At 42.6% G+C, this 243,793-nt stretch overlaps 3 protein-coding genes and 2 pseudogenes across 5 annotated transcripts; 3 read left to right on the top strand and 2 right to left on the bottom strand.

The window, feature by feature from the left end:
* Nucleotides 1–2,293: 2,293 nt before the first annotated feature.
* Nucleotides 2,294–114,110, top strand: LOC311129158 (uncharacterized protein). The gene is made up of 29 exons (XM_084161465.1): nucleotides 2,294–2,484; nucleotides 11,869–11,999; nucleotides 12,216–12,776; nucleotides 39,530–39,695; nucleotides 39,813–40,041; nucleotides 54,928–55,101; nucleotides 55,694–55,771; nucleotides 59,755–59,844; nucleotides 60,887–60,949; nucleotides 76,770–76,823; nucleotides 76,918–76,971; nucleotides 77,161–77,214; nucleotides 84,026–84,079; nucleotides 84,276–84,329; nucleotides 84,415–84,468; nucleotides 91,355–91,408; nucleotides 96,497–96,541; nucleotides 97,159–97,212; nucleotides 97,410–97,463; nucleotides 98,726–98,779; nucleotides 100,361–100,432; nucleotides 106,048–106,083; nucleotides 106,830–106,874; nucleotides 108,788–108,820; nucleotides 109,297–109,443; nucleotides 109,613–109,667; nucleotides 109,754–109,948; nucleotides 110,050–110,127; nucleotides 112,095–114,110. The coding sequence occupies exons 2-29, from the start codon at nucleotides 11,900–11,902 to the stop codon at nucleotides 112,283–112,285; spliced, it is 2,898 nt and encodes a 965-aa protein (XP_084017591.1). The 5' UTR covers nucleotides 2,294–2,484; nucleotides 11,869–11,899; the 3' UTR covers nucleotides 112,286–114,110.
* A 3,024-nt stretch (nucleotides 114,111–117,134) lies between these two features.
* Nucleotides 117,135–135,046, top strand: LOC311131176 (bone morphogenetic protein 5-like). The gene is made up of 7 exons (XM_084164023.1): nucleotides 117,135–118,100; nucleotides 121,095–121,287; nucleotides 127,265–127,413; nucleotides 130,317–130,514; nucleotides 132,474–132,550; nucleotides 132,807–132,917; nucleotides 133,582–135,046. Exons 1-7 carry the CDS (start codon nucleotides 117,605–117,607, stop codon nucleotides 133,729–133,731), a joined length of 1,374 nt encoding a protein of 457 aa, XP_084020149.1. The 5' UTR covers nucleotides 117,135–117,604; the 3' UTR covers nucleotides 133,732–135,046.
* Nucleotides 135,047–159,661: 24,615 nt separating this feature from the next.
* Nucleotides 159,662–182,899, top strand: LOC311127062 (3-hydroxy-3-methylglutaryl-CoA lyase, cytoplasmic-like; the record flags this gene model as incomplete). The annotated part of the gene is made up of 9 exons (XM_084158809.1): nucleotides 159,662–159,757; nucleotides 160,813–160,890; nucleotides 169,858–169,965; nucleotides 170,332–170,427; nucleotides 171,750–171,898; nucleotides 172,964–173,027; nucleotides 173,230–173,418; nucleotides 182,395–182,520; nucleotides 182,765–182,899. 9 exons carry the CDS (start codon nucleotides 159,662–159,664, stop codon nucleotides 182,897–182,899), a joined length of 1,041 nt encoding a protein of 346 aa, XP_084014935.1.
* A 9,734-nt stretch (nucleotides 182,900–192,633) lies between these two features.
* On the bottom strand, nucleotides 192,634–220,292 carry LOC311132911 (orexin receptor type 2-like; annotated as a pseudogene). Its single transcript has 8 exons — nucleotides 220,151–220,292; nucleotides 218,061–218,239; nucleotides 212,528–212,771; nucleotides 202,514–202,530; nucleotides 202,357–202,464; nucleotides 201,859–202,071; nucleotides 196,361–196,482; nucleotides 192,634–192,653 (listed from the first exon to the last, which is right to left on the bottom strand). The product of its transcript is annotated as an orexin receptor type 2-like (transcript).
* Nucleotides 220,293–222,141: 1,849 nt separating this feature from the next.
* Nucleotides 222,142–241,474, bottom strand: LOC311132903 (orexin receptor type 2-like; annotated as a pseudogene). The gene is made up of 6 exons: nucleotides 241,333–241,474; nucleotides 238,348–238,526; nucleotides 232,815–233,058; nucleotides 222,801–222,817; nucleotides 222,644–222,751; nucleotides 222,142–222,358 (listed from the first exon to the last, which is right to left on the bottom strand). The product of its transcript is annotated as an orexin receptor type 2-like (transcript).
* Nucleotides 241,475–243,793: the final 2,319 nt, after the last annotated feature.

Genomic DNA, 243,793 nt, shown 5'->3' with positions numbered 1-243,793 from the left:
TTAAGATGCTTTTGGGAAATCGGGCCCAGAACACTCCCGTTGAGGAGCCTTCATTTCACATTTCGATAGCTAGAGCGACAGGACTCCCAGGGATTTTCTAGTTTTCCAGGTGTTACTGTTTAAAAGTCATCCATCATGGCAGTGTAAACCACAGATTAACCATTTGTCCAGCGTGGAACTCAGTTGCCAGAAGATTGTCAACAGGTGGGCCCTGTACCACAAGGGTGCGCCGAGACACATGGTATCACAGGTCTGATTCAGGAAGTATCTGCTGCTTAACTTCAGAACAGGAACATGTCTAATGGATTTTGCAAAGAAACTCTCTGTGCTGCATTGGAGTGCTCTGAGCAGCTGGAAGATGGTTGTATGTTGTTTCAAGCAATTTAATGATGGGTTTATGTTTGATGAGTATAACATCAAAACTTGCTACACTTGCTTATGGTGCTTGTGAGTTTCCAGTGTTTTCCTTTAGGATGAGGGTGATGATGCCTTCGTTATGGAGGTGATGGAGGTATCTCATGTGGAGAAACAGAATCCTGTTCTACACGTCTCTCATCCACATGTCTATTCGATCAGAGCATATCCAAGAGGGATATACAGCTGCAAATCTGAGGTGCACCATTCCAGCCTGACATTTACTGTCAGGAGAATTTCAATTGACATGTCATCATCTGCCAGTACATGTAAGCTAATATTGACGCTCCAAAGTGTTGGGAGGAAATGATCGACTGTCTCAATGGTTTCCTGTTCATTAGACAAAGCAATTAAACAGTTTCATTGGGGCCCTTGAAGTTGTGAAGTCTTAAAAATGTAGCATTTCTGGTCAAGTTTGGGAAGGCACCTTCGATCTTCACGTTGTCATTTCAGTCACTTATAGTATACAGCCCAGACTACGTTGTTATGTTGAGAACATACTAGAAATTCACTAGTACACTACAATGGCGTCATCATTTGTGATTTATTTTCTGACCCATCAGCTGGTGACCTTTCCATGTGAAACACCAATAAATATTCTGTTGGATTATATATTTAGGGCTATGTGCTTTTCATAGACCACTCTCATGAGTTAACTGAATGTTCCAGGGCACCACTCAATTTCCTGTCGACTTGACAACTAAATAAAGGTATGCTAGATACTTTCTGTAAAATTCCGTCATCAACATTTCAACAAAACAGTCATGTTTCTGATATTATTTATCTCTCTATGAGCAAGCTGTCTTCATGGGGTTATGTTAGACATTTATCTTTCATAGATACCCCCCTATCACGGCACAATCATGTCAAAACAGTAAGCAGTATTTTATTACATCAGCTTTTTAACTATTTAGCTAATAGGTAACAGTGTGTATCAATAGCGTAAACACCTTTTTTCCTCGAAGAGATGCTGATCATGCTTGATTCCATATGTTCTCCTACAGCATCTGGACAGCATTTCATGTGCAGTTTATCTTAGTTATTACACCGAGTCTTTGGTTCCCTTAGTAGGTCAGGTTGGGAAGTGATCTTGATGTGTACAATATGTGTGTTTTTAGTCTCATTAGAGTTACATTCTGCAGGCCTAACATTGTGTCTACTGGGCCGCCCTGAGAGTATTACAGCCTGTATGCTGAAACTGCCACTGTTAATCATTGTAATACTTAGGTGCAGAAAGCCAAAATGGAGTCTCATTAGTTGGTGCAGGCCAGGATGCTGCAGAGTTAGGAAACTCAAACAGATATGATAAAACTGACGTCTACAACAACATTCTCAACTGATATAAGATTTGGCTGGACATTTTTGATGAATTTCAGCTGTAAGGGTACTAGGAACGGTACCATTTCACAGTCATTTTTTGCACCTTGTTCATTGCTCACTTGTAGAAGATGATCTCCTGCTGTCCACCTTGGTAAGTCCCTTCCGTTAGCACATAATGGGGAGATGACAATGGAAATATGGAGATATGGAGGCCCATAGGAAATTAGGGTACAAAGCAACGGAAAGGAACGCATGCAGCCTTATGTATAACCCACCCTGGTTCCCGGAACCCTCCAGACTCCATGTTTCTACCCTCACCCATCGTACACAATCCAAACCCTCAGCGGCTTGGAAGCATGCTGTCCTTGTTACTACTATTTTCCCCTGGCACTGACAGAAAGGGGCTGTCTCTCAATATTTCTTATCTGCCTCTCTTTTAGGATAATCGAGAGTGGCTGTTGGCCAGTTAAAAAGTCGGAGAGGACAGAGAGAGAGGGGAGGAACAAAAGAGAGAGACGGAGAGAGAGAGGGGAGAGAGGCAAAGAGAGAGAGAGCTAGAGAGAGAGATGGAAAGTGGATGGAGAGGGCAGGCTTTCACTCATAGGAGGAACATTTGGTGCAGTGCTGAAACTTCTTCCCCAAACCCAGCTTCTTCTTCTGCCTAGAGCTCACCAAGGCTATGGCCACAGGGCACCTATGAGAAGGTGACCGCAGACACTGACAAGAGGACTCTGTCTCCACTAACCTCCGGTAAAATAAAATGTTGGGCGGGGTGGCGGGGGGTTGCTTTTGCCATTTTGTGAAAACTACATTTTGTGTACTTGTTGAATTTGGGTCTGCAAGGGCCTTTGATGACAAAAAGTGTATCTACGGTATGCTAAAGTGGGTTTCACGTTGAAATTATTAAATCAATTGTTTACTGTTTGAAAATTGTTTATTATTAAATTGCTTAATGCATTGTAAGGCAAGTAACACCTGTTGGAGTACCTTTTTGCATCCTATTTGGATATAGGATGAGTATGGACTTTCAGTACAATATCAAACAATTTTCGTTAACATGCAATTTGTTTTGGTGTGTTTTAGTGTGTTGTAGCTTTCGCTGAAGCTTTGTGCTTTATCAATGTCTCAATAGATGTGATAATCTACTAGTGTGTAGATTCCTATGATCTAAGCTGCTGCAGTGGCAGACAGCAGGTAGCAAACTGAAGACATTAAGAGTAGTTATCAGTCCCTTGTTTGTGCTACTGTCAAATGCAAAGAATTAATGGAATTATTTAACTGAACTTTGCTGGGAGCTCGACTGAACTTTGCTGGGCCCTCGACTGAGTCTCCTTGTAAACCGAACAAAAAAGTGTTGGGAAAAAAATCCATAGAGATACCAAGACCTGGGGCTTGCATTAATTATTTTCTGCAGTTGTGACATACGTATATGAAACAAAAGCTAGGCAATCCCAAAAGTAAACCCGTGGCCTGTAGCTCATTCTAAAATAGGAACATGTTGGACGGTGAAATACCCCTCCCAGGCTCCAAGTGGTTCAGTCCACTGTGATGATATGGGTTCATGATTTTCATTACTTTATTTGATTTCAAGGGAGAGCTGATATAATGTTTTGGCTTTTCCCTCGTTCCCTGAGGAACTTGGCAGTAATACATTTCCACCTTATTTTGGAAAAGTTGTAGTACATACGGAACAGCAGTTGTTGATTTTCGGATGGAATAACTTTTTATTGCATTAATTTAAGCAATTAAGTTTAAAATGCAAAGGTTGACATATTAAAGACAGTCATTTAAGACTGCAGGTGTACAGTGTCTTTGGAAAGTATTCAGACCCCTTGACTTTTTCCACATTTTGTTAGGTTACAGCCTTATTCTAAAATTGATTAAATTGTTGTTTTCCCACCTCATCAATCTACACACAATACCCCATAATGACAACGCAAAAACAGGTTTTTAGAAATGTTTGCTAATTTATTAAAAATAAATAACTGAAATATAAAATTTACATAAGTATTCAGACCCTTTACTCAGTACTTTGTTGAAGCACCTTTTAGCAGTGATCACAGCCTCGAGTCTTCTTGGGTATGACACTACAAGCTTGGCACACCTTTATTTGGGGATTTTCTCCCATTCTTATTTTTTTTTCATTAAGCAGACGCTCTTATCCAGAGGGACTTACAGGAGCAATTAGGGTAAAGTGCCTTGCTTAAGGGCACATCGACAGATTTTTCACCTAATCGGCTCAGGGATTAGAACCAGCGACCTTTCGGTTACTGGCACAACGCTCTTACCCACTAAGCTATTCTTCTCTGCAGATCCTCTCAAGCTCTGTCAGGTTGGATGGGGAGCATCGCTGCACAGCTATTTTCAGGTCTCTCCAGAGATGTTAGATCGGGTTTAAGTCCGAGCTCTGGCTGGGCCACTCAAGGACATTCAGAGACTTGTCCCGAAGCCACTCCTGCGTTGTCTTGGCTGTGTGCTTAGGGTTGTTGTCCTGTTAGAAGGTGAACCTTCGCCCAAGTCTGAGGTCATGAGAACTCTGGAGCAGGGTTTCATCAAGGATCTCTCTGTACTTTGATCCGTTCATCTTTGCCTCGATCCTGACTAGTCTCCCAGTCCCTATCGCTGAAAAACATCTCCACAGCATGATACTGCCACCACCATGCTTCACCGTAGAGATGGTGCCAGGTTTCCTCCAGACGTGACGCTTGGCATTCAGGCCAAAGAGTTTAATCTTGTTTCTCATGGTCTGAGAGTCTTTAGGTGCCTTTTGGCAAACTCCAAGCGAGCTGTCATGTGCCTTTTACTGAGAGGTGTCTTCCGTCTGGTCACTCTACCATAAAGGCCTGATTGGTGGAGTGCTGCAGAGATGGTTGTCCTTCTGGAAGGTTCTCTTATCTCCACAGAGGAACTCTAGAGCTCTGTCAGAGTGACCATCGGGTTCTTGGTAACCTCCCTGACCAAGACCCTTCTCCCTCCATTGTTCAGTTTGGCTGGGTGGCCAGCTTTAGGAAGAGTCTTGGTGTTTCCAAACTTCTTCCATTTAAGAATGATGGAGGCCACTGTGTTCTTGGGGACATTCAATTCTGCAGAAATGTTTTGGTACCCTTCCCATGATATCTGCCTCGACACATTTGTGTCTCGGAGCTCTATGGACAATTCATTAAACCTCATGGCTTGGTTTTTGCTCTGACATGCGCTGTCAACTGTGGGACCTTATATAGACAGTTGTGTGCCTTTCGAAATCATGTCCAATCAATTGAATTTACCATAGGTGGACACCAATCAAGTTGTAGAAACATCTCAAGGATGATCAATCAAAACAGGATGCACCTGAGCTCAATTTTGTGTCTAATAGCAAAGGGTCTTTCTGTTTTTTATGTTTAATAAATTAGCAAAACATTTCTAGAAACCTGTTTTCGCTTTGTCATTATGGGGTATTGTGTGTAGATTGCTAAAGATATTTATTTTTTTGTCCATAATCCATTTTAGTATAACGCTGTAACGCAACGAAATGTGGAAAAAGTCAAGGGATCGGAATAATTTCCGAAGGCAATTGTATATATAAAAGTATATACAGTGGGGAGAACAAGTATTTGATACGCTGCCGATTTTGCAGGTTTTCCTACTTACAAAGCATGTAGAGGTCTGGAAAAGTAAAAGAAAATGTAAAAGTTTGGAAACACCTACTCATTCAAGGGTTTTTCTTTATTTTTACTATTTTCTACATTTTAGAGTAATAGTGAAGACATCAAATTCATAAAATAACACATATGGAATCATCTAGTAACCAAAAAAGTGTTAAACAAATCAAAATCTATTTTAAATTTTATATTTTTCAAAGTAGCCACCCTTTGCCTTGATGACTGCTTTGCACACTCTTGGCATTCTCTCAACCAGCTTCATGAGGTAGTCACCTGGAATACACTTAAATTAACAGGTGTGCCTTATTAAAAGTTAATTTGTGGAATTTATTTCCTTCGTAATGCATTTGAGCCAATCAGTTGTGCTTTGACAAGGTAGGGGTAGTATACAGAAGATAGCCCTATTTGGTAAAAGACCATGTCCATATTATGGCAAGAACAGCTCAAATAAGCAAAGAGAAACAACAGTCCATCATTACTTTAAGACATGAAGGTCAGTCAATCCGGAAAATATTAAGAACCTCTGCTGCAGAGGATAAGTTCATTCAAGTTAACTGCACCTCACTTGAACACTTCACAGAGTTCAAGTAACAGACACATCTCAACATCAACTGTCCAGAGGAGACTGCGTGAATCAAGCCTTCATGGTCGAATTGCTGCAAAGAAAGGACACCAATAATAAGAAGAGACCTGCTTGGGCCATGAAACATACGCAATGGACATTAGACGGGTGGAAATCTGTCCTTTGGTCTGATGAGTCCAAATTGGAGATTTTTGATTCCAACCGACGTGTCTTTGTGAGACGCAGAGTAGGTGAATGGATGATCTCTGCATGTGTGGTTCCCACTGTGCATGGAGGAGGAGGTGTGATGGTGTGGGAGTGCTTTGCTGGTGATACTGTCAGTGATTTATTTAGAATTCAAGGCACACTTAACCAGCATGGCTCCCACAGCATTCTGCAGCCATACGCCATCCCATCTGGTTTGCGCTTAGTGGGACTATAATTTGTTTTTCAACAGGACAATGACCCAAAATACACCTCCAGGCTGTGTAAGGGCTATTTGACCAAGGAGAGTGATGGAGTGCTGCATCAGATGACCTGGCCTCCACAATCACCCGACCTCAACCCAATTGAGATGGTTTGGGATGAGTTGGACCACAGAGTGAAGGAAAAGCAGCCAACAAGTGCTCAATATATGTGGGAACTCCTTCAAGACTGTTGGAAAAGCCTTCCTCATGAAGCTGGTTGAGAGAATGCCAAGAGTGCACAAAGATGTCATCAAAGCAAAGGGTGTCTACTTTAAAGAATCTAAAATATAAAATAGATGTTGATTTGTTTAACACTTTTTTGGTTACTACATGATTCCATATGTGTTATTTCATATTTTTGATGTCTTCACTATCATTCTACAATGTAGAAAATAGTAAAAAAAATTAGAAAAACCCTGGAATGAGTAGGTGTGCCCAAACCTTTGACTGGTACTGTATATGCTGTATATTTAAAAAAATATATATATGGGACATTGGAAATGATATTGACAATTACATTGATGGAAGCTACAATCTGTCTGCAATATTAAAGCTGATCTACCCCCCAAGTAATTACAGTGCCTTGCAAAAGTATTCATCCCCCTTGGCATTTTTCTGATTTTGTTGCATTACAACCTGTAATTTAAATGGTTTTTGTTTGGATTTCATATAATGGACAAACACAAAATAGTCCAAATTGGTAAAGTGAAATAAAAAAAATTACTTGTTTAAAAGAATTACAAAATAAATAACGGAAAAGTGATGCGTGCATATGTATTCGTCCCCTTCGCTATGAAGCCCCTAAATAAGATCTGGTGCAACCAATTACCTTCAGAAGTCACATAATCAATCTAAGTGTCACATGATCTTTCACATGATCTCAGTATATATACACCTGTTCTGAAAGGCCCCAGAGTCTGCAACACCACTAAGCAAGGGGCACCACCAAGCAAGCAGTACCATGAAGACCAAGGAGCTCTCCAAACAGGTCAGGGACAATGTTGTGGAGAAGTACAGATCAGGGTTGGGTTATAAAAAAATATCTGAAACTTTGAACATCCCACGGAGCACCATTAAATCCATTATTAAAATTGGAAAGAATATGGCACCACAACAAACCTGCCAAGAGAGGGCCGCCCACCAAACTCACAGACCAGGCAAGGAGGGCATTAATCAGAGAGGCAACAAAGAGACAAAAGATAACCCTGAAGGAGCTGCAAAGCTCCACAGCAGAGATTGGAGTATCTGTCCATAGGACCACTTTAAGCTGTACACTCCACAAAGCTGGGCTTTACAGAAGAGTGGCCAGAAAAAAGCCATTGCTTACAGAAAAAAATAAGCAAACACGTTTGGTGTTCGCCAAAAGGCTTGTGGGAGACTCCCCAAACATATGGAAGAAGGTACTCTGGTCAGATGAGACAAAAATTTAGCTTTTTGGCCATCAAGGAAAACGCTATGTCTGGCGCAAACCCAACACCTCTCATCACCCCGAGAACACCATCCCCACAGTGAAGCATGGTGGTGGCAGCATCATGCTGTGGGGATGTTTTTCATCGGCAGGAACTGGGAAACTGGTCAGAAGGAATGATGGATGGCGCTAAATACAGGGAAATTCTTGAGGGAAACCTGTTTCAGTCTTATTGAGATTTGAGACTGGGACGGAGGTTCACCTTCCAGCAGGACAATGACCTTAAGCATACTGCTAAAGCAACACTTGAGAGGTTTAAGGGGAAACATTTAAATATCTTGGAATGGCCTAGTCAAAGCCCAGACCTCAATCCAATTGAGAATCTGTGGTATGACTTTAAGATTGCAGTACACCAGCGGAACCCATCCAACATGAAGGAGCTGGAGCAGTTTTGCCTTGAAGAATTGACAACAATCCCAGTGGCTAGATGTGCCAAGCTTATAGAGACATACCCCAAGAGACTTGCAGCTGTAAGTGTGAATAGTTATGCACGCTCAAGTTTTCTGTTTTTTTGTATTATTTCTTGTTTGTTTCACAATAAAAAATATTTTGCATCTTCAAAGTGGTAGGCATGTTGTGTAAATCAAATGATACAAACCCCCCAAAAATCAATTTTAATTCCAGGTTGTAAGGCAACAAAATAGGAAATATGCCAAGGGGGGTGAATACTTTCGCAAGCCACTGTATAATAATAAATAAAAATAAAAAGACTGCAGGTGCTAATCTTGAAATAGCCATTTTAGTAGGTGCACTTAAAATGCACCAAGTAGCTTTGCAGTTGTGAAAACGATACATCAACTTTTATCCCTAACAACAACTCTATGAAGTAGAAGAAAATAGCAACCAAAGATGGTAGGGTAAGAACCAGAAAATCTGTAATTTATCATGTATATGGGTTTGTGGTCTGGTTAACTCTGGTGGTAGCAACTTTTCTGGAAAAGTGGGAGGAATCAGCTGTTTAACATGAGCTTCCTGACTCCCATGTCCAGCTGGATACAACCCACTAGGCATGACATAAATATTTTACTCAGTATTGCTGCAAACTAGATGAATAACTACATCCCCCAAGGATTTTTAAGTCATGTTTTGGTTTCAAGTTTTAGGCAATATGTCTGGCAGAAGAATCTGTATGTTGGTAATGTTGTATTTTTCTCAGGGTTATAATATACTGCATACCAGCGTCATTATTCCTGCCATTCCATCATCTTGACCAAGGTGGAGAGCTATAAAGTGTCTGCACTGCCCCAATAAACTCAGAGGTCAATGAGTGGGTCATAGAAGAAGAAAAAAAGCCATATGGTGAACAGCACGGCACTGCACTGACCTGAAAACAAATGCATCAATGGGTAATTTTAGAGAATTTTTATGTACATTCAGGAATGAGCATCGTTAACTTTGTCATCCAATCAGGTCTCTTTATCTCTTGGACAATGGTTGCCATCCATTTGTCATGACTACATGTGTTTGGTCACTGTCCAGAGCTGGAATTTCACTGTCTGACGCCGTAAATTAATTCCATGTGGTTTTGGCAGAAATGTAGAAATATCCAGTTCGGAGGAAAGTCAATAGAGGGAAAAGCCATGCTAACTGCTCATGTCACAGTGTTGCTTTCCAGCGACTTCCCCCGGTGCTCTGGACAGGTTGGGGGGAAAGGCCAGAACAAAATGGCCGGCTCTACCATGGCAGCTTGGCCCCTCACTGAGCTGTGCCTCAAATCCTGTGTCAGGGAGTGGAAAAACCCAGTCATGTTATGGCTGTGACAACAAACCGACTGCACAGTTACATATGGTGGACGAGACTTAGATCTCGGTCATTGCAGAATTGACCTATCCAAGTCTAGTCATTGTCTCAGGAAAACCCACTGCTTTAAGTTGATCGGATGGATTGACTGAGCTGACCAAAGGCCCTTCCTTCCTTCCTTCCTTCCTTCCTTCCTTCCTTCCTTCCTTCCTTCCTTCCTTCCTTCCTTCCTTCCTTCCTTCCTTCCTTCCTTCCTTCCTTCCTTCCTTCCACAAATGCTTTCTATGGAGCATACAGTATCTGTTCCTCAGTGGAGGCTGCTGAGGGGAGGATGGCTCATAATAATGGCTGATACCATTGCACCCATTCCACTCCAGCCTGTCCTCCCCAATTAAGGTGCCACCAACCTCCTGTGCTGTTCCTCATTTATAGCAGCTTCTTCTAATGTCTGCCGTTTCTTACTTTCACTTGCTGGAAACAGCAATGAAATACACAGTTTCCTAAAGCGAGAGAAACAAAGAAGTATGATCAAAAGTATTCCAAAAAAGGTCCAGTTGCCAGGACCACTAATACAAATTTCATCTAGACACCGTTGCCCTAGAGCACACAAAAAACTATACATACCTCGGCCTAAACATCAGCTCCACAGGTAACTTCCACAAAGCTGTGAACGAGCAAGAAGGGCCTTCTATGCCATCAAAAGGAACATAAAATTTGACATACCAATTAGGATCTGGCTAAAAACATTTGAACCCATTGCCCTTTATGGTTGTGAGGTCTGGGGTCCGCTCACCAACCAAAAATTAACAAAATGGAACAAACACCAAATTGAGACTCTGCATGCAGAATTCTGCAAAAATATCCTCTGTGTACAATGAAAAACAACAATTAATGCATGCAGAGCAGAATTAGGCCGATACCCGCTAATGATCAAAATCCAGAAAAGAGCCGTTAAATTCTATAACCACTTAAAAGGAAGTCATTCCCAAACTTTCCATAACAAAGCCATCACCTACAGAGAGATGAACTTGGAGAAGAGTCCCCTAAGTAAGCTGGTCCTGGGGCTCTGTTCACAAACACAAACAGACCCCACAGAGCCCCAGGACAACAACAACAACACAATTAGACCCAACCAAATCATGAGAAAATAAAAAGAGAATTACTTGACACATTGGAAAGAATTAACAAAAAAAACAGAGCAAACTAGAATGCTATTTGGCCCTAAACAGAGAGTACACAGTGGCAGAATACCTGACCACTGTGACTGACCCAAACTTAAGGAAAGCTTTGACTATGTACAGACTCAGTGAGCATAGCCTTGCTATTGAGAAAGGCCGCCGTAGGCAGACCTGGCTCTCAAGAAAAGACAGGCTATGTGCATACTGCCCACAAAATGAGGTGGAAACTGAGCTGCACTTCCTAACTTCCTGCCAAATGTATGACCATATTAGAGACACATATTTCCCTTAGATTACAGAGATCCACAAAGAATTAGAAAACAAACCCAATTTTGATAAACTCCCTTATCTACTGGGTGAAAAACCACAGTGTGCCATCACAGCAGCAAGATTTGTGACCTGTTGCCACAAGAAAAGGGCAACCAGTGAAGAACAAACTCCATTGTAAATACAACCCATATTTATGTTTATTTATTTTCCCATTTGTACTTTAACTATTTGCACATTGTTACATCACTGTATATAGACATAATATGACATTTGAAATGTCTTTATTCTTTTGGAACTTCTGAGTGTAATGTTTACTGTTAATATTTATTGTTTATTTCACTTTTGTTTACTATCTACTTCACTTGCTTTGGCAATGTTACATGCCAATAAAGCCCGTAAATTGAGAGAGCGAGAGAGAGCGAGAGAGAGCGAGAGAGAGCGAGAGAGTGCGCGCGCGAGAGAGAGAGAGAGAGAGAGAGAGCAAGAGAGAGAGAGAGAGAGAATGAGAGAGAGAATGAGAGAGAAAGAGAGAGAGACTTCAGAATGCTCTTCCATGTTTCATTGTCACTAACATACTTATTTTCCATTGTAAGTTGCTTTATCTTGTTTACAACAAATGCAATATACTGACCCTCCATATTTTGTCACAGTTTTCTACTTTCAAAATTTAAGATATGCATTGCATGGAATTCAAGTAAGAACAATGACGAGTAAGCAAAACTGTCTGCAGTTCTTTGATTTGTTAACTGATAAGAATAATTGGAACGGCAATCTCAGCTATGCATGTGTTGTTTCCCTTTCCCTATAGGTGCACAATTGGAGTTTGGTACTTCAGTATCATGGGTTGCAAAACCAGATCCATGCATTGTGTCTTGCGGTGTCTGTGCTTCATGCTCCTTCACTTGTCTTGTACAGCACAAGATGAGGACATGAGATTCAGTAAGCGTGCTTCTGTCTTCGTCGTTATTTGTGACACGTTTCCATTGCATGGTGTCCATTATTGCTCATTTGTAATATAAATACAGAATGGATGTTCAGGAATGCTCTCTATGTACTGTATTGGTAAAGGTCATTCCTTTATAAGAAGTGAATACTCTTCATTCATGTTTTTTCAAGGCAGTGTAAAGCCACTCATCTTTATCATCTCTCTTACAGGTTGTAAAACTGTTGCAAGCGATTTGGTCTTTATCCTAGACGGCTCGTGGAGTGTAGCTGATGTGAACTTTGAAATAGTCAAGCGATGGCTTGTCAACATCACCACAAGCTTTAACATCGGCCAGAAGTTCACCCAGGTCGGAGTGGTCCAATACAGCGATGATCCAATCATAAATATCCCGTTAGGGAAGCACCTTCGTAGCAAGGATCTCATCAGAGCCATGGAATCCATCGATTACATGGGGGGAAACACAAGGACTGGGACGGCCATACAGTTTGCCAGCGACAAACTGTTTAACCTGTCTGAACGAGGCCCAAAGGGCGTTGCTAGAATCGCTGTGGTCCTAACAGACGGAAAGTCACAAGATGAGGTGAAAGCAGCAGCAGAGGAAGCCAGGAGAAGAGGAATAATCATCTTTGCTATTGGTGTGGGATCCGAGACGGAAGAGGAAGAGTTGAACGCTATTGGAAACAAGCCTTCATCCAACTACGTGTTTTATGTCCATGACTATAAAGCTATTTCCAAGATCCGTGAGACCATAAGGCAGAAGTTGTGTGAAGGTAGGCATTTTCTCATGAGGAAATGGGGATTCTCATGAGCCCCATCCCTCAGCTTTATAACAAACCAAGTGGTGGGGCTGCCATTTCTGTTGTTGTTCAAAATTAAGGTGTGGGTCTCTAAAGACCCTTCGGTCGATTTAACATGTTTGCACATTGCTAAACATTCAAGCTCTTAAGAAACAGGAAATATCATGAAATCAAATGTTGTCTCAAGATCTAATGATTGGGAATCTAATGTTTTCTGAAGTTGTTTACTGTGTTGGATGACTAGCCAAACTGTGTCAAGAGAGTCATGTCAACGTGATGTCACTGCTTCAGGGTGAAGTAAAGGTTAGTGAAGTTATTACTAGGGCACCAGGTTAAACTGCTATTGATCTATACCTAATCTTTGTCAAACTGAAAGGGGTAGAGTATGTGCATGGCTTTTGGCACTTGGCAATGAGTCATAGTAGAATACGAACTGGATGTTTACAGCCTTGTTGAAATACTTTTAAAACAAAATGGTTTTTATTTTTATTTTATTTTTTATTTAACCTTTATTTAACCAGGTAGGCCAGTTGAGAACAAGTTTTCATTTACAACTGCGACCTGGCCAAGATAAAGCAAAGCAGTGCGATAAAAACAACAACAACAGAGTTACATATGGAATAAACAAAAACAAAATGTACAGTCAATAACACAATAGAAAATCTATATACAGTGTGTGCAAATGTAGTAAGTTATGGAGGCAATAAATAGGCATTAGTGCAAAATAATTACAATTTAGTATTAACACTGGAGTGATAGATGTGCAGAAGATGATGTGCAAATAGAGATACTGGGGTGCGAATTAGCAAAATAAATAACAATGTAAATAACAATATGGGGATGAGGTAGTTGGGTGGGCTAATTACAGATGGGCTGTGTACAGGTGCAGTGATTGGTAAGCTGCTCTGACAACTGATGCTTAAAGTTAGTGAGGGAGATAAGTGTCTCCAGCTTCAGAGATTTTTGCAGTTCGTTCCAGTCATTGGCAGCAGAGAACTGGAAGGAATGGTGGCCAAAGGAGGTGTTGGCTTTGGGGATGACCAGTGAGGGCCAGCCAACGAGAGAGTACAGGTCACAATGGTGGGTAGTATATGGGGCTTTGGTGACAAAACGGATGGCACTGTGATAGACTACATCCAATTTGCTGAGTAGAGTGTTGGAAGCTATTTTGTAAATGACATCGCCGAAGTCAAGGATCGGTAGGATAGTCAGTTTTACGAGGGCATGTTTAGCAGCATGAGTGAAGGAGGCTTTGTTGCGAAATAGGAAGCGGATTCTAGATTTAACTTTGGATTGGAGATGCTTAATGTGAGTCTGGAAGGAGAGTTTACGGTCTAACCAGACACCTAGGTATTTGTAATTGTCCACATATTCTAAGTCAGACCTGCCGAGAGTAGTGATTCTAGTCGGGTGGGCAGATGCAAGCAGCGTTCGATTGAAGATCATGCATTTAGTTTTAATAGCGTTTAAGAGCAGTTGGAGGCTATGGAAGGAGTGTTGTATGGCATTGAAGCTCGTTTGGAGGTTTGTTAACACAGTGTCCAATGAAGGGCCAGATATATACAAAATGGTGTTGTCTGCGTAGAGGTGGATCTGAGAGTCACCAGCAGCAAGAGCGACATCATTGATATACACAGAGAATAGAGTTGGCCCGAGAATTGAAACCTGTGGCACCCCCATAGAGACTGCCAGAGGTCCAGACAACAGGCCCTCCGATTTGACACATTGAACTCTATCTGAGAAGTAGTTGGTGAACCAGGCGAGGCAGTCATTTGAGAAACCAAGGCTAATTAGTCTGCCAATAAGAATGCGGTGGTTGACAGAGTCAAAATACCTTGGCCAGGTCGATGAAGACGGCTGCACAGTACTGTCTTTTATCGATCGCGGTTATTATATCGTTTAGGACCTTGAGCGTGGCTGAGTTGCACCCATGACCAGCTCGGAAACCAGATTGCATAGCGGAGAAGGTACGGTGGGATTCGAAATGGTCGGTGATCTGTTTGTTAACTAGGCTTTCAAATACTTTCGAAAGGCAGGGCAGGATGGATATAGGTCTGTAACTGTTTGGATCTAGAGTGTCACCCCCTTTGAAGAGGGGGATGACCGCGGCAGCTTTCCAATCTCTGGGGATCTCAGACGATACTAAAGAGAGGTTGAACAGGCTAGTAATAGGGGTTGTGACAATTTCGGCGGCTAATCTTAGAAAGAAAGGGTCAAGATTGTCTAGCCCAGCTGATTTGTAGGGGTCCAGATTTTGCAGCTCTTTCAGGACATCAGCTATCTGAATTTGGGTGAAGGAGAAGCGGGGGAGCATGGGCATGTTTCAGCGGAGGGTGCAGAGCTGGTGGCCGGTGTAGGGGTAGCCAGGTGGAAAGCATGGCCAGCCGTAGCAAAATGCTTATTGAAATTCTCGAATATCATAGATTTATCGGTGGTGACAGTGTTTCCTAGCCTCAGTGCATTGGGACTTTACAGTGTCCCAAAACCTTTTGGAGTTAGTGCTACAGGATGCAAATATCTGTTTGAAAAAGCTAGCAGTTGCTTTCCTAACTGATTGTGTATATTGGTTCCTGACTTCCCTGAAAAGTTGCATATCGCGGGGGCTGTTCAATGCTAATGCAGTACGCCACAGGATGTTTTTGTGCTGGTCAAGGGCAGTCAAGTATGGGGTGAAACAGGGGCTGTATCTATTCTTAGTTCTGAATTTTTTGAATGGGGCATGCTTATTTAAGATGGAGAGGAAAGCACTTTTGAAGAACATCCAGGCATCCTCTTCTGACGGAATGAGGTCAATATCCATCCAGGATACCCGGGCCAGGTCAATTAGAAAGGCCTGCTCGCTGAAGTGTTTTAGGGAGCATTTGACAGTGATGAGGGGTGGTCGTTTGACCACGGACCCATTACGGACGCAGGCAATGAGGCAGTGATCGCTGAGATCCTGGTTGAAGAGAGCGGAGGTGTATTTAGAGGGTAAATTAGTCAGGATGATATCTATGAGGGTGCCCATGTTTACGGATTTAGGGTTGTACCTGGTAGGTTCCTTGATAATTTGTGTGAGATTGAGGGCATCTAGTTTAGATTGTAGGATGGCTGGGGTGTGAAGCATATCCCAGTTTAGGTCACCAAGCAGTACGAACTCTGAGGATAGATGGGGAGCAAGCAATTCACATATGGTGTCCAGGGCACAACTGGGGGCTGAGAGGGGTCTGTAGCAAGTGGCAACAGTGAGAGACTTATTTCTGGAAAGGTGGATTTTTAGAAGTAGAAGCTCAAACTGTTTGGGCACAGACCTGGATAGTATGATAGAGCTCTGCAGGCTATCTCTACAGTAGATTGCAACTCCGCCCCCTTTGGTAGTTCTATCTAGACGGAAAATGTTGTAGTTCGGAATGGACATTTCTGAATTTTTGGTGGCCTTCCTAAGCCAAGATTCAGACACTGCTAGAACATCAGGGTTGGCAGAGTGTGCTAACGCAGTGAATAACTCAAACTTGGGGAGGAGACTTCTGATGTTAACATGCAATAAACCAAGGCTTTTACGGTTACAGAAGTCAACAAATGATAGCGCCTGGGGGGTAGGAGTGATACTGGGGGCTAGAGGGCCTGGGTTAACCTCTACATCACCAGAGGAACAGAGGAGGAGTAGAATAAGGATACGGCTAAAGGCTTTAAGAACTGGTCTTCTAGTGCATTTGGTACAGAGAAAGGGGGCAGATTTCTGGGGCGTTGTAAAATAGATTCAGGGCATTATGTACAGACAAGGATATGGAAGGATATGAGTACAGTGGAGGTACATCTAAGCATTGGGTAACTATGAAAGAGATAGCATCACTGGAGGTACCGATTGAGCCGGTCTCCGCGTGTATGGGACAAAGGAGTTCTCTGAGGCTGGTTGAGCTGAACTTGGAGCTCTACAGTAAAATTGTATAATAAGAACTAACCCAAACAGCAATAGGCTAGGCATATTGACATGGGAGAGAGGCATAACGCAATCACAGGTGTTATTCGAGAGGGCTAAGACAACAACTGGTAATGGCAACAAAACTTTGGGCTGAGGCTAAACAGATAAACAGGTTGGGGTACCGTGTAAAGAAACAGTCCAGCAGGCATTAGCTGTGTAGCTGAGTGATCATAAGGTCCAGTGAACAGCACTAAGTAAGTCCGGGAGCAGATCGTAGGCTGCTAAAGCACAGGCGAGCAGGAAACACTGCTGATGATTGCGCGTGCAAGCAGGCCGGGGCTAGCAGATGGATCTTTGTGGTCGTCGCAACGGGAAGCCTGTTGAAACCACATTGGACGATTACGTCGGCAGACCAGACGTGATGGATCGGCGGGGCTCCGTGTCGACACTAGGAGGTCCCGTCCGGTTGACAGAGAGGTAGATAGCCGGGAGATGGGCCTGGCTCGAGGCTAGCTCAAGGCTAACTGGTACGTCGGTAAGTGGATATTAGCCAACAACAGCCATTCGGTTGCAGCTAGGTAGTTGCGATGGTCCGTGTTAAGGTCCAGTGATTCAGTTATTCCGGCAGAAAATCCAATATGCTCTGGGTCGATAGCACGCTGTGCAGACTGGCCGATAATTGTCCAGGCTAGAACTGGCTGGTAGGTAGTGCAGGCCACGGACAGTGGTGAAGACCGCTAACGGTGGCTAATAGCAAGTAGCTAGTTAGCTGGCTAGCTGGCTAGTTTCAGCCGTAGGAACAAGAACAACAACACCCAGAACAAAACATAGAACAATAGTTAGGAAAATGGAACCTATTTGAGAGGTTGTATCCACTTATATCCAAACAATAAGGAAGTTGGATCCCTTGTAAATGAATAGCCTACTGGAACTAGAAGGCCATTTTCCGTTAAGAACAATTGTGGAACTGTGAGAGTGTGATTTGAAGGAGTCAGGCGCAGGAGAGTAAATCACAGAATACAGAGTTTATTCAGTAGTACACAGTTACTACGGCAATACAAAGTACAGGTAACTCCACTGAGCTACACTCATCTCACATGAAACAATCACCCAAAAGGACAAGGGGGCAGAGGGAACACTTATACATGTACTAATGAGGGGAACATGAACCAGGTGTGTGTAATTGACAAGACAAGACAAATGGAATGATGAGATATGGCGCGGCAGTGGCTAGAAAGCCGGTGACGACGAACGCCGAAGCCTGCCCGAACAAGGAGGGGAGGCAGCTTCGGAGGAAGTCATGACAGTACCCCCCCCCCCCCCTTTGACGCGCAGCTCCAGCAGCGCGCCGACCCCGGCCTCTGGGACGGCCAGGAGGACGCGGAGCAAGGCGAGCCGGATGGCGACGGTGGAAATCCCTCAACAGGGAGGGATCGAGGATATCCGTCTCCTCCGCTCGCCCAAACCAGTCATCCACAGCATGAGCCTCGGTCTGGCTCTGGTGCCACGGTGCCAGAACCGGTTGGTAACCTAAAACACATTGGCATGGCGTTAGGTTAGTGGAGGAGTGACGGAGAGTTCTGGGCATATTCGGCCCATGGCAAGAACACCGACCACTCCCCCTGCCAGTCCTGGCAGTAGGACCGCAGGAACCTACCCACATCCTGATTTACCCGTTTCACCTGCCCATTAGACTCGGGGTGGAAACCAGAGGTCAGGCTGACCGAGCCCCCCAGACGTTCCATGAACGCCTTCCAGACCTTGGATGTGAACTGGGGACCTTGTCAGACACTATATCCTCTGGTACCCCATAGTGCCGAAAGACGTATGTAAACAGGGCCTCCACAGTCTGCAGAGACTGGGCAGAGGAAGGAGGTGGCAGGCCTTGGAAAAGCGGTCCACAATGAACAGGATGGTGGTGTTACCTTGGGAGAGGGGAAGATCAGTCAGGAAATCAACACTCAAGTGAGACCATGGTCGTTGTGGATCTGGTAAAGGTTGTAACTTACCCGCTGGGAGGTGCGTAGGTGCCTTACTCTGGGCGCACACCGAGCAGGAGGAGACATACACCCTCACGTCCTTAGCCAAGGTAGGCCACCAGTACTTTCCGGTGAGGCAGCGCACTGTACGACCGATACCTGGGTGACCAGAGAAGGGTGATGTGTGTGCCCAGTAGATCAGACGATCACGGATAAGAGCAGGCACGTACTGCAGCCCAGCTGGACACTGAGGTGGAGATGGCTCTGTGCGTAACGGCTGCTCTATATCCACGTCCATCGCCCATACTACCGGCGCCACAATGCAGGAGGCCAGGAGTATGGGGGTGTTATCTCTGGGCCTCTCCTCTGTGTCATACAGCCGTGACAATGCGTCTGCCTTCACGTTCTTCGTACCCGGGATGTATGATAGTGTGAAATCAAACTGGGTGAAGAATAGGGCCCAACTGGCCTGGTGAGGATTCAGCCTCCTCGCTGCCCGGATGTACTCCAGGTTACAGAGGGCCGTCCAGACGAGGAAAGGGTGTTTCGCCCCTTCGAGCCAATGCCTCCACACGGTCAGGGCTCGGACAACAGCCAACAGATCCCAATCACCAACATCGTAGTTCTGCTCCGCCGGGCTGAGCTTCTTAGAGAAGAAGGCACAGGGACGGAGATTGGGTGGCGTGCCCAAGTGTTGAGATAGGACAGCGCCTATCCCTACCTAGGACGCATCCACCTCCACTACGAACGGTAGTGATGGATCAGGGTGGGCCAGTACCGGGGCTGAGGTGAACAGACCCCTCAGGTTACTGAAATCCTGTCAGCCTCAGCAGACCAGCGGAGCTGGGACAGCCCACCCTTCAACAGAGATGTAATGGGAGCTGCGACCTTGCCAAAGCCCCGGATAAACCTCCAATAGTAGTTGGCGAAGCCAAGAAAGCGCTGCACCTCCTTAACCGTGGAAGGAGACGGACTGCTGGAAAAACATACACTTCTCTGCCTTGGCATAAAGGTCATTTTCCAACAGTCGGGCCAGCACTTTGCGAACCAGGGACACATGCTCGGCGCGCGAAGCGGAATACACCAGAATGTCATCGATGTAGACCACTACACCGCGACCAAGCATGTCCCGAAACACCTCGTTCACAAAGGACTGGAAGACGGATGGAGCATTCATCAAACCTTAGGGCATCACCAGGTATTCATAATGCCCCGTGGTTGTACTGAATGCTGTCTTCTGCTCATCCTCCTCTCGGATACGCACCAGGTTGTACGCACTCCTGAGATCTAATTTGGTGAAGAAGCGTGCCCCATGCTTTGACTCGATCACTGAAGGAATGAGGGGGAGAGGATAATTGAATCTTATCGTCTCCTTTTTCAGTGGTCGATAATCAAGGCAAGGGCGCATACAGCCGTCTTTCTTCTTCACAAAAAAGAAACTTGAGGAGGCGGGTGAAGAGGAGTGACGTGTATACCCCTGGCGCAGGCACTCGTGATGTATGTTTCCAAAGCCTCCATTTCAGCCTTTGACAGGGGATACACATGACTCCTGGGAGGCACAGCGTCTACCCGGAGGTTTATCGTGCAATCCCCCGCCCTATGAGGTGGTAACTTGGTCGCATGCGTTTTAGAAAACGCGTGCGCCAAATTGAGTTATTCGGGGGGAATATGCACGGTAGAGGTACTGTCTGGACTTTCCACCGTGGTTGCACCAACGGAAACACCTAGACACCTACCCTGACACTCTCGCGACCACCCAGTGAGAACCGTCTGCGGCCATGAGAATGTGGGGTGGTGGAGTGCTAACCAAGGGATACCTAATACCACAGGAAAAGCAGGAGACTCAATAAAAAAAAGTGACCTTCTCGCAATGAGTCTCGTTAGTAATCATGGTGACTGGTGCTGTAACTTCTGTTGTAACTTCCCTAACAAACCCGGACCCTAATGGTCGACTATCAAGTGCTCTGATGGGGAGTGGAATGGATAGGGGAACCAATGAAATGCCTAGACTGTGTGAGAATGCCCTGTCCATAAAGTTCCCAGCTGCGCCTGAATCGACTAGCGCCTTACATTGGGGAACTACCATGTGATCAGGAAAGTAGCTGGGTAGGGTACAGTGCGCAGCAGAGGGCTCTGAACAAGTGTGGGTGTTCGATACCTGGGGTGATGCGAGAGTGCCCTGCCTGCCGCCTCCAGACCCAAAAGAACGCTGACGACATCGTCCAGTGTAATGTCCCTTCGTGCCACCAGAGTGACACTGGCGCTGTCATCCTCTGCTCTCTCGGATAGCGGTTCCACCCAGCTCCATTAGCTCGGGTTCCGAGTTGCCCGAGGTGGGAACTGGCAGACCCTATCCAGGACGTCATCTGGCTGCCAGCAGGTTATCCAAACGGATGGTCATGTCCACCAGTTGCGTGAAGAACAACATGGTTTCCCAGCAGGCTAGCTCCCTTCGGACGTCCTCCCGCAGATGGCACGGAAAGTGGTCGATAAGGGCCCGCTCATTCCACCCGGACCCAGCTGCTAGAGTCCGAAACTCCAAGGCGAAGTCCTGCGCAGTCCTCGTACCCTGCCTCAGGTGGACCAGCTGCTCGCCCACCTCTCGACCTTCGGGCAGGTAATCGAAGACAGCCCGAAAGAGGCGAGCGAACTCCCCGTAATTGTTCAACGCGGCTCCTCCTTCGTTCCAGACCGCGTTGGCCCACTCCAGGGCTTTCCCCGAGAGGCAGGAGATGAGGGCGGACACCTTCTCCCGCTCCGATGGGGCCGGCCTGATGCTGGAGAAGTAGAGCTCCAGTTGGAGGAGGAATCCTTTGCAGAGAGCAACTGTCCCATCGAACTCCCGTGGTCGGGATATATAGATCCCTCTGGGTGCTGGGGTGTGGGTGGCTGGATCCGGTTGCCCAGCTGGTCTTGACAGATCGGGTCCTCTGCTTTCCAGGCGTTGGACGACCTGAAGAACCCGATCCATCGCTTCTCCCAAGCTGGCTAGCATCGTTGAATGCTCCTGGACCCGTGCCACGACTCCAGGCATGTGCTCCTCTCCCGCTGACTCCATAGCGGCTGGGTGATTCTGTGAGAGTGTGATTTGAAGGAGTCAGGCGCAGGAGGGTAAATCACAGAATACAGAGTTTATTCCGTAGTACACAGTTACGCTGGATAGCGTCTACAGTCAAGTGCGCAAAACAGACGCACTGAAACAAATACAGTTACACAGGGAAAATATACCCCGGCAATACAAAGTACAGGTAGCTCCACTGAGCTACACTCATCTCACATGAAACAATCACCCACAAGGACAAGGGGGCAGAGGGAACACTTATACATGTACTAATGAGGGGAATACGAACCAGGTGTGTGTAATTGACAAGACAAGACAAATGGAATGATGAGATATGGAGCGGCAGTGGCTAGAAGGCCGGTGATGACGAATGCCGTAGTCTGCCTGAACAAGGAGGGGAGTCAGCTTCGTAGGAAGTTGTGACAGGGACTTGCTTTAGCTCTTTAAAATTATTTTTGTGGTAGTGGAAGTAGTGTTCTGAGTTTAGATTTAAAAGCAGACAAGTAGACTAAGATTTCATACGCGCTAAGTTTTTGTCTAACTTGTTGGTATAGTAGTCAACATTTCAGTTATCTAGAAAAATATAGAGAAAATGCAGTTGATGCAGTTACTAAAACAGCTGTAACATTAGATTGGTAAAATATATGTCTGTTCTGATTTTAGATTTGAAAAGCGGAGAAGTAGACTAAGATTTCAAGCGCTCTAAGCTTTTGTCTAAGTTGTTGGGAAAGTGGTCAAAGTAGCTGATATGTGTCAAAAGTCACATTGTTACCTAATTGTCTCATGTTTAGAATGTGTTCCACCAGTGTTGAATTGAAATGAATTTATTTGGGTAACAGACATATTCAACAAAATGTACAATGTGGACCCAGCGGATAGCACTTAAAAGTATTAACTAAACTAAAACACCACTTTCCAAAGTGGTCCTTGATGGTAAAAACAATAACAAATATCATTATTAAAAGACAAAATTTGAAACAACCATAATACATTAATTTATATTGACATCCTAGAAAGTGGCACTATTCATTGCGCTTTTCCCTAACGTATAATTTGAAATGTATGTAAGTTCCGTGGCAGTTCATTCAACATTGGGAAGTTAGCTTAATGAAAGTAGTTGATGACCTGTAGGGAAGGCCTGGTCGCTCAAAGACCTCTACATCACGGTTGACAACTCCACGGTGTCCCCCTCCTAGAGTGCAAAGAACCTTGGCGTGACCCTGGACAACACCCTGTCATATTCTGCAAACATCAAAGCAGTGACTCGCTCCTGCATGTTCATGCTCTACAACATCCGTAGAGTATGACCCTAACTCACACAGGAAGCGGTACAGGTCCTAATCCAGGCACTTGTCATCTCCCATCTGGACTACTGCATCTCGCTGTTGGCTGGGCTCCCTGCTTGTGCCATCAAACCCTTGCTTATCCAGAATGCTGCAGCCCACCTGGTGTTCAACCTTCCCAAGTTCTCCCATGTCACCCTGCTCCTCCGCACACTCCACTGTCTTCCAGTCGAAGCTTGCATCCACTACAAGACCATGGTACTTGCCTACGGAGCAGCAAGATTAACTGCCCCTCCCTACCTTCAGGCTATGCTCAAACCCTACACCCCAAACCGAGCACTCCGTTCTGCCACCTCTGGACTCTTCGCCCTACCACCCAGCTCCCCGTCAGCCCAGTTCAAGCTCTTATCTGTTCTGGCATCCAAATGTTGGAACCAGCTACCCCCTGAAGCTAGGATAGCAGAGTCCAAGCCCATCATCCAAAAACATTTGAAACCCTACCTCTTCAAAGAGTATCTTAAATAATCCCACAGCGTTTATAAATAAAATGCCTTTTGTGAACTAACAATCGCACGTTACTTTTCCCCCCCTTACTAGCTCTGACTTTGCTGATAGCTACTTTATTGAGGACAAATTTACTTACTATGACTGTGATATGTGGTTGTCACACCTAGCTATTTTAAGATGAATGTAAATAAGGTATTTCAGTTTTTTATGTTTAATAAATTAGCAAAACATTTATAGAAACCTGTTTTCACTTTGTCATTATGTGGTATTGTGTGTAGATTGCTAAGGATATTTATTTTTTAATCCATTTTAGAATAAGGCTGTAACGTAACAAAATGTGGAAAAAGTCAAGGGGTCTGAATACTTTCCGAAGGCAATACCGTTCAAAAGTTTGGGGTCACTTACAAATGTCCTTCTTTTCGAAAGAAAAGCAATTTTTTTGTCCATTAAAATAACATAAAATTGATCAGAAATACAGTGTAGACATTGTTAATGTTGTAAATGGCTATTGTAGCTGGAAACGGCTGATTTTTAATGGAATATCTACATAGGTGTACAGAGGCCCATTATCAGCAACCATCAGTCCTGTGTTCCAATGGCACGTTGTGTATGCTAATCCAAGTTCATCATTTTAAAAGGCTAATTGATCATTAGAAAACCCTTTTGCAATTATGTTAGCACAGCTGAAAACTGTTGTGCAACAGTGAAGAGGCGACTCAGGGATGCTGACCTTTTGGCAGAGTTGCAAAGAAAAAGCCATATCTCAGACTGCCCTTCTTAATATTTTATTTTTATTGGCAAGTCTGAGATATGGCTTTTTCTTTGAAACTCTGACTAGAAGGTCAGCATCCCTTAGTCGCCTCTTCACTTTTGACGTTGAGACTGGTGTTTTGTGGGTACTATTTAATGAAGGTGCCAGTTGAGGACCTGTGAGGCGTCTGTTTCTCAAACTAGACACTCTAATGTATTTGTCCTCTTGCTCAGTTGTGCACCGGGGTCTCCCACTCCCATTTCTATTCTGGTTAGAGCCAGTTTGCGCTGTTCTGTGAAGGGAGTAGTACACAACGTTGTACGAGATCTTCAGTTTCTTGGTAATTTCTCGCATGGAATAGCCTTAATTTCTCAGAACAAGAATAGACTGACGAATTTCAGAAGAAAGTTATTTATTTCTGGCCATTTTGAGCCTGTAATCGAACCCACAATTGCTGATGCTCCAGATACTCAACTAGTCTCAAGAAGGCCAGTTTTATTGCTTATTTAATCAGCACAACAGTTTTCAGCTGTGCTAACACAATTGAAAAAGGGGTTTCTAATGATCAATTAGCCTTTTAAAATGATAAACTTGGATTAGCAAACACAACGTGCCGTTGGAACACAGGACTGATGGTTGCTGATAATGGGCCTCTGTACACCTATGTAGATATTCCATTAAAAATCAGCCGTTTCCAGCTACAATAGCCATTTACAACATTAACAATGTCTACACTGTATTTCTGATCAATTTTATGTTATTTTAATGGACAAAAAATTGCTTTTCTTTCGAAAAGAAGGACATTTCTAAGTGACCCCAAACTTTTGAACGGTATATATACGTATATATTGACGTCGGAAGTTCACATACACCTTAGCCAAATACATTTAAACTCAGTTTTTCACAATTCCTGACATTTAATCCTAGTAAAAATTCCCTGTTTTAGGTCAGTTATCATCACCACTTTATTTTAAGAATGTGAAATGTCAGAATAATAGTAGAGAGAATGATTTATTTCAGCTTTTATTTCTTTCATCACACTCTGTGGGTCAGAAGTTTACATACACTCAATTAGTATTTGGTAGAATTGCCTTTAAATTGTTTAACTTGGGTCAAATGTTTCGGGTAGCCTTCCACAAGCTTCCCACAATAAGTTGGGTACATTTTGGCCCTTTACTCCTGACAAAGCTGGGGTAACTGAATCAGGTTTGTAGGCCTCCTTGCTCGCACACGCTTTTTCAGTTCTGCCCACAAATTTTCTATAGGATTGAGGTCAGGGCTTTGTAATGGCCACTCCAATACCTTGACTTTGTTATCCTCAAGCCATTTTGCCACAACTTTGGAAGTATTTTGTCCATTTGGAAGACCCATTTGCGACCAAGCTTTAACTTCCTGACTGATGTCTTGAGATGTTGCTTCAGTATATCCACATAATTTTCCTTCCTCATGATGCCATATATTTTGTGAAGTGCACCAGTCCCTCCTGCAGCAAAGCACCCCCACAGCATGATGCTTCCACCCCCGTGCTTCACGGTTGGGATGGTGTTCTTCGGCTTGCAAACACCCCCTTTTCGTCCAAACATATCGATGGTCATTATGGCCAAACAGTTATATTTTTGTTTTATCAGACCAGAGGACATTTCTCCAAAAAGTACGATCTTTGTCCCTGTTATGATGAGTTTCTCAGGTATCAAAGAATCAAGAAACAGTTCATGCAAATGTTTAATGATCGGTACCGGGTTCGTTACAGCAATGACCAGAGCTTTGCCCCTTGGTGTTACGAACTAACTTGAACAAAGAAGACACTACCTTATATGCCCTCTATTACCCTCTTCCTGGCATACATCTGGCAAGTCTCCATGGGCACTCGCTGTCTTTGATGTTCATCACTCTTTACCCCAAGTCCCTATCCTAAACAACACTCATGCTATCCTAAACATCAGAAATCTCCTTTGACATAATGGAATATAGACTTTCTGTCTCCTAACCACTTATCTAGTAACTCTAACCTATTCCCCACGATACTATGACATGACATCATTATACCATAAAAACATCATATCAATCCACTTTTTTTTCTTATCTTGTGGTAAGTAAGATCACTTAACCCCCATAAGTTCATATATAACTTCGTGTAAAATACAATATTCTCGAATCAATAGTACATATATCTCTGACTAGATCCTAAACTATACTAGATAACTGAGAATTGATCCCTTCCACCTTTCATACCTGAATCCAACTCGATTCTCCATTTATTTAATCAACAAAGGTATAAATTCTCAGTCATCTATCTTATGTGATATCAAACCTCTCAAACCTCTATAAACTCAGTCTGAGTAAAAGATAAACACATAATTAACTACTATATATTCATGCTAATAATCTATGTAGTCAAAACCTTATTTTTTATATATATAAGGAAAAATCCCACATAGACATCCCCCCCTTTTAAATTGACCCCTTTTTCTGATACACGCAATTTAAAAAATATCCATATAAATAAATTGTGACCATCATGACATCAACAATACACAATAATTCTACATAACCATTACGAAATTACATGAATATTATAATCTATACACATTAATATAAAAATAACAAAAACATCCGTCTTCATCATCCACGCGCAGTCAGAGGACCCCCAAGCTTATCACTGGTCACCTGGGGGATCTATCTGATCGACTGAGACTGTCCACATCTTCTTCCTGTAACCCTTAATTCCATGGCATACAATTCCAATTTAACATTCCTTGTCCTCAATCAACATTATCAATGGAATCTAAACTGGAACAAGATGACAAAGAAGAAGAATTAGTCCTCTCCCTCCTTGCATTAACATTAACTGACACATCTCTAACTGTAGTAACTGGCATGTTAGTAATCGTTTGTACAGATCTTAAAATCAATCCCCGAAAATTTTTAAAACATCACCCCATAACTATTGCTACAATAATTACTATGGTCACTAGAGGACCTAGACTGCTTGCCATCCATGTTCCTATGGAATTACCACTAAAAAAACATCAACAGCATTCAAATTACCATATCCTCCTAATCTTACTATAATAACATCCAATGCCATGTGATTATCAATTACACATTCTAATGATTAACATCTCAGACCCAATTCTTAAAAACCCATGATTGTTAAAATATACAATGTTCAACTCCGACTTTGTCCTCCTAATATACCTCAAATATAACATACACATTATAACACTCTATTATCACTCCCTGTTAAATCATTACATCCCTAAACTATTCCTGCTTTAATAATTCAACCAAATTCAGATCATATGACAATATCATAACCCCATGATAATAACCAATTAAGTACTTGCCTATCAACATAAATATTTACCACTCTAAACATCCATATCAATATCACCCAATACTTCAAATCTATATCATTACTAATATGTTAATCCTTTAACCAAATTAATCAACATATTCATGATTTCATTCACAATCCTCACCTTAACTTCCATTACAACTTTCAGAATGTATACTTATATTATCATACATTATAAACATCCATAATTCAATTATGACCTTCCTCATCCTGATAATAAATACAGATCATTATCTCAATGCATTCTTAATACTATTAATTTAGCAGTGTATATACCTACTACCCAAATTATCAAATTTTGATAAATCCAATTTTATTATCAACAAGCAACCCCATTATTCCTCCCAGCACTTAAATCTTCTGGCGTCTCTTCATTATGTTCTTCACACAGCTTCATATTTCAAAATGACCTGCCAATTACAATGTCACAACTACAATGTCTCATTCGATTCACCACCAACTCCACAATTTCAATGTCATGTCCATTTGCCAACCATTATACCAACAACATGAGAAATGTTGCATTTGAACAGATCTTTCTCCATTCTCACTCAATGGTGAACTATTTTCCCACTCCTTCGATATAAAAACATGAGAAAATCCTTTGATATCTTCGATTGGTTCATAGTTTGTTACTTTTACTTATTTAGGTCCACACCATGCTAGGCCAAATTATTCCTACTATGCATTAAGATACCATCTGTATTTACCTCACTAGAAGACAAAAACACAACAGTTTAATTGATTTCATTTCTAAACCAATAAATCCATACAAACATTTATCATATGACAAATGATCATGCTTTAACAATTATTCCTAATACCAATTCCTAATATACTTCCCATTTTTTATTAGATAAACCCTTTAAATACATATAACCGAATGGAATGACAGCCAGTTGATTCCTGAAAATCTGGAAAATCTTGAAATTATTGGAGGTCTATAGCTCTGTTCCTCCACTGAGGTAATCAGCCATAACCCACATCTCATCAGTATCATTCCTCAAACATCATCCTCCATCACCTGATAATCGTCATCAACAGTATCCTCATCTCTAGATCGTCAGTTTCCTCGTAGCAATCCGTTGCATTGGTTGACATGATACCTGTTCAATCTCCCCTCTATCCATACCTCCGTTGGTGTAGACTGTGTGATGATGCATGAACCTTCTTCCTTCACTAGTTCTATGATCATGCAGAGTCCTTCTCCATTTATCACCATCTCTCTGTTGTTGTGTCCTTCTATCAGCATACCAATAGTCTCTGCTGCAAAAACACACAGACAAAACAAAACAATGCTCAGCCGAAGCGGTGCCATCTTCCTCCTCTGCGTTAGAAAAATCCTACAATGGTACATACAGATCTAGGAATCTCTCTCTCTTACTTGCCCCTCCATCAAGGTAGCCATCAACACCTATTACTAACCTTCCCACTTGGGTGTTGTCCATCAATTACTTCCTTAATCCTTTACCAACACATAGTCTCCAAGTTGCAAAAAAATTCCAGATTCTCCTGGTAGGTCTGGCAGAGAAGCCTTCACCTTTTCGAAAGAAAGTCTGCATAACATTGTTAGTTGAGACACAGCATGCTACTTCATCCTGTCTTCTTATCAGTCCTGCTAAGCCTTTTAGATTAGGAAGTGCACATTCTTGCAGCTTGTTATAGTCACTAATGTCATAGAAAGGCCTCCTCTAAATTCTGCCTTATACCACAAATACATTTTCCCCTAAAACATTTAATCTAACCCATAACACATTACTTACTACTGCTCATATTCTTAATACAATATGCAAATATACCAATAAATCCTCTTACCATTATTACTACCCCCTCTTTTGAACACATGAGTCACAACGTGATTCATGCTTTCAAAAACAAAACACCAACATTGTTTATTAAACCCTAATAAAAATGAAATTAAAATGACCAAATTTGATAATACCTCAACTTACTTCTATCCCGTAAAGTAATCCAAGATTAGTACACTTAACTAGCAACAGGTATCCCTCATTCAGTATAGCTCCCTCTCTCTTTAGTTATTTTATGGTTCGATTCATATACATTATTACCAAATTATAAACTTCTTCACAATTATCCTTATCATAACTAACCCCCAATTCAGCATGCCTCAAGGATTTACAGTGCGGGTGATCAAGCCACACTATAAAGCCGGACAGATTGCAGAGGTCATTGAAATCATTCAACGAATTGTTCCATCAAGCCTACAGATTAGAGACTACTGAATTTTACTAACTGTTCCACCTAGCCTACAGACTTTTGAAACATCCCAATGAGATATAAAGAAATCCCCATGTTCCTGGAAGAGAAAGTATACATTTCGTTAACATATAATAAACAATCCAAAGATAGTAATTACACACAAAACATGATACATATATCCACAGTCCTATCTCATCAATAATCGTTTATATCAAACTAATTCCTCATAACTACTCCATAAAAATATAATATAAAATCTCTCACAATATTAAAACCACTCAAAATTCCTCTGAGTTTACAATGATTATGTTGAATTGATTACCCTTCAGATCATATCCTTTTAAAATCTCACCATGATTATTGAACCCCTACATCTGCTCCTTTTGATCCCATATCAACTAATCCATTATTGTTTACTTTATTATCAAACTAGGAAATATCAGTTTCCCCTTTTTTTGTTCCTAACTTCCCTCTAAATGTCAAATTTCATACATTATCCAATACAACCACGTACTCCTCCTAAGTAAGACTAGCTATCTTATCCCCGGCATCGATTAAAAAATTGTTTGATACGTTGTCTCCTACTTTACCCCTAACATAATACTATAGGAGACTTCCATCAATCCTGGAGAAAAAAAAACGCCCCCTCACAAAACACTGGATAATACCATGTTTATTAAGTTAACTACACCTTCTACTATAAACCTATAACCCCTTTCTAGTAATTTAATAATCGCAAACTGTTGCATTGATGTTTTAAATATAAACCTATTGTTTCATAATCCAAAACCCACAAAAAGATGTCCACTTAATCCATCAGGCCAACAGCAACAACTATCTCCCATCGTTCAATGTACTATAAACAGATTATCGTTATCAGAAGTAATGAACCGTCGTCATAACTCACCGCTGTTTAAACAAACTATATAATGTCATAATACTAATGATCAATTATCAAATATTGTTCCTTATTCAACTATCTAGACATTTTCTTCATTAGTAAATCGTCTCCACAAAGCAATACTACCTAATAACATATTCTCATTCACCTAAATATAAATAATTACTTCTATTAAACAATCCCATTCAACATCAAGTCAACCTGTCTCATCACCCAATTAACTTACTTACTTTTTAAACCCTCTACAATATCTATCATACTGTACCGCTAATTTTCCTTATAACGGTACCTCAACAGATGACAAATTACTGTGAAGTTATAGTCAAAACAAATAAAACATCCATTCACCGATATGCAATTTAAATTACTATGTTATCCTATCCGACATGGATTGGTAGGACAATATCTTTCCTATAATGTTATCAATGAAACCAGTAATTCACGTCAATAGCATCAATGTAAAAGATTTGCTTTCTCTCCCTTCCTGGGCTCGAACCAGGGACCCTCTACACATATTGACAACATTCACCATCGACACACCATACAAAATCTGCGATCCTTGCAAAGCAACTACTTCCAGTTCATAGAGCAAGTGACGTCACCTAATGAAAACCGCACTAGCTCTCACCGCTAACTAGCTAGCCATTTCATACCAAACATTCAACCCCCAATGACTTCCTACAAAATACGCGATCCTTGTACACCTAACGTAACCCATAATGTCCCTTACAGCACTCTCACGTTTCAGCAAGCCCCAATGGTTAACACCCGCAGACAAAAATGGAAATTCTTCAATTTTTACTAGCAGACCTAATAAAACACACTTTCAAACAGCGTTCTGCATTTACCTCTATCATAGGGTTTAAAAACGAACTTAACAACATTAACCATCCTAAATTGCCGTAGTAACGTCATGTTTGGTTCAGTTTATCTATTACGATATAAGACATTCACTTCTCCATGCGTCGTAAACTATATCCTATTTCTCTTGTAATCAACTAAAATCATAGCCACACAATGAAACCATCACTCCGCCATTATCAGAATGAATGAGATCTAGTCAACTATCCTTTCTAAGTAGGCTACAAGTAACACCAAACACTTGCTCTAGTTTACCATCATATATTGAAATCATCCATTTATCACGATCCAATTTATTTATAGACATATTCCACCATTCTCACTTGTTTAATCTAGCAAAACCTTATTCAATGGGCAAAAAAAATTACTACCACGCACTCTTCTCTCCATACCCGTTAACAGTTTTACATTTTAGTCATTTAGCTGACGCTCCTATCCCGAGCGACCCACAATTAGTGAGCTCATACATTTTTTATACTTATACTAGCCCCCCTTGGGAATCGAACACACAACCCTGGTGTTGCAAGCACCATTCTCCACCAACCGAGCTACAAGAGTCCTGCTATTTAAACCACACACGCTTCAAATCATACATTCAACATCACCAAACCAAATACTCCGTCGTACCCATTCAATCAACACATCAGCAGTGGAATCTACATTCATGAATGCAGATTGTTACTCCATGCCATTGAAATGATAAATAAATTCCACAAATAGCGCCATTACAATGATTTCTCATCTTACCCTCTGATACAAAATGAAGTTCCATCATTTTACTACGTTAGCTCTACCATGATAATTAGTTCACTTGAACCCTATTTTGGCTTTGTACTATATTATACATCACATCTAAAACAACATTACTTATGGTCAGTTTATTCCACTATCACATGATTCAACAACGGTATAAACTTAGAAAACCCATATTAATTACTTTTCCACCACGACGTACGTCTACGTTTGGGTGAGCAAGTTTAATACAAACATGACACTCTAATTATGATTTTGTCATTACTATTTCCACATCGTCACAACTCCATATAGAACGTTAGAAACTTATAGATACTCACATCAAATAATCCTTTAGTTACTTTAACAATCCTCATTCAACCCAAATCAGCCTCTCCTTCATTCTCTCAGCGGAACCAAAAAAAAACAGACTGTAATTTCCAAGGACACTGCCGTTCCTGTCCCAGAAAACACAGACTTTCCACAACTCTCTAAAATAACATCAAGCTCTATTTACCCCTTTTAACTACTCTCCTGAGGATATTCATTATCACCTCTATGCTTACCTATCACTATTATTATTTCATGCAATGTTAGTAACATTCAATGTTAGTAATTACACACTTGCATCAAATATCCACTTCTGATAATGTATTAATTTTTTTCTTCCTATTTGTCATTTTTGGTGCTATGATTCAATATGTTACTTGTCATTGGCTCCCTCTCCTAGCCATTTTGAGTAATTCATTAAAATATTAATTCAAAAGGGCCTTAAACCCACTCATTCATAATATTTCTGCTCTGTTGGGGCCTCGAACCTCACAACTCTGCACTAAGGACTGTAACCTTCAACTATAGGCCTCAAACCTAGACCAAAATACCTGATAGGGCATTTATAACCTAAGGATTTTTTAAACTTCAACTGTAGGCCTCGAACCTATTACCAAGGACTTGAACCTCTGATTCTATTTTATAATGTCGTACACTCCATAATCTCGTCATGTTGAGGACTCGAACCTCGCATCTTTCTACGTTCGTCTACCAAAAACATTTATCGCTGAGGACTCGAACCTCGCATCTTTCTACGTTCGTCTACCAAAGACGTTTATCGCTGAGGACTCGAACCTCGCATCTTTCTACGTTTGTCCACCAAAGACGTTTATCGCTTTTCATAATGATACTACACATCTCTCTATTTCATGAATTATTCCATGATGATACAACACATCAGAATACTTATTTCATGAATTATTCCATGATGATACAACACATCAGAATACTTATTTCATGAATTATTCCATGATGATACAACACATCAGAATACTTATTTCATGAATTATTCCATGATGATACAACACATCAGAGCTTCATCTAATTTACTCCTATGATGATACAACACATCAGAGATTCATCTAATTTACTCCTATGATGATACAACACATCAGAGCTTCATCTAATTTACTTATATGATGATACAACACATTAGAGCTTCATCTAATTTACTCCTATGATGATACAACACATAGTCTCTCTTTACCAATTTATGCAAATTACTATTAACACACCTTGTTTTGAATCATAGCATCATGTAATTGTGCAATTTAATATTCCTCCTTACATCCCTTTACATAATTCAACCCCACTCATCGTCCCCCTTTAAAATATTGAATTTTAAAGTTCGTTACAGTTCAGCTTTACCACAGATAAGCAGATTTTGACATAATTCAAAAAATGAAGGTCTGCTTACCTGTTAGTTGAGCTGTAGAATGCATCCCGTTGATGAGTTTCTCGGGTATCAAAGAATCAAGGATGCAAGGATATACTTAGACACTTTGTAGACAGTTAATGCAAATGTTTAATGATTGGTACCGGGTTCGTTACAGCAATGACCAGAGCTTTGCCCCTTGGTGTTACGAACTAACTTCAACAAAGAAGACACTCTCTATAGGTAGGTTGCAGTTCTTATATACCCTCTATTACCCTCTTCCTGGCATACATCTGGCAAGTCTCCATGGGCACTCCCTGTTTTTGATGTTCATCAATCTTTACCCCAAGTCCCTATCCTAAACATCAGTAATCTCCTTTGACATGATGGAATGTAGACTTTCTGTCTCCTAACCACTTATCTAGTAACTCTAACCTATTCCCCACGATACTATGACATGACATCATTATACCATAAAAACATCATATCAGTCCCCATGTGCAGTTGCGAACTGTATTCTGGCTTTTTTATGGAGGTTTTGGAGCGGTGGCTTTTTCCTTGCTAAGCGGCCTTTCAGGTTGTCGATATAGGACTCGTTTTACTGTGGATATAGATACTTTTGTACCTGTTTCCTCCAGCATCTTCACAAGGTCCTTTGCTGTTGTTCTGGGATTGATTTGCACTTTACACACCAAAGTACGTTAATCTCTAGGAGACAGAACGTGTCGCCTTCCTGAGCGGTATGACGGCTGCATGGTCCCATGGTGTTTATACTTGCGTACTATTGATTGTACAGATGAATGTGGTACCTTCAGGCGTTTGGAAATTGCTCCCAAGGATGAACCAGACTTGTGGAGGTCTGCAAAAAAATTCGGAGGTCTTGGCTGATTTCTTTTGATTTTCCCATGTTGTCAAGCAAGAGGCACAGAGTTTGAAGGTAGGCCTTGAAATACATGCACAGGTACACCTCCAATTGACTCAAATTATGTCAATTAGCCTATCAGAAGCTTCTAAAGCCATGACATCATTTTCTGGAATTTTCCAAGCTGTTTAAAGGCACAGTCAACTTAGTGTATGTAAACTTCTGACCCACTGGAATTGTGATACAGTGAATTATAAGTGAAATAATCTGTCTGTAAACAATTGTTGGATAAATTACTTGTGTCATTGTCACGCCCTGGCTCTGGGGACGCTGGTATATTGAGCCAGGGTGTGAGTGTTCTTTATGTTTTGTGCTCGTTGTGTCCGTTCTAGTTGTTGTATTTCTATGTTGGCCAGAGTGGTTCTCAATCAGAGGCAACGAGTGTCAGCTGTTGCTGGTTGTCTCTGATTGGGAACCATATTTAGACAGGCTGTTTTCCCACAGTGGTTGTGGGATCTTGTTCCTGTGTAGGTTTGTGTTTTGCACCTTTGGACGTCACGATTTGTTGTTTTGTTCGTGTAATCATTATTTAATAAATATGTTCACCTACCACGCTGCGCCTTGGTCCTCTGTATCCGACGATCGTGACAGAAGATCCCACCAAGACTGGACCAAGCAGCGTGTCCAGGAGCCATCGCCAGGGAGATCTCTAGCGGATCTCCTTCGCCTCCTCGACTGGGTCAAGCCGTGTGAGGAAGAGAGGGGCGAAAGGTGGGTGAGAACCATGGAGGCCTGGTCCACGGGGGAGAGACAAGCCCAGAATTTTTTTAGGGGGGGGCTCACGCCGTGGACGACGGGGCAGCAGGAGGCCGCGATAGAGCGGTCCAGCGGGTTGGCAGAGGAGGCCGCCAGGTTACGGGGGCCACTGGTCACAAAGGGGAAGGAAAGTGTAGAGGCACGGCGAGAGGTACTGGGGTGTGTTACCAGTCCGGTCCGGCCCGTTCCTGATCCCCGCGTAGGGCCAGTGGTGTGTGTCCCCAGTACGGTCCGGCCTGTTCCTGTTCCTCGCATCGAGCCTGTGGTGCGCGTCGCCAGCCCGGTCCGGCCTGTTCCTGCTCCCCGCATCGAGCCTGTGGTGCGCGTCGCCAGCCCGGTCCTGCCTGTTCCTGCTCCCCGCACCAAGCCTATGGTGCGCGTCGCCAGCCCGGCCCGGCCTGTTCCTGCTCCCCGCACCAAGTCAGTGGTGCGCTTCGTCAGCCCGGCTCGGCCTGTTCCTGCTCCCCACACCAAGCCAGTGGTGTGCGTCGTCAGTCCGGCACAGCCCGTGCCTGTTCCACCGGTGCCTGGTCCGGTACCGGTCAGCTGCTCCACGTCGGAACTAGAGCAATCCGCTCCACCAGTGTTCAGTCCAGCTCCGGCCAGCAGGGCCAGACCGGACCAGGGGTACTGTGGGGGGTTAGAGAGGGAGTGGGGATCATGCCCAGAGCAGGATCCGCCGCCAAGGCGGAGTGCCCACCCGGTCCCTCCCCTGTGGTGTTCTGTTGGCGCGGTCGGAGTCCGCGCCTTTGGGGGGGGGGGGTACTGTCACGCCCTGGCTCTGGGGACGCTGGTATATTGAGCCAGGGTGTGAGTGTTCTTTATGTTTTGTGCTCGTTGTGTCCGTTCTAGTTGTTGTATTTCTATGTTGGCCAGAGTGGTTCTCAATCAGAGGCAACGAGTGTCAGCTGTTGCTGGTTGTCTCTGATTGGGAACCATATTTAGACAGGCTGTTTTCCCACAGTGGTTGTGGGATCTTGTTCCTGTGTAGGTTTGTGTTTTGCACCTTTGGACGTCACGTATCGATTTGTTGTTTTGTTCGTGTAATCATTATTTAATAAATATGTTCACCTACCACGCTGCGCCTTGGTCCTCTGTATCCGACGATCGTGACAGTCATGCACAAAGTAGATGTCCTAACTGACTTGCCAAAATGATAGTTTGTTAACAAGACATTTGTGGAGTGGTTGAAAGACAAGTTTTAATGACTCCAACCCTAGTGTATGTAAACTTCCGACTTCAACTGTATAAATATGTGGTTGCTGCTGCGCTTTTTGTGCAGCAGCAACCACAGCCTCCCAGACACTGGTCCGAGAGGTGTACTGTTTTCCTTCACCGTAAATCGACCGTTTAAGAAGGGACCACAAGTTCTCAATAGGGTTTAGGTCAGATGAGGAAGGGGACCATGTCATAATTTTTTCATCATTAAGGCCTTTACTGGCTAGCCACGCAGTGGAGTACTTCAATGCATGCGATGGAGAATTGTCCTGCATAAAAATCATGGTCTTCTTGAAAGATGCAGACTTTTTCCTGTACCACTGCTTGAAGAAAGTGTCTTCTAAAAACTGGCAGTAGGTTTGGGAGTTGAGTTTGTGTCCATCTTCAACCCGAAAAGGTCCAACTAGCTCATCTTTAATAATACCAGCCCATACCAGTACCCCACCTCCACCTTGCTGGCGTCTGAGTCGAAGTGGAGCTCGTGCCCGTTAATGATCCAGCCACGGGCCCATCCATCTGTTCTGTCAAGAGTCACTCTCATCTCATCAGTCCATAAAACCTTTGAAAAATCTGTCTTCAGATATTTCTTGGCCCAGTCTTGACGTTTCAACTTATGTGTCTTGTTCAGTGGTGGTCGGGTTTCAGCCTTCCTTACCTTGGCCTTGTCTCTGAGCACTGAACACGTTGTACTTCTGGGTACTCCAGGTAGGTTGCAGTTCTGGAATATGACAGCACTGGAGGATAATGGGTTCCTGGTAGCTTCACGTTTGATTCTTCTCAAACCTTTGGCAGTTAATTTACATATTTTTTTCTCAACACGGTTCTTGCGACCCTGTTGACTATTTGCAACAAAACGTTTGATGGTTCTGTGATCACGCCCCAATATCTTAGCAATTTCAAGAGTGCTGCATCCCTCTGAAATAACTTTTAAAATGTTTGACTTTTCAGAGTCAGTTAAATCTATATTTTGGCCCATTTTGCCTGAGGAAAAGAAGCTGCCTAATAATTATACACACCTTGATATAGGGTGTTGATCTCCTTAGGCCACACCTCCCTCATTACACAAATACACATCACCTGATACGCTTAAATCCAATAAGCATTCCAGCTTATACAGCTTGGAGTTGGGAAATATGCATAATAATGATGATATGGTCAAAATACTGACTTGCCTAATAATTGTGCTGTACCAGCCAAAAGTTTGGACACACCTATTCATTCAAGGGTTTTCTTTATTATTACTATTTTCTACATTGTAGAGTAATAGTGAAGATGTCAAAACTATGAAATAACACATATGGAATCATGTAGTGAGAATAAAAGTGTCAAACATATCAAAATCTATTTTATATTTTATATTCTTCAAAGTAGCCACCCTTTGCCTTGATGACAGCTTTGCACACTCTTGGCATTCTCTCAACCAGCTTCATGAGGTAGTCACCTGGAATGCACTTAAATTAACAGGTGTGCCTTGTTAAAAGTTAATTTGTGGAATTTCTTTCCTTCGTAGTGCATTTGAGCCAATCAGTTGTGCTGTGACAAGGTAGGGTTGGTATACAGAAGATATCCCTATTTGGTAAAAGACCAAGTCCATATTATGGCAAGAACAGCTCAAATAAGCAAAGACAAACGACAGTCCATCATTACTCTAAGACATGAAGGTCAGTCAATACGGAACATTTCAAGAACTTCGAAAGTTTCTTCAAGTGCAGTCGCAAAAACCATCAAGCACTATGATGAAACTGGCTCTCATGAGGACCGCCACAGGAAAGGAAGACCCAGAGTTACCTCTGCTGCAGAGGATAAGTTCATTAGAGTTAACTGCACCTCAGATGAGACTGCATTGAGTAGAATGCTCAGCTTGGCATCAGTCCTAAAACAAACTTTCAAAACAATATTGTGCTGAAACGTGCAACCCATTAATTGTTTACTTTGAATAGAATTTTGGAGGTCAAGGGAGTTTTTAACAATGGAACCTTTAGAATGTTGAAGAAATCCCATTTAAATGGATGAGGTTTTTTAAGAAGGACAAAAACGTTTTATACTTTAAAAAGTATAAATGTTATCCAAAAGTTGTATAATAGCATACTATTCCAGACAGTCTACACATTTGAACGTTTGAATGGCGTTTTTAGCTTGGACGGTGTAAGAGGAGTAGCGTTCTAAATAATAAATATATTTAAAGTGGGCACTTTTGCTTTCGCAAGTTTCATTAATAATTAAGATGAGTGTTTAGGGTATGGGTGTAATGGTCAAATTCTGTCCGTTTTTTCCAATGAGAGGGATGTTCTTTAGCCAGACTGCCTATTTGCAAAATATCCAGTGTTCCATGCCAATGTCTTTTATTACAACACATTTTTACACTTCGGCGTCCAGGCCAAATGAAATAAATTATTGCGTTCCATGGATTTAACTCTAAATGAACATACAGCCCAACCTGAGCAAAGTACAGTATGGTGGTACTTCTATGAAAATGTGTTTGTGGTGTTCAACCAGCCACACAAAAAAACTCACTCTGCCATGTTCTATTTCTTTACAATTCATTCAACACTCTTATTCGCTTCATTACAGAGACTGTTTGTCCAAGCAGAATCCCAGTCGATAACGGTGATGTGAAGGGCTTCGATATTCTACGGTATCTGGATTTGGCCAAAAAAGTAAAAAAAACTCAAGGGTCTTTTTATGGCGCCAAGGCCTTTCAGGTGACATCTCGTGTTGACCTGAGTGAAAGCACAAAGTAAGCTTAAAACATCATGCCATGTCTGTATTGCCAAGCCTACTATAAATCTCTGGTACACATCACTCTGTTTCATAGTGATGTGATTGACTGATTGTTTTATTTTTTGGCCCACAGAAACTTGTTTCCAGATGGCCTGCCTCCCTCCTATGTCTTTGTGTCCACACTAAGGTACAAGGGGTCTCTGCTCAGGGAGGAGTGGGACCTTTGGAGGATACAGACCAATGATGGGAAACCACAAATGGCAGTCACACTAAATGGATTTGAACGCAATATCATTTTCACCACAACCAGTGTAGCACCAAGTGGTACTCAGAAAGTGGTCTTCCAACAAGGACCAGCCAAGGTATGTGAACACCATGAGTGATTGGCTTCCAAATCACCAAAACAGACACATGACATGATAGTACTTTACCAAGGCTCAATGAAAAAGGATAAGAGAAACAAAAATAGTCTGGCTAAGTCATTCATTAATTTCTCATCAGAACTGGCAATCATCATGAAAATCTCTAAGGCAGATGTATAATCTCTATAGTCCATAAAACACAGAGAGGGCTCATAGAAAAGTTATCACTGTGAAAGGGTTTATTATTGCATAGAGTAATTATATTACTATTAGAATACATTATACTAATGAGATGACAGCAAACTACAGTGGGGGAAACAAGTATTTAGTCAGCCACCAATTGTGCAAGTTCTCCCACTTAAAAAGATGAGAGAGGCCTGTAATTTTCATCATAGGTACACGTCAACTATGACAGACAAAATGAGAATTATTTTTCCAGAAAATCACATTGTAGGATTTTTTATGAATTTATTTACAAATTATGGTGGAAAATAAGTATTTGGTCAATAACAAAAGTTTCTCAATACTTTGTTATATACCCTTTGTTGGCAATGACACAGGTCAAACGTTTTCTGTAAGTCTTCACAAGGTTTTCACACACTGTTGCTGGTATTTTGGCCCATTCCTCCATGCAGATCTCCTCTAGAGCAGTGATGTTTTGGGGCTGTCGCTGGGCAACACAGACTTTCAACTCCCTCCAAAGATTTTCTATGGGGTTGAGATCTGGAGACTGGCTAGGCCACTCCAGGACCTTGAAATGCTTCTTACGAAGCCACTCCTTCGTTACCCGGGCGGTGTGTTTGGGATCATTGTCATGCTGAAAGACCCAGCCACGTTTCATCTTCAATGCCCTTGCTGATGGAAGGAGGTTTTCACTCAAAATCTCACGATACATGGCCCCATTCATTCTTTCCTTTACAAGGATCAGTCGTCCTGGTCCCTTTGCAGAAAAACAGCCCCAAAGCATGATGTTTCCACCCCCATGCTTCACAGTAGGTATGGTGTTCTTTGGATGCAACTCAGCATTCTTTGTCCTCCAAACACGACGAGTTGAGTTTTTACCAAAAAGTTCTATTTTGGTTTCATCTGACCATATGACATTCTCCCAATCCTCTTCTGGATCATCCAAATGCACTCTAGCAAACTTCAGACGGGCCTGGACATGTACTGGCTTAAGCAGGGGGACACGTCTGGCACTGCAGGATTTGAGTCCCTGGCGGCGTAGTGTGTTACTGATGGTAGGCTTTGTTACTTTGGTCCCAGCTCTCTGCAGGTCATTCACTAGGTCCCCCCGTGTGGTTCTGGGATTTTTGCTCACCGTTCTTGTGATCATTTTGACCCCACGGGGTGAGATCTTGCGTGGAGCCCCAGATCGAGGGAGATTATCAGTGGTCTTGTATGTCTTCCATTTCCTAATAATTGCTCCCACAGTTGATTTCTTCAAACCAAGCTGCTTACCTATTGCAGATTCAGTCTTCCCAGCCTGGTGCAGGTCTACAGTTTTGTTTCTGGTGTCCTTTGACAGCTCTTTGGTCTTGGCCATAGTGGAGTTTGGAGTGTGACTGTTTGAGGTTGTGGACAGGTGTCTTTTATACTGATAACAAGTTCAAACAGGTGCCATTAATACAGGTAACGAGTGGAGGACAGAGGAGCCTCTTAAAGAAGAAGTTACAGGTCTGTGAGAGCCAGAAATCTTGCTTGTTTGTAGGTGACCAAATACTTATTTTCCACCATAATTTGCAAATAAATTCATTAAAAATCCTACAATGTGATTTTCTGGAGAAAAAAAATCTCAATTTGTCTGTCATAGTTGACGTGTACCTATGATGAAAATTACAGGCCTCTCTCATCTTTTTAAGTGGGAGAACTTGCACAATTGGTGGCTGACTAAATACTTTTTCCCCCCACTGTACATTGGTGTTATATTCCAATGAAGCATTTTCAAGAAAACGACTAACTTGCATGACTATCTGAGGATAGGGAGGTGGGGGGATTGAAGACATGAGGAGAATGGAATGTAGAGAATTTAAATAATAATGTTTGAATATGGTCAGATGATCACACTTCCTAGAGAGCAGTCACCATTTCAGACTATTTGAAATCATCCAAAGTTTTCCTACTGGCCATGTGCTAGCCGAGGCCTACTTTACAATGGCTTCCTGACATGCCTGAGCCAACACAATCTCACACTCAATTCATGCAAATATGTGCAGATTTCGTGTGTTTTTTTGTGGCTTAATTCGTTTGAAAATACACACATTTTTGTGCGACTTCATTCTTAGGAAAATACACACATTTTTGTGCGACTTCATTCATAGGAAGATCCATTTTTGGTGGGCAAACTTCGGAACAATCTTTTGAAAGTTATTGGAGCAATGCATTTTGGGCAATGATGTTCTACATTGCCTTTTTTTGTGTCCCACATTTATTTATATAAAAAGACAAACGTGTTAACAACCCAATATTGTTAATCAACCAGGATGTCACCGAATTTTTTATTTATTTTATTAATGCCAATGCTGTTTTCTATGCTTGTTTTCGCTTAATACTTTGGGATACTGGTGCTATGTCGAATTTTATGAGGGTTTCCAGATTGGAGTGAAAAGCTGTATTTGTCTGGTTTTTTTTTTTTTTTTGGGGGGGGGGGGATTATCGATTAAGGTATTTTATTGGGGAATGGGAATACATTTTCATGATGGGAAATTAATTAATCAATAAATGTGGGGAAAAAGAAGACCTGCAAAGAAAATCTGTTTGGTTTCAATTCCGCTGGTGCAACTGCATGGAATTTGCAACTATAATGAGTCTGGACTATGATCAATTAAGCAATATCAATGCAGTTAAACAGGTTAATGTAATATAATGAATTATGTTGGCTTACACTTATAGCACTTCCAAGGCCATGTTACATACTTAGGTTATTGTAACAAGGCATATGAAAGCATTGTAGGCCTACTGCCTCTGCCCAGAGGCCTACTAGGCTTTAATGGCAACGGCCGTTAGAGCTCACTTTGCCACGTATGAGCCCTGGTTAGAGTCCCTGTTGCAGCTTTCACTTTCTTCCACTACATTGGTGGCAGCGTTGGGATCACGTCCAGCTCACGTCGATTTATGTGATCTAGTGGTGGGAAGCATTCTGTTTTTCAACGTTGTGTTGGGTATAATTACATTGATATAGCTAGTGTTGGGTGTAATTACGTTGATATATCTAGTGAACAATGGATAAGCAACAATGGGCGTGACGGATAGAAGTAGTCACTACAGGTGTGATCAAGCCTTACATCAAAGTTGCCTGAAGCTGAGTGGAAGGTGCTATGCCCTGACCAGTTATTCAGAAAAAAATACTCTGTGACTGTCTAATTTACATAAATTAACATACCAGTGTGGACCCAAAACAAACACATTCTACACATTTACAAACTACCTGTTTAAAGTGTTATTATAACCATGCTGTTCTTTTTTTTACTGAAGCTTATATATCAAATAACCTGACAATGATCCACATGATATGGGTAGACAGATAATGTAAGTGTGTTATGCAGCAAAACACAACTATCCTTTTTTTAGGATGCAACCAGTAATATGAATCACTGTTCATCCATCCTGTTCTGATCTAATGAGATGGATGTAGGATTTTCTACAGCCTAGAAACGAGGCCTTTCCCAGTCATGAAGGACGAAGTTAGGCCCCATAGGTTGTAAATAAACCCTTTTAAATGTGATATAACTTGTATCCTTATTATAGGGCTGTGAAACCCATAGCCGAATGGCTTCAGACTGAGTATTTCTCACTGGAAAATGCTGCTGACATTAAACATACCGTCGGAAAGTATTCAGAACCTTTTACTTTTTCCAAATTTTGTTAGGTTACAGCCTTATTCTAAAATTGATTAAATAGTTTTTCCCCCTCAACAAAGCAAAAACAGGATTTTAGACATTTTTGCTAATTTATTAAAAATAATAAACTGAAAAATTACATTTACATAAGTATTCAGACCCTTTACTCAGTACTTTGTTGAAGCACCTTTGGCAGCGATTACAGCCTTGAGTCTTCTTGGGTATGACGCTACAAGCTTGGCACACCTGTATTTGGGGAGTTCCCCATTCTTCTCTGCAGATCCTCACAAGCTCTGTCTGGTTGGATGGGGAGCGTTGCTGCACAGCTATTTTCAAGACTCTCCAGAGATGTTAGATCGGGTTCAAGTACGGGCTCTGGCTGGGCGCTCAAGGATATTCAGAGACTTGTCCTGAAGCTACTCCTGCGTTGTCTTGGCTGTGTGCTTAGGGTTGTTGTCCTGTTGGAAGGTGAACCTTTGCCCCAGTCTGAGGTCCTGAGCGCTCTGGAGCAGGTTTTCATCAAGGACCTCTCTGTACTTTGCTCCGTTCATCTTTGCCTCGATCCTGACTCCCAGTCCCTGCCGCTGAAAAACATCCCCACAGCATGATACTGCCACCACCATGCTTCACCGTAGGGATGGTGCCAGGTTTCTTCCAGAAGTGACGCTCCGCATTCAGGCCAAAGTGTTCAGTCTTGGTTTCCTCAGACCAGAGAATCTTGTTTCTCATGCTCTGAGAGTCTTTAGGTGCCTTTTAGCAAACTCCAAGCGGGCTGTCAAGTGCCTTTTACTGAGGAGTGGCTTCCGTCTGGCCACTCTACCATAAAGGCCTGTTTGGTGGAGTGCTGCAGAGATGGTTGTCCTTCTGGAAGGTTCTCCCATCTCCACAGAGGAACTCTAGAGCTCTGTCAGAGTGACCATCGGGTTCTTGGTCACCTCCCTGACCAAGGCCCTTCTCCCCCGATTGCTCAGTTTGGCTGGGCGGCCAGCTCTAGGAAGAGTCTTTGTGGTTCCAAACTACTTCTATTTAAGAATGATGGAGGCCACTGTGTTCTTGGGGATCTTCAATGCTGCTGACATTTTTTGGTACCCTTCCCCAAATCTGTGCCTCAACACAATCCTGTTTCAGAGCTTTACGGACCATTCCTTCAACCTCATGGCTTGGTTTTTGCTCTGACATGCACTGTCAAATATGGGACCTTATATAGACAGATGTGTGCCTTTCCAAATAATGTCCAATCAATAGAATTTACCACAGGTGGACTCCAATCAAGTTGTAGAAACATCTCAAGGATGATCAATGGAAACAGGATACACCTGAGCTCAATTTCGAGCCTCATAGCAAAGGTCTGAATACTTATGTAAGTAAGGTATTTGTGTTTTTTATAAATTTGCAAAAATGTATAAAAACCTGTTTTCGCTTTGTCATTATGGGGTATTGTGTGTATATTGCTGAGGATTTATTTAATTTAATTTAATCCATTTTAGAATAAGGCTGTAACAAAATGTGGAAAAAGTCAACGGGTCTGAATACTTTCCGAAGGCACTGTAGCTTAGGGTTAGGATATTTAATTCATTTCAGACTCTCCTACACCACTATTCCCAACATCTTAGGTTGTAAATAAACCCTTTTTAAGGTGATATAACTTGTATCCTTATTATAGGGCTGTGAAATCCATAGCCGAATGGCTTCAGACTGAGCATTTCTCACTGGAAATTGCTGCTGACATTGAACATAGCTTAGAGTTAGTGTATTTAATTCATTTCAGACTCTCCTATGCCGCTATTCCCAAGATCTTATACCCCATAGGTTGTAAATAAACCCTTTTTAAGGTGATATACCTTGTATCATTATTATAGGGCTGTGAAACCCATAGTCGAATAGCTTCAGACTGAGCATTTATCACCATTCATTTATGGAGAGCATTTTCCATTTTATAACAGGTAGCGTCTATTTATTTACAGTAGTGTGTTGATTCATTATTGCTTTCTTCAGTGGAAATACAGAATATGTATAAAAATGGCAAATATACCAAAAGCTAAATCAAGCAGATTTACGACTATTTAACCATGTTAATCATTACTGAAACATGCAAACTACAAACATATAACTAGTTAAAGATCGTTTGTGTGTATTTTAGTGTGTATTATCATTTCCCGTCATAAAAATGTATCCCCATTCCCCAATCAAATACCCCCCCCCCACACACACACAAAACCAAGTACTGTATTTTTTCTCCAATCTGGTAACCCTCATTACATTTACATTTACGTCATTTAGCAGACGCTCTTATCCAGAGCGACTTACAAATAGGTGCATTCACCTTATAGCCAGTGGGATAACCACTTTACAAATGTTTTAATTAAAAAAAAATTTTGGGGGGGGTGGGTTGGGGTAAGGGGGGGTAGAAGGATTACTTTATCCTATCCCAGGTATTCCTTAAAGAGGTGGGGTTTCAAATGTCTCCGGAAGGTGGTGAGTGACTCCGCTGTGCTGGCGTCGTGGGGGAGCTTGTTCCACCATTGGGGTGCCAGAGCAGCGAACAGTTTTGACTGGGCTGAGCGGGAACTATGCTTCCGCAGAGGTAGGGGAGCCAGCAGGCCAGAGGTGGATGAACGCAATGCCCTCGTTTGGGTGTAGGGACTGATCAGAGCCTGAAGGTACGGAGGTGCCGTTCCCCTCACAGCTCCGTAGGCAAGCACCATGGTCTTGTAGCAGATGTGAGCTTCAACTGGAAGCCAGTGGAGTGTGCGGAGGAGCGGGGTGACGTGAGAGAACTTAGGAAGGTTGAACACCAGACGGGCTGCGGCATTCTGGATGAGTTGTAGGGGTTTAATGGCACAGGCAGGGAGCCCAGCCAACAGCGAGTTGCAGTAATCCAGACGGGAGATGACAAGTGCCTGGATTAGGACCTGTGCCGCTTCCTGTGTAAGGCAGGGTCGTACTCTCCGAATGTTGTAGAGCATGAACCTACAGGATCGGGTCACCGCCTTGATGTTAGCGGAGAACGACAGGGTGTTGTCCAGGGTCACGCCAAGGCTCTTCGCACTCTGGGAGGAGGACACAACGGAGTTGTCAACCGTGATGGCGAGATCATGGAACAGGCAGTCCTTCCCCGGGAGGAAGAGCAGCTCCGTCTTGCCAAGGTTCAGCTTGAGGTGGTGATCCATCATCCATACTGATATGTCTGCCAGACATGCAGAGATGCGATTCGCCACCTGGTTATCAGAAGGGGGAAAGGAGAAGATTAGTTGTGTGTCGTCAGCGTAGCAATGATAGGAGAGGCCATGTGAGGATATGACAGAGCCAAGTGACTTGGTGTATAGCGAGAATAGGAGAGGGCCTAGAACTGAGCCCTGGGGGACACCAGTGGTGAGAGCACGTGGTGCGGAGACAGCTTCTCGCCACGCCACTTGGTAGGAGCGACCGGTTAGGTAGGACGCAATCCAAGAGTGAGCCGCGCCGGAGATGCCCAGCTCGGAGAGGGTGGAGAGGAGGATCTGATGGTTCACAGTATCAAAGGCAGCAGACAGGTCTAGAAGGACAAGAGCAGAGGAGAGAGAGTTAGCTTTAGAAGTGCGGAGAGCCTCCGTGACACAGAGAAGAGCAGTCTCAGTTGAATGACCAGTCTTGAAACCTGACTGGTTTGGATCAAGAAGGTCATTCTGAGAGAGATAGCAAGAGAGTTGGCTAAAGACGGCACGCTCAATAGTTTTGGAGAGAAAAGAGAGAAGGGATACTGGTCTGTAGTTGTTGACATCAGAGGGATCGAGTGTTGGTTTTTTGAGAAGCGGTGCAACTCTCGCTCTCTTGAAGACGGAAGGGACATAGCCAGCGGTCAAGGATGAGTTGATCAGCGAGGTGAGGTAAGGGAGAAGGTCACCGGAGATGGTCTGGAGAAGAGAGGAGGGGATAGGGTCAAGCGGGCAGGTTGTTGGGCGGCCTGCCGTCACAAGTCGCAAGATTTTATCTGGAGAGAGAGGGGAGAAAGAAGTCAAAGCATAGGGTAGGGCAGTGTGAGCAGGACCAGCAGTGTCATTTGACTTAACAAACGAGGATCGGATGTCGTCAACCTTCTTTTCAAAATGGTTGACGAAGTCATCCACAGAGAGGGAGGATGGGGGGGGGGGGGAGGATTCAGCAGGGAGGAGAATGTGGCAAAGAGCTTCCTAGGGTTAGAGGCAGATGCTTGGAATTTAGAGTGGTAGAAAGTGGCCTTAGCAGCAGAAACAGATGAAGAAAATGTAGAGAGGAGGGAGTGAAAAGATGCCAGGTCCGCAGTGAGTCTAGTTTTCTTCCATTTCCGCTCGGCTGCCCGGAGCTCTGTTCTGTGAGCTCGCAATGAGTCATCAAGCCACGGAGCTGGAGGGGTGGACCGAGCCGGCCGGGAGGATAGGGGACATAGAGAGTCAAAGGATGCAGAAAGGGAGGAGAGGAGGGTTGAGGAGGCAAAATCGGGAGATTGGAGGGAGAAGGATTGAGCAGAGGGAAGAGATGATAGGATGGAAGAGGAGAGAGTAGCGGGAGAGAGAGAGCGAAGGTTGCGACGGCGCATTACCATCTGTGTAGGGGCAGAGTGAGTAGTGTTGGAGGAGAGGGAGACAGAAAAGGATACAAAGTAGTGGTCGGAGACTTGGAGGGGAGTTGCAGTGAGATTAGTAGAACAACAGCATCTAGTAAAGATGAGGTCAAGCGTATTGCCTGCCTTGTGAGTAGGGGGGGGCGTTGAGAGGGTGAGGTCAAAAGAGGAGAGGAGTGGAAAGAAGGAGGCAGAGAGAAATGAGTCAAATGTAGACGTAGGGAGGTTGAAATCCCCCAGAACTGTGAGGGGTGAGCCATCCTCAGGAAAGGAACTTATCAAGGCATCAAGCTCATTGAGGAACTCTCCAAGGGAACCTGGAGGGCGATAGATGACAAGGATATTAAGCTTAAATGGGCTAGTGACTGTGACAGCATGGAATTCAAATGAGGAGATAGACAGATGGGTCAGGGGAAAAATTGAGAATGTCCACTTGGGAGAGATGAGGATTCCTGTGCCACCACCCCGCTGACCAGATGCTCTCGGGGTATGCGAGAACACATGGTCAGACGAGGAGAGAGCAGCAGGAGTAGCAGTGTTTTCAGTGGTAATCCATGTTTCCGTCAGCGCCAAGAAGTCGAGGGACTGGAGGGTAGCATAGGCTGAGATGAACTCTGCCTTGTTGGCAGCAGAACGGCAGTTCCAGAGGCTGCCTGAGACCTGGAACTCCACGTGGGAGGTGCGTGCAGGGACCACCAGGTTAGAGAGGCAGCAGCCACGCGGTGTGAGGCGTTTGTGTAGCCTGTGCGGAGAGGAGAGAACAGGGATAGGCAGAGGCATAGTTGACAGGCTGCAGCAGATGGCTACAATAATGCAGAGGAGATCGGAATGAAATGAACTAAACATCTGGGAAAGGAGAGAGCGGGGCCTCCCTCACCACAACCCCCAAATATAACTCTCCCAACGTCCACCTCAGAAACTATAATTGTTGTAAACTACAGCGGTTCAATGTTTTCTAGGAATAGACTAACTTAGTTTATTCAGCTAGCTAACTAGGTGCAGTATTATTCCGTGAAAATCGTCCGGGCACCTCGTCATAAGACGCCACAGCCAGCTAGCATGCCGGCCACAACAAACCACCAGTGTATCAACACGCAAGCAGATCGTTCGTGTCCGTGTCTAACGTTGTGGGTTAGTCCCGACAGCTTGAGCGAGTCCGTCGTCAACTTATTCAGCCAGTTAGTTAGCTAGAATAGTTAGCAAACTAGCTAGCCATTGCTTTCAGACAAAGAAGAACCCCTCCTTTCACGGCACGAACACACAGAGAGAGCCAAACTAACGTTAACTAGTCACCCATGTCCCAAATTCCTTGAACGACTCGGGCTATCAATATGTTAAAAAAAAAAACACAAATGTAGTTTATGACTTACCCCTAGCAGCTACTGTTAGCTAGCCAAGTGCAAAGCTAGCCACTGAATTGACTCAGCCAGTTCGCGTCTGTTCGCTCGGTCGTTCCAGCTATTGTTTACTAGTAGCTATCCAGGTAGCAACAAGCTAGCTAAATTTCAAGCACAGTAGCCACTTGCTACCTAACGTTAACGGTTCAGACAATGAGGTTAGAAAACAGCTGAATGGTAGGCAATTATTGTATGTAATTATTGTAGGCAGCCAGCTGGCGTAATTACAGGCACTTTCAGGCGTGAAACAACTATACCGTTGCTAATAGCTACTCGCCAGCTAGTCCAGGTGGTGGGTTAGCTAGCTAGCTTCGTGCTACACCCGGCACAGCCGAATACAATACTAACCTACAATAATTACATACAACAACCCACGATAACTACCTACAATACCTAACTACAATCTAAATACATAGTTTAAGCCTTACTCGACAAAGCCCAAGCTATGTATAAAGCCAAGCTTCCCCGACGCCAAGCTTACCCGACGACCTCCTCCTTCGACGACCTCCTCATATAAAATTCGACATACTCTAGCCTTGTATAAAATGCATTATGAAAGAAATGGTGTAATGTACACGAAAAAGTGGAGCCTTGTACTAAATGCATTATGAAGAAAATTGTACAATGTAGGCTCCACGAAATATGAAATGCGTTATGAAGAAAATCGTACTGTTGCCTATATGAAAAAAGGGCCTTTCTGACTACAAGTGCACCAGTATCCCAAAGTATTAAGTGAAAACAAGCATTGAAAACAGTATTGGCATTGATAAATAAATAAACTACGTAAGGCTATTATTATATTATAATTATTTCGGTGACAACCTGGTTGATTAACAATATTGGGTTGTTAACACGTTTGTTTTTTACATAAATAAATGTGGGCTACAAAAAAAAGGCAGTGTAGAACACCATTGCCCATCATGCATTGCTCTAATAACTTTCAAATGATTATTTTTTTGAAGTTTGCCCCCCAAAATGTATTTTCCTATGAACGAAGTCACACAAAAATGTGTATTTTCCTGTGAATTAAGTCGTACAAAAATGTGTGTCTTTTCCCAAGAATTAAGCCACACAAAAACGCACAAAATCTGCTGAAAGACTTTTTGTACATTTTTGCACGAATTGTGTTGCCTGAGCTGAGAGTCTTGGATTCCTTAAATTCTGACCACCATATGGATTAGTGATTTTAACAAAAAAGAAAACTGATGTACTAAAGCTGAGGCTTTACTGCGCTCTGTGTCTTTGTTCCATGTGAAGTTCTTTATTCTTTGTTTCTTAAATGATTGCACAACAATAATTAAAATAGCCATTGTACTCAATAGTTGCCAAGTTGTTAGATTTTCCTAGTCCTTTGTTGACCTTTGTACAGTGGTGTAGTGGTACCTGGAGAAGTGGGTATACTCTAATTTTCCTATAGTATTTTATGAGTTTCCCTATAGTTTTTTCAGGTTTTCACTCTCAAAATAAAATAAAAACAAGAAAAAATGTGGATGTTCTAAGTCCACAATGATGCTTAAACCACATCAGGAGACAATGTTTGAGTCAAAAGATATACATATATTTTTAGTTGCCCTTTAATTCAACTGCGCACCTAGTAAGAGACCATTTTGGCTAACGGTGTTTCTGTACTGTACAATGTAGGCCTACAGCAGGGTTCTTCAATTCCGGTCCTAGAGGGCCGAAACACTTCTGTTTTTTATTTCTACCTGGTAGTTAATTGCACTCACTTGGTGTCCCAGGTCTGAATTAGCCCCTGATTAGAAGGAGAGGATGAAAAACAGAGGTGTTTCGGCCCTCCAGGACCGGAATTGAAGAACCCTGGCCTACAGTGTAGGCTTCATGTGATTGCAGAGTTTGCAAAACAAATGCCCTCCACATTGATACAAATCATCATGATATCATTCTGCCAGGTAGGCCTACTTTGTAGTCAACATTTAATTGGGAAGGTTTTTTGGGAAAGCCTTTAGAAATGTTCAATCAAACAGTGCATGATGACTGAATTGTGCTTTGCAAAGATTCAACCAAGACTTTCAGACAAAACTTTTTCCATACCTGGTTTTGCCCATTGTTGCCTTAGCATTTACTGATAGATATTATAAATTGAAACGTATTTTCTACATTACCGGCTACCGATGTTGTTAAATTCTGTGAACTGCTCCATGTGTCTTGAGGTATATGAGCTGAGTGGTATTGCTGCCTGATGTTCTGCTGGAACTAGCTATGTGTGCAGGGCGAATGTGAATATATTTCACATGATTTGCGATTGTGTAGGCTACTTTGTGCATTATTTCTCTATTGTACTGAGGTGAATTAGGAATAAGTGGGACATTTTTTGCATTTGGTCTTCTGTAACCTCTTTCGACATCTATCCAACATATTAGCCCAACAAATTTTTTTTAGTGATCCAATTGACATTTTAGTCATTTAGCAGACGCTCTTATCCAGATTGACTTACAATTAGTGAGTGCATACATTTTTCATACATGATACAGTTCCAAAATCCTCAAGATGTTTCCTAATCACACACACACCATTTTTCCCCCCATATCATATTCACAGGCGGCATGACACACCCATTTGTGTGCACTGAGTCAAAACCATATTTTCAGTTCGGATTTGGTAGACTGGGACAGCAGGTTAGATAAACTGGGACAAAATTATAGCCTAATTGTACAATTCAATTTTGTGTGACTAGGAATAATCTGAGGATTTCAGAAATGTATCATGTGTTGGACAGTGGCGGTCGGTGCCGTTTAAGATGAGGGAGGACAAAAACTTTTTTTATGAGCATGGCCTTATTTCTATTACAGCATATTGGATGACTGTCTTTCATATTCCATTCACCCAGCTCAATGTAACATCGACAGGTTTAGGCTACTACCCATCATGAGCTTGCTACAACCAATCCTATAAATGAAAGTTTACAGCGTAGGTGCACAGGTCAAGAGAAAATGTTGAGTAGACAGTGACACATTCAATACCGCCTCGCACACTCTTGCCTGCATCTAGCTGATCTAGGATGTAATCATTAGTCCAACAGTTGCAAACGAGAGTTTCTATTGGACAAATTCAGGTATGTTTATCCCCGTTTAGTTCCGTTTGCTTCCGTTTGCTTCCATTTAAAAAACATTTCTCAACAGAATCGTCGGAATGAATACACCCCTGATCACACACAAACACAGTTCACTTTCATAACAGCCACATACAAACAGCATGGTCACTTTTCTCGTTGTATAATTTCTTCTCGCATCTACGTGCACAACACATCAGCTGTCTGAAAAACCTTTCCAAACCAAACCTTCATATCATAACCGCTAACCACTAGAGCTGTTGCCAGAGAATTGAATGTTCATTTCTCTACCATAAGCCACCTCCAATGTCGTTTTAGAGAATTTGGCAGTACGTCCAACCAGCCTCAGAACCGCAGACTACGTGTATGGCGTCTTGTGGGTGAGCGGTTTGCTGATGTCAACGGTGGGGTTATGGTATGGGCAGGCATAAACTACGGACAACAAACACAATTGCATTTTAACGATGGCAATTTGAATGCACAGAGATACTGTGCCATTCATCCACCACCATCACCTCATATTTCAGCATGACAATGCATGGCCCCATGTTGCAAGGATCTGTATACAATTCCTGGAAGTTGAAAATGTCCCAGTTCTTCCAAGGCCTTCATACTCATCAGACATATCACCCATTGAGCATGTTTGGGATGCTCTGGATCGACGTGTACGACAGCATGTTCCAGTTTCCGGCAGTATCCATAAACTTCGCACAGCCATTGAAGAGGAATGGGACAATATTCCAAAGGCCACAATCAACAGCCTGATCAACTCTATGCGAAGGAGATGTGTCGTGCTCCATGAGGCAAATTATGGTCAATTACTTGTTTTCTGAACCATGTCCCTACCTTTTTTTTAAGGTATCTGTGACTAACAGATGCATATCTGTATTTTCAGTCATGTGAAATCCATAGATTAGCACCTAATTAATCTATTTCAATTGACTGATTTCCTTATATGAAATGTAACTCAGTAAAATCTTTGAAATTGTTGCATGTTGCATTTATATTTTTGTTCAGTATATTTAGTATAGTTTTATCTAAAAAGCAGAACTTTTTAAATGTTTCACTATTTAAAAAAGAAAATCAAACTCACTGAGGAGGATGGTCCTCCCTTTTTCCTCTGAGGGATGGGCTGATATGTTGGATAGATGTCTGAAGAGGTTACAGAAGATGGAAATGCAAACAGTCCCACTTTTTCTGAATTCACTCAAATAACAGTACTAATAACAGTACTACAAGAAAAAAATAACAGGATATAGTACTACAAGAACCAGAGCCCTGCCTAACCTAAGTACAGGGGATCCCTAATGTAAACTGGATCTCTTTCCTCCATTGCAAAAGCCTATAAGACTGTCCCACTTTAGCTACTCCATGCTGTCCTACTTTAGCTAGCTATGGTTGGTAAAGTGGGACAACAACAAAATGTAAACATAATATTGGCAACTTTTCTAAATGTATTTTGATGCACCAGTACATAGTATGCACATTTACATCACAATTTGGCACAGTACATTATTTATGACAGTTTTATAACCTTAACATCAAAACAGAAAAAAAAGCAATGTCACTGATCTTACCGTTTGCTTCGCGGGGTGAGCTTCCTGTTTGAAGCTTGCTCCGCCCCCCTCTATGATGTCACACAAATTAAGTGATGTGATTTTGATCATCTGGTTTCTCTGCAAGGGCTTAGTAACAATAGTTTAGATTTTCTCATGTCAGACCAATAAATAAACGGTTCAGGATTAAGCTGTCCCAGTTTATATAATGTCCCATTCTTTCTGAATTCACCCTACATGATTGTTACATAATTGAAACAGTGTAGGCCTATTATACTATAATATTTTGATACGCATCAGTGGGGATTAAGATGCAAGAAGTGAGTAGGCCTATACGCAAAGCCCACTGAAAAAAAGTGGGTATACAACGTATTCCTGCGTATAGCCCCCACTACACCTCTGCCTTTGTATACATAATAATTCCTTATCCTCTTTTTTGGTCAAATAGAAACTATTTGATGAGAACTGGCACCAGTTTAGGCTACTGGTCACTGAGCAGGATGTTATCCTGTATGTTGATGACCTGGAAATTGAAACCCTGCCGTTGGAACCTCCTGTTGGTATCTTCATTAATGGAAAGACCCAGATCGGAAAGTATGTCAGCAAAGAGACAACTGTACCAGTAAGTTTATCCAGAGACCATTTTCAGAACCAATAACCTGCGTTCGTGCCTCTTTGAGCAAGACGACTGTTTATATTGGATCACATTTGAACAGCTACCGGTTGAACTGTTTAACAGTAGGATGTCAAGAGTCAAGAGTCTGCATTGTCCTCTGAAACATACTGACCTTAAATTAGAAAATCTTGGCATGAAAATCCTCTCTGTCCTCTACGTCTTATTTAGTCTTTGCTTTATTTGGCCATGTTGATAATTGGTGTGCCAAACATGCTCAACCTGCAATCAATCATAATGATGTTGTGTTTTAATTTGTTTGACATGATCTATCTTACAGTATTAAAACCACTTTTGGCTAAGCTAATTTGAGACGTGCAACCAGAATGCTGCTGGATTTGTTTTTAAACCCATAAAACTATCGTAAATATAATGAAGGTGTCGCTTAAGTCTAAAGAAATAACTTCCTTGTACGGTGATGATACAGACTTATGACTTATGACGCATTAATCATTAGAAAACTGTTAGCAAGATAAAGTAGCCTTTGCTAGGGATTAAATGCTTTTCCCCCAAACTCATGGATAATTCCTATCTTTAACAGTTTGAGATCATGAAACTCAGGATCTACTGTGACCCCGAGCAGAACAACCGTGAGACTGCCTGTGAAATACCTGGAGTTGTGAGTACAAACACCTGTTTGGATCTGTGCTTGTAGTACATGTGCCACATTAAAACCAAGCTCTATTTTTTAAGGGATCACATATTTTCTTGATCTGTTCTTGATCACAATGCACCACTATATGCCACCATACCACCAGGACTCAGTATGGGAAAATTGGTGGCCCCCCCAGAAATTATGTTATCTAATAGGTCGTCTCTGAATATATTTGTATATAAATTATTTTTTTACCAAGATGTGCACCGACAGCAAGACTCAATATCACTGGAGAAAGCATCCGAGCGAGCGAAACACCGCCCCTCTGTCTTAGTATGTGTAGCCCATGTATCTGATGATGTCTGGACAAAAATAGTATGACATCACTCTGGATAGATATGAAGGAGAAATCATGTTATACGTACAGTGGGGAAAAAAAGTATTTAGTCAGCCACCAATTGTGCAAGTTCTCCCACTTAAAAAGATGAGAGAGGCCTGTAATTTTCATCATAGGTACACGTCAACTATGACAGACAAATGAGAAAAAAAAATCCAGAAAATCACATTGTAGGATTTTTAATGAATTTATTTGCTAATTATGGTGGAAAATAAGTATTTGGTCAATAACAAAAGTTTCTCAATACTTTGTTATATACCCTTTGTTGGCAATGACACAGGTCAAACGTTTTCTGTAAGTCTTCACAAGGTTTTCACACACTGTTGCTGGTATTTTGGCCCATTCCTCCATGCAGATCTCCTCTAGAGCAGTGATGTTTTGGGGCTGTCGCTGGGCAACACAGACTTTCAACTCCCTCCAAAGATTTTCTATGGGGTTGAGATCTGGAGACTGGCTAGGCCACTCCAGGACCTTGAAATGCTTCTTACGAAGCCACTCCTTCGTTGCCCGGGCGGTGTGTTTGGGATCATTGTCATGCTGAAAGACCCAGCCACGTTTCATCTTCAATGCCCTTGCTGATGGAAGGAGGTTTTCACTCAAAATCTCACGATACATGGCCCCATTCATTCTTTCCTTTACACGGATCAGTCGTCCTGGTCCCTTTGCAGAAAAACAGCCCCAAAGCATGATGTTTCCACCCCCATGCTTCACAGTAGGTATGGTGTTCTTTGGATGCAACTCAGCATTCTTTGTCCTCCAAACACGACGAGTTGAGTTTTTACCAAAAAGTTATATTTTGGTTTCATCTGACCATATGACATTCTCCCAATCCTCTTCTGGATCATCCAAATGCACTCTAGCAAACTTCAGACGGGCCTGGACATGTACTGGCTTAAGCAGGGGGATTTGAGTCCCTGGCGGCGTAGTGTGTTACTGATGGTAGACTTTGTTACTTTGGTCCCAGCTCTCTGCAGGTCATTCACTAGGTTCCCCCGTGTGGTTCTGGGATTTTTGCTCACCGTTCTTGTGATCATTTTGACCCCACGGGGTGAGATCTTGCGTGGAGCCCCAGATCGAGGGAGATTATCAGTGGTCTTGTATGTCTTCCATTTCCTAATAATTGCTCCCACAGTTGATTTCTTCAAAACAAGCTGCTTACCTATTGCAGATTCAGTCTTCCCAGCCTGGTGCAGGTCTACAATTTTGTTTCTGGTGTTCTTTGACAGCTCTTTGGTCTTGGCCATAGTGGAGTTTGGAGTGTGACTGTTTGAGGTTGTGGACAGGTGTCTTTTATACTGATAACAAGTTCAAACAGGTGCCATTAATACAGGTAACGAGTGGAGGACAGAGGAGCCTCTTAAAGAAGAAGTTACAGGTCTGTGAGAGCCAGAAATCTTGCTTGTTTGTAGGTGACCAAATACTTATTTTCCACCATAATTTGCAAATAAATTCATAAAAAATCCTACAATGTGATTTTCTGGATTTTTTTTCCTAATTTTGTCTGTCATAGTTGACGTGTACCTATGATGAAAATTACAGGCCTCTCTCATCTTTTTAAGTGGGAGAACTTGCACAATTGGTGGCTGACTAAATACTTTTTTTCCCCACTGTATGTTTCTTTTTTATTGATATAAAAACAAAGAGAGTCGCACACTCTATGTATAAACTCCCAGTAATTTTTTGGGTAAACCACCAACGTTTCGGCATCACTGTGCCTTCTTCTTTTATTGTTAACATTTTGGGGAAAGCCTGGCACCCATGAATATAGGTACAGTGTTCTGGATCCTGTTATTATTATTATTATTATTAATATACGCCACTTTGTATGCTGAATGTCATAACACTTATGGAGTTTGTGATAGATATCCCTTTCCATTCAAATGGCGGGTACACAGTGCACTGTTCAGATGTTGGACTTATTTTGGAGTAGATGAACATGCTCATGTACCCTACTTAACCTACTTTTTTAATTGATTTGTTTAAAAATCAGATGAAAACATCATGACTGGTTGTGTTCATGACACATTAAAAGGTAATAGATTTTTACAGTTAAATTACGTCTTTACTATAAAGCCCATAACACATTTTTGATTTTAGTAGGTCCTTAAAAAAAATTGAGCCCCCCTTGAAAGTAGCGGTATAATTCGCACTCTGGATGCCAATTACAAGTGAATTTACTGCTGTATGCTAATACCCTTATATAAAATCTTACCTTGAATGCAAACACTGTAACAAAACTTTTGGAATTGATTTATGATTTATTTGAACAGGGAAATGTACCAAACCTAAGCTGAAGCATTTCATGTGTTGAACCATCATAAATATATGGAAAAAAAATCCACCTTGGATCGATTAAGGTTCAAAATGTTATGGCCCCCCTAAACTGGGTCTGTGCCCCACCTTGGCCACCCCATTCAAAATGTTTATTTTTTGAAATCTGATGACATTTGTCAAAAAGTTACTTTCTTATTTTTCCTCTATCAGTTGTGCATTGAAGCATATGGTACCAGGAATATGATTCACCATTATATTACCTTTGTTTTATAGATTGTTACATGTATCACTTGTCTTTTGCTTCATCCTGCTTTCTGTGTGCTGTGGTGGAGCGCCTTTACCTCTGCTTACCTCATGCACATTGCTCTCCCTGTTATTTTACTGTCTGACGGCAATTCTGTTTGTGAAGCAGTGGCCAAATGCTCCACTGGCTTGGCTATTGCTTTCACTACTAACCCACAATGCCAGACCATTGTTTTGCATCTGTGGTTTCTGGATTTCATTTTGGAAGAAACAAAGAGATAGAGCGACGCACTGAAAATACACCTCCGCATGCCAACATATCTCTCTCTTTCTGTCTCTCCCGGCATGACTTCCAACGCTTAATTTACCTTAAATTCAACCAGTGTTATTGTCTTAATGGATTAGCAAATTAGTGTGAGATTACAGGTTGTCAGGCGCTTCCATTACATAATCTTGCTCCTTTTATTTCCAGGACGGAGAGGTATGTATTTTGGCTGATGGCTTTGCTTTATTACAAAGTAACCCCTAGTTTCATTTTCATCGCTAGAGGTAAGACTGTATTTTATTGCATGGTCTTTTGCAGTAACACTTTACTTTAAGTTGCCCTTATACCTATGTAACTACACAGGAATAATTGTAGTTACAAAGTAACTGCTTTGTAATCACATGGTAATAGCGTTTAGGGACACTTTACATTAGGTTTCACATACTTGTAGTTACATGGAATGTTATGGATTTCAGGGTAAGTGAGTCCAAGCTAATATTGTTTGCTTGCGTCAAGCAACAATATTTGAATTAATATGCAGTCAAGGTGTTTTTGTTCTTGCTATAAACATGCAATATAGCCCCTCGTCTCTAGAATTCTGTTTACTAAGACATTTTGCTGGAAGTGTCTGCTGTGTCAATGCTACTGGGCTGCTAAATGCTAAATGATACGGCTGCTAAGAGACATGAACTGAATGCACTCTCTTGGCTTCAGTTGTCTGAGAATGTCTGTTAGCAGGAAATCAGACATAATATTGATTAATAGTATAGCTTAGTGAAAGCTATGTAAAGTGTCATTAGTAAATGGTGTGTTTCTTGTTTATTCCAGTGCTCAAACGGCCCTGGTGATATCGACGTGGACCCCACTCCAGAACCCTGTACCTGTGCTCCCGGACTCCCTGGCCTTCCAGGCATGAAGGTCAGTCAGAAGGTTTACACCCATAGACTTGCCAGTTTCTAAATCCAGTGTCAACTCCTTCCATCCGGAACATGCTGCTGTGCAAATCAAATACACTTCTGAAAGCATTCCACTTTTGAACAGTTTTGTAACAAATTGTTCTGTCTCTCCGCAACTTGCATGAGAAATTCGTCCAAGACCATGTACGTACAGCCAAATAGAAAGATAAGGTTCAAGCGGATGTGGCTTTCTGCCTACAGTACATCACGTGACAGCAATGCATGTGATTGGGTTGTGGTTGGGAGATGTTATCAATAAGACCCGCCCCACTGTCCTACGTCCTTTTTGATGGAAAGAACTAAACATTGAAATAGGGACTAGTTCCAGACTGTTTGTCAAGAGAATGACTAGTTGACTAAAAGTAGAAACAGACTGGCTCCTAGGCAAAATGAAATTGACTGAAATGGGCCACAAAATAAAATGCCCTGTGACCCATTTCATTGTTCACAGAGCATGTGCCAAAGAACTATAAGATGTTAAAACTAACACTAAAACTTTGAAGTAGCCTACCTTTAAGCAATGTTACCATAGCAACAGATCCCTTTATTCTATAAGAGTGTACAAGGTTGCAGGCATGTTTGTGTTTATAAGGGCATAGTCATGCATGGGTACAAATCCTGTTTTTTAACAGGAAAATATTGCTCTTAAAGGTTTTAATGATAGATCCAAAATGCTACAAGCATGGCTTGTTCACATATGGACATTTTGGGCTGATATATTAACAGGAATTGTAATAAAGGGCATCTTGAATAAAGTAAAGCTAAACCTGTCCTGCTGAGACATGCACTTGGAAAGATGTGTTTTACTGAGTAAAGCCTTGACTTAAAGGGTATTTTCCAGGAAAGGTCAAAACCATTACTGTTTGATGCTCCTCACAAAGAACATGTTTTAAAACGACATTGAAAAACGGTTTCTGAGTAGTTCAGCGGTTTCATGAGTGGTGCACTTGCATTGTTTAAAGGTCCAAATGGTCCAGTCAATAACCTGCTGTGTTCTCTTTCAGGGGGAAGCAGGGACAATGGGAAGGCCCGGTCAAGCTGGTACTGCTGGTACTGCTGGTAAGCCTGTGAGTACTCCATCGTTTTATATTCAAACATCCACTCACTCAACAATCATTAGAATCCAACACTTTTGGAGAAAATAAATGAATCAATAATGGATGCATTGCTATATATATATATATATATATATATATATATATATATATTAATATGGAATTGATCCCCCCTTTGCTGCTATAACAGCCTCCACTCTTCTGGGAAGGCTTTCCACTAGATGTTGGAACGTTGCTGTGGGGATTTGCTTCCATTCAGCCACAAGAGCATTAGTGAGGTCGGGCACTGATGTTGGGCGATTAGGCCTGGCTCGCAGTCTGCGTTCAAATTCAATCAATCAATCAATTTTATTTTATATAGCCCTTCTTACATCAGCTAATATCTCGAAGTGCTGTACAGAAACCCAGCCTAAAACCCCAAACAGCTAGTAATGCAGGTGTAGAAGCACGGTGGCTAGGAAAAACTCCCTAGAAAGGCAAAACCTAGGAAGAAACCTAGAGAGGAACCAGGCTATGAGGGGTGGCCAGTCCTCTTCTGGCTGTGCCGGGTGGAGATTATAACAGAACCATGCCAAGATGTTCAAAAATGTTCATAAGTGACAAGCATGGTCAAATAATAATCAGGAATAAATCTCAGTTGGCTTTTCATAGCCGATCATTAAGAGTTGAAAACAGCAGGTCTGGGACAGGTAGGGGTTCCATAACCGCAGGCAGAACAGTTGAAACTGGAATAGCAGCAAGGCCAGGCGGACTGGGGACAGCAAGGAGTCACCACGGCCGGTAGTCCCGACGTATGGTCCTAGGGCTCAGGTCTCTCAGTTGGCTTTTCATAGCCGATCATTAAGAGTTGAAAACAGCAGGTCTGGGACAGGTAGGGGTTTCGTAGCCGCAGGCAGAACAGTTGAAACTGGAATAGCAGCAAGGCCAGGCGGACTGGGGACAGCAAGGTGTCATCATGCCCGGTAGTCCTGACGTATGGTCCTAGGGCTCAGGTTCTCAGAGAGAAAGAGAGAACGAGAGAATTAGAGAGAGCATACTTAAATTCACACAGGACACTGGATAAGACAGGAGAAGTACTCCAGGTATAACCAACTAACCCCAGCCCCCCGACACATAAACTACTGCAGCATAAATACTGGAGGCTGAGACAGGAGCGGTCCGGAGACACTGTGGCCCCATCCGAAGAAACCCCCGGACAGGGCCAAACAGGAAGGATATAACCCCACCCACTCCGCCAAAGCACAGCCCCCGCACCACTAGAGGGATATCCCCAACCACCAACTTACAATCCTGAGACAAGGCCGAGTATAGCCCACAGAGGTCTCCACCACAGCACAAACCAGGGGGGGGGCGCCAACCCAGACAGGAAGATCACGTCAGTAACTCAACCCACTCAAGTGACGCACCCCTCCCAGGGACGGCATGAAAGAGCACCAGCAAGCCAGTGACTCAGCCCCTGCAACAGGGTTAGAGGCAGAGAACCCCAGTGGAGAGGGGAACCGGCCTGGCAGAGACAGCAAGGGCTGTTCGTTGCTCCAGCCTTTCCGTTCACCTTCACACTCCTGGGCCAGACTACACTCAATCATATGACCTACTGAAGAGATAAGTCTTCAGTAAAGACTTAAAGGTTGAGACCGAGTCTGCGTCTCTCACATGGGTAGGCAGACTGTTCCATAAAAATGGAGATCTATAGGAGAAAGCCCTGCCTCCCGCTGTTTGCTTAGAAATTCTAGGGACAATTAGGAGGCCTGCGTCTTGTGACCGTAGCGTACGTATTGGTATGTACGGCAGGACCAACTCGGAAAGATAGGTAGGAGCAAGCCCATGTAACGCTTTATAGGTTAACAGTAAAACCTTGAAATCAGCCCTTGCCTTAACAGGAAGCCAGTGTAGGGAAGCTAGCACTGGAGTAATATGATCAAATTTCTTGGTTCTAGTCAGGATTCTAGCAGCCGTATTTAGCACTAACTGAAGTTTATTTAGTGCTTTATCCGGGTAGCCGGAAAATAGAGCATTGCAGTAGTCTAACCTAGAAGTAACAAATGCATGGATTAATTTTTCTGCATCATTTTTGGACAGAAAATTTCTGATTTTTGCAATGTTACGTAGATGGAAAAAAGCTGTCCTTGAAACAGTCTTGATATGTTCGTCAAAAGAGAGATCAGGGTCAAGAGTAACGCCTAGGTCCTTCACAGTTTTATTTGAGACGACTTTACAACCATCAAGATTAATTGTCAGATTTAACAGAAGATCTCTTTGTTTCTTGGGACCTAGAACAAGCATCTCTGTTTTGTCCGAGTTTAAAAGTAAAAAGTTTTCAGCCATCCACTTCCTTATGTCTGAAACACAGGCTTCTAGCGAGGGCAATTTTGGGGCTTCACCATGCTTCATTGAAATGTACAGCTGTGTGTCATCCGCATAGCAGTGAAAGTTAACATTATGTTTTCGAATAACATCCCCAAGAGGTAAAATATATAGTGAAAACAATAGTGGTCCTAAAACGGAACCTTGAGGAACACCGAAATGTACAGTTGATTTGTCGGAGGACAGACCATTCACAGAGACAAACTGATATCTTTCCGACAGGTAGGATCTAAACCAGGCCAGAACTTGTCCGTGTAGACCAATTTGGGTTTCCAGTCTCTCCAAAAGAATGTGGTGATCGATGGTGTCAAAGGCAGCACTAAGGTCTAGTAGCACGAGGACAGATGCAGAGCCTCGGTCTGACGCCATTAAAAGGTCATTTACCACCTTCACAAGTGCAGTCTCAGTGCTATGATGGGGTCTAAAACCAGACTGAAGCATTTCGTATACATTGTTTGTCTTCAGAAAGGCAGTGAGTTGCTGCGCAACAGCTTTTTCTAAAATTTTTGAGAGGAATGGAAGATTCGATATAGGCCGATAGTTTTTTATATTTTCCGGGTCAAGGTTTGGCTTTTTCAAGAGAGGCTTTATCACTGCCACTTTTAGTGAGTTTGGTACACATCCGGTGGATAGAGAGCTGTTTATTATGTTCAACATAGGAGGGCCAAGCACAGGAAGCAGCTCCTTCAGCAGTTTAGTAGGAATAGGATCCAGTATGCAGCTTGAAGGTTTAGAGGCCATGATTATTTTCATCATTGTGTCAAGAGATATAGTACTAAAACACTTAAGTGTCTCTCCCGATCCCAGGCCCTCGCAGAGCTGTGCAGATCCAGGACAGCTAAGCCCTGGAGGAATACGCAGATTCAAAGAGGAGTCCGTAATTTGCTTTCTAATGGTCATGATCTTTTCCTCAAAGAAGTTCATGAATTTATCACTGCTGAAGTGAAAGCCATCCTCTCTTGGGGAATGCTGCTTTTTAGTTAGCTTTGCAACAGTATCAAAAAGAAATTTTGGATTGTTCTTATTTTCCTCGATTAAGTTGGAAAAGTAGGATGATCGAGCAGCAGTGAGGGCTCTTCGGTACTGCACGGTACTGTCTTTCCAAGCTAGTCGGAAGACTTCCAGTTTGGTGTGGCGCCATTTCCGTTCCAATTTCCTGGAAGCTTGCTTCAAAGCTCGGGTATTTTCTGTATACCAGGGAGCTAGTTTCTTATGACAAATGTTTTTCGTTTTTAGGGGTGCAACTGCATCTAGGGTATTGCGCAAGGTTAAATTGAGTTCCTCAGTTAAGTGGTTAACTGATTTTTGTCCTCTGACGTCCTTGGGTAGGCAGAAGGAGTCTGGAAGGGCATCAATGAATTTTTGTGTTGTCTGAGAATTTATAGCACGACTTTTGATGCTCCTTGGTTGGGGTCTGAGCAGATTATTTGTTGCGATTGCAAACGTAATAAAATGGTGGTCCGATAGTCCAGGATTTTGTGGAAAAACATTAAGATCTACAACATTTATTCCATGGGACAAAACTAGGTCCAGAGTATGACTGTGGCAGTGAGTAGGTCCAGAGACATGTTGGACAAAACCCACTGAGTCGATAATGGCTCCGAAAGACTTTTGGAGTGGGTCTGTGGACTTCTCCATGTGAATATTAAAATCACCAAAAATTAGAATATGATCTGCTATGACTACAAGGTCTGATAGGAATTCAGGAAACTCAGAGAGGAACGCTGTATATGGCCCAGGAGGCCTGTAAACAGTAGCTATAAAAAGTGATTGAGTAGGCTGCATAGATTTCATGACTAGAAGCTCAAAAGATGAAAACGCCATATTTTTTTTTGTAAATTGAAATTTGCTATCGTAAATGTTAGCAACACCTCCGCCTTTGCGGGATGCACGGGGAATATGGTCACTAGTGTAACCAGGAGGTGAGGCCTCATTTAACACAGCAAATTCATCAGGCTTAAGCCATGTTTCAGTCAGGCCAATCACATCAAGATTATGATCAGTGATTAGTTCATTGACTATGACTGCCTTTGAAGTGAGGGATCTAACATTAAGTAACCCTATTTTGAGATGTGAGGTATCACGATCTCTTTCAATAATGGCAGGAATGGAGGAGGTCTTTATCCTAATAAGATTGCTAGGGTGAACACCGCCATGTTTAGTTTTGCCCAACCTAGATCGAGGCACAGACACAGTCTCAATGGGTATGGCTAAGCTGACTACACTGACTGTGCTATTGGCAGACTCCACTAAGCTGGCAGGTTGGCTAACAGCCTGCTGCCTGGCCTGCACCCTATTTCACTGTGGGGCTAGAGGAGTTAGAGCCCTATCTATGTTGGTAGATAAGAGGAGAGCACCCCTCCAGCTAGGATGGAGTCCGTCACTCCTCAGCAGGTCAGGCTTGGTCCTGTTTGTGGGTGAGTCCCAGAAAGAGGGCCAATTATCCACAAATGTTATCTTTTGGGAGGGGCAGAAAACAGTTTTCAACCAGCGATTAAGTGCTGAGACTCTGCTGTAGAGCTCGTCACTTCCCCTAACTGGGAGGGGGCCAGAGACAATTACTCGATGCCGACACATCTTTCTAGCTGATTTACACGCTGAAGCTATGTTGCACTTGGTGACCTCTGACTGTTTCATCCTAACATCGTTGGTGCCGACGTGGATAACAATATCTCTATACTCTCTACACTCGCCAGTTTTAGCTTTAGCCAGCACCATCTTTAGATTAGCCTTAACGTCGGTAGCCCTGCCCCCTGGTAAACAGTGTATGATCGCTGGGTGATTCGTTTTAAGTCTAATACTGCGGGTAATGGAGTCGCCAATGACTAGGGTTTTCAATTTGTCAGAGCTAATGGTGGGAGCCTTCGGAGTCTCAGACCCCGTAACGGGAGGAGTAGAGACTAGAGAAGACTCAGACTCAGACTCCGACTCGCTACATAATGGGGAAAACCGGTTGAAGGTTTCTGTCGGCTGAATGAGCGACACCGGTTGAGCATTCCAACAGTATTTCCCTCCAGAAGCCATGAGAAAGTTGTCCGGCTGCGGGGACTGTGCGGGGGGATTTATACTGACGTTACTGTCTGTACTTACTGGTGGCACAGACGCTGTTTCTTCCTTTCCTACACTGATATTACCCTTGCCTAACGATTGCGTCTGAAGCTGGGCTTGTAGCACAACTTTTTCTCCTGTATATTATGAGTACAGCGACTGCAATTAGAAGACATCATGTTAATGTTACTACTTAGCTTCGGCTGTTGAAGATGTTGATGAACCATGTCCAGATAAAGCGTCCGGAGTGAAAAAGTTGAATAAGGGAAAAAAGTTGCGATGGAAAAAAGGAAAATAACGTAAAGTTGGCAGCTAAAACGCACAGGAAAATGACTCTTCTGTCTCGGGATAAACGTCCGGGGTGAAAAAGTTTAACGAAAAAAGATGAGTGAGGACAAAACTAAAAAGTTGGTAAATTTGTTGAACACAGAGATTGATTAAACGTTTATTAAAAGTAAAACGTGAATAGTTTGGCAGGTAGCCAAGTAGCAACAAACAGCACAGCAGTACGGAGACAATGCGGAAGCGAGACGGAAGTCGGAAGTCACGTGAGCTCTCAGCACATCTCAAAGGTGTTCGATGGGGTTGAGGTCAGGGCTCTGTGCAGGCCAGTCAAGTTCTTCCACACCAATCTCGACAAACCATTTCTGTATGGACCTTGCATTGTGCACAGGGGCATTGTCATGCTGAAACAGGAAAGGGCCTTCCCTAAACTGTTGCTTCAAAGTTGGAAGCACAGAATCGTCTAGAATGTCATTGTGATGCTGTAGCTTTAAGATTTCCCTTCACTGGAACTAAGGGGCCTAGCCTGAACCATAAAAAACAGCCCCAGACCATTATTCCTCCTCAACCAAACCTTACAGTTGGCACTATGCATTGGGGTAGGTAGCGTTCTCCTGGCATCCGCCAAACCCAGATTAGTCCGTCGGACTGCCAGATGGTGAAGTGTGATTCATCACTCCAGAGAACGCGTTTCCACTGCTCCAGAATCCAATGGCGGCAAGCTTTACACCACTCCAGCCGATGCTTGACATTACGCATGGTGAGCTTAGGCTTGTGTGCGGCTGCTCGGCCATGGAAACCCATTCAATGCAGCTCCCGACAAACAGTTATTGTGCTGACGTTGCTTCCAGAGGCAGTTTGGAACTCGGTAGTGAGTGTTGCAACCGAGGACAGATCGGCGGTCCCGTTCTGTGAGCTTGTGTGGCCTACCACTTCGCGGCTGAGCTGTTGTTGCTCCTAGACGTTTTCACTTCACAATAACAGCACTTACAGTTGACCAGTGCAGCTCTAGCAGGGCAGAAATGTTACGAACTGACTTGTTGGAAAGGTGGAATCCTATGACGGTGCCATGCTGAATGTCGCTGAGCTCTTCAGTAAGGCCATTCTACTGCCAATGTTTGGCTATGGAGATTGCATGGCTGTGCTCGATTTTATACACCTGTCAGCAACGGTTGTGGCTGAAATAGCCGAATCCACTAATTTGAAGGGGTGTCCACATACTTTTGCATATATAGGGTATATCTCAGTTTATAAATTGAATGAATGCTGATTGGCTGACATACATGGTATATCAGACCATATACTACAGGTATGACAAAACATGTATTTTTACTGTTCTAAATACGTTGGTAATCAGTTTATAATAGCAATATATATATATATGGCCAATATACCACAGCTAAGGGCTGTATCCAGGCACTCCGTGTTGCGTCGTGCTTAAGAACAGCCCTTAGCCGTGGTATATTGGCTATATACCACACCCCCTCGGGCCTTATTGCTTAAGTAAAGTAAAGTACTTGGCAAGAGCACTTAGCTAACTCTAAAGGCTGTTGCTTCCTACTGGGTGGCAGTAGAAAAACTTTATTACTCCTACCGGTGTGATAACTGGGCACACGAGGAGGGCCAGATGGAGACCATTCATATTTCATTTTTTGCAGGAAAGCTTTGTGTTGAAAATAATAAGTCCAGATCTACAATATCTAGACTAGATTGTAGTCAAACGTAAGTAATCATTGCTGCCACTGTTTTTTTTACATACATCTGCAGAGACTGAGAGTAGACTTTGAAATAGTGATCTGGTTGCCACTGAAGATGTTGAAACATATTGGATCTTCACCTGATTATATGTTAAGTGTTCTATAGTCAGAATATAATGATTATGAAACAGACCATGAACATAGACATTGAAGCAAGTCCTCCCTGAGATGCTCTCTAATATCAAACAGAAAGGAAAAGCGAGGAATGTGTAATTTCATTTGCAAAGGTGAATGTCGCTCTGACATACAGTAGAGTGTGTAGGTTAACGATAAAGTGCCTACATATCTTCGCTCTATGCTGGTGCATGGTTTCTTTGTGTTGGAGCAGAATTGTCTTACCAGAATTGATTGAATCGAGTGTGTTTAGATTGCTAGCTATGATGAAAACATGATGATATTACATTTGTATGAATGAAGCAAATGTTTTAGGGGGATGCATGGTCATTGTTTCCATGAAACAGTACAGTACATCGTACCTCGCAGGGGACCGTCACTGTAACAGGATAAATCTTGTAACTTGATTTAGAAGGCTGTGCGTTAGCAGTAAGATTTCATTGAAATCAGCATGAAAGGTAACAGTCTCTGTATGAATACTCACATAATAACCTTGATATTGCTTGTTTGCTTGTACCAGCTCTATTACTATCACACTGAACTTGTAGGGGCGGTTTCCCAGACACAGATTAAACCTAGTCCCGGACTAAAAAGCAATCTCAATGGAGAATCTCCATTGAAAGTTATTTTTAGGTTAGGACTAGGCTTAATCTGTGTCCGGGAAACCGCCCCGTATGTTTCAGTATTGTTCGTCCAAGTGGCATATGAATTCAATTTTGAATATCATCATTATTCAAGGTCAAGTTGTGTCATTTTCTGCCTAAACTATATCATGGATAAAAGACCCATTGTTTCAGTCATTTTTATGACTTCAATTTGTTCATTGTTTTCTGTCAATGAACTATGTATCAACTCGCTGTTCGGATGACATTTTGAAGTCATATATTTTCATTGCTTTTTCCATTAGAGGCTTTGAAATACCGTAAATTGGTCTGTGTGGGGTGTTCAACTTGCACTCAATACTGATCTCTACTGATGACTGAGGTCATGAGAAGTGTAGACCAGTTTACAATACAATATGTTCTTTGTGAACATACTGTGGCCTTTGAATACTGGCAGTGCATTGTTGAAGCAAATCTTCCTCCAAAAGTGCCATAAATTGATGAGAGAGTGTCTTTCACAAGTGTTTTGTGAAGTCATCCCTTGTAATCAGAGGAAAGATATCAGTTTATTTCAAATTCTACACTATGTAACAATGAAACCTATACATGTCATCCTACCACTGAAGTTAGGGCAGATGTTACATTTGGGGTTATTCCAAAACATGGGGGCTGTTTTATTGCATATGTTAACGTCCTTAGCAACTAAGAATCTTTGAGTTCAATAAACGTCCTCTAGTAGTTTGAGTCATTAAATAGAATTGGGCAATTATGTAGAGAATAATTATCTTATTCGGACAACCCTAACATTTTCCCCAATGAATTTGATGGCACATTTTACAGTGCCCACTTGCAGTGTAATCAAGTATGGGTGTGAAAGTGTAAAAGGCATTACAGAATTGGCACCATACCCTGTACAGTAGCCTAGTTTCCCATGGCACTAAGGGCAAAGATCCATGCAGAATTGTAACTTCACTTAGAAGTTAAGTGAAGCCCAGAAAGTTTTTTGCGTTATTACATACAGCCGGAAATAACTTTGGGATATCAGAGCTGCGGAAACTCACCAGCATTTCGACCAGAAATACAACTTTCCTGAATGGGATCCTTTCTTCGTACCCCCCCAACGCGACTGAATTTATCCCAGAGGCTGCTCCAAGGCACCACCGGCGAAAAATAGGTATTCAGAGTGGACTTTTAGTCTGACTCAGGAGGCGTGCACACCCTCCACCGCTTCCGAGTATATTACTTGCTAATGTTCAGTCCCTGGACAATAAAGTAGAGGAGCTCAGGGCGAGGATCTTCTTCCAGAGAGACATCAGGGACTGTAACATACTCTGTTTCACGGAATGTGAATTGTGGTAACGTACAGGAACTCAAGTCCTTTTGTTCACCCGACCTAGAATACCTCACAATCAAATGCAGACCGCATTACCTCCTGAGAAAATTATCTTCGGTCATCGTCACAGTCGTGTATATTCCCCCTCAAGCCGATACCATGACGGCTCTCAAGGAACTACACTGGACTTTGTGCAAACTGGAAACCGCATATCCTGAGGCCGCATTTATTGTAGCTGGGGACTTTAACAAAGCAAACCTGAGATCACTGACAATCTTAAATGTTCCACCCACACAGACAGTGTGGTGAAGAAGGAGCAACACCGCCTCTTCAACCTCAGGAGGCTGAAGAAATTTGGCTTGGCCCCTAAGACCGTCACAAACTTTTACAGATGTACCATTAAGAGCTTCCTGTCGGGCTGTATCACCACCTGATATGGCAACTGCACCGTCCATAACGGCAGGGCTCTCCAGAGGTTGGTGCGGTCTCCCCAACGCATCACTGGGGGCACACTGACTGCCCTCTAGGACATCTACAGCACCCGGTGTCACAGGAAGGCCAAGAAGATCATGAAGGACCTCAGCCACCTGAGCCACGGCCTGTTCACCCCGCTATCATCCAGAAGTGAGGTCAGTACAGGTGCATGAAAGCTGGGACCAAGATACTGAAAAAAGCTTCTATCTCAAGGCCATCAGACTGTTAAATAGCCATCACTAGCCGGCTACCACCCGGTTACTCAACCCTGCACTTAGAGGCTGCTGCCCTATGTACATAGACATGGAACACTGGTCACTTTAATAATGTTTACATACTGTTTTACCCATTTCATACAGTATGTATAAACTGTATTCTAATCAAGGCCTATCCTATTTAACTATTGCTGTACATACAGTGGGGAAAAAAAGTATTTAGTCAGCCACCAATTGTGCAAGTTCTCCCACTTAAAAAGATGAGAGAGGCCTGTAATTTTCATCATATCATCACGTCAACTATGACAGACAAAATGAGTTTTTTTTCTCCAGAAAATCACATTGTATACCTAATGCTTCACAGTAGGTATGGTGTTCTTTGGATGCAACTCAGCATTCTTTGTCCTCCAAACACGACGAGTTGAGTTTTTACCAAAAAGTTATATTTTGGTTTCATCTGACCATATGACATTCTCCCAATCCTCTTCTGGATCATCCAAATGCACTCTAGCAAACTTCAGACGGGCCTGGACATGTACTGGCTTAAGCAGGGGGACACGTCTGGCACTGCAGGATTTGAGTCCCTGGCGGCGTAGTGTGTTACTGATGGTAGGCTTTGTTACTTTGGTCCCAGCTCTCTGCAGGTCATTCACTAGGTCCCCCCGTGTGGTTCTGGGATTTTTGCTCACCGTTCTTGTGATCATTTTGACCCCACGGGGTGAGATCTTGCGTGGAGCCCCAGATCAAGGGAGATTATCAGTGGTCTTGTATGTCTTCCATTTCCTAATAATTGCTCCCACAGTTGATTTCTTCAAACCAAGCTGCTTACCTATTGCAGATTCAGTCTTCCCAGCCTGGTGCAGGTCTACAATTTTGTTTCTGGTGTCCTTTGACAGCTCTTTGGTCTTGGCCATAGTGGAGTTTGGAGTGTGACTGTTTGAGGTTGTGGACAGGTGTCTTTTATACTGATAACAAGTTCAAACAGGTGCCATTAATACAGGTAACGAGTGGAGGACAGAGGAGCCTCTTAAAGAAGAAGTTACAGGTCTGTGAGAGCCAGAAATCTTGCTTGTTTGTAGGTGACCAAATACTTATTTTCCACCATAATGTGCAAATAAATTCATTAAAAATCCTACAATGTGATTTTCAGGATTTTTTTTTCTCAATTTGTCTGTCATAGTTGACGTGTACCTATGATGAAAATTACAGGCCTCTCTCATCTTTTTAAGTGGGAGAACTTGCACAATTGGTGGCTGACTATATACCTTTTTCCCTCACTGTATACTATTATATCCATGTATTCTTCAGATATACTACATATTCTATCCACATTTAATTTAATTTTTATTTATTTCACCTTTATTTAACCAGGTAAGCCAGTTGTGAACAAGTTCTCATTTACAACTGCGACATACTGTCCATAATGTCTATACATCCTATCATATATATACAGTGAGGGAAAAAAGTATTTGATCCCCTGCTGATTTTGTACGTTTGCCCACTGACAAAGAAATGATCAGTCTATAATTTTAATGGTAGGTTTATTTTAACAGTGAGAGACTGAATAACTACAAAAAAATCAAGAAAAACGCATGTCAAAAATGTTATAAATTGATTTGCATTTTTAATGAGGGAAATAAGTATTTGACCTCCTCTCAATCAGAAAGATTTCTGGCTCCCAGGTGTCTTTTATACAGGTAACGAGCTGAGATTAGGAGCACACTCTTAAGGGGAGTGATCCTAATCTCAGCTTGTTACCTGTATAAAAGACACCTGTCCACAGAAGCAATCAAACAATCAGATACCGAACTCTCCACCATCGCCAAGACCAAAGAGCTCTCCAAGGATGTCAGGGACAAGATTGTAGACCTACACAAGGCTGGAATGGGCTACAAGACCATCGCCAAGCAGCTTGGTGAGAAGGTGACAACAGTTGGTGCGATTATTCGCAAATGGAAGAAACACAAAATAACTGTCAATCTCCCTCGGCCTGGGGCTCCATGCAAGATCTCACCTCGTGGAGTTGCAATGATCATGAGAAGTTGAGGAATCAGCCCAGAACTACACGGGAGGATCTTTTCAATAATCTCAAGGCAGCTGGGACCATAGTCACCAAGAAAACAATTGGCAACACACTACGCCGTGAAGGACTGAAATCCTGCAGGTCCCCCTGCTCAAGAAAGCACATATACATGCCCGTCTGAAGTTTGCCAATGAACATCTGAATGATTCAGAGGAGAACTGGGTGAAAGTGTTGTGGTCAGATGAGACCAAAATGGAGCTCTTTGGCATCAACTCAACTCGCCGTGTTTGGAGGAGGAGGAATGCTGCCTATGACCCCAAGAACACCATCCGCACCATCAAACATGGAGGTGGAAACATTATGCTTTGGGGGTGTTTTTCTGCAAAGGAGACAGGACAACTTCACCGCATCAAAGGGACGATGGATGGGGCCATGTACCGTCAAATCTTGGGTGAGAACCTCCTTCCCTCAGCCAGGGCATTGAAAATGGGTTGCGGATGGTTATTCCAGCATGACAATGACCCCAAACACACGTCCAAGGCAAGAAAGGAGTGGCTCAAGAAGAAGCACATTAAGGTCCTGGAGTGGCCTAGCCAGTCTCCAGACCTTAATCCTATAGAACATCTGTGGAGGGAGCTGAAGGTTTGAGTTGCCAAACGTCAGCCTCGAAACCTTAATGACTTGGAGAAGATCTGCAAAGAGGAGTGGGACAAAATCTCTCACTGTTCAAATAAACCTACCATTACAATTATAGACTGATCATTTCTTTGTCAGTGGGCAAACGTACAACATCAGCAGGGGATCAAATACTTTTTTCCCTCACTGTATATACTACCGGTCAAAAGTCTTAGAACACCTACTCATTCAAGGGTTTTTCTTTATTTTTACTATTTTCTACATTGTAGAATAATAGTGAAAACATCAAAACATGTAGGAACCAAAAAAGTTTTATACAAATCAAAAGATATTTTATATTTGAGAGTCTTCAAATAGCCACCCTTTGCCTTGATGACCGCTTTGCACACATATGTTCCCACATATGCTGAGAACTTGTTGGCTGCTTTTCCATCACTCTGCGGTCTGACTCATCCCAAACCATCTCAATTTGATTGAGGTCGGGGTATTGTGGAGGCCAGGTCATTTGATGCAGCACTCCATCACTCTCCTTCTTGGTAAAATAGCCTTTACACAGCCTGGAGGTGTGTTGAGTCATTGTCCTGTTGAAAAACAAATGATAGTCCCACTAAGCCCAAACCAGATGGGATGGCGCATCGCTGCAGAATGCTGTGGTAGCCAGGCTCGTTAAGTGTGCCTTGAATTCTAAATAAATCACAGACAGTGTCATCAGCAAAGCACCCCCACACCATAACCCCTCCTCCTCCATACTTTACGGTGGGAAATATACATGCGGAAATCATCCATTCACCTACACCGCGTCTCACAAAGACAAACCAAAAATCTCAAATTTGGACTCCACACCAAAGGACACATTTCCACCAGTCTAATGTCCATTGCTTGTGTTTATTGTGCCCAAGCTAGTCTCATTTTATTATTGGTGTCCTTTAGTAGTGGTTTCTTTGCAGCAATTCGACCATGAAGGCCTGATTCACACAGTCTCCTCTGAACAGTTGATGTTGAGATGTGTCTGTTACTTGAACTCTGTGAAGCATTTATTTGGACTGCAATCTGAGGTGCAGTTAACTCTAATGAACTTATCCTCTGCAGCAGAGATAACTGTGGGTCTTCAATTCCTGTGGCGGTCCTCATGAGAGCCAGTTTCATCATAGCGCTAGATGGTTTTTGCGACTGCACTTGAAGAAACTTTCGAAGTTCTTGAAATGTTCCGTATTGACTGACCTTCATGTCTTAGAGTAATGATGGCCTGTCGTTTCTCTTTGCTTATTTGTGCTGTTCTTGCCATAATATGGACTTGGTCTTTTACCAAATAGGGCTATCTTCTGTATAACACCCATACCTTGTCACTACACAACTGATTGGCTCAAACGCATTAAGAAGGAAAGAAATTCCACAAATTAACTTTTAAGAAGGCACACCTGTTAATTGAAATGCATTCCAGGTGACTACCTCATGAAGCTGGTTGAGAGAATGCCAAGAGTGTGCAAAGCTGTCATCAAGGCAAAAGGTGGCTATTTTGATTTGTTTAACACTTTTTTAGTTATTACATGATTCCATATGTGTCATTTCATAGGTTTGATGTCTTCACTATTGTTCTACAATGTAGAAAATAGTTAAAATAAAGAACAACCCTTGAATGAGTAGGTGTTCTAAAACTTTTGACCGGTAGTGTATATATATATATATATATATATATATATATATATATATATATATATATATACTCTGGACTCCGACATTGCTCGTCCTAATATTTGTATATTTCTTAAGTCCATTCTTTTACTTTTAGATTTGTGTGTATTGTTGTGTATTGCTAGATATTACTGCACTGTTGGAGCTAGGAACACATGCTACACCTGCAATAATATCTGCTACATATGTGTATGCGACCAATAACATTTTATTTTATTTTGATTTGAAGGCAGACTTTTCTCCGGACTATTTTTTCTTATGGTGAATATACTGTAGACATGCAGATAAGCCAAAAAGGACCTTGCCTTTCCTTTGTCAGGTTATGATATTTAAATCATGTGAAATGCAGCATGGAACTACAGTATATTGTAGCTATTAGACAGTGAATGGTAGATTGCTATCTATGTAGTACTTCATATCTAGGGCAGAGGCTCAAGTTTTCCATCACAGCTGCAAAGCAGGAGCATGAGCACTAATTCATTAATGCGTTTCATATGCTCTCTTGACGTGAAATTATGAAGTGTATAGTGCTTGGCAACAGCGCTCACCACTCTTCATCTCATGCACATAAAAGTAGACCTCCTAAAAGCAATGGAAAAAGGGGTTCACCCACTGGGCACACACTGGTTGAATCAACGTTGTTTCCATGTCATTTCAATGAAATTACGTTGAACCAACACAGAATAGACGTTGAATTGTCTGTGTCCAGTGGGCATGTAGGAATACGATTTGGAGGAGAAAACATGTTGCCTGATGTTTGATTAAATTGATTAGCATTTTTCAACAGATTACAATTGAAAGCTGGCTGTAGGTCATATCCTCATATACATTTTAGTTGGCCTGCTGTGAGAAGGACAACAGTATATTTTACCCATAACCTTATAACCTTTACTTTTACAGGATACCAACTACCTTGAGTATAGCAGAAACACGTTTCAACTTATAAAGGCTTTATAGAGCACTATAGAAGCCGTACAAATAATTTATAAGACAAGTCATACTATATAAAGAGTGATATAGTAAAAGGTCCTTACATCTGATGCTTTGTCAAATGTATCAAAACCTGTTTGGCACCCTTCATATAGCATTTGCTTATGAATGACTTCTGAAGCATCTGTACAGTATAGGCCTTAAAAAGGGCTTATGAAGGCCTATGAAGGGTGTATGTATGAATGTTTAAAAAAGTTAATAATTTAATTTAACACAGCTGACAGATGTGTTTTATCTATGAGCAACATTAATAAAGGGTGAATATCTCATGACTTCTCATCTCTCCGCTTTTTTAATTAAAGGGCATCCCTGGCAACCGAGGGATTCCTGGGCCACAGGGTCCAACTGGGACAGAGGTATCAGTTGCACTCTAAAACAAATTATGTTTTGATCAGACTAGGGTTTTTGATGGTAAATTTATGGAGCTGCTTTTTCTGTTCTCTATTTCAGGGGCGACGTGGGGTTGATGGTAACAAGGGAGAACAAGGACGGCCTGGTGATTCGGTAGGAAGGTCAAAAAAGGGCATTAGTATTACGTTTTATCGGCATTATCTATTTCATGACACTGAAGACCCGCTTTGAAGCATTATCACCAATGAATGGATTCCAGCCAACTGATCAAAAGCTACTTTAATAATCTATAATCACTTTTATCAAACACACATTTTATGTATAAATCTCTTGAATTTTCAGGGTGAAAGAGGGGTTCCGGGATTACCTGGGCCATCGGGCCAAGCAGGTGAAAAGGTACGCCATAAAAGTGGTTTCACTGAATGAGGTTATCAAATGTATAAATCTCTGTAGAACAGGGTTCCCCAACTGAGCAAAAAAATATAAATATATACAGTACCAGTCAAAAGTATGGACACACCTACTCATCCCAGGGTTTTTACTATTTTCTACATTGTATAATAACATAAAAACTATGAAATAACACATATGGAATCATGTAGTAACCAAAAAAGTGTTAAACAAATCAAAATATATTTTATATTTGAGATTCTTCAAAGTAGCCACCCTGTGCCTTGATGACAGCTTTGCACACTTTTGGCACTTCAGGCGCAGGAGGGTAATCACCGAATACAGAGTTTATTCCTTCGTTGACACATAAAAGCGCTCAAATAGCGATCAACGAAACAGGCACAGGGGAAACTCTCATCCCTGGCAAATACACTGTAACGGTAGAATCCAATAATACATAGGCACAGGGGAAAATCTACCCTGGCAACAAAATGTACGAGTAGCTTCACCGAGCGATTCTACTCTCACAACTAACAATCACCCACAAGGACAAGGGGGCAGTGGGAACACTTATACACTGACTAATGAGGGGATTAGAACCAGGTGTGTGTGATTAACAAGACAAGACAAATGTGATGATGAGTATAGCAGAAACCTGCCCGAACAAGTAGGGGAGGCTGTTTCGAGGAAGTCGTGACAGTACCCCCCCCCCCCTTGACACGCAGCTCCAGCAGCGCGCCGACCCCGGCCTCGGGGACGGCCAGGAGGACGCGGAGCCGGATGGCGACGGTGGAAATCCCGCAACAGTAAGGGATCGAGGGTATCCCTCACCGGGACCCAGCTCCGTTCCTACTGACCGTACCCCTCCCACTCCAGGAGGTACTGAAAGCCCCCCACCCGATGCCTCGAATCCAGGATGGAGCGGACAGAGTACGCCGGGGCCCCCTCGATGTCCAGAGGAGGTGGAGGAACCTCCCGCACCTCAGACTCCTGGAGCGGACCAACCACCACCGGCCTGAGGAGAGACACATGAAACAAGGAGTTAATACGGTAATCAGGGGGAAGTAATAACCTATATACGTGACCTAGTTGATTCTCCTCAGGACTTTGAACGGCTCCACAAACCGCGGCCTCAGCTTCCGGCAGGGCAGGCGGAGGGGCAGATTCCGGGTCGAGAGCCAGACCCGATCCCCCGGTACGAAGACCAGGGCCTCACTGCGGTGATGGTCAGCGTTTGCCTTCTGACGATGCACGGCGAGCTGGAGGAGGAAGTGGGCAGCGTCCCACGTCTCCTCCGCGCGCCAAAACCAGTCATCCACCGCAGGAGCCTCGGTCTGGCTCTCGTGCCACGGTGCCAGAACCGGTTGGTAACCTAAAACACATTGGAATGTGTTAGGTTAGTAGAGGAGTGGCGGAGAGAGTTCTGGGCATATTCTGCCCATGGCAAGAACACCGATCACTCCCCCGGCCGGTCCTGGCAGTAGGACCGCAGGAACCTACCCACATCCTGATTTACCCATTCCACCTGCCCATTTGACTCGGGGTGGAACCCAGAGGTCAGGCTGACTGAGACCCCCAGACGTTCCATGAACACCTTCCAAACCTTGGACGTGAACTGGGGACCTCGGTCGGACACTATATCCTCTGGCACCCCGTAGTGCCGGGTAAAGACGTAAGTAAACAGGGCCTCCGCAGTCTGCAGGGCCGTGGGGAGACCGGGCAGAGGAAGGAGGCGGCAGGACTTGGAGAAGCGGTCCACAACGACCAGGATGGTGGTGTTACCTTGAGAGAGGGGAAGATCCGGTGAGACCATGGTCGTTGTGGAACTGGTAAAGGTTGTAGCTTACCCGCTGGGAGGTGCCTAGGTGCCTTACTCTGGGCACACACCGAGCAGGAGGAGACCCTCACGTCTTTAGCAAAGGTAGGCCACCAGTACTTTCCGATCAAGCAGCGCACAGTACGACCGATACCTGGGTGACCAGAGGAGGGTGACGTGTGTGGCCAGAAGATCAGACGATCACGGATAAGAGCAGGCACGTACCGCAGCCCAGCTGGACACTGCAGTGGAGATGGATCTGTGCGTAATGCCTGCTCTATATTCGCGTCCATCACCCATACTACCGGCGCCACAATGCAGGAGGCCGGGAGTATGGGGATGTTGTCTCTGGGCCTCTCCTCTGTGTCATACAGCTGGGACAGTGCGTCTGCCTTCACGTTCTTCGTACCCGGAATGTATGACAGTGTAAAATCAAACTGGGTGAAAAATAGGGCCCACCTGGCCTGGCGAGGATTCAGCCTCCTCGCTGCCCGGATGTACTCCAGGTTACGGAGGTCCGTCCAGACGAGGTAAGGGGGTTTCGCCCCTTCGAGCCAATGCCTCCACACGGTCAAAGCTCGGACAACAGCCAACAGCTCCCGATCACCAACGTCGTAGTTCTGCTCCGCCGGGCTGAGCTTCTTAGAGAAGAAGGCACAGGGGCGGAGCTTGGGTGGCGTGCCCGAGCGTTGGGACAGGACAGCGCCTATCCCTACCTCGGACGCATCCACCTCCACTAAGAACGGTAGTGATGGATCGGGGTGGGCCAGTACCGGAGCTAAGGTGAACAGACCCTGCATTCTCCTGAAGATCAGGTCAGCCTCAGCAGACCAGCAGAGCCGGGACAGCTCACCCTTCAACAGGGATGTAATGGGAGCTACAACCTTGCCAAAGCCCTGGATAAACCTCCGATAGTAGTTGGCAAAGCCAAGGAAGCGCTGCACCTCCTTAACCGTGGTTAGAGTCGGCCAATTACTCACGGCTGAAATGCGATCTCCCTCCATCTCCACACCTGAGGTGGTAATGCGGTATCAGAGGAAAGAGACAGACTGCTGGAAAAACAGACACTTCTCTGCCTTGGCATGAAGGTCATTTTCCAACAGTCGGGCCAGCACTTTGCGAACCAGGGACACATGCTCGGTGCGAGTACTGGAATACACCAGGATGTCATCGATGTAGACCACCACACCACGACCAAGCATGTCCCGAAACACCTCATTCACAAAGGACTGGAAGACGGATGGAGCATTCATCAAACCGTAGGACATCACCAGGTATTCATAATGCCCCGTGGTTGTGCTGAATGCTGTCTTCCACTCATCCCCCTCCCGAACACGCACCAGGTTGGATGCACTCCTGAGATCTAACTTAGTGAAGAAGCGCGCCCCATGCATTGACTCAATCACTGAAGGAATGAGGGGGAGAGGATAACTAAATCTAATCTTCTCCTTGTTCAGTGAACGATAATCAATGCATGGGCGCAGACCTCCGTCTTTCTTCTTCACAAAGAAGAAACGTAATAATAATAATAATATGCCATTTGCAGACGCTTTTATCCAAAGCGACTTACAGTCGTGCGTGCATAATTTTTTTTGTTGTGTATGGGTGGTCCCGGGGATCGAACCCACTACCTTGGCGTTACAAGCGCCGTGCTCTACCAGCTGAGCTACAGAGGACCACGGGACCAGCTGAGGACCAGAGGACCACCACCTTCAGGAGGCGGGGGACGTGGAGGGATGTATATACCCCTGGCCCAGGGACTCGGAGATGTATGTTTCCATAGCCTCCGTTTCAGCCTGCGACAGGGGGTACACATGACTCCTGGGAGGTACAGCATCTACCTGAAGATTTATCGCACAATCCCCCGCCCGATGAGGTGTTAATTTAGTCGCACGCGTCTTAGAAAATGTGTGCACCAAATCGAGGTATTCGGGGGAAACATCTAGACACCTACCCTGACACTCTCGCGACCACCCCGTGAGAGCCCTCTGCGGCCATGAGAAGGTGGGGTTGTGGAGTGCTAGCCAAGGGATACCTAATACCACAGGGAAAGCAGGAGACTCAATAATCGAAAAAATAACCTGCTCACAAGGTGTCTCCTGGGTGATCATGGTGACTGGTATAGTGACTTCCGTAACAAACCCGGACCCTAATGGTCGACTATCGAGTGCTCTGATGGGGAGTGGAATGGATAGTGGAACCAATGAAATGCCTTGATGGCGTGCAAATGCCCTGTCCATAAAGTTCCCAGCTGCGCCTGAATCGACTAGCGCCTTACACTGGAGAACTATCATGTGATCGGGAAAGTGGATAGGTAGGGTACAGTGCACAGCAGAGGGCTCTGAACAAGTGTGGGTGTTCGATACCTGGGGTGATGCGTGAGTGCCCTGCCTGCCGCCTCCACGCCCAAAACAACGTTGACTACCACGTGTGGTGTACTGTCCCTTCGTGCCACCAGAGTGGCACTGTCGCTGTCCTCCTCCGCTCTCTCGGCCGGCGGTTCCACCCAGCTCCATCGGCTCGGGATCCAAGTCATCCGGGGTGGAAACGGGCAGACCCCTACCAGGACGTCCTCTGGCTGCCAGCAGGTTGTCCAAACGAATGGCCATGTCCACCAGTTTATTGAAGGACAACATGGTGTCCCGGCAGGCTAGCTCCCGTCAGACGTCCTCCCGCAGATGGCACCGGAAGTGGTCGATCAGGGCCCGCTCGTTCCATCCGGACCCTGCTGCCAGCTCCAAATCTCCAACGTGAAGTCCTGCGCGGTCCTCGTCCCCTGCCTCAGGTGGACCAGCCACTCGCCCGTCTCTCGACCCTCGGGCGGGTGATCGAAGACCGCCCGAAAGAGGCGAGCGAACTCCCCGTAGTCCTCCAACGTGGCTCCTCCTTCGTTCCACACCGCGTTGGCCCACTCCAGGGCTTTCCCACAGAGGCAGGAAACGAGGACGGACACCTTCTCCCGCTGCGATGGCGCCGGCCTGATGCTGGTGAAGTACAGCTCCATTTGGTGGAGGAATCCCTGGCACAGCGCCGCCGTCCCATCAAACGCCCGTGGTCGGGATATCTGGATCCCTCCGGGTGCTGGGGTGTAGGGGGCTGGATCCGGTTGACCAGCTGGTCTCGACAGATCAGGTCCTCTCCTCTCCAGGCGTTGGACAACCTGGAAAACCCGATCCATCGCTTCTCCCAAGCTGGCTAGCATTGTTGAATTCTCCTGGACCCGTGCCACGACTCCAGACATGCGCTCCTCTCCCGCTGACTCCATAGCGGGTGGGTGATTCTGTGATGCGTGACTTAAAGGAGTCAGGCACAGGAGGGTAAATCACAGTATACAGAGTTTATTCCTTCGTTGACACATAAATGCACTCAAATAGCGATCAACGAAACAGGCACAGGGGAAACTCTCATCCCTGGCAAATACACTGTAACGGTAGAATCCAATAATACATAGGCACAGGGGAAAATCTACAAATGTAGAAGTAGCTCCACCGAGCTATACTACTCTCACAACTAACAATCACCCACAAGGACAAGGGGGCAGAAGGAACACTTATACACAGACTAATCAGGGGATTAGAACCAGGTGTGTGTGATTAACAAGACAAGACAAATGTGGTGATGATTGGGGCGGCAGTTGTTAGTAAGCCGGTGACGACAAACGCCGAAGCCTGCCCGAACAAGGAGGGGAGGCAGCCTCGGCCGAAGTCGTGACACCAAGGTGCGGTGCAGGATATACAGTAGGCAGTAGGCAGAGATGGTGAAACAAGGATCTTTACTGGTGGTCCCAAAACCAGGATACAAAATAACGGACTTGTCACGATAAAATAAAGGAGAAGCAAATTGGTTTCCAAAAACAGGCTGACAGCAAACATACGAAATACTAACTACGACTGAAAACAACAATGAAACAGGGAGAACACTTCTCAAGTACCTGTACATACGTCTCACGATCAGACACTGATTAGTGCTGTTCGACATCGAGAAACTAGCAGAGAAAACAGAGCAAGGGAACACAGGGAAGTGAGGGCATAAATACACAGGTGAACAGGTAGACACAGTTGACACCAATAGGATAATGATTAGTCCAGACTGTGAGTGAGGAGGTGCCTAAGGCTGTCAGAGGATGACACCTAGTGGGTCGCTCCGGAACTGCGAACCCCTCCTGTAACAGAGTTACCTCTGCTACCAGAGTAACCAGCACATCTCAACATGACAGTTCTATTAGGATACTTCAGAGAGTGCATTTATCACTATGGATTACCAATGGCTTCCTTTTCTGTTCATAATTTGACCAAAATAATGAATCAACACGACATACAGTCAAATTATTACATTTACATTTACATCATTTAGCAGACGCTCTTATCCAGAACAGAAAAGGAAGCCATTGGTAATCCATAGTGATAAATGCACTCTCTGAAGTATCCTAATAGAACTGTCTTCAATGGAAATAAACAGCTGCTGAACTGAATCCCTCATCAAATATGATAATATGCCCTGTATTTTATGAGAGCAGACCAAAGGAAATAAGAGAGAACATCACATGGATGAAACATTGTAGTTTATAAGGAAAACAGCAAGATGGTTTCCCAGGACATTCCTAGGTACACCACAGGATCTTTGAATATGAACCACATACAGTATGTTGTAGGCATACAATAGTATCTATAACTCATCTGATGACTATTACATGTACAGTAAGGGTTTACCTGTGATATTATGAACATATTAATGCACAGTCAATGTATGTGACAGTACAGCCCATTTTTCCATTTGAATTGAAGAGACCAGCTCTTTTTATGAGGCAGTGTCTGTTTTATTATCAGCACATCATCACTTGTAATTTTGCTGATGCAGATGTTACAGGTGAAGTTTCAAATACTTTCACTGCCTCAGTTTCCGGAGGCACTTGATTAAATGTTTTCAGAGAAAGGTAGGCAAGGGGCGTTGCATGGTAATAACTTGTTATCAAACTTTTAGTATATTTCATTTCTTTCCCAGGGCTCTTTAGGTCTTTCAGGGATACCAGGACTTGCCGGCAAAGATGGCCAAGTGGTAAAAATATCACAATACTGTCATTTATCACATGGTTATATACAATAGTGGCTAAGTAAACAGTATAGGTTAGGTAGTAGTTAACTGGCCACTTGCGTAGGCTTTCAAGTTGACAAATATATTGACAAATGTATACAATACATTGGCCTCACTGGTCATTTCAATCTTGGTAATCTTGATGATTTGCTGATTTCAGGGAGAAAAAGGAGGCAGGGGACACGCTGGGCCAGCAGGACATCCAGGAGAACCAGTACGTATAGGTACTCTGGTGTCAAACCAGGAGCTGACGTGCCTTTAAGTTTGAAAACATCTCTTTCTCCCATTCTTCAACTCAGGGTTTACCTGGAAGAGATGGAAAGAATGGACTTCCAGGACGAATCGGTCAAAAGGTTTGTTTTCAGTGTAATTTTAGATTGACATTTTAGTAATTTAGCAGACGCTCTTATCCAGAGCGACTTACAGTTAGTACATTCATCTTATGATAGCTAGGTGAGACAACCAATTATCACAGTCGTAGTAAGTACATTTTTCCTCAATAAAGAATTTATCAGCAGTCAGTGATAGTAGAAAATGTCAAGTGCAAGATTAAAAAAACAAAAAAAACATTGGGGGGTGTGATGCATGATTTGAAGGAGTCAGGCGCAGGAGGGTAATTCACAGTACAGTGGGGAAAAAAAGTATTTAGTCAGCCACCAATTGTGCAAGTTCTCCCACTTAAAAAGATGAGAGAGGCCTGTAATTTTCATCATAGGTACACGTCAACTATGACAGACAAATTGAGGAAAAAAAATCCAGAAAATCACATTGTAGGATTTTTAATGAATTTATTTGCAAATGATGGTGGAAAATAAGTATTTGGTCACCTACAAACAAGCAAGATTTCTGGCTCTCACAGACCTGTAACTTCTTCTTTAAGAGGCTCCTCTGTCCTCCACTCGTTACCTGTATTAATGGCACCTGTTTGAACTTGTTATCAGTATAAAAGACACCTGTCCACAACCTCAAACAGTCACACTCCAAACTCCACTATGGCCAAGACCAAAGAGCTGTCAAAGGACACCAGAAACAGAATTGTAGACCTGCACCAGGCTGGGAAGACTGAATCTGCAATAGGTAAGCAGCTTGGTTTGAAGAAATCAACTGTGGGAGCAATTATTAGGAAATGGAAGACATACAAGACCACTGATAATCTCCCTCGATCTGGGGCTCCACGCAAGATCTCACACCGTGGGGTCAAAATGATCACAAGAACGGTGAGCAAAAATCCCAGAACCACACGGGGGGACCTAGTGAATGACCTGCAGAGAGCTGGGACCAAAGTAACAAAGCCTACCATCAGTAACACACTACGCCGCCAGGGACTCAAATCCTGCAGTGCGAGACGTGTCCCCCTGCTTAAGCCAGTACATGTCGAGGCCCATCTGAAGTTTGCTAGAGTGCATTTGGATGATCCAGAAGAGGATTGGGAGAATGTCATATGGTCAGATGAAACCAAAATATAACTTTTTGGTAAAAACTCAACTTGTCGTGTTTGGAGGACAAAGAATGCTCAGTTGCATCCAAAGAACACCATACCTACTGTGAAGCATGCGGGTGGAAACATCATGCTTTGGGGCTGTTTTTCTGCAAAGGGACCAGGACGACTGATCCGTGTAAAGGAAAGAATGAATGGGGCTATGTATCGTGAGATTTTGAGTGAAAACCTCCTTCCATCAGCAAGGGCATTGAAGATGAAACGTGGCTGGGTCTTTCAGCATGACAATGATCCAAAACACACCGCCCGGGCAACGAAGGAGTGGCTTCGTAAGAAGCATTTCAAGGTCCTGGAGTGGCCTAGCCAGTCTCCAGATCTCAACCCCATAGATAATCTTTGGAAGGAGTTGAAAGTCCGTGTTGCCCAGCGACAGCCCCAAAACATCACTGCTCTAGAGGAGATCTGCATGGAGGAATGGGCCAAAATACCAGCAACAGTGTGTGAAAACCTTGTGAAGACTTACAGAAAACGTTTGACCTGTGTCATTGCCAACAAAGGGTATATAACAAAGTATTGAGAAACTTTTGTTATTGACCAAATACTTATTTTCCACCATAATTTGCAAATAAATTCATTAAAAATCCTACAATGTGATTTTCTGGATTTTTTTTCCTCATTTTGTCTGTCATAGTTGACGTGTACCTATGATGAAAATTACAGGCCTCTCTCATCTTTTTAAGTGGGAGAACTTGCACAATTGGTGGCTGACTAAATACTTTTTTGCCCCACTGTATACAGAGTTTATTGCAGGGAAAATACCCCGTCAATACAAAATACTGAGCTCAACCGAGCTACTAATCCTCAAAACGAACAATCACAAGGGGGGCAGAGGGAACACTTAAACATGTACTAATGAGGAGAACATGAACCAGGTGTGTGTAATTGACAAGACAAGAGAAATGGAATGATGAGATATGGAGCAGCAGTGGCTAGAAGGCCGGTGACGATGAACGCTGAAGCCTGCCCGAACAAGGAGGGGAGGCAGCTTCGGAGGAAGTCGTGACAGTACCCCACCCCCCTTGACACGGAGCTCCAGCAGCGCGCCGACCCCGGCCTCGGGGATGGCCAGGAGGATGTGGAGTAGGGCGAGCCGGATGGCGACGGTGGAAATCCCTCAACAGGGAGGGTTCGTACCCTTCCCACTCCGAAGGCCCCCCATCCGACGCCTCGAATCCAGGATGGAACGGACGGAGTACGCCGGGGCCCCCTCGATGTCCAGAGGAGGCAGAGGGACCTCCCGCACCTCAGACTCCTGGAGCGGACCAGCCACCACCGGCCTGAGGAGAACACATGAAACAAGGGGTTAATACGGTAATCATGGGGGAGTAATAACCTATAGGTAACCTTGTTGATTCTCCTCAGGACTTTGAACGGCCCCACAAACCGTGGGCTCAGCTTCCGGCAGGGCAGGCAGAGGGGCAGATCCCGGGTTGAGATACAGACCCGATCACCCGGTACGAAGACCGGGACCTCACTGCAGTAGCGGTCAGCGTTGGCCTTCTGACGATGCACGGCGCGTTATAGGTGGACGTGGGCAGCGTCCCACGTCTCCTCCGTGCGCCGAAACCAGTCATCAACCGCAGGAGCCTCGGTCTGGCTCTGGTGCCACGGTGCCAGAACCGGTTGGTAGCCTAAAATACATTGGAATGGCAATAGGTTAGTGGAGGAGTGACGGAGAGAGTTCTGGGCATATTCTGCCCATGGCAAGAACACTGACCACTCCCCCGGCCGGTCCTGGCAGTAGGACCGCAGGAACCTACCCACATCCTGATTTACCCGTTCCACCTGCCCATTTGACTTGGGGTGGAAACCAGAGGTCAGGCTGACCGAGACCCCCAGACGTTCCATGAACGCCTTCCAGACCTTGGATGTGAACTGGGGACCACGGTCAGACACTATATCCTCTGGTACCCCGTAGTGCCGGAAGACGTGTGTAAACAGGGCCTCCGCAGTTTGCAGGGCCGTGGGGAGACCGGGAAGAGGAAGGAGGTGGCAGGCCTTGGAAAAGCGGTCCATATCGACTAGGATGGTGGTGTTACCTTGGGAGAGGGGAAGATCGGTAAGGAAATCAACACTCAGGTGAGACCATGGTCGTTGTGGAACTGGTAAAGGTTGTAACTTACCCGCTGGGAGGTGCGTAGGTGCCTTACTCTGGGCGCACACCGAGCAGGAGGAGACATACACCCTCATGTCCTTAGCCAAGGTAGGCCACCAGTACTTTCCGGTCAGGCAGCGCACTGTATGACCAATACCTGGGTGACCAGAGGAGGGTGACGTGTGTGGCCATTAGATCAGACGGTCACGGATAAGAGCAGGCACGTACTGCAGCCCAGCTGGACACTGAGGTGAAGATGGCTCTGTGCTTAACACCTGCTCTATATGAGCGTCCATCGCCCATACTACCGGCTCCACAATGCAGGAGGCCGGGAGTATGGGGGTGTTGTCTCTGGGCCTCTCCTCTGTATCATACAGCCGTGACAATGCGTCTGCCTTCACGTTCTTCGTACTCGGGATGTATGATAGTGTGAAATCAAACCGGGTGAAGAATAGGGCCCACCTGGCCTGGCGAGGATTCAGCCTCCTCGCTGCCTGGATATACTCCAGGTTACGGTGGTCCGTCCAGACGAGGAAAGGGTGTTTCGCCCCTTCGAGCCAATGCCTCCACATGGTCAGGGCTCGGACAACAGCCAACAGCTCCCGATCACCAACGTCGTAGTTCTGCTCCGCCGGGCTGAGCTTCGAAGAGAAGAAGGTACAGGGGCTGAGCTTGGGTGGTGTGCCCGAGCGTTGAGATAGGACAGCGCCTATCCCTACCTCGGACACATCCACCTCCACTATGAACGGTAGTGATGGATCGGGGTGGGCCAGTACCGGGGCTGAGGTGAACAGATCCTTCAGGTTACTGAAGGCCCTGTCCGCCTCAGCAGACCAGCGGAGCCGGGACGGCCCACCCTTCAACAGAGATGTAATGGGAGATTCGACATTGCCAAAGCCCCGGATAAACCTCTGATAGTAGTTGGCGAAGCCAATAAAGCGCTGCACCTCCTTAACCGTGGTTGGAGTCGGCCAATTACGCACGGCTGAAATGCGATCTCCCTCCATCTCCACAACTGAGGTGGTAATGCAGTATCCGAGGAAGGACACGGACTGCTGGAAAAACAGACACTTTTCTGCCTTGGCATGAAGGTCATTTTCCAACAGTCAGGCCAGCACTTTGCGAACCAGGGACACATGCTCGGTGCGCATAGTGGAATACACCAGAATGTAATCGATGTAGACCACGACACCGCGACCAAGCATGTCCCAAAACACCTCGTTCACAAAGGACTGGAAGACGGATGGAGCATTCATCAAACCGTAGGGCATCACCAGGTATTCATAATGCCCCGTGGTTGTGCTGAATGCTGTCTTCCACTCATCCCCCTCTTGGACACGCACCAGGTTGTGTGCAATCCGGAGATCTAATTTGGTGAAGAAGCGCGCCCCATGTGTTGACTCGATCACTGAAGGAATGAGGCGGAGAGGATAACTAAATCTAATCGGCTCCTTGTTCAGTGATCGATAATCAATGCACGAGCGCAGACCGCCGTCTTTCTTCTTCACAAAAATAAACTCGAGGAGGCGGGTGAAGTGGAGGGATGTATAAACCCCTGGCACAGGGACTCAGTGACATTTGTTTCTATAGCCTCCGTTTCAGCCTGTGACAGGGGATACACATGATTCCTGGGTGGCACAGCGTTTACCCGGAGGTTTATCACGCAATCCTCCGCCCGATGAGGTGGTAACTTGGTCGCCTGCGTTTTGGAAAACGCGAGCGCCAAATCGAGGTATTCGGGGGGAATGTCCACAGTGGAGGTACTGTCTGGACTTTCCACCGTGGTTGCACCAACAGAAACACCGAGACACCTACCCTGACACTCTCGCGACCACCCCGTGAGAACCTTCTGTGGCCATGAGAATGTGGGGTTGTGGAGTTTTAACCAAGGGATACCTAGTACCACAGGGAAAGCAGGAGACTCAATGATAAAAAATTTGACTTGCTTGCAATGAGTCTCGTGGGTAACCATGGTGATTGATGCGGTAACTTCCCTAACAAACCCAGACACTAATGGTTGACTGTCAAGTGCTCTGATGGGGAGTGGAATGGATAGGGGAACCAATGAAATGCTTAGACTGTGTGAGAATGCCCTGTCCATAAAGTTCCCAGCTGTTCCTGAATTGACTAGCGCCTTACACTGGGGAACTACAATGTGATCAGGAAAGTGGATGGGTAGGGTACAGTGCGCAGCAGAGGGCTCTGAACAAGTGTGGGTTTTCGATACCTGGGGTGATGAGAGAGTGCCCTGCCTGCCGCCTCCAGACCCAAAAGAACGCTGATGTCTTCGTGCCGTTAATGTCCCTTCGTGCCACCAGAGTGACACTGGCACTGTCGTCCTCCGCTTTCTCGGATCGCGACTCCACCCACCTCCATCAGCTCGTGATTAGAGTCGGCCGGGGTTGGAACGGGCAGACCCCCTCCAGAACGTCCTCTGGCCGCCAGCAGGTTGTCGAAACGGATGGCCATGTCCTCCAGTTGCATGAAGGACAACATGGTGTCCCGGCAGGCTAGCTCCCTTCGGACGTCCTCCCGCAGATGGCACCAGAAGTGGTCAATTCTGTGATGCGTGATTTGAAGGAGTCAGGCGCAGCAGGGTAATTCACAGTATACAGAGTTTATTCCGTAATCCAGCGTAACCAGTCCAGTGCGCAAAACAGGCGCACTGGAACAAACATGCACACGGGGAAAATACCCCGGCAATACAAAATACTGAGCTCAACCGAGCTACTAATCCTCACAACGAATTATCACACACAAGGACAAGGGGGGCAGAGGGAACACTTAAACACGTACTAATGAGGGGTTTATGAACCAGGTGTGTGTAATTGACAAGACCAGACAAATGGAATGATGAGATATGGAGCGGCAGTGGCTAGAAGGCCGGTGACGACGAACGCCGAAGCCTGCCCGAACAAGGATGGGAGGCAGCTTTGGAGGAAGTCGTGACAGGGGGAGGAATAAGACTGAGATGTCTTATTTAATCAAAGGAAAGTTAACTCGCTGAGGGATGTGATTGATGTATGCAAACATGGACCATCATGTTGACTTGGCATAGTCGATCTGAACTGAACTCCCAAAGGATTTGCTGTTATTGTCTGGCAGTTCCCCAACAATGGAAATATATTATTGGTGTTAGCACACATTGTGATCTATAAATGGGTTGGCGCCATTGTTTCCTCTTGTTCCTTCTCAGCTCAGCAGTAATTTATGTTCCCAGGTTTCTCTGACACATGGTTTTCATTATCTTAACAACAGTTCATCACCATTTAGGTGGTTATAAATTCTGGATTTATATTCTTCTTTTTGTTTCACATATAGCATCTTTCTTTATTTTTAAGTAGTGCTTCATTGCATGTTCCTAATGTCTTTAGATTGCCAGTTTGTTGCAAATCTGATTGCCAGTTTATTGCAAATCATGGCTTGACATGCTGGATAAATGGAGAGCTATACAAACACACTGATACCTCATCTAACACCTCTGCTGCTAACTTTATGTATCAAAGATAGTTTCGACAGTATCCAATGAGCAAATACATGGTGGAGTGCTGCTATCTCATTTGAGCTGTACCTGTAATGGGTACACTGAATCATCAGGCATGATGTCTGTGTTTATGATATTTTGATGCATTCTTTTTATCAATAGGGAGAAGTTGGAGCAGCTGGCATACCTGGTCTAGACGGAAGGGAGGGCCATCTTGTAAGTCATGAACACTTATTTCCTTTCTTTAACCATTGCTTATTTATACTTTACATTCCATGCACTCTAAATGGTCTATTTTCTTGTGTGCTTGGGTTTCTATAAAATATGAAAAATGCCAGAATTGCCCCCCACCCCCTCAAAAAGTTCCTTGACTTTAGCAGGGAATATCCAAAACAGTCTTGGTCAAATCGAATCAAATTTTATTTGCCACATGCGCTGAATACAACAGGTGTAGACCTTACAGTAAAATGCTTACTTACAAGCCCTTAACCAACAATGCAGTTTAAAGAAAAATAAGTGTTAAGTAAAAAATAGATAAGTAAAAAAAAATAAAAAAAATTAAAGAGCAGCAGTAAAATAAAATAACAGTAGGGAGGCTATATACAGGGGGTACCGGTACAGAGTCAATGTGCGGGGGCACAGGTTAGTCGAGGTAATTGAGGTAATATGTACATGTGGGTAGAGTTAAAGTGACTATGCACAGATAATAAACAGAGAGTAGCAGCAGCGTAAAATAGGGCGTGGGGTAGGGTGGGGGTACAATGCAAATAGTCCGGGTAGCCATGATTAGCTGTTCAGGAGTCTTATGGCTTGGGGGTAGAAGCTGTTAAGAAGCCTTTTGGATCTAGACTTGGCGCTCCGGTACCGCTTGCCGTGCGGTAGCAGAGAGAACAGTCTATGACAGTCTATGTCATCTGGGCTACTTGAATCAAAGCAGACACCATGGAACATGAAAGTATTTCTGACATCTAGTACATTTGGAGTGGTTCCCCTGTAGTTCATCCCAAGATATTATCCCTATTATGGATATACGTGACTTTATGTGATGCTGGGAGCAAACATTGTATAGTCATTTGGGGACAGAATGTTTTTTTATATGAAAAATAAAGTTTTACACAAGGGAATCTCCATTGATGTGCAATTCTGCCGATTTGGCCACAGAAGCCGAGTGATGGAACTAAAATGTTCTACAATTAGTCAGTTGCTCCACATGGCTGTAAGCCATTTAGTTTGCCAGAACATCCAATGAGCTTTGTCTTTATGGACTAAAGCGCACAATAGTTGTAGCTGCCTGCAACCCCCTCAAAGCTAGTGTCTTTAGAAATTATAGTATTTTTTTATTTTTCTCTATTTATTTTCAATGTATTTATTTAATTATTATTTTACCAGATGTGTTGGTGACAATGGCATTAATGGCATGGGAGGAGGAATGGGTTGAATGAGCCAGTTGGATGCTGTGGAAGATTAGGTGGCTATGGGCATACTGTATTGGGTGACCAAAGGAATTGTAGCCAGGTCACCAGAGTTAACACCCCTACTCTTGAGACAAGTGTCATGGTATTTTTAATAACCAATGAAGATCATGAGTGTTGTATCTGAAAGATGTCACCTTGAGCCATTGGAGGGTTTTTAGATTAGATGGATGACCACCTCCTATTGGCCCTCCAAATCACTTACAGGACTGATCCAAAGCCAACAGATGGATGCCAACAGATAGATGCCAACAGATAGATGCCAACAGATAGATGCCAACAGATAGATGCCAACAGATAGATTCAGTATAGCAAAACCTGCATGTGAGCATTTTGCTGACCAAGCAGGATGTAAGCACTGCATATCACTGTTTGAAGATGACATACTGTAGCTCATGCAGTGTTAAAGGTCCTTCGGGGCGTATTTAGTGTTTGGAATTGAAAGGATGTTGATGTTCTTTGCAGTCAAATTTCAAATGAGTAGAACACAATGTAACGAAGTAAAGAGAAGGAAACAAAGGCTGCTCTTGGACACTTTCATGGATAGGCAACTCTTTAATATGCCAAAAAGAAAGAATTCCATTGGAAGAAATATGTATTTATCACCTCCAATGAGCCATGAGTCATATAAGCCTCACAGACACAACCTGTTCATAGAATAGCTCCACTTATCTCCCCCATACTCCATCAGTGATCCAAGAATACGTGTCACATACCATAGTTGACCATGATGTACTACTCTGCCTATTCCAAGAACGTCTTTGCTGTTTTACACATACATTAGCTTTTGGCTCATCTGATTCCCTGTCTTATATGACACGTCAATGGATTTTCATTGTCTTAACTAATGTGGCTAATTGTCCTGATCTTTATTAAGTGATGTAATTTATCATGCAATAGCATGGTCTAGGTAACAGCTTTTAATATGTTTGCAGCATCTGAGAATTCTTGAGGAGTTCTTTTGCAACATGTTTCCCTGTTCCTTTACAATCCCCTCAAGATATAGTCTCTGTCATTTGCCAAACATCTGCACCCGTTTATCATGATAAACCGACTAAAGAGCCATTTCCAAGTAGTTTTGTTGGATATGCTCAACAATTATAAACTGTTTATTTACTCAACTGTACATTCACAAACTAACAGAGTTACTATTTGGGACCATCTATGTGTCACGACTTCCTCCGAAGCTGCCTCCCCTCCTTGTTCGGGCAGGCTTCGGCGTTCGTCGCCACCGGCCTTCTAGCCACTGCCGCTCCATATCTCATCATTCCATTTGTCTTGTCTTGTCAATTACACACACCTGGTTCATATTCCCCTCATTAGTACGTGTTTAAGTGTTCCCTCTGCCCCCCTTGTCCTTGTGGGTGATTGTTCATTGTGAGGATTAGTAGCTTGGTTGAGCTCAGTAATTTGTATTGCCGGGGTATTTTCCCATTAGACTGTTAACAACAAATATTGTGACTCTCAACTGCCAAACATAGACCTATCCCACTGGGAACAGATGTCAATTCAACGTCTATTCCACGTTGGTTCAACGTCATTTCATTGAAATGATGTGGAAACAACGTTGATTCAACCAGTGTGTGCCCAGTGGGAAGGTTTTTAGAGTGCAAGACCAATGAGGAGATCAGATTATGCTGTGAGGTGTAACGGAATATGCAGAATTTGGCTAACATTATGTTCTGATGGTTGTGTGATTACCTGTGTTCGATAATGAAAATCGTAGGGGGATTACCACTGAGGTAGTCAATGCTAAGAAATGTGCTAGCTATATGAAAAACATCTGAGGTATGAGAAGTTTTGGTACAGTGTTGCATGTAGTGATATGGCCAAGTAACATTGTTTATATAGTTAGTCTACCACTGAACATCAAAGGCAAGAAAGGGAAGCATTTTAGAAAGGACAGAGCAGCATACCTCTGAATAGGAAGTGTTAAAAAAACAGAAAAACTATTTCAAGGCCCTGTCCAGGCACCTTCACACAGCGAAAAATCAAGGAAAGCATGATTTTTAAAGATGGTAGTTCTTTTGTAAAACAAGGAGCCTGCCAGTGTTGAGACTGATGGAGAAATAGATGCTATTGGCAAGGAAGATCAGGAATGAATGACATAATCACTTAAAGGGAAACAGACAGGTATGTAGTCCAGTGTAGCTCAGTTGGTAGAGCATGGCACTTGCAACGCCAGGGTTGTGGGGTTGATTCCCAAGGGGGACCAGTATGAAAATGTATGGACTCAATACTGTAAGTCGCTCTGGATAAGAGCGTCTGCTAAATGACTAAAATGTAAGAGATTTCTGGGAAATTCTGGAGCATCACTCAATGTTTATAAAAAAATCTAAATGCAAAATGCCGCTCAATCCCTGCTTGGGATGTAACATTGTTGGTTATTCTACATTTTCCGCCAAAACACCAACTACGTAAGTACCTGTTACGTCACCCATATCCGTATAGCCTTTGAAGTTATTATTTGTTTGAAGTGTGACAGATGTCTGTTTAAAATCTTTGAAAAGGAGGACATGTTTTCAACAGATAATATGCATGCAGCCATGAACATACGTAGATCATACTTGAAAAAGGATACATAGTCGTCTCTGGGACTACTAAAAGATGACGTATCAACTGACCTTGGCCTGTACACAATAGTCTGCCATTGGCCTCATCTTTCACAGTGAATTATCAGAGATATTTGCTATCACTAAATGTAGTAGTCCTTGTTTAGTATTTCCATAAACATTGCATATTTGTTCACTACACACATGCTTCTGATTATAAACTGTCGATTTTCTACACCGAGTGGTCAGATAAAATGGGTAGCTTGCATGGAACTGGAATGCATCCATTCCATTTCATGGAACGTATCCTCAAGCATTTGAAACACCTATTATTGATTTCAATTAGTAGTAACTTGTCTAAAGTATTTTTGGGACTGTGTCACACTTAATTTAAAACCATCTACTGTATATACAGTGGCTTTAATAGCTTTGAGGTATGAGACTCTGAAAGTGTCCAAGATACATTTTCCATGTTGAAATGACTGATTATATCCAAGTGAAAACTGTTGTGTGCAGACAACACTTATAGGTGCACATAAACATGTGTATTTTCTTCTATTCAAACTTTATGATTTCTCTCAAGGTAGTGTATTTCCTGGACAACAAACCTATTTGTACTATTACATTTATATTTTTTAGGAGTCAACAAGTTAATCAATCAACATTTTATGAAGAGATAAACGAAGGGTTAACGCACACATATTGTATGTTATATAGATTGGTAAAATAATCTCTCTGATGCATTATCAATACAATGAGGTTTTATGGTTTTAAGACGCTATCTTCCTGTCCATTCATTGTGATACCCAATGATACAGTGTATAGTACCACTGTTCTCTGCATTAGGGCTGTATTTGCATTTGTTTTAACAACATCCTGTGGAAGCCATTAAACCCGCTGGCTGATAAAGCAAGCGAAGCTCAGGGGAAATACATTTTATATGTGATTAATCCAGACTCTCAGAAGCAAGAAAACAAAACCATACATCTGTGAACCATGTATGTTAGCTACATTAGAGGGGGAGGAAACTCTGCACTGTCTGTCTTTCATTTATATATTGAATACAAATGCATTGAATACAATTGTAATGCATAGGCTATTACCATGATCATGGTAAATGAAAAGTGACATACGTGTGCTGTCACCTTGCTGTCATATAGAGTAAGGGCAGCAGGTAGCCTAGCGGTTAGAGCCCATAACCGAAAGGTCGCTGGTTCAAATAACCAAGGTGAAAAATCAGCAAGGCACTTAACCCTAATTTGCTCTGTCTTTGTTTCCAGGGTATGCCTGGCGTGCCTGGAAACGTGGGCCAGAGTGGAACTAAGGTGAGCTCCTGTTATTCTCATAAAGGTCTGCTGTTATATCAGGACATGTCCATTAAATTGACATTATGGTGTTTTAAATAAAAACATTGATTCAAAGTCACAATCTCCTTTCCAGCAAGTTTTGCAGACGTTTTGTGCTTGCAAGAAAGGCTATTATGTTATTGTACTCCTTTATTTCACATTCCCTTGTTGTATGTCTAAAACTATGAATGAACATTATGCTGTGTTCAACCACAGTTTACATGCACCGTTATAAAGTATAGACTAAAATAAATAAGAAGATAAGAAAGTGTTTGTGATGGCTTTTGGAAAATGCACAAATTATTTTTGGATTACTGAAATGTTAAAATACTTCAGTCAAGCCCACAACGAAGTACATTTTCAAAAGTATTCTGGGGACTAATTTATTCCCATAACATCAGACTTTTATAAACTATGGTTCGAGTTTTGACATTGAAATACATAAATAATATTTAATGAAACTGTCATGTGACAGAGAGAAAGAAAACACATGTAATCAATTAAGAAAGTTGGTATATCATTGGCAAACTGTTGCACAAAATTACAATAAAAAAAAGTTACTACATATGTTATTAATTATATCATTATAATTACAGGGTGAAGCTGGTTCGTCAGGACTGAAGGGTGCCAAAGGTTCAACTGGAACATCTGTAAGTTGGCTGCAGTCAATAAATCCAGTTTCAATTTATTCAAATGTATTCAGGATAACACTTACAGTAGTATATGTGGCTTAAATATGTATGGAACATAGTCCTAAGTCATTTTCACACTTACTCAATGACAACAGATGTGTAGAGATACGGGGAACATTTATAATTGATGTTGTTTTCTTGTTTTTCTTCTTTAGGGTGATAATGGCTTTCCTGGTGAACCTGGATCATCAGGGCAACCTGGACCTAAGGTAACAGTAATTTCTCTTCTGTTCAAGAAATGTAACATCCTGTCAATGGACCCTTTCAGGAATGATGTCAATTTAGTTTTGCCCAATGTCTATGTGAATACTATTTGCATTAGTCAAATGTACTTTTCATGGGGTGCTGGGCTGAGAAAATCTCAATAGTAAATAGCAATAGTAAAGACCTGCACACTCAATTGCTCCAACACATACCTTTATTACACAATTTTAGCATTGAAACATTGTGAACCAATAAAGGTATGTGTGGAGCAATTTGAGTGTTCTGACCCCTATCTTACTGGTACTGTGTCAGGGAATGTACTCCTCAGACCATGCAGTGCTGCAACACCACCACTAGAGGCAGTGATGACCACACAGAGCAACTATAAAACCCTGAATGACATTGAGCAGTGGTACGAAATCCCAAATACTGCTGAGCAGTGTTATGAAATCCCAAATGCTGCCGGCTGCATTACCTCATCTGTCCTTACAAGGCAAGACTTTATAGTTGCGCTGTGAATATCAGTCCCTTGTCTATTGGTGTGTAAAATCAGTTCCTCTAGTGGTGTTACAGTGCAACAGTATAGGCCTACTGAGAAATGCAACAAAACTCAGCGTTATTGTAGATGCATTAGGGTTAGGGTTGAAAGATTCCAACCAGGATTTCTAGAAAACTAAGGAATTTATTGAACGTTTCTGGAATTTTGCAACCCTAGCTTGGGTCAGCATTTTCTACAGTGATATAACTTCTAGCGAGTATGTTGTTTAGAGCAGTGCCATGGTTATACTAGTGACGCCAAATGAAGTGGTGGTCCAAGCCTACTGTACTACTATTGCCTTCGTCAGTGGAATTTTGGGATGTAAATCAAAAGCGGTCTGGTTCTCTGGTCTCGACTCTCTGACTCCCAGTCACTTTTTATTAGCTGATCTCGCATTAACGAGAGCCAATGTGTATTGGTTAATGGCACAGGAGTGAAATAGTAGTTTATGGACATGAGCAGTGTTTTCATATTCATGGTTTAGTTTCAAACAGCAGTTATTGGAGCACATTCGTTTAGAAAAAGCAAAAAAACACTTTTCTATCATTATGGTCAGTCTATAGTCGCCTAAACCTCTAATGCTGATTATGAGCTTTTATTTTTATTTCACAGCAGTATTTTATGATTTCAAAGCAGAATAGTATTTCCATATCAGTATCTGCTGTGGTTTGTGTGCTATTTCTTACTATAAAATTACTCCTTCAACTAATTAACTTTTCTCAAATGAAGGGCAACAAAGGTGAAAGTGGACTGCCAGGTCAACCAGGGGTTTCAGGACCAGAGGTCAACATTTAACATTTCATATCTGTTGATTATGTATATTGTGAATGTACAGTACCAGTCAAACATTTGGACACACCTACTCATTCAAGGGTTTTTCTTTATTTTGACTATTTTCTACATTGTAGAATAATAGTGAAAACATCAAAACTATGAAATAACACATATGGAATCATGTAGTAACCAAAAAAGTGTTAAACAAATCAAAATATATTTATATTTTACATTCTTCAAAGTAGCCATCCATCCTGACTGCTTTGCACACTCTTGGCATTCTCTCAACCAGCTTCATGAGGAATGCTTTTCCAACAGTCTTGAAGGAGTTCCCACATATTCTGAGCACTTGTTGGCTAATTGCCCTTCACTCTGCGGTCCAACTCATCCCAAACCATCTCAAATGTGTTGAGGTTGGGTGATTGTGGAGGCCAGGTCATCTGATGCAGCACTCTCCTTGGTCAAATAGCCTTTACACAGCCTGGAGGTGTGTTTTGGGTCATTGTCCTGTTGAAAAACAAATGACAGTCCCACTAAGCACAAACCAGATGGGATGGCAGAATGCTGTGGTAGCCATGCTGGTTAAGTGTGCCTTGAATTCAAAAGAAATCACTGACAGTGTCACCAGCAAAGCACCCCCACACCATCACACCTCCTCCTCCATGCTTCACGGTGGGAACCACACATGCAGAGATAATCCGTTCACCTACTCTGCGTCTCACAAAGACACAGCGGTTGTAACCAAAAATCTCAAATTTGGACTCATCAGACCAAAGGACAGATTTCCACTGGTCTAATGTCCATTGCTCGGGTTTCTTGGCCCATGCAAGTCTCTTCTTCTTATTGGTGTCCTTTAGTAGTGGTTTCTTTGTAGTAATTCGACCATGAAGGCCTGATTCATGCAGTCTCCTCTGAACAGTTGCTGTTGAGATGTGTCTGTTACTTGAACTCTGTGAAGCATTTATTTGGGCTGCAATCTGAGGTGCAGTTAACTCTAATGAACTTATCCTCTGCAGCAGAGGTAACTCTAGGTCTTCCTTTCTTGTGGCGGTCCTCATGAGAGCCAGTTTCATCATAGCGCTTGATGTTTTTTTTGACTGCACTTGAAGAAACTTTCAAAGTAATAGAAATCTTCCGTATTGACTGACCTTCATGTCTTAAAGACATGCATTCCAGGTGACTACCTCATGAAGCTGGTTGAGAGAATGCCAAGAGTGTGCAAAGCTGTCATCAAAGCAAAGGGTGGCTACTTTGAAGAATCTCAAATATAACATATATTTTGATTTGTTTAACACTTTTTTGGTTACTACATGATTCCATATGTGTTATTTCATAGTTTTGATGTCTTCACTATTATTCTACAATGTAGAAAATAGTAAATAAAAAAAAACCCTGTAATGATTAGGTGCGTCCAAACTTTTGACTGGTACTGTAAATAGACAGTAAAGGTGATACATGACATAGTTTAGATCTGCTTACAGTACGATGTAAGCTACAGAACGTCTAAAAGACAAAGTGTCCTTACCATGTTCTTACCATATGTTCTTACTATGTACAGAATGATGCTTGATTGAATGAATGTTATTCCAGGGCAAGTCAGGTGACCCTGGAATAGCAGGTCAGCCAGGACACCCAGGAATGCCAGGCTTGACAGGACCTAAGGTATTTACAGGCTCCTACAAAATCACTCTTAACTGCTGGGAAAATACTGTGTCTTAACAGTTTGATAGGGATTTACCTGTGTGTAGGCCTATTTAGCAATTACTGGATTATTGGAAATAGCAATTAAAGTCATTTTCACTAAATGTTCTGTTCAAAGAGGGTCTCACACCCTTTTGAAATTGATATACAGTGCCTTCGGAAACTATTCAGACCCCTTGACTTTTTCCACATTTTGTTAGGTTACAGCCTTATTCTAAAATTAATTAAATTGTTTTTTCCCCTCATCAATCTACACACAATACCCCATAATGACAAAGCAAAACAGGTTTTTATAAATATTTGCCTAATTTATTACAAATAAAAAACAGAAATATCAGATTTAAATAAATATTCAAATCAAATGAAATCAAATTTGATTTGCCAAATGCGCCGAATATAACAGGTGTAGACATTACAGTGAAATGCTTACTTACAAGCCCTTAACCAACAACAAGCAAGTAACTAAAGAGCAGCAGTAAAATAAAATAACAGTAGGGAGGCTATATACAAGGGGGTACCGGTGCAGAGTCAATGTGCGGGGGCACCGGCTAGTCGAGGTAATTGAGGTAATATGTACATGTGGGTAGAGTTAAAGTGACTATGCATTAATAATAAACAGAGTAGCAGCAGCGTAAAAGAGGGGGGGGGGGGCAGTGCAAATAGTCCGGGTAGCCATGATTAGCTGTTCAGGAGTCTTATGGCTTGGGGGTAGAAGCTGTTGAGAAGCCTTTTGGACCTAGACTTGGCGCTCCGGTACCGCTTGCCGTGCTGTAGCAGAGAGAACAGTCTATGACTATGGTGGCTGGAGTTTTTGACAATTTTGAGGTCCTTCCTCTGACACCGCCTGGTATAGAGGTCCTGGATGGCAGGAAGCTTGGCCCCAGTGATGTACTGGAGGCCGAGCAGTTGCCATACCAGGCGGTGATGCAACCAGTCAGGATGCTCTCAATGGTGCAGCTGTAGAACATTTTGAGGATCTGAGGACCCATGCCAAATATTTTCAGTCTCCTGAGGGGGAATAGGCTTTGTTGTGACCTCTTCACGACTGTCTTGGTGTGTTTGGACCATGATAGTTCGTTGGTGAACTTGAAGCTCTCAACCTGTTCCACTACAGCCCCGTCGATGAGAATGGGGGCGTGCTCAGTCTTCTTTTTTTCCTGTAGTCCACAATCATCTCCCAGGTAGCTTAGTGGGTAAGAGCGTTGTGCCAGTAACCGAAAGGTCGCTGGTTCTAATCCCTGAGCCGACTAGGTGAAAAATCTGTCGATGTGCCCTTAAGCAAGGCACTTAACCCTAATTGCTCATGTAAGTCGCTCTGGATAAGAGCGTCTGCTAAATGACTAAAATTTAATTTTTAATTTTAAAAATTTAAATCACGTTGACAGAGAGGTTGTTATCCTGGCACCACACGGCCAGGTCTCTGACCTCCTCCCTATAGGCTGTCTCATCGTTGTCGGTGATCAGGCCTACCACTGTTGTGTCATCAGCAAACTTAATGATGGTGTTGGAGTCGTGCCTGGCCATGCAGTCATGGGTGAACAGGGAGTACAGGAGGGGACTGAGCACGCACCCCTGAGGGGCCCCGTGTTGAGGATCAGCGTGGCAGATGTGTTGTTACCTACCCTGACTACCTGGGGGCGGCCCGTCAGGAAGTCCAGGATCCAGTTGCAGAGGGAGGTGTTTAGTCCCAGGATCCTTAGCTTAGTGATGAGCTTTGAGGGCACTATAGTGTTGAACGCTGAGTTGTAGTCAATGAACAGCATTCTCACGTAGGTGTTCCTCTTGTCCAGGTGGGAAAGGGCAGTGTGGAGTGCAATAGAGATTGCATCATCTGTGGATCTGTTGGGGCGGTATGCAAATTCGAGTGGGTCTAGGGTTTCTGGGATAATGGTGTTAATGTGAGCCATGACCAGCCTTTCAAAGCCCTTCATGGCTACAGACGTGAGTGCTACGGGTCGGTAGTCATTTAGGCAGGTTATCTTAGTGTCCTTGGGCACAGGGACTATGGTGGTCTGCTTGAAACATGTTGGAATTACAGACTCAGTCAGGGACATGTTGAAAATGTCAGTGAAGACACTTGCCAGTTGGTCAGCACATGCTCGGAGTACACGTCTGGTAATCCGTCTGGCCCTGCGGCCTTGTGAATGTTGACGTGCTTAAAAGTCTTACTCACATCGGCTACGGAGAGCGTGATCGCATAGTCAGACCCTTTACTCAGTACTTTGTTGAAGCACATTTGGCAGCGATTACAGAAGTCTTCTTGTGTATGAAGCTACAAGCTTGGCACACTTGTATTTGGGGAGTTTCTCCCATTCTTCTCTGCAGATCCACTCAAGCTCTGTCAGGTTGAATGGGGAGCATTGCTGCACAGCTTTTTTCAGGACTCTCCAAAGATGTTCCATCGGGTTCAATTCCGGGCTCTGGCTGGGCCACTCAAGGACATTTAGAGACTTGTCCCGAAGCCACTCCTGCGTTGTCTTGGCTGTGTGCTTAGGGTCGTTTTCTTGGCGGCCAGCTCTAGGAAGACTCATGGTGGTTCCAAACTTCTTCCATTTAAGAATGATGGAGGCCACTGTGTTCTTGGGCACCTTCAATGCTGCAGAAATTCTGTGGTACCCTTCCCCAGATCTGTGCCTCGACACAATCCTGTCTCTGACCTCTACAGACAATTCCTTCGATCAAGTTGTAGAATTATCTCAAGGATGATCAATGGAAACAGGATGCACCTAAGTCAATTTCTAGTCTCATAGCAAAGGGTGTGTATACTTATGTAAATAAGGTATTTATGTTCTTTATTTTTAATACATTGGCAAACATTTCTAAAAGCCTGTTCACGCTTTGTCATTATGGGGTATTGTGTGCAGATAGCTGAGGATTTTTATTTATTTAATTCATTTTAGAATAAGGCTGTAACGTAAAATAAATGTGGAAAAAGTCAAGGGCACTGTAAATGTTTTCTTCATCTGAGGAGTAGTGTACAATTGAGCTGGGATTGAGCATTAGAATGTTTTCTGCAAATGTTTTCAGTGTTGCCATCCCGATCACATTTTGTTTATTTAATGAGAAAGGAAAAATACTGACGTTGCATTTTGATGAAGAATTTGGAGCCAGAAACCTACTTTATGGTGAGCTGTGTTTCCAGATTTACCTCCGTTAACTTCAATAAAGAATATTAATTTATACTACAGCAAACAAGCAAGTCTTTCATGGGATTAAATTAATTAATTACCCCAAGGACTGCAAATTACAGGTGAGGGTTAATCGAATGCAGTAAAATACATACAGTGGGGGAAAAAAGTATTTAGTCAGCCACCAATTGTGCAAGTTCTCCCACTTAAAAAGATGAGAGAGGCCTGTAATTTTCATCATAGGTACACGTCAACTATGACAGACAAAATGAGGAAAAAAAATCCAGAAAATCACATTGTAGGATTTTTTATGAATTTATTTGCAAATTATGGTGGAAAATAAGTATTTGGTCAATTACAAAAGTTTCTCAATACTTTGTTATATACCCTTTGTTGGCAATGACACAGGTCAAACGTTTTCTGTAAGTCTTCACAAGGTTTTCACACACTGTTGCTGGTATTTTGGCCCATTCCTCCATGCAGATCTCCTCTAGAGCAGTGATGTTTTGGGGCTGTCGCTGGGCAACACGGACTTTCAACTCCCTCCAAAGATTTTCTATGGGGTTGAGATCTGGAGACTGGCTAGGCCACTCCAGGACCTTGAAATGCTTCTTACGAAGCCACTCCTTCGTTGCCCGGGCGGTGTGTTTGGGATCATTGTCATGCTGAAAGACCCAGCCACGTTTCATCTTCAATGCCCTTGCTGATGGAAGGAGGTTTTCACTCAAAATCTCACGATACATGGCCCCATTCATTCTTTCCTTTACACGGATCAGTCGTCCTGGTCCCTTTGCAGAAAAACAGCCCCAAAGCGTGATGTTTCCACCCCCATGCTTCACAGTAGGTATGGTGTTCTTTGGATGCAACTCAGCATTCTTTGTCCTCCAAACACGACAAGTTGAGTTTTTACCAAAAAGTTATATGTTGGTTTCATCTGACCATATGACATTCTCCCAATCCTCTTCTGGATCATCCAAATGCACTCTAGCAAACTTCAGACGGGCCTGGACATGTACTGGCTTAAGCAGGGGGACACGTCTCGCACTGCAGGATTTGAGTCCCTGGCGGCGTAGTGTGTTACTGATGGTAGGCTTTGTTACTTTGGTCCCAGCTCTCTGCAGGTCATTCACTAGGTCCCCCTGTGTGGTTCTGGGATTTTTGCTCACCGTTCTTGTGATCATTTTGACCCCACGGGGTGAGATCTTGCGTGGAGCCCCAGATCGAGGGAGATTATCAGTGGTCTTGTATGTCTTCCATTTCCTAATAATTGCTCCCACAGTTGATTTCTTCAAACCAAGCTGCTTACCTATTGCAGATTCAGTCTTCCCAGCCTGGTGCAGGTCTACAATTTTGTTTCTGGTGTCCTTTGACAGCTCTTTGGTCTTGGCCATAGTGGAGTTTGGAGTGTGACTGTTTGAGGTTGTGGACAGGTGTCTTTTATACTGATAACAAGTTCAAACCTGTGCCATTAATACAGGTAACGAGTGGAGGACAGAGGAGCCTCTTAAAGAAGAAGTTACAGGTCTGTGAGAGCCAGAAATCTTGCTTGTTTGTAGGTGACCAAATACTTATTTTCCACCATAATTTGCAAATAAATTCATTAAAAATTCTACAATGTGATTTTCTGGAAAAAAAATTCTCAATTTGTCTGTCATAGTTGACGTGTACCTATGATGAAAATTACAGGCCTCTCTCATCTTTTTAAGTGGGAGAACTTGCACAATTGGTGGCTGACTAAATACTTTTTTTCCCCACTGTAATTGATCTCTAACAGTATTGTTTACAGGAACTTTTTTGAAATCACTGGCCACTTTAAGAAATGGAACACTAGTCACTTTAATAATTTTACATATCTTGCACTACTCATCTCATATGTATATACTGTATTCTATTCTATAATATTCTACTGTATCTTAGTCCATGCTGCTCTGTCATTGCTTGTCCATATATGTATATATTCTTAAATTCCATTCCTTACTAGATTTGTGTGTATTGGGTATATGTTGTGAAATTGTTAGATATTACTGCACTGTCGGAGCTAGAAGCACAAGCATTTCGCTACACCCGCAATAACATCTGCTAAACACATGTATGTGACAAATAAAATTTTATTTTATTTTATTTGTTTCGCAGACATTCTTTGATGTTCCACCGTAGAGACAATAGTTTACCATTTCATAAATATAATAAACAGTACTTTTCAGTTTGCCTTTCATTTCATTTCTACCACTTCAGGACAAGTTGCAATCTTACTACAAAATATCTGAAAAAACTAGTGAAACACTACAAGAGGCTTGTATAATGTTTAACATACTGTCATCTGTCATATCCATAGCATGTGTCATGGATGTGGTGCAGTATGTGGGTATTGAAGTTGAAACATTTGGAACCGTAACTCTGTATTCTCCTACTACCCATAACAATAACATGTCATTTCTATCTCACCAGGGACAAAGGGGAGATCCAGGTGAACGAGGAGGGGAGGTATTCATAACATTTAATTGGGGTTTTCTTATGTAACTCCTGATGATCATTCAAACCCATTAGCTACACCTGAGGCTTTGGATGGAGCGTCTGTCCTCTCAGGGTATTTCATGTTCCAGACATTTCAAGTATTTAGTTTGATTGTATTTTGCCATGTTGCTCAGTCCAAGAGAACAAATAATGGTAAACAGCAAAGAATGAAATTGAACATACTGTAACTGTAGAACATATTGAAACCTTCATTTTACTTATGGACAAGAGATTGCTTTGGAAAACATAAATAGAGGATGCTATGTTTTCAATTTACAAACGATCGCTTGGGGTGTAATCGGATGCTCGGCTCACTACCTCATTCCAAATGTGGTTGCTTTCATTTAGCCAGAGTGGAATCATGTTGAACAACCTCTTAATTCAATGTCATGGAAAACAGGGACAGCAATGATCTTTGTGGGAAAAACTAGGAAGCATATCGAGTCAAATGACAATGTCACCACAGGACTGTGGTTAAGAAGTCACTTGGACTGTGTCTCTGGATGTAAAATATCCATTAAACTGACTGTCATGGACGTAGCAACAACCTTTATGTAAAATCTCATTCTAAAATCATGACTGGCAAATTTTAACTCTGCTCTGAAGGACGATGATTTGATTACTGAGGACCTTAGGTTTAACCACAAGCACAAATTACAGAAACATTGTACAACTAAAAACAAACACCATAATTGCTAGTTGAATTTTCCCTACAGGGATTGAGAGGTGAAAAGGGAGATATGGGGATTCCAGGGAATCATGTAAGTTGCGCTTCCTATGATTACATGTAATATTATTTACAGTGCATTCGGAAAGTATTCAGACCCCTTGGTTTTTTCCACATTTTGTTACGTTACAGCCTTATACTAAAATGCATTATATACATAATACCCCATAATGATGAAGCAAAAGCTTTTTTATGTTTGCAAATGTATAATAAAAAACAACTGAAATATCACATTTACGTAAGTATTCAGACCCTTTACTCAGTACTTTGTTGAAGCACCTTCGACAGCGATTACAGCCTCGAGTCTTCTTGGGTATGAAGCTACAAGCTTGGCACACCTGTATTTGGGGAGTTTCTCCCATTCTTCTCTGCAGATCCTCTCAAGCTCTGTCAGGTTGGATGAGGAGCGTCGCTGCACAGCTATTTTCAGGTCTCTCCAGAGATTTTAGATCGGGTTCAAGTCTGGGCTCTGGCTGGGCCACTCAAGGACATTCAGAGACTTGTCCCGAAGCCACTCCTGCATTTCCTTGGCTGTGGGGTTAGGGTCGTTGTCCTGTTGGAAGGTGAACTTCCGACCCAGTCTGAGGTCCTGAGCACTCTGGAGCAGGTTTTCATCAAGAATCTCTCTGTACTTTGCTCCGTTCATCTTTCCCTCGATCCTGACTAGTCTCCCAGTCCCTGCCGCTGAAAAACATCCACACAGCATGACGCTGCCATCACCATGCTTCACCGTAGGGATGGTGCCAGGTTTCCTCCAGATGTGACGCTTAGCATTCAGGCCAAAGAGTTCAATGCTGGTTTATCAGACCAGAGAATCTTGTTTCTCATGGTCTGAAAGTCCTTTAGGTGCCTTTTGGCAAACTCCAAGCGAACTGTCATGTGCCTTTTACTGAGGAGTGGCTTCCGTCTGGCCACTCTACCATAAAGGCCTGATTGGTGGAATGCTGCAGACATGGTTGCCCTTCTGCAAGGTTCTCCCATCTCCACAGAGGACCTCTGGAGCTCTGTCAGAGTGACCATCGGGTTCTTGGCCACCTCCCTGAACAAGGCCCTTCTTCCCCGATTGCTCAGTTTGGCCGGGCGGCCAGCTCTAGGAAGAGTCTTGGTGGTTCTAAACTTCTTCCAAGGCCACTGTTTTCTTGGGGACCTTCAATGCTGCAGGAATTTTTTGGTACCCTTCCCCAGATCTGTGCCTCGACACAATCCTGTCTCGGAGCTCTACAGACAGTTTGTTCGACCTCATGGCATGGTTTTTGCTCTGACATACACTGTCAACTGGACCTTATATAGACAGGTGTGTGCCTTTCCAAACCGTGTCCAATCAATTGAATTGACCACAGGTGGACTCCAATCAAGTTGTAGAAACATCTCAAGGATGATCAATGGAAACAGGATGCACCTGAGCTCAATTTCGAGTCTCATAGCAAAGGGTCTGAATTCTTATATAAATACAAAAAACCTGTTTTTGCTTTGTCATTATGGGGTAGTGTGTGTAGATTAATGAGGGGAAAAAATGTAACGTAACAAAATGTGGAAAAAGTCAAGGTGTCTGAATACTTTCCGAATGCACTGTATATCAATGAATGAATTCCGGCTTAAATATTAAAGTATTTTGTCCAATTGGACAGTTGATTGCCCAGTAGCCTCGGAAGCCCAGTTACATAGTACTTAATGCTTGCAAGTGCTATGATTTTTCTATGTGAAACTGTTCTAACCACATTACAGTGATTATTCCATAGCCTATATAATTCATAACTGGGAATATTTTCCTCTTGTCACAATGTATTCATTTCATATTGTAGACTAGCATTGACTATGTTCTAATACACTCATGTACAGGAGTTGGATTGGAAATGTGGAAGTATGGGAACAACTCTCAAATTAAAGTTGTGATTGAATTGTGATTAATCAACATTACTAATCAGCCACCATCACTTTGATTGACAGGGCTCTAATGGCTCATCGGGACAAAAAGGGGGGGTAAGTCTGTCATTGACTACTGTAAGTTGCTGTCACGATCGTCGTAGGAGTGAGTAGACCAAGGCGCAGCGTGTTGAGCGAACATGATTGACTTTATTACCGTCAGTGATAATAAGCACACTACACAAAACAATAAACGACTCGTGAAGTCCACGGTGACACTGACCGATAAGGAACAAAAACCCACAAACACAAAGTGAAACACAGACAGTTAAATATGGCTCCCAATCAGAGACAACCAGCACACAGCTGACACTCGTTGCCTCTGATTGGGAGTCATTCCGTCAAACATAGAAATAACCAACCTAGAACACCCAACAAAGAAACAGAACACATAGAATGAACACACCCTGGCTCAACATATAGAGTCCCAGAGCCAGGGTGTGACAGTTGCTGTAGCCCTGAATAGCCAAGCATACGTCCCCATCTAGAGTATAGCAATGTGTGTACTTATACTATGCTCTTGTGCATGCCAGAAAGGGACAACAGGAGACCCTGGTCAGAGGGGACTGGAAGGTCACCAAGGCCAGCCAGGATTATCAGGGCAGACAGGCCCGTCTGGGCCTCGAGGACAGAGCGGTGAAGTTGGCCCTCCTGGGCCACCTGGACTAGAGGGTAGACCTGTATGTAACCCACGAGTACACTCACCCACCATGCATGGTCTCACATTCAACTGCTCTTACTGTACATTGATCAACAATCATCGTAATTGTTCCATCAATGTCTATGCTGATTGTATGAATTGACTTAGACATTTTGCATGATGCCATCAATTATGTCAAATCTCCACAGGGAAGGGAGATGTCCAAGCAAATCATTCAGCAAATATGCAGAGAGGTACTTAGATGTGAGTATTGATTATGTTTGATAATTGCTGTATTCTTTATACTACACCTATATCTGTGCCCCCCTCCATTGTGTTTTTTATCCCAGTGGAGATGCCTTCGCTACTCCTCAGTAACCAGCAGCAGAGTAACTGTGACCACTGCCAAAGCAGGGATGGGACTCCGGGGGCACCAGGCCCAGTTGGGCCCCAGGGATCGAGGGGCTTTACTGGGAACCCTGGTTCCATTGGACAGCCGGGCCATCCAGGTCGACCTGGGCGTCCTGGGATGTATGGCTTGAAGGGTAGGACTCAATTAGTCTGTGCAGTATGTACGGTAAACAGTAGAGTAGTAGTAAACATTGGATTTGTACTGGAACACATTGCATTCTATTTGTGTTTCCAGGAGATCCAGGAATAAAGGGGGAGAAGGGGAATCAAGGAAGAGCAGAGATCGGAGATCCAGGAACATCAGGGCCTCCAGGTAAAAATATAAATATGAAATATGTTTACTCCATATGGTATGCTACTGCACATCAAATTTGATATACAGTGCATTCGGGAAAGTATTCAGACTCATTTAGTTTTTCCACATTTTGTTACGTTACAGCCTTATTCTACAATGGATTCAATAAATAATACATCTCATCAATTTACACACAATACCCCATAATGACAAAGCGAAAACAGGTTCTTAGAAATGTTTTGCACAAAACAGAAATGCATTCTTTACATAAGTATTCAGACCCTTTGCTATTAAACTCGAAATTGAGCTCAGGTGCATCCTGTTTACATTGATCATCCTTGAGATGTTTCTACAACTTGATTGGAGTCCACCTGTTGTAAATTAAATTGATTGGACATGATTTGGAAAGGCACACACCTGTCTATATAAGGTCCCACAGTTGACAGTGCATGTCAGAGCAAAAATCAAGACATGAGGCCAAAGGAATTGTCCGTAGAGCTCCGAGACAGGATTGCGTCGAGGCACAGATCTGGGTAAGGATACCAAAACATTTCTGCAGCATTGAAGGTCCCCAAGAACACAGTGGCCTCCATCATTTGGTACCACCAAGACTCTTCCTAGAGCTGGCCGCCTGGCCAAACTGAGCAATCGGGGGAGAAGGGCCTTGGTCAGGGAGGTGACCAAGAACCCGATGGTCACTCTGACAGAACTCTAGAGTTCCTCTGTGGAGATGGGAGAACCTTCCAGAAGGACAAACATCTCTGCAGCACTCCACCAATCAGGCCTTTATGGTAGAGTGGCCAGACAGAAGCCACTCCTCAGTAAAAGGCACATGACAGCCCGCTTGGAGTTTGCCAAAAGGCACCTAAAGACTCTCAGACCATGAGAAACAAGATTCTCTGGTCTGATGAAACCAAGATTGAACTCTTTGGCCTGAATGCCAAGCGTCACGTCTGGAGTAAACCTGGCACCATCCCTACGGTGAAACATGGTGGTGGCAGCATCATGCTGTGGGGATGTTTTTCAGCAGCAGGGACTGGGAGACTAGTCAGGATCGAGGGAAAGATGAACAGAGCAAAGTACAGAGAGATTCTTGATGAAAACCTGCTCCAGAGCGCTCAGGACCTCAGACTGGGGCAATGGTTCAGCTTCCAACAGGACAACGACCCTAAGCACACAGCCAAGACAACACAGGAGTGGCTTCGGGACAAGTCTCTGAATGTCCTTGAGTGGCCCAGCCAGAGCCCGGACTTGAACCCCATCTAACATCTCTGGAGAGACCTGAAAAAAGCTGTGCAGCGACGCTCCCCATCCAACCTGACAGAGCTTGAGAGGATCTGCAGAGAAGAATGGAGAAACCCCCCAAATACAGGTGTGCCAAGCTTGTAGCGTCATACCCAAGAAGACTCGAGACTGTAATCGCTGCCAAAGGTGCTTCAACAAAGTAATGAGTAAAGGGTCTGAATATTTATGTAAATGTGATATTTCCGTTTTTTTTTTTTTATAAATTGGCAAACATTTCTAAAAAACCTGTTTTTGCTTTGTCATTATGGGGTATTGTGTGTAGATTTCATCCATTTTAGAACAAGGCTGTAATGTAACAAAATGTGGAAAAGCTCAAGGGGTCTGAATACTTTCCGAATGCAGTGTATGTAGTATAATTATGTCTATTTGGTTATTTAATCAAGATAGGAATTAAATCAGGACAATTCTCTTAATATTGATGCGTCTGGGTCACTGCACAGTGCTCCAATCACGTCCTCAGTCCAAGTTGTTTGAGAGCTCTTTCTGGGAGTCATTTCATGTCTATTGCAACCTGTTTTCCCTCTTCTGCAGATAAATACACTGCTAGTCTTTTGTGACCTTAGTTACCCCTATTCAATAAAAACTGATCAAATAACAGGATTAGGAGTTGTTGGCAACCAGTAGGAATTTTTTTGGAACCACAAGAGAAACACCTAATTTGTAATTGTCTACTTTCCCAGGTCCAATGGGTCCTCAGGGAGATAGTAAACCAGGTCATCCAGGGAAACCAGGACCCCCTGGCCTAAACGGGGAGGAGGGGAAGAGAGGTAACCCTGGGGTCCCGGGCCAGCCAGGGGTGTGCCATCTATCCATGTGTTACGGTGTCATGATGAGGAGCAGGGATCCTTTTAGTAAAGGACCAAACTATTGACCCAACATGGCAGCAGGCAGGCAATCAAACAGTCTGGAGTTGATGCATAGCGCTCAAAGAAAAACAGCAAATCTTTCCAATCTCAGGAAGATCACATTTTTTACAGTGTTTCCCCTCAGTCACGGAAACAGGAAGTACCTCTTAACATGTACGGTATATAGTAAAGATATCCATGTGCGTCCTTTCATGAGCTTTCTCAAGCCCTGTGTATACCTGGTTCTAACATGCGTCCTTTGTCCTGATCTTGTCTAAATTCTGGTTGTGCCCACATTTTTAGACAGGTGTAGACGATTAAAAGATGCATTGTGATATGATTGTGATCAGATCTTCCTGACCCCCTTAGATAGCCAGGAACACATTGTGTCTGGATATCTTACAAGTGTAGATGGATCTGGACAGTGAAACCCTTTAAATCATCATTATCCCGCCCTCTAAAATCATTGACAGATGGCACCATTGACTTCCCACTGGGCACACACTGGTTGAATCAATGTTGTTTCCACATAATTTCAATTAAATTACGTTGAACCAACGTGAACTAGACGCTGAATTGACGTCTGTGCCCAGTGGGTTATGCCATCAATATGTGTCTTAAAATAAATAAATATTATTTTGAAAGAATAGCTGTGAAAACATTTGCATAAAGGGAGGGACCAGGAAATATGGTCGTGATAAGAGATGAATTACATTTCTGAAAATCTGGTCACAATCAGAATGTGGACAAGATCAGGACACAGGAACAATGTTAGCGCCAGGTATAAACAGGACTTCAGAGTAAAAACTTCTTCATTTTGATCTTCTCACATTCTGCTTTGTAATGTCACAGGCTCCATTTTGCTTTAAACGGACATTGTGACATTAAGCACTTTTTTCTACTTACCCAGAGTCAGATTAACCAATGGATGCCATCTCTGATCCAAAGCATCCAATGTAAATAATTCTGCACTGCTCACACAAGTACACAGGAATAAAGGGCTGCAGCTCCACTTGGACAATGCTGATGGTACAATTTCTTGCTATACCAATTTCTTGCTATATACTGCCCCCTGTTGTTACTTTGTTGCACCATACTTTCTGAATGGTCACCCAGAATTGGTCAACCCTAAATGTGTTTACCAAATTTGTTTGTAGTTATATATGCAATGTTTAAAGACCCGTGTAATGTATTATCATTTGTAAATTGATAAATGCAGTTATTGTAAACAACGTCTAAAGAATTATTACAAAGTTTCAGGGCAAATCTGTGAGCTTGCTATCTCTATAATGGAGGCTGCTATGTTCATAAAACAATTTGTTGAATAAACATAAAACAAAAGCCAAATATTTTATCATCTAAAACATAAACTTGTGAGCATTACTGCAATTTCAGTTTATATTCCTTTTATTTTTATTTTTATAATAACTAGTTTGTGTATTGAATGAAAATACAGAAATGAAGGATACCTTACATGAAGGATACCTAGTATAACAAATGTAAACCTGGGAAATCCTAGCTACTTTCTGTCAAAAGAGCGAGGGCAAAAAGAAACATGTTGACATCTCGACTTCATCTGAAGTTTGCTGTGTCTGTTGCAAATTATTTGCTGTTATGTGCCTGAGTTACCTTACCTTTCCATACCGTACCTAATGTTACCTTAGCCAAGCAAGTATTTTTTGTTATTTATAAAACTGAACTAATTTACTGTGTATTAATGGGCTTTACCTGTGAGAGCTTGGTCTGTTTTATTTTTGCTGTCTAATTTTATATTAAAAAATGTATGTGTAATTGTGACTTTTGCGTTGATTTTTGGTATTATTAATTAAAACCTTTTTTATGACTTGTGAAGTTTTTTTTGTTTTATTTCCTTGTGTGTTGTGTCATGCAAATTAAAGGGGAATCCCACCATTTTGTTGTATTACAGCCTGAATTTACAATTGATTAAGTTGAGATTTTGTGTCACTGGCCTACACATAATACCCCATAATGCCAAAGTGGAATTATGTTTTCCCTCCAAAAAAAGCAGACATTGAGTATCCTTTTGAGAATGGTGAAGTTATTAATTACACTTTGGATGGAATATCAATACACCCAGTCACTACAAAGATACAGGCGTCCGTCTTAACTCAGTTGCCGGAGAGGAAGGAAACAGCTCAGGGATTTCACCACGAGGCCAATGGTGACTTTAAAACAGTTACAGAGTTTAATGGCTGTGATAGGAGAAAACTGAGGATGGATCAACAACATTGTAGTTACACCACAATACTAACCTAAATGACAGAGTGGAAGAAGCAAGCCTGTACGGACTAAAATAAGGCACTAAAGTTTAACTGAACATTATGTCCTGAATACAAAGCATTATGTTTGGGGCAAATCCAACACAACACATCACTGAGTAACACTCTTCGTATTTTCAAGCATGGTGGTGGCTGCATCATGTTATGGGTATGCTTTCTATCGACAAGTACTAGGGTGTCTTTTTTAAACAGAATAGCGCTAAGCACAGCCAAATCCTAGAGGAAAACCTGGTTCAGTCTGCTTTGCAACAGACACTGAGAGACAAATTCACCTTTCAGCAGGACAATAACCTAAAACACAAGGCCAAATATACACAGGTGTTGCTTACCAAGATGACATTGAATGTTCCTGAGTGGCCATGTTACAGATTTGACTTAAATCCGCTTGAATATATATGGCAAGACTTGAAAATGGCTGTCTTGCAATGATCAACAACCAACTTGACAGAGCTTGAAGTATTTTTTAAATAATAATGTGCAAATATTGTACAATCCAGGTGTGCAAAGCTCTTAGAGACTTACCCAGAAAGACTGACATCTGTAATCTCTGCCAGAGGTGATGCTAACATGTATTGACTCAGGGGTATTTCTGTATTTCATTTTCCAATTAATCAGTACAAATTTCTAAAAACATGTTTTCACTTTGTCATTATGGGGCATGTGTGTAAAAAAATAATCAATTTAGAATTCGGGCTGTAACACAACAAAATGTGGAATAAGTCAAGGGGTATGAAAACTTTCTGAAGGCACTGTATGTAGACACTGGTATGGTTCTGGAGATAATTCATATCACGTTAAAAAGTGGTGGAATTACAGAATTGTCATTGGGGTATTTAGGGATCATAAATTATGGCCCTGAAACTCTCACCACACATCTTTGTAAGATCTTGATTAACTGTCCCATCAAACCTGCCTGATGACCCAGTCTACCATCAAACACCCTGCAACCCAATTTGTGACAAGTTGATTAATGAAATAAAATGAAAATGTTTGATAGAAAGAAATTAAATCCCTCAAACGAGGTTATGGTGAGTATTTTCGTAATGTCAACATGCCATCATAAAGGACTATTATTTAGGCTAGGCTAGGCTAGGCTATTGAGATCTAAGCCTAATGCTCAAAGTTTTCGCTATCAATTAGCAAGTTCAACTCTCAGTGGGTGCTCTAGTGATGAGGTAAATTATCCGCTTATAAATGCTAGCGTGTGTACGTGTGTACGTGCGAGCTAGCGTGCGTTCGGTGTGTGTATGTGTCTCATTCTCCGTCTGTGTTAACAGGTGATGTACACTAGATGGCGCAATGCGGTTATAATTCTGCAACTGAGCTGTGAAATAATTTAATCAACGGGGATACTTAGTCGATTTAATGAAAAATATATACTTTATACAACATTCCTTATGCTGCAATATGTCTTGAGGATCATATTGACAGCTACTGCACCTGAGCCGAGCAAAAAATGATAACTTGAAGGCAGAGTAGATGCTCTGGACTTACAGTTAAAGTGAGTGCATACATTTTTCATACCGGCCCCCCGTGGGAATCGAACCCACAACCCTGGCGTTGCAAGCGCCATGCTCTACCAACTGAGCTACAGGAGGGCCTAATAAAACAAAATAAAATAAAAATAAAAATAATAATAATAATAATAATAAAGCTGAGGTAGGCCTACAAAGTGGTTACAGGTTGTTTTTGCATGTAACTATTGCAATCAACTCCTTAAAAAGTTAATATTTTATATAAAATAAAAGGGCATAGCACATGAATAGCCCGTTTCTCACAGCATACACAGGCTTACACATGCCTGAAAAAAAATCCTCTTTGAATCCCATTATTTACCATTGTAATTAGGACCATAGCCCCAGGTAGGACAGGTGTTGGTTGAGGCATTAGGATAACATGCACACATGTCACACCTCACCAGCCCATTGTCTTCTCATGAAGAAAACAATTATTCCCAACTTCATGGAGCTAAAACGAGCATCATTGTTATTTTTTCAGGGAATCAGAAAAATGTTACCTTTTGAAAATAGATCGGCCTATCCAAATAACACATCGATCTATGTGCCCCGTGTAGCTCAGTTGGTAGAGCATGGCGCTTGCAACGCCAGGGTTGTGGGTTCTTCCCCCACGGGGGGCCAGTATGAAAAAATTTATACACTCACTAACTGTAAGTCGCTCTGGTTAAGAGCGTCTGCTAAATGACTAAAATGTAAATGTTGTATGTGGTCAAATATGAACGTTGATTGATAGATTTCTAGATTCAATTAATTACACATAATCCAATTACGCATTTGTCCAAATGTCCTCTCCTAAAACGCACGGATTTGGCCAACCCTGTAGAGGTAATTAAATGGCCATGTTGTTATTCTTTGACTCGTTAAGACAGGTTTCCGATTTCAAGTGTCTCACCTTACACATACGAGCTGCCACATTCGTCTTCATGTCGGTTAAGTTTTATTGCGGCCGCTAGAGGTGGATGCAAAAACTTGGTCCTGGCTGGGTGGGATGGACTCATTGGATGGACAACAAGCTTCAACACATTTTCCAGAAACGTTAAGCGCTGTGGTAACGAGTGGCAACGGGTGCTATTATATAGTCTACTGATTTCCTCGACATCACTCAAAGGGGTTGTTATCTTTCTATTCAATGAAGGTGTTGGGCTTTTTCGACTTTTATGGGCGTACCTGCATGCTATTGTGTATAAGTGGAGTTAAGGTGCGAGAGAAGGTCACAATTCCACATTTGATGCGCCTACTTTGAAACATGTGACAGTGAGACATTGGATTTAAGTGGAGGACTGGAGAAAACTGGGACCTCACGCCGAAGAGAAGGGACAGCTCCACAGCATAGATTGATGTGAGACTTCAAAGAACATCATTGCAGGCAGGCGTTCTCCTAAAAAGTGATGTGACATAGTAACCTTTATGTTATACTGCAAGAAAACATTCAGAAATTGTGATATTTGCATTAAAATGGAGATAAACTTTATACACGAGTAACAACTGTATACCTGTGTAACATCCTCATCAAAAACATCCTTGTAAGATGAGAGCCTTCATTCCTTTGAACCGGGCCACATTTGGACTTTTATGGAGCTGCTTGAGTTTTCTACACTGCGTTCATTGTGGTTTAGGCGACAACCATGTGCATTCTAGTTTTATTTACAGGAGATTGCGTAACCATGAACGGAGAGAGATTCAAAGAGAGATTCTCTCTATTTTGGGTTTACCACATCGTCCAAGGCCCTTTTCTCCAGGAAAACAAGCATCCTCAGCACCCCTGTTCATGCTTGACCTGTACAATGCCATGACTACTGAGGAGGAAGAAGGATTGGGAATACAAGAGGTTACAGGGAAAGGTTTCAGCGGGAAGGCTCACGGAAACTCGCGTAAAGGTTACTACGGCTATCCGCAGGGATACACTCGTGTGGCGCAACCTTACCGCGCGGCCCCTCTGACGAGCCAAAGCCCTCCACTCACTACATCTCACGACACCAACTTTCTCAACGATGCTGATATGATTATGAGCTTTGTCAACTTAGGTAAGTAAGTGAATTGACTTGAGAAAAGTTTCAAGCTGCCTGATTTATGCCATGCGCTCCAGCACCAAAAAAATCCAAAATATTGTGGCCACTAATAAACCACAGTATTTTAAGCCTTAGAATTGTCACATGACCTTCTCACTACTAATATATAAAGGTTTAGATTTGTTTATATATTATATTATTTTATGTATATTGTCCATGTACAATTTCCTTCAGTGCTGGAAACATACGCTTAGACCATGTTTTTATATATAAAAAATACCAGATAGATTCGTCAAAATGTAAATTTAACAACCTTGATTATATTAAAATTAATGATTATTTGTTTTTCTTCAATTTGATCTAAATCATTAGACTACAATAAAAACCCTAAACATGTTAAACAAATGTTTCCACAGTAGCCTATGTAAGCCTATTCATTTTGTTGCAGAAAATGATGATATTCAATTACATTTCCAATTAATAAAAGTTATAGGCTATCCCTATAGTAGCAGGCCTTCATTTCCCGTTTGTCACCTATAGCAAGAACAGTGGCACACTGCTCACAAATATGTTTGCAAATTCTCTTCAAAGGTCACAGTGCTGTTTGTCTGAATGCTGCACATTTCATGATACTGTTGTTGATGTTTGAAGTCTTTTTCGTTTTCAATATCAGATTCTATTTCAGACTTTGAGATGCCTGATATTAATACAGGACCATATTTACACCTTAAAACAGCGGTAAAAGCACAAACAATCCACATTTTGAAGACCATATCCATGCTCTTTGAATAAGGTTTGAATAAGCAAAAAAGCTGTTTGTATGGACATTCTTGAAATTCTCAACTCTAAGGAGATCTTAAAATATTAAACTGCAATATTATCATGTCATACTTCCCCTAAAATACATGACTTTTCTCTTAAACCTTCATATTTGATTTACCTAGGAAACAGGCCATGTATTTTGAATAAATAGATGTTTATCAAAATACTTCATATGGAGTATTTATATGTTTTGAAATTGTCAACATTTATTGTAGCGTAAAGAAAGGCTTTCTGATAAGAATGATTTGCACTATGTTTCATCAGTAGCTCTAACCTTTGACCCAGAAGTTCATAATAACTTATCAGATGACTGTCTGACCTTGGTTAAATTGACCTTAATTATTTCCTGTTGTTAAAGAAAGGAAAGCGATTGAGTGAGGCCTGCGCTTTTTCAGCACTTATTCCTCATGGCACTGGGTTTGGGCAGTTATATGTAAAAGCAGTAGCATTGTTCATTCGTCTTTGTGTCATTTTTCATTAAACATTACGTCCCAATGGAGAGTGAAATATATATTTAAGGGCTAGTACACCAGCAGTAAAAAACAATAAAGTCTAAGATCTGTTGTTAGGGAGCTAGTGAAATGTTATACTTGCTGACATGTGCCATTATGATAAACAGAAACGACAGTTACAGAGGACACATCTTACAAAAAATAGGCTTATAAGAGATATAGCATGAGCATGTCAAATATATGGGTGTGAAGGTGCCGTTTGATTTAAAATTCCTCACCTTGGTCAGTCCCATCTGTTTCCAATTAGAGCTGCATGGCATGTACACAGTCAGCCTTGAAAGCTCTGTGCTCTCATTCTGGGGACAGTCAGTGGTAAAGTGTTCAATGAAACTATTTACACAAGTATTACTACTACAGCAATAATTGACTTCACTACACTAATGCTACCACTAACTCCTATAATACTAATAGTGGTAGCATAGAAGAATGTTGTGATTATTATTGATTATTAGATCATTTATGTGAGGTATTCAGAAAAATGCATATTCACTCTTGTCGACATTACGATGAAAAATTATACAAAAGATGTATACTTTCTCTACTTCCTCTTCTTCCAAATTGACATCAAAAATGAATTCCATAAACAAAGTTAATTCACTAAAACTGTGGCAGACACTTTTTAGTGAGTCAAACCACCCTCCCAATTAATCTGCAGCTATCTGACACTTGAAATGCTTGATATACTCAACTTCACTTCTGCTTCACATTACTACCCATAGCTAATCATGGTGCAAGCCCAATCTGTAACTGGCAGACCTGACCCCTGACCTGTGTGTGTTAAGCAACCACAGACTTTCACTGTAGATAAACTATCAGTGAAATGGACTCACTGACTCTATGATTTCACTAGCTGTGCCAGAACACTAACACACCTCAACCCCAATCCTTTTATGCTGCTATTTAGCAACAGTGTTGGATGGTTAGCTGTCACTTTGTGTCTTCTTGACTGCATAATGGCATGCCTTTGATTGCAGACAGGGTTGAAAATGCACTCTGCTTGTCTTTGCTCTTCTTTGTTTGTGTTTGTATTGATAAGTTCTGTATATTTTGTTATGTGCACTTTTTATATTCAGTATAAACTCATTCATCATCAAACAAGTTAAAACAAATTGGTCAGAGAAAGATAAATATAGGTTTCACGGCCAATGTATTGTATAGGAACTACAGGAGGTCAACATTAGGTTGGCAAATGAGGTCAAAGCAGTCACTCAAATCTTGTCAAAAAAGGCTGTCTGGTCTCTTTTTGTCACGTTGAAGGGCAGACGAAAGTGTCTTTAATTGAAATCAGCCTGTTTTTCTTAACTGACAGCCCATTCATCATGGGCAGAGAATGCAGTTCTGCACACAGTGGAGGGCCTGTCTGGAAACTGCTACCTGTACTCACTTGACTGATTAAATGGACTGGAGAGTGCTTTTGTTGGAGTCAAAATGTTTGGATTGGCTTTTGGAATGTGAAAACATTTGATAAATTACCTTTTTTTTCAGTTAGGCAGGTTAATGCTGGCTCACCACATTCTGTCTGTGCAACACATTTTGTATCTATTGTGGCTCAGGGAAGGTATCTGTAATATTAGTCACTGATCTGAATAAGGTTTTTGCATTGCCTCTCTAAATATTATGCAGTTATGCAAATCCTCTATTTAGTCCTCATGGACCAGCCTGTCTTCTTTTTCAGTGGAGAAAGACAAAGATTTCTCCCATCAGCGAAGACACTTCAAGGAGTTCCGTTTCGACCTGACTCAGATCCCGGAGGGAGAGGCGGTGACTGCTGCTGAGTTTCGGATCTATAAAGATGGCAGTCATGCCCGCTTTGAGAACTTTACCCTGAAGGTCACCATCCACCAGGTCATCAAGGAATATCAAAACAAGTAAGCACCAGCTGACCTTCATTTCAACCCGCCAAATCATCCCAATTCAATTTTTTATATATAAAGTACATCATCACCTTGTAAATTCTTGTGAAATTTGATTTGATTTGAAATGGGATAGAAATTCAGCCATGGGCATTTAAAGTCTCTCTGAAGGAACATAATATATTGAAGGTTACCTATAGAATAAGCTGACCTGTATATTCTTTATGTTCCACAAGGTTGTTTTCTCTAAAACAGTACTATATACTGTAGAGTATCCTTGACATCCAGTTTTACACCTCTTTAGAATGTCACTGTAAATGTTGTCTAAATCAAACTATGTTATGAACTTTGTATGTAATTGATCATTCTATGGTTTAGAGTGGTGGATTCCTCAATCAAAAACCTATACGAAGGGAAGGGAAAGCACATCTTATTCTGTTTAACTGAGAGGAACCAGTCATCTCAAATGTCCCCTATTATTGTTTATAGGCATCCTGAATCCCTGTACATAAAAGGTGCAGCCATGTGAGTTTACAAACCAGTTTGCCTTGTTCTACCCTGGCCTTATTGCCAGATAGAGAACCACAATGGTTGCTGATTTGGGTTTTTATGCGGGATATTTTGAGAATGGAAGAACTCTTTATCATATGTGAGATGTAGTCTCTCAGTGATATGGCTGTAAATGTATTTTCAAATTAATGGATGAATAAATCAATTAATGATTTAATTAATTAATTATTTCATCAATACGTAAATTAGCCAATCAATTAACCAATCAATCAACCAACCAATCTACGAATCACCATAGCATGAGAGGGAACCTAACACATTGTGAAATTGAACACAGTTTAAAGGGGCAGTCAGCAGTTGCTACAACCATTTTTGGACTTATAAATTAATTTTGTGTACCTATTGATTCTTGAAGAATATAACTTATAAATGCCTAATGAGCTTAGTTCAAATGTCATACCCTATCAGAACCCATAATATACAGTGAGGGAAAAAAGTATTTGATCCCCTGCTGATTTTGTACGTTTGCCCACTGACAAAGAAATGATCAGTCTATAATTTTAATGGTAGGTTTATTTGAACGGTGCGAGACAGAATAACAACAACAAAAATCCAGAAAAACGCATGTCAAAAATGTTATAAATTGATTTGCATTTTAATGAGGGAAATAAGTATTTGACCCCTCTGCAAAACATTACTTAGTACTTGGTGGCAAAACCCTTGTTGGCAATCACAGAGGTCAGACGTTTCTTGTAGTTGGCCACCAGGTCTGCACACATCTCAGGAGGGATTTTGTCCCACTCCTCTTTGCAGATCTTCTCCAAGTCATTAAGGTTTCAAGGCTGATGTTTGGCAACTTGAACCTTCAGCTCCCTCCACAGATTTTCTATGGGATTAAGGTCTGGAGACTGGCTAGGCCACTCCAGGACCTTAATGTGCTTCTTCTTGAGCCACTCCTTTGTTGCCTTGGCCGTGTGTTTTGGGTCATTGTCATACTGGAATACCCATCCACGACCCATTTTCAATGCCCTGGCTGAGGGAAGGAGGTTCTCACCCAAGATTTGACTGTACATGGCCCCGTCCATCGTCCCTTTGATGCGTTGAAGTTGTCCTGTCCCCTTAGCAGAAACCCCCACCCCCAAAGCATAATGTTTCCACCTCCATGTTTGACGGTGGGGATGGTGTTCTTCGGGTCATAGGCAGCATTCCTCCTCCTCCAAACACGGCGAGTTGAGTTGATGCCAAAGAGCTCCGTTTTGGTCTCATCTGACCACAACACTTTCACCCAGTTCTCCTCTGAATCGTTCAGATGTTCATTGGCAAACTTCAGACGGGCATGTATATGTGCTTTCTTGAGCAGGGGGACCTTGCGGGCACTGCAGGATTTCAGTCCTTCACGGTGTAGTGTGTTACCAATTGTTTTCTTGGTGACTATGGTCCCAGCTGCCTTGAGATCATTCACAAGATCCTCCCGTGTAGTTCTGGGCTGATTCCTCACCATTCTCATGATCATTGCAACTCCACTAGGTGAGATCTTGCATGGAGCCCCAGGCCGAGGGACATTGACAGTCTTTTGTGTTTCTTCCATTTGCGAATAATCGCAACAACTGTTGTCACCTTCTCACCAAGCTGCTTGGCCATGGTCTTGTAGCCCATTCCAGCCTTGTGTAGGTATACAATCTTGTCCCAGACATCCTTGGAGAGCTCTTTGGTCTTGGCCATGGTGGAGAGTTTTGAATCTGATTGATTGATTGCTTCTGTGGATAGGTGTCTTTTATACAGGTAACAAGCTGAGATTAGGAGCACTCCCTTTAAGAGTGTGCTCCTAATCTCAGCTCTTTACCTGTATAAAAGACACCTGGGAGCCAGAAATCTTTCTGATTGAGAGGAGGTCAAATAGGAGGGAGCTGAAGGTTCGAGTTGCCAAACGTCAGCCTGGAAACCTTAATGACTTGGAGAAGATCTGCAAAGAGGAGTGGGACAAAATCCCTCCTGAGATGTGTGTAAACCTGGTGGCCAACTACAAGAAACGTCTGTACTCTGTGATTGCCAAGAAGGGTTTTGCCACCAAGTACTAAGTCATGTTTTGCAGAGGGGTCAAATACTTATTTCACTCATTAAAATGCAAATCAATTGATAACATTTTTGACATGCGTTTTTTCTGGATTTGTTTGTTGTTATTCTGTCTCTCACTGTTCAAATAAACCTACCATTAAAATTATAGACTGATCATTTCTTTGTCAGTGGGCAAATGTACTAAATCAGCAGGGGATCAAATACTTTTTTCCCTCACTGTAAGCTTCTCTTATTCTAATGTCTGTAAACAAAGTAAATGTAAACAAACATATATATATATATATATATATATATATATATATATATATATATATATATATATATATATATATATAGCCTCAAAACATGGTTAGAACTATAATTTTGATATCATGGATGTTCTTGCATCCATAGCTCTGTCTATGAATTTGAGAGTTCTCCAGCCCATCCCTCAGCTTTTTACCGAAACAGAGGCGGAGATACCGCTTTGTTATTGTTTCTCCTTCTGATTGCCACTTTAAAAAAAACAATTATTATTAATATAAAAACATTTTTTTGGGGGGGGTAGATCAGCTTTAATATTGCAGATAGATTGTGGCTTCCATCAATGTAATTGTCTGCATAATTTCCAATCCCCCATATATTTGTTTTGTGTATATATATATTTAAAAAAAAAATATATATATATATATATATATATATATATATATATATTCCTTTATTAGTTTCCCCTAACCCTACCACCCCTCCCCCAATTGGAGTAAACTAATGGACAACAACACTTAGGCTTCTGCTTCCAGCTTATTATTTTACGGACACATTATATTTTACAATAGTAATCTTTTGTTTGTTTTTAGTCCCATCCTTCAGCTCCACTCTGATTGCCACTTTAAATTAGCTTCAAATTTGAAAGTGGCTGTCTTTAGATAACATTGTCTAAAGTTGAGCATCTGCCCTTGGGGACATGCTTGTGTCAGCTTAATCCTAGGGAGGCTTTCAAATGTCCCTTTAAAACCTGCACGGTCTGGGAAACACTTGAGGCAAGCAATTAGGCATAAAATAAAGGACATCCTGTTTACACTAGCACATCATGGAAGTTTGGAAGGACTTTATACTGATTAATGTGCTTATTTCAAGTGTCTTCAAGAAGGCCATTTGTCTCCTTTGAATTATCAAATCATGACCTGATATGCACATTTTGGCGATAGATTGATATTGCAGAGAACGAAGTGGCACAAAGTAAGCAGAAATGCCACAAAATGGAAGCTTGTCACAAATATATTATAATTTAGAAGCTTAACTATACTTTTGTGTTATCTTAACTTTGATTCCAAATGGGGGAGAAAATCTAGAAGTTTCTAGATATTCTGCCCTATTTACATTTACATTTACATTTTAGTCATTTAGCAGACACTTTTTATTAACTAAAAACATCCATTGTGCTGTTTATCTTATATGTCTTCTATGGAAATCAGAGTGGTAGCTGTGGTAAACACAGTCAGTAGCCTACACAGCTTGGTGTATGATGAAACAATCCTTTAAAATGAAACAAACAAGAAAGGAGGCAATAAGGCTGTATACAGGCAGCCCAAATCTGATATTTTGCCCAATTATTGACAAAAGATCAGAATTGGGCTGCCTGTGTAAACAGACTCAGCAACATGGTTAGGCATACATTCTGGTCCAAATATGTTTTTCCTTTGATTAAGACCAAACATACCTTTTTACTTTATTTGCATTTGGGCATGAATAATATGTTTTCAATAAGATATTGAAACTTTGGAACAAACGTTTGCACATGTTAACTAAATAAATCGATTTCAACAATGAATTCTACAGTTTATCTTTGCCTGGTCTACAAGTGTTCTATATTCAGTGCTTGACTTGGGCAGGAGCTCACCGGAGCTGAGTACCGGCACCTAAAATGTTATATTGCTTGGGCTCCTGTTCCTCTTATAGAATATTAGCTCAAAAGTATTGTGGAGCTCCTGCACCAAAATATAAACAGTACCGACACCCAAAATGAGTACCGGAACCTATTTCACTCCAAGTCAAGCACTGTCTATATTGCTCTCCTTTCATCTGACTGACTATTTGTGAACCTCATCCTTGTATCTCCAACCTTGTTCCGCCTCATTCTCACCACACCAGGCCCTTACAAATATAGTCCACGGATAAAGCTTTTCCATTAGCAAGTTCACCACTTGTGAAGCCTCGGAAGTCCATCAGTTATCACTCCTCCTGGTCTATGTGTTGCCTGTCAGGCGGCTTGTTGCATCCCAGTTCAGTAGAAGCCATGTGGGCCCATTAGGGGCTGCCTAGGGGGTTCCCATGGTAACCCTCATGCCCACCTGCTTCTCTTAACAATGTTCCGGAAGTTGGAAGCCGTGACATAGCTGAACACACAGGGGTCTACTTAAAGCAGGGCCCACATTCACTGGCCAAATATGTGTGCGGGTGATTGAAGGGGAGATATGACCCTCTTGGGCTTTTCTGGAGGTCCTAGTCATTGAACTCTCCCATCTGAAGCCCCAGGCCACAGTCATCGCGTTCTCTTTTATGGCTCACCGAGGTCTGGAGCCATCACACATTTAGCTCCTCAGCTCCTAACTGTGACTTTTCGGCTTGATAAACATTATTCAGAGTTTCACAGTTCAGCACCCTTTTCTCTGCTCCTCCCCCAAGGAGCTATCATTAAGCTGGTGTTGAACTGCTCAGCAGCTCAGCCAAATATGATTTAAAATGGGTGGTAGAGTAAAGACAAATGTGTTACTTAAATGTTTTTTTCACTGCTTGGCAATTATGGCCTTGAGTACGTGACTGGTTGATTAATATCCAACTTATCCATATTTTGTGCGGTTGTGAAAACAGATTGTCTCTAATCCGGCTAAAGAGTCACTAGGCACTCCTTTGAGAGAGGAGTATTTTTCAGAGGAATTTACTTCAAAATATGGGGCTCAAAGGATAGAGCACATGGAACAACACATTTAAATAGTAAGATACATTTTTGTCAAAGGATGTTTTTGGCTCAGATCTAAGAGAGAACGCTGGAATAAATTGCATCCTGTAGTGATTATTCAATGATACTTTGTTTATGTAATGATTTCCAATATGGCAGGTCAGGGCCTCATTAATTGTTTGACTGCTTCCAAGTCTAAACGACCCAGAGGAAGCATGTGTTCTCTCTTTGTGTGGCCCATGCAAGTTTTAACAACATTAAAGTGGATAAACAGGAATTTCATGATTAGTTCCAGAGCTGAAAGAGGAGAGTAAGATCCATCAATTATATCACCCCTGTGTTAAATAGTTTTTATCCAGTAAATCAAAGTTTACTCATAGTAATGTATGTGCATTGCCATGTGTCAAGTTATCACATGCATTCACCTGTTATTTTTTATCGATTTTATATACTTTTTTTCCTTAACAGGGATGCAGAGACATTCTTGTTGGATTCCAAAAAGATCAAGGCCTCTGATGGGGGCTGGCTGGTCTTTGACATCACAGCCACCAGTAACCACTGGGTGCTGAACCCACTGCAGAACATGGGTCTGCAGCTCTCTGTGGAGACTTTGGATGGTAAGGGAAGCAGTATTTTTAATCCGCCTTTGTTGTTGCAGGGAATTAAATATAGAAAAGCAATTAACCTCTACGGGATCGGTGTCCCATATATGGGATGGTTGAGCTAACGTGCGCTAATGTGATTAGCATGACTGTTGTAAGAGCAAACTTTCCAGGACATAGACATGTCTTATATGGGCAGAAAGCTTAAATTATTGTTAACCTAACTGCACTGTCCAATTTACAGTAGCTATTACAGTGAGAAAATACCATGCTATTGTTTGAGGAGAGTGCACAACAACAACAAATGTATCACGGCAACTGGTTTGATACATTCACCTCTGAAGGTAAATCATGTACTTATATTCAGTAATCTTGCTCTGATTTGTCATCCTGAGGGTCCCAGAGATAAAATGTAGCATAGTTTTGTTTGATAAAATCCATTTTTATATTAAAATGTAGGAACTGGGTTCTACAGTTTGAACCTCTGCTGTCTCTGGCACCACACCCACCCGGCCCGGCCATCTAGATGTGTGAAAGTTAGTGTATAAGCTAATGATCCATCATGGATGACATTTCCTGGGAGTGTGTAAACTTACATTTTGTATTACCATATCATTTTTGTATGTTCTGTATAGTTATGTACTTGAAAATGTATCAATTGACCAATTTGGCACATTTGGGCAGACTTGACACAAAATAGTCCAGTATTGCAATGCTTCACTGGATCAATCTGAAACTTTGCACACACACTAAACTCTAAATTGCGCCTAAACTGCAATATTATATTGTGGCCTTTCTCTTGCATTTCAAAGATGATGAAAAAAAAAAAAATAGAAACGCATGTTATTTTGTTTGTATTATCTTTTACCAGATCTAATGTGTAATATTCTCCTACATTAATTTCACATTTCCACAAACGTCAAAGTGTTTCCTTTCAAATGGAGTATGAAAAATGTATGCACTCACTAACGATTGTGGAAATTTGGGTATGTCATTTTAGGCGAAAATTGAAAAAAAGAGTCTGATCCTTAAGAGGTTAAACTTTGTAGTTACCTCAGGCTTCAAAAGTAGTTTGCCTTGAAATGATTTTAGTCATTCAGTAGACACTCTTATCCAGATAAGGAACAACCAACCTTGGTCAAGCCAGGAATTGACTTTGCATACAGATTGGAAAGAGCAATTTCCATCAAAACAATGTAGGCCAGGGCTGTTCAATGTCAGTCCTGGAGGGCCGAAAAACATCTGGCCAAATCTGCTGTGAGCTGCCAACTGTAGCCAGTGAAAGTGCTGAGAAATGGGGTGACATTCTGGATAAACTGTCATTATACTAGATGAGCGGCACAGCTCTGATGGCACGAGCGGGGAGCCAGACTAGGAGAGAGTTGCAGTAATCCAAGCAAGATGATGAGTGACTGGTCTAGGAGCTGTATTTAATAGCTTGTGAGGAATGAGTAGATATTCACTGATACCTTAGAGTAGGGTTCCCCAATAGGCGGCCTGTGTGCCAAATTCTGCCCGTGGGTGATTTTAGACTGTAAAATCACCAGGAAATTAGGTCAAAGTGATGTTAATTTAGGAAATCTGTTCCCAAGTATTCCAACGCATAAATAGAGGCATATGTGATCGTATTCCAATGTAATCAAGGTTTGAAATTATTCTGTTTTTGTCAAATACTATATATTTTTGGGATTCTTGCGGTCAATTTACAGTGTACAAATTATTGATATGTTCCGGCCCCTGACCAGCCGCTCAAGGAAAAATCTGCACACGGCTGAATGTAATTGGGGACCCCTGCTTTAGAGGCAGTCTCTACCGGACAGAGTCATTGATGTTCTCTGTGAAAGACAGAGAAAGCTGGTCTTCAAGGTCACACCCAGGTTCTTTGCCGTCTTGGAGGGAGACACAGCTGTCCATAGAGGAGAGGTCAGGTCTGTGTTGTCAAGGTTTGAGGTTGAGATGTTGATGTTTACCAGACATGAAGAGATACATACCATATCATAACCTGTGTGTCAGACGAGAGAAGGACAGACAGCGCTGTGTGCCCTATGCATAGCAAAGGTAGGATAAGCCCTGTGAAAAGAAAACAGAGCCCAGTGACTGACTGGGAGATCAACAGTGGAAGGAGAACTGAGCCCAGGGGAACACCTGTTGCTTGGCTTCATGGTGAGGACAGAACCTTTTCATGTCACGTAGTAGGAGTGATCATCCTGAGATGCCCATCCCTCATAGAGGTGGGGCTTCAGAGCAGGATCTGATATTTCACGTGTCAAAAGCAACTGAGGATAGAGAGCTTATACGATGAAGGCAGTTTTAGTTAATTTGTTCTTTTTTTAAAGAATAATGTTCATGTTACAACGTTTGTTTGGAAAATAATGCATGCTCACTATCATAAATTGAGCCATAATCACTGCATCTAAGATTGGAGAAACATCAAATGTTTTTCATTTTTTTCATTTGGTAGAAGTTTTTTGTGTGTGTGGGGAAATGAGGAAAACAGTTCAAAACCCAAAGGAGTACCTGACTGTTTTAACAATTATGACAAGAATACTATGAAGACGGATATTTGGTATCTTCTTTAAAACCACAAGACATTGATGAAATGTTCTTTGGGATGATCTATGAATTAGAGACATTAGCTTAGGTTAAATTATGAATGGAATAGCGGTCATATAGCAGTTGTACAATATCATACAAATTGGTGACGTATAGTATCATACGTCTTACCCGGTCATAACATATAATACGAATTGGAAAACAGAAATTATCATACGTCTTTGCTCATATCAACAATGCAAGCTTACATTAATATATTATACTGACACCATTTTACCCAATTTTGGCTTGTGCAATTGCTCCCCTATATCGTATCTAATTATGCTTCTGTTTGCTGCTATTCACATTGCTTGTTGTTTTAAAAGGACGGAGTATAAACATGAAGTCTGCTGGCATCGTTGGAAGGAATGGGCCACAATCCAAACAGCCATTCCTAGTGTCATTCTTCAAGGCCAGTGAAGTGTTGCTGCGCTCTGTCAGGGCCGCTGGTGGAAAGAGAAAGAATCACAATCGCAACAAATCAGGTGGTCAACAGGAATCATCACGGGCACCCAAAACTGGAGGTGGGCTTATTAAACTACACTCTCAGAAAAAAAAGTACAGAATTGTACTTAAAGGGGTACAAACGCTTGCCACTGTAGTGGTACCCTGTAAGGTACGTCCATTGTACCATTAGTTATAGGTAAATAATTGTACCCTTGCAGTTTGTACCTTAAAAGAGCCAAAAGGTAGCATTTGCCTTTTTAGGGTACCACCACAGTGACAAAGCCGTTTGTTCCTTTTAAGTGGCAAAAATGTACTTGTTTTCTATAACAAGGCCCTCACGTGTACACGTCTCTCCACCCACCTCTGACACAATTGTAGCTAATTCAGGGGGTAGCCTGACCAGGACTCAAACATGAATCCAGCAACTGTCAAGCCAACACCTTAACCATTACACCACGAGGTCCGTACCACTTGACAAGGTCACTCAGTGTAGGGTTAATATTAATTACAGCTCCTTTAATAATATAATAATAATAATAATAATATGCCATTTAGCAGACGCTTTTATCCAAAGCGACTTACAGTCATGCGTGCATACATTTTTGTGTATGGGTGGTCCCGGGGATCGAACCCACTACCTTGGCGTTACAAGCGCCGTGCTCTACCAGCTGAGCTACAGAGGACCTTTATTGTCACATGCTCATATGTAAGCCTTTATAAAGACTTCAGAACTGGCAGCAGACACACTCAAACTTTAATTAACATAACCATAGACCACTTAAACTGGTACAGCACTTCCACTCACAGGTGGCCCAAAATAACTATCTGAAAGCCACGACCCCAATAAGCCACACCTCCAATGATTGTACTTTTATATTCAAAATATTGGGTACAAAAATGTAGCATTATCTGCACATGTACCCTAAAAAGTGCCGAACAGTACCATGTGAGATCAAATGTGTACCTCTGAAGGTACATTATGTGTATTTTGATATTTTGTACCACAGGAAACAATACTGTACCTTAACTGTATCCTTGTTTTCTGAGAGTGAACCATAATTGACATTGTTTTGGGTTTGGACTGGAGTAAGTTGGCAATTTAACTTCAGATAATGAAACTCCTTACAGTCCCATTTGTTATTCCCTGTTAGTGCATTAAAACAGTATGTTACACACTCCAGGATGTTATGTCTACTCAAGCAGCCTCTTGTTGCCAAGGAGCCTTGTTTTGGCTGCATGCTGTTCCAATTCATGGATCAAACGTCTTAATAATCAACTGCAGTATACATGTAGCTCCGGGATGGGCAACTCCAGTCCTCAGGGGCCCGATTGGTGTCACGCTTTTGCCACAGCCAACACACCTGACTCCAATATTCAACTTATCATGATCTTCAGTTTAGAATGCAATTAGTTTAATCAGCTGTGTTTTCTAGGGATGGGGGAAATGTGTGACACCACTTCAGCCCCGAGGACTGAAGCTGCCCATCCCTGATGTAGATCGATATAAAAGAGATACATTTTCAAAATAGTAAACCTACCTGCCTAATCTATGACCTCTTTCAGCTCCTCGTGAAGATGGCACATGGATATGAATATGTACTAATACAACTACTCTAGCTAAACTACACACAACATCCACAATGACCATCTTAATTAATTATTTTAATTTGGTTGTAATTGCATAGAAGTCTTTGTGCACTTGCTTCAGCTTGGCATCTGTTTTTAACTGATGTGGTTCAGAGCATTAGGGATACCCAGTCAACACCCATTCAGTGGCCACATGAATGTAATAACCATAAATGAGTTGGTGCTGCCATTTGCTGTTAACAGTTTGTTAATATTTCATGAATAATTGATTTGGTGTACATTTCCTATTGTCCAAAAATAATTGTACTGTGGGCAAACAATATACCACAGTGCTCACAGGTGCTCAATGAAAGAAAAACCCCATGTCTTCTGTATACAACTACAGTATATAATAGCCTAATGATAAACTTGCAGACTTGAGAGATTAATTAATTCTTTGTTGTTTTCAGATCATAACACCAGTGAGCAAAAACAAGCCTGCAAGAAGCATGAACTTTACGTCAGCTTCCGAGACTTAGGATGGCAGGTAGGAAAGATGGAACACTATTTGAACCATATTATATCTACTCTACATAAGCATGGTCATAACATGTGTGTTACAAATATGTGTGTGTAAAAAGCACCTCTTTTAGTTTCAACCATGGTATTAAATGCAGTAGACAAGAAACAGACAGACAATATGACAGACTTAAGAAAACACATCAAGTGTCAATGAAGTGTCTTCAATATTTAAAGAGGAGCACTTTGAGGCTTATTTTGTATTTTCTTTATTCTATTTGAAGGACTGGATTATTGCACCGGAAGGCTATGCTGCTTTTTACTGCGATGGGGAATGTTCCTTTCCACTCAATGCACATATGAATGCGACAAATCACGCCATTGTGCAAACCCTGGTATGTGCAAACCCTCACAAGTTGCTTATTTCCCATGAATTCATATTGAATTGCTTTACCAATATGGTAATAATTAATTCCACACCATATGGATTTTCTGAGCTGCTCAAACTGCAGCTTTGATGCTATCTGGGTCATTTCACCAATTCAGTGCCTTTTGAGAAGGGTAACTTGTTAAAAATTTAAAAATAAATTGATTTCACCTAATTTGAATATTCTGTCATAAAGAGTTCAACTTAATAAAAAACAAGTTTAACAAGTTTTACCAGCTCAAGAGGTGAAAAAAGTAAATTACTATAGTAAGTGCCAATTAAGTACCAAATAAAGTAACAGGGTTGACCGTAACAGGGTTGACTTTGTCAAAGCCACATAATAACTAGGGCTTTACAACGATGGTGAAAACCTGGAGACATTTTGGGGTTAAGTGGGTTAAAATCTTCCTAGAAGTCACAGAGGGTGCACGGAGAGACATGTCAAAATGCAGAATGTTGGCACTTAAGCAAGTCTTCATTAAAGGGCACTTCATTTAATATAACAGAATTTTTAAAATCAATATTGGTGCACAATTTCTACTTAAAATATCAAAAGGGATGCAAAAGGCACTATTTCCACGGGAATTACCCATCTCCTTTGTATACTCAGTCCTTTCTATTTGCTTCCACAGGTCCATCTGATGTTCCCTGACAATGTGCCAAAGCCATGTTGTGCACCGACCAAGCTGAACGCTATATCTGTGCTTTACTTTGATGACAGCTCAAATGTCATCCTCAAGAAATACAGAAACATGGTTGTTAGGTCATGTGGTTGCCATTAATGGGCAAGCGGGATTGTATTTCAGATATGTGGTATTGCTGGAAAAGTTCATATCAATATAGATAGATCTGAGGTGTGATGTGCTGTACAGTATTATGTATATATTAGTTTTATTAACTTATTTATTTCCCCCTATTTTTGTGATAACACTCAATATTGTACAATTAATATTAGTCCATGTATATTTGACATCACTTAGCACTCTCTCCTATAGGCCATAGCGAACATATACAATTACATTGCAATAGTTATAGCATTTCATTGTACATCTTAGTAAAAGGAAACCTCTAGGTACAATATCGATCTATTGGATCTTATTGTTATTGGATACGGTTCAACAATGTATACCAATTTTTCCAACATATTGTTTTATTCAAGCACACTGTTTTTCAAACTGTTACATTGGATTTCATTTTCAAACCATTGTTTTAAACCATTCTAACCACTCAAAAAAGGTTTACATAATGCTGCTACAGTTAAATGAGGTCATATTTTAGGACATACCAGTTGAAAATGTTTTGTATAGCTATCTTACTTAGATATAGTGTCAATTATTGCATCAACATTGTATTATTATGGTTTTGTAAGCACATTGTAACCTATACTAGCCTATGCAACTTGCAACACTCTCTTTGATTTCTCCTTCAGATGTGTTAAAAGCAGAATCTGTATTCATGTAATTTGAGTAACAGCCTGGCACAACATTAATCACATTAAAGTTATGACGTAAAATAGTAAATTAAGTATTTCAAATAGGACTCCTTGAAAACACTCTAGGGTTTTTCCTCTGGCCTTGATGTTAATCATGTTTACACTGTACACAGGCTTCAAACAGTCTATCATAAAACCTATCCTTAGACTTCTGGCTATAAAATATATGTATATATCATGCTTTCTATCAAATAAGTTATGCTGAAAGGTACTTCCTCTACGTCAAATATGTCATACATTCTGTTGAATATATCTTTCCAGAGCACTCACTGAAAAAACATGAGGACTGGCCTGCTATATTCTCAGACCCAGGAAATGTCATAGTTCAATAACAGTCTATTGTAGGAATATATGAAAACTAGGCAAAAGTTGTGGAGTAGCTCCCTGAAAACGTACTTTACGGCCAGTATATATTTTCATTTTACATACTCAATACGTAATGAATGAAACCACCCTAAGAAAATACATTGTTTGCCCAATTGTGGTTATATCACTGTTATTTTTGTATTATTAAGGATATTATATTATTATTGTCATGTTGTTATGCTTCATAATAATTTGAGTAATATATGTTTGGGAAAAGTACACGTTACTGTATTATTAGAGTGTGGCTTATATATTATTAAATGATCTTTTTGAAAATATTGCTTCCAAATACTTTCAATGTTTTATAATAAAAGAAACCAAAACACTTTAAAAAGTAAACAGACAACTTACATTCCTTAAAATATTTTCAATTTTAACTTGAAAATAACCATATTTTCCCCACCCTCAAGGACCCTAAAACACCAAGCCCACCTTATAGAAACTCCATTGACAAACATATCTTTATTCTATAGACTTCAATGCCTCTTTTTTCATCCAGCTGCAGGCCTCCAGGTTGTCTTCGTGTACTAGTGTTTGGAATTCTATGGATGTTTTATCCACTGTTGCCGGAATACCGTCTGAGATGTATAAATGTTTGACAAGTATGATCTAAACATAGGGGTCCACCCAGGGAGCCTGTAAATCTCCGGTGTAGTGAGAGAATGATAGTATTTAGTGGTGCTGGGAGCTTCAGCAGAGCTCTGCTCTCTCCTGACAGGGAGGATTACAACATCCCATTTGTTGCTGTGTGTGGTGATCTACTGTCACTAGGCACCAAAGAGGCATTCCTCCTATTTTGGAGAATGTAGTATAAATATATTGCTTAGACCATACAGTGCCCAAATGTTTTACCGCTACATTATTGTTTGATGCATAGTATATATCAGTAACATCAGGGTTTGAGTTACGGTGGTGGGATAGCAATGCTTGTTGTTGTGCTGTGCTCATCTTTGCTAGCACTAAATCATGAAAGGTACTTGAGCCCTGCCAAGCAGCTGTTGGTAAGCACCGTTGTGCATGGGGTTGCCAAAGGGAAGTGACCATTTTAAATCAACTAGCTAGGACATCCAAGCTATTAGAACGATAACTGCCAAGAAGGAGAATATCTAAATGTATTCTGTTTAATCTGTACACACAAACACTTTGGAGACACAATTCAGTTCAAGACAGTTCCTCCAGTCTTTCGAGATAAAAAGAGAAACACCTCTTTTATCAGGGCTATGATATTTGACATAGTTGCCATTCCAGCTCCCACTTAGCTCAAACTGAAAAATGAACACATAGTTAACCATTGAGGAAATAGCCCCTAATAACCACTAACACACCAAGAGTTGGATTCATTGAAACTTAGACAAGTTTATGCAGTATACATAAAGTATATTTATTTGTTTATTATTTATGCAGTAGTTTAGCGGCAGGTAGCCTAGCGGTTAGAGAGGCGAGCCTCTCCAGAGAGTTGTATCAAATCCTAGATGGCATCGCATGCGGTTGTGCCCTTGAGCAAGGCACTTAAAACCCCACAACAACTTCTCCACGGGCACCATAGTAGGCTTTGGCAGCCCGCTGCTCCAACCTCTTCAACATGTACAGTGTGTGTATGCGTGGCTTTCGGAGGGGTCGGGATAAAGCGGAAGTGAAATATCCGTTGGACCTTCTGTACAACTGGACGAATAAAGTCATCTTCATCTACTTCTCACACACAGAAATTGTATTCTGAAAGCTGGAAGCTTGCACCTTTAAAGTGAGCCGACCAGTGTAAAATCAAAGAAGGTTATTTTAACAGGAGCATACATTCCCCTAACTAATGCAAGATCTCACGATAGCAGCTCACTTATGAAATGAGAGCAGAGACCTGGGATGACTAGGTCTTGCATTCACCCCTGGTCTGACAAATCAGTCCAAGTAGGGCTTCCTGAAGAGTGTGAGAGAACGTGCCACTTTCAGAGAAGTCCTTTGGTTGCCCAGGGATGTTCAGTAAACTTGGAAATGTAGGTAACCAAAGGGATTAGGTTAAAGATTAATATGTATTTACACAACTGTGTTGACATTCACCGAACACAGGATATGTACTCAGTTATACTTTTTCTTCCCTCACCCTCCCCTTTTTATAGCATTTTTTCTCACGTGGCGGAACATTGAGTGACTGTGTTTCACTTAATTAAAAGCAGTGACCTGCCTGCCCAGATGTTATGTGCACTCCATCGAAAAAGAGTGTTGACATTCAATGAATATAAGAGGCCACCTGCTAACTTAACTCATGGCGTGGAGGATGATTTGCATTCCTGTGGCCTGTTGCCTGGCATGATTACTTCTAGCACTTTACAATCCCATCTACTGTTTAATATCATGGATTCTTTCCAATCCAGCTACATTTCTCCCTCTCTATAACGTATGGGGCTAGGATGAATGAGCTCCTATTTTAAGGAACTCTCAGCAAGTATACAGGCCTCTTAGCGTAAACCCCCTGACCACATGAAAGGAAGGGGAAACAGTTGCCATACTGAGGGCAGATTGATACACTGCCCCCTTCCCCTTGGGAGGGCCCCTTGCTGAATTACAGCCTGCAGTGAGTCAGAGGTGCCCTGACACTCATCACATCAACAACCCCCTACTTCTGAGACACACCACAAAATGGCTGCTCCGAAAACAGCCATAAAACAACCCATGACAACCCTCTAAAGTTTGTGTAGGGTGTTTTTCTTTCTTTGCCGAAGAATGTTACAATAATGAATCAACCTTCATATTCCTATGGTTTCATGGTCATGGTTAACTTAGATTATCCTCATTTAGCATGTTATGCCTTTTGAAATAACTCAGACAATGGATAACAGAATATATTGCTGTTTAATATTCTAAGTTATTCTATAATCTTATTCTGGCTTTTGAAGATGTCAATCAGCTCCTTTATATCTAATTCCTTGTAAGTATGAAAAATGTATGCACTCACTAACTGTAAGTCGCTCTGGATAAGAGTCTGCTAAATGACTAAAATGTAAATGTAAGCCACTACACATTAGCAATTCTGAACTGCACACAGAGTGCTGATGAAATGTCAGTTTTGTGTTTCAGCGCTCGCAGTATGGTTACTCTGTTGATTTAATAGATTAAACAGACCCACCAGTACCAGCAATTGTTTAGGAACATAGTTTCATCTTGTTCAGCAAATGTGTTATACTGAGCAGAGGAAGCTGCTCCTGAGATGGCCCATCCATCACATGGGGATGGTCTGAAGCGCTACATGTTGATTGGGTGGTTCTCTCTGTAATGTTCAAAACATAAGTCACAGAAAGCATGTGTCTCTACATCAAAACAGATGTATTTGAACACAGAAAACAAACACACAGGGGTTTTTGTAACCTTGTAAGGCGCATGTAGGGTAGGGACATTTGTTTTGCTGTTTCAATTCCAATCCCTCAGTTTCAATGTTGGAATTGAAGACCGTTAGGGAGAAGGATTACTTTTTCCTGTGCATCGTGGAATCGTGAAACAGCACAATGCTATTAGATTGTACTTGTTGAACCTGGTGAAGTGCAGTAGTAACATGACAGGTAATCTCTTGCCTGTGCTATCATTTTTTTATATAAATCTCATCATAATGTATTATTTATGCAGATATACATTATTTTATAACAACAGAACAAGTGTCACCAAATGCCTCAACGTGGCTGGCAGAAACATTTCGGAGGGTGCGTAATATCCCCTCTATAGACGGTGGAAGGTGTTACGAAGAATAATACGTGGGAAAGGGGAAAACAACACCGTGTGAGGTTATGAGTCAAATAGTATATCCTTAACACTAAAAGCGGCAACATATTTCGACCTAAAAGCGCAATTTTTTACCCAAAATTGTAAATGATGGCAAAAATACACTTTCTGTCAAACAGTAAGGCTTTTTATTGTTTTAACCTTTTGTATTGAGCATATGTGACCGGCTCAATTCGGTCTTATGTAGCAAAATTTGAAATTGTGTTTTATACGTTGGATAAAAGTAGAGGCTCAGAGCAAAGAAATTGGGCATCATACACTACATTTGAAGAACAACTAATTCTGCTTTGAAAGATGATAAACTTGTAACCCCACTTTTGAAAAAACGGCCCTTGAATGTTTTGGTACACCTACTGGAGAACTCTTCTTTGTCTACACCCATTCAGCATCGTTCACACCTTAGCCCACGCATGTCTTTAAGGATTCACATATGAGGCCATGTACTAAACAACCAAAGATTTCAAGACTAAAGGCTGATTTATACTACGTCTATCGACAGTTGTCGCAGTGACATCATGAACATTCTATTGTTGTCCGACATCAAACTTGTCATTGTCGTTATGAAAAAGTATAAACACAAAAACTACAGGCTGCATGACATCAGCAGCCCGGTGGTCCAAATTAGCATAACTGGTGTATTTTAACACCAATAACCCCACCTGTTTAAAAATGAATTTAGTATATGTCAATCTAGCAAACCAGGCAACTAAAAGCAACTTTCTAAACAATGTTTTGGTTTGTTTCTAGTTTGTTAGCTAGCTAGCTAGTTGGCTGGCTAGACAGTTCAAATAATGACCATATCATACAGTGAGGGAAAAAAGTATTTGATCCCCTGCTGATTTTGTACGTTTGCCCACTGACAAAGAAATGATCAGTCTATAATTTTAATGGTAGGTTTATTTGAACAGTGAGAGACAGAATAACAACAAATAAAACCAGAAAAACGCATGTCAAAAATGTTATGAATTGATTTGCATTTTAATGAGGGAAATAAGTATTTGACCCCCTCTCAATCAGAAAGATTTCTGGCTCCCAGGTGTCTTTTATACAGGTAACGAGCTGAGATTAGGAGCACACTCTTAAAGGGAGTGCTCCTAATCTCATTTTGTTACCTGTATAAAAGACACCTGTCCACAGAAGCATTCAATCAATCAGATTCCAAACTCTCCACCATGGCCAAGACCAAAGAGCTCTCCAAGGATGTCAGGGACAAGATTGTAGACCTACACAAGGCTGGAATGGGATACAAGACCATCGCCAAGCAGCTTGGTGAGAAGGTGACAACAGTTGGTGCGATTATTCGCAAATGGAAGAAACATAAAATAACTGTCAATCTCCCTCGGCCTGGGGCTCCATGCAAGATCTCACCTCGTGGAGTTGCAATGATCATGGGAACGGTGAGGAATCAGCCCAGAACTACACGGGAGGATCTTGTCAATGATCTCAAGGCAGCTGGGACCATAGTCACCAAGAAAACAATTGGTAACACACTACGCCGTGAAGGATTGAAATCCTGCAGCGCCCGCAAGGTCCCCCTGCTCAAGAAAGCACATATACATGCCCGTCTGAAGTTTGCCAATGAACATCTGAATGATTCAGAGGAGAACTGGGTGAAAGTGTTGTGGTCAGATGAGACCAACATCAAGCTCTTTGGCATCAACTCAACTCGGCGTGTTTGGAAGAGGAGGAATGCTGCCTATGACCCCAAGAACACCACCCCCACCGTAAAACATGGAGGTGGAAACATTATGCTTTGGGGGTGTTTTTCTGCTAAGGGGAAAGGACAACTTCACCGCATCAAAGGGACGATGGACGGGGCCATGTACCGTCAAATCTTGGGTGAGAATCTCCTTCCGTCAGCCAGGGCATTGAAAATGGGTCGTGGATGGGTATTCCAGCATGACAATGACCCAAAACACACGGCCAAGGAAACAAAGGAGTGGCTCATGAAGAAGCACATTAAGGTCCTGGAGTGGCCTAGCCAGTCTCCAGACCTTAATCCCATAGAAAATCTGTGGAGTTAGCTGAAGGTTCGAAATGCCAAACGTCAGCCTCGAAACCTTAATGACTTGGAGAAGATCTGCAAAGAGGAGTGAGACAAAATCCCTCCTGAGATGTGTGCAAACCTGGTGGCCAACTACAAGAAATGTCTGACCTCTGTGATTGCCAACAAGGGTTTTGCCACCAAGTACTAAGTCATGTTTTGCAGAGGGGTCAAATACTTATTTCCCTTATTAAAATGCAAATCAATTTACAACATTTTTGACATGCATTTTTCTGGATGTTTTGTTGTTATTCTGTCTCTCACTGTTCAAATAAACCTACCATTAAAATTATAGACTGATCATTTCTTTGTCAGTGGGCAAACGTACAAAATCAGCAGGAGATCAAATAGTTTTTTACCTCACTGTATAGCTGACATCGTTTTCACTTTAGCTCATTTGTATTACATTTTACAGGAAAATAAACTCACAACAAGATCATTATTCATAAGTTAATGGCGATCCAATTACAGAAAATAGCTTACGGTTGTGATTGTGACGAAATAAAAGCAGGGCATTCTACAGGGTGAATTTTAGAACTTGGGCACTGTCTCGTTGGCCTAACGTTATATCCTAACTTGAGTTTGGTGCAGGCCATGTTGTTCTTCACATTACCGTCTCTGGTAAACACATACTATATCAAATAAAATCAACATTTATTTGTCACATGCACATGATACAGAAGGTGTAAACGGTACAGTGAAATGGTTACTTGCATAGTGAACTCTTTTGTTTAGACATGTAGCTAGCTCGCTAAACAATGAACCATAATCCAAACTGCGTGCTCAGTCCCCTCCTGTACTCCCTGTTCACCCATGACTGCATGGCCAGGCACGACTCCAACACCATCATTAAGTTTGCCGACAACACAACAGTGGTAGGCCTGATCACCGACAATGATTAGACAGCCTATAGGGAGGAGGTCAGAGACCTGGCCGTGTGGTGCCAGGATAACAACCTCTCCCTCAACGTGCTCAAGACAAAGGAGATGATTGTGGACTACAGGAAAAAAAGAGGACTGAGCATGCCCCCATTCTCTTCGACGGGGCTGTAGTGGAACAGGTTGAGAGCTTCAAGTTCCTTGGTGTCCACATAACCAACAAACTATCATGGCCCAAACACACCAAGACAGTCGTGAAGAGGGCACGACAAAGCCTATTCCCCCTCAGGAGACTGAAAAGATTTGGCATGGGTCCTCAGATCCTCAAAATGTTCTACAGCTGCACTATCGAGAGCATCCTGACTGGTTGCATCACCGCCTGGTATGGCAACTGCTCGGCCTCCGACCGCAAGGCACTACAGAGGGTAGTGTGTACGGCCCAGTACATCACTGGGGCCAAGCTTCCTGCCATCCAGGACCTCTATACCAGGTGGTGTCAGAAGAAGGCCCTAAAAATTATCAAAGACTCCAGCCACCCTAGTCATAGACTTTTCTCTCTGCTACCGCACAGCAAGCGGTACCGGAGCGCCAAGTCTAGGTCCAAAAGGCTTCTTAACAGCTTCTACCCCCAAGCCATAAGACTCCTGAACAGCTAATCATGGCTACCCGGACTATTTGCATTGCCCCCCCACCCCAACCCCCTCTTTTACGCTGCTGCTACTCTGTTTATTATTTATGCATAGTCACTTTAACTCTACCCACATGTACACATTACCTCAATTGCCTCGACTAACCGGTGCTCCCGCACATTGACTCTGAACCGGTACCCCCTGTATATAACCTCCCTACTGTTATTTTCTTTTACTGCTGCTCTTTAATTATTAGCTTTTTTTTTTTTTTTGTTAAACTACATTGTTGGTTATGGGCTTGTAAGTCAGCATTTCACTGTATTCGGCGCATGTGGCAAATAACATTTGATTTGATTTGATAACGTTACTACCCCAAATTAATCTGCAGGTAGCTAACCAACGACGTTCAATGTTAGCTAGCTAGCTAACATTAGGCTATAACTAGCAATGCAAATGGCTCTGAGATACAAATAATATTGCTACACAGATCATACATGCAATGTTAGCTAGCGAGCCAGCCAGCTAACGTTAGCTATTTAGCTAACAGTACGCTTTAACATGCAATGAAAACAACTTTCTAACAAAATTAGAAATGTATAATATCTGAAAATGTAGCTAGCTAGACTCTTACCCATATACATGGATGAACACTTCTCCCTCTATGTCACGGATGCCATGGTTTCCCTTAGTTTGAAGATGTAATCCGGAGACAGGTGTTTTATACAACAGCCCTCTGTGTGTTCTCTTTACGACTTCCTCTGCATATTTGCAATCAAACGCCAGAATTTTCTCCATCTCCTTAGCTATCATACTCTGCTTCCACCGGGCAGTCCACTGATTTCAAAACTTGGTCCTCCAGAAAGTGGAGAGCAACACTTTTGCATTCTACTATGTGATATCTTTAAAAAAAAAGCTGTGATAGAAAGGATTACCTACACATACTGACCAGCTCATGTTATAGACAGAAGTGTGCTACATGGCAGACCAATCCGAACTCATCCCTCGGCATGTCCAGCCCATCTATTATCAATGCTTCTCCTGTGAAGTAGTGACGCGCGACATCCGCCTAGTTTCCTAGTCACACACACACATATATATATATATATATATATACATATATATATATATATATATATATATATATATATATACACTACCAGTCAAAGGTTTGGACACACCTACTCATTCAAGGGTTATTCTTTATTTTTACATTGTAGAATAATACTGAAGACATCAAAACTATGAAATAACATATATGGAATCATGTAGTAACCAAAAAATTGTTAAACAAATCAAAATATATTTTATATTTGAGATAATTCAAATAGCCACCCTTTGCCTTGATGACAGCTTTGCACACTCTTGGCATTCTCTCAACCAACTTCACCTGGAATGCTTTTCCAACAGTCTTGAAGGAGTTCCCACATATGCTGAGCACTTGTTGGCTGCTTTTCCTTCACTCTGCGGTCCGACTCATCCCAAACCATCTTATTTGGGTTGAGGTCGGGGGATTGTGGAGGCCAGGTCATCTGATGCAGCACTCCATAATTTTCCTTCTTGGTAAAATAGCCCTTACACAGCCTGGAGGTGTGTTGGGTCATTGTCCTGTTGATGATAGTCCCACTAAACCCAAACCAGATGGGATGGTGTATCGCTGCAGAATTCTGTGGTAACAATGCTGGTTAAGTGTGCCTTGAATTCTAAAGAAATCACAGACAGCGTCACCAGCAAAGCACCCCCACACCATAACACCTCCTCTTCCATGCTTTACGGTGGGAAATACACATGCGGAGATCATCCGTTCACCCACACTGCGTCTCACAAAGACATGGTGGTTGAAACCAAAAATCTCAAATTTGGACTCCAGACCAAAGGACAAATTTCCACCAGTCTAATGTCCATTGCTCGTGTTTCTTGGCCCAAGCAGGTCTCTTCTTCTTATTGGTGTCCTTTAGTAGTGGTTTCTTTGCAGCAATCGACCATGAAGGCCTGATTCACACAGTCCCCTCTGAACAGTTGATGTTGAGATGTGTCTGTGACTTGAACTCTGTGAAGCATTTATTTGGGCTGCAATTTCTGAGGCTGGTAACTCTAATGAATTTATCCTCTGCAGCAGAGGTAACTCTGGGTCTTCCATTCCTGTGTCGGTCCTCATGAGAGCCAGTTTCATCATAGCGCTTGATGGTTTTTGCGATAGCACTTGAAGAAACTTTCAAAGTTCTTGAAATGTTCCGTATTGACTCACCTTCATGTCTTAAAGTAATAATGGACTGTTGTTTCTCTTTGCTTATTTGAGCTGTTCTTGCCATAATATGGGCTTGGTCTTTTACCAAATAGGGCTATCTTCTGAATACCTCCCCTACCTTGTCACAACACAACTGATTGGCTCAAATGCATTAAGAAGGAAATAAATTCCACAAATTAACTTTTAAGAAGGCACACCTGTTAATTGAAATGCATTCCAGGTGACTACCTCATGAAGCTGGTTGAGAGAATGCCAAGAGTGTGCAAAGCTGTCATCAAGGCAAAGGGTGGCTATTTGAAGAATCTCAAATATAAAATATATTTTGATTTGTTTAACACTTTTTTGGTTACTACATATAGTGACTTGCGAAAGTATTCACCCCCCTTGTAGCTTGATAAGTAATACTAGCCAGAGCCCTTCAACGTTACTGCAATATAAGTCTCTGCTGGCAGATAGTCACCTGACTGACATATCTATTGTCACGTTCGTTTAAGGACGGGTTAGACCAAGGCGCAGCGTGATATGCATACATGTTCATTTACAACGAATAAACACACGACAAAACAACAAACCAAACGAAACGTGAAGTCCAAAGGCTGAACACAAAACTAGCCTCCACACGGAACAAGATCCCAAAACTAACTAGTGCCAATAGGCTGCCTAAGTATGATCCCCAATCAGAGACAATGAGCGACAGCTGCCTCTGATTGGGAACCACATAGAAAACACAACATAGAATATACCCACCCTGACTCAACATATAAGAGTCCCCTGAGTCAAGGCGTGACAGTACCCCCGCCCCCCCCCCAAAGGTGCGGACTCCGACCGCACAACCTTTACATAACATGGTAGGGGCCGGGTGGGCATTCCGCCTCGGAGGCGGATCCGGCTCCGGGCGTGACGACCACATACTCTCCGCCTCCCTATTGCGCCCCTGGTCTGGTCCCTTCCTCCCACGATACTCCAAGCCCTGTCTGGACCCTGGTGTCGGAGACCCTGAACCTGGAGAGGGGCTGACGTCTGGGTCTGGACTGGAGCCGCTGACCGGAGCTGGACCGGGCGCCGGTGGAGTGGACCGCTCAGGCTCCGGACTGGAGCCGCTGACCGGAGCTGGAATGGGCACCGGTGGAGCGGACTGCTCTGGCTCCGGAGTGGAGCCGCTGACCGGAACTGGACTCGGCACCGGTGGAGCGGACTGCTCTGGCTCCGGAGTGGAGCCGCTGACCGGAGCTGGATCAGGCACCGGTGGAGCGGACTACTCTGGCTCCGGAGTGGAGCCGCTGACCGGAGCTGGACTGGACCCCGGTGGAGCGGACTGCTCTGGCTCCGGAGTGGAGCAGCTGACCGGAGCTGCACTAGGCACTGGTGGAGCGGACTAATCTGGCTCCGGAGTGGAGCCGCTGACCGGAGCTCGACTAGGCACCGGTGGAGCAGACTGCTCTGGCTCCGGAGTGGAGCAGCTGACCGGAGCTGGACTGGACCCCGGTGGAGCAGACTGCTCTGGCTCCGGAGTGGAGCCGCTGACCGGAGCTGGACTTAGCACCGGTGGAACGGACTGCTCTAGCTCCGGAGTGGAGCAGCTGACCGGAGCTGGACTGGACCCCGGTGGAGCGGACTGCTCTGGCTCCGGAGTGGAGCAGCTGACCGGAGCTGGATCAGGCACCGGTGGAGCGGACTGCTCTAGCTCCGGAGTGGAGCAGCTGACTGGTGCCGGACCAGGCACCGGTGGAACAGGCACGGGCCGTGCCGGACTGGACACACGCACCACTGGTCTGGTGCGAGGAGCAGGCACGGGCCGAACCGGACTAGGAAAACGCACCACTGGCTTGGTGCGAGGATAAGGAACAGGCCGGGCCGGACTGGGAACCCGCACCACTGGCTCGGTGCGAGGAGCAGGAACAGGCCGGGCCGGATTGGGAACACGCACCACTGGCTTGGTGCGAGGAGCAGGAACGGGCCGGGCCGGACTGGCGACACGCACCACTGGCTTGGTGTGAGGAGCAGGCACAGGCCGGGCTGGACTGGCGACACGCACCACTGGCTTGGTGCGAGGAGCAGGAACGGGCCGTACCGGGCTGGCGACACGCACCACTGGCTTGGTACGAGGAACAGGAACAGGCTGGGCCGGACTCGGAACACGCACCACTGGCTTGGTGCGAGGAGCAGGAACGGGCCGTACCGGGCTGGGGACACGCACCACTGGCTTGGTGCGGGGAGCAGGAATGGGCCGGGCCGGACTGGAAACACGCACCACTGGTCTGGTGCGAGGAGCAAGAACGGGCCGGACTGGCGACACGCACCACTGGCTTGGTACGAGGAGCAGGAACAGGTTGGGCCAGACTGGGAACACGCACCACTGGCTTGGTGTGGGGAGCAGGAATGGGCCGGGCCGGACTGGAAACACGCACCACTGGTCTGGTGCGAGGAGCAGGAACGGGCTGGGCCGGACTGGTGACACGCACCACTGGCTTGGTGCGAGGAGCAGGAACAGGCCGGGCCGGACTGGCGACACGCACCACTGTCTTGGTGCGAGGAGCAGGCCGGGCCGGGCCGGACTGGGAACACGCACCACTGGCTTGGTGCGAGGAGCATGAACGGGCCGTACCGGGCTGGCGACACGCACCACTGGCTTGGTGCGGGGAGCAGGAACGGGCCGTACCGGGCTAGAGACATGCACCACTGGCTTGGTGCGAGACGCGGGCACGAGGTGTACCGAACTGGGAACTGACGTCAGAGATCTCCGACTGTACCAGTCTTTCACTCTCCGCGCCCAGTCCTCCTCCCGTGAGGACTCCACCCTGAGCCCCCACGAGTGCAGTGGTCGGGGCTCTTCTCCATCGCTCCCCGACCACCCTTTTAGCCCCCCAAAAATTTTTTCTTGGGGCTGTCTCTCTGGCTTCTTCCTCGGCCGGCGCCTTCTGCGTTGCTGTTGCTCCTCTCTATACCGGGCCTCCACTGTCTCCTCCCAAGGACGGCGAGCCATCCCAGCCTGAATCTCCTCCCATGTCCAGGATCCCTTTCCGTCCAGGATCTCCTCCCATGTCCAGGCTGTCTGCTCCTGGGCACGCTGCTTGGTCCGTGTTTGGTGGGATCTTCTGTCACGTTCGTTTAAGGACGGGTCAGACCAAGGTGCAGCGTGATATGCATACATGTTTATTTACAACGAATAAACACATGACAAAACAACAAACCAAACGAAACATGGCTGAACACAAAACTCGCCTCCACACGGAACAAGATCCCACAACTAACTAGTGCCAATAGGATGCCTAAGTATGATCCCCAATCAGAGACAACGAGCGACAGCTGCCTCTGATTGGGAACCACACCGGCCAACATAGAAAACACAACATAGAATATACCCACCCTGACTCAACATATAAGAGTCCCCTGAGTCAGGGCGTGACATCTATAAACAACTATTTACCAGTTGGGCACTCAATTTGTAAGTTTGGGGGATGTCTGTAGACACGGCAGAAGTTGCAGGATGGCTTTAAAATGGCCTTTTGTCCGGCATCTCGCACACACACCGTCAGCAGCGTCTCTAGACTAGTTGCCTGTTGAGCTGATGGGGTAGTTCGTTTCATGTCTCCCTCGGCCTGTGCCGCGAGAGGGCAGAGTTAGCCGCTTGAGAGAGTGGTGAATGTGCTGCTAAAAAGGCAACTCTGGGAGGCAAATATATTGGGATTTATACATACAGTGGCTTGCGAAAGTATTCAACCCCTTGGCATTTTTCCTATTTTGTTGCCTTACAACCTGGAATTTAAATTGATTTTAGGGGGGTTTGTATCATTTGATTTACACAACATGCCTACCACTTTGAAGATGCAAAATATTTTGCAAAATATTTTGTTATTTTATATTGTTAAACAAACAAGAAATAAGACAAAAAAAACAGAAAACTTGAGCGTGCATAACTGTTCACCCCCCCAAAGTCAATACTTTGTAGAGTCACCTTTTGCAGCAATTACAGCTCCAAGTCTCTTGGGGTATGTCTCTATAAGCTTGGCACATCTAGCCACTGGGATTTTTGCCCATTCTTCAAGGCAAAACTGCTCCAGCTCCTTCAAGTTGGATGGGTTCCGCTGGTGTACAGCAATCTTTAAGTCCTACCACAGATTCTCAATTAGATTGAGGTCTGGGCTTTGACTAGGCCATTCCAAGACATTTAAATGTTTCCCCTTAAACCACTCGAGTGTTGCTTTAGCAGTATGCTTAGGGTCATTGTCCTGCTGGAAGGTGAACCTCTGTCCCAGTCTCAAATCTCTGGAAGACTGAAACAGGTTTCCCTCAAGAATTTCCCTGTATTTAGCGCCATCCATCATTCCTTCAATTCTGACCAGTTTCCCAGTCCCTGCCGATGAAAAACATCCCCACAACTTGATGCTGCCACCACAATGCTTCACTGTGGGGATGGTGTTCTCGGGGTGACGAGAGATGTTTTTGTTTGCGCCAGACATAGCGTTTTTCTTGATGGCCAAAAAGCTCAATTTTAGTCTCATCTGACCAGAGTACCTTCTTCCATATGTTTGGGAACTCTCCCACATGGCTTTTTGGCAAATACCAAATGTGTTTGCTTATTTTTTTCCTTAAGCAATGGCTTTTTTCTGGCCACTCTTCCGTAAAGCCCAGCTCTGTGGAGTGTACGGCTTATAGTCGTCCTATGGACAGATACTCCAATCTCCGCTGTGGAGCTTTGCACCTCCTTCAGGGTTATCTTTGGTCTCTTTGTTGCCTCTCTGATTAATGCCCTCCTTGCCTGGGCCGTGAGTTTTGGTGGGCAGCCCTCTCTTGGCAGGTTTATTGTGGTGCCATATTCTTTCAATTTTTTAATAATGGATTTAATGGTGCCCCGTGGGATACTCAAAGTTTTTGATATTTGTTTATAACCCAACCCTGATCTGTACTTCTCCACAACTTTGTCCCTGACCTGTTTGGAGAGCTCCTTGGTCTTCATGGTGCCGCTTGCTTGGTGGTGCCCCTTGCTTAGTGGTGTTGCAGAATCTGGGGCCTTTCAGAACAGGTGTATACAGTGAGGGAAAAAAGTATTTGATCCCCTGCTGATTTTGTACGTTTGCCCACTGACAAATAAATGATCAGTCTATAATTTTAATGGTAGGTTTATTTGAACAGTGAGAGACAGAATAACAAAAAAAAATGCATTCTAATGAGGGAAATAAGTATTTGACCCCCTCTCAATCAGAAAGATTTCTGGCTCCCAGGTGTCTTTTATACAGGTAAAGAGCTGAGATTAGGAGCACACTCTTAAAGGGAGTGCTCCTAATCTCAGTTTGTTACCTGTATAAAATACACCTGTCCACAGAAGCAATCAATCAATCAGATTCCAAACTCTCCACCATGGCCAAGACCAAAGAGCTCTCCAAGGATGTCAGGGACAAGATTGTAGACCTACACAAAGCTGGAATGGGCTACAAGACCATCGCCAAGCAGCTTGGTGAGAAGGTGACAACAGTTGGTGCGATTATTCACAAATGGAAGAAACACAAATGAACTGTCAATCTCCCTCGTCCTGGGGCTCCATGCAAGATCTCACCTCGTGGAGTTGGAATGATCATGAGAACGGTGAGGAATCAGCCCAGAACTACACGGGAGGATCTTGTCAATGATCTCAAGGCAGCTGGGACCATAGTCACCAAGAAAACAATTGGTAACACACTACGCCGTGAAGGACTGAAATCCTGCAGCGCCCGCAAGGTCCCCCTGCTCAAGAAAGCACATATACAGGCCTGTCTGAAGTTTGCCAATGAACATCTGAATGATTCAAAGGAGAACTGGCTGAAAGTGTTGTGGTCAGATGAGACCAACATCGAGCTCTTTGGCATCAACTCAACTCGCCGTGTTTGGAGGAGGAGGAATGCTGCCTATGATCCCAAGAACACAATCCCCACCGTCAAACATGGAGGTGGAAACATTATGCTTTGGGGGTGTTTTTCTGCTAAGGGGACAGGACAACTTCACCGCATCAAAGGGACGATGGACGGGGCCATGTACCGTCAAATCTTGGGTGAGAACCTCCTTCTGTCAGCCAGGGCTTTGAAAATGGGTCGTGGATGGGTATTCCAGCATGACAATGACCCAAAACACACGGCCAAGGCAACAAAGGAGTGGCTCAAGAAGAAGCACATTAAGGTCCTGGAGTGGCCTAGCCAGTCTCCAGACCTTAATCCCATAGAAAATCTGTGGAGGGAGCTGAAGGTTCGAGTTGCCAAACGTCAGCCTGGAAACCTTAATGACTTGGAGAAGATCTGCAAAGAGGAGTGGGACAAAATCCCTCCTGAGATGTGTGTAAACCTGGTGGCCAACTACAAGAACCGTCTGTACTCTGTGATTGCCAAGAAGGGTTTTGCCACCAAGTACTAAGTCATGTTTTGCAGAGGGGTCAAATACTTATTTCACTCATTAAAATGCAAATCAATTGATAACATTTTTGACATGCGTTTTTCTGGATTTTGTTGTTATTCTGTCTCTCACTGTTCAAATAAACCTACCATTAAAATTATAGACTGATCATGTCTTTGACAGTGGGCAAACGTGTAAAACAGCAGGGGATCCAATACTTTTTTCCCTCACTGTATGTACTGGGATCATGTGACAGATCATGTGACACTTAGATTGCACACAGGTGGACTTAATTTAACTAATTATGTGACTTCTGAAGGTAATTGGTTGCACCAGATTTTTATTTTTTTTATTTAGGGGCTTCATAGCAAAGGGGGTGAATACAAATTCACACACAACTTTTCCGTTATTGATTTTTTAGAATTTTTTGTAACAAGTTATTTTTTTCATTTCACTTCACCAATTTGGACTATTTTGTGTATGTCCATTACATGAAATCCAAATAAAAATCAATTTAATTACAGGTTGTAATGCAACAAAATAGGAAAAACGGCAAGGGGGATGAATACTTTTGCAAGTCACTGTAATTCCATGTGTTATTTCATAGTTTTGATGTTTTCACTATTATTCTACAATGTGGAAAATAGTAAAAATAAGGAAAACCCTGGAATGAGTAGGTTTGTCCAAGCTATTGACTGCTACTCTATGTATATATAGATGCAGATATATATCTATATATGAAACACACATTTATAGTCAAATTTGATGTGAGTGTTGCATTTCTGTAATACTCAGAGGCTGAGAATTTGGCAATTAAACTAATCGGACATACCGGTATGACCTAAGATGGCCACCAATTTGGGCGGTATAGGTGGTATATGCGCCGGTGCAATTAGACTTTTAGCTCTAACTTTGGAACCCTATGGACTATCAATTCAGTTCCAATTGCATTTGAAAGATGATACTCTCTACTTGGTCAAATACATTGACTGGAAGCTAAATATGTATTTTAATTTTTTTTGTTATAGTGGCTGCCACGCCCCCAGGCCAAATCTGGGATGGCTCCATATCTATATCTTTTCAGGTTATATACATCTACCTCTGAGCCAAATTTGGTGCTTTTATCACAAAGTTTACTATTGAGTCTACATTTTAAGTTTAGACACACACCGCTAGTATACAAAACATTGTTTAATTCCTCCATATTAACACAGAAACAATTGTAAGTTGTGTATTATTGTTGGTAACTAGTTGCTTGACAAAGTCCCAACATTTCTGAAGGATAAAAAAAGGTTGAGAAATTATTACATTTTTGACCATTTGGGGTCAAAATGTACCCCTGTTGGCGCTTTTAGGGTTAACACTGGTTTCTCAGTGATCTAATGAATACATGTAAATGAATGGCCACAAAACAACAGCCATTGTACATTCTGTTGGGTAATTCCCACTTCTGTTTCCCTTCAGTAAACGACAGGATTTTTTGTATTTTTCTTTGCCTCACAGTTTATTTTCAAAGTGTCAGCTTGCACTCTGTCCACAAGGCTGGTGAAATTGTATCTAATAACAATGTTTTGCAGTTTACTTTAGTCATCGTTCCACATATGGTTCTCCATATTTGTCTTCTGTGGGTGGGCTGGAACTTCCATTACAGCTCAATCAGTGTCTCTTGAACAGCACGTACATCTGGGTCAGATTTTTACATGTTGTTTGGTATGACAAGGCAAGACACACAAGTAATGTCTCCTAATACTTCTATATGTATGTGTGCTGGCATGCACATTTGTTTCCTGAACTAGCAAAATGGGGTGGTGTTGTGTTCCCTGAGTTGCAGAAAACTGCATTTGACCTGAAATGTCTTCTCCAATCATTGTAAAATAAAACACCTGTGCCCTGGCAATGTTTGCGCTGTGATTCATCTTCAGCCATCCTTTCATGAGAAGCAAGCGTTGTCCCAAGGTCAACTTGTGTCTTGTTGTAAATTTTGGACAAACTCAAGGTTCCCCTCTATAGCTACAAACATAAATTGAGGATTACAAAGGCTCTATGTGAATTTCCTTCTTTCATGTTAATCAGCCTACAGTACTGTTTAAAGATCAGCGGATAACATCTTGCTATCAATCTTGAACAACAGTTTGCCAGTCATTTATTCTTGAGAATGTCTTACCAAATGATTCCAAATGATGCCATATATTTCCCCATTTAACTCTAAACTGAATAGCTGAACCTGACAAATGTATCTGTCAGTTTATTGCTTGTATAAAAATGTAAACATGTTCTGTATGGGTTCATGTTTAGAGTAGTCTCCTTGGCAACTACAATATTGAAGAGATTCTGCTGCCATGTAATGATAGGAGATTTCGGGATTTACTTTCAGTTACGGAATGCTGTGTTTTTGTTATGGTTTTCATCAAAATAAAAGTAAACTATTGTTGAGACAAATACAGGAAGCATGCCATGAAAATGTATGTACAATGCTGTAAAGGTGTTGTAGACTGCTGTTCTGTTTCGTGTTCTCGTAAACCTGCCATTCAAATTAAAGTCCAACATTGAGGCTTTTAACGGGAACATCGAATGCTTCGAAATATAAAAATGCTACACTCACTCTATAATGTTATCAGAGGCAGGGTGGTCAGTGCATGTCTGAAGTCAAACAGGCTAGCCTCTGGATCCTCTCACTTGTTCCTGTATTCCAACAGGAACAAAGTCGGAGCTCCTGACCACATCATGGGTACTTGGGAAGAGAATGTGTGCTTTCGTCTTACTTCACAAGGCTGTAGGGCTGCTACTGCACCTCACAATCAGCCATGGTCATAAGCCTGCAGTCAAAGAGGGCTTTTATACAGTATGCATGTTCTCCAATACTACCCCAGGACAGAACAACATGACCATTAGCTTTGTGTTTTGCAGTGGAGAATACCTAGAAAGAAAAAGACAGTAAGAAAAAAAAAAGACTAAATCTGCTGTATAGTATATTAACCATTTTCTTCTGAAATGGTTTAAAACGAGGCCAGACATCGCTACCCTGTATCAATCATACTGATTTATCATCAAGACTCAAAAGCTGATGGCTGATCTCCTTCCAGAGTCCATCAGAAGACAAACACACATGGTTTTAGTTCTGGGCCCAAGTGAAATGAAAAAGCACTGTTGCCTGTCAGTGATCATACATCCAGAAGTAACATCCTTGAAGACAGAGACCTGATGACCAACAGTATCCCAAAAGGATGTGTATTGAAACAGAATTTGTTGTTTCAGTCTTTGGATAAAATAAGAAAATATCATTTCCTTAGTCAATCTTCATCACTGTCGTGGTAGCCAAGACAAATATTTCACCGAAATGTGTCGATGTTGTGTAAGACAGATAGGTGGAGTAAAATGAATTTACCATGCTAGGGGATGCTAGCAGGAGTTCTAGCTTCTGTTGTTCTAGGCACAAGGAATAAAACTGTTGCATTGGATACAAAATACATTGTGCATTGGGGTCCTCATCAATCAGGTCAATTTCTTGTGAAGTTACGAAGGTCAGTAAAATGCATTAAACCTCACCAGAAGAGATGAGTTATGCTCTCTACTGTCTTTTCATCCTCTCACAACACCTGAGGAAGAAATGTTTGTTTTGGAAAAAGATATTCAAGTCACTTAGAAAGTAAATAGAGATATCAACAGCTGCCATTTAACTCTTTTCATTTCTGTTCAGCTTCTTGTAAAGAATGCTGTGAAATATAATTTCTTCCACCAAAGAGATGGGACAGTTTGAGAGATCATCATTTATAACCCAAGTGGACCCTTTACTGTACAATTAATCAATCTGCACAATACATCCTAAACTGCATTAAAACATCTGCCCAGTTACATCAATGTCAAACCTGTTGTTACCTACAGTAGTGTTCTATTTATTAGCCAGCCAGCAGTCTTCTCAGGAATCAAATCGACCATGCTGTAGAACTCTTACAGCCAATCCATCATATTTAAGCAAAAAATTAACTTCAATTCCGATTCCAAGCTTTAATGATGCAACGCACGGTAAGCTATTCTGCGTTCCCACCTGCTGAACAGTACTTTAATAGTCAACATTTTGCTGCTGTGTACATAGAGCTGTCATAGAGGCCATGCCAAGCAGTCGAGGGGCCTCAAAGCCAACTACGGCTTAGTGGAATGAGCATCCAAATCTGTTGAGAAATGACTTTGTAATGTCCTATGTGACCCTCTTAGCCCTGCACTTGATGGTCATTTGGGGACAGTGGCCCCAATGCACAGGTCAGTGACTTTTGTAACCAAAAACCAAGGGGTGCTAGGCAATGTGACTACTACAAAGTAATCTTTAACACACATGCTGTCTCTGAGGGTAGCTGTGGAAAGTTGGCCCCGGCCAGTCGACCTTCCTGAAGGAACTGTATAAGGTAACCCGCTGTTTTTATAAAGGCTTTTACGTTTGCAAAAAATAATATTTCCCTGAGGTCATTTTTCTCTCTCTCTACACACAGTTGAGTTCCGGGGTAGAATGTGAAATAGTTAAGAACCATTCCGTTTTTTTAATGCATTCTCACGTGTTCTGACAAATGTATCACAGATCGATTTATTTTTATCACATTATATCTATTCAGTATATCTGATGCCACCTACATACACATCTCAATCCATCCATTCTGACCAGATTGTGCTGATACATACCTTTGCAACCAGATAATCACTGGGAAGCTAATTTAGTGCTAATTTTCCATGGTTGAACAGTACATTTATAAGGCTTTCCTGCTGCCCATAAATAACGGACATTGTTGAAACTTATTCTAGCATTCACAGTTGTAAAATGAACAAGGCTCTTCTGTTGCAACCAGTGCTTTTAAGCAATTCAATAAAATCCAAGGTTTAGAATTGAAGACGGGTGGAGGGATGAAAATTGATTTAATCTGGATCCTGTTTTCTTTCTTCCATTTTGTTTTCTGAGAGCTCAAAACCCTTTCATGCCATGTGAAAAACCTGCTCCCTATAAAGTGTGTTTTTCCACATCTGTTTCTTTCTGAAGATAAAAAGATATACTCTCAATTTCTCATAAGCAACATTTTCCAGATAAGATGGGTATTTAAGAGGATAACTGTTGGCGTTTACCGTATAGTTTTTACTACATTTGTTCATCATCTGTTTGCTCTCCAAGACTTTAATGCTTAAAATATATTGTGCATAAGAGATACACAAAAGAAGGCAGATGCATATTTTTCCTGTTATGATGTTATGTTATAGCCCATGCTGTGCTGAGTGGTTGCATAAGTGTAGGAATTAAGAAAAGTCATCTTGTTTTGTGAGATTCATTTATTTTGTTTTCTATACGTTTTTGTGCAGAAAATTATCTTTATTTTGGCACAAAAGTTGAGAAACATTTATTAATTAAAGCATTTGGAAAAGAGGACTCCTTTCAGACCAAACATTTGCATGAATATTCAAGATGGCATTAGTTGTATCATCAATTACTCTTCAGTGTGTGAGATGGTAAAACATATAGTTTTTCCCCTAATAGATTAATACTGTGCCTTATGTTTTACGGTAAGAGGTGTATTGGGATTTCTGTATAATACTTGTGTTTAAACTGGAGATTAATCCTCTACACACAAGGGAATCACCAGTACAACAGTGCAGAAAATGTTTAATATACTGCCAATTTGCTTCTGTGCTGTTACCAGACATATCCATTGATTAATTTATATATATACATACTTGGTATGAAAGCATTGTTAATAAGTGTAATTAGATATAGATTTAAATTCACTTGCAATAGATCTGAAGAATGTCTAATTTCCCTTCTTAATTATGGCATGAATCATTAAAAGCTATTTTAATCCCTTTGATATGCATCTTGAACATAAAACTTCCTCACTCACCTGCACTGCATTGCTTTCAATAAGCAGGGATTCCCCTAAGGGGCTTTTTTCCCCTTTAAAAGTTACCCTCAGCAGCTGGCATTTGTCAAGATGAGCCTACATTTGTGTGCTTTTAGCTGCATAGCTCTCATGTAAGGGAAACATTAAATGCCCAGTTAAGGACATCGAACTTATGTAGTTTACTCCAGCTGCCAGAGATTCAGCACCAGCCTTTTGAAATTGTACTCTGTAGAGGCTATTCTTGTTAGTCCATGACCCAGATAATAACATTGTACTGTAGAGTAGAATAGGAAACTTGCTTTGGCAACAACACATTGTTGTGGGAATACTTTACATTTAATGCATTCATCTAAAATTGAGTATTAATGCAGGTATACATTATAATGATGCTGTACCTACATCTACCTTCAAAAGTATTCACACCCCTTAACTTTTTCCACATTTAGATGTGTTACAAAGGGGGATTAAAGTTGATTTAATTGTCTTTTTTTTGGTCAACAATCTACACAAAATACCCAGTAATGTCAAAATGGAATAATGTGTCTATTAAAAAATTAAATTAAAATAAAACATTAACGTATCTGTATCTTGATTAGATAAGTATTCAACCCCCTGAGCCAATACATGTTAGAATCACCTTTGGCAGCGATTACAGCTTTGAGTCTTTCTGGGTAAATCTCTAAGAGCTTTGCACACCTGGATGGTACAATATTTACCCATTATTCTTTAAAAAATCCTTCAAGCTCTGTCAAGTTTGTTGTTGATCATTACTAGACAGCCATTTTCAAGTCTTGCCATAGATTTCCAAGCTGATTTAAGTCAAAACTGCAACTAGGTCACTCAGGAACATTCACTGTCATCTTGGTAAGCAACTCCTTGTGTTTTAGGTTATTGTCCTGCTGAAAGGTCAATTTGCCTCCCAGTGTTTGTTGGAAAGCAGACTGAACCAGGTTTTCCTCTAGGATTTTGCCTGTGCTTACAACCTGATCTCAGAGCATTTCGTATTATTCTGTACATTTTTTGCAGTATTACTGCACTGCCTTATTGCACACAGGATGCATGTTTTGGTATATTTTTTATTCTGTACAGGCTTCCTTCTTTTCACTCTGTCATTTATGTTAGTATTGTGGAGTAACTACAATGTTGTTGCTCCATCCTCAGGTATCTCCTATCACAGCCATTAAACTATGTAACTGATTTTCATGGTGAAATCCCTGAGCGGTTTCCTTCCTCTCCGACAACTGATTTAGGAAGGGCGCCTGTATCTTTGTAGTGACTGGGTGTATTGATACACCATCCAAAGTATAAAATGAGTCAGTGCACCATGCTCAAAGCAATATTCAATGTCTGCTTTTATTTTTTACCCATCTACCAATAGGTGCCTTTTTTTGCGATCCATAGGAAAACCTCCCTGGTCTTTGTGGTTAAATCTGTGCTTGAAATTAACTGCTCGACTTAGGGGCCTTACAGATAATTGTATGTGTGGGGTACAGAGATAGGGTAGACATTTAAAAATCATGTTAAACACTATTATTGCACACAAGTTGAGTCCATGCAACTTATTATGTGACTTGTTCCTGAACTTATTTAGTCTTGCCATAACAAAAGGGTTGAATACATATTGACTCAAGACATTTCAGCTTTTCACTTTTTATTAATTTGTAAACATTTCTAAAAACAGAATTCCACTTTGACATTATGGGGTATTGTGTGTAGATCAGTGACACAAAATCTCAATAAAATAAAATAAAAATTCAAGCTGTAACACAACAAATTTTGGAAAAAGTCAAGTGGTGTGAATAGTTTTTGAAGGAACTGTATGTGTCCTGATTCTTGCCGCAGAAACTCTACAGAATAGTAAACCTTCAGCCAAACTGTTTTTATTGAGATTACTAAAATGACAATAGCAACCTTTCAATTTCATTTAAACTCTCCCTTCCTATTTAACAGTGATTTATGCACCTATCATGGAAACCATCTGCAAACATGGCAGGGTTGGCATTCCCTGCTGAAACCTTTCCCTATTTTCAGTGGCCCGGAAGAAGGTTGTGAGGGCGTGATTCTAAATGATCTGCCATGAGGGAGTTTTCAAATTTACGGAGGTGACAAGTGATGGACATAAACCTGGGAGCCCAGGGACACAAAGAGACCTGGAGACCTTTCATGGGACGGTCATACAAGTTCCCTCTCTCCCCCTGAATGGGGGGTAGGGGTCTCTCATCGCAGGGCAGCTTATTGTGGTGAAAGGGTTCAGTTCTAGGACTTCATTAAGCCCCTCTATTGTTAACATCTGGGTGAGAAAGAATGGCTCTTTCTCTGGTAAATTGTGTCCCGGCTTTACAAAGGGATTTTATTACGCTACGGCGTTGACATTGGCAGCTACTGGCACGCCTGGCAATGGAAAACCTTCAGCTGTTTCAGTCACAGGAGATCAATCAAAGCAGCCTGTTTCCCTGAAGCCTTAGATTTCATCCTGAAACGGGGAAGTGGGAGACCTAGAATAAGCAGTGTGTGACTGTTCTTATTCTAGAGCCCAGAGACTCGGCAGGCAAGTACTTCCCCCTTTGAGCACTTCCTGACTGCTCAGCTCACACACAGTCGGTTGTAACACTGTCAGACTAGTCCAGACAAAACACTTGCTCACACTTCAGTCCCCAGTGAACTAGCTAGCCACTGACATTCCCATCCCATCCATGTGCCACTCACTCTCACCCCCTCTTTTAATATCTCTCCCTCTCTCTTGCTGACTCTCTCTCTCTCTCCTCTCTCTCAGTCTCCATCCATTCCCTGCTAGGGATGCGGCTGCCATAGCAACTGCTGAGTCACTCCCGGCTCTCTGCTCTCAGCTGCCGTCCTCTAATGTGATTGTTTCAGTGAGGGGGGAAGCCAGGCCCTCAGTCATCCACCCTGTCTGCATGCGTGAGCATATTGATCAGAGTACTCCAACACGTACATTTGTTGCAGTCGATTCAGTCGAACGTAAAGATCCATCGCTGCGGGTGTCGGAGCCAGAGGATCCTGGGGGAGCTCTACAGGCCGAACCTAACGGGATCCTTTCAGATGGGCAACTTTCCCACCACGGTGAAGCACTGCCTGAGCTACGAGGAACTGATCCAGGATTATCCATGGCTAGCACGCTGGCTGCAGGAGGAGAAGGTGGGAGTCGTTGTCTTGATTTTGCTGCTCTGCGCACATGACTCACTCATGACATAGAGGGAGGGTGAAGGGCGGGGACATGTGAAAGGACAGAGAGGGGGAATCAGCCAGGGACGTAGAAACAAATCAAATCAAATTTTATTGGTCACATACACATATTTAGCAGATGTTATTGCGGGTGTAGCGAAATGCTTGTGACAGGCACTATATTAAGTGACATCACACTGTGCAAATGCTCTATGCTCTATTTCTGAATACATTCCATTGTTGTGATAAGAGCATATACAATAGTTTGTATGCCTATTAAGTAATAACCAATCTGTTTAATATTGTACCACTGTTGACTTGAGGCCTAAAAGCAGGATCCTGTTCCTCCCCCACTGTCTGAAGTATTTTTATTATCAGGTAGAGAGAGTGCATAAAGTGAGAACCCGGTTACTTCCTCTCCTCCTCTCATCTGTTCCCTCTACCACTGTTAGATGAGTTACTACTCAGATATAACATCCCCAAATCTGTAATATTGTTGTTGGTGGACTGGTTTTGTTGTCAACTGTCAAATAGACTGTAGATACTTTTAGATACTCAAAACGGACACACATTTCACTGTTCAAAGAAAACGTATTTCATGCATTATTAAAGTGCCAGCAGTGACCTGAAGCTGAAGTGTTCTGGGCTTAAGGGCTTAAGGTTGTAACACACATTATGGTAGAAGAGAAACAGAGTTGAGTGTGCAAATAATCATGTGTTAGTGGTACAGCCAGAAGAGACAGCCAGAAGAGGACTGGTCACACCTCGGAGCCTGGTTCCTCTCTAGGTTATTTCCTAGGTTCCTGCCTTCTAGGTAGTTTTTCCTAGCCACTGTGCTTCTGCATCTGCATTGCTTGCTCTTTGGGGGTTTTAGGCTGGGTATCTGTAAAGCACTTTGTGACAACTGCTGATGTAAAAAGGACTTTATAAAATACATTTGATTGATTGATTAGTGTATGTGACAACAGATATCAAATAATGTGTTCAACATCTAACATTACTATTTATTTTCATTTTTTCGTTTTTAGCGAGCTTTAACACATGAATACCCAGAGTATGTTAAAATTGTTGAAGTCGGGCCAAGAGACGGACTTCAAAATGAAAAGGTATATATTTTAATCACAGTCACCCATCTGACATACACAGAACCCCCCCACCACCCATGAACACCCAAATAAGTAATGTACATTTAGGGGAGACTGGGGTTGGTTGTCTACATATTTCTAATTTAATTTATAAAATAGTTAGTTGTTTGAGAGAGTGGTGAATGTGCTGCTAAAAAGGCAAATCTGGGAGGAAAATCCAGGGGATGCAGGCGAACATAACAGACAAACCACTGTTCATGATTCTACTCGTTCGCAAAGAGGCAGGCGCAAATAAATCTCAGTCAGATCAAGAATTGTCACAGTGGCTGATGTGGATGTGGTGGAGGAGTCACACGCAGGACACAGAAGCTAAGTCCAACCGACTTTACTGAACACAATAATATAGAGACACTGGCCTCAACAAAATAGGAGGCGGACTATGCGCAACAATGCGCAAAACACAAGTAATCCAAAGCGCACGAAAACAGTACAGTGCGATGACAGGAAATACAAAATACAAACGACGAGCCGCACCTGATGACAGGCGAACAATAACACACAATACTTGACAAACAAAACGAGAAACTTATAGGGGACATAATCAACCCAAATGGAAAACAGGTGTACAATAAAGACAAAACCAAACGAACATCGATAACATACAACGGTGGCAGCTAGTACTCCGGGGACGACGAACGCCGAAGCCTGCCCGAGCAAGGAGGAGGAGCAGCCTCGGCCGAAACCGTGACAGTACCCCCCCCTTGACGCGCGGCTCCAGCCGTGCGCCGACCCCGGCCTCGGGGACGACCAGGAGGACGCGGAGCAGGGCGCGTGGGTTGACCACGGTGGAACTCTGTCAGGAGAGACGGGTCTAGGATGTCCCTCCTCGGCACCCAGCACCGTTCCTCCGGGCCGTACCCCTCCCACTCCACGAGATATTGGAGACCCCCCATCCGACGTCTCGAATCCAAGATGGACCGAACTGTGTACGCCGGAGCCCCCTCGATGTCCAGTGGGGGCGGAGGAGTCTCTCTGATCTCATCGTCCTGGAGTGGACCAGCTACCACCGGCCTGAGAAGAGACACATGGAACGAGGGGTTAATACGATAATCACTAGGCAGTTGTAACCTGTAACACACCTCGTTCAATCTTCTCAGGACTTTAAAAGGCCCCACAAACCGCCGACCCAGTTTCCAGCAGGGCAGGCGGAGGGGTAGGTTTCTGGTAGAGAGCCAGACTCGATCACCAGGTGCGTACACCGGCCCCTCACTGCGGTGGAGATCGGCGCTCGCTTTCTGACGACGGATGGCCCGCTGCAGGTGGACGTGTGCAGCGTTCCACGTCTCCTCCGAGCGCCGCACCCACTCATCCACCGCAGGAGCCTCGATCTGGCTCTGCTGCCACGGTGCCAGAACCGGCTGGTAACCTAACCCACATTGGAAAGGGGTTAGATTGGTTGAGGAGTGGCGGAGAGAGTTCTGGGCCATCTCTGCCCAGGGAACATACCTCGCCCACTCCTCCGGCCGGCCCTGGCAATAAGATCTGAGAAACCTACCCACATCCTGGTTCACACGTTCCACCTGCCCATTACTCTCCGGGTGGTAACCCGAGGTCAGGCTCACCGAGACCCCCAAACGCTCCATAAACGCTCTCCAGACTCTGGAGGTGAACTGGGGACCTCGATCAGACACTATATCCTCGGGTACCCCGTAGTGCCGAAAAACGTGGGTGAATAGTGCTTCGGCGGTCTGTAGGGCAGTAGGAAGACCCGGCATTGGGAGCAGACGACAGGCCTTAGAGAACCGATCCACAACGACCAGTATAGTAGTATTCCCCTGCGAGGGGGGAAGGTCTGTGACGAAATCCACCGAGAGGTGAGACCATGGTCGTTGTGGAACGGGCAGGGGTTGTAACTTACCCCTGGGCAGGTGTCTAGGCGCCTTACACTGGGTGCACACCGAGCAGGAGGAGACATAAACCCTCACATCCCTGGCTAACGTTGGCCACCAGTACTTAGCGCTAAGGCAGTGCACAGTCCGGCCAATACCAGGATGTCCAGAGGAGGGTGACGTGTGAGCCCAATATATCAGTCGATCCCGAACCTCGAGCGGAACGTACGTCCGACCCACCGGGCACTGTGGAGGACTAGGGTCGGTACGCAACGCCCGCTCGATTTCAGCACCGACCTCCCACACTACCGGTGCCACCAGACAAGACTCCGGCAGTATGGGAGTGGGCTCAACGGACCTCTCCTCCGTGTCAAACCGCCGAGACAGTGCGTCTGCCTTACCGTTCTGGGACCCAGGGATGTACGTGATCTTAAATACGAACCGGGCTAAAAACATGTTCCACCGCGCCTGGCGAGGGTTCAATCTCCTAGCTGCCCGGATGTACTCCAGGTTACGGTGGTCAGTCAAAATGAGAAAAGGGTGTTGAGCCCCCTCAAGCCAATGCCTCCACACCTTTAGGGCCTGTACCACGGCTAACAGCTCCCTGTCCCCTACGTCATAATTTCGCTCCGCCGGGCTGAGCTTTTTGGAGTAAAAAGCACAGGGGCGGAGTTTAGGTGGCGTGCCGGACCGTTGCGAAAGTACGGCCCCAATACCGGCCTCTGACACGTCAACCTCTACCTGAAATGGTAAAGCGGGATCCGGATGCGCCAGCACCGGAGCCGAAGTAAACAGGTCCTTCAGTCTCCCAAAAGCCCTGTCCGCCTCGGCTGACCACTGCAAACGCACCGGACCCCCCTTCAACAGAGACGTTATTGGAGCTGCCACCTGTCCAAAACCCCGGATAAACCTCCGGTAGTAATTTGCAAACCCCAAAAACTGCTGCACCTCTTTAACAGTGGTTGGAGTTTGCCAATTACGCACGGCTGACACCCGGTCAACCTCCATCTTCACCCCTGACGCAGACAACTGATAACCCAAAAAGGAGATAGACTCCTGGAAAAACAGACATTTCTCTGCCTTGACATACAGGTCGTGCTCCAACAGCCTCCTCAACACTCGGCGCACCAGGGCTACATGCTCGGCTCGGGTAGGAGAGTACACAAGAATGTCATCAATGTACACGACCACACCCTGCCCCTGCATGTCCCTGAAAATCTCATCCACGAAGGATTGGAAGACTGAAGGAGCGTTCATCAACCCGTATGGCATGACGAGATACTCGTAATGACCTGAGGTGGTACTAAATGCTGTCTTCCATTCACCGCCCTCTCTAATGCGCACCAAGTTGTATGCGCTCCTGAGATCTAGTTTTGTGAAGACACGCGCCCCGTGCAATGACTCCATCATAGTCGCAATCAGAGGGAGTGGATAACTGTATTTCACAGTGCTCTGATTGAGACTACGGTAATCAATGCACTGGCGCAAACCTCCGTCCTTGTTCTTCACAAAAAATAAGCTTGAGGACGCAGGGGAAGTGGATGGCCGTATGTATCCTTGTCTCAGAGATTCGGCTATGTAAGTCTCCATAGCTCTCTTCTCCTCTTGAGACTGAGGATACACATGGCTCCATGGAAGCGCTGCTCCTGCCTGGAGGTCTATCGCACAATCTCCCTGCCTATGAGGAGGCAACTGCGTCGCCCTCGATTTACTGAACATGATTGCCAAATCCTCATACTCAGGGGGAATGTGCAGTGCGGTCACCTGGTTTGGACTCTCCACCGAGGTCGCCCCCACGGAAACACCTAGACATCGCCCCACACACTGGGCAGACCACTCCTTAAGAGCCCTCTGTTGCCACGAAATAGAAGGATTATGGGTAATCAACCAGGGAAGCCCCAACACCACCGGATACGCAGGAGAGTCAATCAGATATAGCTGAATAGTTTCCTCATGACCCCCCGCGTCCTCATCCTAAGTGGCGCTGTGACCTCCCTAATCAACCCCGATCCCAATGGATGGCTGTCTAAAGCATGGACAGGAAATGGGGCGTCGACAGGAAGAAGGGGAATTCCTAGTTTTAAACAAACATTTCGATCAACAAAATTCCCAGCTGCGCCTGAATCTACTAGCGCCTTATGCTGGGAATGAGGTGCTACCTGAGGAAAATGTACAGGTAAACAGACGTGCACAACAGAGAGCTCTGGGTAAGTGGGACGCCTACTCACCTGGAATGACTCCCCAGTGCGTGGCCTGTTGTCCTCTCCCCTAGGAGACCCTCCCCAGCACCTAGCCGCAGTGTGCCCTCCACGACCACAGTTGGTGCAGGGGACAGCCCCCCTCGGGCTCCTCCTCCCCCTCTCTCTAGCGCCAGCACCTCCGAGCTCCATAGGGCTCGGCTCGGAGGTGCTGGAGGGTGGAATGGACGACCCCCACTCGGAACGTCCGCGGGTGGCCAGCAGGGTGTCCAGCCGGATGGACATGTCCACCAGCTGGTCGAAGGTGAGGTGGGTATCCCTGCAGGCCAGCTCTCGACGGACGTCCTCCCGTAGACTACAACGGTAGTGGTCGATGAGGGCCCACTCATTCCACCCTGCATCCGCCGCTAGAGTCCGGAACTCCAGGGCGAACTCCTGTGCGCTCCTCTTCCCCTGTCGGAGGTAGAATAGATGCTCCCCCGTCGCTTTCCCCTCAGGTGGATGGTCGAACACGGCCCTGAAGCGGCGAGAGAACTCTGCGTAGGTGATGGTAGCAGCGTCTATCCTCCTCCATTCGGCGTTGGCCCACTCCAACGCCTTGCCGGTGAGACAGGAGATGAGGGCGGAGACGCTCTCGTGTCCCGAGGGTGCCGGGTGTACGGTGGCCAGGTAGAGTTCCACCTGCATGAGGAACCCCTGACACCCGGCAGCGGTGCCATCATACGCCCTCGGGAGCGAGAGCCGAATCCCACTGGGTTCCGGAGCACCGATGGGAGGACTGACCGATGGTGATGGTAGGGTAGGCGGAGGCGTGGGTACCCCTCTGGTCTCCCATCGGTGCAGAGTGTTAATTACGTCCTGCAGGGTAGTCCCGAGCTGATGGATCCGATCGTCCTGCCCGCGGACGCGCTCCTCCAGAGACTCGGGTGCTGCTGCTGCTCCTGCTGACTCCATATGGTGTGTTATTCTGTCACAGTGGCTGATGTGGATGTGGTGGAGGAGTCACACGCAGGACACAGAAGCTAAGTCCAACCGACTTTACTGAACACAATAATATAGAGACACTGGCCTCAACAAAATAGGAGGCGGACTATGCGCAACAATGCGCAAAACACAAGTAATCCAAAGCGCACGAAAACAGTACAGTGCGACGACAGGAAATACAAAATACAAACGACGAGCCGCACCTGATGACAGGCGAACAATAACACACAATACTTGACAAACAAATCGAGAAACGTATAGGGGACATAATCAACCCAAATGGAAAACAGGTGTACAATAAAGACAAAACCAAACGAACATCGATAACATACAACGGTGGCAGCTAGTACTCCGGGGACGACGACCGCCGAAGCCTGCCCGAGCAAGGAGGAGGAGCAGCCTCGGCCGAAACCGTGACAAGAATATAAGCATTCAGCACTTTGATCAGTGCTGGGAGCAATATTTAGATGTTGACCCTTAATTGATTTTCTTTATTATGTACTATGTATTTATTGTGTACTATACAGTGCCTTGCAAAAGTATTCATCCCCATTGGCGTTTTTCCTATTTTGTTGCATTACAACCTGTAATTTAAATTGATTTTTATTTGGATTTCATGTAATGGACATACACAAAATAGTCCAAATTGGTGAAGTGGAATGAAAAAAATAACTTGTTTCAAAAAGTGGTGTGTGCATATGTATTCACCCCCTTTGCTATGAAGCCCTGAGATCTGGTACAACCAATTACCTTCAGAAGTCACATAATTAGTTAAATAAAGTCCACCTGTGTGCAATCTAAGTGTCACATGATCTATCACATGATCTCAGTATATATACACCTGTTCTGAAAGGCCCCAGAGTCTGAAACACCACTAAGCAAGGGGCACCACCAAGCAAGCGGCACCATGAAGACCAAGGAGCTCTCCAAACAGGTCAGGGACAAAGTTGTGGAGCAGTACAGATCAGGGTTGGGTTACAAAAAAATATCAGAAACTTTGAGTATCCCACGGAGCACCATTCAAATCCATTATAAAAAAATTGAAAGAATATGGCACCACAACAAACCTGCCAAGAGAGGGCCGCCCACCAAAACTCACGGACCAGGCAAGGAGGGCATTAATCAGAGAGGCAACAAAGAGACCAAAGATAACCCTGAAGGAGCTGCAAAGCTCCACAGCGGAGATTGGAGTATCTGTCCATAGGACCACTTTAAGCCGTACACTCCACAGAGCTGGGCTTTACGGAAGAGTGGCCAGAAAAAAGCCATTGCTTAAAGAAAAAAATCAGCAAAACTGTTTGGTGTTCGCCAAAAGGCATGTGGGAGACTCCCCAAACATATGGAAGAAGGTACTCTGGGCAGATGAGACTAAATTTGAGCTTTTTGGACATCAAGGAAAATGCTATGACTGGTGCAAACCCAACACCTCTCATCACCCCGAGAACACCATCCCCACAGTGAAGCATGGTGGTGGCAGCATCATGCTGTGGGGATGTTTTCATCGGCAGGGACTGGAAACTGGTCAGAATTGAAGGAATGATGGATGGCGCTAAATACAGGGAAATTCTTGAGGGAAACCTGTTTCAGTCTTCCAGAGATTTGAGACTGGGACAGAGGTTCACCTTCCAGCAGGACAATGACCCTAAGCATACTGCTAAAGCAACACTTGAGTGGTTTAAGGGGAAACATTTACATGTCTTGGAATGTCCTAGTCAAAGCCCAGACCTCAATCTAATTGAGAATCTGTGGTAGGACTTAAAGATTGCTGTACACCAGCGGAACCCATCCAACTTGAAGGAGCTGGAACAGTTTTGCCTTGAAGAATGGGCAAAAATCCTAGTGGCTAGATGTGCCAAGCTTATAGAGACATACCCCAAGAGACTTGCAGCTGTAATTGCTGCAAAAGGTGGCTCTACAAAGTATTGACTTTGGGGGGGGGGTGAATAGTTAGCACGCTGAGGTTTTCTGTTTTTTTGTCTTATTTCTTGTTTGTTTCACCCAAAAAATGATTTTGCATCTTCAAATTGGTAGGCATGTTGTGTAAATCAAATGATACAAACCCCCCCCAAAAATCAATTTTAATTCCAGTTTGTAAGGCAACAAAATAGGAAAAATGCCAAGGGGGTGAACACTTTCGCAAGCCACTGTATATATAAATCCCAATATATTTGCCTCCCAGAGTTGCCCTTTTAGCAGCACATTCACCAATCTCAAGCGGCTAACTCTGCCCTCTCGCGGCACAGGCCGAGGGAGACATGAAACAAACTACCCCATCTCGCAGTCAGCTCAACAGGCAACTAGTCTAGAGACGCTGCTGACGGAGTGTTTGCGAGATGCTGGACAAAAAGCAATTTTAAAGCCATCCTGACACTTCTGCCGTGTCTACAGACATCCCCCAAACATACATAAATGAGTGCCCAACTGGTAAATAGTCGTTTATAGATATGTCAGTCAGGTGGCTATCTGCCAGCAGAGACTTATATTGCAGTAACGTTGAAGGGCTCTGGCTAGTATTACTTATCAAGCTAGAAGGATTAAATAAGAAGCTAACGTTAAACGGAGCCTACCTCAGCAGGAGCAAAAAATATGCTATTAAGTTGTAATAGTAACTTTGCTTTACAGAGAGTAGGCTCCTGAGACAGACAGTGATGTGGCGCTCAGTGGTGAGGCTGAGAAAGTCCCCCCCTTCTGGACCTCACTAAAACTCAAATCCTAGTTATGGCCCTGTGTCTCAGGGGATGGTTGTCACATGGAATATGGGGTTGGTTGTCACTATCAACATTACCACTGCCAGTATACAATAAATCCCAAGCTTTTTTGTGCTTGTGCTGTATAGAGCTCCCTTCATTGCCTCTCTTTCAAGCACATATTTTTTCTGTTACACAACCACACATGCACACATGCATAAAAGCTGAACACATGCATACACAAATCTATTCAAAATGTCATGTTATTCTCAAGGCATAAAATGCAGAATTTTGTTAGGAATATCGTTCGATCAAAGAAAGGCTATTTCTAAGACTCGGTTTTCTATATTGCTTCATTTCCTGTTGCAAAAGGAATAAGCTACTAGCAAACATTGTGACGACCAACCCCATACTGGGTGACATCCAACCCCGCAATGGGTCTGGTTGTCACAAATTGACAGAGTGTGTTTGATGGCTAAAAACTACATGTTGGAATAATATATGAGGATAAAAAGGTCCCAATTTCAACCCAAGACCTTGGTCTTTCTCCTAACATTGAAAAGAGTCTTGTAAGATATACTGGTGCTGAGAAATACACATGAGTGTAAAACGTGTGAAAACCAATCCCGGTCTCCCCTACAAATGATTTATGTTCACTACACACTACACCATTACAAACTCAATATGACATATGAAAGCTGAAAGCTTACTTTCTTTGTGGCAAGCCCACATTTAGTTTTGTATTATGTAACAATCATTTTGATTGATTCCTGGTTGATTTTATGATCCCCTTAAACATATGGATTATTTTTCTATGATTACCCCAGGCATGTGTTTCACATTTTCTTCTCAAAAAAGTGATTGATCAAATGAACACCAACTGCCCTTGAATTCTATGGGAAACATGACATAATTTTACCAGATGGCTCATATGTTGTATGTTCAGTATGAGTACAGTATGTCACAACTTTATTGTTCCCATATTCAAGTCTGCTGTAGCTGTACAGATTGACATGATGACAAAGTCAAACTCTGGGGGTACAACACGCTGTAATTGTAGGAAATATGTTTGGAATAAGCAGACGTAGCAGGTGAGTGCCGTAAATTACTCTGATTGCAAAGACATTGCAGCTGAATTGTCCAGATGTCCACTCCACGTATACCTCCAATCTTGAGAGGGGATCAGAATCAGATCCTGAAAGAGCCGGTCTACATTTCATTGTTTTCCAGGAAATGGTTCCAACAGGAGTCAAAATCCAGCTGATAGACATGCTCTCAGAAACAGGCCTGCCTGTGATCGAGGCCACCAGCTTTGTGTCTTCAAAGTGGGTACCGCAGGTAATAACTCTTCTTTGTGTGCCCAGAAAGTGTGCTGAGTGATTTTATTAGGCTCTTATTGTTCTCCCCAGCACTACTGAGGGGAAAGCTGCTCCTCCAGCATCCCAGTTATGCCCTGGACTCGCAGATGTTTTGGGGGGGAAATCCTTGAGATATAGGCCTATTCCGGAACATGTTCTGCAAGCACTTTATTTTGTTTGCATGTGTAAAATATAAGACATCTCACCTCATTAAATAAACTACAGATGACTGTGTTATATCTTTACGTTTTTTTTAGTATTGAGACATATGATGTGGAACAGCTAGCTCTATTTTTATATGAGTTCTACATACTAGTCTCACTTGCCTCTTTTGTCTGTTGTCAAGATGGCGGACCACACTGAAGTACTTCAAGCCATCCACAGATCTTCTCATGTTCGTTATCCAGTTCTGACACCCAACATGCATGGCTTTCAGGATGCTGTAAGCGTTTCATTATTCATGCAAGAAATCACACTCTTTAAAATTAACAGATATCTCCCCAGGCTCCCCCGATACGACTACCGTTAATATGTATAGTGCTACACTACCGGTCAAAAGTTTTAGAACACTCATTCAAGGGTTTTTCTTTATTTGTACTATTTTCTACATTGTAGCATAATAGTGAAGACATCAAAACTATGAAATAACACATATGGAATCATGTAGTAACCAAAAAAGTGTTAAACAAATTTTATATTTGAGATTCTTCAAAAAGCCACCCTTTGCCTTGATGACAGCTTTGCACACTCTTGGCATTCTCTTAACCAGCTTCATGAGGTAGTCACCTGGAGTGCATTTCAATTAAAAGGTGTGCCTTCTTAAAAGTTAATTTGTGGAATTCATTTCCTTCTTAATGCGTTTGAGCCAATCAGTTGTGTTGTGACAAGGTAGGGGTGGTGCACAGAAGATAGCCCTATTTGGTAAAATACCAGGTCCATATTATGGCAATAACAGCTCAAATAAGCAAAGAGAAACGACAGTCCATCATTACTTTAAGACATGAAGGTCAGTCAATATGGACCATTTCAAGAACGTTTCTTCAAGTGCAGTTGCAAAAACCATCAAACACTATGATGAAACACACTTAACCAGCATGGCTGCCACAGCATTCTGCAGCGATACGACCTCCCTTCTGGTTTGGGCTTAGTGGGACTATCATTTGTTTTTCAACAGGACAATGACCCAACACACCCCCAGGCTGTGTAGGGGCTATTTTACCAAGAAGGAGAGTGATGGAGTGCCACATCAGATGACCTGGCCTCCACAATCCCCCGACCTCAACCAAATTGAGATGGTTTGGGATGAGTTGGACCACAGAGTGACGGAAAAGTAGCCAACAAGTGTTCAGCATATGTGGGAACTCCTTCAAGACTGTTGGAAAATCATTCCAGGTGAAGCTGGTTGAGAGAATGCCAAGAGTGTGCAAAGCTGTCATCAAGGCAAATGGTGGCTATTTTAAGAATCTCAAATATAAAATATATTTTGATTTGTTAAACACTTTTTTGGTTACTACATGATTCCATATGTGTTATTTAATAGTTGTGATGTCTTCACTATTATTCTACAATGTAGAAAATAGTAAAAATAAAGAAAAACCCTTGAATGAGTAGGTGATCTAAAACTTTTGACAGGTAGTGTACATCAAAGCTGAGAGTACACTTTATGCCTGAGATTAATGGAAACGATTTACAGTGATTGTTTGTTGCATAATGTTACATGTACAGAATCGATCTCTGTTGCAACTTCCTTCTGTCCTGTTGAAGGTTGCAGCTGGTGCTACTGAAGTGGCCGTGTTTGGGTCTGCCTCTGAGACCTTCAGTAGGAAAAATATAAACTGCTCTATAGATGAGAGCATTCTGAGGTTTGAGGAAGTCATTTACGCTGCCAAACAACAACAGATTCCAGTCCGTGGGTTTGTATCATTTCTCACTTCTTCACCAGAGTAAAACGATTTTACTTTAATATCTTACATTCATTCCATAGGCTATATAGCTGATGTTAACCATGAACAAGGCAACATGCAATTCCTTTGCTCAAATTACAATCAAGTTATCTGTGCAAGAGTTGATGTTGATGATAAACAAAATAGTTTGTTCAACATGTGTGTTCACTTCGCAGGTGTGTTCTGAAATACTGTATGTTTACGTTAACAATTTGAGACTTTGAAAAAATAAACTACAGTAAAATGTTTCATAGGCCTATTGTTACTCTCTCTATTAGCAAAGGAACACAGAGTTAAATGACTCCAGAAATAATAGTTTAATAAGCGAAGTTCCAGATGTGCACTGCATCGCTCTATGTGTTACTACAACTACAAGTCCAGATGTACAGTACAGAACTGCTGACATGAAGCATGTTTAAATTCAGCGGTACAGTAGCACCCCTTTTAGCCAAACAACGGCACATTGACATGACAACGCATCAGTTTGACACAGGCGTTCTGGCAAATGTGACTTAATGCCTGCTGTTGGAGATGGTTAGGGCAGAACTCCCTTCCCTGGAGTCCAGCTAGAACTTGCTGGAAATTCCGGTTGCAAACTGAAGTATCATCTAACGACCGAGAGCCCAAGAGAAACATTTTCTACTTTTCACATGTTGTCCGCTATTTCAAGCGGTGAACGTTTCCTACACATATGGAATAGACATATAGTTTGACTTCATCCCCTGCATCATTTCTCATTAATACTGTCAACAACAGAAGGAACATATAACAAAATATTCAACACCAATTCGATATAAAATGTGAAGTCTATATTGCACTGGCAGTTAGTGGCTAGTGAATCGAGCAAAAAGAGCTGTTCATTTTATGCTCTACCTTAATTCTAATGACAGACAGAATAAATTATGAGTTTTTGACAGGAGAGATATTACATTTCAGTACAATTCACTTTGTGACATTTGCCAAAGTTTGCATGTTTATGACCCATGTATTAATATATGCCATGTGTGTTTATGACCCATGCATGTTTTCTTTTAGATATGTTTCTTGTGCACTAGGATGTCCATACGAGGGACCCATTGATCCCACTAAAGTTGCAGAGGTAAGACACAACTTCTGCATTGCCTACTTTATATGTGTACATGTAATCTAAACAATGTCAAATCTCCATAAGGATCGTTTTTATTTTCTAGACAAAGAGAAAACATTCAAATGTCTGTAATGCTGTAGCTATGAGCTCCTGTCTGTTTCTCCTGTATGTCCAAGGGACTTGTTTTGTTAAGTTGCTCTATTCTTGGCTGTAGGTGGTGAAGAGGTTGTATGAACTGGGCTGCTATGAGGTGTCTCTGGGGGATACTATCGGTGTGGGGACCCCAGGCTCCATGGCCAAGATGTTACACAGCGTCATGAAGGAGGTACCCAGCAGCGCTCTGGCCGTTCACTGCCATGACACCTACGGCCAGGCCCTGACCAACATCCTAACTGCACTGCAGGTAACCACTGACAGTAAGGCGCAATATGGTTTATGTCAATCATGTTATTTTTTGGAGACCCTGATAAACTAACTACATACGTTCTTTTTTTTTTTAAGTAACAATGTGGCAATGTGACATTATCAAGTGTCGGCCATAGATGGCATCATAAATGATTTTGTGTGCCAAACTTATGTGCTCAGTTTTATGTGAGAATTGAGGAGGCATTGTTTGCGTGACTGAAAATATATTAATAAATAGCAAAAACAAAGGTATATGTTACAATACGACATATGAAAATAGGAGAGGACATATCACTCAATTTGGAATTGGGAACATGATCTGGGAGTCCCCTACAAAGGAAAATAATACAAAAACTGCCCACCCCAAAAAATCCCAGAATCATAATGAACATAAGATAGGTCTACTGAGCTCTCCTATTACCAGCACCTACATTAAAGAGAATAAAAGAGTCTTTCACGGATCATTAATAAAGCTTTATCCTTTCCTTAGACCACAAAATCTAATTAAGTTGTACAAAAGCTTCCTGTAATAGCCCTCTTTCTATGGTGTTTTTCACCACCTCTCTGGAGGGAACCTATAACCTGAGAGTCAGTCGGGACATAAACCAGTGGTAATGTAGACATGGCTGTATCAGTTCTCTGGGGCGCCCATTGTGCTCTGTCTACCAGTTTGTCATCCTCGGCAGTGGAGGGATGCTCTTGGGGGCTGGGTGGGTCAGCAGATGTGAGGGTGTCCACACAAAGGCTCACCTATTCGGTGTCTGTTTCACATGACAGTGCCCTGGCCTTGACAAAGGTACTGAGTGCGAGGGGGGAGACAGGCCAGCCCTGAGGGGCTCCCAACTCATCTGTCGCTTGGCTGTTGAACTATCTGACAATGCTGCACTTAAAAGGCACAGGGAAAATGATCCTTTCATTGGCCCGCTAAGAAACACATGGCAAATGGAGAATGCGAAAGAAACCCGTCCTGAGCAGCAACTATGTAACTGAGACAGGCAGGATGCAGTGACTATCGCTGGATTCATTGAGATATGTGAGTCACGGTCAAGTGTGTAAGACATTTCAAAAAGAGAAAAAATCTAAATGTGAAGAATAAGGAATCATTCACTTAAAGCGGCAATCTGTGATTGCTACATCCATTTTGGGATTTATTTTTAAATGAATAATATATAGCTATTCATTCTTGAAGAATATGACTTATAAATGCATAATGAGCTTCGTTCAATTATCTTACCTCATCACAACCCAAAATATAAGCTTGTTTTACTCATTTGTTTGTAAACAAAGTAATTGTAAACAAACACTCTATAGCCTCAAAACATGGTTAAAACTATCATTTTGATTTCATGGATGGTCAGTCCTTGCTTCCATAGCTCCGTCTATGAATTTGAACATAGTTACATTTCTCAGCCCCGTCCCTCAGCTATATACCAAATCAGTGGCTTTGTTATTGTTTAAACTGCAGATTTCCACTTTAAGAAAATCTATGACCATTTTCATGGCTGTGTTGCAATCCCACTTACCCTAAGTAACCCAAAGTCTGCATAACATGGCTTTACTTATTAATTTATCTACTTCCATGTTCAAGGAATTGTACATGTTCACCAAACAGCTTTTTGGTTTTCATTTAAAAATAGTGTTACAACAGATCCTAATGTTGGGCACTTTTGACAAGTGGTGAGAAGAACCAGAGGGTGGGTGAAATTCCTTTCTGTGGATCACATTGAAATTGATTTATCGCAGCTGCCCAGTGACCACTGAAAATAATAACAGCAGCGTGGATATGTAGACAACCATTTGTCCTCCTCCCATCTCAACAACTTCAGTGGAAATGAAAGATTTTATCATAGACTTTTCATTACTGAGTGCCAGTAGTCCACACCACCAACTGGGAGAGAAATGAATTCCACCATACCCTGTCAGACCCTTGTTACCTCTGCTTTTGTTCATGATAAAGACATTCCATGCTCTTTGTACTTTTCGTTTGAGAAGTTCTGGGGGCCTTTGTTACGAACCCACCTTTGGTAGGTCACACAATGAGAAAGTATGTACTTTATTTTTCAGACTTTGCTGGGAAATAGATTGGATCCGGCCCAACGTTTCCATGTAAACTGCAGCTGAATGTTGGGCTATTGATAGAACTCAGTGTAGCCAGATGCTCTTGGCTGAGAATTCAGACCTGTTCTTACGGATGTAGGATCTTGCTGAGAATTTTCCTGCACCGCAGGAAATGCGGATGAGCTTTGGGATTTACATAAATTCACTGAAAACCCACACTAACACACGGTTATATTAACAGTATTTCACTTTTCATGTAGCCTACATTTGGCCAGCTAATAGCCTAACCACCGATCAAGCAACATTATGGACTAAACATTCGGTTTCTTCAGGATTATTTTGCTGTGACAATATAGATCAAATTAAGATCCTACATCTGTACTCACGGTTAGCTCCTCTACACTAAGCAAAGCAAGTCTGAGCCAAAGCTCATTGACAGGGCTTTAATCTTGTGACTCTCTCTAAATATTTAGTGGAAAGTATGGATGTTATTCTGATAATGGGTGTAAGTGGGTCAGTAAGGGACACCATTCCATCTTGTCCAATACTTCTAAATACTCTAGATGAGTGTTTTACAAATGGTGGCTTGAGAGACCCACTAATGGGTTGTAGCTAATTCCTGCTGGGTAGTGGTTTGTGCCAGGGTCCTGGATAGAGATGTTTATGTTTACTTGTGGTTTACAAGAAACCTCCCAAAGCTTTAGATGGTCCCAGAACCAAAGTGTTTGAGAACCACTAGTGACAGAGACAAAGTTGTAATTAGAATGATAATGTTTCATAACCATGGTTATGACAAATCAAACAGGCATGTTGTCCAATAAAACGTATAGTTTTGAGTTAACCCATACAATCCAGAGGACAGTACATTTGAGCTGTGTAGGTATAAAGTTGAGCGTCATTAAAGTGAAGTGAGATGGGTGTAAAGACCCGTCAGTGGTAAACAAAAAGAATGGCTTGTGATCTGGCAACATTGCCGACATGACAGACTACAAGGAACTCCCATTTAATTGCCTGCTGAGGATATTAGCTTATTAGAAAAGGCCTGTGCCCTAGAGCGTGGTGCAGGAGTCAGTGTATGTGCCAGGTGATGAAAGCCAGTAACTTGGTGGAAAATATTCCTCTCCATGTGCGCTTGAGATCAAGGGCTGGATTCAATCCGTATCAGAAGTATCAAGGAAGATCCACTTAATAGCTCAATTTAGATTTAAAGGCAATGTTCCCGCGTTCCCAGAGACTGCATTCACGCTAAACGTTGCATATGTCTGCTCAATTGGAAATTACCTTTATATTTTAATGGGGATCTTCCACGATACGTCCGTGATGCAGATTGAATCCAGCCCCAAGACAACATTCCCCTCTGCATGGTCTCTTTAGAGCACGAACACATAAAGAAATGGTGCCTTATTAAAGAGTAAAGCACTATCAATTAATCAACATTATGTTAACATGAGGTGCTTGCTGCATCCCAAGGTGGAAAATGTGTATTTTCATATTCTAAAAACCATGCATATTAAAGTAAACTCTACAAACAACAAAGGATAGATTGGCACAGGAAGTGGTTTAGCCCATGAGGCAGGTGAATTTAGTATTTATTGAATTTAGTGTGACTTACTCCTTCAGCTTACTGTACAAACCTTGGTAGTCAAATGCTTTGAGTGGTTTCTAATGTAAGAGGTGCTTTCTTTAAGAGTGAGGTCTCTACCTGGCCAATGACCTCCATAGTCCAACAAGACAATAGACGGTTTTCATGCTTTAAGGTCTTCTTAGTAATCCATGTATGTTTTTGTCTACCTCCCTATTAGCCACAAATATCAAGGAAGAGGTTGTGGCTTTACAGTGGCAGGACTTATTTATTGCTGGAAAGGGCTGCTCCAGGTTAAAAATGGGTCAGCCTTGCAAGCTACCATTGAATACAATCTCCTTCAGTTCCACAGTTTATGTAGAGAAATGTCAAGGCTGAGTTGGCGAAACCTTGCTGCCTCAAACCCTTCAATGAACATACCCTTTCTGCCCCAACTGACGCACGGCCACACTTAAAACAAACAATACTGGATAAGAGTGTGGCCATCTCTCAAGTTGTTCACTTACAGTGTATAAACTGCCTTCCATAATCCCATATCATGTGATGTGAACAGCCAGAGCACACTATAAAGTTTATTTTGCCAGGAATGCATTGTTTTTATACGTCCACGGCTCACTGAATGTGGCTCTTTAACAGCCAGTCCACATCTGGTTTCTGAGCTGTGAGAGGCTAATTGAACGCTGGCAATTTGGACTTTCTGACCACCAGTCCCTGTGCGTATTGCGTCCCATAGAGCAGCAGGAATCAGACGTGCTGTCGAAAGGGATCGCTGTGCTCTTGGTGTACCCTGGTCCACCAGAGACCCTCTGGCACACTCACAGTTAGCGGCAGAATGCGAGAGGTTTGGCACGGTAAATTACAACTCTGTGTTTACACAACAAAAAAAGTCTGCCCAGTACAATATCCTGCCCTGGAGTTAACTAAGGTCTGGAAATCTCTTGCGCAGTGCACACCGGAGTGGATCACCTTAGCCAACACAAACAGCAATTACAGGCGGCTGAGACAGGCCCAGGATGAAATAGACCCTTTTCTCTGAGAAAAGGCACCAATTAGGAACATTGTTCAGAGAGTAAACGGTGCTTCCATTATTGTTGTTTGCTTGGGTCTGTCCCCCAGGGAGAGAAGTCCTTCATGGTTTCAGTCTGTGTCCCTGTGCCACAGCAGGGTCAGTGGGAGGATAAGCGCGTTAATTTTGTCTCACCGTGGGATCCTCTGACATCTGGCTCTGCCACGGAAGCAGGAAAAGGTCTTTAATATTCTCCTGATGGTCGTTGTTATATGTGGAAAACCTTTTGGATAATTTTATCTGCGATGCTTCTGAAAAATAGATGCTTGGCTTCATAATTTGTCCCGATGAAGACGCAAGGTTCCAAGGCTGTTGTAAATAACCTGATGGCTTTGAGGCCTGAGGTCCTCAGAGGCATATCATTAGTCGTTTTCCCCCATCCTGAAAGTAACAAGCGAAGCTGTGTAGGCAGGCCTACAACGTTTTTATCACATGGCAGTTGATAAGCTGTAGAAAACTCAGGTTCTCTATTGGAGCATATAAATCATGTTTAAAAGCCAACATAAAAACATCTGGTAAAACGTATCTATGGTTCATAATGTCTTAATGAAACGTAAAGGTATTCGACAAGAATAATTAAACTTATCTGGCAGACTGAAGATGTTTTTATGTCATCAACAATTTGGACGAAGCAAGCTCATGATCTTTTTCTGAAAGGCAGGGTTAACATTTAATGGAAGACAAATTAGCAAAGTGGATTGAAGGCAAATGGGCACACCACATCATTTAAACATGGAAATTGGGGTAATATTTGGTTGAGACATTGATCAGCCAGAAGTTTGTTGAATTCCCAATGTGTTATCACTGCGCTTTCAACCATTTAAAAGCACAACAAAGTTCAAATGGGAATACAATGTCAGATATTTTGTATTTACAGTATACAACAACATAATGTGTTATCACTGTGCTTCATCTAATAGCACAACCAAATGACCTGGATTGCAGTTGAGATTACATTAAATTAAAAGTAGCCTACATATAGTGCAAGTGATCAATGCTGGTCGAGCATATAGCAATTGTAAAGATCTCCACAGACCTGCAACCTTTGCATGCTATCTTGAACATGCACTATGATTACATAAGAAGACATTTATAGTTACAGTAGGCTAACTTCAAAATATGGCCATAGATGTTACTCATTTTAAGGTTGAATAAATACGGTTGACAACCAAATATCAACATTTCTAATGCTTGGATAGTTTCATCTGAGCCACTGGCTTAATCCTATTCTATAACTTTTATTTTTGGTTTAGCTGGAGAGGTGAATGCAACATATGCTTTGTTAACTTGTTGACAACTCAATAGGCTATTTACTGGATTGCAAAAGTGATATTGAATTGTGTTTAGTTGTCAACGCAACCAAGTATCAACATTTGAAGGAGATATTTATTTTGTGCCACTGACATGTCTGGCTTTAATTCCAGTTAATAATTGATATGTTGGATTCATGTTTCCATCTCAACCAATAATCAAAGTTAAAGAATAGGGCTAAATCAAATAAAATGTTATTTAAAGTGCATTTAAAGTTGTATTTTATTTAATTTTTCGTCCTATTATTTAACTTTGATTTTTGGTGAGATGGAGATGTGAATCCAACATATCAATTATTAATATGTATACAAATTGGAATTAAAGCCAGACTAAGTCAGTGGCACAGATGGAACTATCCAAGCAGAAATGTTGACATTTGTTTGCATTGACAACCAAACACAATTCAATGTCCAGTTGGTCTATGTTGGATTCATGTCTCCAGCTCAACCAAAAAAACAAAGTTAATGAATAGGACTAAATCTATTTCTAACCAAACTTTCAATGCACTATAAATAAAGTTTGATTTGATTTAGTCTAATTCTTTAACTTAGAGTTTTGATTAAGATGGATTTAATTAGATTTATTAGGATCCCCATTAGCCAACGCCAATGGCGACAGCTAGTCTTACTGGGGTCCGACATATAACAAAAAATACATTACAGACAAAATACTTTACAATTTACATACATTTAAAAACATGAACATGTAGGGTGTGTGTGCATCTATCAGTTACACATATATGTCAGTACATACACAAAACAAGTAGGTCACATGGGGGAGAGGCATTGTGCCAAGAGTGTTGCTTTATTTGTTTTTTTAAACCAGGTTTACTGTTCACTTGCACTATATAAGATGGAAGGGAGTTCCATGCACTCATGGCTCTGTATAACACTGTACGTTTCCTTGAATTTGTTCTGAATCTGGGGACTGTGAAAAGAGCCCTGGTGGCATGTCTGGTGGGGTAAGTGTGTGTGTCGGTGCTGTGTGGAAGTTGACTATGCAAACAATTTGGAATTTACAACACATTAATGTTTCTTATAAAAACAAGACGTGTCGCAGTCAGTCTTTCCTCAACTCTTAGCCAAGAGAGACGTGCATGCATAATATTAATATTAGCCCTCTGATTACAATGAAGAGCAAGACGTGCCGCTCTGTTGGAGATGGAGACATGAATCCAACATATTAATGATTAACTTGAAGGTTAAATTTGAAATCAACCAAAGTTTGAAACCTTAGGCCTATATGTATTGTCTATTGTTAGTTGAACCCTGGGTTGAATTGAAACAATAGCTGTTGATAACTTTTCAACTTAACTTATGACTTATAAAGTATGGTTACATTTCATTTGCACTGTTAAACCTACCCTTTGGAATGACTTCGATAGCAACAGTGAACACATTTAGTTTTTAAGAGATCTCTCAATAATCATTCTCACGATAGCACATTGGTAGTAGTAATTGACAAATATCAAAGCTAAGGCTGGGTTAAATCTTTGGATGGGAGACCAAATTAATAGCTGTAGATAGATCAACTTTCCAGTAGGAGGTGCTGCCAAGCCTATTGTTTTTTTTCTGATAGTGGATGTAACTTTGGAGATCTGACGTTGTTTCAAAGGTACAAATTCAAGGTTTGTCTATGTTAAAAATTGGTTACAATGATGACAATCCTGTAATTTCACCCTCAAATTTCACCCTCAAAACAACAGTTTACGTATACTTTTTTCAAATCCAATGTATTTTCCATGTAGATTCCACGTCACAATGCGTTGATAAATTACTTTGAAACAACGTTGATTCAACCATTTTGTAGTCTTCATAACTTGGAATTTAATAATTGTCACTCTCAGCTCTACTTAGGCCTACTGTCTCCTTTGCTTACGTCTGAAGGGACAACATTTCGCTATGCCTTTTTGCGCTCTTTATACGGAGATGTTGCAAGCGGATTCTTCTCCCCAGGACCACATGAGGTGAATGTTTTGGGAATGTTTTACAGCGATAAAGCATTTTTTCCCCCTGCAACACTGAAGTTCAACCATAAAACAGTAAGCCTATCCCTTGCTAAGCAACATTTTCTGGCTGTTTGGTACCGTGGTCCAACAAAAGCGCAGACATGCAGGGGAACAACCCACAACGCATCATTAATTCTCATATGGAGGCCAGACACTTGGTAGCCAGGCAGTAAAAAGCATTTCCCCACAGAAAGTTGAACTCTCTATGACAATTACTTTTATTGTGGACATTGCATGAACCAAATTGAACTCGGAGACGTTAAACAAAACATATGGGTGCATTCTATTTATTCAGGACATGGAAAAGACTGAGACATTGTGCTCAAGGACATCAGAGGGTGTCATTGAAATTGAGTTATAGCCTTGAATTTAAACAACCCCTTTTTCAAAGCTTTTTCAAAGCTTACACACCTTTGGAATTACCCATTTAGAAATGTACCATAAGGAGAAGGCTAATTATCCAGTGAATGGATTGTAACAAGAGAAGTGTTGTTACAATTGAGTAACACTTGTTGTATATGAAGATATGTGCTAGTAACAAAAAGGTATGTATGCAAATGTATATTTTGTGAGGTGGTGCAGAAAAACACAAGTTACCATGAGGATCAGAAAACATGACACAACAATCTGGAATTTTCTGCATTTACAAAGTCTGCTATTACCAAAAACATGCCGCAAATGATGTGCCACTGCTTTAGTATGACAAAGAGGATGAGTAAGCTGAACTGTGGGGGGACACCAGGCTGTTGCGCCCACTCATCTCCGAGAAACGAAGCCACAGTTCTCCTAACTGGCCGTAAAAAAAACACCACAACCCTGGCAGGGCACACTGTACCAACACATTACAATACAGGAGAACAGGGGACATTGTTCGGCATGGGATTTTACCTTCTGCTTGCCCTGTCCGTGTGGTTACTGAATGTCTCTCCTGTCTGTATGTCTACCTCAGATGGGGATTTGTACAGTGGACTCGTCTGTAGCAGGTCTGGGAGGGTGCCCATATGCCCAGGGTGCCTCTGGCAACGTGTCAACAGAAGATGTTCTCTATATGCTCCATGGGATGGGCATTAAAACCGTGAGTGTTGCTTCACATAACCTGAAAATAGACTTTTAAAACAGCTTTGTAATCCCTAGTGATATACAGCTCACTCCCCCACCCCCCCCCCACCCCCCATTCATCTGAGAAAGCTTCAAACATAGGATAGGGTCTTGTTTAAATTAGATGTGTATGGGTAGGCCTGCTGTTTCTTTTGCAATTGCTCCCCCTGCTGGCAGGGTAGCATTCTTGCTTCTTTGATCCCTTGTTTCTTTCATTCCAGGGAGTGGATCTCTCCAAAGTAATCGAGGCAGGTGACTTCATCTGCAAAGCCTTAAACCGCAAGACCAACTCCAAGGTAGCCCAAGCAAGAGGCGATTACTCCAAGCATTGCTGCATGAAGAAGATAAAAACTTGACACCTTTCCCTTTTGAACAGTGTTTATTCCTGTTGATGCTACATATAGATTGCAAATTACGCTATACAAAATGCACTATACTTATATTTTTTTACAAAAATGTATAGCCATTTAGCAGAGGCACTTCATTAAAGCATTGCTGGATAAGGCCTACTAAATTCAATAAATAACTACACTTTTTAAACCAAATAAGTTGGTTAATAACTTTCACATATAGTCTGTCTGATAGGAGGTAAAAGAGAGAGATGACTCCTCACTAAGTTGTGAAAGTTATTCATGATGTTTCTGTGGGGGTCTCTTCCCATTCATTTCCGGCTCAATGTGGTTACAATTAGACAAGGGGACCTGAGAGGGTCAAGGGAGTCCTGCTGGGTTTAAAACCAGTGTGGGTCGATCATTATCTCCCTCAAAATGTATTTTCATTTCCTAAGTCCCTTGCTCTGTCAAGATGGAAGTATGGATGTGAAATATGTATATGTTTTTTCTCTCTTCATCCTTCTCACCAGTGCATGACCCCATTCCATAAGTTGGATCAGGTCGAAACCATAGAGATGGTCGAAACCATTCATTTTATTCTGTAGAGTTAAATGGACTGTAGTCTGCGACTTTATGTTTAACTATTGTTTGTGCAATAGTCAGAAGGGACACATGTTTTTTAGCTGGTGAAGTCTCTAAACCTCTACCTTTGGTTGAAGTAGGCCTTCTGAACATATCTCTAAGAACACTAACAATATAAAATATTGGTAAATTAAATCCCTACATTAACTTAGCTGTATAACAAAGCATGTAATCTCCCTTCCACTAGACAGTCCTCCTTCTTAAACGCCTTACTCTTGCAAATAATTTGAGCAAATGTCAATATCCATGAGTAAAGTATTTTATTAATTTGCTTTTTAATAGTAATGAATGTAGTAATATGTATTACGTGAGTATTATGTATTATGTCACAAAGTAGTAATAGTAAGTATGTGAATATGATGTATTATGTGACAAAGTGCTATGTGACAACGTACTATAATAATAAGTCATATATTGACCAAATGCCTTCGGAAAGTATTCAGACCCCTTGACTTTTTCCACATTTTGTTAGGTTACAGCCTTATTCTAAAATTGATTAAATTGTTTTTTTCCCTCATCAATCTACACATAATACCCCATAATGACAAAGCAAAAATAGGTTTTTATAAATGTTTGCTATTTTATATTTAAAAATAAATAAAAACATTTACATAAGTATTCAGACCCTTTACTCAGTACTTTGTTGAAGCACGTTTGGCAGCGATTACAGCCTAGAGTCTTCTTGGGTATGACGCTACAAGCTTGGCACACCTGTATCTGGGGAGTTCCTCCCATTCTTCTCTGCAGATCCTCTCAAGCTCTGTCAGGTTGGATGAGGCCACTGTGTTCTTGGGGACCTTCAATGCTGCAGACATTTTTTGGTACCCTTCCCCAGAATGGTGCCTTGACACAATCCTGTCTCGGCACTCTACGGACAATTCCTTCGACCTCATGGCTTGGTTTTTGCACTGACATGCACTATCAACTGTGGGACCTTATATAGACAGGTGTGTGTCTTTCCAAATCATGTCCAATCAATTTAGTTTACCACTGGCGGACTCCAATCAAGTTGTAGAAACATCTCAAGGATGATCAATGGAAGCAGGATGCACCCGAGCTCAATTTTGAGTCTTATAGCAAAGGGTCTGAACACATATGTAAATAAGGTATTTCTGTTTTTAATGTATGGTACATTAGCAAAAATTGCTAAAAACCTGTTTTCGCTTTGTCATTATGGGGTATTGTGTGTAGATTGCTGAGGAATTTAGAATAACGGTGTAACGTAACAAAATGTGGAAAAAGTCAAGGGGTCTGAATACTTTCTGAAGGTACTGTATGTAGTGCCTTTATTCTATGGGTTCATCTTGCAAGTAGGGAGCAACATATATTATCAATTAAATAAAGAGTTAATAGTTAATTAAGCAACAAGGCCCGAGAGGGTATGGTACAGTGGGGAAAAAAAGTATTTAGTCAGCCACCAATTGTGCAAGTTCTCCCACTTAAAAAGATGAGAGAGGCCTGTAATTTTCATCATAGGTACACGTCAACTATGACAGACAAATTGAGAAGAAAAAAAATCCAGAAAATCACATTGTAGGATTTTTTATGAATTTATTTGCAAATTATGGTGGAAAATAAGTATTTGGTCACCTACAAACAAGCAAGATTTCTGACTCTCACAGACCTGTAACTTCTTCTTTAAGAGGCTCCTCTGTCCTCCACTCGTTACCTGTATTAATGGCACCTGTTTGAACTTGTTATCAGTATAAAAGACACCTGTCCACAACCTCAAACAGTCACACTCCAAACTCCACTATGGCCAAGACCAAAGAGCTGTCAAAGGACACCAGAAACAAAATTGTAGACCTGCACCAGGCTGGGAAGACTGAATCTGCAATAGGTAAGCAGCTTGGTTTGAAGAAATTAACTGTGGGAGCAATTATTAGGAAATGGAAGCCACTGATAATCTCCCTCGATCTGGGGCTCCACGCAAGATCTCACCCCGTGGGGTCAAAATGATCACAAGAACGGTGAGCAAAAATCCCAGAACCACACGGGGGGACCTAGTGAATGACCTGCAGAGAGCTGGGACCAAAGTAACAAAGCCTACCATCAGTAACACACTACGCCGCCAGGGACTCAAATCCTGCAGTGCCAGACGTGTCCCCCTGCTTAAGCCAGTACATGTCCAGGCCCGTCTGAAGTTTGCTAGAGTGCATTTGGATGATCCAGAAGAGGATTGGGAGAATGTCATATGGTCAGATGAAACCAAAATAGAACTTTTTGGTAAAAACTCAACTCGTCGTGTTTGGAGGACAAAGAATGCTGAGTTGCATCCAAAGAACACCATACCTACTGTGAAGCATGGGGGTGGAAACATCATGCTTTGGGGCTGTTTTTCTGCAAAGGGACCAGGACGACTGATCCGTGTAAAGGAAAGAATGAATGGGGCCATGTATCGTGATATTTTGAGTGAAAACCTCCTTCCATCAGCAAGGGCATTGAAGATGAAACGTGGCTGGGTCTTTCAGCATGACAATGATCCCAAACACACCGCCCGGGCAACGAAGGAGTGGCTTCGTAAGAAGCATTTCAAGGTCCTGGAGTGGCCTAGCCAGTCTCCAGATCTCAACCCCATAGAAAATCTTTGGAGGGAGTTGAAAGTCCTTTGAAGGGAGTTGTTGCCCAGCGACAGCCCCAAAACATCACTGCTCTAGAGGAGATCTGCATGGAGGAATGGGCCAAAATACCAGCAACAGTGTGTGAAAACCTTGTGAAGACTTACAGAAAACGTTTGACCTGTGTCATTGCCAACAAAGGGTATATAACAAAGTATTGAGAAACTTTTGTTATTGACCAAATACTTATTTTCCACCATAATTTGCTAAACAATTACAGGCCTCTCTCATCTTTTTAAGTGGGAGAACTTGCACAATTGGTGGCTGACTAAATACTTTTTCCCCCCACTGTATATGGCCAATTACCACGGCTAAGGGCTGTTCTTACGCACAACACAACACAGAGTGCCTGGATAGGACCCTTAGCCGTGGTATATTGACCATATACCACAAACCCCCGAGGTGCGTTATTACTATTATAAACTGGTTACCAACGCAATTAGAGCAGTAAAAATAAATGTTTTGTCATACCTTTGGTATACCATGGCTGTCAGACAATCAGCATTCAGGGCTTGAACCACCCAGTTTATAATAGCTAATAAATTGTTAGAAAGGTGGTTTTAGTAAGTCTGATAATTTTTGCAAACCAAGGTAACATACATAATGGTATCCCAATACTTGGATTGGAGAAAATATCAACAGAAATACACTAAAGAGTGTTGTGGTAAACCACTGTTAATCCAACATGTTTACAACATGTTTACAGAAGTTGTTTACAGAGCAAGATTACTGTAGGTTTCAGATTACACATGACATTCTAAACTCTCATTAAAGTGCTGCCTGCATACGGCCCCTACAGCCCAACCTTTCCCCTACATGAAGGCAATTGTTATTGTAATCTTGCGAGAATATTGTATTACTTTAATAATTATTTTACTTAAGATAAGTCCAAACATTTAGTACCCTTTACATATGTTCCTGTAAGAGTATCTACTTGATCACAGGATAAAACATACAATCGTTGTTTAATACGCATTACCAAAATATTTTATGAATATTAGAATATAATATTTTTTCCCCATTGCTTATGGGGGCTTAAGGAGACACATCATACATTTTGTAGACATCTGGATTAAGGTGTTGTGGTTCAATGAAAAGGGGGACATGACAAAGCAATGCATCTTATCAGACTTGAGACAGGGTAAAGACATGACCTTAAACATAAACATCTGCTACATACCAACATCAGCCCTCATTTATCAACCTAATTATGCAATTCTCTAACACAGTCTGTATACATGTAGCCAGCTAGCATTTTGCAAATATAATTAACTAATGGTAAGACATTACACGTATTGTATAATACAACAAAGATCTTGCTGTCTTTGCTCCCTTGGGAAAATTGGATGGTTAGCGTTTATTCTACAGTCTGCTACTTACAAGGTTTTTAATTTTCTTTGAAAGACGTCACGTAACACATCTCTTTGAAATAAGTAGCAATGCAAGCTACAAGGTCCTTGTTACTTCATAAAATACCAGTTAAAAATTAGCTGAAACAAGTCTGTAAAAAAAGTATGATTATTTTTCTTATAATTAGGCTGAATCAGCTCTACAGCATTGGAGTGACAATAGAGGCAGGGGAGAAAAAAATAACTTAATAGTGATGACTCAATATTTGACCATCATTGCCTTGTTGACTTAACCAGTTGTATGATGTCACTTACTAACTGTGTTCCACACCACTTATGAGAGTGCTATCCGCTTTTTCCAGGAGTAATCACGTGAACTATGCCACTGTGTTTTGACACTCACGCAAGCAAGTATCCTGGGCTTATGACCGTACATTTGTTTTAAATGCACAAAATTATCTTAATACTGAGTCATGTTTTGGCATATTAGTATAACTAAGTAAAGGTTGAGGAAAATATTATTTTCAAAAGCCATTAGATACCAACAAATCTAAATTAGACAGGTTCTGTATTATCATAAGACATATAACATTGCAGTGAGGTGGGTTGCAGGAAAGTATATTTAGTTAACGGATGGAAAGTGAGATTGAGAAATATATACGAAAATATATAGGAAAAAGACAAACAAAAAAAAGGCTATTTACATGAGGACACTATAGAAAACACGAACGCACTGCTACGCCATCTTGGAATTTTTGGTAGCAGTCAAGGCCATTCTGCACTCTGCATCTCGTCCAAGAATAAGAGCAGAATCCAGGAGACTAGTACATTCATCCATAGCACAGTCACTGCATGGTGTCTTCAGTATACCAGCATTTTGACAGGAGAGCTTCTAAATGCTGTCTGTGAATTAAAAAAGTAAATAGACATAATAAGCCACACACAAAAAAACTGCCAAAGGAGTATTACATTTACCGTACTAACTTTACTTCATTTTGTACTTCATTGATTCCTTTTAAGTGTTGCCTATCTTGATGGTACAACTAAAAACGACATGTACTGTGTATGAGAGAAGGAGTGCACATTGTGAAGTGAGTAGTTCAAGAGAGGTAACTGCCATGCACACAGACACCCTCTCATGGTAGGATATTGGTCAAGAATAGCGTGGATGGTCATGTTACAGACCTTTGAGCCTTTTATTTGGCAGCGTTCATCTAGGTATCAAGCACAAATGAGAAGAGATAGGAAAGCAGGATTTTAAAAGGCTTTTAAATAGATGCACATTTGCACTGATATGTATTCTGTGCAACAAGTGTTTTTTTTTTCAGGCTGGGCTACCACCCACCATGTAATTGGCAAAAAAGGAATTGTTTGATTTTCTCAGAATAAACACAAATCATTTCTGGGGAGGTTTGACTTAGCTTTGTGGGAGTCCAAAGAAAGACAAACATGTAAATGTCAAATCCATTTCCCACAACAATGTAGTGTATTTCAGCTCCCTGAATTACAGTAATTGAGGATCTATTTACCCCTCCCTTGAGAGAACAATTTCATCTGCTCTAGGAAATAGCAGGTGGGAAATACATTTTTCACCTAAGACTATAGGCTTGAGGCTATTGCTTCAGTATTATTATGTTTCCTCAATATCGCACAGAGGTGGAATTGAACATTGTCTACTGTAATTTAATTTATGTTGCATGGCTTTTGATTTTATTCACTCAAATAATGGCAATATGGATAAGTCCCAGTAATCACAAAAAACAGATTAATTCCCCTACAGTAAACAATTACCTTTAGGATCACAGATATTACTGAGGGGTGTCTTCTCACAGAAATCTGACTCTGACATGCAGGTGTCCATAAAAGTCAAACTGCCTGTGGATCTGGATTAAATCTAGATGCTGGTTATCTGGTAAACAATAACACCTGGAAGATATTTACAAAAACATTTTAAGGTCAACCATTATAAAGTTATCTGCTTTGGATTTAACTCTTCTCCAACGTTGTAAGTCGCTCTGGATAAGAGCGTCTGCTAAATGACTTAAATGTAAATGTAAATGTTTTGGTCAATAGAACACCTTCCCCATCCTTCTCTTATTAGTGAATTTCACACAGAGTAAGTTGCAAAGTAGGCTACTGATGGACTTTGAATACAAAACTTTATTGCTTATGTTCCTCTTTAAAACTAGATCCTGTAGCATTATTTCAACAAAGTTCAATGTAGGCTGCCTACTCACTCATTTGTTTGGAAAATGCAAATACTAAACATATGGATATAATCATACCTCTATTTAACTTCACCACTTGTGCTACTCTTCAGTAGGAAGCTTCAGACTGTCTAAATAGGTCAGTTATCACAGAAGTAGTCGTTTCTGCTATAAAGGGAAGTTTGTCCCTTACTTACCCATTTGAGGCACAGTGAAAAGAAGCAAAAAATATCTCACATCACCGGCAGACTTTAAATGCTCACCAATTACAACCGCAGTTTTCACACCTGTCGTTCGCTGCATGGTAACACTATCCCTTCCCTTTCGGTTAGCTCCTCTAAGTGGACAGCTCCGATCTTTGCAGCAGCGATTACCCCTGTTGCATACCAATCGCTATGACGTCTTTTATTTAGAATACTCAGAGACAAATGTAAGTTCATTGTAATGTAAGATGTTAAAAGTCAAACTCATGGTTACTGACATGACAAAATATGTTTAGGACAGGGTGAAATATATACATCACTAATAAATGAGTGGTGTAAGAAAACACAGCATTGTCTCCAGGTTTATTTTATCAACGTTATGATTAGGAGATAAGGACAGTGATGTAAGAGGTGGGTATATTCAGTCATTGAAAAAATAGCCATTGCAACCTGGTTAGTCAATTATGGAAAAGTTAATGCTTCCCAAATGTATTTCTCCTTTTTAGGTTTATACAATTTTATGTTTATTTCCTGGCACATGTACAAATGAGGTATATTATGAGGTAAAAGCACAATACAATACAATTAACACAAAGTGTACGACAACATGGGGTGCTCCTTCTTTCATCTGGTCTAGGTCCCTTCCAGTCAGGCTACATTCACTCGCTAATCCTGTAGAATCAGCAACGGCGCCGGTTCAATTAATTTCTTTATTTCTTAACGCTTCCGCATGGAATTATTACATTGTCTTAAAACCTTTGTTATCTTCAACCTCTGGTGGGAAGATAATCAAAGACTGGAGCCGATATAAGAGTTATCCATCTGTAACAGATAATGACTCATTACAATGAGATATTTTTTCCTTATCCCTGGGTAGAAGTCCTAGCAGGTGAGGGATTTGCTTTCACACAGGGTGGTGGATATTGATTGCTTCCAGGCCATTCAGAGTATGTGGTCTCATTCAATATGTCTGTTATGAAAAGCTTGAGGTTACAATGTGTATGAATTGTAATTGTGACCTTTGTACTTATAATGGTGACAGTGAATGCCAGTGTGTCCTGGGTGGCATGGTGCAATAATGCAAATGCCCAGCATGCCACAGGATAGGATTAAACCACATGGTCAGATATCCATGAGACATTGTCCATGTTTTGACTTGAGTGGACAAGGATTTACAGCTGTCAGTGTTTGTTCTTGTCCGTATTCCCTCTGTTTGGTTGTGACATCGGCCAAAACAGCAACAGGAAAATGCTGCCTTGAATTCCACTAGAAATTTCCCTGTGGAAAAAAGCACAACTTTGAGTCTTCCATTCCAGCCATTACAATGAGCCTGTCCTCCTACAGCTCCTCCCACCAGCCTCCACTGGTTTTAAGATGGTCATACCAAGGATCATTTAGCTATTTGATTTAGAATTTTAGGACCCCTGTAGGTATAAAAAAAAGATGTACAAATTATTTGTTGAAACATTGAATTTGGCCTTACTGCTATTAGCCCATAGACACACATTACATAACACATTCATACATGGAAAAACAGAAAGTAAAAAAATTAAGTATGTTTTGAAGTGTTTGTCCTATATCTGAGATATAAGAAAGCTCAGGATTTTATATTTTTATCGTGGAATGACCCGTATACCTTTGATGTGGAAATGCCCTATTCACTTCTATACATTTTTACCTTCAGATGAGTCTTGTGAGGCTTGTGGGCGTCGTAGAGCACAACAATTGTGTTCGTGAACGTGAGAGTCTCAGCTTTCGATTTGGTTTTATAGGTCAAACCGTTTGGACGCTACAGACAGAAGTTGGCACATCTGCAGTACCAACTTCAGACGAGTCCCGTGAAGCTTGTGGGGGTCGTGGAGCTAAACCATTGTGCTCGTGAGAGTCTCAGCTTTACATAGTGGGGTCATATTAGTGGTGTCATATTAGTTTCTAGCCTGTTACAGGATTTGTTTTTTCTCTCGATTTCATTTTCAATTTTGTGGTTGGTTCTCTTTGGGTGTGGTGTACTGATTAGAATCATCTTCGTTGGTCAGGATGTGTTGCACCTGTTGTCTTCGTTACATGCTGACCAGACCGCTCGGGCGCATGTTGATTTTGTCCACCCACACCAGACACGATCAGGACACGCTGGTTGAAATATCAAAACGAACTCTGAACCAACTACATTCATTTGGGGACAGGTCGAAAAGCATTAAACATTTATGTCAATTTAGCTAGCTAGCTTGCTGTTGCTAGCTAATTTGTCCTGTGATATAAACATTGGGTTGTTATTTTACCTGAAATGCACAAGGTCCTCTACTCTGACAATTAATCCACAGATAAAAGGGTAAACCGAGTTCATTTCTAGTAATCACTCCTCCTTCAGGCTTCTTCCTCTTCTTCTTTGGACATTATGTGGCGGTTGGCAACCAACTTTAAGGTGCATTACCACCACCAACTGGACTGGAGTGTGAACCTCAGTTCATCTTTCAATCACCCAAGTGGGTATATGCTCCTAAAAACCAATGATGAAATGGGAGTTGAGGGACTTGCAGCGCATCAAGTGTCACAAATAGAACCAAGTTCTATTTTAGCGCCTGGCTAGGCAGACGCTCATTGATGTGCGCGAGCAGTGTGGGTGCAATGATTGAAAAACATGTATATGTACATGTATTTTGCAACCCCCTCACGCGACACGAGCGGTGTGGTCAGCATGTTAGTCAGAAGGTTTTTCACATGTGCTGGCACAGCTGATATTTAAGAGCTGTGGCCCAGTGCTTCAGGTGGAAAAAGAGATGTTGGAAGAGTTACACCTCTGTTTAGCTCTTCCGCTTTAGGTTGTGGAACAGAGCCTTTACCTTTGCTTTCCCGTGTTTGGGTTTGCACCACTTTTGTTCTCACTCCCTGTGTTTTTTCTTTTAGTTTGACTGATATCAGGCAAATCCAGAGGGTGTCCATGGTGGGGATCTTTTAAGAACCAACTGGAGTTGCTTGGGCAGCATTCAGTAGGCCCCCCATAGATGCCTTTCAGAACCCATGTTAAAACCCTGTCTGTTTCATTTTGGTTGTCAGTGGCTCATTTGTTAGTTCTCTTTTTCTGTTGAGCAACGATTTTTGGTTTCTTATTGGGGAACATAAAAAGCCCAAACTGTTAGGACTGCAGATGTTTTCATGATAAGACCAATTTTCGGGATGTCTCCTGGTCTGACAAACGCCACTGTAGCTCTGCCACCTTCCACTGCAGATGCAGAAGGCCAATATTGGCGGATGCGGAGGATTGAGACGCAGCCCATGCAAAAAACACATCTCAAGCTTAAACAGAGATTCTGATGGGGATTTAGTTGATGATGCTAATTAGATTTCCACGCGGGTGCGTACATAGACTCTAGGGGTTTCTAAAGTACAGTTGACAGTACGTACAGTTTTATTTTATCTGCAATTATTACATTGAGGCCTAAGGGTATTTGTCATTCACATTTTAATTTAAATAATGGATTTTAAATGATTTCATTAAAATATATAGTATGTGAAGAGCAATAAAAATGTTAGTCCATAATGACACATCGTTAATTAATTCAATCAGCCAATTCTGTTAATTCTACCACTACAGTATTCTGTTTAACCATTACAATAGACTGATTGACTAAGTTTGTGATATGCTGTACTGTCCAGCAGATGGGGCAATAAAATCATGAAGTACACTGTGTACAAAACATTAGGAACACCTTCCTAATATTGAGTTGCACCACCTTTTGCCCTCAGAACAGCCTTAGTTCGTCGGGGCATGGACTCTACAAGGTGTCGAAAGCGTTCCACAGGGATGCTGGCCCACGTTGACTCCAATGCTTCCCACAGTTGTGTCAAGTTGGCTGGGTGTCCTTCGGTGGTGGACTATTCTTGATACTGATGAGCATGAAAAACCCAGCAGCGTTGCAGTAGGTGTGCCTGGCACCTACAAACCATACCCCGTTTAAAGGCACAAATCTTTTGTCTTACCTATTCTCCCTTTGAATGGCACACGTACACAATCCATGTCTCAAGGCTTAAAAATCCTACTTTAACCTCTCTCCTCCCCTTCATCTACAGTGCATTAGGAAAGTATTGAGACCCCTTGACTTTTTCCACATTTTGTTACGTTACAGCGTTATTCTAAAATGGATTAAATTGTTGTTTTTTCTCTCATCAATCTACAAACAATACCCCATAATGACAAAGCAATGTTTTTTTTGCAAATGTATTAAAAATTAAAACTGAAATATCACATTTACATAAGTATTCAGACACTTTACTCAGTACTTTGTTGAAGCACCATTGGCAGCGATTACAGCCTCAAGTCTTCTTGGGTATGACACTACAAGCTTGGCACACCTGTATTTGTGGAGTTCCTACCATTCTTCTCTGCAGATCCTCTCAAGCTCTGTCAGGTTGTATGCGGAGCGTCGCTGCACAGCTATTTTCAGGTCTCACCAGAGATGTTCGACCGGGTTCAAGTCCGGGATCTGGCTGGGCCACTCAAGGACATTCAGAGACTTGTCCCGAAGCCACTCCTGCGTTGTCTTGGCTGTGTGCTTAGGGTCCTTAGGTTATCACCAAGGATCTCTCTGTACTTTGCTCCGTTCATCTTTCCCTCGATCCTGATTAGTCTCCCAGTCCCTGCCGCTGAAAAACATCACCACAGCAGGATGCAGCCACCGCCATGCTTCACCGTAGGGATGGTGCCAGGTTTCCTCAGGAGGTGACACTTAGCATTCAGGCCAAAGAGTTCAATGTTGGTTTCATCAGACCAGAGAATGTTGTTTCTCATGGTCTGAGAGTCCTTTAGGTGCCTTTTGGCAAACTCCAAGCAGGCTGTCATGTGCCTTTTACTGAGGAGTGGCTTCCATCTGGACACTTTACCATAAAGGCCTGATTGGTGGAGTGCTGCAGAGATGGTTGTCCTTCTGGAAAGTTCTCCCATCTTCACAGAGGAACTCTGGAGCTCTGTCTGAGTGACCATCGGGTTCTTGGTCACCTCCCTGACGAAGGCCCTTCTCCCCCGATTGCTCAGTTTTGCCGGGCGGGTCTTGTTGGTTCCAAACTTCTTTCATTTAAGAATGATGGAGGCCACTGTGTTCTTGGGGACCTTCAATGCTGCATAAATGTTTTGGTACCCTTCCCCAGATCTGTGCCTCGACACATTTACATTTACATTTACGTCATTTAGCAGACGCTCTTATCCAGAGCGACTTACAAATAGGTGCATTCTCCTTATAGCCAGTGGGATAACCACTTTACAATGTTTTTTTTTTTTTTTGTGGGGGGGTAAGGGGGGGTAGAAGGATTACTTTATCCTATCCCAGGTATTCCTTAAAGAGGTGGGGTTTCAAATGTCTCCGGAAGGTGGTGAGTGACTCCGCTGTCCTGGCGTCGTGAGGGAGCTTGTTCCACCATTGGGGTGCCAGAGCAGCGAACAGTTTTGACTGGGCTGAGTGGGAACTATGCTTCCGCAGAGGTAGGGGAGCCAGCAGGCCAGAGGTGGATGAACGCAATGCCCTCGTTTGGGTGTAGGGACTGATCAGAGCCTGAAGGTACGGAGGTGCCGTTCCCCTCACAGCTCCGTAGGCAAGCACCATGGTCTTGTAGCAGATGCGAGCTTCAACTGGAAGCCAGTGGAGTGTGCGGAGGAGCGGGGTGACGTGAGAGAACTTGGGAAGGTTGAACATCAGACGGGCTGCGGCATTCTGGATGAGTTGTAGGGGTTTAATGGCACAGGCAGGGAGCCCAGCCAACAGCGAGTTGCAGTAATCCAGACGGGAGATGACAAGTGCCTGGATTAGGACCTGTGCCGCTTCCTGTGTAAGGCAGGGTCGTACTCTCCGAATGTTGTAGAGCATGAACCTACAGGATCGGGTCACCGCCTTGATGTTAGCGGAGAACGACAGGGTGTTGTACAGGGTCACGCCAAGGCTCTTCGCACACAATCCTGTCTCGGAGTACTACGGACAATTACTTCGACCTCATGGCTTGGTTTTTGCTCTGACATGCACTGTCAACTGTGGGACCTTATATAGACACGTGTGTGCCTTTCCAAATCATGTCCAATCAATTGAATGTACCACAGGTGGACTCCAATCAAGTTGTAGAAACGGCTCAAGGTTGATCAATGGAAACAGGATGCACCTGAGCTCAATTTCGAGTCTCATAGCAAAGGGTCTGAATACTTATGTAAATAAGGTATTTCTTATTTGTATTTTTATTAAACTTGCAAACATTTCTAAAATCCTGTTTTCGCTTTGTCATTATGGGGTATTGTGTGTAGAAAAATGTGGAAAATGTCAAGGGGTCTGAATACTCTCCGAATGCACTTTACACTTATTGAAGTGGAATTAACAGGTGGTATCAATAAGGGATCATAGACTGACCAGGTGAAAGCTATGTCATTGAAAGAGCAAGTGTTCCTAATGTTTTGTACATTCAGTGTATATTGAGACTGCCACAAACTCACCACTTAAAAAGTTATAGATGATTGGATTTGCAGCACTGTTGGCATATATCAGCCAATTTGAGAATGTGAACCAGGCGTACACAGTCTCTCTGCTGTTTGTGTTCTTAATCGTCTCAAGCGCTCTGCAATGACAAGGTAACATCAGTGAGACCTCATCATTAATGACACCAGGCTGTTAAATGAAGTGTGTTGAAACTGTAAATGGAGCTATAGCTTATTGATGTTTGCAAGTGTACATACATTTACTAGATGGAGAGGGGGAACAAATATTAGATTTCAGCCAAATTTAAATTCTACCTAATTCTTTGAATAACTAGAAAGTAATATGCATCCTGAGAGTCAGACATCAAACATATGTTTACTTATCGCGTTGACATAGATTAGAACATATCTGATCTAGGTATGCTAATTTAATGTTTACAGATTAGTTCTCAGTATGTGATCACCTTTTTCTGTAAACACAATGTTTACCAGGGACTGCTGTGAATGACAACTGTTATTTGAGTCAAATGACTCCTCTCCAAACCCAGAGTAAACTCCTGACTCATTGAAACCTCTATGATGAATCCTACTTGTAATGGCTATTGATCCTGAAGACAGACAGACAGAGCACCTGTTACGGATACAGGTATCCTGTATGTGTTTTTGTGTTTTTCCTCTCCTTCTGTCCTAATCACAGGTGTCCCATGTGTTCCTGATTGGAGGTCGTTGGTGTGTCTCACCTGTCAGACACCAGTTCATCTGCTGATTGCTGAGGTGGACCAAGCAGTGGCCACTTCTCCTGATTGCACCACCTATTTCTGGTTTTCATACCTAATCACATCACACATCCTCTTGCTTTAAAAGCCAGTCAGTTGTGTTTTCTGACAGATACTCTTTTTCTTTGTGAGTATGAATACTGTGGTGTCTTGTTTTTTTGTGTACTCACTCATTTGCTGTTTACGCCATATGGTAACTATGTTGTTTGTTGGTTCCTGGGAAAAGGGGATTTTTAGCATACATTACCCGTAGGAAAACCTGAGCGGACCACCCACTGTATTTTTGTATGGTTAGCAGTAGCTTAGCGGTTCTTGAGGCAGGCAAGATCAGCTTAGTTTTTTTTGTTGACTTTATTGTTTCATTCCTTGGGTCCTGTTCAGCCCCTTTTCCCCAAACCTTTACCGTGTGTATATAATAAACATTTTTGTGTTTGACGGTAGCTTTTTGGTTGTCGGCGTATTTTTGTTCTCACTGTTCCATGGCAATATTCTAATTCGCATGAGTTATGTTACAGGTCTCTTTTCCATCCACAGGGTTCGTAACATAATGTGGGGGTTCGTCTGGGATCTCTCATTGATACCAATGCCACTCATGCAAATTGGTTTAGTGTCTGGTTCAGTGTTGAGCTTGGCAGCTGTGACTAGCTGGTTTCGTGTACAGTATTTGTCGGCTCGTGTTGCTAGCTTAAGATGGCTACTTTTGATTTGGATGCCTTTTTGAATAACCCTACGTGGGAGGTTTTTTGATAATTGCCGTAGAGTGGATCTACAGGCTTTGGCTGCCCACTTTTCTATACCCATAGCGAGGGTTTTAGTTAAAGCGGAAGTTAGGAAAGTGGTGTTAGAGGTATTATTGAACGAGCGAGTGCTTGAGTTACCGCCGCCTGAGCCTGCAGCTCCTGTAGGGGATGTGGCTGCTGCTCCTGTAAGCCCGTCAGTGTCTGAGGACGAGGGCGAGGCTAAGGCTCCAGCCACATTGCCCCGTTTTGACCCAGAGGATAGCTTGTGTGCTACCTCTGGTAAGGTGGTGCGGTCTGACCAACAGCCCAGGGAAGGGGAGAAGTATGTGGAACTTCTTGCTGATGCAAAACAGTTACCAGTCACTCGTGAGCAGCTGATTGCTAACCAAAAGGTTGAAATTTGCCTGGCTAAACGTTTCTCTAGTGTTGTCTCAGAGGAGGAGCTAAAGAAGAAAAACATGGCATACTTCATTGATGGTAATCTCCTCATGCGTAAATGGACATCCCATGTTGACGCTGGCGGAGATTGGAATGCTGTTTACCAAATAGTGATTCCTACAGCCTTTCGACAAAATGTTTTATCCCTCGCTCATGATCACCAGTGGTCCAGACATCTAGGAGTCACCAAGACTTATGATCGGATTTTGCGACATTTCTTTTGGCCTGGTTTAAAACAAGATGTGGCTCAGTTCTGTCGGACATGCCACACCTGTCAAGTAACTGGGAAACCGAACCAGGTTATTCCTCCCGCTCCTCTTTGTCCCATACCTGTCATAGGTGAACCATTCGAACATGTGATTGTTGATTGTGTTGGACCATTACCGAAGATAAAAAAAGTTGGTAACCAGTTTCTGTTGACAGTTATGTGTGTGGCCACCAGATACCCAGAGGCCATTCCTCTGCGAAGGATTACTGCTCCGGTGGTGAGTAAAGCTTTGATCAAATTCTTCTCAACTTTTGGGTTACCTAAGTTGGTACAAACTGATTAAGGTACGAATTTCCTTTCTAAGCTTTTCAAACAGGTGTTAAAATCCTTGTCAGTTACACACCGTGTGTCAAGCGCATATCACCCAGAGTCTCAGGGTGCGCTTGAACGTTGGCATCAGACACTGTAGTCTATGCTCTGTAAATATTGTTTGGAATCTGAGAAGGATTGGGATGAAGGAGTTCCTCTAGTTTTTTTTGCTGTCCGTGAGACGGTACAGGAATCCCTAGGGTTCAGCCCAGCTGAACTGGTGTTTGGACACACAATGAGAGGACCTATGAAAGTCCTTAAGGATCAGTTTTTATCACAAGAGTTGTGTGTGAAAGAAAATGTGTTGGACTATATTAGTCACTTTTGTGAGCGCCTACATGGTGCCTGTGCTCTGGCAAAGGAAGCGCTGTCTTCCACACAGAGATGTGTGAAACAGCACTATGACAACCAGGCTGTTTCTCATTCGCTGCAGCCGGGTGACCAAGTTCTTGTATTATTGCCTGTGCCAGGAGCGTCATTGTCAGCACGTTTCTCTGGTCCTTATGTAATTGAAAAGAAACTAAGTGACACTGATTATGTGATACAGACTCCCGATAGAAAACACCAATCTCGTGTGTGCCACATTAACATGTTGAAGACATACCACACCAGACCCATCACCTAGATAGACAGTCCAGAGAAACTGGCCGAGACGGCTGTCTCTATTGCTGCTGCGGCTGTAGTGGGAGGTCATGTTAATGATGTGGACGGAGATGGTTTGGAGTTGCGCAATACTCAGCAGCAGTGTGCTAGATTGACCAATTCAGAGATGCTGCTGTCTCTCCCGTCAAGCCTGATTCATTGGACGGACAGACAGATTATATTGTGAGGCTATTACAGCTTTCCATGTCTTTTTAATGATGTTCCTACACGCACAAATGTGTTAGAACATGACATTAATGTTGGAAACGCTGCACCTATCAAGCAACATGCTTATCGTGTCAACGTCTCTAAAAGAAAGATAATGAGGGATGAGGTCGGTTATTTGCTGGAGAATAACCTGGCTATGCCAAGTTCAAGTCCTTGGAGTTCTCCGTGCATTCTGGTTCCCAAACTGATGGGACATCCAGGTTATGTACGGACTATCGAAATGTAAATTCTGTCACAGTGCCCGACTCGTTCCCTTTACCCAGACTGGATGACTGTATTGACACTGTGGGTGCTGTTGACACTGTGGGTGCTGCTACTTATGTAACCAAACTAGATCTTCTAAAAGGTTACTGGCAGGTGCCGTTAGCCTCCGACATCTCTGCCTTTGTGACCCCAGACCACTTCCTACAATATGCTGTCATGGCATTTGGGATGAGGAACGCACCAGCCACTTTCCAACGCCTGGTTAACACAGTATTGGCTGGAGTTCCTAATTGTAGTGCCTACCTTGATGATCTGGTAATTTATTCAACTGAGTGGTCAGATCATGTTAACCCTCTAAGGGTAGTGTGTGAACGTCTAGCAGCCGCTTCTCTAACCCTGAACTTAGCAAAGTGCGAGTTTGGGAAGGCCACTGTTACTTATCTCGGCCATGGTCAGGTGCGCCCTGTTGATTCCAAAGTCTCGGCTATAACTGCATTTCCCACACCTACCACCAGAAGAGAGCTACGCCGCTTTTTAGGGATGGTTGGCTACTACTGTAGTTTCTGTAAAAATGTCTCTGCGGTAGTTGCTCCATTTACGGATTCGCTCAGTCCTGCGAGAAACTGTGTATGGTCTGCGGATTGTCATACTGCTTTCAACACTGCTAAAACACTCTTGTTCTTGCTGCTCCAGATTTTGAACGGCTGTTTAAACTTGAGGTAGATGCCTGTGCCAGAGGTGCTGGTGCTGTTCTACTGCAGCCAGACCAGAGTGGAGTGGACCATCTTGTCTGTTGTTTTTTGCGGAAATTTAACAAATGTCAAACTAACTATTCAACCATTGAACAAGAAGCTCTAGCTTTGTTAGCTCTGCAGTACTTCGAAGTCTGCTGGTTCCAGTGCACTACCAGTGATAGTGTATACTGACCATAACCCCTTAATTTTTCTCCACCGTATGTACAACCAGAACCAACGCCTTATGCGTTGGGCACTTGTTGTGCAAAATTATAATTTGGAGATCCGCCACAAAAAGGGTTTGGATAATGTGATGGCAGATGCTTTGTCTCGTGTTTAGAGATATAGGATTTATTTTCTATCTCTGAGGATGTTTTTGCTCTTTGAATTTGTTTTGTGTATTGTGATAGTACTTGAATCGCAAACCATTGTGGTTGGGAGTGTTACAGATACAGGTATCCTGTATGTGTTTTTGTGTTTTTCCTCTCCTTCTGTCCTAATCACAGGTGTCCCTTGTGTTCCTGATTGGAGGTCGTTGGTGTGTCTCACCTGTCAGTCACCAGTTCATCTGCTGATTGCTGAGGTGGACCAAGCAGTAGCCACTTCTCCTGATTGCACCACCTGCTTTCTGGTTTTCATACCTAATCACATCGCACATCCTCTTGCTTTAAAAGCCAGTCAGTTGTGTTTTCTGACACTCTTTTTGTTTGTGAGTATGGATACTGTGGTGTCTTGTTTTTTGTGTACTCACTCATTTGCTGTTTACACTGTTTGTTTGTTCCTGGGAATAGGGGATTTTTAGCAAGTCGCCCTTGGGCATACATTACCCGTAGGAAAACCTTGTCTAAAAACACTAGTTAGACCTGAGCGGACCACCCACTGTATTTTGTATGGTTAGCGGTTCTTGAGGCAGGCAAGCTCAGCTTAGTTTTTTTTGTTGACTTTGTTTCATTCCTTGGGTCCTGCTCAGCCCCTTTTCCCCAAACCTTTACCGTGTGTTTATAATAAAAAAAATTGTGTTTGACGGTAGCTTTTTGGTTGTCGGTGTATTTTTGTTCTCACTGTTCCATGGCAATATTCTAATTCGCATGAGTTATGTTACGGGTCTCTTTTCTATCCACCCTAGCCTTTTAAAGCCACAGGGTTTGTAACAGCCCCCAAAGATGCTGTTTGTTACCTTTTCATGATGTTGAGGACGCTGATGGGCAGGTAGCAGATGACAAAGAGCACCACCATCAGCATGCGGGCTGTCTTCCTGCGGGCCAGAACCTGTTTGATCTCAGCGGACACTGCTGGTCCGGACCCTGACTGACTCCCCAGGTCCTGGTGGATAAGCGGAGCCCTGAAGAGATCTTCACTTCCTCTGCAGCACAGATGACACCCCAGGGATCTGTTTACAGAACACACAACCCACAGCACATCAGACTGTGTTCATTGAAGAGCTTTTGGTTGACAGACAAAGCATTCAAAACGCTCAATGGAATGGATCTGAACATTGGGGTTCATGATCTGAGAATGCATTGTCAAATAACTACAAGGATAATGGACACTGATAACTTGGTGACTGCATGATCAAGAAATACATTTGGAGAATCAACAAACAAATAGCCATATTGCCAAAAAACAGTGCAAATGTTGTCTGATATTGTTCACAAACATGAATTTACATACATACCTGTTGACACCACAGCTTATGACATATTTGGATGTTTGCCAGAACCATAAGACAGAGCGGCGCAAAGTATGTGGCAATGAAGAAACATAAATGAGAACCTGTTCTCAACTGGCTTACCTGGTTAAATAAAGGTGAAATAAAAAAATAAAATAAACACCTTGGGGTAGACATCAGCTGTTGAGAGAACAAAATATGACTTATAAATGATTGTGACATAGATGTAGACAGCTGGATAGGGAGGCTTTACTGTAGGAATCGTGGTGGTAATTTGTAAAATGCAAAGGGGAAACAAACATCAAATCACCTTTATTTAACCAGGTAAGCCAGTTGAGAACAAGTTCTCATTTACAACTGCGACCTGGCCAAGATAAAGCAAAGCAGTGCGATAAAAACACAGAGTTACATATGGGGTAAACAAAACAAAGTCAAAAATACAACAGAAAATATATATACAGTGTGTGCGAATGTAGTAAGTTATGGAGGTAAGGCAATAAATAAATAGGCCATAGTGCAAAAATTGTTACAATTTCGTAATTAACACTGGAATGATAGATGTGCAATAGATTATGTGCAAATAGAGATACTGGGGTGCAAATTAGCAAAATAAATAACAATATGGGGATGAGGTAGTTGGGTGGGCTAATTTCAGTCCCCTGTAGCTCAGTTGGTAGAGCATGGCGCTTGCAACGCCAGGGTTGTGGGTTCGTTTCCCACGGGGGGGCAGTATGAAAATGAAAATGTATGCACTCACTAACTGTAAGTCGCTCTGGATAAAGCATCTGCTAAATGACTAAAATGTAAATGTAATGTGCTTCACAGAAAAAGACTAAAAAACTATTAAAAGAAAAACAGAAATATTTACTACACAATGTCTACATTTATGTACATATCTATCAGTAACATGCATGAGCTTGTAGTTACTGCATGAATCTAAAATGAGTGGCAAGACAGAACTGTGTATCAGAGCCTGTCAAAGGAAATGATGAGATTGTGCTGAAATATGGTTCCTATTACAGAAAGGTTCAGCGGAACAAAGATTACATTCTACACTTTAAGAAATAACAATTGAATCATTGACAGGAATGAACTGCAAAGCAGGAATACTGTAACTTTAGACCACAGGTGTCAAACTCATTCCACGGAGGGCCGAGCATCTGCATGTTTTCACTCCTCCCTTGTACTTGATTGATCAATTAAGGTCACTGATTAGTTAGGAACTCCCCTCACCTGGTTGTAGGTCTTAATTGGGCACATTGAAAGGAAATAATCAAATCAAATCAAGCTTTATTTATACAGCACATTTCAGACATGAAATGCAACACAATGTGCTTCACAATGAAAATAAAAAACGAAATATTTAATAACAAAAATGAAATGAGTTTGACACATTGCTGGCAATATAACTGTCCCCATATAGCAGGGGTGTCCAACTCATTCCATGGAGGGCCTAATGTCTGCTGGTTTTTGTTTTTTCCTTTCAATTAAGACCTAGACAACCAGGTGAGGGGAGTTCCTTACTAACTAGTGACCTTAATTCATCAACCAATTCCAAGGGAGGAGCTAAAACTGGCAGACACTCGGCCCTTCATGGAATGAGTTTGACAAGTGCCATATGGCAAAAAATATATATGTTTTGCTCAATCTGATTGGGTTGGCCTGGCAGGGCCTGGCTCCCCAGTGGGTGGGCCTGTGTCCACCCAGGGCCACCCATGCCTACGCCCCTGCTTTGAAGTTGACAGAGTTTACATGAGGACACATTCCTGCAAAGGTTTTCCACCCTAAAACGAATTTGAGAGATTAAGTATTTTAAACTCATTCAATCGATAGCCTTGACACATTAATTTCTCTTCTATCTAAACAATTTTGCTGCCAGTAGTTGAAAGGTTTTCTGTGTGAGAGTATTTGTCTGTAGCAATCAGACAGGCAATGTTAATCTCTCAATACCACAAGGATGACTCAAGTGAAGTTTAGTCTAGTGCTGTAGATTGGTTATCTTTGAATGCAGCAGGTAAAGTCATTACTTAATGTATTGAGTTTATGTACCAATTCATCATCACTGGGGCTGAGCTCCCTGCCATCCAGGACCTCTATACCAGGTGGTGTCAGAGGAAGGCCCTACAAAGACTCCAGCCACACAAGTCATAGACTGTTTTCTCTGCTACCGCATGGCAAGCCCAATGCACCAAGTCTGGAACCAACAGGACCCTGAACAGCTTCTACCCCCAAGCAATAACACTGCAAAATGGTTAGTTAATTAGTTAACCAAATAGCTACCCGGACTATCTGCATTGATCCTTTTTGCACTAACTTTTCTGACACATCACATACGCTGCTGCTACTGTTTATTATGTATCCTGTTGCCTAGTCACTTTATGCCTAGTTATATGTATATATCTACCTCAATTACCTCGTACACCTGCACATCGACTCGGTAACCCCATGTTATCATTACTTGTGTATTTATTACTATGAGTTATTACTTTTCTATTATTTCTCTATTCTCTTTTTCTCTGCCTTGTTGGGAAGGGCCCGTAAGCATTTCACTGTTAGTCTACACCTGTTGTTTACGAAGACTGTGACGAATACAATTTAATTGTATTTTATTCTGGGGTCAATTTGACTAATGGTTCATGTTATTTTCAGCGTTACTTTGAATGCAGGATTTTTTTTTATCTCAAAACCGTTAAAGACTAATGTAATGAATCTGAATACAAAATCTGGAGTGAATCTGATGTATGGTTCATGAGAAGACGATTACAGATGATTTTGAGCATTAGCGTTACACATGTTCCAAGATGGCGAAGCAGTGCGGTTGTGTTCTCTTGTGTGTCCATGTAAATAGCCTGTTTTTTGTATTTTTTTTACGTATATATTTCCCTATCACACTTTTCATCCTTCTACTGAATATACTTTCCTGCAACCCGCCTCACTCAATGTGGAACGGATTCTATTATTATTATTATTATTTTTTTTTTTTAGTCATTTAGCAGACGCTCTTATCCAGAGCGACTTACAGGAGCAATTAGGGTTAAGTGCCTTGCTCAAGGGCACATCGACAGATTTGTCACCTAGTCGGCTCGGGGATTAGAACCAGCGACCTTTCGGTTACTGGCACAACGCTCTTAACCAACGCTCTTAACCACTAAGCTACCTGCCGCCTCACCTTTATCTATAATCTCCAGTTGAAACTAGCCAGCCAGCTAACTAGCTAACTAGCTACTTGCTATTAGCCACCATTAGCGGTTTTCACCCAGAACATCGGATTTTCTGCCGGAATAACTGAATCACTGGACCTTAACACCGGATATAGCTAGCCGCAACCGAATGGATGTCGAATGGATGTTGCTGTAGGCTAATCACCACTGCCCCCGAAGCACCAGTTAGCCTTGAGCCTTGAGCTAGCCCCGGCTATCTACCTCTCTGTCTTACGGACGGGAGTAGCCAGCTAACCAGCTAACTAGCTACTTGCTATTAGCCACCGTTATCGGATTTTCTCCATTGTCCGTGGCCTGCACTACCTACCAGCCAGCTCTAGCCTGGACTATTATTGGCCAGTCTGCACTGTCTGCACAGCGCGTTATCAACCCAGAACCTATCGGATTTTCTGCCAGAATCACTGAATCACTGGACCTTTAACACTGGATAATCGCAACTAGCTAGCTGCAACCAAATGAACGTTGTTGTTAGCTAATCAGCCTTGAGCTAGCCTTGAGTCAGGCACATCTTCCGGATATCTACCTCTCTGTCAACCGGACGGGACCTCCTAGAGTCGACACGGAGCCCTGCCGATCCATCACGACTGGTCTGCCGACGTAATCGTCTGTGGTTTCAACAGGCTTCCCATTGCGACGACCACGAAGATCCATCTGCTAGCCCCGGCCCGCTAGCACACGCAAACAACAACCGTGCTTCCTGCTCGCTGTGCTGAAGCACCAATTCGAACTGCTCTCGGACTCACATATTGCTGTTCACTGGACCTTATGATCACTCAGCTGCACAGCTGATGCCTGCTGGACTGTTCCTTTACACGGTACCCTGTCCTGTTTATCTGTTTAGCCTCAGCCCAAACTTTATCGCCATTACCAGTTGTTGTCTTAGCTCTCTCTAATAACACCTGTGATTGCTTTATGCCTCTCTCCCATGTCAATATGCCTTGCCTATTGCTGTTCCAGATAGTTATTATTATACAATTTCACTGTAGAATCCCAAGTCCCTCTCAAACTGCCTCAAATAGTTCCTTTGTTCCACCCCCCATACACGCCGAGACCGGCTCAATCGGTGCCTCCAGTGATGCTATCTCTTTCATTGTTACCCAACGCTTAGGTTTACCTCCACTGTACTCATATCCTTCCATATCCTTGTCTGTACATAATGCCCTGAATCTTTTCCACAACGCCCGGAAATCTGCCCCCATTATTCTCTGTACCCAACGCACTAGAAGACCAGTTATTAAAGCCTTTAGCCGTATCCTTATTCTATTCCTCCTCTGTTCCTCTGGTGATGTAGAGGCTAACCCAGGCCCTGCAGCCCACAGTATCACTGCTACTCCCCAGGAGCTATCATTTGATGACTTCTGTAACCGTAAAAGCCTTGGTTTTCTGCACGTTAACATCAGAAGCCTCCTTCTTAAGTTTGAGTTATTCAATGCGTTAGCACACTCCGCCAACCCTGATGTTCTAGCAGTGTCTGAATCCTGGCCTAGGAAGGCCACCAAACATTCTGAAATGTCCATCCCCAACTACAACATTTTCCGTCTAGATAGAACTGCCAAAGGGGGTGGAGTTGCAATCTACTGTAGAGAAAGACTGCAGAGCTCTATCATACTATCCAGGTCTTTGCCCAAACAGTTTGAGCTTCTACTTCTAAAAATCCACCTTTCCAGAAATACGTATTTCACTGTTGCCGCTTGCTACAGACCCCCCTCAGCCCCCAGCTGTGCCCTGGACACCATATGTGAATTGATTGCCCCCCATTTATCCTCAGAGTTCATACTGCTTGGTGACATAAATTGGGATATGCTTAACACCCCGGCCATCCTACAATCCAAACTAGATGCCCTCAATCTCACACAAATTATCAACGAACCTACCAGGTACAACCCTAAATCCGTAAACATGGGTACCCTCATAGATATCATCCTGACTAACTTACCCTCTAAATACACCTCCGCTGTCTTCAACCAGGATCTCAGCGATCACTGCCTTATTGCCTGCGTCTGTAACAGGTCCGCAGTCAAACGACCACCCCTCATCACTGTCAAACGCTCCCTAAAACACTTTAGCGAGCAGGCCTTCCTAATTGACCTGGCCCAGGTATCCTGGATGGATATCGATCTCATTCTGTCAGTAGAGGATGCCTGGTTGTTCTTTAAAAGTAATTTCCTCTCAGTCTTAAATAAACATGCCCCATTCAAAAAATACAGAACTAAGAACAGATATAGCCCCTGGTTCTCCTCAGACTTGACTTCCCTTGACCAGCACAAAAACATCCTGTGGCGTCCTCCCAGCTGCCCACTGCACTGAGGCTAGGAAACACTGTCACCACCGATAAATCTACAATAATCGAGAATTTCAACAAGCATTTTGCTACGGCTGGCCATGCTTTCCACGTGGCTACCACTATCCCGGCCACCAGCTCTGCACCCTCCGCTGCAACTTGCCCATGCCCCACCCACTTCTCCTTCACACAAATTCAGACAGCTGATGTTCTGAAAGAGCTGCAAAATCTGGACCCCTACAAATCAGCTGGGCTAGACTATCTGGACCCTTTCTTTCTAAAATTATCAGCCGAAATTGTCGCAACCCCTATCACCAGCCTGTTCAACCTCTCTTTCGTAACGTCTGAGATCCCCAGAGATTGGAAAGCTGCCGCAGTCATCCCCCTCTTCAAAGGGGGTGACACTCTAGATCCAAACTGTTACAGACCTATATCCATCCTGCCCTGCCTTTCGAAAGTTTTTGAAAGCCAAGTTAACAAACAGATCACCAACCATTTCGAATCCCACCGTACCTTCTCCGCTATGCAATCCGGTTTCCGAGCTGGTCATGGGTGCACCTCAGCCACGCTCAAGGTCCTAAACGATATTCTAATCGCGATCGATAATAGACAGTACTGTGCAGCTGTCTTCATCGACCTGGCCAAGGCTTTCAACTCTGTCAACCACCGCATTCTTATTGGCAGACTAAATAGCCTTGGTTTCTCAAATGACTGCCTCGCCTGGTTCACCAACTACTTCTCAGATAGAGTTCAATGTGGGAAATCGGAGGGCCTGTTGTCTGGACCTATGGCAGTCTCTATGGGGGTGCCACAGGGTTCAATTCTTGGGCCGACTCTGTTCTCCGTGTATATCAATGATGTCGCTCTTGCTGCTGGTGACTCTCAGATCCACCTCTACGCAGACGACACCATTTTGTATACATCTGGCCCTTCATTGGACACTGTGTTAACAAACCTCCAAACGAGCTTCAATGCCATACAACACTCCTTCAGTAGCCTCCAACTGCTCTTAAACACTAGTAAAACTAAATGCATGCTCTTCAATCGAACGCTGCTGGCACCCGCCCACCCGACTAGAATCACTACTCTCGACGGGTCTGACCTAGAGTATGTGGACAAGACTGTAAACTCTCCTTCCAGACTCACATTAAGAATCTCCAATCCAAAGTTAAATCTAGAATCGGCTTCCTATTTCGCAACAAAGCCTCCTTCACGCATGCTGCCAAACATGCCCTCGTAAATCTGACTATCCTACCGATCCTTGACTTCGGCGATGTCATTTACAAAATAGTTTCCAACACTCTACTCAGCAAATTGGATGTAGTCTATCACAGTGCCATCCGTTTTGTCACCAAAGCCCCATATACTACCCACCACTGTGACCTGTACCTGTTGGCTGGTCCTCACTACATATTCGTCGCCAAACCCACTGACTCCAGGCCATCTATAAATCACTGCTAGGCAAATCCCTGCCTTATCTTAGCTCATTGGTCACCATAGCAACACCCACCCGTAGTGTGCGCTCCAGCAGGTTTATCTCACTGGTCATCCCCAAAGCCAACACCTCCTTTGGCCGCCATTCCTTCCAGTTCTCTGATGCCAATGACTGGAACGAATTGCAAAAATCTCTGAAGCTGGAGACTCTTATCTCCCTCACTAACTTTAAGCATCAGTTGTCAGAGCACCTTACCGATCACTGCACCTGGACACAGCCCATCTGAAATTAGCCCACCCAACTACCTCATCCCCATATTGTTATTTATTTTGCTCATTTGCACCCCAGTATCTCTATTTGCACATCATCTCTTGCATATCTATCATTCCAGTGTTAATACTAATTGTAATTATTTTGCACTATAGCCTATTTATTGCCTTACCTCCATAACTTGCTACATTTGCACACACTGTATATATATTTTCTGTTGTATTTTTGACTTTATGTTTTGTTTTACCCCATATGTAACTCTGTGTTGTTGTTGTTTTTATCGCACTGCTTTGCTTTATCTTGGCCAGGTTGCAGTTGTAAATGAGAACTTGTTCTCAACTGGCTTACCTGGTTAAATAAAGGTTAAATAAAAATAAAATAAAAAAACATGCAAATAATGAGTTGTTAATAGTTTCCTTGTTTTTTGAGATATCCATACCAAATTCAGTTTGCTTTATTTTAGGGACGTCCATGATATCAATGACACGTTTCAAGTTGATAGGCTACTGTGGAGTGGATTTACAGTTGTTTAAATGGAATAATATTTATGAAGTATTTTTAGCGTAATTTAACATATTAGCGTATGTGCTAATATGCATCTACTGGTATAGTGTGGCCATCTTTGAATGCATCAACGTTATTTGTGAATATGGTGATGAGTCCAAAGACCACATTTGGATCTGACTTTTAATCCATGAGAAGACAACTTTCTATGATTATTTTAAGCTTTAGCGTTACAATGTGACTTTAAAAAACATTGTTAACAGTTTCCTTATTCTTTAAAATAGGCCATTGAGGAGTGGATTTAGAAAGGATTTTAATGGACATGTAAAATCAGATTACCTGATTGATTTGGTGTTATTTGGACTCATGGTTCATGAGAATGTTTTTCAAAGGTTTTCCAAGATGGAGGAAAATCTATTGACTGACTGACTTTATGGGTCCTTGAGGCAAATTTGTTCAGCATGAGGAAAGACACCTACATACAAAGTTTCAAGTCTCTAGGTCAAACTAGGTGACAGATACGTGGGTTTGAGTGAGACTGGTTATAATAGCGCCACCTATACACCAATTGGTGCCATTCTTTGGGACCAAGTTACTCATGGCCTGTAGTTTCTGTGTGACAAATTAGGAAAAAAAGTTATCAATCTATGCTTGAGTTATTTTACCATGTCAAATAAAAAACACAAATCAGAGAATTACAATAAATTAAACATGCATGTCCCTAAACATAGGGTCTAGGTAGATTACAGTTTTTTCTATATCGAGTCAGCATGGATGTAGCATGTATATTATTAATTGAGTAGAATTCAAAAGGTACCTGCCCATGTAGAAATAACTTGCAGGAGGCCTAGATAGAAATATTTTAGCTATTTAATTACATGCTTGACAGTAGATGTTGGCATGGCGCCGAAACCTATGCTTTCTGTTTGCACTTAAAAAATCCATTATGTATAATTCATGTGCAATTTATATCTATAGGCTACATTGAGGTTTTTCTTTAATTATTTTAGGCTATCTGGCACACCAATTGCCAAATGCTTTTGGGAACGGACAGAAAAAGTTAACGTTGATCCACAGAGGCAAAAATGACAATGTTGCAGTTTAATTGGGCTCCCGAGTGGCGCAGCGGTCTAATGCACTGCATCTCAGTGCTTGAGGTGTCACTACAGACCCCCTGGTTTGATTCCAGGCTGTATCACAACCGGCCGTGATTGGGAGTCCCATAGGGCCCAGCGTCGTCCGGGTTTGGCCGGTGTAGGCCGTCATTGTAAATAAGAATTTGTTCTTAACTGACTTGCCTAGTTAAATAAAGGTAAAAAAAAAAAAAATGTTTGGGGATTTGGTGAAGTGGTAAAAGATTATGATATCAGTGCGGGGTATGTTATGTGTGATGATTGTGAGGCACTATACAAATTTGACAGTCACAAGATGGGGACTTCAAATAGGCCTATGGCACATCAAGGGAACTGTAGCCTACTGTTCAGATGGGTTAAATGAAATCTGGACACTGACTGTAGGTCTATAACCTCTCACATAACCTTAATATTAACTCCTGCAGAATTAAGCATTTCTTGCAGTAAAATGATATACCAAATGTAGGCTATGTTTCGACTCGGAAACAGGAGTGGAGAAATATGGTTTCTTTCTTTCAGCATCTTGAGAGAATGCGAATGCGTAGTTAGATACTGTCTCTAAAGGTGCTATCTTTATCAGCATCATAGAAGCTGATAGTATTTCAACCACATAAAATATGCATCCAAGCTGAAATGATATCTCATCAGAAACATGCTGGGTTGTTTTCACAGCTTTCTATTTCCTTACAACCGGTCAAACTGATGTCATTTGGAAATGTTGCTTAGTTATTGTATTTTCTTCATGGATGACAGAACTTTACCGATGTCAACTAGATTGAAGCATTCATTCTACCGATTTATGACATTATTCTGGTGAGCAAGGGTTTATTTAGTCTTCTAGGGCTACATCTAATGACAGAGGAGAAGCTGCATGTATCTAATTATAGACAAGTTGACTAACAAATAGCTTACCAAAATGTTGAAAATTATAAGCAGAAACATATCTCAATCAGGCAACAACAAAAAAATCCTGTACCCCCTGTCAAAAAATCTTTCCGCCATCTCTGACTGTAGCCTACAGCCCATTTTCTATATTAGCGGGTTAGGGTTGGCGGGTCAGATTTTCACTTTATTACATACTGTATAGTCGGGCGGTTGCAGATAGGTTATTAGCAATTGCGGGCGTGTGAACAAACAGCTGACCTGGGCACCACTAATGGGCAGGATTTGTACTTTTGGGACTAGTCCAGTGGAGTACTCAATTGCTCCAGGCAATCTCAATCAAATCAATCCATCAGAGCAAGAGTATTAGTACTTGGTCTAATCTGGGGTTACAGTGCCTTGGCGAGATTCCATAGCATTGAGAGGAGGGATTTTGTGGATGCCTGCCTACCTCCCCAGTGTTCATCACACACAGTGAAAAGGCTGGTTTTGTTGGTGAGCTCAGGGAGCAGGCTGCTGCACTCCATCACGATGGCTTGAGGGATCATGATGACACAGGAGACCACCCAGATGAGGATGATACTCTTGCGGGCGCACCTGGCCATGCTTTTTAACATCAGCGGGTGGCAGATTGCATACCAGCGGTCTAGGGCGATGCAGCTCAGAGTCAGGACTGACACAGATACAGAGAATGTCTGGGAGATTGAAAAAGAGGAGATGCAAAATGATTAAGCACAAAGTGAAACAGTAAAAAAAGTACTAGACTTAATATAGATACTTGCTGATAGACAATAACACTACATGTAAAATCAGTTTCCACTCAGTAATTAGGTTTATGGATTTATATTAACCATAACACTTTCTAGAGATAATTTCGCAATTTCAAATTATAAAAAGGTATCACCTACGTGGCTCTGATGAATACCCTCTGTAATATACACAGTGTACAAAACATTTGGAACACCTTCCTAATATTGAGTTGCACCCCCTTTTACCCTCAGAACAGCTTCAATTCGTTGGGGCATGGACTTTACAAGATGTCCAAAGCATTCCACAGGGATGCTAGCCCATGTTGACTCCAATGCTTGCCGAAGTTGTGTCAAGTTGGCTGGATGTCCTTTGAATGGTGGATCATTCTTGATACACACGGAAAACTGTTTAGCGTGTAAAATCCAGCAGCATTGCAGTTCTGGACACAAACTGATGCGACTGGCCTACTACCATATCCTGTTCAAAGGCAAAATTAAATATTTTGTTTTGCCCATTCACTCTCTGAATAGCGCACATACACAATCCATGTCTCAATTGTCTCAAGGCTTAAAAATCTTTCTTTAACCTGTCTCTTCCCCTTCATCTACACTGATTGAAGTGGATTTAACGAATTACGTCAAGGGATCATAGCTTTCACCAGGATTCACATGGTCAGTCTATGTTATGGAAAAAGCAGCTGTTCTTAATGTTTTGTACACTCAGTATTCAGACCCCTTGACTTTTTCCACATTTTGTTACGTTAAAATTGATTAAATTGTTGTTTTCCCTCATCAATCTACACACAATACCCCATAATGACAAAGCAAAAACACGTTTTTAGCAATTTTCGCAAACATTACATTTACATAAGTATTCAGACCCTTTACTCAGTACTTTGTTAAAGCACCTTTGGCAGCAATTACAGCCATGAGTCTTCTTGGGTATGACACTACAAGCTTGGTACACCTGGACAAGAGGAACACCTACGTGAGAATGCTATTCATTGACCACAGCTCAGCGTTCAACACCATAATGCCCTCAAAGCTCATCACTAAGCTAATGATCCTGGGACTCAACACCTCCCTCTGCAACTGGATCTTGGACTTCCTGACGGGCCGCCCCCAGGTGGTAAGGGTAGGTAACAACACATCTGCCACGCTGATCCTCAACACGGGGGAACCTCAGGGGTGTGTGCTCAGTCCCCTCCTGTACTCCCGGTTCACCCATGACTGCATGGCCAGGCACGACTCCAACATCATCATTAAGTTTGCAGACGACACAACAGTGGTAGGCCTGATCACCGACAATGATGAGACAGCCTACAGGGAGGTCAGAGAGCTGGCCGTGTGGTGCCAGGATAACAACCTCTCCCTCAACGTGACCAAGACAAAGGAGATGATTGTGGACTATAGGAAAAAAAAGAGGACTGAGCACGCCCCCATTCTCATCGACGGAGCTGTAGTGGAACAGGTTGAGAGCTTCAAGTTCCTTGGTGTCCACATCACCAAGAAACTATCATGGTCCAAACACACCAAGACAGTCATGAAGAGGGCACGACAAAGCCTATTCCCCCTCAGGAGACTGAAAAGATTTGGCATGGGTCCTCAGATCCTCAAAAAGTTATACAGCTGCACCATCGAGAGCATCCTGAATGGTTGCATCACCACCTGGTATGGCAACTGCTCGGCCTCCGACCGCAAGGCACTACAGAGGGTAGTGCGTACGGCCCAGTACATCACTGGGGCCAAGCTTCCTGCCATCCAGAACCTCTATACCAGGCGGTGTCAGAGGAAGGCCCTCAAAATTGTCAAAGACTCCAGCCACCCTAGTCATAGACTGTTCTCTCTGCTACCGCACGGCAAGCGGTACTGGAGCGCTAAGTCTAGGTCCAAAAGGCTTGTCAACAGCTTCTACCCCCAAGCCATAAGACTCCTGAACAGCTAATCATGGCTACCCGGACTATTTGCACTGCCCCCCCACCCCCACCCCATCTTTTTACGCTGCTGCTACTCTGTTAATTATTTATGCATAGTCACTTTAACTCTACCCACATGTACATATTTCCTCAACTAGCTGGTTCCCCCGCACATTGACTCTGCACCGGTACCACCCTGTAGATAGCCTCCCTACTGTTATTTTATTTTATTTCTGCTCTTTTTTTCTTAACACTTTTTTGTTGTTGTTCCTTTTTTAAAAATAAAATAAATGCATTGTTGGTTAAGGGCTGTAAGTAAGCATTTCACGGTAATGTCTACACCTGTTGTATTCGGCGCATGTGACAAATAACATTTGATTTGATTTATTTGGGGAGTTTCTCCCATTCTTCTCTGCACATCCTCTCAAGTTCTGTCAGGTTGTATGGGGAGCATCGCTACACAGCTATTTTCAGGTCTCTCCAGAGATGTTAGACCAGGTTGGAGTCCAGGCTCTGGCTAGGCCACTCAAGGACATTCAGAGACTTGTCCCGAAGCCACTCCAGTGTTGTCTTGGCTGTGTGCATAGGGTCGTTGTCCTGTTGGAATGTGAACCTTTTCCCCAGTCTGCGGTCCTAAGCGCTCTGGAGCAGGTTTTCATCAAGGATCTCTCTGTACTTTGCTCTGTTCATCTTTCCCTCGATCCTGACTAGTCTCCCAGTCCCTGCCGCTGAAAGACATCCCCACAGCATGATGCTGCCACCACCATGGTCTGAGAGACTCGCAGACCATGTGAAACAAGATTCTCTGGTCTGATGAAAACAAGATTGAACTCTTTGGCCTGAATGCTAAGCGTCACGTCTGTAGGAAACCTGGCAGGTTCCTTTTGGCAAACTCCAAGCGGCCTGTCATGTGCCTTTTACTGAGGAGTGGCTTCCGTCTGGCCACTTGTCCTTCTGGAAGGTTCTCCCATCTCCACAGAGGAACTCTGGAGCTCTGTCGGAGTGACCATCGGGTTCTTGATCACCTTCCTGACCAAGGCCCTTCTCCCCTGATTGATCAGTTTGGCTGGGCGGCCAGCTCTAGGAAGAGTCTTGGTGGTTCCAAACTTCTTCCATTTAAGAATGATGGAGGCCACTGTGTTCTTGGGGACCTTCAATGCTGCAGATATTTTTGGGTACCCTTCCCCAGATCTGTGTCTCGAAACAATCCTGTCTCGGAGCTCTACGAACAATTCCTTCGACCTCATGGCTTGGTTTTTGCTCTGACATGCACTGTCAACTGTGGGACCTTTTATAGACAGGTGTGTGCCTTTCCAAATCATGTCCAATCAATTGTATTTATCACAGGTGGACTCCAATCAAGTTGTAGAAACAACTCAAGGATGATCAATGGAAACAGGATGCACCTGAGCTAAATTTCGAGTCTCACAGCAAAGTGTCTGAATATTTATGTAAATAAGGTATTTCTGTTTTTATTTTGAATAAATTAGCAAAAATTTCTAAAAACCTGTTTTTGGTTTGTCATTATGGGGTATTGATGAGGAAAGAGAATGTATTTAATACATTTTAGAATAAGGCTGTAACGTAACAAAATATGGAAAAAGTGAAGGGGTCTGAATACTTTCTGAATGCATTGTATGTCTCTCTATTTATTGAGTGGAAATACTTGGGAATAGATTTCCTAAATTAAAATAATTTTGAGCTGAATTCGTAGTGATTTTACAGTCTTTTATGACCCCAAAATTGGTTTGTATTACATTTTCTTTTGCTCAACTTTGGGAGGCCAAATTAATTCGGCCTTGGGACGAATTTGGCCCATGTGCCGCCAGTTGACGATCACTGCTGTAGACAGTAGAGGAGTTATGATAATTACAATGGATTCCAAAAATTGCTTGATGTGATTCATAAAAACTAACATCATATAGCAAATGGACACATCAAATTGGCCTTACAGCTGCTACAGTTATTCCAATTCACCTCAGCACTGCTTCACTCAACCATTAGGAGAGTCCAGATGTACACACAGAGCTTTAGTAAATTTTTAAGTAACTAATGGGATGTCAATTAAGTTTGTGCAGCATTTACAATTGACCTTCCTTGGTAGAGCACCAATGTCACACTGCAAGTCGGCCGGGGGAGAAAACCAGTTAATATTCTGCTTCTGCTGCTCATCAGGTAAAGGTTTTATAAATGGTTTTAATTTATCTCTTGATGGGGTGAAGATGAAGCACCAGCTGCCTCTTCTCTGTTGGTAGTTGTAGTCCTCTCAACTCTGTCTTCCAGACAGACATTGATGATAACACAGTAATTCAAGCCAGGAGATTACTGATAGGGCTCGAGGCTTTTGGATACAGTTAAAAGATGATCTGACCTGATAAACCTTTTCTCAGTCTCCTGTCCACCATATTTTTTTTAACAGGCAGCATTGCAAATATGAAAATACACTGTGCACTATATTTATCCCCAGCATGAATGCAAAATCATGTGAGTCAGAAATGGATGGAGAGGCTCTCCATGTAATTTCAATGTAATTTTCTCAATGTTTTGGCAATCACCTACAGTGTCTTCAGAAAGTATTCACACCCTTTGATTTTTTCCACATTTTGTTGTGTTACAAATTGGAATTAAAATGGATTTAATTGTATTTTGTTTTTCAACGATCTACACAAAATACTCAAATGTCAAAGTGGAAGAAAGATTCCCTTTTTTTGGGGTGATTAATGAAAAATAAAACACTAATATCTTGATTAGATAAGTATTCAACTCCCTGAGTCAATACATGTTAAAATCACCTTTGGCAGTGATTACAGCTGTGAGTCTTTTTGGTTAAGTCTCTAAGAGCTTTGCACACCTGGATTGTACAATATATTCTTTTTACTCTTCAAGCTCTCTCAAGTTGGTTGTTGATCATTGCTAGACAGCCATTTTCAAGTCCTGCCATAGATTTTCAAGCCGGTTTAAGTCAAAACTGTAACTAGGCCACTCAATGGCCTAGTTACAGCAACCCCAGTGTAAACATAATGCTTTGTATTCAGGACAAAAAGTTAATTTCAGTATTACTTTAGTGCCTTATTGCACACAGGATCCATATTTTGGAATATTTGTATTCTGTACAGAGAATTATGATGTTGATCTATTGAAGATAAAGCCCATGGCCGTTGAGGTGGGAAAGCAAAATCCTTTCCCGTGGCACAAGGATCACCATGGGGTCCCTTCAAAGGCGTTTCAAAGAATACTGTTCAGTATCCTGGAGTTCTGTACCAACTATCAAGCTTGAATGCAAAGTAAAGTAAATAAAAACCTTGAGACATCCTCTTACCTGTAAGTAAGGCAGTATTTTACAAAGAGTTTTTCCAAGGAACTATGTTTCTGTAATGTCTACCACAAGACTTGCCGGGAGACAGGTGATCGTGACCAGGACATCAGCAAAGGAGAGCTTCACAATGAAACAGTTGGTCACTGTGCGCATGTGATGGTTTTTCCACACTGCAAAACAAACTGACAACAAGACACAACCAAGGATTGCTGCCATTAGGAACACATGATGTAGACATGAATGACATTGATTGCAGTGGAGGCTGCTGAGGGGAGGGTGGCTCATAATAATGGCTGGAACGAGCAAATGGAATGGCATCAAACACATAGAAACCATGTGTTTGATACCATTCCACCTATTCCGCTCCAGCCATTACCATTAGCGTGTCCTCCCCAATTAAGGTGCCACCAACCTCCTGTGATTGATTGGTCTAAATCAAATGCAATACAAGTTATAAAACACACACCACCTAAATAGCAGCTAGCAGCTCTGTAGCAATTGAATTGGATAGTCAGTATGAAGTACATGTTTTACATGTTAGTTCATGTTTTGTATCTAGTAAGATGTGTGTAGATCGAAGAAAGTATTGCCAAGGTTAGTTGAAAAATCTATGGCAGAGGTTTGTATGGGGCTTTCCTGTAACGGACATTAAAAATCTTTGGTTATATCACATTATCTGGAGTACAATCTGTAGCTACAATAGGCCTAAATCTGTGATAAAACTGTCATAAACATATTTCTAATTTACTCCTAAATAATGTGGAAGGTAAAATAAAAATGGATATGAATACAGTCAATATTGTCTTCTCAGTCATTACCCTATATGCTGATAATTACGCTGGTAACCAGTTTATAATGGCAATAAGGCACCTCTGGGGTTTATGATATATGGCCAATATACCACGGCTAAGGGCTGTATGCGTCGTGCCTAAGAACAGCCCGTAGCCGGGGTATATTGGCCATTACCACACCTCTGTGGGCCTTATTGCTTAATTATTTACATTTTAGTCATTTAGGAGACACTCTTATCCAGAGCGACTTACAGTTAATGAGTGCATACATTATTATTATTTTATATATTTTTTCATACTGGCCCACCGTGGGAAACGAACCCACAACCCTGGCGTTGCAAACGCCATGCTCTACCAACTGAGCTTACATCCCTGCCGGCCATTTCCTCCCCTATCCTGGACCAATTGTGCGCCGCCTGATGGGTCTCCCGGTCGCGGGCAGCTATGACAGAGCCTGGATTCGAACCAGGATCTCTAGTGGCACAGCTAGCACTGCGATGCAGAGCCTTAGACCACTGCGCCACTCGGGAGGATGTTGAATACTCGTTTCTGATTGGCTCGAAGGGCATCCTAGAGTGTGCATTATTTCCCTATAAAACACGGTATATCAGCGTGTTATTCTGTCTCTCACTGTTCAAATAAACTTACCATTAAAATTATAGACTGATCATGTCTTTGTCAGTGGGCAAACATACAAAATCAGCAGGGGATCAAATACTTTTTTCCCTCACTGTAGTTGCAAAGTAGCTAAAAAAGTAGTAAGTAGTTGCAAAGTTGCTAATTAGAAGAAAAACATTTGAAAGTTGTCCGTGATGAGATTCGAACACGTAACCTTTGTGTTACTAGACGTTCACATTATAAGCTCTCTCCCAACAACCCTACTTTCATTTTTTTCCCTTAACTAACCTTATGTCTTATGTAACCATACCAAATGAAACATATCATAATGATTTGAGTGTCCCGGATTCACATTTACTATGTTACATCTAGTCCATGAGACCAGGCTGGCGCTTGGGATAAGGTCCTTAATAAATGCCAGTGTCAACCTCATGTTTTATTAATACACTGTAGTCTACTGATACGTTTCACTGCATCAGTGAACACCACATGAATATAGGCCTACAATCGACTCACCAGTAGCCTAACTCCTTCAAAAGTAGGCCTACCGTTATGTTCAATGAAGCCCAAATAGCTGTGCAGACTTGATCTAATTACATGCACTTGAAAATAAGGATGACATTTTAGAAATTATATTGTCTCAATTAATCAAGCCTGTGACAATAAAACGTCACCAAAACTTACCTAGTGTGTTTCCAATGAGAGAAACAAAAAACACAAGTATGTATCCTGCAATAAGAACCCATTCATACTGCTTGGGATGCAAATATTCCCTCCAGATATACTTCAGAAGTTCATCATCCTCATCGATGCTAGAGTATGGCATCTCTCGGCATGTACAGCCCGGTTCCTGTCTTTTTCCGTGGCTAAACCAACTAGGCTCGTAATTTTACATTTTTATTCGTATTTACAAATGGCATACAGGTTTGTTATTAAGGCACATGAACGTTCACATGTTCCAGAAGGCATTTCGGCCCCCAAAAAATAAGAAACGTTCAAATGCCTCTCCTGTGAAGTAGTGACACGCGACATAGGCCAAGTTTCCTAAAACGAGTCACATATATTTCTTCCTCAAGGTTCCTTATTGATCCACCAAGCACCAGAGTTGAAGTCAGGTCATTGTCTTACAAAAAAGTTAGAAAAAGTCAGGAGGTGGACATTGGATTTGAATTACAGGATTTGATGAGAATCTCAATTGACCACTCTTGACAGGAGAGAAACGTCTATCACATTTGTATGTGAACTAATATAAAGACTAATGGTTCCCTACACATACAGTGTATTCGGAAAATATTCAGACTCCTTCCCTTTTTCCACATTTTGTTACATTACAGCCTTAGTAGTGGAGCGGTAGTTGCTCCATTTACGGATTCGCTCAGTCCTGCGAGAAAATGTGTATGGTCTGCGGATTGTCATACTGCTTTCAACACTGCTAAAACACTCTTGTTCTTGCTGCTCCAGATTTTGAACGGCTGTTTAAACTTGAGGTAGATGCCTGTGCCAGAGGTGCTGGTGCTGTTCTACTGCAGCCAGACCAGAGTGGAGTGGACCATCTTGTCTGTTGTTTTTTGCGGAAATTTAACAAATGTCAAACTAACTATTCAACCATTGAACAAGAAGCTCTAGCTTTGTTAGCTCTGCAGTACTTCGAAGTCTGCTGGTTCCAGTGCACTACCAGTGATAGTGTATACTGACCATAACCCCTTAATTTTTCTCCACCGTATGTACAACCAGAACCAACGCCTTATGCGTCGGGCACTTGTTGTGCAAAATTATAATTTGGAGATCCGCCACAAAAAGGGTTTGGATAATGTGATGGCAGATGCTTTGTCTCGTGTTTAGAGATATAGGATTTATTTTCTATCTCTGAGGATGTTTTTGCTCTTTGAATTTGTTTTGTGTATTGTGATAGTACTTGAATCGCAAACCATTGTGGTTGGGAGTGTTACAGATACAGGTATCCTGTATGTGTTTTTGTGTTTTTCCTCTCCTTCTGTCCTAATCACAGGTGTCCCTTGTGTTCCTGATTGGAGGTCGTTGGTGTGTCTCACCTGTCAGTCACCAGTTCATCTGCTGATTGCTGAGGTGGACCAAGCAGTAGCCACTTCTCCTGATTGCACCACCTGCTTTCTGGTTTTCATACCTAATCACATCGCACATCCTCTTGCTTTAAAAGCCAGTCAGTTGTGTTTTCTGACACTCTTTTTGTTTGTGAGTATGGATACTGTGGTGTCTTGTTTTTTGTGTACTCACTCATTTGCTGTTTACACTGTTTGTTTGTTCCTGGGAATAGGGGATTTTTAGCAAGTCGCCCTTGGGCATACATTACCCGTAGGAAAACCTTGTCTAAAAACACTAGTTAGACCTGAGCGGACCACCCACTGTATTTTGTATGGTTAGCGGTTCTTGAGGCAGGCAAGCTCAGCTTAGTTTTTTTTGTTGACTTTGTTTCATTCCTTGGGTCCTGCTCAGCCCCTTTTCCCCAAACCTTTACCGTGTGTTTATAATAAAAAAAATTGTGTTTGACGGTAGCTTTTTGGTTGTCGGTGTATTTTTGTTCTCACTGTTCCATGGCAATATTCTAATTCGCATGAGTTATGTTACGGGTCTCTTTTCTATCCACCCTAGCCTTTTAAAGCCACAGGGTTTGTAACAGCCCCCAAAGATGCTGTTTGTTACCTTTTCATGATGTTGAGGACGCTGATGGGCAGGTAGCAGATGACAAAGAGCACCACCATCAGCATGCGGGCTGTCTTCCTGCGGGCCAGAACCTGTTTGATCTCAGCGGACACTGCTGGTCCGGACCCTGACTGACTCCCCAGGTCCTGGTGGATAAGCGGAGCCCTGAAGAGATCTTCACTTCCTCTGCAGCACAGATGACACCCCAGGGATCTGTTTACAGAACACACAACCCACAGCACATCAGACTGTGTTCATTGAAGAGCTTTTGGTTGACAGACAAAGCATTCAAAACGCTCAATGGAATGGATCTGAACATTGGGGTTCATGATCTGAGAATGCATTGTCAAATAACTACAAGGATAATGGACACTGATAACTTGGTGACTGCATGATCAAGAAATACATTTGGAGAATCAACAAACAAATAGCCATATTGCCAAAAAACAGTGCAAATGTTGTCTGATATTGTTCACAAACATGAATTTACATACATACCTGTTGACACCACAGCTTATGACATATTTGGATGTTTGCCAGAACCATAAGACAGAGCGGCGCAAAGTATGTGGCAATGAAGAAACATAAATGAGAACCTGTTCTCAACTGGCTTACCTGGTTAAATAAAGGTGAAATAAAAAAATAAAATAAACACCTTGGGGTAGACATCAGCTGTTGAGAGAACAAAATATGACTTATAAATGATTGTGACATAGATGTAGACAGCTGGATAGGGAGGCTTTACTGTAGGAATCGTGGTGGTAATTTGTAAAATGCAAAGGGGAAACAAACATCAAATCACCTTTATTTAACCAGGTAAGCCAGTTGAGAACAAGTTCTCATTTACAACTGCGACCTGGCCAAGATAAAGCAAAGCAGTGCGATAAAAACACAGAGTTACATATGGGGTAAACAAAACAAAGTCAAAAATACAACAGAAAATATATATACAGTGTGTGCGAATGTAGTAAGTTATGGAGGTAAGGCAATAAATAAATAGGCCATAGTGCAAAAATTGTTACAATTTCGTAATTAACACTGGAATGATAGATGTGCAATAGATTATGTGCAAATAGAGATACTGGGGTGCAAATTAGCAAAATAAATAACAATATGGGGATGAGGTAGTTGGGTGGGCTAATTTCAGTCCCCTGTAGCTCAGTTGGTAGAGCATGGCGCTTGCAACGCCAGGGTTGTGGGTTCGTTTCCCACGGGGGGGCAGTATGAAAATGAAAATGTATGCACTCACTAACTGTAAGTCGCTCTGGATAAAGCATCTGCTAAATGACTAAAATGTAAATGTAATGTGCTTCACAGAAAAAGACTAAAAAACTATTAAAAGAAAAACAGAAATATTTACTACACAATGTCTACATTTATGTACATATCTATCAGTAACATGCATGAGCTTGTAGTTACTGCATGAATCTAAAATGAGTGGCAAGACAGAACTGTGTATCAGAGCCTGTCAAAGGAAATGATGAGATTGTGCTGAAATATGGTTCCTATTACAGAAAGGTTCAGCGGAACAAAGATTACATTCTACACTTTAAGAAATAACAATTGAATCATTGACAGGAATGAACTGCAAAGCAGGAATACTGTAACTTTAGACCACAGGTGTCAAACTCATTCCACGGAGGGCCGAGCATCTGCATGTTTTCACTCCTCCCTTGTACTTGATTGATCAATTAAGGTCACTGATTAGTTAGGAACTCCCCTCACCTGGTTGTAGGTCTTAATTGGGCACATTGAAAGGAAATAATCAAATCAAATCAAGCTTTATTTATACAGCACATTTCAGACATGAAATGCAACACAATGTGCTTCACAATGAAAATAAAAAACGAAATATTTAATAACAAAAATGAAATGAGTTTGACACATTGCTGGCAATATAACTGTCCCCATATAGCAGGGGTGTCCAACTCATTCCATGGAGGGCCTAATGTCTGCTGGTTTTTGTTTTTTCCTTTCAATTAAGACCTAGACAACCAGGTGAGGGGAGTTCCTTACTAACTAGTGACCTTAATTCATCAACCAATTCCAAGGGAGGAGCTAAAACTGGCAGACACTCGGCCCTTCATGGAATGAGTTTGACAAGTGCCATATGGCAAAAAATATATATGTTTTGCTCAATCTGATTGGGTTGGCCTGGCAGGGCCTGGCTCCCCAGTGGGTGGGCCTGTGTCCACCCAGGGCCACCCATGCCTACGCCCCTGCTTTGAAGTTGACAGAGTTTACATGAGGACACATTCCTGCAAAGGTTTTCCACCCTAAAACGAATTTGAGAGATTAAGTATTTTAAACTCATTCAATCGATAGCCTTGACACATTAATTTCTCTTCTATCTAAACAATTTTGCTGCCAGTAGTTGAAAGGTTTTCTGTGTGAGAGTATTTGTCTGTAGCAATCAGACAGGCAATGTTAATCTCTCAATACCACAAGGATGACTCAAGTGAAGTTTAGTCTAGTGCTGTAGATTGGTTATCTTTGAATGCAGCAGGTAAAGTCATTACTTAATGTATTGAGTTTATGTACCAATTCATCATCACTGGGGCTGAGCTCCCTGCCATCCAGGACCTCTATACCAGGTGGTGTCAGAGGAAGGCCCTACAAAGACTCCAGCCACACAAGTCATAGACTGTTTTCTCTGCTACCGCATGGCAAGCCCAATGCACCAAGTCTGGAACCAACAGGACCCTGAACAGCTTCTACCCCCAAGCAATAACACTGCAAAATGGTTAGTTAATTAGTTAACCAAATAGCTACCCGGACTATCTGCATTGATCCTTTTTGCACTAACTTTTCTGACACATCACATACGCTGCTGCTACTGTTTATTATGTATCCTGTTGCCTAGTCACTTTATGCCTAGTTATATGTATATATCTACCTCAATTACCTCGTACACCTGCACATCGACTCGGTAACCCCATGTTATCATTACTTGTGTATTTATTACTATGAGTTATTACTTTTCTATTATTTCTCTATTCTCTTTTTCTCTGCCTTGTTGGGAAGGGCCCGTAAGCATTTCACTGTTAGTCTACACCTGTTGTTTACGAAGACTGTGACGAATACAATTTAATTGTATTTTATTCTGGGGTCAATTTGACTAATGGTTCATGTTATTTTCAGCGTTACTTTGAATGCAGGATTTTTTTTTATCTCAAAACCGTTAAAGACTAATGTAATGAATCTGAATACAAAATCTGGAGTGAATCTGATGTATGGTTCATGAGAAGACGATTACAGATGATTTTGAGCATTAGCGTTACACATGTTCCAAGATGGCGAAGCAGTGCGGTTGTGTTCTCTTGTGTGTCCATGTAAATAGCCTGTTTTTTGTATTTTTTTTACGTATATATTTCCCTATCACACTTTTCATCCTTCTACTGAATATACTTTCCTGCAACCCGCCTCACTCAATGTGGAACGGATTCTATTATTATTATTATTATTTATTTTTTTTAGTCATTTAGCAGACGCTCTTATCCAGAGCGACTTACAGGAGCAATTAGGGTTAAGTGCCTTGCTCAAGGGCACATCGACAGATTTGTCACCTAGTCGGCTCGGGGATTAGAACCAGCGACCTTTCGGTTACTGGCACAACGCTCTTAACCAACGCTCTTAACCACTAAGCTACCTGCCGCCTCACCTTTATCTATAATCTCCAGTTGAAACTAGCCAGCCAGCTAACTAGCTAACTAGCTACTTGCTATTAGCCACCATTAGCGGTTTTCACCCAGAACATCGGATTTTCTGCCGGAATAACTGAATCACTGGACCTTAACACCGGATATAGCTAGCCGCAACCGAATGGATGTCGAATGGATGTTGCTGTAGGCTAATCACCACTGCCCCCGAAGCACCAGTTAGCCTTGAGCCTTGAGCTAGCCCCGGCTATCTACCTCTCTGTCTTACGGACGGGAGTAGCCAGCTAACCAGCTAACTAGCTACTTGCTATTAGCCACCGTTATCGGATTTTCTCCATTGTCCGTGGCCTGCACTACCTACCAGCCAGCTCTAGCCTGGACTATTATTGGCCAGTCTGCACTGTCTGCACAGCGCGTTATCAACCCAGAACCTATCGGATTTTCTGCCAGAATCACTGAATCACTGGACCTTTAACACTGGATAATCGCAACTAGCTAGCTGCAACCAAATGAACGTTGTTGTTAGCTAATCAGCCTTGAGCTAGCCTTGAGTCAGGCACATCTTCCGGATATCTACCTCTCTGTCAACCGGACGGGACCTCCTAGAGTCGACACGGAGCCCTGCCGATCCATCACGACTGGTCTGCCGACGTAATCGTCTGTGGTTTCAACAGGCTTCCCATTGCGACGACCACGAAGATCCATCTGCTAGCCCCGGCCCGCTAGCACACGCAAACAACAACCGTGCTTCCTGCTCGCTGTGCTGAAGCACCAATTCGAACTGCTCTCGGACTCACATATTGCTGTTCACTGGACCTTATGATCACTCAGCTGCACAGCTGATGCCTGCTGGACTGTTCCTTTACACGGTACCCTGTCCTGTTTATCTGTTTAGCCTCAGCCCAAACTTTATCGCCATTACCAGTTGTTGTCTTAGCTCTCTCTAATAACACCTGTGATTGCTTTATGCCTCTCTCCCATGTCAATATGCCTTGCCTATTGCTGTTCCAGATAGTTATTATTATACAATTTCACTGTAGAATCCCAAGTCCCTCTCAAACTGCCTCAAATAGTTCCTTTGTTCCACCCCCCATACACGCCGAGACCGGCTCAATCGGTGCCTCCAGTGATGCTATCTCTTTCATTGTTACCCAACGCTTAGGTTTACCTCCACTGTACTCATATCCTTCCATATCCTTGTCTGTACATAATGCCCTGAATCTTTTCCACAACGCCCGGAAATCTGCCCCCATTATTCTCTGTACCCAACGCACTAGAAGACCAGTTATTAAAGCCTTTAGCCGTATCCTTATTCTATTCCTCCTCTGTTCCTCTGGTGATGTAGAGGCTAACCCAGGCCCTGCAGCCCACAGTATCACTGCTACTCCCCAGGAGCTATCATTTGATGACTTCTGTAACCGTAAAAGCCTTGGTTTTCTGCACGTTAACATCAGAAGCCTCCTTCTTAAGTTTGAGTTATTCAATGCGTTAGCACACTCCGCCAACCCTGATGTTCTAGCAGTGTCTGAATCCTGGCCTAGGAAGGCCACCAAACATTCTGAAATGTCCATCCCCAACTACAACATTTTCCGTCTAGATAGAACTGCCAAAGGGGGTGGAGTTGCAATCTACTGTAGAGAAAGACTGCAGAGCTCTATCATACTATCCAGGTCTTTGCCCAAACAGTTTGAGCTTCTACTTCTAAAAATCCACCTTTCCAGAAATACGTATTTCACTGTTGCCGCTTGCTACAGACCCCCCTCAGCCCCCAGCTGTGCCCTGGACACCATATGTGAATTGATTGCCCCCCATTTATCCTCAGAGTTCATACTGCTTGGTGACATAAATTGGGATATGCTTAACACCCCGGCCATCCTACAATCCAAACTAGATGCCCTCAATCTCACACAAATTATCAACGAACCTACCAGGTACAACCCTAAATCCGTAAACATGGGTACCCTCATAGATATCATCCTGACTAACTTACCCTCTAAATACACCTCCGCTGTCTTCAACCAGGATCTCAGCGATCACTGCCTTATTGCCTGCGTCTGTAACAGGTCCGCAGTCAAACGACCACCCCTCATCACTGTCAAACGCTCCCTAAAACACTTTAGCGAGCAGGCCTTCCTAATTGACCTGGCCCAGGTATCCTGGATGGATATCGATCTCATTCTGTCAGTAGAGGATGCCTGGTTGTTCTTTAAAAGTAATTTCCTCTCAGTCTTAAATAAACATGCCCCATTCAAAAAATACAGAACTAAGAACAGATATAGCCCCTGGTTCTCCTCAGACTTGACTTCCCTTGACCAGCACAAAAACATCCTGTGGCGTCCTCCCAGCTGCCCACTGCACTGAGGCTAGGAAACACTGTCACCACCGATAAATCTACAATAATCGAGAATTTCAACAAGCATTTTGCTACGGCTGGCCATGCTTTCCACGTGGCTACCACTATCCCGGCCACCAGCTCTGCACCCTCCGCTGCAACTTGCCCATGCCCCACCCACTTCTCCTTCACACAAATTCAGACAGCTGATGTTCTGAAAGAGCTGCAAAATCTGGACCCCTACAAATCAGCTGGGCTAGACTATCTGGACCCTTTCTTTCTAAAATTATCAGCCGAAATTGTCGCAACCCCTATCACCAGCCTGTTCAACCTCTCTTTCGTAACGTCTGAGATCCCCAGAGATTGGAAAGCTGCCGCAGTCATCCCCCTCTTCAAAGGGGGTGACACTCTAGATCCAAACTGTTACAGACCTATATCCATCCTGCCCTGCCTTTCGAAAGTTTTTGAAAGCCAAGTTAACAAACAGATCACCAACCATTTCGAATCCCACCGTACCTTCTCCGCTATGCAATCCGGTTTCCGAGCTGGTCATGGGTGCACCTCAGCCACGCTCAAGGTCCTAAACGATATTCTAATCGCGATCGATAATAGACAGTACTGTGCAGCTGTCTTCATCGACCTGGCCAAGGCTTTCAACTCTGTCAACCACCGCATTCTTATTGGCAGACTAAATAGCCTTGGTTTCTCAAATGACTGCCTCGCCTGGTTCACCAACTACTTCTCAGATAGAGTTCAATGTGGGAAATCGGAGGGCCTGTTGTCTGGACCTATGGCAGTCTCTATGGGGGTGCCACAGGGTTCAATTCTTGGGCCGACTCTGTTCTCCGTGTATATCAATGATGTCGCTCTTGCTGCTGGTGACTCTCAGATCCACCTCTACGCAGACGACACCATTTTGTATACATCTGGCCCTTCATTGGACACTGTGTTAACAAACCTCCAAACGAGCTTCAATGCCATACAACACTCCTTCAGTAGCCTCCAACTGCTCTTAAACACTAGTAAAACTAAATGCATGCTCTTCAATCGAACGCTGCTGGCACCCGCCCACCCGACTAGAATCACTACTCTCGACGGGTCTGACCTAGAGTATGTGGACAAGACTGTAAACTCTCCTTCCAGACTCACATTAAGAATCTCCAATCCAAAGTTAAATCTAGAATCGGCTTCCTATTTCGCAACAAAGCCTCCTTCACGCATGCTGCCAAACATGCCCTCGTAAATCTGACTATCCTACCGATCCTTGACTTCGGCGATGTCATTTACAAAATAGTTTCCAACACTCTACTCAGCAAATTGGATGTAGTCTATCACAGTGCCATCCGTTTTGTCACCAAAGCCCCATATACTACCCACCACTGTGACCTGTACCTGTTGGCTGGTCCTCACTACATATTCGTCGCCAAACCCACTGACTCCAGGCCATCTATAAATCACTGCTAGGCAAATCCCTGCCTTATCTTAGCTCATTGGTCACCATAGCAACACCCACCCGTAGTGTGCGCTCCAGCAGGTTTATCTCACTGGTCATCCCCAAAGCCAACACCTCCTTTGGCCGCCATTCCTTCCAGTTCTCTGATGCCAATGACTGGAACGAATTGCAAAAATCTCTGAAGCTGGAGACTCTTATCTCCCTCACTAACTTTAAGCATCAGTTGTCAGAGCACCTTACCGATCACTGCACCTGGACACAGCCCATCTGAAATTAGCCCACCCAACTACCTCATCCCCATATTGTTATTTATTTTGCTCATTTGCACCCCAGTATCTCTATTTGCACATCATCTCTTGCATATCTATCATTCCAGTGTTAATACTAATTGTAATTATTTTGCACTATAGCCTATTTATTGCCTTACCTCCATAACTTGCTACATTTGCACACACTGTATATATATTTTCTGTTGTATTTTTGACTTTATGTTTTGTTTTACCCCATATGTAACTCTGTGTTGTTGTTGTTTTTATCGCACTGCTTTGCTTTATCTTGGCCAGGTTGCAGTTGTAAATGAGAACTTGTTCTCAACTGGCTTACCTGGTTAAATAAAGGTTAAATAAAAATAAAATAAAAAAACATGCAAATAATGAGTTGTTAATAGTTTCCTTGTTTTTTGAGATATCCATACCAAATTCAGTTTGCTTTATTTTAGGGACGTCCATGATATCAATGACACGTTTCAAGTTGATAGGCTACTGTGGAGTGGATTTACAGTTGTTTAAATGGAATAATATTTATGAAGTATTTTTAGCGTAATTTAACATATTAGCGTATGTGCTAATATGCATCTACTGGTATAGTGTGGCCATCTTTGAATGCATCAACGTTATTTGTGAATATGGTGATGAGTCCAAAGACCACATTTGGATCTGACTTTTAATCCATGAGAAGACAACTTTCTATGATTATTTTAAGCTTTAGCGTTACAATGTGACTTTAAAAAACATTGTTAACAGTTTCCTTATTCTTTAAAATAGGCCATTGAGGAGTGGATTTAGAAAGGATTTTAATGGACATGTAAAATCAGATTACCTGATTGATTTGGTGTTATTTGGACTCATGGTTCATGAGAATGTTTTTCAAAGGTTTTCCAAGATGGAGGAAAATCTATTGACTGACTGACTTTATGGGTCCTTGAGGCAAATTTGTTCAGCATGAGGAAAGACACCTACATACAAAGTTTCAAGTCTCTAGGTCAAACTAGGTGACAGATACGTGGGTTTGAGTGAGACTGGTTATAATAGCGCCACCTATACACCAATTGGTGCCATTCTTTGGGACCAAGTTACTCATGGCCTGTAGTTTCTGTGTGACAAATTAGGAAAAAAAGTTATCAATCTATGCTTGAGTTATTTTACCATGTCAAATAAAAAACACAAATCAGAGAATTACAATAAATTAAACATGCATGTCCCTAAACATAGGGTCTAGGTAGATTACAGTTTTTTCTATATCGAGTCAGCATGGATGTAGCATGTATATTATTAATTGAGTAGAATTCAAAAGGTACCTGCCCATGTAGAAATAACTTGCAGGAGGCCTAGATAGAAATATTTTAGCTATTTAATTACATGCTTGACAGTAGATGTTGGCATGGCGCCGAAACCTATGCTTTCTGTTTGCACTTAAAAAATCCATTATGTATAATTCATGTGCAATTTATATCTATAGGCTACATTGAGGTTTTTCTTTAATTATTTTAGGCTATCTGGCACACCAATTGCCAAATGCTTTTGGGAACGGACAGAAAAAGTTAACGTTGATCCACAGAGGCAAAAATGACAATGTTGCAGTTTAATTGGGCTCCCGAGTGGCGCAGCGGTCTAATGCACTGCATCTCAGTGCTTGAGGTGTCACTACAGACCCCCTGGTTTGATTCCAGGCTGTATCACAACCGGCCGTGATTGGGAGTCCCATAGGGCCCAGCGTCGTCCGGGTTTGGCCGGTGTAGGCCGTCATTGTAAATAAGAATTTGTTCTTAACTGACTTGCCTAGTTAAATAAAGGTAAAAAAAAAAAAAATGTTTGGGGATTTGGTGAAGTGGTAAAAGATTATGATATCAGTGCGGGGTATGTTATGTGTGATGATTGTGAGGCACTATACAAATTTGACAGTCACAAGATGGGGACTTCAAATAGGCCTATGGCACATCAAGGGAACTGTAGCCTACTGTTCAGATGGGTTAAATGAAATCTGGACACTGACTGTAGGTCTATAACCTCTCACATAACCTTAATATTAACTCCTGCAGAATTAAGCATTTCTTGCAGTAAAATGATATACCAAATGTAGGCTATGTTTCGACTCGGAAACAGGAGTGGAGAAATATGGTTTCTTTCTTTCAGCATCTTGAGAGAATGCGAATGCGTAGTTAGATACTGTCTCTAAAGGTGCTATCTTTATCAGCATCATAGAAGCTGATAGTATTTCAACCACATAAAATATGCATCCAAGCTGAAATGATATCTCATCAGAAACATGCTGGGTTGTTTTCACAGCTTTCTATTTCCTTACAACCGGTCAAACTGATGTCATTTGGAAATGTTGCTTAGTTATTGTATTTTCTTCATGGATGACAGAACTTTACCGATGTCAACTAGATTGAAGCATTCATTCTACCGATTTATGACATTATTCTGGTGAGCAAGGGTTTATTTAGTCTTCTAGGGCTACATCTAATGACAGAGGAGAAGCTGCATGTATCTAATTATAGACAAGTTGACTAACAAATAGCTTACCAAAATGTTGAAAATTATAAGCAGAAACATATCTCAATCAGGCAACAACAAAAAAATCCTGTACCCCCTGTCAAAAAATCTTTCCGCCATCTCTGACTGTAGCCTACAGCCCATTTTCTATATTAGCGGGTTAGGGTTGGCGGGTCAGATTTTCACTTTATTACATACTGTATAGTCGGGCGGTTGCAGATAGGTTATTAGCAATTGCGGGCGTGTGAACAAACAGCTGACCTGGGCACCACTAATGGGCAGGATTTGTACTTTTGGGACTAGTCCAGTGGAGTACTCAATTGCTCCAGGCAATCTCAATCAAATCAATCCATCAGAGCAAGAGTATTAGTACTTGGTCTAATCTGGGGTTACAGTGCCTTGGCGAGATTCCATAGCATTGAGAGGAGGGATTTTGTGGATGCCTGCCTACCTCCCCAGTGTTCATCACACACAGTGAAAAGGCTGGTTTTGTTGGTGAGCTCAGGGAGCAGGCTGCTGCACTCCATCACGATGGCTTGAGGGATCATGATGACACAGGAGACCACCCAGATGAGGATGATACTCTTGCGGGCGCACCTGGCCATGCTTTTTAACATCAGCGGGTGGCAGATTGCATACCAGCGGTCTAGGGCGATGCAGCTCAGAGTCAGGACTGACACAGATACAGAGAATGTCTGGGAGATTGAAAAAGAGGAGATGCAAAATGATTAAGCACAAAGTGAAACAGTAAAAAAAGTACTAGACTTAATATAGATACTTGCTGATAGACAATAACACTACATGTAAAATCAGTTTCCACTCAGTAATTAGGTTTATGGATTTATATTAACCATAACACTTTCTAGAGATAATTTCGCAATTTCAAATTATAAAAAGGTATCACCTACGTGGCTCTGATGAATACCCTCTGTAATATACACAGTGTACAAAACATTTGGAACACCTTCCTAATATTGAGTTGCACCCCCTTTTACCCTCAGAACAGCTTCAATTCGTTGGGGCATGGACTTTACAAGATGTCCAAAGCATTCCACAGGGATGCTAGCCCATGTTGACTCCAATGCTTGCCGAAGTTGTGTCAAGTTGGCTGGATGTCCTTTGAATGGTGGATCATTCTTGATACACACGGAAAACTGTTTAGCGTGTAAAATCCAGCAGCATTGCAGTTCTGGACACAAACTGATGCGACTGGCCTACTACCATATCCTGTTCAAAGGCAAAATTAAATATTTTGTTTTGCCCATTCACTCTCTGAATAGCGCACATACACAATCCATGTCTCAATTGTCTCAAGGCTTAAAAATCTTTCTTTAACCTGTCTCTTCCCCTTCATCTACACTGATTGAAGTGGATTTAACGAATTACGTCAAGGGATCATAGCTTTCACCAGGATTCACATGGTCAGTCTATGTTATGGAAAAAGCAGCTGTTCTTAATGTTTTGTACACTCAGTATTCAGACCCCTTGACTTTTTCCACATTTTGTTACGTTAAAATTGATTAAATTGTTGTTTTCCCTCATCAATCTACACACAATACCCCATAATGACAAAGCAAAAACACGTTTTTAGCAATTTTCGCAAACATTACATTTACATAAGTATTCAGACCCTTTACTCAGTACTTTGTTAAAGCACCTTTGGCAGCAATTACAGCCATGAGTCTTCTTGGGTATGACACTACAAGCTTGGTACACCTGGACAAGAGGAACACCTACGTGAGAATGCTATTCATTGACCACAGCTCAGCGTTCAACACCATAATGCCCTCAAAGCTCATCACTAAGCTAATGATCCTGGGACTCAACACCTCCCTCTGCAACTGGATCTTGGACTTCCTGACGGGCCGCCCCCAGGTGGTAAGGGTAGGTAACAACACATCTGCCACGCTGATCCTCAACACGGGGGAACCTCAGGGGTGTGTGCTCAGTCCCCTCCTGTACTCCCGGTTCACCCATGACTGCATGGCCAGGCACGACTCCAACATCATCATTAAGTTTGCAGACGACACAACAGTGGTAGGCCTGATCACCGACAATGATGAGACAGCCTACAGGGAGGTCAGAGAGCTGGCCGTGTGGTGCCAGGATAACAACCTCTCCCTCAACGTGACCAAGACAAAGGAGATGATTGTGGACTATAGGAAAAAAAAGAGGACTGAGCACGCCCCCATTCTCATCGACGGAGCTGTAGTGGAACAGGTTGAGAGCTTCAAGTTCCTTGGTGTCCACATCACCAAGAAACTATCATGGTCCAAACACACCAAGACAGTCATGAAGAGGGCACGACAAAGCCTATTCCCCCTCAGGAGACTGAAAAGATTTGGCATGGGTCCTCAGATCCTCAAAAAGTTATACAGCTGCACCATCGAGAGCATCCTGAATGGTTGCATCACCACCTGGTATGGCAACTGCTCGGCCTCCGACCGCAAGGCACTACAGAGGGTAGTGCGTACGGCCCAGTACATCACTGGGGCCAAGCTTCCTGCCATCCATAACCTCTATACCAGGCGGTGTCAGAGGAAGGCCCTCAAAATTGTCAAAGACTCCAGCCACCCTAGTCATAGACTGTTCTCTCTGCTACCGCACGGCAAGCGGTACTGGAGCGCTAAGTCTAGGTCCAAAAGGCTTGTCAACAGCTTCTACCCCCAAGCCATAAGACTCCTGAACAGCTAATCATGGCTACCCGGACTATTTGCACTGCCCCCCCACCCCCACCCCATCTTTTTACGCTGCTGCTACTCTGTTAATTATTTATGCATAGTCACTTTAACTCTACCCACATGTACATATTTCCTCAACTAGCTGGTTCCCCCGCACATTGACTCTGCACCGGTACCACCCTGTAGATAGCCTCCCTACTGTTATTTTATTTTATTTCTGCTCTTTTTTTCTTAACACTTTTTTGTTGTTGTTCCTTTTTTAAAAATAAAATAAATGCATTGTTGGTTAAGGGCTGTAAGTAAGCATTTCACGGTAATGTCTACACCTGTTGTATTCGGCGCATGTGACAAATAACATTTGATTTGATTTATTTGGGGAGTTTCTCCCATTCTTCTCTGCACATCCTCTCAAGTTCTGTCAGGTTGTATGGGGAGCATCGCTACACAGCTATTTTCAGGTCTCTCCAGAGATGTTAGACCAGGTTGGAGTCCAGGCTCTGGCTAGGCCACTCAAGGACATTCAGAGACTTGTCCCGAAGCCACTCCAGTGTTGTCTTGGCTGTGTGCATAGGGTCGTTGTCCTGTTGGAATGTGAACCTTTTCCCCAGTCTGCGGTCCTAAGCGCTCTGGAGCAGGTTTTCATCAAGGATCTCTCTGTACTTTGCTCTGTTCATCTTTCCCTCGATCCTGACTAGTCTCCCAGTCCCTGCCGCTGAAAGACATCCCCACAGCATGATGCTGCCACCACCATGGTCTGAGAGACTCGCAGACCATGTGAAACAAGATTCTCTGGTCTGATGAAAACAAGATTGAACTCTTTGGCCTGAATGCTAAGCGTCACGTCTGTAGGAAACCTGGCAGGTTCCTTTTGGCAAACTCCAAGCGGCCTGTCATGTGCCTTTTACTGAGGAGTGGCTTCCGTCTGGCCACTTGTCCTTCTGGAAGGTTCTCCCATCTCCACAGAGGAACTCTGGAGCTCTGTCGGAGTGACCATCGGGTTCTTGATCACCTTCCTGACCAAGGCCCTTCTCCCCTGATTGATCAGTTTGGCTGGGCGGCCAGCTCTAGGAAGAGTCTTGGTGGTTCCAAACTTCTTCCATTTAAGAATGATGGAGGCCACTGTGTTCTTGGGGACCTTCAATGCTGCAGATATTTTTGGGTACCCTTCCCCAGATCTGTGTCTCGAAACAATCCTGTCTCGGAGCTCTACGAACAATTCCTTCGACCTCATGGCTTGGTTTTTGCTCTGACATGCACTGTCAACTGTGGGACCTTTTATAGACAGGTGTGTGCCTTTCCAAATCATGTCCAATCAATTGTATTTATCACAGGTGGACTCCAATCAAGTTGTAGAAACAACTCAAGGATGATCAATGGAAACAGGATGCACCTGAGCTAAATTTCGAGTCTCACAGCAAAGTGTCTGAATATTTATGTAAATAAGGTATTTCTGTTTTTATTTTGAATAAATTAGCAAAAATTTCTAAAAACCTGTTTTTGGTTTGTCATTATGGGGTATTGATGAGGAAAGAGAATGTATTTAATACATTTTAGAATAAGGCTGTAACGTAACAAAATATGGAAAAAGTGAAGGGGTCTGAATACTTTCCGAATGCATTGTATGTCTCTCTATTTATTGAGTGGAAATACTTGGGAATAGATTTCCTAAATTAAAATAATTTTGAGCTGAATTCGTAGTGATTTTACAGTCTTTTATGACCCCAAAATTGGTTTGTATTACATTTTCTTTTGCTCAACTTTGGGAGGCCAAATTAATTCGGCCTTGGGACGAATTTGGCCCATGTGCCGCCAGTTGACGATCACTGCTGTAGACAGTAGAGGAGTTATGATAATTACAATGGATTCCAAAAATTGCTTGATGTGATTCATAAAAACTAACATCATATAGCAAATGGACACATCAAATTGGCCTTACAGCTGCTACAGTTATTCCAATTCACCTCAGCACTGCTTCACTCAACCATTAGGAGAGTCCAGATGTACACACAGAGCTTTAGTAAATTTTTAAGTAACTAATGGGATGTCAATTAAGTTTGTGCAGCATTTACAATTGACCTTCCTTGGTAGAGCACCAATGTCACACTGCAAGTCGGCCGGGGGAGAAAACCAGTTAATATTCTGCTTCTGCTGCTCATCAGGTAAAGGTTTTATAAATGGTTTTAATTTATCTCTTGATGGGGTGAAGATGAAGCACCAGCTGCCTCTTCTCTGTTGGTAGTTGTAGTCCTCTCAACTCTGTCTTCCAGACAGACATTGATGATAACACAGTAATTCAAGCCAGGAGATTACTGATAGGGCTCGAGGCTTTTGGATACAGTTAAAAGATGATCTGACCTGATAAACCTTTTCTCAGTCTCCTGTCCACCATATTTTTTTTAACAGGCAGCATTGCAAATATGAAAATACACTGTGCACTATATTTATCCCCAGCATGAATGCAAAATCATGTGAGTCAGAAATGGATGGAGAGGCTCTCCATGTAATTTCAATGTAATTTTCTCAATGTTTTGGCAATCACCTACAGTGTCTTCAGAAAGTATTCACACCCTTTGATTTTTTCCACATTTTGTTGTGTTACAAATTGGAATTAAAATGGATTTAATTGTATTTTGTTTTTCAACGATCTACACAAAATACTCAAATGTCAAAGTGGAAGAAAGATTCCCTTTTTTTGGGGTGATTAATGAAAAATAAAACACTAATATCTTGATTAGATAAGTATTCAACTCCCTGAGTCAATACATGTTAAAATCACCTTTGGCAGTGATTACAGCTGTGAGTCTTTTTGGTTAAGTCTCTAAGAGCTTTGCACACCTGGATTGTACAATATATTCTTTTTACTCTTCAAGCTCTCTCAAGTTGGTTGTTGATCATTGCTAGACAGCCATTTTCAAGTCCTGCCATAGATTTTCAAGCCGGTTTAAGTCAAAACTGTAACTAGGCCACTCAATGGCCTAGTTACAGCAACCCCAGTGTAAACATAATGCTTTGTATTCAGGACAAAAAGTTAATTTCAGTATTACTTTAGTGCCTTATTGCACACAGGATCCATATTTTGGAATATTTGTATTCTGTACAGAGAATTATGATGTTGATCTATTGAAGATAAAGCCCATGGCCGTTGAGGTGGGAAAGCAAAATCCTTTCCCGTGGCACAAGGATCACCATGGGGTCCCTTCAAAGGCGTTTCAAAGAATACTGTTCAGTATCCTGGAGTTCTGTACCAACTATCAAGCTTGAATGCAAAGTAAAGTAAATAAAAACCTTGAGACATCCTCTTACCTGTAAGTAAGGCAGTATTTTACAAAGAGTTTTTCCAAGGAACTATGTTTCTGTAATGTCTACCACAAGACTTGCCGGGAGACAGGTGATCGTGACCAGGACATCAGCAAAGGAGAGCTTCACAATGAAACAGTTGGTCACTGTGCGCATGTGATGGTTTTTCCACACTGCAAAACAAACTGACAACAAGACACAACCAAGGATTGCTGCCATTAGGAACACATGATGTAGACATGAATGACATTGATTGCAGTGGAGGCTGCTGAGGGGAGGGTGGCTCATAATAATGGCTGGAACGAGCAAATGGAATGGCATCAAACACATAGAAACCATGTGTAGTGGAACAGGTTGAGAGCTTCAAGTTCCTTGGTGTCCACATCACCAACGAACTATCATGGTCCAAACACACCAAGACAGTCGTGAAGAGGGCACGACAAAGCCTATTCCCCCTCAGGAGACTAAAAAGATTTGGCATGGGTCCTCAGATCCTCAAAAAATTCTACAGCTGCACCATCGAGAGCATCCTGACTGGTTGCATCACCGCCTGGTATGGCAACTGCTTGGCCTCTGACCGCAAGGCACTACAGAGGGTAGTGCGTACGGCCCAGTACATCACTGGGGCAAAGCTCCCTGCCATCCAGGACCTCTATACCAGGCGGTGTCAGAGGAAGGCCCTCAAAATTGTCAAAGACTCCAGTCACCCTAGTCATAGACTGTTCTCTCTGCTACCGCACGGCAAGCGGTACCGGAGTGCCAAGTCTAGGTCCAAAAGACTTCTCAACAGCTTCTACCCCCAAGCCATAAGACTCCTGAACAGCTAATCATGGCTACCCGGACTATTTGCACTGCCCCCCCACCCCATCCTTTTTACGCTGCTGCTACTCTGTTAAGTATTTATGCATAGTCACTTTAACTCTACCCACATGTACATATTACCTCAACTAGCCGGTGCCCCCGCACATTGACTATGCAACGGTACCCCCCTGTATATATAGCCTCCCTACTGTCACTTTATTCTATTGTATATATAGCCTCCCTACTGTCACTTTATTTTTTACTTCTGCTCTTTTTTTTCTCAACACTTTTTTGTTGTTGTTTTATTCTTACTTTTTTGTTTAAAATAAATGCACTGTTGGTTAAGGGCTGTAAGTAAGCATTTCACTGTAATGTCTGCACCTGTTGTATTCGGCGCATGTGACCAATAAAATTTGATTTGATTTGATTTGATTTGTTTGATACCATTCCACCTATTCCGCTCCAGCCATTACCATTAGCGTGTCCTCCCCAATTAAGGTGCCACCAACCTCCTGTGATTGATTGGTCTAAATCAAATGCAATACAAGTTATAAAACACACACCACCTAAATAGCAGCTAGCAGCTCTGTAGCAATTGAATTGGATAGTCAGTATGAAGTACATGTTTTACATGTTAGTTCATGTTTTGTATCTAGTAAGATGTGTGTAGATCGAAGAAAGTATTGCCAAGGTTAGTTGAAAAATCTATGGCAGAGGTTTGTATGGGGCTTTCCTGTAACGGACATTAAAAATCTTTGGTTATATCACATTATCTGGAGTACAATCTGTAGCTACAATAGGCCTAAATCTGTGATAAAACTGTCATAAACATATTTCTAATTTACTCCTAAATAATGTGGAAGGTAAAATAAAAATGGATATGAATACAGTCAATATTGTCTTCTCAGTCATTACCCTATATGCTGATAATTACGCTGGTAACCAGTTTATAATGGCAATAAGGCACCTCTGGGGTTTATGATATATGGCCAATATACCACGGCTAAGGGCTGTATGCGTCGTGCCTAAGAACAGCCCGTAGCCGGGGTATATTGGCCATTACCACACCTCTGTGGGCCTTATTGCTTAATTATTTACATTTTAGTCATTTAGGAGACACTCTTATCCAGAGCGACTTACAGTTAATGAGTGCATACATTATTATTATTTTATATATTTTTTCATACTGGCCCACCGTGGGAAACGAACCCACAACCCTGGCGTTGCAAACGCCATGCTCTACCAACTGAGCTTACATCCCTGCCGGCCATTTCCTCCCCTATCCTGGACCAATTGTGCGCCGCCTGATGGGTCTCCCGGTCGCGGGCAGCTATGACAGAGCCTGGATTCGAACCAGGATCTCTAGTGGCACAGCTAGCACTGCGATGCAGAGCCTTAGACCACTGCGCCACTCGGGAGGATGTTGAATACTCGTTTCTGATTGGCTCGAAGGGCATCCTAGAGTGTGCATTATTTCCCTATAAAACACGGTATATCAGCGTGTTATTCTGTCTCTCACTGTTCAAATAAACTTACCATTAAAATTATAGACTGATCATGTCTTTGTCAGTGGGCAAACATACAAAATCAGCAGGGGATCAAATACTTTTTTCCCTCACTGTAGTTGCAAAGTAGCTAAAAAAGTAGTAAGTAGTTGCAAAGTTGCTAATTAGAAGAAAAACATTTGAAAGTTGTCCGTGATGAGATTCGAACACGTAACCTTTGTGTTACTAGACGTTCACATTATAAGCTCTCTCCCAACAACCCTACTTTCATTTTTTTCCCTTAACTAACCTTATGTCTTATGTAACCATACCAAATGAAACATATCATAATGATTTGAGTGTCCCGGATTCACATTTACTATGTTACATCTAGTCCATGAGACCAGGCTGGCGCTTGGGATAAGGTCCTTAATAAATGCCAGTGTCAACCTCATGTTTTATTAATACACTGTAGTCTACTGATACGTTTCACTGCATCAGTGAACACCACATGAATATAGGCCTACAATCGACTCACCAGTAGCCTAACTCCTTCAAAAGTAGGCCTACCGTTATGTTCAATGAAGCCCAAATAGCTGTGCAGACTTGATCTAATTACATGCACTTGAAAATAAGGATGACATTTTAGAAATTATATTGTCTCAATTAATCAAGCCTGTGACAATAAAACGTCACCAAAACTTACCTAGTGTGTTTCCAATGAGAGAAACAAAAAACACAAGTATGTATCCTGCAATAAGAACCCATTCATACTGCTTGGGATGCAAATATTCCCTCCAGATATACTTCAGAAGTTCATCATCCTCATCGATGCTAGAGTATGGCATCTCTCGGCATGTACAGCCCGGTTCCTGTCTTTTTCCGTGGCTAAACCAACTAGGCTCGTAATTTTACATTTTTATTCGTATTTACAAATGGCATACAGGTTTGTTATTAAGGCACATGAACGTTCACATGTTCCAGAAGGCATTTCGGCCCCCAAAAAATAAGAAACGTTCAAATGCCTCTCCTGTGAAGTAGTGACACGCGACATAGGCCAAGTTTCCTAAAACGAGTCACATATATTTCTTCCTCAAGGTTCCTTATTGATCCACCAAGCACCAGAGTTGAAGTCAGGTCATTGTCTTACAAAAAAGTTAGAAAAAGTCAGGAGGTGGACATTGGATTTGAATTACAGGATTTGATGAGAATCTCAATTGACCACTCTTGACAGGAGAGAAACGTCTATCACATTTGTATGTGAACTAATATAAAGACTAATGGTTCCCTACACATACAGTGTATTCGGAAAATATTCAGACTCCTTCCCTTTTTCCACATTTTGTTACATTACAGCCTTATTCTAAAATTGATTAAATTAAATGTTTTCCTCATCAATCTACACACAATACCCCATAATGACAAAGCGAAAAAAGGTTTTTTAGAATTTTTCGCAAATGTATTAAAAGTAAAAAACAGAAATACCTTGTTGACATAAGTATTCAGACCCTTTGCTATGAGACTCAAAATTGAGTTCAGGTGCATCCTGTTTCCATTGATCATCCTTGAGATGTTTCTACAACTTGATTGGAGTCGACTTGTGGTTATTTCAATTGATTGGACATGATTTGGAAAGGCACACACCTGTCTATATAAGATCCCACAGATGACAATGCATCCCAGAGCAAAAACCAAGCCATGAGGTCGAAGGAATTGTCCGTAGAGCTCAGAGACAGGATTGTGTTGAGGCACAGCTCTGGGGAAGGCTACCAAACAATTTCTGCAGCATTGAAGGTCCCCAAGAACACAGTGGCCTCCATCATTCTTACATGGAAGAAGTTTGGAACCACCAAGAATTTTCCTAGAGCTGGCTTCCTGGCCAAACTGATCAATCAGGGGAGAAGGGCCTTGGTCAGGGAGGTGACCAAGAACCCGATGGTCACTCTGACAGAGCTCCAGAGTTCATCTGTGGAGATGGGAGAACCTTCCAGAAGGACAACCATCTCTGCAGCACTCCACCAATCAGGCCTTTATGGTGGAGTGGCCAGACGGAAGCCACGCCTCAGTACAAGGCACATGACAGCCCGCTTGGAGTTTGCCAGAAGGCACCTAAAGGACTCTCAGTACCATGAGAAATAAGATTCTCTGGTCTGATGAAACCAAGATTGAACTCTTTGGCCTGAATGCCAAGTGTCACGTCTGGAAGAAACCTGGCACCATCCCTACAGTGAAGCATGGTGGTGGCAGCATCATGCTGTGGGGATGATTTTCAGTGGCAGGGAGACTAGTCAGGATCGAGGGAAAGATGAACGGAGCAAAGTACAGAGAGATACTCAGACTGGGGCGAAGGTTCACCTTCCAACAGGACAACAACCCTAAGCACACAGACAAGACAATGCAGGAGTGGCTTTGGGACAAGTGTCTGAATGTCCTTGAGTGGCCCAGCCAGAGCCTGGACTTGAACCCGATCGAACATCTCTGGAGAGACCTGAAAATAGCTGTGCAGCGATGCTCCCCATACAACCTGACAGAGCTTGAGAGGATATGCAGAGAAGAATGGGAGAAACTCCCCAAATATAGGTGTGCCAACCTTGTATCGTAATACCCAAGATGACTTGAGGCTGTAATCATTGCCAAAGGTGCTTCAACAAAGTACTGAGTAAAGGGTCTGAATACTTAGGTAAATGTAATATTTCCGTTTTTTTTAAATATAATTTAAAAACCTGTTTTTGCTTTGTCATTATGGGGTATTATGTGTAGATTGATGAGGGGGGAAAAAACAATTTAATCATTTTCATAATAAGTGTGTAACATAACAAAATGTGGAAAAAGTCAAGGGGTCTGAATACTTTCTGAATGCACTGTATGAGCATACTGACAGCATTGTCTGACAGCGTTTTGTTTCCATTTGGTTTTTTTCCAGAATATTGATGTTTTTTATTTTATTTATTTCACCTTTATTTAACCAGGTAAGCCAGTTGAGAACAAGTTCTCATTTACAACTGCGACCTGGCCAAGATAAAGCAAAGCAGTGCGGAAAAAAAAACAACAACACAGAGTTACATATGGGATAAACAAAAGGTATAGTCAATAACACAATAGAAAATCTATATACAGTGTGTGCAAATGTAGTAAGTTATGGAGGTAAGGCAATAAATAGGCCATAG

Source organism: Coregonus lavaretus (genome assembly GCF_964263955.1).
Source record: "Coregonus lavaretus genome assembly, chromosome: 1".
Lineage (NCBI taxonomy): Eukaryota > Metazoa > Chordata > Actinopteri > Salmoniformes > Salmonidae > Coregonus > Coregonus lavaretus.
This window is presented reverse-complemented; position numbering and strand designations above follow the sequence as displayed.

Excerpts from the sequence above, each read along its gene's own strand:
- LOC311129158 (XM_084161465.1), top strand. The coding sequence starts at position 11,900 with ATGGGTTGCAAAACCAGATCCATGCATTGTGTCTTGCGGTGTCTGTGC. Across the intron at positions 12,000-12,215 it reads AGATGAGGACATGAGATTCA|GTTGTAAAACTGTTGCAAGC; the intron begins GTAAGCGTGCTT and ends TCTCTCTTACAG. Across the intron at positions 110,128-112,094 it reads AGGAACATCAGGGCCTCCAG|GTCCAATGGGTCCTCAGGGA; the intron begins GTAAAAATATAA and ends CTACTTTCCCAG.
- LOC311131176 (XM_084164023.1), top strand. The coding sequence starts at position 117,605 with ATGAGAGCCTTCATTCCTTTGAACCGGGCCACATTTGGACTTTTATGG. Across the intron at positions 127,414-130,316 it reads CTCTGTGGAGACTTTGGATG|GACGGAGTATAAACATGAAG; the intron begins GTAAGGGAAGCA and ends TTGTTTTAAAAG. Across the intron at positions 130,515-132,473 it reads ACGGGCACCCAAAACTGGAG|ATCATAACACCAGTGAGCAA; the intron begins GTGGGCTTATTA and ends TGTTGTTTTCAG.